Consider the following 242564-nt stretch of genomic DNA (forward strand, 5'->3'; position numbering starts at 1 on the left):
GCTATGTATTGGGTTTCCTTAACAAATAGCATTCTGCTATTGTATTCTCAATAAAGTGCATATTTTTTTAGGAGATGTTGCTCTCGGTATGTGGACCCTTACCTTGTTTTAATAGCAAGTTCATTTTAATCTGCTGATGATTTTAGAACTTTTTGACTTTATTGTTTGATGTAAGTCATTTCTTCAAGAGAAAATGTGCCATAATGCATTTTTTCATAAATAATTTGAACCAACACATTTAAACCCAAGCGCTTCGGCTACTACAGTTTTCATCCCAGCATGCCAAGTTTAACTCCGCCCCGTAAGTATTTTTAAATGTGTTGGCATAACCAATGTATCAGACTAGACATGTCAATGGCTGTTTGCGATGCACGTCGAAGATATAACTCTATCTAACATTTGTGTGTGATGATGCAGGTACAGCCATGATTAAAAGATGAAATATACATTTTGTAGTTATGAAATGCACATACAGCTTTCAATTTTGTTTTTTGGAAAATATTGCAAAATGCTGAATTGCAAATGCTGTAACGATGCTGCACAGCACCTTTATTTAAAACATAATGTGACTACATTTCACCTAATCTAAATTCTTATTTAGTCCCATCTTCAGTTCATATGCCTTCAAAATGTATCTCTGAGGATAGAAGACGTTTTTACCTTTTTTGTCAGACTTTATGAAGACAAATTGTTTTCCTTTTTTTTGGCAATACACCATGGTTTTAACTACCACCACTTTTCTCTAAGTGTGATTTATGTGATCTGATATGCCTTAAAAATAAATAAATCTTAATACATCACAAATCCATATTTGTGCTTCATGTTCCTCCTCATAATATTAGATATGCAACCATACTCATATTTTAGAAATTATATGAGTATACATATCTAAAAACAGGCATACAAACAAACTATGCAGAAACTCTCCTGTGATGAAATCTGGATTTTAGCCTGCAGCTGCATCAGTCGACACAAGAGGGTATTGTTTCACTACCTTTGCAGAGCAGCTCTCTGGTTATCAGATGCAGGTGGAGTGGATGTTGAACACACAGGACACACCAATAATACAACCCAAAGCTCCTATAATGACATCCCTGAGAAGAGAGAACGCAATCAACTTAGAATTGAAAAATATAATACAATGACCATTAATCATGTCAAATATGCAAGGGCAGCCAATGTCGCCTGCAGTTGATCCGTGGAACAGGGCAGACTTTAGGCTAAGGGATCATTAAACTGTGCTTTAAGTATCCTCGGCTGCCAAATGAAGGACCCTCCTGGTTGATTTGTTTGCAAAGTCTTTGATGGGCAAGACCAAGATTTTGATTTTTCTAAGAATAGTTCCTATAATTATATTTACAATAGGTGGGATATTATGTGCAGCTCAGGGACAAAGAAAATGCCGTAATAATAGTTTTCGGGTATGTGTAGATAAAGATGAACTGTGGAAAAGAAAATATCATTTTAATAAGACAAAGATGCCTCACTTTATTTAAAAATAATGCAGTGACATGAAACAATAATGCTGCTTCTTTTTGACGATTATTTATTAAAGTTTAGAGGCAATTATGACGGTTGTTTATAACTGTTTATATTTGCATAACAATAAAGGGTCTGTTTCTCTTCGCTTTGACCAAGAGCCTTCCTTGCTTATGTTTTACCAAAAATCCCAGTAAAGTAAAGACAATGTCTGAAGTATAATAAACAGATTAAGGAATTAACTACATTTAAAAAAAGTGATGCTGTCTCTACACGTCACCGCCATGATTAACACAATGACGTACATGATGGTCCCTCTAATAGGAAGCTTGAAAACATGACGTAACAAGCCATGTTGAAACTGGAAAGCTTTGGCTCATCCCTTTCCTATTCTCCAAGTAACTATGGAAACAATGTATTGTAATTAAGAAGTAGATTTTTGATTGCTGACACGCTCTGGGATACATTTGGGAGCTTTGCATGTTTATTTCTAAAAACAAACTTGTTTATGGACACCAGTGTCTGCCAGCAAAGGTCAGGCAGAGTTTATTTGTGAAAGTGATCATTACAGAACGCAGGGTTCTCTCTCAAAGCGTGAGTAAAACAATGTTAATAACAGTTTCACTAAATAACATTGCAACAGCCATCTGTGTTTCTGATACTACAGGTTTCTGTCCACATGCTCAGTATGTTCCTTTCTAATTAAAGTTTGATGACGACACAGGGAAAGGTATTAGGAGAGAGGTGTTCTGTCGTCTGAGATAGTCAATACATCTAAAGCTCTCTAATTAGACACAAAGACGAAAACCCATCACCATGACGACACAGTAAAAAGACAGAGGCGAAGGAAGATGAGTTGGTGTGCATCTCTGGAAGCAGAAAGGTCAGTACATATCACTATACATTTGGCTATAATTTTGTGATATGATCTCCCGCGTCCTATTAATATCTGCTGCTAATTTATTTTGACACATTCTTGAAATCAGCTGCGACCACGTCGTGATGCATGATGGCCTTTTGAATAGATGGCAGCGCCACAGTGGTCAAAATATAGAACGGTTAATGAGATATGATTATGTACAGGATATTGGAGAGATGAAAAATGTCCCGCTCATAATTTGTTAAGGACTAAAAGAGGGGGAGAAATGAAGCACACCTTTAATTGAGTGGGTAGCAAATCCCCATCATCTCGAGCTATAGCACCAGACCTCCCACTGCTGCTTGCAGCTCCCCACCACCATCTGTTGCCGAGTGTACCCGGGCATCCACTGCCTCAAATGCCACAGTGCCACAAAACCAACCCTCTAAAACCGGCATTATCCAAATACCAGCCAACCACAGGGGACAGGGTGAATGACAGATCCCATTGAAACAGTCCCAAGTTTGGTTCAGGACACCCGGAGAAGGATCTCAACAATTAATTGTTTGAGAGCAGCACTGTGCCTGTTGAGACTGATTTGTATCCATCTGTTTGGTATGGAGCTCAGCAGTTACTATGGCTTGACGCGCGGCAAAGCGACTGCAGGCACTAATTGCTGCGATCTCTTACGTCAGAGTCTTACTCACAGGAGGAATCTATGACACTGAAGACAAGGCTGCAGGGCTGTGGCTCTACGGCAACAATTTCAGATCGATCCAGAATGTCTCCGTTGTGTACATCTCATGCAAATAATGAGGATACGCGCAAAATCAGGAATTAACCCATTATTCATTCAGTTGAATCATCATTGGAACCCCATGCAAGTCCATGTTAAATTCAGTACCTCGTTAAAGTTGTTTCCCTCTATTAAATTGAGTTTTGGAGGTACCAAGTGGTCCTCAGCTGCTCTATGACACTGGGTTTGCATTTTCTCCTCATTCATATGCCAAGGGATGCTGACAAGACCTTCGAAGGTGGCTCGTGAGCAGTCTGAGAGTGACATCTTCATGCCTCTATGCGTCAGCTTTGACAGGAAGTCTGGCAAAGTGCTAATAAGAGATCTGCTGCCATACATGAGCATATTTTTTGCCAAATGTTCTTATTTCTTACGTCGGCAACCAGTGAACTATAACAAGGCAAGGAGGGCACATTCACACCCAAAGATGAGCCACCACACAAGCAGAGGAATTAATTAAACTATTTCAGCTGTTGGATATCTGGATTTTTGTTTTGTTTTATTGGACAGTGAAAGTCAGGGTCAGAGACCAAAGGGCCTCCCCTCCAGAATGCTGAGCTTTACCATTCCCGTTATTGACTTTTCACAAACCAAAAGCAGGAATCTGTTGACCTTTTCAACTGTGTATGGTATACAGTTGAACCGATTCTGTGGGCCAATCAAAACATAGAGAAAGAAACCTCGCTTGAAAGCTTTTTCAAGCTGTAAAACTGACTCTCTCTCCCCAGAAACATGTGACAAATGTGTCAAACATGTCACTTATTTCTGCAGTGTTGCAAAGCTAGCTAGGAGCAACTTAAAGAGGAGGTGTTGTTGCTGAACAGCTGCCATCCTGGCAAAAAGTGGCAATTATGAGATGGTAAAACAAAATGTTACAGTAGCAAAAAGAAAGAATTGTAGTGAAGTCGGTGAATAGGCCCATTAATCTCTGTTACAGAGTACTGTGTTTCCAAAGCTTAGTTAGTTTAATTAACTGGAACACTACATTTGTATGGTATGTATCCTACCCTCATTGATGTAAATGACATGGACAAAATAATATAATGCAATGCAATTCAAGAGCACCACAAACTACATCCTCCAAAATGAACGTACTGTTCAATCCCCACCCCTCTAAAACATCTGTATCAAATACTGAATATTGTAACCTTCATTAAGGAATAATTTATTGCAGGAGTGTTGTATGAGACTGCATTAGTTTTAGAAATTATGCTTAATAAACTGGCAACTGAGGGTGTACCTGAGAGTCTAATCATTTAATGTCATGTTTGGTTGTGAATTAGCTCTGTGGGGAAAGTGTTGGTACAAGTGTATTAAACATTAACCAGCCTAGAAATAAAAATAGTGCAAATCCTCTTCAATTGTGGCTAAAAGAAAGAATGTTACGTGTTCAATTTCTTTTTTCATGTACTATTTTTATTCCTGCTTGACCCCACCTCATCCCTCCACATCTACTCAGTGTCACATTCAAGAACAGCTAAGCAATGTGGAAGAGCCTAAAGTAGATCTGCACGTCGTCAATACTTTTTCTTTGTACCTAATATTTGCAGCAGCATGCAGTTTTTCTGACTCTCATCAGCTCTGAAAAATGTATCAGGACTGGAAAAACAGCTGGCATTTGGAAGAAACTGCAGCCTTGCACAGCAAACCAGTGAGCATATGCAGACTTGCCAGAGCAAATACGGCCATGTTCGTAGTCTGTGTGTGTGAGAGTATTTCACCATCATTGAAGCTAAACATTTAAAGAAACATTTTTGGGAAAAAAGCTTTTCATTTTCATAATTTTCTAGCCAAGAGTTAAATGAGCCGATCAATACGTTACATATGAAGCGAGAGCCAGCAGGAGCTTAACATAAAGACTTCCAGCAAGGGGAAACAGGTAGCCTCAATATAAATAAACATAAATGCAAATAACGTTGTTTGCCATTTGGCTGTCTTGAAGTGAAATTGTATAGATGTGGGTAAATGGAAGCATGCATGGACTAGATCAATGATGGATAATGATATGTTTTTTATTTTTTATTTCTAGGCAACAATAATAACAATAATAATAAGCCTTTGACATGCAGCAATCTTCTTGTCATTTGCCAACTGTCACATCTGAAAGGTTGAAGGATATCCTTTTGTGAAAGGCTCTTAGATGACTATTGTGTCATAGGTGTAATGACTGATTTGGCAAACTTAACAAATCATTATCCAACAAAAGATGCTTGATAAGATGAATGATTTTTTTTCTATTAGGAAATTATCACCATGACAATTGGCTGTAACACCATAAGTGTTTTGTGTTTTTCGAGCCGACATGTGCTGCAGAGCTGCTGTTTGCAGGAACAGATAGTATTGTGATCCTGCTCACTTTGCGTGATTCTTGGTGGTCTCGGCTAGATGTGTAGTGGTGGTCATCTCCCCTCAGAGACATCATCAGAGCGCTGCTTCTCTCTAATGATGCTATTCTGGGCTGACTCACCTCCCAGCTGACAGACAGTGCTTTATTAGTTTCTTCAGGATAAACGTCTCCCTTTCCACCCCTTGCAAAGCCACATCTCAAGGGTCACTGACAGCATCGTCCTTTATTTGGTTTATTTATAAACCCTGTTCCTGTGCTTCGCTGAGCTTCTCCACACACCTGGCTGTGCATGGCTGATCACATTGATCAAGCCAAACTTCTCGACTCATGATTTGTGCTCAACAACAACAGCAGTGCGTTTGAACACCTCAAATCAAATGTCTTATCTTCTTTTTTAAATGTCCTCACCAAATGTCAATCATATCTCTGTCTTCAAATGTCAGTGGCACAAAGCCCCAATGTTGAGATAAAGGACAGTTGTATATGCTTCAACAGTAGTGAAATCCTTTATTGTGCATTTTACATTATTAAATCAAAAATACCATTTAAAGTATAAACATATGTAATGGACTGTATGGACATGTGCAGTATGTTTTTCTTTGGAGAAGGGAAGTTAGTCAAAATGTATTGGTAGAGCACTTTTCCTCACCTCACCTTGTGAGATTTATTTTAAAAAGGTATTTTAAAGTATAACAATTTGTTCGGTCATTTGCAGAGGACAACAATCCTCTGTAACAGGATTTAATTTTTCACACCAAACTCAACTCGTAGATTGTGGGATCAATATGTGTTTTAAGAGCTATTTTGTCAGGTATTGTTTTCACCCTGTGCGTCTGTGTGTGTCATCATCGCAAAATGTCCTGGAGACACCTCCTGTAGCAGGAACTACCACAGAAACGGTTTTGAGTACTTTGCCAGGTGTTTATGTTTCTGGCTGACTGTGGACAGATCTTGTCACCGTGATAATTTCATAACCGTGCAATCATAAAACTTCACAGGTGTGTAGTTGAGATCAAAATGAATACAGAGTTTAAAGATGAGCACTGTCCGGGGGGAAGGAGCCATTGGCCCCAAGTGGCCAGAATGTTTTGCTGTTTCTTTGTGTGCAAAAAACAGACATATGGAGATATTTGAAGAGAAAAACCTCAAACTTAAATCATGTGAACAGAAGAAAATGGTAACAAAAGATGCATCGCTAATTCTATTAAAAAACTAAATAGCAGAGCATCTCCACATTCACTGGTTATTTTAACTTTTAGTTTTTTTTCCACATGACCCCATTCAATTCCAACTACAGTCCCTCATGGATTGTGTGCTCTCTCTGGTCGGCTTTTCCTCTGGATTGGGAATCACATTAATCATCCCTAAAAATACTCCAATGCATTACTCTTGTTGGTGTTGCTCCAGTTCGAGTGAAAAGTACATTTCTTGCTCTTTTGTGTTATATGTTTCTGAATGTCTACCTGTGAGGTAATCCGGCATCGTGGTCTGTGGGCAAAGCCACAAATCCTGTATTGGCGATATTGTGGATTACATACAACTCTTGAAACAAGTTTAATGCAAAGTATTTAACCGAGGATGAAGGTTTTCATAATGGACATGAAATTGTGAAATAAGGTATACATTGCAAGATGGATAAATCAGATCTTTTACATGTTTTTTAATGAATTTAGTTGTTGGTTTGCCTCTCTCATCTTTACCTTTTACCTTTTCATCTGCATGGTCTTCAGCATCACATAAGCGTCACGTAAAAGCATACTGTGTAACAATATATCATATTTGTTACATAAACGTCATTGTGCCATGGCAACAGTGTTGTTGCTGACATCTACAGCTTCATGAATGCATAAAGAAAGATTTTCATCACCTGTAGCATCATTTGTTTAGAAATTGGCTGTGCAGGAAAGAATAATTTGAAAGTGATGATCACAGAATGAGCAGCTGAGGAACCCTGAAGCTCAATTTGCTGACTAGTTTACACTGGGAACATTTCAGTTGAGGCATTTGGGCTTTAAAAGAGCAATTAGATCAATAGCATCAGTGGGAGCAGCATGAGGATCAGGAACTCAGCATGGCTACTTACATATTTATTTAGGGCACATCCCCTCCATCTGTGCCTGTATCAACAGTGACACTGTAAAACGGCCACATCTTCTCATGTCTGTGGAGGTGCAACACTTGTGACACAACTGATGTTTAGCTTGCACACAGAAAAGCTTCCAACTGGTTAAAACTTAAATTGACATCTGATGATTTTGCCAACATTATGATGTATAAAGAGTACTAATCAAGATGACAGCAGCTGAGAATATATATTACTTTTGCGACAGCCTCAATGTAGAGCAAGTAGCATTTGATAAATCGTGTTGCGTTGTCGCAGTGCAACTGCAGTGTGTAATTGATTTCACAGTGATGACCCAAAATCTTCCTCCCCGATATCTACTCGCCAATTTGGGTGCAAGGACAACCACAGCTGGCTGCAAAGCACAAGAGGAGTGAATATTTCTTATCCTGTAGAGCTGTACCCAGATCAGTCATAACCATGCAAAGAAACAGTTTTCATGAAGCTCAATAATGCCTTAACTGCTGCATCATTTCATAGGAAACGCAACTTATTACCCTCTTGTGTGGATCAGATTTGTTGCACAGCCGCTGCAGATTATGCTTTGTGACCATTTTGTGAAGGCACACTTGGACAATGAAAAGCCCTGTGAACCCTTTGATCAGCAGCGCTAACGAAATCAGCTTCCCACTCTATTCAGCGTTCAGTGCGTCCTCCTGAATAGAGAGCAGCATCGCAGGTTGAGTCTGAGGGCAACACCGCTTTCCAGAAGAGACAAATAATCATCAATAGAAAGATCACTTTTCTTAAATTCTAATGGTATATTGCATTTATTCATAATATATATATAGATATCAAGTTATTTTACATAAAAACACAGACACTGATATAGACATTGACACACAACTTCTTCAACATTTGTCAAACCTCATATTAGGAGGAGGCACAACAGGAGAGAAGCTGATATACATGAGTCACCACATTGTGATACTGACACCATCGTGCCATGGAAAACATCCCAGCAGCACTCTGGGTGTCTCCAACTCCACGGGATGTGTGCCATCAGAAATGCAGCATAAAAGGAAAAGAGGGTCAGAAGTCCTTGCGAATACGTAATGCTAAGGAAGTAATGAGTGTTAAATTGTAATCAAATTAATCATTCTGAATGTAATGGTAAAATAAAGAAAACAACCATATAAATAATATCAGTGAGCCCAGAAGAATAACATAAAGAAAAATGTCTCAGAACAGGAATTCTTTTGGTTAAAGAAAAGATGGGGTTGATGGAACACGTTCCTCGTGTGACCCTGCAGAATGAAGTAGTGCTCTGGTTTAGCTCTACTGGGCAGATAGGAAGTCTTTATCTTGACTGAGTGGTATACCTTTGAAAAACCTTTCAAAACAAGACACAATGCCGTCATCCGACCACACAAGATATTGCTCTCAAAATGTGTCAACTGGAGCTCTGTCACTCGGAGTTTGGAGCCGAAGCAAACTGACTCCTCTTCACACAAATGCTGGGAGAGCCCAGTGTAATGAAGTTGGCCTCCACCAGTTCATCCTCCGTCTGCTCAAAGACTGAGTCATAAAAAAAAAGATCTTTTTTTTTGTTTCGGTTGATTGTTTTCTCTAGAGTTGATAGAGAACACAAAAATAGATTAAATACACGATCATCAACAACCTTATAAGGTGATAGTATGTCAATGTTGAGTTTTCACTCCCCAAAGCGGCCAAAAGAAAATCAATAAATGTAGTTTTAATGGTGAAGTATGGCTGAAGCATTGATGATGGATTCGGAGATGTAAGTGTGTTGCTTCACATGTGATTAGTTTGGCATTAGAGAGCTCAAATCCCTCTCTTTCTGCAGAAAGGTTGCAGTGTCTGAATGACTCTGATGGGGGTCGTAATGAGGTCATATTGTAGGTGATTTTAAGTATTTTGAATATTACATGACTGTATTCAAGAATGCGTTCATACATCAAGCCCTGCAGCAAACCTATTTTCTCAGTTAGCTTCTTACCATGAGCGAGAGTCTCCTATATCAACACAAAACTTGTAGCTATAGTTTGAACAGTTTGGTTAATTTTGCCTGAAAGAGTTATGTATTGTGTGTTTTGTCCTAGCTTTTATCATTTATTTAAAATGGGCACATATTTGCACCAATCTGAGTTCAGCATTACATTTTGAATCAACATGGTTTGCTTTTGTTTCCTGTTAATCAACTGTGATCAAATTATACTCACACTCCTGAAAAGGCAGATTGGCGATGTTTTTCAGTCTATAAAAATAGCTTTGAATATTGATTATTCCAACACAAATCCAAGAATTTGGGAGCTTTATATAGGAGTTTGACGTAAACGAACGAGCAGCTCAATATCTATTGCACTTCGGATGACACCAATCAATAGATTTCAATATGTTTTCTTTACATCAAGTCCGCCTGCTTCCACAGCTCTCTTGCTGCACACTTCACTGCTTCATGATTACAGTGCACCTTCTGACCTGCTGAATAATGACTCATAATAATGCCTGTCTCAAATAATAACCGCAAGCTGCATCTATTTTAATCCTGCTACATCTTACCTGAAGGTCTTTCAGGCAGACTATAGGATGTAAGCTCTCAAAGACACTCTAATTCAAAACTCTGTACAATTAAGGACATTTCAGTGCTTTTAAAATGACTGTAGATGGAAGCATGGAGAGACATGGAGTAAATGGTATTCTTCTGGTTTGATTGAATCCCAGACTGCTGTGTCTACTTAGAGAGGTGATTTCCCTCTGGGATGTGGAGTGCTGTGAGGCAAAGATAACTGGTTCTTATCGCGTTCTGCTCAGTCAGGTGTGAGAGCTCCTGGCCCGGGGCAACACAAACAGGGATCTCAGCACTTTGGGTCTCACAAGCACACTGGGAACAACATTTTCCTTCTCTTTAACTATGTGCTGTATATTTTAATTGTTTCTATTATCTACCTTGCACCAAGTATTTTTGCCAACAGACTAGCAGCCAGATCGCAGTGTTGGTGTGTTATTGTCATGCCACTTTTGAATTGAAATCAGACAGGAAGGGGGAAACCAGGAGAGTTGTGATTCAAGTAGAGAGAGCCCTCGCTCGCTCTGCCTCCTGATGGAAACTCTGATGCCAGTCCTGCCTAGTCTGTGCGCACAAACAGCGGGACACGAACACAGGCAACTCAGCTGATTGTGTCAGCTGGAGCGCTCAGATTTAGAGAGAAAGAGAGCATGTGAGAGTTTTGTAGGCGATACTATGCTTTCAAGACGTTGATTGCCAGTTTATGCAGTCATTTGACATTAAAAAAACATCTTAAAGATGAGGTAACCTTCCTTTTGGTCAATTCAGATTAATGAGTGCTTATTGATGTGACTATGATCGACTGAACAGAGGGTCGTGCCATCAATCTGGACATTTTAACCCATGCTAGTCCTGTGGTCCTCTAGGGACAGCATTGGCCATCGGTTTTTCCAGCACTTTGGTCCAGACTGAAATATCTCAACAACTTTTGGATGGATTGGCAGGACATTTCATACAGACATTGATGGCTCACAGGATAGGTCCTTTCTTACTTCTGATTCCATCCAGCAGGTTATTTTTGTTCATTTTCGCTACTCAATGGATTGGCACAATTTTTTTTTTAATTCATGCTTCCCAGACAATGAATCCTACTGATTTTTGAGATCCTCGGATGTTTCCTTCAGCACCACTAAGTGGTTGCATTTATGGTTTTGATTGAAATGTTTAAACACCTATTGGATGAAATGTGGCATTCATGTTGATGAATTGTAATCACTTCTGGTATTCCTTAACTTTCCATAGCGCCATCATCACATCTAATTATATGTGTCCAATACTTTGATTAATGACCAAATACCCTCAAAACTAATGACATTACAATTGTTTATTTCTAAATAGCAAATGTGAACATGCTATATTAAGTGTATGCACGTGGTTGCAAACCATACATGCTAAACTAGGACTGGACACTGGCTAAAATATTCTATACTGATAAAGGTAATTTCATATCTCTATTACAATTTTGTGGTTATTCAATAAAGAAGCTGTATAAAATAGCCACATGGTTTTGTATACTCTTGTGTGAGTTACATACTTGGCAAATAAAGAGTGCAGAGTATATTATCATTTAATTAATAATTTGAGTGCAAAATGATCAGAATCAACAAATGTGTGTTAGTATTTGCTTGTTATTGTTATTGTAGACAATGTAAATGTGCATTACGATATTTCAATATATGATTCATCACGATATGATTCCATTGAATGATATTGAATTATTGCCCTCTACTAAACATCAGCGTGTCAACATTTAATAAAGTACAGCCTACAACAACATACAACTTTTTCAGTCTCAAGTGTATGAGAGCGTTTTGTCTCTGAGGAGTTGGAATGCATTCAGTGTGACAGCTTTCATTGTCTCACAGCTCCTTTCTTTTTTCACCCAGCAATAATTACTGACTTGTGCTTTTCCTATGGTATACCTGCCAGTTCATCCCACCTCCCAACACAGCTGATCAGACCCAGCTGCAACATGCTTATACATTTTTCTTGCCACGTTTTCTTATCGGGAACCTGAAGAACAATCAGCTCTCTGTCTTATTGGAGCAGGATTATAGCTGATAACATTTATTAGAGAAGATATATAAAGATATGTAAAGTTCAGCCTACTATAGGTTGATAGGGTTTAATCAGTTGCTCACTGACTAATTATGTGCATACTCAGTGGAGCAGGATTCAGTCCTGAATTAATAGGCGGCAGGTATCCTGCCGTACAGCCATGTTTATGAAGCTTCAGATCTATTGTTAGTTCTGTCACCTAGAGAGGACTCATTTTGCAGCGGCCTGGCTGATCATGTTTGGTCCTGTCATGTCTGATTCTGCAGATGAGCCCTGACATCCTCGAGGACGGACAGACATGATTTGACGTCACAAACAACAGACACAGAAAAAGCTCTTTCCCCACCTTGTGCTGCAGAGGAGGTGTATTTCGGTCAGAGTGCCTCATGGTGTCAAAGACGTCACAGTCTCAGGGGTGTGAACTGCGAGCAGAGTGAAGTTCTCTAAGTCACTGTCAGAACATCCACTCATCCACACTGATGTACCCACATACTCTGAGAGACCCACACTTCTGACAGATGCAGCTCTGAAAACACTCTGTGATGAATTCACAGTGCAAAACATTGTACGCACTGAAATGTATTCAAACCCATATCTACATTTTCTTTCTACAAATCTATAACTAATACAGACATAAAGCACTACGTGTGCAATTATTAAAAGGTTTAGATGAGCAACATCTTTAAACAAAAAGGTGTTATAGGCCCAGTAATCTTGATAAGTATCCCTGGATGTGTATTGATGGCTGTGTATTTCCTCTGTAGTGTTTCATTAGATACCTTGTTTGATAGCAGGGAGAGTTTCTGCTGTCCGCTCGATCGGGGGCTGACACATTGGTAAGCTTTTGATTTGGTGGTGTGAACAGAGGTGTGACAGATCCTACCCAAACATCAATTCTGCCTCTATTACTTCTTGCAGTAAGTGGCTGTACAAAAGCTCAAACTCTGCCTGAAACTACACAAGATAAACTGTAGAAACACTTTGATTTAAAGGACAGAAGGAAACGGGATCATGAAACATGAAGGAGAAAGTGTTCGGTTTGGATATTGATTGTAAAATTCTTAATGATGATAACAACACTTTCATTTATGGATATATTTTGACCACTTACTGACAGGCTATTACGGCATTTCCTATTCCAATATCCAATTAAAGGCTCCACAACAACTCCTATAAGTGGGGTGTAGAGTTGATAAGCAACCAATTCTGAAGCTTCAGGCCCTCTGCTTCATTAGGAGACTGTTGAGCTAAAACTGAAAATTCAACACGGAGGACATCAAAGTGCCCACTCGGCAAAATGAGTAACAAACTCCTTATTAGATATGCACCAATCTCCTAGGATACAGCCGACATACACAATGATCACCCAGCAAAACTGTTGTCTGTATAATGCTCTTGAATAATGCTTCACTCAATTACTTCTCGCCAGAAGGGCAGGTGTTGGTTTGCACCGCGAGATGTGAAAGAACAGAAGGAGTGATGAAGATGGAGGCAGAAGAGGAGTGGAATCATTTCAAGATTTACAGTATGAGAAAGTATCACTTCTGAATATGAAAAGATCAAAGTGTCTCCGAAAATGTGTTATACTTCATGGGACGTCATCATGAGTGGATGAGTAAAAAAATAATAATAATAACTTGTAGCTTATGTGAGGGGTGGCAGCTTTTTAAGCTGCACTGGAGGCATTTTTCTTAAATCTGCCGAGGTAGGAGGGAGGCATGGAGCAGTCCGGTGCAAATACAGCAGGGTTCGTGCCAGTTCATCGCTGTCGCAGCCCACACATTCGCTTGATACAATCGCACAGACACCAAATGCCATGAAAATGTCAAACACAGTCTTTAAAGAGACAACCAGCACAGAGGAAGAATCACAAGCAGCACCACAACAACGGAGGATATATACGCTCTGGAAAAATCAACTTCTGTCTCGAAATGCCAATGTCGTTGTTTGTAGATGGAAAAGAAAAAAAAGATCTCCCTCATAAAGCAATTGGATATTTCTATATTCAAATTATCAAACCTCCTTGTGTGTGACAGTGGGGATGTGTCTGCGCTCAATTCAAATGCCAGTACACACAGGTTGTAAACAGCGTAAATCATGGAAAACTGTATTCCGTAGGTCATTTTTCAATGCTTAAATAAAAGTTTGACAATTTGAGAAATACTTTCTTGCCAAGAGTTGGATGGGAAGCTGTATGCACGCTAATATAAAGCTACCGCCAGCAGCCGGCTAACTTAGCTTTCACAAAGACTTTGGACACACCCAAGCTCGCTGTTTCCCGTGTTTCTACTTTTTATGTTGAGCTAAGTTAGCCGGCTGTTATGGCAGTGCAAGCAGTGTGTGCTCATCAAAGTCCCATTAGTCAAACAGCCTGTGTTCACTTTTTTGTTATGATGCTTTTGTAACCAATTTAAGTTCTAGGTTTTGACCCTTGACCTCTTAGACGTCAGAAAGGTTTGTGACATTGTTTGACATCAGTAAAACCTGAGAAAAAGGTAAAGAATTACTCCTGATTTATTTTTTAATTGTAAGACTGTGAGTTCATCACAGATTTAACTGATTAGGTGGATTACGGTTCTGTTTTGAAATATCATATCTGACACCTTCAGAAATCAACTAACATGACAGAAAAAGAGAATCTGCAATACATATTACATTACATTACATTACATGTCAGTTAGCTGACGCTTTTATCCAAAGCGACTTACAATAAGTGCATAAAACCGTGAGTCCAAACTCAGAACAACAAGAATCAAGCAAGTACAATTTCTTCAATAAAGTTAAACTACAAAGTACTATCCGTAAGTGCCATTTAAGTGCTACTAAAGTGCTATCGGTAAGGGACATTTAAGTGCTACTACGGCATTTAAGTGCTACCTATTCAAGGTATAGTCGAAAAAGATGTGTTTTTAGTTTGCGCCGGAAGATGTAGAGACTTTCTGCTGTCCTGATGTCAATGGGAAGCTCGTTCCACCAATGAGGAGCCAGCACAGCAAACAGTCGTGATTTAGCTCGAAGTGAAGGAGCTACAAGCAGATTGGCAGAAGCCGAGCGAAGTGAACGGGCTGGGGTGTACGGTTTGACCATGTCCTGGATGTAGACTGGACCCGATCTGTTCGCAGCACGGTACGCAAGTACCAATGTTTTGAAGCGGATGCGGGCGGGCCACCGGTAACCAGTGAAGGTCGCGGAGGAGCGGAGTAGTGTAGGTAATTTCGGTCGGTTGAAGACCAGTCGAGCAGCTGCATTCTGGATGAGCTGTAGAGGTCGAATGGCATTAGCAGGTAGACCTGCCAAGAGGGAGTTGCAATAGTCCAGCCGTGAGATGACCAGAGCCTGGACCAGAACCTGTGCCGCCTTCTGAGTGAGAAGGGGTCGTATTCTCCTGATGTTGTACAGCATGAACCTACAGGAGCGTGTTATTGCGGCAATGTTGGCAGTCAGGGAGAGTTGACTGTCGAGCGTCACTCCGAGGTTCCTGGCAGTCGGAGTCGGAACCAGCACTGAGTTGTTGAAGTTAATAGTTAGGTTGTGGGTGGGAGAGCCTTTTCCTGGAAGGAGGAGAAGTTCAGTCTTGTCCGGGTTAATTTTCAGGTGGTGTGCGGACATCCACTGAGAGATGTCGGTCAGACAGGCAGAGATTCGTGTTGCTACCCGTGTTTCAGATTGGGGAAACGAGAGGATCAGTTGGGTGTCGTCAGCATAGCTGTGGTAGGAGAAGCCATGCGAGCGAATGACAGAGCCAAGAAAGTTGGTGTACAGAGAGAAGAGAAGAGGACCAAGGACTGAACCCTGAGGGACCCCAGTAGTTAGAGGCCAAGGCTCAGACACATATTTATAGCTAAAACCAGACTTTGAGAGTCAGAAGTATGCAAGTGGCATGGGATTGTAAAAGTTAAAGTCTACAAATACAAAAGGTGTGACATGTCAGCACAACATTTTTTAAAGATAGACTGATAGACATTTGATCAAAGTAACGTTTTAAAAACAGACATGGTGGTCACTTCTAGGTATGGTAGCAGATATATATTGATATTTATAGATTTATTCTTTTCCATTTCATTTTTCATTTTTTCTTGAATCTATTTTCTTTCTTGTTCTTGAAACAGTGACATTGGTTGGGAATTAAGCACCAACATCATTTTTTGCTGACTATTTTAGAGACATTTTGCCCGGACTCTAAATTGAATAAGTGTTGATTACTTTTACATGTACTTTAACAGGATCTTTAAATAGTCTGCAAGCTACAGAACCCTGTTGAATAAAAATCTCACAATGCAGATTGGAAGAAAGGTTATATTTAGAAAGGAGGGGAGGAAGAGAAGCAGCTGCGATGTAAGACATCTGAAAATGGAAACTGCTCCCAGGGGTGACAGCTCTTATTCTCTCTACTTTCATTATTTATTTTCCCTTTAATAGACCGCGGATGACAGCATCGACGGGGCAAAGATCACGCTGTTTGAGGACTGCTGACGTTCTTGTGGCTCCCAGTGCTAATGAATGTGTCTAAACCAGTGAGCTTTGATCTTGGTCGGGTCCCTGGTCCGTCATGTCCCTGTGGACGGTAGGTCCGTCCATCATATAGGTAATTTCCAATCAACAAAGATTCTACATTAAGCATAATTTAAATAACAGTTGGACTTCAGGTTTTCTCTGCACAAAAGCATTGAGACAATGAGTTCTGAGAATGAAAACTATTAATTTAAAGATGTTGCATTTTCTTTCAGGTTGCTTGATATTAAGCTATAGATATAAAACAAGATATAAAACAATATTTTATACAATTCATATTTATAAAGATATTTGACCAAATCAAGACCAGATGTCTGCATTTATATTATACTGTCTCTCGAACCGGAGGGAGACTTTGTTTTGACTTGGACGACTGTGCTGTTTTGTAAAACCTCCTTCTCCAAATGCCTCATGAACAACAAGTCCCCAGGAGCTGAGAAAGCCATTACAGGTGAGAAATCACTGCCAGTATTGACAACTGGAGTCCTGAGACATTGTGTGTTTGGATGGGTCATAAAGTGATTAGTCCCAGTCTCAGAGGAAGAGAGCTGGGGTCAGAGGACTAATGATTGAATGTAGTAGCGGTGGCTTACTTGTGCAAGTTAAAAGACAAAAAACAGCATCAAAAAAGTATTTGAGTAAATGCCACAAAAGCCTTGTGGTCCTTGGTGGAATGTTATGTGTCTGATTTACCTGTTCCTTGCAGGGCTGAGAACATCACTGTTCTCATTAGAAACTGCTTCTGTGCTGTCTCATAGCAACCTAAAAATAGAAATGTCCCTATTAGGCTGTATAGATGTGATGGCTGCTACAAGTTTTGGCCTCTTTAATTGTGCAATATATATATATATATATATATATATATATATATATATATATATATATATATGTATGATTACACACATACATACATATATATACATATATATATATAAATATATGTGTATATATTTGTAGATATATATATATATATATATATATATATATGTATATATATATATATATATAAATGTGTGTGTGTGTGTGTGTGTGTGTGTGCGTGTGCGTGTGCGTGTGCGTGTGCCCTTTATTATGTAGTGTCTTTCGTCTAACTGATACTGCACTGCATACAGATTAAATCATATTTATAGCTCTGGCTTACTATCTGAGGCATTGATTCAGACATTTATAAAAGGATAAAAATGATATTCAGCCATTATTCATAATTTCTCTCATAGGCCCAACATTGTCAGTTGCTTTCATTTACAAATTGTCCTTCTGAAATTATTAATAATACATACACACACAAATGTGTTTGGGAGGTATAGCGCCAATGTTGTTTGTGTGCTGTAGTTCTGAAGATTATGACAGAGGTTTTCATCGTCAATTTATTTTGGTCGACTACTCTGACGTCAAGAGAATACACGGTTCATTCAAGAAGCAAGAAAGTAAGTTATTTATAACCCGCAGCACCTCCAGGTTGTGATCCTTGAGTGCGCAGTGAAAGGAATACTCCCCATTGGACTGATAGTGAGCCTCCATAACAAAAGCCACACCGCTCATGTCCAGAGAGGAACGGCGCCCTGCGAACTGAACTCGGACGCGTCGATGGGAACAGTCGCGGCAGAAAAATAGAGATATTGCGAAGAACTACAACAAACTTTCTCTTTGAATCATTAATCCCCCCCCCCCCCCCCCCCCCCCCCGGCCGATATCTTCCCTCTTACACGAGAAAGCCCTGGTTACTTTGAGCATGGGAAACCTCTCCTTTGACCAGGTAAGACAATTAGCAGACATTAGGTTGCTCTGCAAAATTATCAAACTACAACATGATTGAACACGAACGGTAATTAATTAAACTTTATGGCTTGCGTCGCTGCTTTCTTCATCTTACAGGAGGCTGGTAAAAAAAAAAAAAGGATTCACCTGTTACATTACACTTAGCATGAGATGTATAGCCTAATGGTATTTACAATCTGAATTAACATTTACACAATAAACACAATTTAGAATGCCGGATTTAACGGAGAAACAGCCGACGAACCAAATGATGTGTAATGGAGCGCGTTTCTGTCGCCAAGTTATCCAACATGAGAACCATGGACAGCGACTCTTCCGTCTCACAGAGGGCTATATTTCATGTGGCTTTTCTGAGCAGATTGAGTTGTCACAGATTTTTTTATTTTTAGATATTTTAAATAAATCTCGTTGATGTATAGTATAGTCTCTTGCATATATTTGTGATAATGATGAACACGCCTGGTGTTGGGTTAGTGGTGTGCGCACTCACGAGATGATGGATGCATTTGTTCGTCGTTCTTCGTCGCTTTCATAAATATGATGGAAAAAGACCAACGCGAGCTCCTGTCTCGATAGAGATAACGAGATAAACTTCAATTTCGATATCCAAATCACAATCATCTATCGTTTGAGGAATCTAACAGGTGCTGTTACCATGCTGTCTCGTGCATAGCGATTTTTGGGCATGGCCATGATCCACTCTGGAAAAAAAGATTTTTTTTTACACATCGGAATTTTTATTTAAAGATTATATATTTCCTATATCAGAAATCGGGAACAGTAAGTAATGTTTATAACCTTTACACTGTAACAGACTGCCACCTGCTGGGGGTGATTTAGCAAAACAGAGAAACAAACAACATGAGTGTTAAATTATAAAGATGTTGTAATGTAAACTGAACTACTTCAATGTTTTGTTCAAAGGGCTGTGAACTGTAAATTCAACACTGAGACGATCTGTGACTGGTTGGGAGATGGCAGATATACTGGAGCTGCGGACAGATGGAAATTCCCTCCTGAAGGCGGTGTGGCTCAGACGCTTGAGACTCACCAGGCTCCTGTTGGAAGGAGGAGCGTATATCAATGAGAGCAACGAACGTGGAGAGACTCCACTCATGGTGGCTTGCATGTCCACACACACTGACCAGCAGAGTGTGAGCAAGCCAAAGCTGGTGAAATATTTGCTGGACAACCAGGCAGACCCCAACATCCAGGACAAAGCTGGTAGGACAGCTCTAATGCAGGCCTGCATCCACAAGGCTGGACACGAGGTGGTGGATGTACTGCTGAGCAATGGAGCTGACCCCAGTCTGGAGGACAGGAGCGGGGCCTCAGCCCTGGTCTACGCCATCAATGCAGACGATAAGGAGACACTAAAACTACTCTTGGATGCGTGCAGAGCTAAAGGCAAGGAGGTTATCATAATCACCACAGACAAGTCATCATCTGGCACTAAAACGACCAAACAGTACCTAAATGTCCCCCCATCATCAGAGCTGGATGAGAAGTCCTCCCCAGCATACTGCACCTCTCCGTCTGATATCAACATCACTGCGTCGCCCACACCTGAGCAAGAGCAACAAAACACAGTTTTCAGTTTCCAGACCAAACTAAAAACCTCCAGTTCGGCTGCAAAGCTCGCCAACGGGCCCACGTCTCCAACACGCCGGCCTTCAAACCCCAAACGTGCCCGCTTGCCTCAGCTAAAGAGGTTGCAGTCAGAGCCTTGGGGGCTGATTGCTCCTTCAGTTCTGGCTGCAGCCGCCCATGAGGAGAGTAAAAAAGCCAGCTCTGTTGAGGATGTCGTCGCAGGGGTAAACGGACTCGCTCTGAATAAGAGGTCAGCTTTATCTCGTCAGAGCAGCGTGGATGGAAAGGACAGCTTATTCCCACAGGTGGGTGAACTATCCAGCAAAATGACAACCTCGATATCAGTTCCTCCAACGTCCAAAGCATCTTATGAGAGATCTCTAGGCCAGCACCAGCCGCTGGCACAGCGCATAACTGTGCCCACAGAGCAGGAGAGCAGCAGCGGACTTGCCAGTCTGAGAGACACAGTGCATAGGAGACATCTGGGGAACGATCACTATGACTCAGACTCTCAGCTCTACTCAGGCTCTGCCATGTTAGACTCTCCAAAGGTCCCAGTGGAGCGAAGGAAACTGAACACGTCTCCTCTAGCAATGCTAACTAGCTCCAGAGAATCTCTCGACAGCAACGCCAGCACGTCCTCTCCGAGCACAGCACACAGACGCGCACCAGGCTTCCTGGAGAGGAGGGGCTCAGGCACGTTGCTGCTGGACCACATCTCTCACACAAGGCCCGGCCACCTGCCCCCGCTCAACATCAACCCGAACCCTCCCATCCCTGACATCGGGGCTAGTAGCAAGCCCTCCTCACCTCTGGCCACAGGTATTAGATCTATAGCTCCAGTAGCACCTAACACACCAAAGAGAGGTGGCCTCAAGTCCAAGAAAAAACTTGTGAGAAGGCACTCTATGCAAGTGGAGCAGATGAAACAGCTTTCTGATTTTGAAGAGATGGCTCATTAGTTAGTGATGGTGTTTATGCAGCACATATTGTGGGAGTAGAACTGTTAGCAAACATAAATTGTCAGGAAGTACATCCATAGGTTCCGCTGTGTTGACTCACAGCCATCTAGATGTTGAATATGTATAATTTATAAAAAGAAAATGATATAAATATATTTATATTGAAACTGAGCAATATAGATACGTATTCCCTGTGGTACACCCCAACCTTAAGGTTTATCATATTTTGACTTCACAACATCTGCTGTATATGTATTACAGTTTTGAATGTAAATGCCAAGACATGGTACTTTTCCTCTGAACTAGCTCTCTTACATGATAATGAAATGCGTAGGGAACATACAGGGTCCATTGTAGCCAGCAGGCCACTTGGGTGCACATTGTGCAAATGTAATTAGAACAATTCATGGGCTTTTATTTTAAAAGAAAATGTGATGCACTCGTCTGAGATGTAGCTTTGAGTAAGATGAGATTTGACTGTTTGTAGCAAATTTGTACAAAGTGCCTTCAAGATAAAGAAACCTAAAAAATAAATTAAAAAAAAGAGTGGTTGCATACATTTAATGTATTAGGAACATTTTTAATTCATGATGATGTAACCAAAATGTGTTTTATTTGAATATTGTTAGTCTCACATGAAACAAAATGAATATACGTGATGTGAATGAATGAAAAATATGCCTTAACAAACAGGTACAATTATGTGCTATGTATAACAGCACTTTATTGCCCGGGAGGAAAATAAATTATAATGTTGCTATCAACAATGATAGCAATAGTGGTCAAAACCTTCAAATCGCACGTCATTCTTATATGATGAAATCAAGTAACAAAGAATGACATTCAAGCTCTTAGTCAATACAGACATTGGTGAAACTTGTCGATTAAAATGTCATGTCACGCTAATGGCAATCAAAACTAAAGATCACACCGCTTCCATGTAACTTACCTGTGAAGCATTGCTACCGTTTAAACAAAATGAAAGAAAACATAGTTAAATCCATAGTATTTTTGCAAGTAGTTTGTTGTTTATTATGAATAAATGTCTATCACTTGAGACTTTCTGTCTGTTTACTCATTTGTTACATTAAGTAGGAGCTCAGATGTTAGCAGCCACACAGATGCTCATTAGAAAGAGCACCCATGCTTCCTCAGGCAGTCCGTTGGTACGATGAAGATGATGACGATCATCATCGATGTCACTGTGATTATATCAGACCAACCATAGAGGCACTAAGATCCCACAGCTTCTTGGCAGCTTCATCATCCAGACCCTGAGGTGCTGCAGTTTTAGGGGCGCAGTCGCTGCAATCAGGGAAGAATTAAGTCTTAAACATGCGGCTCAATCAGTTACTACAGAGCTGATTTAGTCACAAGGACCAGTTCTCATTCAGGAAACAATGGAAATCACAGGGTCACTGACAATACAGGACGGGATCTTAGACAGAATACTGCATTACCACTGCAGTATTCTGTCCAAGATATTGACAGTAATTCACATGATTCTATGATAAGCAACATATTGACATATTTCCCTGACTTTTTAGGGGGATTTTTGCAGCTCCTGAGCAGGTTAAATCGGCCATGATTGTAATAGAACATAAAGCGAGATTGGTGCCAGGGAAATCGGCCCCAAATCTCGATATATATGTTGAGTTGATAAGAGGCTGTCTCAGATTTAATAATGAAGCTACCAGCAACTGATTTACGATGACTAACCTGTAGTAGAGTCCACTTTCATTCTGCAGGCTTTCCTCCACAGCGCAGTAGATGGTGGTCTGAGCCCCTTCTGTTGGAGACTTGATGAGGAACACGAGTGCTGTATACACAACTTTCTTCCAAAGGGGCATTGTGGGCAAGAAGTGTCGGCCGAGCTCCGTCCGGATTATACCAGGGTGGAGGCTGTATGTAGTAACTCCGGTACCTGCAAAATGACAAGACATAGGACATGATGTATCAACTTTATGGATAGTTTATTAAAAACTGTGTAATGTCTGGTGTGAGATAGAAAATGTTTCCATACCTTGCAGCTTGTTAGCCAGCTCCCTTGTAAAGAGGACATTAGCTAGTTTACTTTGTGCATAGCTTTTCAAAGGGCGGTAATCTTTATCCTGATTAATGTCATCGAAATAGATTTGACCTGTTGAGTGAAAGCAGCATTCACAGATGTGGTATTTAATATGAAATGCCACTGAAAAGCATGTCGTTCCTGATAGTGGGCCATATCTGTGAAATAGAAACAGAGAAAAACTGAACCTCTTTCATGCCCTAAACTGGAGACGGTGACGATGCGGCTGGAAGACGACTTCTTCAGAAGATCCAATAGACAGTTTGTTAAAAGGAAGTGGCCCAGGTGGTTCACTCCAAACTGCATTTCAAAGCCATCTTCAGTTTGCCATTTTGGACAGCTCATAATACCTAAAAGTAATATTTAAAAAGTTAAAAATAAATACTTAAAGTTGTTGGATATATCACAACATCAGTCATGAGATGCGATGTATACATCCACCTGCATTATTGATGAGAACATCCAGCCTCTCTTCACTTGCTAGGACGTCTCTGGCAAGATGTCGCACTGACTGTAAAGAGGCCAAGTCCACCTTTTTGACAATAACATTGTCATTTCCGCTCCTCTTCCTCACCTCTTCTGCTGCTTTATTGGCTCTGTCCATGTCTCTACAGGCCAGAAGGACTCTCGCACCTGAAACACAGCATCAGATCTATTACATTTCAAATTAAATTAGATATGGCCAAAATATGAAACCAGGATAAGTCGCTAACCCCTTTTAGCCAGGTCAACAGCCGTTTCTTTGCCAATCCCAGTGTTGCCTCCGGTGATCAAGACGGTCTTTCCCTCCAGCGAGGCTTTGCTACGGCACACTCCACCTGCCATCCATTTCTTCACCCCAAATAGTCCCACTCCTGTAAGAGTGTATACAGTTATAATACCTCTGCACCATTCAAGAGAAAAATTGTTCATTTTGTGCCATATTTATTTAATTGTCAACCGTTTTAAATTCAAACTACTTGCAACGATTTTTCAATAAAAAAATGCCAAATATTTTGAATTCTTTCTTTCTTTTTATTACTGTAAGCAGGGTTCATGAAAACAAGCTATTTTAAGAGTTTTGTGTGATTGTATAATTCAAATGTGGGTGGTTTGTATCGTTTTTAACTGTTTTGCCTGTCTTCAGAAAAACTTTTAAAGAGGACCACAATGGAAAGTTTAGCTTCATTCCGTTTTAAATCCCTGACAATTTAATTTTATGTCAGGACAGGTCAAATAAATATTTCTGTCTATCCATCCATCTCACTATAAGTAACATATATGTTAACCATATCGAAAACAATCGAGGCAACAATCAAATCGATCCTTTGTTTAACTATACAGAAAGCTCACATTGTTTATTTATATTAATGGCTAGTAAGTTAATCATGTAGCTACTAATGATGCAGCTGTGCTCTGATGCAGCATTAGCACAAGAATAAAGCAAAAAGTAAAATGTCAAATTATTCCCCCAAACACGTAGTTTTAATTTTTAATGAAGGAACATTTGAGAATATGAACTTGTAGCAAAATTAATGGACGTTCAATTCTTATATTCTAAGCATTCAATCTAAGTCATTCTAATAACAACAAGTAAACTCCCTCAGTGTTTGTATTAAGTGAAACATCACAGACTGTACAGTATAGTATTCCATCAGTCATTAGCGTACAGTTCAGTGAGTGAGCACATAGATCAGAGTCGTTTCTCTTTTTTGTTAAACGAGTTACCTGTTACGGTGACCACAGCAATGGTTTTAGGGTATTGTGAAACAAACGATTTTATCGCTGTGAAGGTCTGCATCGTCCTGCCAACACTGTTCCTGCAACTTAAACCGATTAAAGTAGTACAGTTTAGTTACGGTCTCTTTCGTATGAGCTGGAAAAATGACCACAAACCAACAAAATGCCGAAAACAGTTCACAGCTATATAACACAACTCAGCCTTCCGACAGGAAGTACCGCCTCCAGTCGTCCTATGGACGAATCGTATTGGTTCTCCTTGTTAGTTAGCTTCTAAATAATAGTTTCACGAACATTTAAAAACCTCTGACGCTATATTGTAATATGCCTACTTGATAATAATAATAATAATAATAATAATAACAATAATAATAATAATAATAATAATAATTATATAATAATAATAACAATAATATAATATATGTCTAAATTAATATAAATACTTGATATACTATAAAGACATTAATATTTGAATGAAATAAAAAATATAACATAAAATATAATTAGCATAGCCACGTCAATCGTCATCATCTTAATTATCAGAATGTTCTAAGATGAACATATATATATATTTTCCAAATAAAAGCGACGCTAAAACGGTGAGTTTTAACATTTCATTGTAAAAGCCTCACTTGATGTTGTTTCCCTCATGGCCCCACATGTTGGATCAAGAACGACAGATCTGTTGGCACATTGTAGTTTACAATATCACCAAGGTGAAACACATTAAGGCCTTTTAAAGACCTTAAGACCGCTTAAAAATAATCCTAAAACTAACTGAAAGCCTGTGATGGTGATGATGTTTCAAAAGGAGATGACTAGTTTATATATATACAGTATATTACGAGGTGAACAAATCCATAGTCTAATATCAGATCCTCCAGCAGAGGTCAGTATAGGCTCACCAACACAATCTCAGGGCCTTAAGAAGTCCAGTAGATGGAGCGCATACATCATATAAGGCCCAAGACTATGTTTTATTTTTTTATATCCACCAATCAAGTCTAAGAACACTGTGGGAGTACTTTATATAGCATCAAATTATATCCTAAACTCCTACGAGCAAATTAAGATGTCTCTGCTGCTTTACGAACAGACAAAGGAGAAAGCAGCAGCAAGTTGACAGTAATAATAGTATTACAGCCTCAGATCTAAATTAGACTTTGATCAAAGCTGCAGCTGAGCAACTAACTCTTCAAATAAATAATTGAGTTCCTTGATTATTGATGAGTGTAACATTTTAGTGTGGCAGCTCATTAAGTCATTGCTTTTTTCTTAACTTTAAAGCACAATAGACTCGTCCACCATTATGAGTCTGCACAAGGACTTAATATAGAGCTTTGACCTTGTAGTATACAGGGTGACATCTGGAGAGTGAAAGTGAAGGTGGACAGCATGTGCGCATTGTTTACGTACCAAAGGGTCAAATGTTAATGTCAAAAGATTATGTAATTGCCCTGCCCAGTCTGAACGCAACAACCTGATTCACAGTCTCTCACAAAACTGTGCATTTCAGGGAAAAGAACAGCTGACCTTCGCCATATTGTTACAAACACATGTTGTATTTTGCATACAACACAAGATATTTTTGGTGTATAGACATTTTTATTTGCATATCTGACTTTTGCAGGCCACCCTATTCTTCAGAGGTGACCTGCAGAATGTCTCCACCAAGCCTGCCACGTGACTGCACTGCACACTTCCCAATCCCTCTCCCAGTATGGTAACCTTCCCCTGCTAAAATTAGAGGGCCCTCTGCCGAGGCTTTTTGGAACGTGACTATCCTGTACCCGTCCTGCAGATGATAGGGGATCACAATAAATCTCTTGCCAGTTTTTAATGTTTGCTTGAGTCTACGACTACTCCATCAGAGGAAGGGTCCAGGCTTTTTATACTAATAAAACAAATCCTGTGAGCTTATGCTTTATTAATTTTTTATATTGCTTTGTGCAAAATGTTTTTTACAAGTTAAATAACTACTTCGTATGTGTTATCCACTTTTGCAAATGTAGCTGAATAGATTTGATCAGTTTAATTGGGAATAGTTATTTATTTATTTAATTGTTTACGTTTTTGCATCCTAATGCCCTAACAGTATATACCCCTTGTTTAGACCTGCTATATTGAGGTTGTGACAGTCCTGACATAACTGTGGCATTATGATTACTATTAATATTTATATTGCTGTATTTGTTGTCAACGTATGCAGTTTTTTCTTTGCTGTTCTCATCCATCTCATATTACATATATTTTTCTAACATGTATGATGCATTACTATTATACAAAATAGCATCAAGAAAAGTAAAGTTGTAAATAGACTCAAGAAAAGTAAAGTATTATTTCTTCAACTGACATATTTAGGGCTATTTTCTAGTTACTATTAGTTTGATTTTAACTACACAATAAGTTATATGTCTGCATTATAATAGGTCATATTTACCTACAGTATGGAGGAGGCATAGTCAGTCAAATAAACTATGTACATTTATTGTGGGCAATCTAAATTGGCTGATGAATTATAATAGTCCTGAAAACACACAATTGAGTGCAACAGACATTCAACAAGTTACATGGGACATATGTTGGAAAGCTTTTAAAGGGGATTTCTTCACTGATTTGACAAATTAAGTACACGGAGCAGGCTGCCATTCAGCCTGTCATTCAGCCTGTGAATACAGAACAATGTCTTCTACGGCTATGGGGAGTTTCTTAAGTCCTTAAAAACTGTTATCAAGCGTTATCATCTGGGATTAGAACGTGAAGGTCATTCCATCTACTCCTGCTTCAATTTTTTACAAGGCTATCTTGTGAGTTGCAAGTTTATTGAAGTGGAATTATAGAGTGTGCCTTTTTAATGTGCACAATATTGATTGCACGCCTACGTTTTTGTGTAGAACAGTAAAATGTCTTCAAACATATTGGGATAATCGACGTGTCACATCTCTGCAGCCAATACAGACTGTGGGCATTGGGCTTGTGAGTGATCAATTGAATGTACATAGCAGTGATGGCAGATGGTGACCTTTCCTTGAGGTCACGAGAAGCTCAGGGTTCACCCTGCTCTGAACTGTTGTCTAGACGCAGGACAAGCTGCAGGCTTTAACAGCTTTTTTTCTCGGTCCCTCCTCTGTGTCTGTGCGACTCTGACGTAGCAACCAGCGTGTCCCGCCGGTGAGGTGGAGGAGGGCGGTGCTGCCTCCGCTGCTCACTATATTGCAGAGCGACTCAAAGCGTTTTGTCCTTCTCTGCTCTCAGTTTTTTGTCGAGCGAATCAAGCCAGGGAAACATGGCTGGATATCTGAAAGTCCTCAGCACTCTTTCGAGGTCTGCCGCTGCCTTTTCCAGGAACCCCGCGGTCCTTGCGCCGGCTTCAAATTGCCAAACCTTGCAACAAAGAAACTGTGAGTGGAGAGAGATAACCGGGGTGGGGGGATCCTCTGCATGTTTGTGTTAATGGTAGCTTTGTGTTAACGTGGCACATTTTAATGTAACGTTGGCGACAACAATCAGCCAGCCGGCAGGTTTGAATCCGGTTGGCGCACAAGCTACGCAGCTAACGCTAGCCACCGTTTGCTAGAAGTCGAACTAATGTGGTTTCTTAGCCGAGGGGCAGCGATGCTCGCGACGCTTCCCAGGGGCGTAATACATGTTTAATGGCCGGGGGTCGGCGGCCGGTTGTTTACACAACCCGGGGTTGTAAACGTCGAGAGAGACGAGGGCCGAGGACCGCAGTCTTTGTCTTCCACATCCAAAGTGTAAGGAACAACGGGTGATGGATGTGTTGTCACATAAATGAATGAAACGGTTCTTCTCTCCCCATTCTGCGACCACTAACAAAACAAATGTGACGTGGCAGGAAAAAGGCTGCCTGTTACACCCCGCTCTGACCCCAACAGACGAACTACATCGGGGGGGAAATTGCGGTGCGAAAACTGGCAGTCGATGAATAAAATTAATCGTCCGTTTTTAGCCGTGCGGACATTTTATTGCTCGTCCCTGGGGGATAAAAACGGGGTCGTCGTCACTCAAAATCTCATTAATTCAGTGGTCCAAACCCAAACCGACGAGCGGCTCTTCAGCCATCATGACATTAGTGACCAAAAACTTTTACCAAGGTCAACACTGCATACGAGGCTCCGCTATCGAGAGCAATGGCGGCCGCTGCCCGGTGTGTCCTACATATCGTTTTCCATCTGGGTTGCCTGTAGCGGCACGTTTTAACACATCTGATCTTTGCTGTGTGCGTGTTGCGGCGTGTTACTTGTATGTTGCCTCTAAACGTTGACACATTTTACTTTTTTTATTTATACCCTTACAGGAGAGCAACCCAAATCCGTCGCTTTTTGGGGGGTTGTGGGGGAAAGAATCGAAATGTATCACGTGGGTGCTGCATACATCCCAACTGCAGGGCTCCATTGAACCCAAACTATCAGCACCAGTTAGTGTTTACACGAGTCAGGTGAAGGGCAACTTGGCACTGGAGTGTGATTTGAATCAAGTTGTCATATGAGATTTGTAGTTTACTGTCAGTGGTGATCGATAGCCCAGATTACACCATCAGGATCAAACGAACTGAGTACTAATTCTACACTTAAAACCCTTAACGCCTAAAGATAACATACAAGCGTGGCTAATTTTCTTTGGTGTTTGCTACATAAATCATACACAATTGTCTTTGCCTCCAGCTGTTTATTGTATTTGCATGTTTAAATTTCACAGTGCTCTTAAAAGTGACACATGCAGTTTCCGGAAGACCAGGTGTAATGCTCCAGTTAGTCTCCATTAGTTTATAAACTTTAAAACCTTAAAGTTGAGCTTCATTTATTTTTTATTTTTTTTGTCGGTCCGGTTTAAAAGTTCATTAACTGACCTCAAAAGTCTCGTCTAGAGGTTTACCTGCTGGATGCCGTTTCTTGGTAAAGGATTAAAATGAAGGGGTTTAAGGCTCGCTGCTGCTTTCTGTTGAACGTTAACCAGAGAAGCCCAAGGTTATTGCTGTCAACGCATTTCTTTTATAGACCGTCTTTGGCTGCTTGCCCTTAATGTATATTGCACAACTAATGTGGAACACATAAGTAAGATCTCATTATCCAAACTCAGTTGAGTTCTCATTCATGTGTTACAGGGTAGTTAAACCTGCTTATTACTCAACGATGGGACTGAATGTCAGGCCAGATTGTTGGTCTTTACTGATTCTTTCATCACCTATTATCTGGTTTGCTGACTTTAATGCTGAGTTGGAGACGGCTAGGTCTGGCCAATATACCACAGTATAGGGCTGACCATTGGTGCTTTGACAAATATTTACACAATGAAGATTTTAAAGGCAAATATTACAACAGCTTGAACAGTCTGGTAAGTTCAGAAAATTAAATTACTTTCCGCGCGTTCAGTAATCGTTTGTAAATCTGTCCTCTCATCCTGATGTCAATAAAATATCAAGATCCTACCGAGTCCGAGAGACCGCTTTTATCTACCCAGTGGAATTCTACCATTTGAGGGTTAGTTGTATATTTCTGCTATTGACTGGCTTAGTCTAAACCTACTGGTGGAAGAAAGAGAGGGAGCAAAATGAGGGCAGGCGTATATCTGATGCTTGTGGGAATGATGTGGCAGGCAAGGCCTACATGACTTATATTCAGCCCACCCTTCAGCGTCCAGCTTGTGATGCATACAAACATTACATAACCTACTCAGCTCCCTCCTGCGCTCCCCTCCCCCTGCACTGTGATAGTAGAGCCCTGCTATAGCAGATTTTGGTTGGGCGAGTCAGAAATGATGCCAGTAACAGTTGCTGCTCCCATAATGCACTGCGGCAAAAACTGAACTGTTCCAATAGCGGATGGAGAAGGACAGTCTATTAATAAATTACCAAATTCCAGTGCACCTCTGCTCATGTTTGATTTGTTCTTGATCATTACACACAACTTAATATTTCCACTGCCAACCTATTCTATGAACGATACATGAGTTTGTGTGATAGCGGTTTGGAAAAGCAAATTATTTTCCATGTTCAATACATGCAGCTTATGATTATTTACACTATTGCTCAATCACTTTCTTTCTGCCTGCTTCATGCTTTTGAGTAACTTAATTGTAACATTTAGATCTTTCTTTTCATTGAGGTTATTTTCAGGGCTCCAATGGTCGCCACGTATCTGGTCGCCAGGGCTCATGTATCATGTTTGGAGCATGGGATCAGTAGAGGCTGTTTTGACAGGTGTTACCATGGCTTTATAATCCCAACTAGGTCAAATGTCTTTACAAACCCATGTGGATGTTTGATATTTTGTTAAATTTAACATAAGGAAATGTTGATTGTGAAACTAGTCCACCAGGCTCCTCATGTTTACTTGCATTATTCTGGGAAGACAGTAGGGGAGCATTGACTTGGCTGGAACTCTGACAGTCACTTGATCCTCTGCACCTCCCCCTGTCCTTTTCTATTCACTGAAATGGTCCTGCTGGCAGGACTCTCACACACTGAGCCTGAAAAGAAGATATGATTAGAGATACTAATCTACGGTGATTCGACTAACTGGAAGACAAAGAAGTTTAGGTACCCCTCTATCAAAAGTCATGGTGAGCATGACAATGAAAGTTGTTGTTGTTGAAAAATGTCATTCAGGTTCCAAAATGTGTTTCCTATAATGTTAGATAAACTGTATTTTAACTAGCAGTGTTTTATTAAACGGGTCCGGATTTGTTTGTAACACATGAGAACTGGAATGTCATGCTGACGGATTGGGTTGCACTTTGAAATTACTCTATTTTTTAAAAATGAAAAGCTGGATTTGCTTGAACCCATCTCTGTTTGTGATTGACAGATGCCGACAAACGCATCAAAGTGGCCCAGCCGGTGGTGGAGATGGACGGAGATGAGATGACCAGGATCATCTGGGAGTTCATCAAAGAGAAGGTGATTAAGTGACGCCCAGACGTAGAAGTGTAACGCACAAACACTGGTGTGAGCCTCAGAGGACAACGTGCCCACGCTGTCTGCCTCATCTATTTTTATATTGCAAACTGACATGTGGATGTGAGGGGAGGTTTATGGAAGATTATATACATATGATGTGGGGTGCGGGGACTTCGGGGAAGTTTCAGTCAGTCACTGGCTGCCTGCCTCCAGGAAGAGAGCAGATGGTGTGTTGGCTCAGGAAGGAATCGTGTTCTAACAGCGGATGTGTAATTCATACATTTAAATAGTCATGCAAATACCCGTTCTGATATATTTTGGGATTTTTATGCATTTACCTATACGTCACACTTTACACTACTTCAGTTTAAAATAATTGTATTTGGTCTCTCAGAAAACTGGACTGAATAAAGTTGTACAAGACTAAGTAAAATGTGGTGTTGCTGTAAGTGTATGTTTTTGTTGTGTCTTTTAGCTCATCCTGACCAATGTTGATGTTGAGCTAAAGTATTATGACCTGGGTCTGCCGTATCGTGACCAGACTGATGACCAGGTCACCATCGACTCTGCCCTAGCCACTTTAAAGTACAATGTGGCGGTTAAATGTGCCACCATCACACCCGACGAAGAAAGAGTGGAAGGTCTGTAACGTATGTGTGTATGTGTGTATGTATGTATGAGTGTGTGTATATGTGTATATGTGTGTGTGTATATATATATATATATATATATATATATATATATATATATATATATATATATATATATATATATATATATATATATTTTTTTTTTTTTTTTTTAATATTTGATGGTATTTACAACAATCAGAGGACAGAAGGCCAATACATGATTTAATAATGCACAGATGTTTTAGGTAATTGCCAGTCTTCTGTCTGCAAACTGGCAACAGTGAAATTTACAATGCTGCATTTGAGATTGTCAATGTTAAAATGTGAGGTTATCAAAAGCATTTGCTGGCTGTTAACATGAGCCCAACCGATGTATCGGCTCAGAGCAACAAGTCGGCAAATGAAGAAATACCTAAGATATGTGACCAGTGTCACCATTCTATAGTCCAACCCCCCCAAATGAATGAGAATTCAAACTCTTAAATATCCATAGCGTTATCCGCCTCAACAATTCATTCTGTTTCAGGAGAGACTTCAGGGTTTGGGTTCAAAGTACACTGGAGAACACGGAATAGAGACAACAAACTTTATAAGAAAACAATACTTATCTAACAGATTATTGCTTTGTGTACTGTGGAACTCCAGCTACAAGATTACCCTGAACTGAGCACCAATCAGGCTTTGTATTTCTTGTGAGGCAGCTGATGCGGGTTTAACCTCTTCCTTCAGCCATCCTGTTCTAACAGTAATTTATATATATATATATATATATATATATATATATATATATATATATATATATATATTTTTTTTTTTTTTAAGAGTTCAGCCTGAAGAAGATGTGGAAGAGCCCCAACGGTACCATCAGAAACATCCTGGGTGGCACCGTCTTCCGTGAGCCAATCATCTGCAAGAACATTCCCAAGCTCGTTTCAGGCTGGACGCAGCCCATCACCATCGGCAGACACGCCTTCGGTGACCAGGTGAGTCTCCTCGACATGCTGACAAGAATGTAGCAATTCACTCTACAGGTATATTCCTTTCGCCTCTTGAGTGCAAAGTGAAAACCAACCAGAGGTTGCATTTATTAAATTGTACGTAGGATCAACACGGAAAGTGTTCATACGCACAAAAGCCAAAAATGTTGTTCGCCCAAAATTGTGCGTATGCCTGCCAGTGCGCAAATTCCTTTTTTAAATTGCAAATAAACTTGGAAATGTGCGCATGTCTACATCAGCCTCATATCTCATTCATCCCACATTAAATTGTACATGGTCAATGCAAAGCACCTCATGAATGTTTATGCCTAGAGATGAATTTTACGGACACATTAATCGAGATACTTGTGAGTGAGGTGATTCCTCAACACTCATTTCCTCCCAATCCGTCCTTTTATGTCGTCCTCTAGCAGTGACAGTGCATCCATCATGCAGCTTTACAAGTGCCACCGCAAGATGTCATTTTAATACAATTGGACTGATTGTTTCCAAACTGCACTGCATCTTTTCCTCTCGAATAAACCATACATTAATAAATTTTGGTCACTGCTCAGATTTTACACACAAAAAACTTGATGAACTAAAATGTTGCTTGATATATATATCATATAGATCTCTATCATTATTGATGCTCTGTTCTGCAATTCTTTAACACAAATTGATATCTTGGATTTTAACCATCAAATTAGATTTGAGTAGGTTTATATCTTTTACAATTTTGAAAAGTGCTTATGGAATAGCCATAGCTCACAAGCACAAATAACATGTATATGATAAAGCGGATTTATAAGTAATGTGCGATATGGAATTAAATCATTATACATACAATTATTATTCTTGCATTTAATCTTTACAATCTTCAATTCGCCACCTCACCCTCTTTTCTCCTGTCTTCATAATGCCCAGCGGTTGTTTCTGTGCAGGCTATCACTTTCTCCCTTCAAGTTTGTTTTTATAGATCACAACTTTTGCGTGGGAGGTGACGTACGCCTCTTTCAGGCACCATTTTGTGCATATGTACCGTTTATGAATTGCATATGAATGTTAATGCACTGTGTGTCTACAGTACCGAGCAACAGACTTTGTTGTGGACAAGCCCGGAAAATTCAAGATTATCTTCTCACCTGCTGATGGTAGTGCAGGCAAGGAGTGGGAGGTCTATGACTTTCCTGCTGGTGGCTGTGGAATGGGCATGTACAACACCGACGAGGTGAGTGTGTGCGATTTAAAAGATGAGGCTGCTGCATCGTCAACAAAACCCATTTCTTAAAACTTTTTTATTAATCAATTCGTTCCTGCTGTAGATTATTGGTTAATTCTAAAAAACAGCTTCATAATTTGGCTTTTAGTTACATAAACGGAAGTTCTTGATGTATTTGTTCTGGGCTAGTTTTACGATGCAGATTTGTTTTGCTAGTGAATATTTATAGCAGTAGGACATTGTATGTATGTATGTATGTATGTATGTATGTATGTAACTCAAAATAAACTAGTTCCAAAGTAAAGTTCACCATATTTAAGGAACGTGGTCACACGGTAATGGCGCGGCTGATTGATGTGCCGGTAATAGTTTGTGAACAACAATGGCATCTACGGCACAGAGGAATACACAGAAAATGCTTGTTAGTGGCATCAATTAATCTTTTAATGGCATTTGTTTGGCTTTATGTTTTTCCTCATTTTAACACAAGATTGCTTTGTGTTTTACAAAATTCATGAGGGTGGATTGTTTCCTAAAAGCCTCTCTGGATAAAAGCTAACAAATGGTCCTGCATACCTGAGTAAGATGCTTGTGCCCTTGAGACGTTGTAGGTGAAAGCTTCAGACCATGTTTGGAACCTTTTTACTGTTTTGTCAATATTATTGTACCACTAAGAGGGATACAAAATAAACTTGCTTAATTCTTGTCAGTAGTCCCAAACTTTACCTATTCAGGCCCGTTAGTCGACTGTTGGTACTGTTGCCTTTTTAACTGCTGTTACATTCTGCCCAAGGCTTTTCTTTTTTAATTGACATGGAAGTCGTTTCAGTAGTCCGACCTCTTTTCAACCTGCTTCGCTACTGTTTTGTTTGCCTTCAACAGAACTGGTTTGTTTGATTTAACAACATCAGAGGTCATAGTAGATGACTTTAAACTTGTCAATGGGAAGGTCGTTTGCCCCTGTGCTACTGATAAAGCGCTACAGTAGTGGTGAGTCATTTGTTTTTTTCCCCCAACAGTCGATCACAGGCTTTGCCCACAGCTGCTTCCAGTATGCTATTGGCAAGAAGTGGCCCCTGTATTTGAGCACAAAGAACACCATTCTTAAAGCCTATGATGGGAGATTTAAAGACATCTTCCAGGATGTCTTTGAAAAGTGAGTGTTGTTCTGTTTTCATGCACAAATAATTTATTTAGGTTGTTTACATAACTATTTCAATAATTAGAATTTGGTCAAACATTGTTGTAAAAATAAAACTATTTTCACTTACATTTGTTTAACAAGGTAAGAGCAAGAAGTAGCTTACATTGAATATGCTGTTCTTCCTACAGGAACTACAAACCTGAGTTTGACAAACTGAAGATCTGGTATGAGCACAGGCTTATTGATGACATGGTCGCCCAAGTGCTCAAGTCTTCTGGAGCTTTTGTGTGGGCTTGCAAGAACTACGACGGAGACGTTCAGTCCGATATCCTCGCACAGGGTGAGATACTTGGAAAGCTACACGACTGCTGCTTCTAGGGAAATGTAGTTTTTCGCAAAATACTGATACACATTAGCATTTGAGATGCCTGGCAGTTTTTTGATCAGATGAGAGTTGCATTAAGGAAGGATTTGTGAATTTTTTTGTGTTTCCTGTTTTTAGGTTTTGGCTCTCTCGGATTGATGACATCAGTTCTTGTGTGCCCTGACGGCAAGACTATCGAAGCTGAAGCTGCCCATGGCACCGTGACCAGGCACTATCGCGAGCACCAGAAGGTTGCTAACCATTTTGATCCTTTTCTGCTCTGTACAGAAAAACATTTACTCTGAGCAATGAAACGGAAAATGTGTGAAGCCGAACTATAACCTTGCAAACTGACTGTGTAATCTGTTGGGTTATACTGCCACCATGTGGCGGGAATTGAGAAGCAAATTCAATACATTAGGCTTTACATTCATGATTATTAAAAACAACATGCTGTGAAGAAGTTTAAAAACGGTTACATTATCCTCAACTCTTCTTTTAGGGAAGGCCGACCAGCACCAACCCCATTGCCAGTATTTTTGCCTGGACGAGAGGCCTGGAGCATCGTGGTAAACTTGACGGCAACCCAGACCTCATCAAGTAAGAGATGTTGTTTTTAAAGGAAATGTACTGCTCCTGGGATGACACGTGCATTTTCTAAATGTCTTTGTTTATCTGCAGGTTCTCCCAGACTCTGGAGAGAGTGTGTGTCGAGACAGTTGAAAGTGGTACGATGACCAAGGACCTCGCAGGCTGCATCCACGGCCTTCCCAAGTAAGTTAATTTTGTGTGTTAGTTTTATATTAAGTGGTCAGAACTAAATAAGCAAATACTTGTTGCTACTAGTAGTAGTTTTGTCTCCAGCCAAGTGCTGTATAAGTGCCTTGAGTACCTATACAAATAACATTTATTATTTCTACATGTCTCACAGGGATCTTTGTGCACGCAGTGTCAGGCAGCACATCCATGACAGCACACCTTTTAATGTAACATGTTCGGTTAGAACGGTGTCATCAGTGACTCAAATATTTATGTCTGAACTATAACAAACCTAAAAACTGTCTTCGAGGTACTGCATGGTTACATAAACACTGAGGTGTAAGGAAGGATTCAGCCCCAAAGGCCACTAAAAATATAGAATGGAAAGCTCTTTATCTTTGGATTTCAGTCTAAAACATGTATAATAAAAGTAATGAGTGCCAATGTTATTATTATTATTCCTGATTGCGAAGGGCTATGTATGTATCAATCCGTCATTTAAGTATTATTCTAAGAAAAAAAATCTAAAGATAGAAAAGCACAACATACCAAATCACAGTTTACTCGGTTATACATCATTTTAATTTGAATACAGACAAAATAAGCTATCTGATGTTTTCACATATATTCTTCACAATTTTTATCCACCAAACATTTTGGGGAAACAATCTGCAGATTCATCATCGATCATACAAAAATAAGTTGCAGCCCAAATTTAAAGTATGTATCAATTTAGTCCATGGATCTTTGTTTTTGGACATTAAATCTATAATGGCATCAACATTAATGTTTACTGCTTTCACTGGCAGATTTGCTTTTAACTTTGAATGCAATTATTCCCTTTTGATTAAACCATCCGTCTGAAACTATTGATATAAAACAATTGACATTTTTTGTTGTTTGCCCTGATTCTGACCTGCCGCATGCGATACGGGTTGGGAACTCGAAACCTCGTCCCAAACATGCCCTCATCTTGTTTAAGCCAGTACGGTCTCCTGTGGACAAAAGGGTGTACGCTTTGAGGAGTTCTTTTTTACCTCTTAAACTAATGTTTTTGTTACCGTTTAGTTGTTCGTGGGATAATTTAAAAACACAACTTCGAAAGTTCGGTGGAGATTTATGCAGTTTAAGAAAAATTTATTTGTCTCGGTCCAGATCAAAATGCGGATCCAGGCGATTTTTAAAGAACTCGCAATGTCGTGAAATATTCATTAAGAGTGCGTTTTTGAATGCTGAAGAATAAACTGCACACATTGCAGGATTGTACCTCCCTAGATGAAAATATTGTGTTAAACCCTTAGTTGGTAGTTGTGTAGTCCTGGTGGAAATATGGGCTGTCTTGTTTACCAAGTTGTTTCTGCACATGATTGGTAACTGCACTAAATTAGCTCTTTAGTGGCTCGCTTCAGCACATCTTGACTTTCTTTCAAGCACTTTTCAGCCATGCGGCATTGCAGCGCACGCATCTGCCAATGATTGCTTGTTGTTTTTGTCACTAAAGACTACTCTCCTCAAACTGGCGACGAGCATAAATACGGGAGGATGCCGCACCAAGTCATACTTTGTTAAAAGTTGCTCATATCATGCATCTAGCCTATTCTAATTCAGATGATGATGATGATGATGATAATAATAATAATGCTCTGGATAATGATGATGCTGTTATTAAGTAACAGCCCTAATGATAAGAAGGGTAACTGATTGTTTTGCTCTTTTATTCCCGTAAAGTATGAATACTGAATGTTATCGGTCTTGTCTTCTCAGTGTCAAGCTGAACGAGCACTACGTCAACACCACAGACTTCCTCGACGCCATCAAGACAAATCTGGATAAAGCCCTCGGCAAGTAAAAGACTTCAAAGAATATAGTTAGACTGGAGATGGAAATGTCACTCATCTGTTTTTGTACCTCATTTTTAACTTAAAAGGTCAATAAATCAACTTGCATTTTGTCTGAAGGAGAAAATAAAGTACTGTAATAGGATTATTATGTTGTGTTCAATTAGGTTATTGTTAAATAGCTGAGAGCTGTGCTTCCACCTTGTCTCCCCAACTATCCGCCCACTATTTGCCAGGATTTATTTTTGTAATGTGAAGTACTGTACTAATAAGTCAATACTGTGTAATGCCTTTGGGCAGGACTCAAGCCTCTGTCAAACTTATTTGCCAATAAATCCTGTTTGATCCACAATTGGTAGTTTTTGTTGTCTCAAAGCAAACCAAACTATTGTAAAGGTAAATAAATTTATTATTTTACAGTCTGGTCCACAACATTGTACGTACATTTCTATCAACATTATCTCCACACTTATGTCTAATACAGAATTTCATTTTAAGCTGAACATCTTCCCCTTTTTGAATCATCACTTGAACAGCGATGGATTGAACACAGAAGCTGAAAAACTCACAGAATTGAGCATTTTTATTTTAAATGCGCTATATCAACATCGCAAATGGATACCTTGTTTTGCAGGTTACAAGTTTGAAAAGCTAAGCACTGGGAAACTGAATATATTGAGCATTTCCCAAATCATTTTCCACAAGGTCCGTGGCCCTGTCACATGTTGGGAGGTTGTCGTCCATCACTTGAGACCAGTGTACAATATGATGGATGGCATGCTCTTGCAGACACACTGGGGCACTTAATATTTGTGTCTTGAGTGTTTTTTTTTGCGACACTTCTTGTTGAGATTCATCCATTTAAAAAAAAAAAAACAGAACTGCAATATAAATGCAGGGTTTGCATTGCTTTTGAAAAATGCTGCAGTCCTGTCTCGGCAAGGCTTGGATGGAGGGAAACGGTGAGACTCGTTGAAAGAGAAGCTGTGCCGGTCTGTTCTCTGTGGTATCTTTAGAGGAGATCTACAGAGGGGTGGGAGGGGAACCTGAATGTAATTTCATGAGGTCTGCGATTGGACCCCAAGAAATCTAATGTCCCAGCTCAACACAACAGCAAGGAAAATAGACTTGCAGCTGCAAGATTTGATCCAATTCTTTGGTAAAGGGGTCCTACCATTTAAAAAGGGTATTTTGATTAGCGTCTTAAAACATTCCACAGAAACAATTACATTCATAGACTAGCGATCAATACAGGGTGATGCTTGTTAATGCAAAACCTAAAATGACGACACAGTGGTCTTCAGTGCAACACACTGATTACAGTACCAGCCACCATACAAGAGGACTGATGCATTCTGTACAATAATATACAATTAAACACAATCGCAAATCCAATTGAAAATAACTCATTTTGCAGACCTCAAAATTAATTTCACAGTAAAAATCAAAGTGAATCATTAACCTTTGCAACTTGATAAGCTTTGGCATGTGAAATTACTTTTCCCCTTCTTTAACCCTTCACGTTAGTTTACCCCAGCAGACTGAAAGAGAGCGGGATTGTCTGAGTAAGTGCAGTTTAACATCATCATATGCTTTTGAGCTAGTAGCTAAAAATGTGCTTTTTAAATTCGACTCGGATGATGTTGCTGTTTTTAAGCAGCTGACAACATCTATGTATTTGTGTGTATATATTTATTTAGTTTACCTAAACGCTCCTGTTTTAGACAGTCCACTTTTCTCATATAATATATTTATTCAGTAGATATGCTGTGTTTTAGAGATGAAAAATATTTAATAAGGTAAAAAGTATATATTTCCAAATTTCGTAGCATTACGAGTGATTCCAGTGCATATGAATGTGCAGTTTGCTGGGTTTCTTCACACACTTGAAGAACAACCCAAGCACTATGCTTTTAAAAGCAAGACAAAAAAACAATTGTATTTTCATTAGTTCACACTTATATTCAATTTGGGGTCATTTCAATAATTCATGCAGTACTGAAGCGCCCTGTGCCCTTCCCATAGGTGCTGTAATACTCCATTTGAGATAGTTTAGCAATGTCTGGTGTGTTGTTGTTGTTCGCTCGGTTTTCTCGCTCGCTGAATTCAAAGCTCTCCTCTTCGTAGTCCTCCTGGCCTTCTGTTTCTTTGGGGGGTTCTGATGAGGGAAGAAAATACACAAAAATCATCCCACTCTGTCCTCAGCACACATTCAGAGCTCTTCCTAAAGACACATGGCCCCTCCTCCCATGCCTCTGTATCAGCCTCTACTGATAGAGACAAGCATGTCTAATCCAGGCAGTGCTATATTTACTAAACACGCGGAGGGAGTGACGGACAAACATCAAAACACTTGGCCACTCGATTACAGTACATGTGAAGTCAAAGTGCATTATGGGCAGACTGAGTGAACATAACACGACATGAAGCCCGCCGAGCAGTCCCGCAAGGAAATCTGCCACACATAACCCATCACCAAGGAGTTTCAAGCAGAGTGCAATGAATGGAAGATCAATGAAGGTATTCACCATGTCCATCTATTGAGGTGTCCATGATGCCGTGTTTGACCTTCATGTGTCGACTGAGGTTGCCCTTCAGGTTGAACTTGCTGGAGCAGTATGGGCACTTGAAGGGCTTGCTGCCTGCGTGCAGGTGCATGTGGCCGAGGAGGTTGTACATTCTGTTAAATGACTTTCCGCACACCTGAGAGACAAAAGAGTGCGTCAGTACACCTCCCAACTCAATCACAATGGCGCCCGCTGTTCTCCAAGTACGGCGCCACTCGCTTCACTCACCTTGCATTTGAAAGGCTTGACCGGCAGGTGGACAATCATGTGCGTTTTAAGGGTCTGCTTCTGAACAAATGTCTTGAAACAGACGTGGCACTGGAATGGCCTCACACTGGCGTGGATCAACATGTGTCTCTTCAGGTTGGCCGACAGGGTGAACTCTCTGGCACAGACGTCACACTTAAATTCTTTCATACCCTGCAGAAACAAAAAGTGTTTGGACCTTTTAATGAACTTAATTATTAACTAAATATATGGTTAGGAGGAAAATAATTGCTGAGTCATAGAGAGAAAAAATACGAGTTGCATTTGCATTCTGGCTTTTTGATCCAACACATGTAGATAACATTAGCCCACCCCCAAAGTGTTAGAAGATTGGAAAAGAGTGGAATAGGCACTGAAATTGAACAATGGCGACTTCTACATTTATTTGACTTTCATTTTAATAGTTAACAAAAGCAAATGCCATGAAAATACATTTTTTTTTTCCTATAGACTAAAAACTTATATAATGAAGCGGAGAGAAAGACCAGGGTGATTCATCAGACACAAAGGGAAGTAGCTCTGAGAATGACAACACAAAACGCAGTCAACGGGGTTGAGCCAAACAAAATAAAACTCAAGGCCTTTGAAGGCTATGTTTACAAAGCAACTGGTTTTGGAGGAAAGGTTGTGGTGCAAGTGTGCAACATACCCTCCCATTTTCCTATGTGGATTCATTCAGAGGAATCTAAAGGAGTGAAGCTAAAATACTTGAATACTGAATCTCTTATATATTTACATCTTGATAATGCCATTTTAAATGTAGTGTAAGTTTGTGCCTATTTTGGCTTCTATTTTGAACACAAACTGGTTGACAAAGGTACAACATCTGCATTTCAAGGGTGTGCTCTGTCTTTACCTTGTGAGTGAGAGTGTGTTGTCGGAGGTGGTGGATCTGGACAAACTCCATGCCGCATTCGGGGCAAACGTAGGGCCGCACGTTCTGATGCTTCATCAAGTGGTTCTGCAGCTGGCTGCGGTAAGCAAAGGACTTGTGGCACTCTGTGCACTGGTATGTGGTCGGGCCCTGGTGGCTGGCCAGGTGGCGCTTTAGGTGCGCGTAGGTCGGGAACTCAAGACCGCACTGGGTGCAGACGTGGCACTGACCGTTCTCGTGTTTGTTCTCGTGGGTCCTCAGCTCGCTAGGGTAGGCAAAGCCACGGCCGCAGAAGCGGCAGCTGTAGGGCTTGATGTCCGAATGCTGCAGCATGTGCCTCTTCAGGTGGCTGGTCTGCGTGAAGGCCTTCTCACATACTGTGCACTTGTGAGGTCTGGTTCCCTGGTGGGTGAGCAGGTGAGTCTGGAGGTGGCTCGGCTGCTTGAAGAGCTTTCCACAGTGTAGACATTCATGGGGTTTAATTCCGTTGTGGCCCAGAATATGAGTGACGAGGTTATATTTGGATGTGTATGACTTTTCACACATGCGGCACTTCCAGCGTTTCAGACCTTCTCCCACATCGACGCAGTAAGATTCATCGATCTGTACGTTGATGTCCAGCCGGTCTATCTGCATTCGCCTGGCTAGGCCCTCTGGGTCTGACCACAGCATGGCCTGGCCGTTCTCCTCATACTCTCCTGGCAGGGCCATGTCAGCGGACTCGTAGGCCACCTCACTGGACTCATAAAAGCGGCTCTCCAGAGGACTGCCAGTGTCCCCACTGGTCTTGAGGTTTAGGGCCTCCTCCAATTCTTCCTCCTCCACCACCAAATCTTCTTCCTTCTTCTCTCTTTCTTCGCCAGTGTTTTCTTCTTCTTCCCGTTCTGGCTGTTCGTCTGTTTGTGGCCTGGGCGTCTCTCTCACACATGAGAGACAGTCTCCGCAGGCTTGCTCCTCTTTCAGAGATCCCTGTTTGGTGACTGGATCCTCTGACTTGCCGGGACTTCGCCTGCTGTTCATGTGAATGCAGGAAGGAGGGGTATCAGACTCAAGTCGTTCACCTTTAACTTGAGTCTGTGGACTTGCTACTTTGTGTGGGTGGCCCTCCTCACTCCTGGGCCTCTTGGTCCTCCCACGGGGCCCGGGCCTTCGTCTCTCACTGCAGTGGGGCCGGGGCTCCGTCTCGCCAGCAGGCTCAGCCAGGTAGTCCCCATTGGCCCCTATTAGCTGATCTGCATACTCATACTCCATTGACTCAGGTGGAGGAGGGGCACACTCTCTGGGCTCCCCAGTGTAAAAGCCATTGGGAGCAATAGTGGCCCCAAAGATTTCATTCTGGGAGATGAGGCCAAGAACAGCAGCCTGAGCCAGAGATAGCACCACGACGGGCTCCGTCTGCGTGCCCACATCCACATGGCCATCGGTCATCTTGGGGTAGGTCCGCACCAAGCGGCTACTCTCCTCCTCCTGTAAGAAACATACACATTTTTAAAAAATGAACTTGAAGAAATAACATCTCTCTGTGTGTTACGCTGTTGTTTCGAACCCTGCCTTACACAATGTTTCCTCATATAACCTCATTTCCCCATTGCAACCTTGTGATATCGGTAACCTTACTATAAGTACAAACATACGTTTTTTTGTTGCCATAATATTGAAATTATATGGTTACATTTTTAAGAATCCCGACTGTCACCAGATGAAACACTATCTTCTCCTCCCAGGACTCCAGGAGAGTATTAAGACAATGTTTTTCAGGGTTACACTGTGAAAGCTGCATTCATATTGTCTCTTGTTCCTTTGCTCTAAATCCACATAACATTCGATCGAGGCGATAAGGCAGATCTGTGTTAGCACCGCGTTTCCTTCCTTGACAGGCTTTAGAATAATAAAGAACACAACAAGGGATGCAGGTCCAGCCAGGAAGCTGACTTCCGCGGACTGTCCTCAGCACTTCCTGTGGGGTCCCGGGGCAGCCTGGCTGACCAAAGTCATCTCATCGCTGGTGCTATCCGTCCCATTCATGGGGAGCAGAGCGCCTTGGCTCTACACTTACCGCAGCCGACTTCATAACGCCTCCCACACTGGGCTTCCTTAACAAGATGATATATGCCAGCAGGCAGCCTCATATCCATAACAGACATTCGATTGAGCTTCGAGCTCATTCTGTATTCCAGACCGATGCATAAGACTTGCTAACATAATTGTTCATTTCGGAAGTGTTTCAGACCCAGACGCACATGTTTACCCCGTAAACATGTGCACACGTAAAAGCGGAACAGTGAAACTCTGAGGAAGGAATTATGGTACAACCAAACTGACTATCTGTGGTAAAGGAGACACGAGTACTGTAGGCCAATGGTTTCAGGTTATTTCTCAGCACTGATCAGAGTGGTAAGTAAACATATAGAAGGAAGCTCTCTGACCCCTACTTTCTATCAGACTACAGACTAGTCTTCACTCTGTGCCATACGCACCAGCAAGAGATGCTTCCTTTCTTGATGCAATACTGAGAGAAAATAGAAGAGTGGATGGAGAAAGGAAGAGGGGCTAGAGCAGGAATAAAGGTGTGTGTGTGTGTGTGTGTGTGTGTCTGTGTGTGTTGGGAGAGGGGAGTAGACCTGGATGCCCTGATAACCACGTCATTTATAATTACTGCTTTTAAAGTAGTCAGACAGAGACAGACTGTGTGTTTGTGAGGAAGAAAAGGAAAGAGACTGGATGTGTATTTGAAAGCATGTGTGTGTGTGAGAGAAAAGAGAGGGAGGGAGGTATGGAGAGAAGGAGAAAGAGCTGTGGGCGGGGGAGGAGTGGAGGGAGGGAGACAGAGAGAGAAATGAGATGGAGGGGCTGAAAGATAAAGAAAGAGGGGAGGAGAGGGAGGGGAGGGAAGGGGAAGGGGAAGGAGAGATTGAGTGAGCATGTGAGAGGAGGGAAGAGAGAAAGGAAAGGGAGAGGGAGGGGGTGTGTGAGGGGGGGATGGGGGGGCGGAGAGAGACAGAAAGACAGAGTGAGTGAGTGAGTGAGTGAGAGAGAGAGAGAGAGAGGGGAAGGAGTGAGGGAGGGAAGGAGGGGGAGCCGGAGAAAGAAGAAAAAGCACAGCAAAATGAAAGGCTGACAAAATGAAAGAGAAAAAGACAAATGACAAGGAGAAAGAGAAGGTAGGGGAGTAATTGCAAGAGTACGTACTTTCACATTTAAAGTTGCATCTGAGGAACACCTAAGGACAAACAATTAGAGCAGCAGCGGAAAACGTGCGGCAGAGATAGAAACACAACTCTTATCTTTAAAAAAAAAAAAGATATTCTCACTGCGGTATACTCATATGAATGTAAAAAGTAATCTCGCTTACCCTCACATATAAACAAGAGTGTAAATACCTCACTAACAAACTGCCAAACAAATCCCCCCCGCCCATAACCCTTAGGAGCAACACATCTTTCTCCATCTGTAGGTTACAAACTCACCACATTGTTCCTGGAGTGATGTTTGAGGTGTTTCAGGGATCTCATCCTTCAGGAGAAATGAGTGGAGTAAAAAAATCCACCTCCTATTTATATCTGTGGGAGAGTGGGGCGGTCCCACGGCTCATCCTCCTCCTACTGTTGCTGTTATCAGAACTGACTGTGCCTAGCCCCCCCCACACCAGCCCCCCCCCCCCCCCCCCCCCCACACACACACAGACAGAGAGAGACACACACAGCATCACCCCATTTCTTTCTCTTCCTCCCACCCTCTCCTTCCCATCTCACTTCTCTTTCTCTCCTCTTTTCTCTTAACAAACACACACACACACCCACACCCACACACACACACACACACACACACACACACACACACACACACACACACATACACACACACACACACATCTTATCTCCTTTTCTCACTACATACAATTCAGCATGACCCTTCAACACACATTTCTCTTGAAGGCACACAGAGACACAAGCTCTATCTTTTCTTGATCACACTTTATACTTTGCATTTCCTTTTTTTTTTTACGAGCGTGTGCTCAAACGTGCAAATCAGGAGTTTCTCTTACACAGATATATGTGAATCTACGCACGCACAAACATGTTTCCATATGTGTATGTATGCAGGCACACATAGAGGCACGTACACACTTTCACAACACGCACAAACACTCAGAGAGACTATGGGTGGAGGTGCGTCTGTCAGCAGCAAAACAGTCAGACAGATAATGTCTGAGAAATGCTAAAATGTTAACTTTCCAGAGACCGTGTAGTTTGCTTCCATTATTTCTAGATTCAAACTAATTAACTATTGAGACAGCCTGAAGTATACTGTCTGAGAAATTCAGAAGAAGAAAAATAAATGAGTGACAAAAAAAAAGAAGGAGAAAGAAAGGAGAGAAAAGCAGTTAAGAGGGAGGGAGGGAGGGAGACAGACGTGGGGGAGAAAGAATAAGGAAGAAAGAAGCACAGGGAGGGGGAGTGAAGCTGAGTGGAGGAAGAGGAGGAGGAGGGGTGGGGTGGGGTGGGGGTGGGGGGGGTAGAGAGAGACAGAAAGAAAAAGGGAGAGAGAAAAGAGAGCCGGGTGGGGGAGGGAAGAAGAGAATGCAGCAAAAAGGAGGAAGAAGGAAAAGGAGAGATGGGGGGGGGGGGGGGGGGGGGCTGAGGCATAAGAAAGGATGTGGCAAAAGAAAGAGAAAGAACGAATAAAAGAGAGAAAAAAGAAGGAGGGGGAGTGGGGATGGGAAGAGAGATAGAGGGTTGAAAGAAAATGCAGTGAAAGGAAAGAAGGAAAGAGAAAAAGAGAGAAGAAAAAGGGGGGATGGTGGAGTGTGAAAATAAAAAAGAAGAGTCCATCAGCAAGAGAAAAGAGAAAGGGAGGGGGGGGGGGGTTCCGAATGAAGAAGAGGAGGAGGTGATAGAGGAGGGAGGGGGAGGGGAGGGGGTGGGTGGGGGGTGGAGAGCAAAGGGAATGGAGAGAGGAAAGGAGATAGAGAGACGGAGGGAGTGAGGAAAAGGAAACACAGCAAGGGAAGACATTAACTATTGAACTTCCAGATTTCTTTCAGGCTGTGTTGAGAAACATTGCGGCAGAGTACCTGCGGGCAAAGTACAGGTTGTGTGCTTAAGTAGTCGGCTCTGAAGATGATCCTGATAATTAGACAGGTATTCCATTATACCAGAGAGTACCTTTACCATTTTAACTGGTAAACACAGGGGAAATGTGTGGTGAGAAGAAAAAGAAAAGTGCATTTGATAAATGTATGTTTAGGGGCAGGCAAGCGTGACAAACACTATGTGGACACATGCCAATTGTGACTGTAAGGCTGAGGACTGTGCATAAACATTTCCTACTAAATAACAGGAAAGGGCAAACCTTGAAAACCTTGATCAATCATCAGCGGCTGGGAGTGCTGCGAGAATGAGAAAGATAGAGAGAAAGGGGAGCGGAGGGGGGAGGAGGGAGAGATAGGGAATGAGAGTGAGCGTGAGGGAGGCAGGGAGGGAGGGAAGGGAAGGGGAGGGAGAGAGAAAGAGAAAGATTGAGTGAGGGTGTGAGTGAGGGGGAGAGATAGCAGGAAGTCGAGGGAGAGAATGGGAGAGAAAATAGAAGGAGAGCAAGGGAAGAAACAAAGAGATAAGAGGCTGAAAGACAAAGAAACCACATGGAAGAAACAACAAGGGACACGTACATAAAACAACACAGAACTAGCCTATGGGGAAAATGAAAAAGACACAGACAACAAAAGTTTGGGGAAGAAATACACTGGCTCCTTTCCAGGCCTGAATCTTCATAACAGCAAAAACCTGCTCGCTTGTCCATTTACTTTGGGTGCATTTGCGTGTGTGTGTGTGTGTGTGTGTGTGTGTGTGGGGGGGGGGGGGGGGGGGGGGGGGGGCAGCATACTGGGAAAGGCTACAGTGGGTAAAAAGTGTAAACTTTCAGGTCTTAGATTTTGCTGGTTCCTGTGAGCATATGAGAAAAAGAGAGAGAGAGAGAGAGAGAGAGAGAGAGAGTAAGGGAAGTAAACCATTGCCCTGCTCTCAAGTGTACTAACCCTCAACTGGGATTTCAAATGTGTGTTTGTGTGTGCGCAAGTTGTCTGATGTCTGAGATCAGGGACAAGCACACACACACACACACACACACACACACACACACACACCCACACACACACATACACACACACGCACACACACACCATTGAAACCAACACGCTTTCAGTTCCCCACAGCCCTGAAACAACCCACTTCTGACATGGGTGTCCGTATGACTTACTGTATTTCTACCAGTGACTTCTTGTCCGTTTTCTAAACCCCGGCCTGGTTCGTTGCGTTGCTCATCTATAGGAGGACAACCATGCAGTCCAGTGGCACATCCTCTCTGTGATATAGGTCAAAGTTATAACTTCTTGTTTCCAGCAAGAGGAAGAGAGCAATATGTGAGGAAGAGGGTGTGTGTGTTAAAGGGGGGATGGGAGGGGACAACAGATTCAGCTATCAGCTGTCTGTTTTCCCCCTGAGAAAAACTCAATGAATTTTAAAACTGCAGTAGACTCATTGATGACAACTCCCGGTTTTCTTTCTTTTTTCTCTGATTAAAACAAATGTGAGTACACACACACATTTGAGAAATGCAAATGATAACATACTGTTGGCGTCGCTCTCTCCACACACACACACCTACACACACACACACGCATGCACACGCACACACACAGTGACAGGCTGCACACTGCCCGACTTTGCCCGAACTGTGTGTGAGACGCTGTGCTAGGTGATAGCTATAATTCAACATCTTCTGACTGTCAAGTGTGCTGGGAGCTGTGTAGGTTTGTGTACAGGATTGTTATAGCTGCAGCATTCAGGTGAGGATTTTCTTCTGATCAGAAATGGATAAAGAAAAGAGAGGAATCAGTTCGCTATGTGTTTTGAACTTTGAGTTATTGGACTGATGCTGATGTTATAGCCGGCCATTCCTCTCAGACCTGCGTCTCAAGCAGCAAGCCCACACACCTTCTGTTGTTTCCAGTGCTGGATCAGCCTCACCTCTGCACGGCATGCTGATATAATAGTAAGTCTCAAGCATGATTAGCCGCTGTAATTAAGCTTTCGCAAAAAAAGCACAGCAGGCTTTTTCAGAAGCACAGAACAGACAATCACACAGCTTGAATTTTAGCAATGCAGATGGAATATAGCAAAACTGTATAAAAACAGCCACACCCTAGTCGCACGCCTCCAGCTTCTTCCATTAAGGTCAGTAAAAACAGACTGGACACACAGACAGCAGAACACAAACACACAAAAAAACAAAGCTTCAGTCTTTATCAGTATTGCCTCACTCACTGCTGTGAAGGAGAGCAACTTTATACGTGAGGAATATGCAATTAGACAGGGTTGACTATAGGTGAATCACTTGCAACTTCAGGCAAATAAAACAAACAAGAATCTGCAGCATATTCTGTATTTGTTTCAATATTGATGCTTTCCATGTCTGCTTGTTTTCCCCCACTGTATATTTTAACGAATCAGGTCTTAAATTCACTCAACAAATCATTCTAAAGCAAACCTCAAGACAGGATGCAGAAATGGCCAAAGCAAAAAAATCTAAATAAAAGATTACAATCCCCATTTTGTAGTGGGGGCACTAAATACAACATAAACTGAATTGAATTGAAATGGAAAGACAGAATATTAGCAATGAAATAGCTCTGCTTGGAGACAACATTGGAGAAAGGAGTGTGGGGAGAGCTTGGAAAAAAAGGACTGAATATAAAGGAGAAAAGACAGAGTTGAGGGAGGAGAGGAGAAGAGCATTCAGCAAGGAGGATATAAAAGGAACAGAGAGGGGGGCGAGGGAGTGAGACAGAGAGCTATGGAAGGAAAAAGAGAAAGAGAAGGGAGAGAGAGAAAAATAGGGGGGGCATGGGAGAGCAAGAGAGAGAGGAGGAGAGAGAGATCAAGAGAAAGAGGGAGGAGGGAGGGAGGGGGAGCGAGTGAGAGAAACAGAGACAGAGGACGAGAAAGACAGAGAGGAGAGAAAAACAGAGAGGGGGAAGGGAGAAAGAGGGATAGCCACAAGAGACTCAAAAACCACAGAATAAAAACCCTCTGTCTATCTGTAACTCTATATAGATATACAAATATGAATACTAATACATGGGCACATTGCATTTTTTCAACAGGAAGGGACAGTGCAAAATTCAATGAGCACCTCAAGTTCATTCAATAAGTCAGCAAACACAATGTAGGACCACAGAGAACTCATATCTTCTTATCAGGAATGCAGTTTTTTATTGCAGTAAGGTGGGAGAGGAATTTTACCAAGGTACTTTATCCTATTTTAGTCTCTCTGAAGTCTCTACCTGCTATGTGATTCATGGAAAAGTATGCTTATAATATACTGTACAGTCTTACCAGATTCTCTGTCTGTATAGGTGCTGAAATCTGTGAGCAACAGACAGACGTATAGAAAGGAAACGCGTCATTTGGACGATAATGCAAGTGTCCTACATTGTGAAATGGCCCCAGATTTACTCAAGGTGAGGCCCACAATGAACCTCCGAAGCCTATTAACACTAGAGGTCTCTGGAGTGCCTTATATGCTGGTTTTAGGCGACCACATTCATACTGGCTACAACAGACAGTGGGGACACAGCCACTGTCCTTCTATGGCCGTCACTCCTTTGTATTATTCCTCCACCTCCCGGTAACAAATTTCAGTCGGAATTACTTTTCTTTCGTCCAAGTTTCATTCTTTTAAATCAAACCCTTTGTCTATCTCTTCTTTTGTACCTTCCTCCTGTTTCCATGGTTACCTCTCTCTCTGCTCTGTACACTATCTATCTCTTCCTCCGTTTCCCTCTCTGTCTCTCTCACTCTGTTCTTATCTTTCTCATTTTGCTTTCATCTCTGCCTCCCTTCCTCCTGCTTTATCCCACACCCTCCTCACTCCGGCTTTTATCTCTCTTCACTTTCATCTGTCTTTCACCTTTCTCTCCCCTTCAAGCCTGCCATTCCATCATGCTGGTTTTTGGTTCTTACTTATAGAGAGAAAGTTTTATCGGTTTCCCTGTCAACTCTGCATTTTTAATCATTTCCAATTTATCCAACCCACTTTCAATGCCATTGAGTCATGCATTAAAATGTCTTGGGCAGAATGTGTTAGTGTGTGTGACTGCAAGATGGAAAGAATAAGGTGCAGGAGGCTGGAGTCTTTTTACTATCATAAAGGAAGAGGAATGATTTCTGTCATGATATCTGGAGATTAACTGGCTGCTGTGGTTTTGTCTTTCAGGAGTGCAGTAATGGATTTTTCTCTTCCCCCCACATGTTATTTTTCTAATTCCATATGAACAGTTACAATTTATCAAAAAAATTACAAACTGGCGCTTATGATTTTATTATTTTTGATATACTCGTGGACGATGCTCATGCTTATCTGAGTGGAGTCCCACTGAGCCCAAAGCCGACATGGGGCTGCCTCCTGTAAGGTAGCCTGTCATTTCTCCGCAGTGATGAAGATGTTCTTGTGAAGCACAAATGCCTCCCTCCACGCACCTCAGTTGGGAGATAATCGTATTCACACACAGCTGTGGTTGGTTTAACGCACCACCACATCATGTGTCACCATGTGATACTGCACATTGAACCAACACCGCTTAACCACAAACAGAGACTGGGACACTGTGGCTCCTCACAACATGCCCCATTGATATTTAAGAGGACAATCATGGCTATAGACACATGTGTGTGTCTGTTGGCCTAATACCAATTCACTGTAGGGTTGTCATCCATGGCGGTATACATAGGAGGGGGAGTGTGTCTTCAAGTCAGTGACAAACTCATTCCAAGAGACACTGCATGTGGTGTGGGAGGAAGTTTTGTTCTGCAGCTTTGACTGAAACTAACCTCCCTCCCCTCTCCCTCGCCTTCCCCTTCCCCTTAAAGTACCACAACTATTCAGAAAAGAGAATAAAGAAAACCTGAATAGAGGAAAAGGGAAAAAAATGGGGTCCCTAGGCGAGAAAGAAAGGAAAAACAATGAAAGAAAACAGAATGAAAAGCAGCCAAAGAAAAACTGAAGGAGAGAAAGAAGGACAGAGAGAGGGAGGGGAGACAGAAAAAGATACAAAGCAAAAGGAGCATAAAGCAGGGAGAGAAAAGCATAGCAAAAAAAAAAAAAAAAACTGAAAGCTCTGAAAGACAGGAACATTTCAGTGGAAATAAATTCTAAGAAGAAAATGAGGGGAGCACTATATTGGAAAGGAAAAGGTTCATGTGGAATTGCTCAAAATGGGTTTGAAGAATCGCTAATTACAGAAGAGATTGTGCAAATAATAAATTTTTTCTTTATTTGTGTTAAATGAACATTCACGCTAAATTAGACTGGCTGAACCCCTGGTTGCAATCATAATAATGAAAGACAAAGCCATATTAAATGTACTACATAATTTGACCTCACTGCGTTTTACTTCATACTTATCATCAGTGTGTCAGCCAGAACACTGTTATTATTATCATTAATGATGCATTATTGGTGTTTTTACACCAGAAAGATATGTATGTTGCGCGCCAGACATTGAATATCTTTATCTGTTGTAACTATATTTTGAAAATTCACTTCAAGATTTAAAGAATAATTTTACCTTTTAGGAAATGCATTTATTTGCTTTGTGGCTGAGAGGTAGATGAGAATTTTGATAGGACTTTTCTGTTGGTAAATATGAGGCTGAAGCCAGCAGCCGCTTAGCTGAGACCAAAGACGGGAAAACAGCTAGCAAAGGTAACACAATCCTACTAGCACCACTTACGCTCACTAAATAGCATTCTCTATGTGGTTTGTTTAAAAAACATAGTGTGAAAAATAATTGAGATAATATTGAGGCTTTTGAGAAATAGTTATACATCTCACGTATTCCCTAAAGGACTTAACTTATATGATTGCAGCCCCTCCATCTGACTGAGTAACAGTGCTTAGTTCTCAGTCTATGTGGCTCACAGGAGGTTAACTATGTCTACTGGCACCAGTGATGTCATGATCAAGCATCTGATACTAGCTATCAGCAATACAATCTGTAATTGAAAACACTGACCTTCCAGCTCTTTTCTAGCAAAGATGCTAGAAAACAAACAATAATAATTGTGTTGGCCAATATGAATGATCATGTAATGAGCTAGGTGCACCTTCAACCCACTGCAGGTACACTCTTCCTATTGGTCCAGCATCATCCTCAATGAGTGGTATGAGTGCTTTTCATATTCATAACCACATCTCAGAATGACTAAATCCAGCTTAATGCATACTTTAAATAGAAAAACTAACAATGTTTGGGGCTTATGGGAAAAATATGAAGAATGCATTTTAAAGTTGAGTTCTTACAAAACAGAATCACGTACCTTAAAAGAAATTGCTGCTATGCATCAGGGTAGCCTATTGCGTAAGCAACATTACCTTCTTTTAAAAAAAATGCAAGATGCAGCCAGTGTGTTACAGACGTCAACATATTTTTTTGATTTCTGCTTTTCTTTTATACATTATTTAAAATAAAATCCTTTAAACTATGACAGTCACTGAGTTTGCATGCATATAGTAGTTTAATAGTTTGATTAAGATGTTTACATAGTTCATAGAAAGCTGTTAGTTTACAGGAAATATTAATATTATGGCAAAAATAACGGGCTCCATAATAAAAAAAGCTATTTTTATTATGTATTTGATTATTTGTACTGATTGATTTTCCTACTACGCTGATCTTGTTTCAAATACACATTCTGTTACCTTTGTGGAACTGAATCAAACATAAAAAGAAACCAGATTAGTGGATAAACATGCCAAGAATAATTTGACAGATTGACAAGTAAGCTCTGTCTCTTGACCTTAAATCAAATAACCTAGTTAAGGTTGTCGCAATAGGCAGTGTATAATCTGATTAAAAATAAATTAAAATAGTGCATGTTAATGTGCAGAATGTTTATGTACTTTGTTCAAGTTCTCCTACTATCTGGTTGTGTGATTTATGTGATCCTGCACCGTGGCCTCACCTTGATGCTGTGTTGCTAACTGGACTGGAGTTTAACACCGTTCTCTGCTGCTCTCCCTCTTGTGCTTCTCGACTAAAACTATGGCTGTAATAACGTTATTATTATAGTCACTCACTCAAGCGTGGGAACATTTTCTTTATTGAAATGTTTCCTGACCTATTCGAATTAAAAATGTCCAGTCTTTTAGCGGAACATTTAAAATAGTTTGTCAGAGGGCAGTCTCCATATTCCATATCAGTAAACTCAGCTAATGAATAAAAATGAAGGAGGACACTAAAGCAGTACTATATGAGAGTATTTTACGTTCTACACAGTAAATTATGTTTATTTAAACTTTGAAAAAATGACAATACTATCTTTTTTAATCCTCATCTTCCCACTTCATTCACATTTGTGTTCCTAGGAGAATAACTGCATATACATTGTTTGGGTATTATTACATATTTATTTGAGAGATTTCTTTGGGCTACCTTTGAGATGATGCAAGTTGGTATCTTGGCTCAATCCAGTCTCTTAGGAATTACATTTATATACTGCTTTTTTATCGCACTTCTTACAACGTACGTGTCTTCGAACGTAATCCATGCAGCAATTACATCCATAAAAAATGTGGGGAATTTAATTATAATTTAAACTTTTGACAGTGATGATTATAATGGACTGCATTATATTGAAAGTTTTCTTTTTTCAATTTCCATTTCCATACATGACAGGGAAAAAATTGGATTGGATTGCAATTATATTGCACCAGTGTACCTAACTGTTTCTAAGAGAATAACTTTGACTTTGTTGGGTAAAATCCACTCCAGCAGTTGTTAAAATCATGATAGCATGGGTAGTCCCACCTTCACTTAAATGACCCAAACCTATATGTAACGGCCTACAGTAAATCAGTTTAAATAATTGGATTTGGTTGCCAAGTGCTTCCTCTGATTATCTTGCCTTCACATCAGTTGCTGTTATTCACTCAACATCAAGGTTACAGTGCAGCGCCCGTATGAACAGCACACACATACAAGTTATCTGTAGTTCATCAAAGAAGACACACGTTTGGGTGGCTTTCTTATTTAACAACATAATAATTATCTTTGCTAAATTAAGGATACGTATTTTTGTGAATACCACCAAATCTAGCACAAGCTAATTAACTGGTTAACCAACACACATATTCAACACTTTGCAACACTTCAGGCAACTTGGACTGGGTAAAGAAAAGTCTATAGGTCCACAGTTTGTTTGATGTCAAAAGATGCACATTAGTTAGCTCACGTTAGTAGCAACCTAATGGAGAATTCAACTCACCAACATCTGTTTTACAAAGTACATTCAGCCATTGGTCGGGGCCAGTAAATTACACTTTCCTTCCATTATTCTCATCCAGGCAAAACACTGTAACATGCTTCCAAATGATTGCAGTTATTTAAAAAACAAAACAAAACAGCTTGGCCCCAAGCATACATTTCTCTTTTTGCCTTTTTCTGTTTATCAGACAGTGACCTTCATCAAGACCAGTGTGGTTAACTGCAAGTGTGCCAGAGGCAAAGTTACAATGATGATTCATCTTGGATCTGTGTAAAAGGAATTGTCATTATCTTGGGTAATAGTTTGGCAGAAGGTTGTGTCCGCCTCATGTACCTCCAGACTTATTGTGACATCGCCTTCTAACAACTCAAACAAGCAAAGGTGCCTACTCTTGCAAGTCTGCCCCGTAAGGCATTCTTGGTGTTGCACTCTGTTGTACAAAACCAAAAACACAGGACCACTTGAGTGAAGAATGACAAACAGCTTCAGAGAGACGTTTAAACCATACCTAGATCCCTTCCACACATCTGTCCAGTTGCTGCATGTTTGTCATATGTTGGAAGCCACCAGCACCCCGCCACTCCCGAACTTGTGGCGTTGGAAAGATTCATGGACAGAATTTCTTTGCTGGAAGCAGTAACCCAAAATTGCTTCTAAAATTGTCAATTGGACAAAGCGAGGCTACTTGTTTCCCTTTCTTTCTCCCCAAAAGTGAATATGCATATTTCCATTTTCCTTTAAAATATCTTCTTGGTAATCAAGTGCAAAGTTTCACCTCTGGAGACTTACTTGTGGTCGCCATGCCCCACATGGCAAGGGACACTCTGTGCGTCCCGACTGTACATACTGTGGTCCTAAACAAGTTTACAAATGACATGAGAACTAGGCATCAGAAAGAGCTGAATGCATCCTGAAACATTATGGACATTTTAGCCTTACGTCAAACCAAATGAAGTGTTTAAGTCTGTATTCCACACCCCGTATCGGCAGGTCTATCTTGTCTTGTAGATTTGTTTGCCAAGTCAAGGGCCGGTAGTGACAAGCTTCTTACAGTAATGTGCAGAGTAACCTGATGTCCTGTTGCACATTCCTTTCGGTCTGCAACAGCTTCCCTGTGTTAGTAATAGGTCTGTTTAGTTGATAAAGATCATAGACACAGGGTCTCAATTTCTGACACCTACACATATCTGCAAGGGTCTGTGCGGTCATCCGTTGGCAGCCCACAATGTATGTATGACAAACAGGCTTGAACATGTGTGCTTGATTCCAATATTGAATTGACAGACTTGCAGACTTGGCAGGTGGCAACTTATTTTGGGGTATCAGCTTCTTTAAGCAATATCTCAAGAAGGCAAGTGTGCTGGCGGTGCTCAGATGGCAGGTATGGCAGAGGCTGGAGTCATGGCCATACTTGAGGTGCTCCTTCTCCAACTTTATATGAGGGAAGCACATAGATAGTGCTTCTGCTTAAGTGCTGAACATTAATAAAAGACCGCTCCCACTTCCATACCTGAAATATCAACTCCATGTGACCACAAACTGGCAAGCTGGATCAGAGTAGATCAGGAAAGGGACTGAGATAAAATGCTGCTTGAGTTTTTGGGATGCTTGGTCAGCTATTGATGACCACCAACAGAACAAGAGGCAAGGGCATTGACGTGACCAGCCAATTGAAGACAGCCTTAATTGTGGCTTTGTGCCACTGCACATTGGTGTGCCACCTGCCAATGGTGCCCAAAAAGGTGACCATGGAGACCCAAAGGCGGCGAGCAGATGTGTTCCTGAGATGTGCCCAATGGCGTTTGGGATTTGTTGAACACTTTCTTTAATTCCATATACTCAGGAGGAACCTCAGTAAGGAGAACTCAGACAAAGGTGAGGAAGCATAAAGGACATGTGAAACATAAGTTGTTGTATTTCTGAAACCAGACCAAACTGACTATTGTGAGTGCAAAATAATTGTATAATCCAGTGTTGGTTAATTGACATAACCAAACAGAAGTGTGACGTTTTACAGATTTCGTAGCTGAGCAGGCAACAATCCAGGGAGATGGGCTCTAAGGATTTTTCTTGCAACTCAGACAAGAGGCCAAGCTTGAATGCAGTCCATAAAAAAACTTTCATCTGGACCAAATTCAATAAAGACTAAAATTAAGAGAGACCGATTGTTCTTTTACACAAAATGCCTTTACATTTCTCCCTCTTGCGCACTCTCTTTGGTTAGGAGTCCAGATGCTTTGATTACTTCTCCCACTTGGCTGAAACCCAGGCTCTTCCTGTTTAGCAAGGAGATGAAGTACTGTATGCTGCTTGAGACCTCTCTGAAGAAAAAGTATACAGTTGAAGTTAAAAAATCAGCAAGGATTTGTGTGGTATCTACTGTATGTGGGTGCCCTGGCAGCCTAGGGGTTAAAAAGGTACTCCACCAATTTAGCATTGCAATTCCATAACACTGTCAGACTTACAATCAACAGTTAAAAATAGGATCAAAATGGATTTACTAAAAACATAGAAATCAAATCTCTTTTCTTTCTTGTCAAAACCGCAACAGTTTAGGCTGAGATTTGGATGTGTTATGCTAGTAGTGGCTAATGTAGCCTCAAACTGAAATGATGAGTGAACTACAGCAATCTGTTGAGATGTTATAATGTTCAAACCTGCAGTCTTCAGCCCCAACCGATGTGTGCCATCGGATGAATTGTCTAAAGTGACATCATAACAATTCCTCTGAAGCCACAAAGAGAATTAGCTAACTTATTTCACATATGCAACATCTTCTTTCAACCGTTTGATAAAAAAAAACGAAAGGAAAATATGCACTTGAAACACCAGAGCAGTGTTCAAGAATTGAGGGTGTCAAAGATGCCCGCCACTGAGAGGAGACAGAAGGGGGAGCCGAGGAGCATGAAAGAAAGCAAGAGGGGAACTCTGACTGTCGAGCTTGAATTGTCTGGTGGAGTTGCACACTCGTTGCAGATTGAGATATCTTGTGTTCTTTTGGCAATGTGGGAGAGTTTAGTGTGCACAACACAGAAATGAATCTGATGAACTATAAGCAAAACAGGAAAAAGATGAAGATGGGCAGGTTTTGGTGTGGCAGCCCCTTCCTGGCAGAGAATTGAATCGTATTAGAACTGTCTTCTCTTTCTCCATGTGCTTCTCAGCTTTTGAATAAACAAAATGCTACAAATAAATGCTCACCGTGGTAAAAAATAAATAAAGCATGCCACTTAAGCTCATATTTCTAAGCCAATGCAATTGTGAAGAATGTTTTATCTTTTAATTGTTCTGAGTTTTATATTCTAGGTCTAGAGTGACAGCTTTTCAAAATATGAGGTAAAAAAATATGTTTTGTAATGTGATTATGAGGATATACATGAACCACCAGTGGACTCTCATTCTCTGTATTGGTGTTAGAATTTGGTTTTGACTCCACACAAAATGACTGTCATACTTATTAAATCATTATCACATCAATCAAATCGTAATCACTGGCTGCTGGTACAGAGCAAATCTATTCAGTTCTAAAAGTCTGTTGTCCTCATGTCCAGATAGCATCCTGGGCATGTTTCAAATTACTTGTCTATTTTGAACTATATACTGTACATTGTTAGAATATCATTTTGGAGACTGTAGGCTGATTATCTGCTTTTAAGACTCGACTATATCTGATATATACAACCGTAAATATTATTTTGCTTAAGTGACTAGATTATTAATTTCAGATTTATTTTGTATTATTTCTAATTCAAATCCCTCCTTGTAGCCTATTAGTGATCACTATCCAGTGCCTAATTAAATTAAATTAAATGCAGTTTATTTTGTAGAGCACAACATCCCAAATTACAAATTTGCCTCAGAGGGCTTTACAATCTGTACACATATGACATCCCTGTCCCAGAAGAAAAACAGAAGAAAACCCTTCACTGGGAAAAAAGGGAAGAAACCTTCATTAGAGCAACAGAGGAGGATCCCTCTCCCCGGATGGACAGAAGCAATAGATTTTATGCTTACAGATGAACAGCATTACAGAGTTACAACACATTCAATTAATATGACAGAATGTATGAATAATGAGTAGAAGGCATGGACCACGATCCAGGCCTCCACAATCCATGAAACAGAAGGAGGACAAAAGAAGGAGGCAAAGATATTGGGAAGGAGGCCAGGTCTAGACCAGGGGCTGGATGCAGGAAGCAGGGGCAAGGAGTCAGGACCCAGGAGCCAGGACCGGCTCCAGACACAGCCAGGTCCAATGGACCCTATGAGGCGAGAAGGCACAACGACTCCGGGGAAGAAGTAGAGTTAGTAATGTGCAATACAGAGACGTGAATTAGTCCATAAGGAGAGAGAGAAGAGGAGAGAGGAGCTCAGTGTATCCTAAAACATCCCCCAGCAGCCTATAAGCCTATAGCAGCATATCTAAGGGCTGGACCAGGGCAAACCTGAGACAGCGCTAACTATCAAACAGGAAAGTCTTATGTCTACTAAAACGTGGTGACTGTGTCTGCCCCCCGGACTGAAAGTGGAAGCTGTTTCTATGGTTAATTACAGCAACTAATGTGGCTTTACAGAGATTATTTCATTAGTCTGGTGGGGTTTGGCAGAAAATGCCATAAAAAAAGAATAAGTTATCAATGCACTTCATCTTTCAGCTTAAAAAACAGCTATCCTCACAATCCATTGTCTCAACTGAACTGCACGAGACTAGTTCATTCTCATTACATATGAGGTGGAAAAATATAATGTACACATTTCACCTCACTATAGAGGAATTGTTAATCAAATCATTGTAAAAAGTGTTCGTATGTTCATGTTAATGCGACATTAAAAAAGGAAAAAACTCCACTGGTAAAAGGACTTTTTAATTATGTTTAAATGTTGATGTTTGTTTGTTTTTTGCTTGTTTTTTTAATCTATGGTTATGCGCATCCTCTACAGGGTCTTTTACTACTTGTTCTACTGCAGTGCAATGTTTTGATGATCAGGTTCATGTGATATTTGTATCTCATGTACCTGCATAAAATGAGCACATGATGTGATTCCCTTTTAGACTGCAGCAGGTGGCAATAGTTGATGGCAGTACTGTTATATAATAAGTAGCAACAAAAGATACAATTAGTGATGTACATTGAATGTATGTTACAAAACATTATCAATAACATAATTAAACCAAATAATTTGTTATTGTATGAAGGACAGGGCCCTAGGCACTAGACACTAGGATATATACAATTGATTTCTGTTAAATATACAGTTAAATGCTTTCTAAAAAGCTCAAAAAGTAGTATTTAATCATGCCCTGTTTAAGTGCGGTAAATATTTTTTGGGCGTTTTCGTGAAACCTCTTGAACACAGAGACCGAATCACCAGCAGTGAATTCTCTTTGATTTGACTTTTCGTTGGTCATTTCGTCTGACCGTGCATCGTGTGTTGTGGATGCCCTCCAGTGCTACTCTGCTTAGCCAGTGCTTCCTCAGAGAGGTGCTGTTCCCTTAGGATTCACACAAAGAAAGAAAAAGAAAAAAAACTTTTCCACCATTGGTTGAACATGACAGGGCTGCCAACTCTCACCCACTGAGTGCGAGATACACCAAAATGGCTTAGATCCCCCACTCTTGCTCTTTGCCTCTTGTACATGCAGAGAATTGCAAAATATAGGGGACTGCGGTATTTTATTTGATAGGAATATATAACTATATTCTCAGTGAATGAGAACACATACATCTTGTCCTGCTAAGTACCACCAGTGCACTTTTCCTCTTGTCATATGAGCAAGCAATTAAAATAATTGCATACCAGACACTGAAATAGTTAGATTTGTGTGATACAAAAAAGATTTACAGGGAAATAATACTGATTATTTTGTATGAAATTGCAATAATTTTTTAATCTGTAACCCAATGAAATTGGATGGAAACACATGTCTCTTCAAAGCAAGGTACAGTGTGCAATACTCCTGTTTCCAGGAGGTTCATGTGCATCTTTAGTGCATTTTCGTAGTAGGTGTTGTCGTTCCCTGTAAAGTAACGATGAAGGGGGGTGGGAGATTAGTTCTTTGAAGGGAAGGAGACATGCTTCCCCCTCAAGATAAAACACACAGGCTCTGAAATTATTATTTGTTGCATGGGTCTGCAGTTGTGTTAGATCTTAAAGAGATTTTAAGAGCTTCAAAATACCTTCATCTAGTGAGTTGTATGATTTGATTTGACAAGGATATGGATGCTTATCTTGTACATCTTGAATCCAGCACATCTTTAATTCTGTACAGCTTGCTTGCACCTCACTGCTCATTTCGCTTTTTTTCTTCCCTGGTCTCGTGCTCAGGTTGTGAATTAAAGGTGTCTGTATTTGAGAGTAAAACATATCCATATCAAGCAACAATTCATATAATTTTTAACCAATAGCCTTCCTATAATATCTTAATACTGCACATGCTGATATGACTGTATGGTGTACTGGTTATCATATGTAGTAACACACATATTTCTTCTTGCTTATGTTTTCAGTGGAACCATGTTTTCAGTTTTGAAGTGATATTTCAACCCCAACAAAAATACTGCATTGAAGTACAATTTTGGCAAAGTGCAACCATTAAATTATTATGTAGGTTTATTATACATAGTGGAACATTATTTTGCAGTACCTGCAAAAGGAAGCAACATCACTTTCATGATTCATCAGGAAACATATTTAAATAGCCTCTAAAATAAACATTAGTCAACATAAATTTGTATTTAATTAATGGTACAAGTTAAAATATTACTGAGCTGGGCCATTAATAAAATTGGCAAAATAAACAGTTATCCTCTTTTCTGATGATTGTAGTGAAGGAAATATACCAGTAGATGGCAATGGTGCTCTGTTTAAAATAAATGCATTTGCTTGTGTTTAAATGTCCTATATATATATATATATATATATATATATATATATATATATATATATATATATATATATATATATATATATATATATATATATAGGACATTTATAGGACATATATATATATATATATAGATAGATAGATAGATAGATAGATAGATACAGATCTCAAAGGTAGTGAAGTTGTTTCTATTATAAAGAGATAGTGAGTGTAATAATAATAATAATAATGTAAAGCAATACATTGCATACAAACCCAAAAAATATTTCGCTGTAGAAACTTTGGAGATCTTTGGGGACGACAAACTATTTTTCGTGGAAATTTACTAATGTTTTTAAATCTCAATTGAATAATGAATAAGAACCTAATTGGAGTAAAACATCGCTGAGCCATGAGCTCCATTTATTGCCAGTATGTTGATTGTAAATGTACCTTTTTTTCAGAGAGGATTAGATATTGCTGCTATTTTGAACTTGAATTATTAGTATTTCCCCTTGAAATCCCCCAGATGCAATGTCTTTACCGTTTCACAATTAACTAACTGACTAACTACCGTACTGCCTTTTAATATGGCTGCTAGGTTGATTCATACATGTTGGAACAAGCGTAACGTTAAATGTTTCACTCAAGCTGAAACCGTTTCTATTCAAGATGATGTACTTTCACCTAAATTCACGGTTTGCCTCTAAAATGAGCTTCATGTAAATTCTGAACACATTTTAAACTCTTCCCACACGTCCATTACACACGCCAAGCGAGGATGCTCACATTACGGATTACCCACAAGCATCTCTTTGTGATTTGGGGAGGAATTAGTAACATGTCAGTGCTGCTCTAATCTGAAATACAGTATTGATGTCTTTCAGTATTTTATACACCATTGAAGGTTGAATCCGTGTATGTCAGTAAGACGGCCTGTTCGGCTGCATGCCCCCCTTACTTTTATCTTTATAGGCTAATTAAATGATGGTAAGTGAAGCAGTCAGTTGGTCTTATTATTATAAACTAATACATATGATATGGTATGATATGGACCTTTAAATTGCACAACATTTGAGAATCTGTATAATTAGATGAAATTAGAAGAGTGACATTCATTATTATTGATTAATGTCATGATTATTCTTTCAAGAACAGTAGGGGATTAACCTCATTGTAACCGTAATGAGAAATGCAGTTCCCAGAGCAATGTCTTGAGCGTGCCTATGTTTTACTGGCCAATGGTCCAGAGGCTTAAAATAATCTATTCAATTTACAGTGACATGAAACAGAAAGCCAGCAAATCCTTTCATTGGAGAAATGTTTTTAAAAAAAAATACTCCATAAGATTAGTCAATTTTCATTGAAAGTAACGTGGGTGAAAAAAATGACAACCTGAATTTGTAACAGCCCACTTTACATCAGAACATATATCTTAATCTTACTGTGCTGGGAAACGAATATTCTAAACAAGAGTCAGTCGTAATCTGTTATGTAATTTTGTTACTGGCTTTAATATGTTTGATTTAATAAATCCTCATTTAAGGAATATAAACTTTTTTTCTGTGGAGATGAAACATGTTGCCCTTTTATCTCAGATCTAAAAGTCACAACGGTTTTTCAGCTGCCAAGAAAGACTCAATTACCATAATGCTGTGATTCTAGTGTACCAAACATGGTTGCACACATTGATCTGTTATATGTTGCCATTGTTGTGCTGTGGTACAGGTCACAGCAGAATTTGGTCCATAAAAACCCCCAATAATAATCCAGGATGTTGACAGATGTGTGGTCAGGAGGCCACTAGGGGGAACCCAATCCATCATCATATGGCATAATTCACTGCAGTCTACTTTGAGATGGGGATGCAGTGTAAGATGGTGAGCTGGTATCTTGCAGGGACACACACAGTTAAAGCCTCTTTGATATAATGCAATCCCAACTAATGCAAACTATGGTCTCAATTATCACTCAGACTTGAATCAGTAACTCACTGACACAGACTTAAACAAAAGTTGACATCATTTTTGTATTATTTCTTTATTGTGGATTATTGCACCGTGCAGCTGTTGCTTTTATTGTGTCCACCCCCTGAAGGTGACATCAATGTCACTCACAGATATTCGGCAAAAAGATCAGGATATTGTACATGAAATTTAATCTGTCACAGTTTGTAGTATTTTAGAGTGGAATGATTTTGCTCTTCTTTAGTTTTTTGTGTTTTAAAGGACATTGTAATATGATCTCACTCTCAAAATGAAAATGTGTAACTTGTAAATATTTGAGAGAAATCCTAGAAGTCTTCTCTCTATCTCAGTTTTCCCATAGTTTCTTTGTGAGCCTGTTGTGAGATGATTGAAGTCACCACATTTTAGCACACAGTCCTGTAATCATATTCCAGGTAATCTGCTACTCTGTGGATAAAAGCATGGGAAAGTCATGGCTTGGCTTCAACTACTTTATCATTGTATCATGAAACTGAGGGTGAAGAATTCAAATTTTTCTGTTGCTGAATCTACAAATATGAGTGATTCGTAGAAAACCTCTGTGTGCGTCTTATGACGGATGTGTTTAGGAAGGTTTTGGTAAGAGACGCTGCTGAGACTGACATTGAACAGATGAGGGAAGAAGTAGACGATTCATTGGTCTGGCTGCTCTTGAGACGCAGCTCTGCAAGAAAGCGTGACAATAACCTTGACAGAAAAGGACTGGACACGGTGCAAGGAAACAGCCAACATTGTGTGTGACTGCTTGGAAATAAATAATTAAGAAAAAAAAAATGAAAAACGTAAAAATAGGACAATTGAATCTCCTGCTGTGGGTTTGGATCATTCCCCTTTGGGCTGATCTTGCTCACAACAGGGCTGTCTGTGGCTTGTGTTACTCTGCATGACGTCAAGGTCTGCAGCACCCTGCTGTACAGGTGCAGACCTGTCCTGTCCGAGACTTTGTTGTTGATTCACTCCTTTTGTTCTCAGAACAGCCAGGGCCTTACGCCTTAATGCAATATTTACGATCAGTGTCAGGGAATTTCTTCCAAATGCACACATTGGGGTAATCGGGCGAGTTATGAAATGTTCCTCATCCACACTAACTACTGAAACTGAATAATGTTACAAAGCTTGATGTCTAACCTTGCATTATAACATATTCGTAGAGCTGAAATATTTGATGTAATGTTTTGATGATTGATTAATCATAATTTTTCTGTAAAATACCGTAGATAATATGGTGTTGGTGTTGGATAAATTAAGCTATAATAAGATATCGCCTTAGGCTCTGGACTTTCTTTTTCTATGAATCGATTAACATCCTTAGTTACTATATATTAAGAATTTGATACTCATAAACTCTGACTGTGGGTTGTGGTTGGTCAGATTTGTTTATATTTGTCTGAAAGTAAATCAAGGTTTTGGTCTTTTGATGAGATTTATTGGCAATACAATGATAACGATATAGAATAACAGCCATAGTTGGTTTCGTTAATGTAGAGTTGTAATGGTTTTTTATATATACTTGCACATGTAAATAGGAAAGTCCATGTTTTAAATTAATACATAAGAAAGATATGATAATCAATAAGGGATATTATGAAGAATATTCTGAAGGAATGTGTTTGGGAAACATGGGAGAAAAGTCACTGTCACTGTATAAGTATGTTACTGTAAAGGTGTAATCACTGAATAAGTATTATTGTAACTGTATGCTGATTGTTTTATGTTTTATAGTTATCATAACTATAAAGATGACTCAGGTATGAATGCAATGTATTGATCCAAGGAGGCGTAGTCAAAGTAGTGGTCTCCCTAAGAGACTGGAAGAGAGACATTTATTTTGAAGGAGCCCATCTTACTGTTTAGGGCCGAAAGGGAAGAGATAAGGGAAGTAGCATTGTGGTTTAATGCTTAGAGAAGTCCGCCTCCTTGTACTGTTAGGCAAATAGCATGCTGTGTAGTTGAGGTATATGCATGCATACCTGATACTAACCAATGAAGAATCTTTATGCTCAGTGTATGGATTGTACTTAACCTTTCGAAACTCTGTAAGGCGTGGCATTTGTCCTCTCACGTGAAGGCGGTAGACAGTTAACTATTTTAACAGATTTTTATTCATGTAAATCGTTATCATAGCCTGTGGACCCAACGACACGTGAGCGCGCCCGGCTGGGACAGAAATATATGCTTATGATCCTTATTATTTTATTAAATACTTTATATTTTAAATTACTGATCTCAGGACATCTTTCAAAGCGCGGGAAGCTCAGAATTTCGAATTAACTTAACATTTATATGCCGTGATGGTGCAATCCCAGCCCTTTTTTCCTCCCATTGCTTTTAAACACAAGTTTAGGTTTTTATCATTTCAGGATTTGACTTTTGTGGTGAAAAGCCAAGTATCAGACACTGCGCTTTTGTCTCTACCCTTCTGATTTAATCTAGCACCTGTTTGCTATGCAAAGCCTCAAGAAGGGCTCTTTGATATAGGGGTGTGTGTGTGTGTGTTTGTGTGTGTGTGTGTGTGTGTCTAACACTGATACAAAATCTGATGCTATCACTTTGATGCACTCACTAATCTGTGCTCCGAGGGTGGCCATGAGTATTTGATTTTGCGTATTTATTTGCTAAGATAGTGTAGAATAGCTGGATAATTTCAAACTGGATTACACTATAGTCGGTTCCAGCTGTTTGTTAGTCAGACCATGACCTGAAAAGACTAAATAATAAATCACAGAGCTGCTGAAGGGTTGAAACCAAAAGTTTGTCTGAATGCAACACTAGTATCTTTTTACGATGAATGAAGATTCATATATAGTTTAATATATTTAGTTATGTTAATGCTTGATTAAAAGATTAATATCTGATTAATTAAAGTAAACACTGAGTTTGAAGTGAAAAATAAATATCTTTATTGAGGGACGATATTCAGTAAAAATTATGCAATTAGGAGATCGCCATCAATGCTTTCTTGTCCCCGATTCCTGATCAACAAATCTGTTGAAATCGGCAAGAGGACAGCTTTTAGGCTGGGTTCCATTTTAACTGGGAAGTCAGAATTTCCCAGTTCAAAATGTCAACTGGAAGGTCGCCTGCAGTTGGATTTTAAAACAAACCCTTTCCTCAAAATCCAAGATGGCTGCTCTGTGTGTCAACAGTAAAAAGGCTTAAGTAATGTGCTGTTCATTAGCACTTACTTACTTGTGTCTAATTAAATGAGTCATACAGTAGCTGGAGCAAACCCCATTAGGTTTTCCAACTTGTTGAACTGGAACCCAGTCACCGGGTGTGACGTCATTCTCAAATTCTCCTGATTCCGATATCCGAGGTAAAGGGATTGCAGCATGTTTACAGCCGGTTGGCAAAATAACGGAGCTAATAGCATAGCAACATTTTGAACCTGACCCGTAGACCCATTATATTGTAATTCCTTCCCATGGATGCTGCCCAGAGTAATCGCAGTAACATCACAAAGTCTCTCCCGACTGTGTGTTTTCATTCAGTTCAAAATCCAAATAGTAAAACATTATATTGAACGAAGGTAAATCAGAACGGTCATGATGTGTCTTGTAGAACAGTGTTTGTGGTGAGGAACTTGAATAAATGCAGTGGTTTGAAGGATATGTTTTCTCAGCAACATACAATAGTTGGAATTCCTGACACTCACTGAGTGTCAGGAAGCTTATAAAACATAATTAAAACTACTAATTCCTCCCCAAATCTGTTACATGTTTAAAGTAGGTGTGGCTATTGGGCAGGTAAAGCATCACAGCTAGTTGCCCTAAGGGCATGTTTCAAACTTAAATAAATTCTTACAACATTTTGTGAAACCTAGCCAGCAGTGTAGTCGACCATAACAAGGGCGTTAGTTTGGTATATTTTTGGTATATTTTTCTTTCAGACTATATTTCATAGTAAATGTTCTCATTTGGATATCCAAGTCCATGGCCGTTTATTTAAGATTATGCTACTTGCGGGGCCAATACTGAACAACTAAAATACAGGCAGGTCTAGGAACATAAAAGATGTGGTACATTTTTGGGGCCTTCAAATTGGCACATACGGTCAGGATATAATTTCCCCTCCCTTTACCTTGGCCAGGTTGAGTGTCCCCGAATTCTGGTCAAACAAAAACTATTTTGTTTGATCTGAATCCAGCCCTGTAAGTGGATATGTGCTGTATCCAAAATCCACAACCAAAGACTAAAGGCAAATATCTCCTAGTGTCTTGTACTTCAGTTGTACTTTGTACTGGGATTCTGACTGAAACTCCATCACAAGGCCCCTTCAGGCTACTGATAGTCAATAGGCCTCTGTGCCATGTGTGATGTTATGCTGCAGGCCTAATTCTTCACTTTGATAAGATATTCAGTTACTACAGAATATATCAGTTTCAGTTTTTGACAGTAAAATCACCTTTTTATGGTCATTGTTTTTCATCCTCAGTCTTCTTATACTGTGGTCATTTGTCATCGGGGAGTGTGTGTGTGTGTGTGTGTGTGTGTGTGGGTGGGGGACCTGTCGTAGAATTTGTGAAATTTTGGTTACTTTAGCTTTACCGGTTAAATATCATAGCAGTCTTTTAACTTCATGCAGTAGCCCAAGGACACAAGAATAAAAGGCAATTATTGAACACATGCGCAGTGTTCAGTAATTTGATATTTGAATTTTGACACAGGTTCCACCTGTGATTGACTGATTCATATGAAACTGTTGTTTCAAGTTAATCCCATTTCATTCCTTTTCATAAAATATTGGGTCTGCAAGTAGTTCCTTAAATACAACTGGTAAATCATCAAGATAACATAAAGAATAACATTAATGCTTGGTTTTCAAGTCTCAGTCTCAGTTTTCTGTGCACGACTTGCTCTCTCTTTCTTGCTCATTTGGTGCTATATCTTTCATTTTTCTACCAATTTTAGATGTCTCAGGGTGGCAGTTAAATGTGTTTTAAATATATATATATATACCATAAAATTAAAGCAAAGCCCATTTGGGTGATGCACATTGAATCACTCACATTGGCTGCCAACAGGGGTTTAACCTGCGTCATTGAGTTGGCTGGAAAGGAGTAATGTCTAGTTGCCTGTAGTTCTCCTACTCAGACCTACATACACATGCTTTTTTGTTTTATAAAGAGCTTTCTTTAAATGTCATTGTAATTACAGGTTGCCCTGAGGATGATATATTTCAGTGATAAGCAATTATATTTCTTGGAAATCAATCGTTTGCCAAATACATTTAAAAGCTTTTGTGTTTGTTTCTTCTTAGCTGTGCTGCAAATGTTGGAGCTTACTTTTACGTCATGGGTAATCCTGAAAATGTGAAATAAGTTGGAGAGCTTACTTATGTAGCTACTGGGATTTTTATCAGAGGGTTATTATTGTTCCACAATTTCACACAGGAACAAAGATGTTTAGACATTTGTTACCCACTCCATACTCAAGGTGGTTGTCTCAGCTTTTCTTGTAAAGGCAACAGAGTGTTCATTTAACCCCTATCGGACCCCATGCAGCTGGATCCGTGCATGGTCTGTATTGAGCAGCAGCATTGATGAGCTTGACTGCCACTGCAGTGATTGATGTGGTATTATCAAAGCTTTGCCCCTCACTGAAACTGTACCCTTTCCTCACACAACTACTTGTCAAGTTGTACCAAGACAAGGAAACAAATTGCTCAGACCAGGTACAACAATTTGGGCTTTGTGGCATTCTCATTTATGACTTGATACTAGAAATACCGTATGTGGTGAAATTATTTCTTCTTTACTCAACAGTAATTTTGGAGAAATGATGACAGATGCCATCCAGGACTGGATAGTAGATCAGATACTGTATGTGCCATATATGTGTGTCCTCTTCAATATTCAAAATGAACAGTGAATTTAAATTTAAAAGTACCCCTCACCACCACCAACAAAGGAGAAAGAAATGGCCCCATGTCAAGTCACATCTGAATGATTTATTGCTTATCTGTATGTATAAATGCTGCTGTGGGATCTATCCATCTATCTATCTATCTATCTATCTATCTATCTATCTATCTATCTATCTATCTATCTATCTATCTATCTATCTATCTATCTATCTATCTATCTATCTATCTATCTATCTATCTATCCTTTTAAAGACTTGAGACTTTACTTGAAAAAGCTCTGTTTTTCTTTTAGTTAGTTAGATTACATGATATTTTAAGTGTCGAGGCACACGTGTGCTTGCGTGGACTTGTTATTGTGGTGTACTGCAGCAGCATCATTGGACCTGTAGGGCTGAGTCAGAGTGTGGTGCCAGAAATATAAAAAAGGAGTCCTCGTAAATCTTCTCTGCAGGCTCCTCCTGACAGTCCTCAGAAGTAATCCTTGCAGGTTGCGTCCTGCGTTGTCAAAATATGTATTTTCAAAGGATGTGTTATCATAGAGTGATTTTAGTAAACAGCGGATATAATATACACAGGGGGTGCTAATACCACAAGGGCCTTCAACGACAGATGGTCAGAAACAAAAATGACCAGGCTAAATCACAGCATGCACCAGCTCTGGGCTTCTCCTGTCTGTGTGTCAAATGCTGGAGCATTCACATTCACTGGGCTATTTCTAGCTTAGAAACTCACTGTTGAGTTTTTACATGCTTGCACCCAACATCTCCAGTAGGCTTGACAGAACGTAATTGTGGAGGCATTACTGCAGATACTAAAGAAAAGAGCTTCTTCATTTGTTGTGTACATAACTGAAACATCTGGCAGCTATTTTGATAATCAAATATTTTTCAAGCAAGAATGCCACATAATCTAATGGTTCCAGTTGTACGGATTATCTTTGACAAAACAAGCATGCTAGGAATGGTCTGCATATGAGAAAAACAGTTAAATTAGTAATTTGTTAATGAAATACAAAAGGTATACCCATCGGTTTCTGTAAGAGCGTGAATATTTCAATATTTGATAAGGTACATTAGGCAGTAAGTACTGTACAGTGGACATTTTACATGTTGGATTTATTTATTTCATATATTCTTGATGCATTAATTATTATGTATGTCAGGTGGATACGAAAGAAATCACTACAGACCCAAACAACGTTGTTGATGTTCATTCATTTGTTTTCTCCTTGTGGAAACATTGTCAATGATGATGCATCTCTGTGTGGTTCTACTGCACGCTAATATGCTTGCTTTTAACCTCTTTGTTACCTCTCAACTCTGTTCCAGAAGTCTGAACAAGCTTGTCTGTGTTTATCTTGGAGTGAGTGCACCTATTTTCAAACCCACTAAGAGGTCAGAATCAAGCCATGCAGTGCTTTTTGCATCTCCATCTAAGCATAAACGCAAAGGAAAAGGTACAGTCTGTTTGCTGGAGCTACACTTAAATGAATATAACTGTATGGTAGCATAGATAAACAGATCCAACATCCTTTTGTCCAAATCCATCCACCAAGGTGCGTCTTAGTTCAACAGACTAAGCCACTATAATTAATTGCATGATTCACGATCGCTGTCTGAACTCATAATCTTTGACTGTCTTAGGTCTGAGTATACAAGCTGCTGGTCGCCATGGCAGTGTTGATGCCCTTGGCAAGATCATGCAACGTTCAGCTGATGGATATTCTAAAACGAAGACTTTAGAAATCATCGTCACACATTGTGATCATAAATAACTGGAGGTGGTCTCTATGGTGTCTTTGGTGATAATCCTGTACATATGTGATATGTACAATACACTGTATTTACTATATAAATACATTTTTATTGCTTACATCAGTAAAGATCAGCCTCTAAATCTCCCTTTTGCTGAACTAACACATTGACTTCACATTTCTATGGCAATTATATTTGTTGCTTCATACTGATTTATCCTGGAGCTGTGTACACACAGATGCTGATCACTGGGTTAACACCATTGATATTCTAGCACGTTATCCAGTGCACATGTCTGACCTCTGGTATCATGTGCCTGAAAATCTGTCCACTCTACTACATCAACTCTGTTCAACACGCACCAACCAATCCCATTCCCTGTAGCTGGCTGCATGATTCTTCATTAATTAGATCGGCAGAATCAATGTCAAGCATGAGTCAGGGATCATGCAAAACCCTATTCATCTGCTGGAAAATGTGTTCCAGTCACATCCCTAGTATTGACAAGCTAGCATGGAAGCTGTGAGTGAGCTTAGTATGCTGCAGTTCTCCATGAGGCAAGACAAGGAGGACGGGGTTAAGGCGGTGGTAATATGAAGTGGTGAGCCGAGTGCGTCAGCACTTTACTTACTAACGTTAGCACCACTATGTTATGCTAACCATTGAAGGTATACTGAATGTATGCACACGCTGCTGATTGTAACAGTGAATTAAGACCTACCGAGCTTTGCAGGAACAGTGTTGTTAATTGATGTCATTGTCTTCTGTCTCGATGGCCAGGTAATGTGGTGGTTCACTTTTAAATTGTAATCTGTAGGCTTTAGCTTCTAGCTTTATCTTTTTTACCTGATTTTGCTTTTGCTTTTTCTTTTTGACCATAACCACGTTGGAGTTGGCAGGCAGAACAATAAAGAGTTTAACCCTCCCTGAGTCATCTGAATCTCTGTCTGGGTGGTTCCTGTGCCTTGGCAACCATCTGTAATTGTTATGTAATTCTTTACCCTACCTAAGTCACTGACAGAGTGTTTCCTCCTTGTTTCCTGTCGTCTGGAGGTCTTGGCTGCTGCTCATACTCGAGGGGATTTAAACTGTTGTTGTGGTTCCATGCTGTCCATGCTGTCCGTGCTGTGATGCGAGCAGTTGTCACATATCTTTGCACCCTTTGAGGGATTGCCACGCGACCCAGCAGCATGCAGACACCCTCTGATCTGGTCTGTTTCTGGGCTGAGCTAAGTTTAGAGGCCTACAGAGAGGAGTGACCTGAGAGGATTTCAGGGCTAGGCACAGAAATGGAGGTCTGAACTGCTGCTGTAGCTGCTGTGCCCTGTATGATCTGGTCAGTGTATTATTAGGCCTGGCATGAGTTTAAGGTTTGCACACACTGCATAATTTAACTTAGTGTCTGGCTTAACCTCAGTAAATGTAGGACTACTGTTGGTTTGCATGCGCCCTTCAAAAAATAAGTTTCACACTTCAGGAAAGTTTATGGAATCTGTGAAGATGTTTGCCAATTTCTCACGTTCACAAAAACAGGTGTATATATTCAATGTAAACTTTTTATTTTGAGGATTTATTGTAATAGTTCTAAAGCTTTGTTTTATTTCACGAATGAACCGGAATAGGCATTGTTTCTAAATCGGTTATCCTCTAGAATGATTCATGACTGTCATGTCATGACTGTCATGTCATGGAGCTTTTGCTCACCTACTTCTGTGCTTGCTAAGCAGTAATGTTAATACGTTTAAGTACTTTTTAATTTTTTTAATTTATTTAATACACTTTATCCACTTTATTCTATTTCTACTCCATCTGTATATATAATATTCTTCTTGTTTTTACTCTTTTATCTTATTTCTGTTATTATACTACTTGTTTTTTTACTTATAACTGTGAGCAATGCTGCTGTAATCCTGTAATTTCCCCACTGAGGGACTAATAAAGGATTATCTTATCTTATCTTATCTTATCTTAATGGGAGGCTACTATCTTATTAGTCATTCTCATGATGCATCAGAATCATATCTTTCTCCTCCCTGTGGTCTCCAGTGCGAAGGGGAGAGTAAAAACTATTGTGTCAGTGACTAAATATTCAACTCAGGTTTGAACTCCTTAAGCATTTTTCCATTAGTGAACGCTATGCTGATCATTGTGTTACAGATCAAAACATGTTAAAGCATAAAGAAATGATGCATAGTAACAATAAAATGTCCAATTCAGCTTTGTGGGTTCTTTGTATACACTAAAAAACTCCATCACATGGCTTATATACAACAAGACATATGATTATATCAACAGTGTATAGGCAGAGAAAACGTACGCATTGTTTTATTCTTTGGGTTTGTTCATTTTAATAGATTTTTATAATAGGTGTCCATACTCAACCTGCTGATGATCATCATACAATCAATGTTGATAAAACAACTGAAATGAGATTGAATATATATTGCACACTAAGATAATATTGAGCCAATTGTTTAAAATTGATTTCATTATCATGACATGCATATCATTTCTAGACCTTTTTTTCACTAAATCTAGTGTTCTCTCTTATACTACTAATTAAAATAAATACGTCTATATTTTGACTGTAGCAAAAAACATACCTCTCAGCAGAATCTAACAATGTGAAATGTCAACAACAAACCTAATTTTCCGCAAAATGCAAATCCCACCTAAGCTACTGTACATGACTGAAGTATAGACTTGTGCCTGTACCACTGTTAGCATGCATCACATCCAAAATGCTTCATGAAATGATTCAGGGGAGACTGATGATGAAGCCACTCTAAGGCCTGTTGAAGCCCTCTGCACAGTCTCTCTGCTGCTTATACAGCCAACTTTATTATGATGTCAGACTGGCTCTTCTGTTTGTACCTGAGTGGATCTGGGGTTTAATATGTATATGAAGAAGTTAGACAGGTCAGCTGACCATTGCAACATGCCATTATTTAGTTTTATTATTAACTATTGTAAAAACCTATACAGTTCTTATGTGGCTATAAGCTATACAATGCATGAACCTAAGTATAAGATATAACTTATTGCCGTATTTAAACATGTGCAACTTTAAGTAACAAATAAAGTTAAATTAAGTAAAAATTGTAATTACGCCCTCAGCTGATCAGCTAACTGCGTTAGAGGCGCACTATAAAATGTCACTCTGCATATCAGAGTACTTTCGACAGATGTTTGTAATAAAACTCAGCTCACTTTGATTCTTAGACACACAGCGACACATATTTCAGCATCATGGTCCACATAGAAAATAATGAATATATTGTAACTTTTCAAATAGACAGTAAACATATAGGAATTTTCCTGGGTGTTGATCAGAGGTGTGCCCAATGTGATCTTCAACTTGAAATTGAGACGGCTGATTTGCTTTTTTATTGTATTTACAGACAGATATGATAGATAGACTTGGTCTGTTACTCAGCCTTTTAGATCCACATTACATATTCACATTCCAGGAGTTCACAGGTCGCAATTAAAACTATCTAAATGGTTGCAAACAATTTTCCCATTTTATTTTACCGTTGTCTTCACCCATTGGTGTTGAAAAAGATTGAAATCATAGTTTTTATATTTCCATACAAGTGAGATCGACAGTTGATGTTTTATTTCAGTAGAAGATTACAGTATATTGAATATAGATAGTTTACTGTAGTATAGAAGAGTAGGACAGTGTACTGTTTGTTTATTTGTTTGGTATTTTTTACATTTTACACCTGTTTCAATACAAGCTGTCAAATTAGGATATATTTTAAAGGAGCAACCATCCAGTAAAATATACTGGAACCTGTACTCAGTCACATGACTTCTGTTTAAATTTCTGCATTTTTTCCCAAATCCAGAGACCCAGGGATCCGTTTGATGTTGCCCGATTCACCTTGCCAAGGGGGCTGGAGCTTTCTTTAGATCAATCTAACAATGCCTATTGTAATATGCCTGCTTTGTCAGCTCAGTGTGGTGACAAGAAGAGTGTTTCTTGGGGGGACGAGAGTGGGATGTGAATACGGAGGCGAACATAATCGTTGTGTTGCCGCGGTAACGAAGAACATGATACTGCAGTGAGAGTCGGTGAACAAGGTGACTGGTTAGGCTGTGCTGTAACAGAAGAGCCCAAAGTGGTTACCTGGAGCCTCTTAGATCAGCAGCAGATGGGACGGATCTCAAAATCATGTCGCATCAGGGTTTTCCAGAATATTGTCAGCTATTTTCAGTTCCGTTAATCCATATATGGGTGAAAGGAAATATTCCACATTGTACAGTCCTTTCCATTTACAAAAGAAAACCACTTTCATCTTCAAATTACCATCTCCCCAAGTTCGAAAGTGTGTCATTCCCTCTCTCAGTCCTCCATCCAAATAATACACCTGTTTCAACTGCGGACCAAAGCAAACCATATTAGGAAACGAGAAAACGGGTGACACCCATCATTAACTCCAGCCCTCTCGCAGGGTAAGAGAAACATAATTATCTTTAAAGATTGCTGTCTTCAGTTAGCCTTGCTCAAGCACATGGTCAAATGGCAAAGAGCTGCATGATGGGATTTTATAAATGTTCCACATTGCAAGAGCTTTATCTGAGCAGCAGTTTCAGAGCCCCCTGAGAACCTGGAGAAGGGTGCCAAGGGCGGAGCTTTGTTATCTTTCAGCCGTAAGCGCTATATGCCGGGGATTAAGATCACTATTCCAAGACAAAGTAATAAGATGCGACTGCTGGTCTTCATTTTTTTTACCGACAGCGGCATCTGCACAGAGCACCCTTTTATAAATGAGATAGAGGTCAGAAATAAACTTGAGTAGGCTAATATTGTTGATACAAATGATCCCCTATGATGTAACAAGCTTTCTAGTATGGCCATTTCCCACAAAGAATCAAACCTCCACTGACCCACTTGTCCCTTTTGTAAGACTTGTAAGCTGTAACGTGTAGTGATGTGCACATGGATGTGGTCAGACTTGACAAGAAAGACGAGATGTTTACCTTAGAACAGCTTGTTTATTCACAAGGCCACTGGAGTACCTCTTTCTTTTTTCCAAAAAATGTTTAAGCTATCTTCTGCTGGTGTATGTATATATATGGTTTGACATACAGTAGGTCGTGTTTTGGCTTTTGGTTGACGTGGGCTCAGTAAATTGTATGTAGTTCTTCTGCCTGACACCTACATTGTTTACACTTCCTTTCACCACATTACATGCCACCACCACGTAATGCGGTGTTCAGAGGTTGTTGTCACGTCACGCATTTCTATGAAACCCCGATAGTTTGTGCATGGCATTAACCTCCCAGTTTCTCACAATCTCACCATTAGTGGCAATGAGCTGTTTGAGGCTTGATGTTGGTACAAAATGTTACTTCTACATCCTCTACTGCACGTGACACCGAGTTATGAGGTTGATTATCCCTGCTACTGTTCAGTTGCTACAGAGGACAACAGCCAATCACCTTTGACCTTTTAATTTCAGAAGAAGTCTCGAGAGCCCGTGAAGGGAGAAGGGAACGAGGATGCTGGAACTAAGTGTGATCAATCAACACCATGTATTATTACAGTTGACCAACTCTTCCTGCATGTGTGAAATGTGAATAATTCATTGACACCCCACCCTTCAGGGAATATTTTTTAATTGGATTATGCAAATAGATTGCTTCTGCGGGTCAGGTTATATACATTTTAATATTTGTAAACTTATAAAAATTCAGATTTAGCTCATTATTATTATTTATGATTCATTATGAAAATAGGCACTATTAGTATCAGATTTAAATTTCAATCAGCATTTACTTTGCTAGTAGAAGCTAGAGATGGAATAGATAAATTATAAATCCATCCTAAATATATTTCATGGAGCTGCCAAAATAACAATGACCATGCTGTAATGGGAACATCAATCAAAGTTTTTTGTTACCACATCTGCGCTTTCTTTTGGTGGTTTGTCCAAATTCAACATCCGGTCGTAAAAACATATCTTCAACAATTTGTATTCGAAACAGCAGAAATGATTTTTTTGTGTTCTTTCAGAGCACGATGGGCTCATGTCAAGGTCACTCCCATGTCTCTCAATAGGCTACTTTCATTGTATTTTGTTCTCCCTTTTGCCATGAAGCACTTGAATCTTTTTGCAACAGTGATACAGAGCAGCTTTTTGGGAAAGTAGAATGATAGTCTGTGTGCTGCAGCAATAATATTTCAAGGCTGTTGTCCCCTGCGGTCATAAAGGGTTCAGCCAATTTGTGTTAGCAAAGGTCAGATCCATCTGGAGTGGTGTTTACATCCTGGGGTACCCTCCTTCCTCAGGCGTCATCCAGTGAATAGTGTCACACACACAGGAAATCACACAGCCTTGTCCGAGTACAGTCTGCATTCAAACCAACCTACAATACTTGGTATGTGAGGAATTTAGTACGCTCCATTTTACAATGAGAGAGACGGACAAAAGAGCAGTTGGATTGATTTTCTTTTTTATTATGGTCTTTGCTGCACATACAGGGCTCCTTTATTTTCTCTTGCTGTTTGAGTGTATTGTGATTGAGAAGACATTGTTACTGTTTTTGTGAATGTCACATCTGCAAGTTGTAATGATCTCTGAGTGTTATGATCTTTGATCAAGTAAAACAACACTTGTTTTATTATTTACATTAATTATTTATGTTTCCGGTCATACACATCAAATGATGGCAACTTTTTGTTTGTAGTTTTCTTTTCCGCGGGGAACACGATGTACATGAAGTACAGATTGCAGATGTGAGCTGTCCATAAGGGTCAGGTTAGCTGGCCACCAGGCCTTAAATTAGAGGTCTCTGTGGTCTATCATTGCTGCCATTCAGGGCAAAACAAGCTGTGACAACCGTCGCTGTTCAAACTCACGCTAACCCTTCACTTTGATGTCTTGTTATATTTACACCTATAAAGCATTTCAATGATGAATCAATACAGGAAAAGACTTTAAAGATGCTGATGTAACTATAGCTTTCAGAATTGCAGTATTTCCTCCGGATCTGTCAGCTTTAGAGTCTGGACTGGACGGTCACCAGATCCCTGCCGAGCTGCAAGTTCATCCCGGTGAAAGGACATACAGTATAACAAGGTGTTCCTGATTTTTTATACAATTACTTGTTATTGCCATTCAAAGTTATAAAAGCATACCCAACTAAGTAAATGTATAATGTAAATTTACTTCATCGTTAAAACACGATGAGTGTATGTACCAGATCTGGTCTTCATCAGCATCTGTTTACCTGTCGACGCTCTTAAACTGGATTTACAGTACATTACAGATGAGTTAGATTTTCTTCATCATTTAATGGGATGTTTGCTGGGACACATTAGTTGCTGGCTATAAACAACAGATTTTCATCTTTGTGTAACTCGTTTATCTAATCGTGTGTGTAAATTGTTTTGGTTGACACACTGTTTCAGAGAACACAGCTGCAGTTCATTTACACAATGCATGATAGTCAGTTTACTTCATCTATCAACCGCTGTGCCACTGAATACACAAGACATTGCAGATGGAATAATTACAATGATTAGTAGTTATAGTGAAAACAACAAGTACATTTAAGCTTGGGTTTGAACCTTACAAACATATGTTTACCTCAGCTTGTCTATTCCCGGCCACTTGGTAAGTTTGTCTTTCTTCTATTTGCCACAGGTTGCATACATTGGGTGTATCAGTCTGGCTGTAAACAGTGACGGCAGGGGTTGATGAGATTGGCTCAGAATCAAACATAGAGTAAATGCACAATGTATAAAGCTGCAGAGATATGTATCACTACTTCATTATTCGTCCCTCTGAGTGGCTCCTTTCAAAATACACAGTCAATTGTTTCAGTGTTGATTAGAGCTGAAATGATAAAGTGATAAAGATTGAAAGAAAATGACAAATAGACAATACTTTTGATAGTTGATTAATTGTAGTTGATTAATTGTTTCTGCTTTTCTTGTTTTCTATTATAGTATGCTACTGGACTGTTGGTTAGACAAAACAAGTCATTTTCAAGCTGGGAAATTCACATTATGAATCAATGTATTCACTAAATAATCTGCAAAATAATCAATAATGAAAATAATCATAAATTGCAGCTCCAGTATTATTAAGATAATGAAGAATTTCAAAAAGATGTCATACAATTACAATGAAGTGGGGAAAGTCTAAACATACACTGCACATAACAACTTGTTGTATCTGGAAGAGAAAACATTGTGATTTTCTTCTTCAATGTATTTCAGCTTGGTTCACTAATGTGTGTTCTTTTGACAACATGTTCATACGTTGGGTATACATTTGTATTTGTTAGGAAGTATTTAGATCATGTGGTTCTGACTAACCATTGTTGTGAGTATTGTTGTCCATGGCGGTGGTCGGTGATGCGTCAGCGTGAAGGTGGGTACAGCTGACCACTGGGAAAAGGCGACCAATATATCCGTCCCATCATGGTTGGCCTCCCAGATGTGCTCAGAGCATCAGCGTATTCACTCAGCAGATTTTAACAAGTTGTTGTGACGGCCAAGTTTAAATATAATCGTTGTCCTAACAACTTTACCCGATCCACTGACAACTACCGCAAGAAATCTCAGATGACCTTTTGCAGAGGTTGAATAGCAGCATGCGTTTTGAGCACTGGGAAGCAATCACTTGTCACGCAATCGAATTACCACAAAGAATAGACATTGTGTGGGCTCTCATGGACTACACACACATACACACGCACACACACACACTCACACACACGCACACACACTAACACACATGCACACACGCACACACCCTGTGCCCCAAAGGGATAAGGCACATTATAGTGTACATCATATTATATCCGTTCTGACAACAAACCCCACTGATCATACACAATTAAGAGCATTTGATCTAATTATTTCATAGATCTGCCTCTAACCACTGAGGGCATTTTACAGTTACCAGATCATAAATATTAAATTTGCACTAAAAAGAGCTCAGCGGTGACAGAGAGAGTGCGGCTACAAGGAGCACCTCCCTTTTCTCCGTCCACTCCTCTCCCACCCTTCCACAGAGGCAGCCTATGATGTAATGTTCCTGCTGCTGATAGAGCAACCCCCTCTCCTGCTTTTTTTTTTATATTTCATTCCCCTTCCCTTCCGATTTGCTGCTGCTGCTGCTGCTCTCGCTGGTGGTGATAGTGGTTGTGGATGCGTGCGTGTGGTGCCGGTTCAGCTGCATCCCTGGGCATCTCTCGGGATCCCTGCAGAGCTTCTTTTCCTCTGTCCCCACTCGACAGAGAGCCGCTCCTACAGAGCACTGCAAGACCGTGTCCTCTGCTGATAAAAGGTAATCTTTCTGGGTCATGACAAAAGACATTCATTGTAAAAAAAGAAAGCAAAAGGGGAGGAGAGAGAGTGAATTAGGGAGTGATAGGCAGAAGGTTGACTGAGTGTCCAGTTAGCTGCTGAGTAAATTGGTCTGGTCGCAGAAAGATTCTCGTTGCCACGGTACTGGATGCCATGGCAATTGCTCCCTCTGTGTGTGTGCATGTACTGTAGTATGATGTTGGTTTCCATGGTAAAGATGAAACGGATCCCATGCTGGCTCAGAGGTAATTCAGCATGTGTCATGGAGAGCTCCAATCACCTTTTGGTGTGAAGTGGTTTCTCATCTCCTGTGCATTTTTTATTAGAGATGACAGAAAGCTTTTTTGTTGATACTCTTTTGAAATCTCGCAGCACGGTTGTACTTTTTGGTTAAAAGCAAAGAAACAATACATTTCTTACTTCCCCTGAACATATGTCTCACTTTGATTTGTCTGCTCGACAAAAACTGGGCGTGTACAATGACATTCATGCAGCGAGATGAATGATGCGGTGGGTGTTATCTGCATGCAGATTTTTGAGTGCTACAGAAATTTAACCGGGATTTAGAGTGTGTTACGTAGATGCTTAGTCAAACACTTTTCCTTCTTCGTCATTGTCTTTCAATGGGATGTGTAGTTCTAGCACAGGACCACATAGGGTTGGTTGTAAATATACAGTAGGAGCTTTTTCAGGAGTTGTTTAACCTTAACTCTTGCACTATATGAGATGGTAACTTAATATTTAATGTCTCTATTTCATGTCTCGTCTGCCCCACATGTAGATGTCCTTATAACTAATTTATCCTCAGGGTTTTCCCTGTGTTGAGTCATCACTCATTTCCACTTCCTTTTGTCTCATGCTATCCATTCATCTCATTAGCCCGTGTCACTCAGTAAATCAGTAAATTAGAAGTGTAACATTTCTCTTTTGTCGTAATCAGCTAGATGAACTACATCTCTAAATCACTATCTCATTAGCCCTTTGGGATCAGGATATGTTCTGGAGAAGGGTCCCAGCTTGGATTAAGTCAAGAGAAACCATGTGGTACTTTTAGGGTCATTTTATGATTTCCCCATAGGGAAGGGGTCATCTTTACAGTACAGGTAATTGGTCTTTGAGACTCAGCAGACACAGCATATTACCCCTGAGGTCATTACTCTTCTGTATTTGCTGAAAATGGGTTATCTAGCCACAGCATGTATGTAATTAATTGACAGCTGAAATGGAAAGCAAATATCCATTTGTTATTTTCACTGAGAGACAAGGTAACGCCACCAATGCCAGTGGATGGTTATTAAGTGCTGAAACTGCCAATTGGCTATGATTGCGTTTGTCTTTAAGTATCTCGCTAATCAATGATGTTAATGTGTTGTGGAATCTAAAATAATTGCAAACCACTTCTTTTTTAGGTAAAGTTTAAAGTGGTGAATCTGTTCTCTGATCAGCTTTGTTCTCTTTAAGTCCTCGTGGCTCCAGAACGTCCACTATATTAGTGAAGTCTAAGTAATGTTGTATCATACATCAATATATAGTGTTTGGGCCTGCAGTTTTCTTTACGTGTTTAATAATTGTGTCTTTGTCGAACAAAATGTAAAGATATTTACTCCAATTTACTTGAAAAAAACAGTTTTTTTACTTGTATAATAATTGATTATAAAAAATGTATGCTGATTTAATTACTGTCCACAAATTAGGCGATTAATGTCTGATCCTTGCAGCTTTAATACATTTAATTAAGAAATTGTATACTGTTCAATAAAAAACACGTTTCTTAAACTTTCTTTAATATTTTTTTTTACAAATTTATTGGATTATCTAAAAAAATACATTGTCTCAAAGCTGATGGCCGCTTTCTGACCTCGTGAGAAGTTGCCATTTTGGAGATAGATGGTTTATTGGCCCTTGGCAATAGAATAGATGGATGAGATATGTGAGATGGATAAAATAGATTAGATGGATGGATAGACAGATAGACAGACATTAGCCCACGACATGAGCTTTGAGGATGTCATATCGACTTTGTTTGACTCGTGAATCCAATTTCTTGCCACTGGACCACACACAATTGCTTGATTAATTCCCCACTCTGTTGCACAGAGGATGACATGGTAGTTAGTGTATGTGGTAGTGGGTGTGTATGTGTGGGGGGAGGGGGACTTGAGGTAGAAAACACTGGAAAGTTGAGCTGCTGCCATGTACATGGAGGGCCTCCTGAGGACCATCCGAGCTGTTCTTCTTGCACTGTCTGTTGAATTTCAAGCCAAACTACTTGCTTTGGAGCTGTGCCATTGGCTCTGGTTTGACAAATTGTTAATCCAATAAATAGCTCGGCCACTTCAAACATATTTCTCTTTCAAAAAGATAAACACAGATTATAAAAGTATTGAGGGGAAACACTGCCACATCCAGAGCAAGCACCTGAAAGAGAGCATGCTGTGATAAGTCACACTTACAGTATGATGATGTAGTAGACATGTGACTGAAATTCTGGGAACTGCAGCAACAGTTTCAGACTTGTGAGTAATAGATAGTATGGTGACATAGAGAAAATGAGCACGTATGCAACAGTGTAATGAAAGGACCAGGGGTGAGTCATGTAGATGGCTGAAACGCTCTCACACACACACCCAGGGATTGTTCATTGGCATCACCTCCCTGCCAGAGGGCACTCATCCCACAAACCCTCTCTGCTGGAGAGCTAACATGTCAGAAATGGTGGAGTAATGCCTGTGCTTGTGTCATTTTTCCCCCCAAACAAACAACGACAGGATGAAAAACCTCAACATATCAACGCCAGACCATCTGAGAAGGCCGTGATTGATTATATGCTTGGTGTGTTACACACCGACCACATGCTGAACCAGTCACATTCAATGTCCTAAATGAGTCTCACCTCAATTGTTGGTCACACTGCCAGCTCATGCTGGTACTTTTCCGGACAGCTTGTACACCTTTATTACAAATAGGAAAGATTGGATAGCTATCCTATTTAGTTTCAACTATCTGGGTCAGTCATTACAAATCTATGCTGGTGCATCCAAACCCATTTAGACCCACAGTTTAAAGAGGACAAACATGTCAGGCTGTGATAAAAAGTTGCACAAGACAATTGATGGGCACATTTATAAAAAAAAGGGTTTTGGGTTTGAGTCCAAAAAAGACGTGTGTTCAAGATGAACAAAGTGTGCCAAATTGTATATCAGTTATCAAAGTGGAAAAGAGCACCATAAAAGCTTGTTTTGAAGTATTTCCCTGCTTTACATTAAGGCTGAGGCTGAGAAATCAGGCAAGGGACAGATGTAAGTGGTGTGAGGACAAGTTGTGACTTTAGTAGCAGTTTTGCTTCATAACTCAAAGCTGGTTTGTTACTGGGATGTTTCTTTTAGGTGTCGACCGTTGCCCTGCTGTTACAATGTAAGATGCACAGCAGTGTTTTTGCTAAAAGATTAACAGTTTTCACTTCTTGCTCAGAGTAGAGCTGAAAACAATCTAAATGTCAGTGTTGTTCCTACCAAAAAAAATATATAAGAAAAACCATTCACTCCAGAAGAAAACACTTGGTTGTCACAAAGCTATAGCCTAACCGTTGAAAGGAACATGTCCATTACCTTGGAAATGTTATAACTGTTAGATAAAGGAAATGAAGAGGGAGGATGTGAACTATGCTTTTGTCATTGGCCAAATCTTTCTGTCACATGAATCACAAAAAGTACAGTGTTTCAACATATTGAACGGTGTGCTGTGTTAAGGAACACATTACTGCTGTAAAACAAAGACTGTCTTGATGACCAACAGAACACAGAAGTGATAACAGGAAGCTGAGAGTGAGGTGTCGGGGTGGCTCAGTGGTCTTCAGTGCTTCTGTCAGCTTTAGTGACTCTAAGTAGCCAAGTGCTGCTATCTGGTGTGTTTCCATCAAGCTAATATGTGGAACACGAGGGCTTATCGCAGAGCTCTAATTCCTAGACTGTTATTCATTTATATAGAATGACCTGTCAGCACTTCTGCCATCTGCACGTGACACATCTTAAGAATGATCAAACTTGCATTTTCATGTGGTCGAAACATTTCCGCGTTCATCAGGGTGGTGTCTGGGGTTCTCTTTTTCTAGTTCATTGATCATCATGTGTTTTATAGATCACCATACATACTACATTTTACACATTCTTTCCCCATTCCACCTAATTTTCAGCAGTGAAAATGGCAGTTTATCAAATATCTTCCATCTCTCAACATGGATATTTCTCACCATCTCAAAACAACATTTTTAACCAGTGGTAACCAATAGACATTTCTGCTGTTATCTAATTGTAACTGGTCGGTTACACTTTGTGTAGGAGTCAGGGAGAATAGAGGCAATGAAAAGGGCCATTTTGAGAACAGCAACATTAACAAGATCACAAGCAATGAGATGGGCAGTCTGTTTGAGCCATGTGTTCCTCTATATTCTATGGATTGTTTACAAAAGGTCGTCTGCATGGCAGTGGCAGGTGGTCCAAGTCAACAAGAGGCGTGTTATCAGTCCAATAGGAAAGGGGATATCTGACTGACATATGTTGTAAATAAGACATCCACTGAGTATCTTTTCTGTGGCCAAGTACGTCTCAGGTGACCCCAAGGAATCTTGACTGCTCAGATTCACAGAGCCGACATTCAGAATCCCAACACCTCAAACTTGGCATCGCGTTTCCCTCTTTAGCAGTTGCCTAAAGTGTATAATTAGCATCTGCTATTTTAGAAACCGGCGTCCCCGTCTCAACACCCCGCTGTCTTATTTATACCTCTCTTTACTCACCCTGGAAATATTTTTGGAGGCGGCATGTGAAATTATTTGGTAACGCTTCACTTTTAATAGGCCTTTTTTTAACACTTTGCTGTAGATTCAATATAACATCATCAAGAATGCACGTCTGCTTTTTTTCTCTATGATGCCATTAAAATACATATTCAACATTTAGTAAAGAGTTTGAGAAAATAGCTTTTTTTTTGTAAATAAAACCTAAAGAGCAGTATGTGGTTCATGGGAGCTGAATGTCCCCTTTACCATCCAAGAGACTGTTTCATCTCTTCTCATTACTTTCAATGTCATGGCCTAAAAAAAATGCCTTGCCAATGTTGCAAGTGCAAGTTTGTGGCCGGCTCTTATTTTCCACTTTGTAGGCCTTTCATGTAGCCTGAAGTACATTATGTCTTTGTTGGATTTGTCATTGATACTTAAGCATTTGTTGTATTTTAAGCCAGCGGGGTGACAATGTTGCGACACTGGGAATATATGATTAACTTGAAAATGAATGGAATATTCCTAGTAAATCTTCATTCCCAAAAACGGAAGGCACACGAAGTACCAAAAATAAAAAATGTCACAGATCCACCCTGACAGGCATGTCATGTATCATTTGAACTGAAAGTATTTTATATGCACTCTTCGCTTTTAATATAATTAATATATTATTATTTTTATGTTTTTATGGAATGATTTTATTTGCCTTTTTGTAATTTTATGTAGCTGTAAAGCACTTTGAATTGCCTTGTGTATGAATTGTGCTCTATAAATAAACCTGCCTTGCCTTGATTCACCAAAAAAGCCAGTACAGTGATGGTTAAAGCCTTAAATATACAGTAATCTAGCAAACAACATGCATCAGGTATTGCAGTAGGTTTATTGTTCATTGTATAATGAATAATTAATGAATTAATAAACATTGTATAATCTAACAGTTAATAATAGTAATTTGAGGGTAGAAATGGTAGGAGTACAAAAAGAAAGGGTACCATTTAGTACAGGTAAGTGGCCTATTCTCCTAGTAAAAGTATTTTCTTTATTCTGAGAGTTACAGTTCAGGTCTACTTATGTCTGAGCATGGTGGTCTTGATCATGGGTGACTTGTACATGTTCAAAAAGTAAGTTTATACTGTAGATGGCCTCTGATAGCAGATTTTTCCAAACACATTTTGTTAACTTCTCATTGATATTTAATGCACAGAAAGTGCTTAATTAACTGATTTGGGACAGTCATATTTAGTTTTTTCTGGTTGATTGAAGTTACTGGTAATTACAATCATTAAAGTCAGTCTTTATGCAAGCAGCTGGCTGAGAGGCAAACATCTGCAGTCCATAACAAGGGAAACCAACTCCCATGAGAGTTATAAAAAAGAAAAAAAGGCTATATGTTCAGTTGATTAGGACTTTGTGTCATTTAGTTCTGCTCACCCTAAATCCAGCAACATGATATGTTACCTAAATATTGTTCCTTATGTAACCTCAAAATGTTGCTTTTCTATCAGTTGCGGCAATGATTTGTCAAGACAGTATAAGATAGATCCAAGAGTTGTATTACATTTTATTTATTTAACCAAGATTTTGAAAACTATTAAAGATTCTTGCGTTCTTTTGATATAAGGACACTTGCTCTTTATTGCTCCTCTGCCATCAACCTGCTGCCATAGTTTCCTACAGCACAGTGGAACATATTCTTTCAAATGTAATTATAGTTCCACTGCTTCTTAAAAATACGAGTAAAAAAGGAGTCACGCTCATTCTGATGAAGAGTGTCTCACTTCTACCCTCTCATGTCTCCTTCCCTCCTTCCCTCCCTCCCTCCTCCCCTGACAGGGTGTGATGGGAGGAGCTCCAGTGTGGCCAGAGGCGGGCTGTAGTACGAGACAGTGTCAGTGAGAGTGTGGACTTGCGGACTCAGAGCTGTCATCTACCAGAGCTTTAAATTCTGCTGTTTCTGTGGATTTTCTTCTGACACTTCCTGGAGGAGGACTGTCACCTGAAGGAAACCTTTTTTAGATCTGAAGGAAGTTTTTGTTTCTCGGCTGAGTGGGATAGAGTGTAAGTATACAGCTGTTATAGAGACTACCCCAGTGTTCATTAACTGTGTGATGCCGTGGCTTCATCAATCATTGATGCGAGAGAGCTGCAGTTTTAGTTACCTATTGAAAACATGCCAGGATAACCTGTCATATCCTTGTTAGAGAGTTATTTAAAAACCCTTTATGACAAAGCCTGTGTGGGGTTTGTTGTTAGTTTCTCTCTTTAAAGGGAAAACTGGGTGTGAGCAGACACAAAACAGTCCTCCGCCCTCTCCAGTAGGTCTTTATCGCAAGGTGATAGCAGGGCAAGGCAGTCATTAAAAACCCAGTCTGAGCCCAAGCTTCTGTGTGTGTGTGTATGTGTTGTGTTATGCATCTATTTGTGGGTGATAATGTATATGTAGGAGCAACCATTGCATGTTGGTTTTGGACTTGTTTTCTTTGGAAACACAGCTATTGATATGGGTGTGTTCGTATTTTAAGGCTTGCTGGCGTGGCTGGTGTGTGTGTGTGTGTGTGTGTGTGTGGTTGTGTGTGTGTGTGTGTGTGTGTGTGTGTGTGAGTGTCTCTGCTAATGCAGAAAAAAAACTGAGGACGGTTCTGACTCTTTTAAACTGAGGCACCACTCATCAGGAGTGAGCCTGTGACTGGGAGTGGGGCCTCTTTCCACAGATAGAAGTGAGTGAATGTGGCAGCCAGTGCACACACATGCTTTCCCAGCCTGGAAACTGTGTGTGAATCCAGAGTGTGGAAAAGCTGATGGGCAAGAACAAGAACATAGTTATCAACACAAAGTCCTAATTGTCTCGGTGTGTGTGGTTATGATAGCTAAGAGCCAGCACATTCAAATTGTTGAGGAGTTTTTTTAGGGGTTCATGATGTGATGCTGGCAGCCACTAGTCAGAAGCATCAGGTGCTATTGTGAAATTAAAATCTCTCACCCACGCCCTGCTGGCAGCACAATCGAGGCAAATTGTCAGCTGTTGTGGGAGGTAGTTAATGGTTAGACAAGCATAAATGGAAAAGTTTGTCAAAAGTCAATGAGGTAAATTTAAGATTTTTTTCTTTTTTTTCACTCGTCTTAATGCTCTCAAGCTCCTTTCCATTAGAGTTTGACAAAGCAACTATGTTATGAAGCAGAAAGAAGAAAGAAAATCCACTTTCTTTGCTCTGTGCTTTAGTGTTTGCTTTTATTTATAGTTAAAGAGTAACCCTAGTCATGTGTTAAAACATACAGTATAACAAAGTTTGACTGGAAAAATAATTGGTTTGATATCTAAATGTACTTCCTAATTCACAAACTATGAATATGCAATTAGTGTACATTTATTTTTCCTAAAATTAGCGTCACATGCTGGCCCAATAAATGATCAGCACACAAATACAACTGGAATAAATAGGAGCTTTTATGACATTTTGAGTGGCTGATATTTTTCCACATGTAGGTAGAATATAATCAGCCGTGCTATCTCATTTGTGACAGAAGGAGTTTCTGTTTTGTGGATGGGTATATGGAGATTTATCTGTCTGCTGTAGGAGAAAAGCCTGTCTGTGCTGACCTTGGCCTGCTGTTTTCTTTTGGTTTGATCCACAAAGAAAACAGCTGGCAGTTGCATTCTGGATACCAGCGGCCTTGACAATGAACTGCCTGTGTGATGCTGTCAGAAAAGCTTTGGCTCGTTGGTAAAGCATGGTGCCTATAATATCAATACTTTGCATCCAGACTTCAAAAATAATGTATATCATAACATGGTGATAGTCACTCACAGAGAAAAGCTGAGTATATCAGCGTTGCAGATTAACTGGAACGCTGAAACATTCCTTTGCAGCGTCAACACTTATCTGATGCAGTGCTGCTCTACATCAAGTCTGCTGAAAGGAATACAAGCAAAAGGATAACATGATGCTTCTGTGTTGTAAAGCTGCTCAAAGCAGTGAGTAACCTGTTGCAGATTACTAAATATGTTCATAGGAGAATAGACAAAGAAGAAATAAAATCAGACTGCATCTCACTGTTTTATCACAACTGAATCCCCAATGCTGGCCCCATATGCACATGTTTCCATTTTGTCAGCAAATATCCCAAGGGCAATTTCCAGCATTAGACTACTCTGATCCTTCTCCTTCATCTGTTCAGGTTGACGCTCTCCTTGTCATTGTGTGTGAGAGAGATCTTCTGGATTTTATTTTATGGGCTGTTTTGCCCTCCATGTGGGTGTCACAAATGTTAGTTTGGATTTCACGACAATAGCACAGCTTTAAACAATATCATTTTAACAGTACGTGTGTAATTACAGGCCAAAATGTATGTGACAAGTGCATAGCTCTGAATTGGATTTGATACTGTTATTTCTGTCAAGAAAAACTTTAGCCAAAATATTGCATTCTTCCTTCCAAAACTAGAGCTAAGCTTACTGCAGTAACACAACATGGGCCACATAAAAACAGCTACTCCTAACGCATAGTGTTGTGTTCTCTCCCCTAATTACTCTGCAGAACAGATAAAGATAACGTATACAGGGTTGTAGAAACCTGCAAATATATTCGGTTGCCCTCAAATTAGTTCATCATAAGTAGAAAAGAAAGCTCTTTTCAAAAATGTTGCTTAAAGGACAACATGTTGCCTTAAAGCCATTGCTGCTATTTATATTGATACTGTTTGACATCCTGTTTATTTGTTTGTTTGTTTCAATGATATTGCATTATCTTCAGATCTTGTGGTTTTATCTGACTTTGTTTCTGATTGTGCTGACTAAAATGAGTGACAAAGGGTTAAGCTGAGGCAGAGGAGGAGTGGGTTGTGGGAGTAGCCAGCCACTTGTAACCTAAAGGTTAAATACAGGCCTTCAGGGAGTCCTATTACTGTGTACTCACTGATGGGAACTCTGCAAACATGCATTCTGGGAGCACAGCGGGCTCCTCTGTTTATTCCCAGTCCAGTACTGTGGCACGATGTGGGAAAGGACTGGACATGGAATGAGGCCAGATCTCTGTACTTGCTCCAGTGTCTCACAGACCGTCAGACCAAAGTGCACCGAAACATACGTCACATACGTAGGAAGCGCTCTCGGATCTCGCTTTGTTCTCACAGTGCCTTATTTTAACTGTACACAAGGCTGTGAAACTGCTTTGGGAAACCATGTCTTTGCAACTATGTCAGCGTTTCTTGTGTGGTGGCGTAAGCATCGCAAAATTGTCTTTTCAGGGTGTGTTTCCATCACCCTCCACTCACACCTGTTCATCTTGCATGTTATATGTTCAATAATAAAGGTCTATTTTGAGCCCCGTAGCTATGCGTACATCTGCAACCCTGACACTGGACTTAAAGGATGACTATGAAGTGCCCCACACAGCAAATGTGCATCGGGTTGTTGTTAGTGGTCGGATATGTTTGTGTGCTTCCTGACATAAGTACGAGAGCAGGACTGATTAATGGGATCAGCCACCAACCAAGCCTTGTTTAGCAGCCTGTCCCTCCCCCACCGCTGTGATTTGATATCTCTGAGCATTCCAGGTTGTGCCCTTTACTCCGCTAATGCTGCTACTGACCCTTTCAGAAATTCCGGTCGTAACTCTCCGATCAGATGTCTAGTTGCCTCACTGAAAACAACCTATGTTATTTTTATATTAATGTGCAGTATCATTCTCTACTAAGAAGTCGGTTGCAGCGAGATATTTGATGCACATTACTAGTTGAAATACTGGTTTTCACTCTTCTGACTGACAGACAAAGTTGTTCTTCTGTAACCTTGGGACACAAATAGTGATGGGTGAGTCACGTGCTTCTCAGTCGGACAGTCTTGCTAAAAGTTATGAAAGAGAAATGTGAAAAAGGAAGATGGCAGGTGGGAGGAGTGAAGTGGGTATTTAGATATTTCATGCTCTGCTAAGATCCATAAATGATGTGGGGGTGGGGGTGAGTGTGCATCTTTTGTCCCTTAACGCTCCTCCCTTTAATGGTCCGGAAGTAATATAACTTGCTCTGCACTAATTTCTGCCTTGTTGTTGTATCCCAGAGTTGGAATGCTAAACATTGCATCGCCTCAAAGTTAAAGGCTTTGTCAGATCTGACTTTTTCATGGCAAAGCACGGAAAATCTGACTTCAGTTTACTTATAACTCCATGGTAAGAGATCTCCATGAGTTTATAGCATGAACTGTATATAAGAAGTGGACATAGTCAATGTGTTTGTGGACTGCCAATTTAAAGTCTTGAGTCCTCGATTTTGTCCTTTGCCATTTTGGCTTTTTGCAACCAGAAATGACCAAAGAGGGTGGAGCTAAGTCCAACGAAACCCTGAATAATACATCTTTAGGCCAACCAAAACATTTACAATCACTTCCACAGACTGAAAACACAGACTCCAAGACAGCACAACGCCGTGGTATCGACTTGTCATTACTAGTTTTTTGTCTATTTTACCCAAAATGGCACCATAATTCACAACATAAACATCATGCTGGTTTGAAAAAGACTTGAGAACATAAACTCACAGTCTGAAGTAATAAATCAAGTCATTTACTCAAGAGAATGTGCTGGCTATTTGAAAGAATGCACTTTTAAGGCACTTCTTCGTTGGCTTCACTCTTCAGAACAGGGGGTTGGCTCCTGGTGAATAGCAAATGCTTCTTCTTCGGCACTTTGCAGATCAGCTCTCAATTTCAACACACTTTTCTGACGTCAATTACTCTGTACGTTAAACAAATAGTGACGTCCAAGTTGAGTACTAAATTACTCATGCTCGTATACTTAAGGCGTCAGCATACCTTTTCTAAAGTGCGTTTGTCAGTTTCCTTCACTTTTCATTTGTACTTAAGTGTAACATCACGAATGTGGAGCGACTGTTCGAAAGAGTGCACCTTTATCCCCATTTGTTAGATATTGTTTTCTTTATAACATCTTGTACAGATGGATCCTTGACACTGTAACATAATCTCTTTCCCTCAATGCGTTATACATCTAGTCCAAGAGATGGAAATAGAGATATAGGAAGGGGGTTAAATGTAACATAGACCACAGGACAGCAGCAGCAGACTAAAAGCTTCCTGTGGCAGCACAGAGTGTAAGCCAGACCTGACAGACAGGCTGGCAGGGCAGATGTTTTAGGTGAGAGGCACAGTAGATAGCACCATTTGAATAATTCAACAGACGGGATTGAAGATGTGATATATAAAGACACAGCACACAAGCCATCTTATGGCCTCTTTCAGCACTTTTTTTGTGCAGCGTGAGTGGCTGCAGGGCTCAGATCCCTGTGCATCTCTGCTTTCTTTCTGGCACTTATCCACCAGAGTCTGGGCAGTCGAGGAGGCAGTTATAGATGAGCTGGCTCTTGGTCTAGCGAGACCTCCAGACATCTGGAGGGGATGAATCTGTTCAGCATGCAGGTGCAGTTTGAGCTCACAGGAACTAACGCTGTTGGTGCTTCCCTCCCCAATATGATTTCTCCAGTGGTCAATGGGTCTTAGTGATTTAGGTGACAGCATATATGCTATCTTGTCTCTACTTTGACAGGGAGTATGTGCTGTATATGAAATAATGATCTGACTGTTCAGTTTCTTAACTTGACAATACTACATAAAGTTTACTTTGTGAATTAGAAATGTATTAATATGTGCTGTCAGTTCAGAGAAAAGTGTTCTCAGTCTGTGTTTGTCCTCTTTTTCTTGTGTTTAGTTGTAATACAAGCAAAACCAGTTGTATTTATTCTGTCCCTGCTCGTGGGTCAAGTTACTGACCTTACATCTAATAGTTTATAAATAACGTCATGAATCACTCGCTCCATAGCATCAGCGCACAGTATGAACTTTTGGATTTGTGGGAATCAAGTTTCTTCACGAAACATACGAAAGTTAAAGGCTTACCGACGTGACTTGAATGTTTTCTTCAAACACTCAATCTTAAGCATTCTTAGCGTCCTTATCTTAGAGTCCTTTACCTTAGAGTCCTTACCTCTTATTTGCAAAAGTAGGTGAAGATGTCTGAGGAGAGGTGACATGCTCTGATTTCACAGTGAAGACGTTCAGCTTTCCAGTCACAGATCATCTCACCTCCATCTTTCCATGACATCAGCTCCATCTACACGCATACAGCTATGGGGGCCCGGGCGCTGTATGGACGTGTCAGGACATTGTATCTCAAAAGCACATTAGTGTATGAACTTCAAAGCTCCTTTTTTCAGTCATAAACACAGTTATATCTTCACAACTCTAAACTAACAGTTTGACTCTAATTATGTCTTGAACTGTGGTGTAAGTTAGTCTTAGTTGTTGTTTTTACTTTAAATGTGAACTTTTCTAGGATGAACTAGTTTATACCATGTGCACAGCAATGAACAAATCATGTGATATATTATATCTGCCTGTATACCTGCAGCCAAGCACACTGAACTCTGTAATCTGATAGGTTGCTAATCCCCTTATTATGCTTGTCTGGTTAAATAAAACAGTCAGTCAGCCATTAAATCATCTCACCTAGGGATCAATGTGGGCCCCATATTTATGTTGTGTGCTAGGGTGTGTACAGTGTGATTAAAGGGGAAAATAGAAAAGGGCCCAGTCAAAAATGTGAAGTACAAACACGTGAAAATTAGATCTTAACTAAGCAAAGCTGCCTTGACAAATGCGCCCTTGAGTGGCTGCATTAGAATGGTCAAAAGGGTGAGAGTCTTGAGTGACAAGAGCTCACCTCCCCCGTATAGTCTACCAGATACGTTGCCCTCGTAGGTCAAAGCTGGTCGTCTTGGATGTTGGATGTCAATGATTGGAATTTATTCCAAATATCTATGTTAAATATTCACAAGATGGCTTGGATGACTGGGATACCAAGGCCTAAGGGACTCCTGAGGACTTGCAGTGAGGAATGTGCAGCTCGCTATTGATCTCTACTAAGTGAGGTCACTGCATGTGGGGGGCAGCTGCCCCACTCCCAGACCCCACATAAAGGGGACAGACTACCCCCACGAATATATTTGAATGTGGTTTATCTGCCAAGTAAAGAGATCAAATAAAGAGGATTTTCGCCAGAGATGAGTAGCAGTACAACAACAGGCATTAGAACGCTAATTGTCCACATTATATTTGTTGTTCATCATGTGTTTAGTTTATCTCACGGACTAGATTTAGCGAGTATATCAGACTTTGCATTATCAGATTTCTGATTTCCCTCAATGTTTTTAAAGAGCAAAACATGCCATCTGAATCCACTAAAATATGTCTTATATGTTTTTGAGTATAATGTGGCTATAAAGGAAGAATATGTTCAATGGCATGTCGAGAGTTGTGAATGCTTAAATTACATGAGTGAAATGTGAAAATAATCAAACCAAGTTAGCGACATATCCAATAATATTTGTTTGTATAAAAAAGAAAAGTAGAATGCCAAGGCATGCGAGGCATTTGCTTGAGTTTGGGGGGATCGTTAATTAAATGTACTTGGCACACAACTGGATTAGCCTTTAAGCAGTTCTCACAGGTGTCATTTTAAATGGGCCGTACAACGGATGATTGAAGAGTGAATATGAAACTGATTCCATCTGCTCGGACGAACACGCCACTCCCTGGGATATCATTGTTCCTCGCTTTATGATTTTCAAATATATATGACAGCTATCTTGAAATCACATTCGCATTGGTCTTTGAATAAACACTATTGTGTTTCAGTTGTACATGTTACACGTCGTTTGAAAAGATCTTGGTTGAGGTGGTTTCAACAAAATCCAAACGTCTCCTCATAGTTTTCACCTGTCCAGCTTAACAGGGATGTACAAGAACAGTATTACTAGTTTGTTTATGACAGGGATGCACCGATCCTACTTCTACAGTCCAGAAACAGCATCCATCACATTTGTTAGATCTCAAGGAAACACATAATGAGTTTGGGTGAGTAACACTGAATGTAAACAACTTTTATTTATTTACATAACTGTACACCTCCGCAGTGAGACTTGTGAAACCTTGAGCAGCGAGTCACCCACTGGTTCCATCTTGAGGGTTACGATGTGGTTCTTAGACTCAAAAAACTCTTCAGTAGTATTTAAGTTGGGTCTGTGGTTTGCGCCGTTGATTGGCATGTCGGGAAGCAGAACTTCTGAGCCTTTTATCGGTCTCACGCAGTGATGGATGTGTGCAGCTCTTTGCCCAATGGCCTATAGCCTGAGCCGCCTAAGCCTCTAAGCTACTGGAATGCGTACAGCTTCTTGCTGTGGACTTCAAGGGAGAACAGCCACGCCACTTTGTTTATAGCCTTTCATGGATGCCACACCAGCCTAATCAATTTCAAAGAGGATAAATATTTCAATGCATTGTTGGTGATTGAATGGTCCATGCATGTAGCACATAATCTGAAGTCAACTGAACAAAATAACTAGAGTTCCACAGTATTTGTGATTTTGAATATTCTGAACTCAAGGATCGCTGAGCATTTTTTTGAAATTTTCATTTGTATTTAAAATTGTATTTAAACAAGAACCTCTCCCCTACCTCTCAAATGAAAATAGTGAAGGTAAACAAGAACAAACAGGATAACCTCAGGTTGATCCCGTGTTATCAGCACTTACTCTAAGTCAGGGTCAATATTTCACTCCAGTAAATGCAGAGAGAATTTTATGGCAAACAACTGGAGACATTAAAATGGGAGTGAGTATTTCAACAGGCCTGACCTACTTACAGCAGCCAGAGCTCAAACAACTCCTCACCTGTGTCTGGCAGATGCCAGGACACCTCATAAAAACACAGGCCCTCTATCTTAAATGGTGCACTGAACATTATTGTACTGTATTTTTATCCAATTTTATTATGTATTTATATTTCCGCTTAATGCACTTTTTTTGGCTGGTCCAAACTGCTACATAACTTGCTATCAAGTGACTGTATGTGACACCTCTGTTTGGTTTCAGCTAAAGCTCACAGGAAGAGGACAACCAGTCTCGCCACTCTGAAAGCATTCGTTCCATGTGTGTAATGGAAAAATGGTTACATACTGTAATTTCATTGAAGACATTCATATGTATATCTCATTATGAAGCCAGTTATAAATATAGTATTAGTTTTCAGCAGACGATTTTGACATAGGAAAGCCCACAAAAATGTCCCCTCGATCTTAATACTGCTGATACAAGTGAGACGGTAACTGTTAAGTTTATTAGTGTGGAGAGACTCTGCTCAGCTTGTGGAGATGATTAAAAGTTTCCAGCAGAAACTGAGATTGAGAGATTTAACCTGCATCAATTTGCAAGTGATGTCAGATTCATCAGTTTATGGTGAAATTGAAATTAAATTGTACATGTCCTTGGATTAGGATTAGCAAAATACATTATACGACAGACGCATCAATACCGGTACTGATATTGGGTAGATCTGGTATCGGATGCTATTATTTGAATAAATAAGCATTTGTATTTCTTATATTTTGCTTTACAAAGTTAGGAAATCAATGTTTAAGTAAAATAATGATCTCAGTCACTTGAGTGAAGCACCGGTAGACCCAAAGCCCAGGTATCGATATGGGGACTGAAAAAGTTTAATTGTTGCCTCCCTAAGGGGAAGAGGAAGAACTTAAAGATGAAGTCACACCCTTAATTGTTTAACTTTGTTACCAGTGAAATGTTGTTTTATTTATGATTTTTAGCAAATCCAGAAGTATTGAAAGTTTCAAGCTCAGGCATTGTAGAGTCCTTGTGTTCAGCATTTGATGTGTAATATTTATTATAGTTCAAATATTTATTACAGTACAAACAATAGTATAAACAATTGTGGTGCATGCAAAATGCACACGCATTATGACTCTTGTTTTGCCAATCCAGCAAATGTCCAGATATATTATGTTGCTGAGTAAAGAAGAAAGTATTTATATGGGAGATGTAGATCAGTTGTTGAATGTCAACATCAAAATATCTCACCTTTCATCCTTTGACCACTAAATGCGTTGACTATCAGGACAGCTTATTGTACACGTGATATGCTCAGGAATCATGTCGTTGGTCTGTAGTGTTAAAATGCTACAGATACAAATGAAGAAAATGAGAGGTAATTTTGATCATACCAGTAATTTACTAATGGCTTTTGAAATGTGTTGACAACTCAGTATTAGTGTCTGAAAGGAGTATCATGTGATTAAACACTGAATACTCTCAAAGGTGTAGGTGTTCCCTTTTCTCAGCAAAGGGTGTGACAACAGTAAAACAGAGCGTAGAAAAGAAATAGGCCATTTCAGCAAGAACAACAGGGCAGGCTGCTTCCTAAAAGTGGATCATCTTACACTGGATTATTGAAAACTGAAAAGACTGCAGAGAGAGAGAGAGAAAAGTAGGATTGTCTGCCAGTTTCTCCTCAATAACCTCAGTGTTTACCATGTTCGGGGGTTTATTAATGACAACACATGAATAGTTTTAATCCAGGTTTATGCCCTGTCAGATGTGTTTTGGCATGGAGATTTGGCTCGAGTGCCAGGAAATAAAGGGCACAAAGCCAAGGGAGGCAAATGTCTCTCACACAGTAGTAAAGATGTCAATGGATCTAGTATTTGCTATGTGAGATTCGTAACTCTCAAGTGATTTCCATCTTCATAGATATGTACACGTACCAATAAATGCATGTTGAGTTTGATGAGGTGCCTAGAAAACCTATTATTACCGTTAGAAATGAAAAAGGTTTCTTTGCCCTTTCATTTGCTTCTGTCATTCTTTCCCGTTTTGGGTGTTAATGCACTTTTCTATCGGTCGCAGAGCCTCTGCAGCTCTTCTCTCGCCCACTTCGGCCTCGATAGTGATAGCAGGCCCGACGACAGACCCTGCTCTGCTGCTACTTTACATTTCATCAGCAAGCTGCTTCTGCTGGCTCCACATCTGTTATGGGAATTTACACAGAGGGGAAATGGAATGAAATAGAATATCATTTCAATTATTTTCACTTCTGAAACCGGGTTGATTTAGGCACTTGTAAAGGTTTCAAAGACAGAGGTGATGAAATATGCTCATCCACTTTCACAGCCATATATTACTCTAATCTATCAATACATTCTTAGTGCCTGATAGCTTCAAATTTGGGATGTTTTAAGAAGTCGGCGCTGAAATTCGGTGATGAAATTCACAACCTCTGACCGTGTGTCACAAGCCCCAAAGGAGAAGCAAGTTTGATGAATTTAACTCCCCTGAACTGTTAAGTTCAAAATGTCCGCTATCTCTGTTCAATAGTTTAATAAGATTTTAATTAGGCAATTAAAAGTCTTTGGAATAGCATATGGTCATAATTACAGCTGTATGGTTCACTCAGGGATGAATGAGCCTTTAATTACTCTTAGCTGGGTCTGGGGATTGGACTTAAAATGGGTCGAGCAGGGACATTTTTAAAAAATTTTCAGACTTCACAGTCCCCTAATCAGAAATACAGACTTCTGAATTTACATGAACGTTGGAACCCGGTTGGGTTGCACCAGCTATTTGTGAATCCATTAGTAAGTTTGTGCGTGAAGTCCTTCCTAAGTTGTTCAGAGCTATCAGGTTGCACCATTCGAACGTGAGAAACATGACAACTAAAAACTTTAGTAATGTGTAAATTGGTTGCGAAGAAACATTAGAAGCATGCCTGATCTAAAGCAATCAGCTATGTCAACAGGATATGGTTTTACAGGCGCGAAGAAAGTTATGTTTCAATATTAGTGTGGAGTAGTTCATTTGGTCATTTTGGCATCTTAAAGTATTCAGTGTTTTGTTGAAATTGAATTAGAAATCTTCCCAGTTTACATCATTACAAAACAATTAGGTGTCAGTCCTTATGTGTCGGCTATATTTCCGATGACTTCTTTTACTCTTTACAGATCATATTAGCAAACTAAAGTTAGTTTTAACAGTACGTTTATTTATCTATGTAGAAGTTACACCTGGAAGTTACTGGTAAACAATTAGTACATGTTTCTAAAGTTTAGGAATGATTCTGTAATGTGAGAATACCTTGAAATGTATGATTTATGATTTGTCACAGTGTCACTTTGACCCGATGATGTGGCAGAAGTGCTGTAATGTCTTACTCATAGACGGGTACCTTGAGATTTGGATGAGTAGTTTCAAAATAACCTGAGAGGCAGTCTGACTGGTGCAGAGCTGTGTCAACACTGTACTCCCACACCGTTCACCTGGTGCATCAGCCTGCCTGGCCATATGTGCGGGCGTGTCCCTCCATTAAAACCTCTCCTGACAGATAATGTCCGCCACATCTCACATCTGCTCCTTCACACATCTGAGAGCCCTTCAGCAGCCTGGAGGTGTCAAGGGGGAACGAGGGGAAGTGCTGATCACAGGTTGAAGGCCACATCTGGGGGCACGTGTCCTGGGTTGTCTGAGGGTTGTGACGTAGATGGCCAGCGTGTGTCTGTGTGTGTGTGTTTGTGTGTGTGTGTGTGCGCGTGTGTGTGTCTGTGTGTGTGTGTTTGTGTGTCTGTACAGGTGGCTTCTTGGGATGGCAGGCATGCCAAGAGGTCGTATTTATCAGTCAACACTTTTCCAGTCAACAGGCTGTGTGTGGAATCTAGGGAGCCTTGACCTCTCCTACTCGGATGGTAGATGCTAATGTTGGTGCCACCTGTTTCAGCAGTATATGCAGTGCTGCTATTTATAAGACTCACTGAGTCCTATAAATAGTGCTGTCATTGGACAGTCTCTGCCATTCAGTGATATAGTTATATTGTTACTGGATACCAGGAGCTGTATGACAGGAAATGACTGGCAACGGGTGCTGGGAATTTCCCAGTTTGGTTAAATATAAAACGTATTTCCTCTTTGTTGGCAAACTCTACTGAGAAGAAAAAAGACGCCCAATGGTTTAATCTGGTATATGAAATGCTCTTAAATTATTGAGATTATTTGTTTAGTGTATTTCACTTTTCATTGAACTTATTGCGCAACCTTTAGTTTCATTTTGATAGAGTTGCATACGTATGGGATACAGGTTTCATTATTTAGATTAGATTTGTTGCATGTGACTACCTCCCTCAATACTTCATTGAATGTTTTCTTTCCCTCTTAAGATAATTATTTTTACTTCATGGACTGTCAAAACTATTGCTTTTATGGATGATGGGCTAGTGAGCAAATGGCCCGTTAGTCAGAAAGGGACAACTTTATTCTCCATTCAAAAGCAAAATATTCAGTTTCAAACTTTGGTTTCCACTTTTTCAGCCCCATACTGTCCAGATATGATAATCCAGTGAAGCCCTGATTTGATGAAACAAATATTGTTACATTCTTCAATCATTACCCTGAATTTACAGCAACACAAGCTCCGTGAGCAGTGGCGAATGCCTGTTGAACCTTCTTTGCCCCAGGTTTCTCCTCTCCAGCCACATGCAGGCTGCTCAAACCCTCTGATTGATGGAGGTTGTTGGGGTTGGTCACAGCTTGACAGTGAACCTTCCTCAGAATGTAGAAAACGGTTCACCCTCCATTGATTGTTGGTAGAAATCTGTTTTTATTTGAAGATTACATTACATTACATGTCATTTAGCTGACGCTTTTATCCAAAGCGACTTACAATCATGTTACATTCATACACTGTAGACACAGCTACAGGGAACAATGCAGGGTTAAGTGTCTTGCTCAAGGACACATCGACTAGGGCGGGGATTGAACAGCCAACCCCCTGATTGAAAGACGGGCATGCTAACCACTGACCCACAGTGTTAAAGATGTGACAATGTGTACTTTTATTACCCAAATGTAAAGTCACTACTGAGCATCTATCATCTAAAACCAATGACTAAAACCAAATGTGTGCTTCAATGTTTTATTATCTGTGGTAAAAGTTTGACATTGGTAATGATTATGTCAAACTGGTCTGATAAGGCAGATATGTTGCTGGAGGGGATATAGAAAGAAACCATGGAAAGATTTAAGAGGAGATCATAGACGGAGAGATGGGAGAGTATCATCCATAGCCAGAGCACACTAGCACATCTGTGTAGAGAGTGAAAGGGATGATTCAGTTTATGCATCATGCAGGAGTGAGCAGTGAAGTGCAGAGTTGCATATAGATTTCGGTGCTGTCAGAGGGGCCCTTGTTCTCTCAGTCGAGGCTCTCTCGACGTACCTCAGTTGGATTCAGTTTGATGCATGCGGGCCTCTTTTTCTGACTGTCACACAGACCCAGAATTAATGTTAGCTTCACAAGTGGTGTCTCACTTTGAATTGTTCCACACAAAGGACGCTAATGACGCATGAGGCCACCCTCCTCGTCTATTACACGTTATAGTCCACTGACATCATGTCAGCTAATGGCAGGGGGCACTGTCCCAAAAAACCTCAGACAGTGACTGAATGTTTTAAAAGCAGAAGCTTGTAACCTCGTCTACTTTAGTCGTCATGACCATTAAGACTCCCGTTCCTGTGGCTGTAGGTTGAAATTCTTCAATGTCCAGATATACCGTGATTGTATTTAGTTTTATAGCTTCAACAAATCTGGACTGTGCACCAGTGGTAAAATAAAGGATGGTGATTCAATGAAATGGGTGCAACAGCCTATTTCAAACCACTTAACTCAGAGCAACAATACATAATTTGTCCTTATCTCCACTAAGTGTTATTCATCCTTTTGGAGACTAAATTGACAGAAGAGAGTATGTCTGCCTGTGTTTCTCAAATTCAAAAAATAATGTGTGTCCTTACTGCTGTAGAAAAGCCCTCTTTCTGTCTGGTTCTCTGGCCTCTATCATGGCCTTCCTGCTCCTTCAACTGTCATCTATCCAGCTCAGATTTGGAGATGTCAGTTTTTGCAACAAGCGTCAGACTGCTTATTGAATAAGAGTCAGAAGCCCCGTGATAGAAACCAGGAATAGCTTCTCTCACTACCTTTTGCTATTGATTGCCTTACCTCACATGGAACTGAATCTCCCGTTGGTTTAATTTAATAAGGAGCTCCCTCTGGCAGCTGTTATGGAGTGATATCCACTGTAACAGGGATGTCTGCATTGAATTCCCCTTCACATCTCACTTTTAATCAGCATTATTGATATAATAGTTGTCTTGCGGCTTTGTTCTGATGTTTTCTTAAGAATTGTTGTAGAAGCTGTGGATAAAGGAGTGGGCCAGTGTCAATTTACACGGCACAAAAACCCTAAAAGTTAATCTGTAGTGATCTATATTGATTTGAGGAAAACTGAACAGCAGGTCTATACAAATATTTAACCAATTTCCTTTTTCTTTGTACACCTTTGTCTCCATAAATTCCTATTTGCAAGTTCAAGCATTCAGAATGTGGGTGTCAAACATCTCACAGTATCAGTGGTTATTTTGTGTCAACATTTAACTGAGGTTCAACAAAGGACAACTGTGAGACAGAAACTCCTCTATTTCCCATGAGCTGTATTGGGGTGTCACACCTCTTCATTGTCTTTGAGCTCGAACAAAGATTTCTGAGAAATCTCTTCCCTTTCCTGCTCATTGCACAATACAGCAGGTACGTGCAGATCAGGTAGGGAGATTTGGGAGTGTAAGGGTGTTTTGTCAGAAGCCGACACTATCAAATAACCTGACCTGAGCAATGTGCTCAAACACGTCCTGCAGCAAAGCCCATTCATATAGTATTTTCTGTTAATGATCACTGAACTAATATCTGTTGCTCATTTCTCTGAACAGAAACTAAAAGCAGTTCTACATAACCTCAGATATGTAGTTTGGAGAGGTTAAAGGTCATCTTGAGCCCCACGGATGAGTTTATTTTAGTCCTTTTAGCTAAAAAGTCCTTTGACACTGTCAAATCTAATGTGGCATGATTGTTTTTTATTTTGTTAAGAGAAAGACTCCCAGCACACTGTCGCATGGAAAGACATATTTTTAACATTGTGCCCCTTCGATAATTGTTATATTCTTTTGATTGATAAATGAATTGTTCATTGTACATTTGGCAAATTGTACCAAATAATGAAATAAAGCATTATGGATTGCTAATATATTGGAGGGGACATCCTCAAATGTTTGTTTTTGCTGTTTCGAAGATAATTTACTATTGAATATTATCTATTGAAGAACAGCAGCAAAATGAAAGTAGTTCAATTAATCCACTTCTCTTTCCAGATCAGTAAAGAACCCAACACATTTGCTGATACAAAGCATTAATTTAAATGTTGTTCCCTAATTCTTCACAGATCTCAGCTGAGACCCAGTGGTGCCGTGTACGCATGGAGGCTGATCGGTGGAGACTTTCTGTCTTGTTCTGAGGTCTCAGATCTTCATTCTGAACCAGCATCATCTTCTGCAGGCCCAAAGGACTTCACCACAGTGCAAGGAGGCTGTGGAAAGAGAGAGAGAGAGAGAGAGAGAGAAAATAAACACAGCTTAAAAAAGACGCTCTTCATGAATTCCCTAAAAACCTGAAAGCCAAATACTGCAAGTTGGCCGGCGGTCCTGAGGAGGCATGTGGACAATGAGCATGGCTGGGCTCTGTCTCCCGGCCTACACTGTCTTCCTTGTTGGTTGCTTTCATACAGCTGTCACGGAAAGCGATGTCACTCCACGCCTCACCTTCTCCTACAGTAAGTTGTATTAACTTCTTGACTATAGAATTACCAAGACATTGCTGTAACGTACTACTACTGTATGGAATGTGTTTTTCAATATTTAGTCCCAAGCTTTTCTGGCACCTTATGTAGGCGTATACATGTCTCAATCTCATCTGGCGGTTATTTATCAGTGAAGAGAGGATTATGTGAGCCTTGGGGGTGCCTGCGGCTTCAGTTTGGGCTTTGTGAGAACATTATGCATGAAAAGTTGCTTTATCTTGGTCCGTATAGTGAAGCTTCCACAAATCACATCTGGGAATCTGGGATCTGGCAGCTGGCAGCTGTTTTCTAAACTATTTACTATTTAGTAGTTCTAGTATATAACAAAGTAAACCTACATTTTATTTACTCTCACATCTTGCCTACAGCACTGATTGTGTAATTCCCAGTGGTGTCCTTGTTCATTAACTCTGTTCAGTGAAATGAATCAATACACTTCATATGTGTGCATTGTAAGAGCTAAAAGGATTTAGATGGGTGAAATGGTGTTTGTCTACACCATAATGATTTCAAGTCCATGTAAATCCGCTGTGAACGGCAGCTCCATCAGGGGGGGCTCTGTTGAGTACTGACAGGTCAAACATAATTACAAAATGAACAGGCCTATTGTGCTGCAACTAACTGAGGGCAGTGTGACATGGGGTCTCACAAGCACTGAGAGTTATTGTTCTTATATAATGTGTATTGCTGTGGTTTCTATCCATCCAGAAATCTTAGAAACATAACAAATATAATATTTCACCTTTAAAATATGGTGGGCTTATTGTTAAATGAGTCTTTTGTGCTGGCTTCCTGCTCAGTATCATTGTATGTGCTCTCTTGATAGATGGTGCCATGGCCACCAGTGCCAAGTAGTGATTGTATCATCACTGATGTAATTAGTCAAATGATGTACCAGTGCACTTGAGATGACAAGTTGGATTTTATACATGTATTGTGCTTTAGTATCTCTATAGAAAACTAAACAGAATGAGCAGGCTTTCAATGATTGAACTGCGGTTAGAGACTAACGCTCATGCATCATAAGAGTCTTATTGTCAGGAATGTGTTGATAGATATCTCTCACTAATCTATTATAGATATGGTTAACATGTCCAGTGTGGGGCTAATTCTGAGCCAGGCAAGCTTTCAAAGAGGTTATTCATCTTGCCTGCCTGAGCCTGTGCCCTCCCTCGTGTAGGACCTCTATACCAACAGGTAATCTCTCTCACTTGCCACCCTCAACAAAGCCCACAGCTCTGGCCCTGGCGGAGCGCTTCACAACAGCACGCCATCAATCACTCACTGAAAAGAAGCTTCACGTTCGCACTTCTCCCTGTTCTGATAGAAAGATTTGCTTTTCAGGCGTGCAGCTGTTGTTAAACACCACCATAAAACATGCAAAACCCACATGTCAGAAGACTAGACTGTATAGATGTGCTATGGATTCAGTATGAGGCTAAGCAAGGAAGGAGCTCAGTTACTTTAGATTTACTAGCTGGAGGTCCACCAAAGGATATCTAAAAAGACTGAGTTCCGGTTCGATTTTTAGCTCAGTGTTTAAAATACCAATTTTTAGGGTTTTCATTTATGCTGTAAAACAAAGAACAAGCTTCATCATGCTGATGAAGGTTAGCTGGGCCTGGTGGTAGAAGTTGTCTTGCTCTTTTAATGTCGGTTCTGCTACACTGACATTTTCCAGCCTCGTGCAGAAAGGCTTTGTCACATTGTGCTTACAGTATCAAAGCAGAATGCAGAGCTGCGGGCCCCAGGGACCTGAACTTTATACAACAGAAACCGCCTGGTCTCGTCATGGTTTCTGGTCCTCTCTGTCCTATCTGGATGCCAGTTAGCTTGACGGTTTGCATGCCTTAACCTCAGTAGTGTAAGCGGTCTGGAGCTGCTTCGCTGCTTCTCATCCTGTAACACTTTCATATGCCGACTTGTCCTCCTCTTCTCTCTTGCCCCCTCTGTCCTCTTGTCCCCGCTTCTGCCTTAATGAAGAGGGTAACTCTTCTCTCTTGCCCCCTCTGCCTCTGTCCCCGCTTCTGCCTTAATGAAGAGGGTAATCTACCATGAATAATTAATGGAGATTTGTATGTGTTATGGTATGTGTGAACGCTTTTCTGGTTCTCGTAATGCGTCTATCAGGACGGATCATGGGTTCAAGGAGTAGAGCCTACATCTGCTTTTCTCTGTGCTTTTGTTCCAGGCTTTAATGCAGACCATGAATGGCTTAGTGGGTTGGAACACTATTTAAAGGCACACCTATAAGCTGTTTAAGTTGCCTGTCTTTGCCTGTTGATCTGTTTAGCCTTCTGTTAGACATCATGCATATGGGCAGTTGTACTTTCATTTTATTTAGGGGCCATGCCCACAGCCACACTGGGAATAAAGCATTGTTAATTATTCAAAAGCTGTCTCGTCTGGACCAGTCAAATCAACCACTTTCAAGTAATTCAAAATGACAACAGTGTCAAGTGAGATAAGAGCTCTTCAATACTGTGTTGGTGCCACAGAGCTGAACAGAAGCTGTTAATTGTATAAATGCTTAAACACTCTACTAGATCACTTAAAGACTTGTTTGAGTGGAAAGTCAAATATGAGGATTGTTTTGTGTTGTTTTGATGAACTGAATAATATTTTAGTTTAATGGAAAACTGAAAGAATAGTGACCAGGCAGCCTGATCTAACTTGGGCAGTGGAGCTCGGCATTTCTCTACCGACGCACAAGGCACATGTTATCATCTGTATGAGACGCACCAGGCTTTCAACTAACTCCAATGTAAAACCCAACTGCGTCATTATTTGACGCTCAAAGTAATGGACATAGTGTTAAGATCAAGTCAAACAAACACAGGACTTTTACTCTGGGTACCGGCATTCTGGTCCTGCGTGACCCAAGAGTAATATTGAAAGATGGTGTTATGTCATGTAACATGATGTCAAACTGTCGATGTACTAATCAATTGAACAACCAATCATGTTGGTACTAGATTCACTGAAAAAACAAAAAGCTACATTCCCTTTTCTTGGTTATTATACTGTTCATAGATTAACCTGCGTCAGAGTAATGTTCTGTGATTTATTTGTATTTAAACATACAGCAGTAAGTACAACAGATGGTGCTTTTGTGATGCTGTAATATGTAATACTCAGTAATGTACTGTTTGTGTGACTGACCAGTCCCAGCTCAGTGATTGTCTTCAATCCATCATAAAATGACAGATCATTGATCCTGATATTGCAGATGTTTATGACACCACCCTGCCTAATCCACAGGGCGGAGGATATAAATCAAACTCAGCAGACCTTTGAAGGCACTCTCATTGTATGTTCATTTTCAAGGTGTTGTGAGGACACTGTGTTTCTGCTCCTACTGTAAATACACAGCATGGAGTCGGGTCAGAGTGCTGCTATACAGTTAGAAACATGTCATGGCCCCATGTACAGTCTCTTTGTTCTTGATGATCCGGCCTTGTTCAGAGTAGGGGTCATGAGGAGTTCCTGATAAACCAGCAGCTGGTTTACATTATTGTGGTTAATCCAGGGTCACCTTGTGTTGCTCCTTGACCGACAGATTTTCATGGGAAAATTATTCTTTAGAGCTGAAGTACAGGTTTAACAGATACAATGTACTCAATAAATTGCGCCTCCAAAGCATGTTATAGCTCATCACTGCTGTGTGGATATGAAATGCACAGGTTTGTCTCTATACTTGAGAATTATATAGGCATTTACAGTATGTGCAGCATTTACAATATGACTTTCCAGCCTCAGTTTCCTGAAGCTGTGTTCAAAATTGCCACTAATCTCAGCCTCAGCATGTGCAGCGGAGACAAAATCCTGCTAACAAGATGCGGTCCTAAAAGTTAGCAATACAAACAGCAGGCTCACAGCGTGCCTAATGATTCTCCTGGTGAAGTGACCCTCTTGGCCTGTTGTCTTAATGCCTTCCAGATGCTTCAGTCTCTGTCCTTCAGCTTCCCAGGGATACTCTCCCACACAATTACCCATTCAGCAGCAGCTCTTAATAGCTAGTTTAAAATTATGTGAGGATAATTTAGTTAGCACTCCAGAGTGGCCTGTTTTCTGTCTTGATGTCACCAGACAATGCAACAGTTCTGGCGGTGCTCTGCCACTGACCCAGTGGGACTCTGTTTGCACTGCGGCTTCCTGTCGCAGCGGTCATTGCTTCCTTCTCGGCAAAAGGTCTTCTTTTCTGAGAATTTCATTTTTAAGTCTGTGTCTCGTGATTTCAGAACATTAATGATCAAGATATAGAACATAGTTTTCGACATAAACTAAATATATATCAATGTGTGTAAAGAGGATTCTGTTCTATTAAACTGCATCTGATTAAAGTTAGATAAATTGCAAGGCGTCTCTATCTCCTAGATTTATTGGTTTTAATGAAAATAAATTAGAAATGCTCCATCTTGTTATGGTTTATGCATCAGTTTATGCATCAGTTTATGTTCTTGTGTGCCAGCATTCTTCTTATATTCCTCTAGAGAAGAGAATGTAGGTCATGTTCATGGTCAGAAGACTGTAAATGGAGCATCGGACGTCCCTTAAAGAAGATCCATCATGAGTCTATTGCTTGCACTATAGAGCTGGCCATTATTTAAGGGTTATCTACTTGTAAACTACGACCAACACTAATCTATATGAAATTACAAACTATTTAGAATGTATTTGCTCAAAGTCAGGAGCTGTTTCAGATGTTTTATGTTGACAATAATTGTTGTATATCTCGTTTGGAAGGACAAGTTTTCTAATGAGCAGATTTGTATCCAGTTGTACGGAGAGTTTGTTGCAGAGTAATTTGCCGCTCATACACAGTATATTGTCACCGTATTTTCTTGTCATCTTGCAGAAAGTAAACAAGAACGGGTGCTTTAAACGAGGTATGCAGCCGTCTGATCTCCTGAACATACAGCTGTAAGAGCCGATAAAGGCAGCTCCCTCTTAAGGCAACACTGATTGAATCCGCCTGTTATAGTTGCCCTACAATACAAGGCTCTTAGATCTCTGTCACCAAAGGACAAATTACTCCACAGCTCCCCTCTAGAGGGGATGTACCAAGCTTTTAATTATCATTCTACTTTTTTGGACACAGACCCATCAGGAAATCAGCTGTAAAAATGTAGAAGGATTCCTTTCAGCCCAATATAATTAATCCCCCCCCCCCCCCCCCCCCCCCCCCCCCCCCCCCCCCCTAAATAGATTAGCAAGACAGTCTAGGCTAGTATTTCAATCCATTTAGCAGTGTCATTTGCAGAAATTACTTTTAATTACATAATAATGGCAATAATCTCACATTGCTTCCAGCTGCCAGAGATTGAACTGTGCTGTTCATGCACTTCAATAAAGGGTCAAAGAAGTGCTCTAAACCGCACAAAGCTGCTCTCTCTGGATCAGAAGTCTATACAGTGAGGTGTAAAGTCCCCCAGCTCGGCCTGCTGGTTCCCTCTTTGTGAAGTGTGAACAGAGGGTCATAGACCTGCTTAACCTGTGACCTGTTTCCATCATCAATCAAGCAGAGACAGCAAAGTGGAGAGGAGTTAAGTTGTTCCTTGTCTGTTCTTAAGTTACATTATGTGAGAAATGTGAAAATGCAGCATTAGTCACTTTAAAGATGAGTTCATTCAAATTACAAAATTCTATATACTATAGGCAATAGATTATAAAACAAAACATAGCCATCTAGGTAATTGAAAACCTCTTGACCTTGACCTCCCAAACAACAATGGAGGTGGTGTTCAAAGAATTGAAAAACTCAACAGTCATATATGTCCCAGATACTAAGAACAATTCACAATTCACCGGCCAAGAGGACTTCCTCTTTTGTGGGAAATAGTTCAGGTGAAAAATGTTGACAGTGAAGTCAGATTGTCCAATACAGAGCCATTCAAATCGTATATGTAAACTGTTGAGTTTTTCAATTTTATTTTTTAAATACACCAAAGAATAAAAATCTCTCACCAGTCAGGGTAAGTATAAAGACGGGTGAAAAAACTATGTTGGTAAGATATTAGGCCATCAACATCATCATTGTACCTCTGCATTGATTCCCCAAATCTCTGTAGCTTTACTAGAAAGATGAATGACTTTCTTCCAAAGTTGCTCCCTAATTTTATGATTTGATGATGGTGGAGGAGAGCGCCGCCTTAAAACCTCCGTCCAAAATCTCCCACACTGTATGTGTTCAGTTGGGTTGAGATCAGGTGACCTTGGAGGTCATAGCATAGCTTTTAAATAATTGTCATACTCATCAAAGCATTCAGTGACTCCTCTAGTCCTGTATCGAACCATCTTGCTCAACTTGATTCAGTCAGCAGAATATAAGCACTTTAACAATCACTTGAAGAATTTCCACTTCCAAGAGTACTCGCTCAACTATTATGTGCTTTCTAATCTCTTGATCCATCTCTGTATCTCTTTCTCTAAAAAATAAAATAATAAGTTATGGACTTGTGTCATTTTCTGAGTGGTAGTGTTGTTGCACTTATTCTCAAAGGAAATTCGTTTTTTTCTTTATTTTGTCACCTATCCATCTGTCTTTTTGTAATTTGTGTGAACTGACCCTTCAAAAATGAAATGAATTGCAAATAACTCAAGAAGACGTGACGTGTACGTTGTACCTCTGTAGTAGTTGACATAAAGGTGCTGCTCTGTCTGACACCCTCTCTCTGTGGCTGCAGCAGATAAAAGCTGCTCTTCCTCTCTCAAGTGCTTCCTCTCAACGTCCGGTCTGTTTCCCCTCTTTCTGATACACCACAACATTTCTGGGGCTGCGTTGTCATGAAATGGGCCCTCAGGAATAAACCTCAGACGGTCAAACAACAATGGAGGCGATTCTTTGAGAGACTGTGGCGTATGTGGAGGGGAGAGTAGGACAAGTTCAAGAAGGGAACGCTCATCATTTTGATAGTGATATTGTTTTAGTGTCTGAACAGCGTTCAACCTCAAACAGTTATTCTGTCTGGGGTTTGTGGTCTCAGGACTGTTGCTGCTCATGACTATACCACTCATGTCCAGAAAATATGAAAGTCAGCTAATGGGATATTCTGCAACAGGAATCCTCATCATTACATTCCATGAGGAAGTTTGTGACTCTACATATCTATATATCATATAAAAACATTGTTGATTAAATGTTTTGCAGTTTAAGATAATTGCTTGTTAGTCCAATGAATTTAACTTTTCAATTCATTGGAATATAAATAGAGAAAAGCAGCAAATCCTCACCTTTCAGAAGCTGGAACTAGTGAATGTTTGACATATTTGCTTGATAACGGACTACATTGATGAATAGATAATCTCTTTTATTGGTATGTTGGTAAGTCAAAATGTAATGCTGTCAAGACTTCAAATCCCAGTTAAGTTACTGTTAAAAGTCAATATTGTTAAAGCTGATAAGCCAGTTAGCGGGTTTGAAACTTTGCTGACATGAGAAAGAGGAGATCACTGAAGGCCTCTACCTTCATGACAATACAATGAGGTGGTAAAATATGTCTGAAAGCAGCTTTAAAGATACTGCTGCAACGTGGACCTGTCACTTGAAGACTTTTCTTTAAGCATTTCTATAGAACACAGGCAAAGAGGATGCTAACATATACCATTTATCAATGACCTACCCCTCAGAGGAATAAAGCTTTGTAAACCAATAGTACTGAAGATGATGAATGTTTTCCTAAAGTTGTGAATGGAAAGCTTTGTGTGGTTGCCAACCCTCCTGGATCTCTTTAATGATACTCAATTAGGGGCTCTATTGTTTTTCTTAGTCGGCTGTGGTTGTTAAGTATGACACTGGTGATCTGACTCCAGAGAATAATTGTGTAGATATCCACCCCTGTTGAAATCCATCAAAGCTTATATTTTGGTTCAGGTTTGGCCTTTGTCTTTCTCTCTTTGTAAATCACTGTTAAACTTCTCAAGACTCAGTGGGGAGGGGTAATGGGTAAATGTACTGTACAGTACACCAGAGCCTCCGAGTTTTACTGGCAGATTTAACTACAATATAGCTATCTGTTGCTGCGGCGATAAACTGCTATTAACACAATGTTTTCCAGAGGGAGAGGAAGTACCTACCCTCTGAGGTGAGGTTATACCAGGTCACACGTACCGCAGGGTACAGACCACATAGTGTGCTTATTATACAACTTAATGACACCTTACCCTCTCTGGACTGGATTTGTTTATTCCAGGAAGTGCCCTAATTGTGATTATTACCACCAGCATCTGTGGTTGTAATCCAGTATGAATCCGCCAAATCTGTGATTCTGGAAAGTGAAAATAATAATATAGTAAACTGACTTTCATCATATACAATTCTTGGATTTGCCTCTTTTGGTGATTAATCAAGTTGAACCAATTCATCACATTAGTTTGAGGTTTTGTGAGGAGGATTTTGCTGGTTTTGTATATGACAGAAAATAGAAAATTCCTCTGCAAACATTAAATCACATCATTGAGAAAGAGAATATTTGGGGACCTTCTTCAATAGAATAAATGGAGTGCTTTGGTCTGTTATTTTTAAAAGTCCTGTATCCGAGCTTCATACACTTCCAGCTCTCTGCTTCTGTTTATGCTGGCATGCAATTAAGGCAAGTTGTTCAATCTGGGCCAGCAGTGAAAGCCTCCAGGCTGCTGAAAACCTGAGATACACATGGACCTTTAAAGCAGTGATTAGGAGGGTTGATGATTTAACCCTTGGCTTTAGTCGGGGGGTGTTAATGTATTTTTTAACAAATCATTTACTTACTGTAGGCGAACTATGAGATATTGCCTCGCCCCGATGAGGAGCTGACAGGATTTAGAAGTTGCAGTTGCACACAGAAATACGGGCACGTTGATTTCCGTTCATCAGTATTCGTTCATCATACATCAGTTTTCTTTCTTTATTTTATTGGTGTATTGAATACTGCATGAGGCCCAGACATTTAGCTGTGCTGTAAATATGTAGCCTACAAAGTCAAAGTCTAGGAACAGTGAGTAGTGGACAAGAGGGAATTTACCTTGATATCCAACAAAAAATATGTTTCTGGAGCATTCTGGGGGCCTCGAGGTCTGAGATGCCGACCACGTGGTGGCAGATCCCCAATTTGTTGTGTGCCATCCACCTCGCTCACCTCGTTTACCGTCAGCTCTCGACTGTGTACGGTCTGAGTAAGCAAGAAATGTCAGAAGAAATGCTTAAAATGTTTTCTAAATAAGTGGATGATGTAAACACGATTCACAGTTGTATTTGGTATTTTATTAAATCATATTCTCATCAAACTATTTCCTCAACATTAAAACACAGAAAATGTTTCCTGGCTGTGTCGTTGTCACGGGAAACAAGGCAACTCAGTGAGGCTCGTCAGCGACGACACATTGGGCTAGTGTGTCTAATTAAAACCGAATATCTAAAGTCTGTGGTGTACATCACATTTTATGGCCACACTCAAACCATTAAAATGGCTTAATTTGCATATTCAAGTGTCTTTTTGTATTTTCTGTCTAATGGCTCATCCATGAATTACACCTTATGTTTTATCCTCTCTCTGCTTCTGCCCAGATGCGAAGGAGAGGACAACCAGAAGTTTCTCAGTCAGTGGAGTCTTCAACTTCACCTCTCTCCTCCTCAGTAAAGAAGACAACGCGCTGTACGTTGGCGCTCGGGAGATCCTCTTTGCTCTCAACCTCGCTGACATCAGTGCCGTCAAGCTACAACGAAATGTAAGAGCCAAGCGTCTATAGACTTCAGTGTTATATACAGTATGTTGTATCAATATGAATGTAGTTATAGGATCCCAGAGGTACAATATGAATATGATTAGGTCCCAGAAGTCCAATGTGAATACAACCCACCTCAGTGTATTAAACCTCCAGCATGAGTCTGACCGTGTTTCCCTTCTGCAGCTCACGTGGAAAACTCCAGGGAGGAAGAGAGACGAGTGCAGTTTCAAAGGCAAAGACCTGCAGGCGAGTGAACTGTTTATGTAAAAGCTCAATTAGCTGAACTCGAATGGCCCAAACTGCATTTACATGACTGCCGGTTTACCTCAAGTTGACCATTGTTGCAGGGCGCATTGAGACTGACCCACGGCAAAACCCTGGAAATTCCCTCTCAACTTGTAACTTTCCATTCTACAACAAAGAATCCTTCCCTTCCTTTCAAAGAAACTTTTCCTCTATTGCATTCTTTCTTTTGTCATCTTACTCCTCTCCCACTTTCACATGCAAACATGCGGACCCAGGACCTTGTGGATTTCTGATTACATGTGTGTGAGGGGGAAGCACATTAGTAGGATGAACGCTTTTAATATTGAAAGCGATTTTAAGAGCTGTCAGGTGAAAGAAATGGCACAAAAGTCAGTATTGTAATAATACAATTAGGAGTAAAAACATTCCAGTATGACAATTCTTAGTTTTTCTAAAGTGCTCTGCTGGATGTGGTGAAGTCTGCAGATTCTTTACGTTTTCTTTACATTTTTATCTTCACTTTCTAAGTATGTGATTAGTGACAGGGTTAGGGTCAGCTGTGTTTATCTTCATAATTACAGCCTAATTGTATCTATATCTTAAAGTATGTTAGCAGCTGTAAAGAACATTTCAGGCATTTTCATGACATTCTTTTCTGTGTTTCGTATGCAGACGGATTGCTTCAACTACATCAAGATTTTACTCCGTATGAACAGCACTCATCTGTATGTGTGTGGAACATACGCCTTCAGCCCCACTTGTGCTTACATAGTAAGTGTTTACATGAACCAGTCACTTCTGTCACGGTGACCTGCTGTGGGCAACCTGTGCATGCGTTGAAGATCTAAAAAGCTGTCATTCCTTGTCTTATTTTTTAAAGAAGTCGCCCTCGTGCATGATTTTATACGTGATGTTTGCTTATTAAATCCTAGAGGAAGAGCATCTAATATCGAGTACATGGTGCTTCCTGCCTCTCAGCTCACTTAGTAGCCTGGCTGAGGCCCATTCTCACCTAGACACACTATACTCTATGTACATCATTTTATTATCTCCTGTGTCGACGGATCCAAACATGTAATGCATGAAAACAGATTATATACAAATATTGTAAAACCTTTTAAAACTATCTACAATCGCACAGGGATGACCTGTGCTTCAACTTTACCCGGAGACTGACTGACCACCTTTTCACTGTGGGACAGACGGACATGTCTCTGTCAGAGGAAGTTACAGCTCCAGTTTTTAACTGAGTGTGACATGTGATGTGTGTGTTTGTGCTCTCCAGAACACTGCAGACTTCTCCCTGGTCAAGGATGATAGTGGTGAGATTGTCACAGAAGATGGACGAAGCCGCTGTCCCTTCAACCCTGAATACAAGTCCACTGCTATCATGGCTGGTAGGTACCAGAGCGGCTGTCAGTCAAATCCAGCTTTGTTTAAAGTCCCAGTGAAGCGGAAGTCAGAGCATCGTTAGTGTTTAGTGTACTGCGACGTATGATACAAAACATGTGAGGGGTGTGCAGGTAAAAGAGGGATATAAATCAAATCATCATCCATATTTTGTTTCAGACAAAGAAAAGATTTTGAATTTTTATCTTATTTTTTGCATATATTCTTAAATAAGTTTACAATAATGTGTGATCTAAAAGGGTTGACAACGAGCTTTTTCATTTCATCTTGACCTTGAATGAAAAGCCACTGTTGGATTCAGTAATGTAACGAGATACAGGTGTTTGATATGGAGACGATTCGGGGCATAATCTCTGGATTTCATTACTGTGTATGACGCAGAAGCCCATACCCTTGTGGTAAACACTGTGACCATGCTGGTCTTTTTCATTGTGTTGCAGATGGAGAGCTGTATGCCGGTACAGTCAGTAATTTCCAAGGAAATGAACCCATCATTTACAAGAGTCTAAGTCAAGGAACAGCTCTAAAAACAGAAAACTCACTCAACTGGCTTCAAGGTACAGTGCTTTGGCTGGAATGAAATGCTTTTCATTAAATCTTCATGTTTAAAAAAATATTATATGTATTATTAGATATCTCATAATATATAAGATATATGACCTTCCAACACTGTTTGATATGCTGTATGACAATCTATCAATTGAATTGTCTATTTAGTGGCAAAGGGAATCGGGACATCTGTCCCTGGATGCCTGAATTTCATACACTGTAGGTTGAAAGTATTGTTCCCGTCGTCTTTCTTTCAGACCCGGCCTTTGTTGGCTCTGCCTACATACAGGAGAGCCTGCCCAAGGGCAACCTAGTGGGCGATGACGATAAGATTTACTTCTTCTTCAGTGAAGCAGGAAAGGAGTTTGATTTCTTTGACAACACCATTGTGTCACGCATTGCTCGTGTGTGTAAGGTGAGTGATGGCTTGGAGGCACACAGTCCATGTGAAGGGGCCTTTTCCCCTTTAGCAAAATATCCTGACAATCCCCTGACATCACAACAGAGCAGGGACAGCGGGCTTTGTTTGTGTATTTGTGCATTTCATGTTTTTGTGTTCCTATACAGACATACTGTATATGTAGTCTTCTGAAAGTTTCTTACAGCCTAAAATATGATGGATATAGTCTTTCTGGACAGGATCTCCTGTTACAGAATAACATTCCTCTTGCATGTTTCCCTCTGTTTGATTATTTTACTCCAGACGCTCTCCTCCCTCAATTCTTATCGTGTTTCACCAAATATTTGTGTTCAAACAGGACTCAAAAGTAGCACGCTGTAGCACCAGATCCATGCGCAGAATGGCATTATCACCTTCTGAAATACTTAAACCCAGGGCTTTTGAACTAAAATGCAGACCTCACAAAGTTTTTAATAGCTTTTCGGGTCTATAAATATTATGAATACCACAAACCAGTTCTCCAGATCAGCCTGCCGCTTGTCTCTGTGAAAATAATAGTGTTTACCACAGTCCAACTAGCTGACAGTTTGACCTTTACATCAGAGAGATGTTGGTGTACGAGGACATTTGTTTGTATTTCAAACTTGTCCTGTGACATTATCTCAAATATCAACGAAGATATATTAGTATTTTTTTAATCCCACAATTTAAAAAAAAAATATTTTATATTTTCTTTATCTCATCGCAATTATCTTAGTTGTTCCATGCATCCAATAAAAAAGAAACTGTTAACAGAGTTTTATAAATATTGATTCATGGTTCATGTTAATTATACATTTTCTCACATATAGCTAAAATGTGTGTTAGATATAAAGTACAAAGCTTTAACATGAAAAAGCTCTCAAGCTAGATGGTGTTTGTTCTTATATATACCACATAATGATTTATGTTCAAATTAATTGTTAGTTTAGATCCGAGCACCATGTCCCTCGTCCCTTATTTGACTTATTATGTCGGCAGCACTTTCCCTCTTTGTTGTTTATTCAAGTATTTAGTACAAGGGTTCCACTTCATAGAGGCTAACTTTACTTACTTGAAACAAACAAGGTAAAGCATGTTCTCATTTGCTGGTTTTTCCAGAAAGAAGCCATCACTGCATGCCATGTTCATGCTTTCTGAACGGCCCTTTGAACAAGGGATGCTTTCACAAGGGACTAATGAATGGGATGCATTTGCTTCAATTATTCAGAAGTCAGTTTAAGCACAGAGTGGCATTAAATTATAAAACTAGGTTCAGCCAGGAGGACCAGAGAATATACTGTATGTTGCTCATTATCTGCCCGGGTTACTGCAATAAGTACTTGCTTCAGAAGCTCAGTATTGGCCGTGTGTCATTTCCCTCTGATGCAGCGCTGCTATTTCCTCTGATTAATGTAATACTTAAGTGGACTCGATTGAAGGTCCAGGTCGTACGTGGTTTAGATCATTAAGTATTTATTTTGGTCCTCTTTGGTTTCAACTTGTAAGATCTAAGACTGTGAGAAAACTGGAATAATTGTTGCCATGGACTGAATGTAAACAGACAGTATGGTTGGTGCAGGATATCGCCCTCCCTTTAATATGCCTGGTCTTTTTGATGAAGTAGGCTCTTGGTTTCTGTAGGCAAAGCATCAGTAGCCATCTTTGTGAGGCCCGCAACTCCCTGTGGATTATATTCTGTTAAAGACATACATCACACTGTAAAACATTTTCACATTGAGGTTCAAAGATGTAATTGCTCTCCAATTTGCGCAGATATCCTGTAGTACACTCTGCGTCGTCAAATTAGTCAGCATGTCAAGGAGGTCCCGTGCTACACATCCCTTTGAAGGCTAGTGCCAAAGGCGCTGAATCACAGCAGTAGTGTCAGTGAAGAAGGATTGCCAGGAAGCAAAGCCTCTTTTTATTTTTCATTGAAAAGCGTTTGCCCCCCTCAAAGCCCTGAGTGATTTCTTTTTTTCTTTCTTATATCTAAGCCAGTTGTGATGATGTATATTGTTTTCATGAACTAGAAGTCTGCTGCCTCCGGGTATATCGGTGTTACGGGCACAATCGCTTTAGCTTAAGTGTCTTTGAGTATTATGAAAAGCGCTATATAAATTAAATGCATTATTATTATTATTATTATTATGATTTTACAATATGAGGTTAACGTTTTTTTAATTACGTCAATTCAAACAGCTTTACCTTTTGGAAATATTTGGACATTTGCATGTTCTGGTATGTGAGGTACGCCACACACCATATGGTGCACATTATTATTTCATGCCTTATACAAGCCTGTCCCATCCCATCACATCACACTTGAGTATCAGGCCGTGTTTTTTTATAGAAGCATTATCCATTTCCTCAGACAGGTGTCAATCTTACATTCTTGCACCCTCTACTGGCCATATGTTAAACAGCTCTAAACCTTCAATGTCGTTGCAGGGTGACATTGGAGGAGAGAGGGTTCTGCAGAAGAAATGGACGACCTTCCTGAAGGCTCAACTCTTGTGCTCTCTGCCTGATGATGGCTTCCCCTTCAACATAATACAAGACATGTTTGTGCTGACACCCAGCCCCGAAGACTGGAAGAACGCTGTGTTTTATGGAGTCTTCACGTCTCAGTGGTGAGGACCGACTGACTTTCCGTACTTTGATTAATACATCACCAAACTAATGTGGTGATACCTTCAGATATGTTGTGCAAATATGTCACATGCGAGGAATTAAGATGCCTCTTTGTCTGAGTTAGGCTATAAAATGTTCTGATCGAAACCAAAGTGCAAAGAGGAGATGCTTTTTATCGATTAGTTACTGCCCATCTTCACTTCCTGGGCAGTTAAACATGACCACAGTGTTTCTAAAATCAGTTAGTCTCTACATAGAGTTGTTTAGTTGTATCAGTGTAATTATCAGAATGTAATAAATGGTCAATCAGTGTTGTTGAAATGCTTGTTTGTGTCTTTTAAGGTATAAGGGTGCTTCAGGAAGCTCTGCAGTGTGTTCCTTCACTATGGACCAGGTGGAAAAGGCGTTCGATGGGCGGTACCGTGAGGTCAACAGAGAGACTCAACAGTGGTACACATACAACCATCCGGTCCCAGAGCCTCGGCCTGGTGTGGTGAGTAAACGCCTGCTGCCCTCTACTGGAGAACCTGTAGACAAATACATGTTTGGACTCGGCAGTATGCCACGTCTGCTTTACGAGTTTCACACGTTCCTGTCTGCTCACCGGTCACATCCTCAATTTTGACTGATGAGCAAGGCTCAAACCGATATCTGTTGAGCTCTCGTTGTGCCCCACCTCTCTTCCTAAACATGAAATTACTGTCATTTTAATTTCCTGGCAGCCTTATCACAGTTGAAAAATCTGAGCAAAATAAACATTGAGGTGCTGTACAGCTGCAGTGTGTGTTTGTAAATGACTCAAAATGTTGCCTTCACAGTGCATCACAAATGCTGCCAGGGAACAGGGCATCTCCTCCTCGCTGCACATGCCGGACAAGGTGCTGAATTTTGTCAAAGACCACTTCCTGATGGACAGCGTGATCCGCAGCCAGCCTCTCCTGCTAAAACAAAATGTTCGCTACACGCAGATCGCTGTCCATCGAGTCCAGGCAGCAAAAAAAGCCTATAATGTGATCTTCATTGGCACTGGTAAAAGACTCCCCACCCACAGTCACACAAACTATGTTATTGTTTATCAATGTTTATCATTTGTCAATATTCACAAAGAGTTAAATCTAATCTCAAGTTATACGTCTTCTAGATGATGGGAGACTTCATAAAGCCATCAATGTCAACAACAAGATGCACATCATTGAGGAGATGGTTCTCTTCCGTGATTCCCGACCAGTGCAACACATTGAGCTGGACACTGAAAAGGTAGAGTGGAGTGATGAGAGAGAAAACGACCACCGCTTGTTTTGCAGAGCTTTCTCATGGTGTGCACTAATAACATGCTCAGTAAATGCATTTATTTGGCAGTTTGCAAATTCCATGAACCATGAAGAGCGGCAGCCTAAAGCAGACCTCATGTTCAATGAGCTAATTACATGCAACTTTCTCTCAGGGGCTTTGCAAACAGCTGGTGTTTTGACAGCTGGAATAGTGACACTTCTTGAATCCTGGCTTGTCTTTGATCTCAGATTTGTAAATTTGGGAAAAGAAATTCCTATTAAGCTGGTATTAAGAACAGCTAAATGTGCCATATTTAGATCAGGGACAGACAGGCAATTCTCGATTCAATTATTAATTTGGGGCACTTCTTTCCTGTCCCCTGCTTTGTCATCTTTCCTCCACAGGGTCAGCTTTATGTTTCCTCTTTCTCTGAACTGGCGCAGGTCCCAGTTGCTAACTGCACTAATTATCAGAGTTGCGGGGAGTGCATCCTCTCTAGGGATCCTTACTGTGCTTGGAACGGGAGGCAGTGTGTGGGTATCAGACAGGCTCCACCAAGCAGGTATGAATCCCTCTACAGCTACAGCTTTTGAGACAAACATGTCTATCATGTGTAAATATAAGATGGTTTCTGAATAAATATATGTATTTCAGTGCCTTGCAGCAGGATATAGATGAAGCTGACACATCAGCTATTTGCAACACGACAGTGCCAAGCCCACGGTTTGCTAAACCTCCACCTGCACGTAAGTGAATTCCTCTTAAAGTCAGATTTACAGAGCAGCAATCTGCACAGTTGTTTTTCTCCATGCTTTGCCTTGATTACAAATGTGTTCATTTATTATTTTTAATTCTACACTAGATAAGGTGGAGAGCTTATTTCATGCCATTACTGACTGGATCTATGTACCTGCTTTACCTTTCCACAGGAATACCTTCATGCCAGGTGATCATTATCCCAGCCAACACGTTCAAAGTACTACCTTGCAAGCTGCGCTCTAATTTGGCTGAAAGGAGGTGGGAGTTCAGTGAGAGTGCAGGTCACTTCCATTACCCCAGCCCAGAGGGGGGATTGGTAGTGGTAGCTCAAGCTGACAGGCAGGAAACCTACGAGTGCTGGTCAGTGGAGGAAGGCTTCAGACAACTGCTGGCTAACTACTGCGTGAGGGGCGAGGCCAAGCACGAGAGCACCACCCTGAGAGGCCGCTCACGTACGCCACAGGTCTCCCAGGAGGAGTTTATCATCCTACCAGGAGAGGCCCGCTCACCGCAGATCAACACTAAGACCTACTGGAACGAACTGATTGTGGTGTGTTCCCTCCTGGCGTTTTCCCTGGTGGTCTTCTCTCTATTTGTGGTCTACAGGAACCACGACGACATGAAGTCCATGCTCAAGGAGGGAGAGTGTCCCAACATGCAGCAGAAGAAGCCCAGAATAGTAGGGAAACCGGCTGAGAACCTGCCGCTAAACGGCAACACAGTCCCAGCGTCAGCATCGGATCACAAGGGCTACCAGACCCTTAACGACAACTACATCTGCAGCACTCCCCCGCACGAGTGCTCATCGCCCGACAACAGCAGGAGCTTCTCAGAATCAGAGAAGAGGCCTCTGAACTTGAAAGAGAGTCATGTAGAGATTTCTCCCACTTGCCCACGGCCAAGAGTCAGACTGGGCTCCGAGATTAAAGACTCTATAGTGTGATATGTTGTGTGGAGGGACTCATTTTTAACTGAAAGGAAAGAGTGCACTTGCTGAGAGAGACAAAGCCCTATCAGAGGGAAAACTGAGGATCATACGACTCCTGACGGAGAGACATTTCATGACACAGATTTTGCACTTTTTGTTCTGTCCCTGTGGTCCATGTTCATTTCATTTTATTGTCCTCTCACTCCCTCTTATTCAAGTGCATTTGAAGCACACTGACGAAGTTGCAGTTTGCCTTCAGACTTTCGATGCTTTCACTACGGCTCACAGGAATGTAACAAGCGAAGAGGCGGCGTCATGACTAAGATTCAGTGATTTCATTTCATGGCACTGCCACTCAGTCCGTCCATATAATCTTCTGGTAATGCTTTGAAAGGCAGATTGATATTCAAACATGTTCCCACTAACGACTCATAGTGTTTAATGTTTTATTTGCATTTTGTCACCTGGTAGGAGCCTACCCTTCGCTGAGGCTATGCACTATGTACTGTAGCAAGGTAAACACTCACACCAGAATATACATGAACAGTGGCGGGCGAGAAAGGAAAAAAAAGTCCTGTCATAGATATTTTTTAGATAGCCAGAGTGCATTCACAGAAGTATACTCATTATTTAGGCTTGAATATAACATGGCAACAGAGTAATAATTAAGAGTAGAAGAGTTGTTCTAAGAGACTGAAAAGGTTGATAAAAATAGACACAATTATTTATAAAGCGAACACAAACAAGTCACCTCAGTGGAAACATTGAAGGGACTCTTACCACCTCAACCACTGCACACCAAAAACATGAATATTTATAGTCATACATTAAGACATGTTATGCTATGTTTTTAAGTATTGGTATTATCCATGGATACAAATATTCCTCTGTGGAAGCCTAACTTTCAACAGGGTTTTCTTTCACCCAATGTGATAAAAGGAAAAATCTCGTTCCAGGTATTACCATGATGTTCTTCATGATATATGCAGTCTATGCAAAGCAGATAATGTGAAGTGGAGTGAACACCAAGACAACGTCACCTCCAGACTGAGTTAGCACAAAGGTGACGGCACTGTTAATTACTTTAGGATCGCCGGCACTGACACACACACACACACACATACACACACCACGCCAGGCACTGCACACACCACACACACACACACACACACACACACACACACACACACACACACACATACACACACACTCATGCTGTCATTACACTAACTCTGGGTATGCAAGAGATTTGAGCTATTTTGGTGTATTTTAGTGCGGAACATTTTTCATATTCTTTAATTTTTCAAATAACTATCACTATTCTCAAAGGGAAGTAATAATACATATTTAAATAATACACCTATTCATAATCTGATTTAAATAACACATCTGTATAGCCTCAACTTTGATTTACATATTAATTGGCTTCTGCTTGCTTAAATGGTTTAGAAGGCAACCATAAAAGCAATAATTTTCATTCTCATCCAATAATAAACATTATAATTGTGCATCTTAATGATCTTGATTAGTCATTTACCTTATTCAGAACTAATGAATTATAAACCATATGATCCAACTAATTTGTGAGTCAGATGTTGGAGTAACTTGAAAGCATTTTTCTACAAAAGCAAAATTAGAATTTCACAAAAATGCAGGAAGGCGTTCTGCTTGACTCAGAATGCATAAGATTTGCACAAGATGTTGAAACGCCTTAGTATATTGCAGGTTATGGATTTGATAACAAATCTGAAACGGATAATGCCTTCTGAAACAATAATCAAGAGACGTGCCTCTTGGAATGATAAACTAACCAGGTAGTAGTGCTGTAGAGTCGAATGCAACACTGTAGGTGTGACAGGATTGGCCATGCGCAGACACAAGAGTGAACACATTAAATACGTGTGATTTAATACTGTCAAGCTTGTACAGTTTGTGCTCATGAGGTGTTTTGTTTTTTTTATTTAATTTTTGTCACGGTGGCTTCAACTTTAGTCGGGGACTCAATTATATTCTAAAACTGTAGCACATGAATAACAACTGGCTGATTTTAAAATACTGAGTTATTGATAAGTATTATGTTACATTTCTTGTAAATGGCACAGCAAAAATTACTCAAAGACTGGTCAACTATAAAAATTCATGCTTAGACTGTTATTTAAAAACAAACAAATGGCAGCTTTTGGTGAAGTGGCTGTCGTCAGAACAATATAAAATTGCAGAACAAATACAAAGTGGCAGTGACTTAGTATTAATGTGCAGGTACTGAACATGCTTTTATTGAATACAAGCCTAAACTATTAATGCCACAGTGAAGGTATTGTCTGCTATCTCTTAATGAACCACTATAGTCTGGCCTTTTATTTGTGATTGTACGATCGTTCAGACTCTTGTCAACATGTAAGTAAAAAATTGTTTTTTTAATGTAAAATTGTTTTGTAAATTCAGCTGCCAATGTAAAAATATTGTGAATTGTATTTTTTTGTATCATACATCACTACTGTTTGTTTTTTCTTTTTTGTATTGTATATAAAAAGCACTTTATTTTAATTTTTCAAATAAAGATCAAATGGATCATTATTTTTTTATTTGAATGTCCCATTATTATATGAAGTAAAACATGTCCCTATTATTAATAGAGGTGAATCAATTACATTCATCTGCATAAATGGCCACAATGTTCTTTAACGATTTTTGAAGGTTTTAATATTATTCTCCTGCTGATTTAATAAATTAGGGTGGAGTTAGCAACAGTGCAAAACCAGGTGGGACAAAGAGGAGTGTCTCTGATAAAAAAAACTCTCATGCACCGCACACCTTAAAGGTAAATAAAGGCGAGCAAGTGCGTCTCTGTTGTGCGCGTGTTGCATTACAGCTGCACTCGAGGATGGCATCTAACTCCTGATGAAGCCAAATAACTACATCGCTGCTGCAGTAATCTGATATAATCCAGGTAGGAAGTGGCACATTGGATCCATTGATTCGGATGATACCCGCCTCCACTGACATTTGGACCAATGAGTGGCTGAGAAAGTACCTCTGTGAGACTTTAACAGAGGCTTTTATTTTGTCTGCCACGCAGCCGAAGTAAATTCCTGAGAGAAGCCCGGTTGAATTTTTAACTTGACATTTTATAAACTTTGAATGTGTTTTTATTCATTCAAATATGGACCAACCCAGTCTTCGGAGGTTATTTTCCGCCTGTGATGTGAACAAGTCCGGTAAAATCGAGTACGACGACTTCACTGTTGTGTGTCGCGAGCTCAACGTGTCCGGAGCCGAGGTCAAAACTCTGTTCGACAAGTTCGACGCGGACCAGGACGGATGCATCGACTACAGCATGTTTTCGTCCAGGTTTCAGGAGGTTTCGGAGACTCTGGACTTTGCGTCTTTCGGGGGGTCGTCCCGGAACCAAGGCGGCCCGTGGGAAGAGTTTCAAGGCAGGATAGATGCTGAGTCGGTCCTCCCTGAAAGGTAAACTCACATCCGGCTCAACCGTAAGTCATCAGAAAATCCTGTTGCTGCGTCTGGAATGTTCCGCTGTCAGTTAAATATCGGCTGATCTGGAACCTGTTCCTGGGCTTATTTCCTTATTTTGTTAACCAGCACAACAACACGGATTTGTTTCATTATTTTTGTAAAACCTGTCGGCTTGACTTTACTGGTGACTCATAAACCCATACACAAAAGATACACGTCAATGTTTAATTTAATGACTGCAAGGGCTGTGCCCTGCAGCAGCGCACATAATAACGTTAGTCATGATATTTGTCTAACTTTACATTAAGACCTATCGGTAATGGAAACAGCCAACGCCAGTTTAACGTTAAAGCTCCCATTTGTTCCCAATTACAGCAGTCTGTTAATATCATTCACACTTTCTCACAAGTTACAATTTGAGAAACTAAATGAATTGCAATGACAAATCTTAGCCTTTTACTGAGCTTCAGTTGTCAACATTTCCCCCAATTAGCAGGTGGTCAAGTTATGTGATATCATCAAGACAAACAATTGGGAGGAGGAGAAAAACTACAGGAAAAAAGACTGTCTCTATTATCCATAATTAACAGTTGTTAATAATCCTGTCATCAACCAGAGTTCCGATGGATAGCTTAGATGTCGTTTGTATTAATACTGTATGGAAGTGTATCAATATCAGAGGTAGTTATTATAACAAAGTTCTCTTAAGTGGAAATTTGGAAGAGACAGATTTGTCAATAGTTTTTTTTGGCAGATCTTATTACATTAGAAGTATAGACTGAGCTGTTATTTTTATTTTGTTGCTACCTGGCTGTGTCATATACTATATTTTAACAGTCATCTCTTATAGATGGAGTTTTATTCTCCTGTTGCTGAGCCAAATGGTGTGATGGTATTTAAACACACTGCCTTTTATGTTTTTGATATAATGCTGTTCCTGTTTAAGTATATGTTTGGAGATATTTATACAATGTCTTAATCCTGCATTTAGCTAAAATAGGCCTTTGCACTTTGTTTGATATCATTTTAATCTTTTACTGGTAGTAGATGTTGCAGGCTCAACATTTTAGTGGGTCAGAAATCTACTTTCCCAAAGTCGATTAACAAATTGTTTTATTTATTAGTGTTTATTAAATAACAATCTATACTTTGCATTTGTAACTATCAACATTGATGACAAGGATGTATGTCATTAAAAATTCCATCAAAAAGTTATAGTATAGTTTGTTTTTAAAGTCATAATATGTGATGTTTAAATATAAAAAAATGTCATAGTATAATATATCATCGTGTGTGTGTGTGTATGTATGTATGTATGTATGTGTATATATATATATATATATAAAGAGAAGTCATATTATATTCCTAAAAAGGTATAGAAAAAAATTGCATAGTTCTGTATGCTGTGAAAAACATCTTAAATATATCATTGTATAGTGTCTTGGTAAATGTAATAAGGAATGTCAGGGTACAGTCTGTCATGAACAACAAATCATACTACAGTATGTTTTAAAAAACTGTCCTGAACAATTTAAACATTGTAACCTGTACATATTACCTCATAACACATGTAATGTCATGACATTTTCATGAAACCGTCCTAATATAATTTAATGTAAAACAAAACAGACATAACACTTTGTATTCCATGAATAGGTCATAGAATAGAATATCATAACAAATGTTGTATGCCAAATGGTATGTAGTAGTACGTTGTAAATTACTGTCATGTCTCAAAAGAGTAGGCCATAGTAAAGTATGCCATTAATAAAAGTGATGGAATGTGATAAAATGTATAGAGCCATAGTATAATGCCATAAAAATATTTTGGTATAGTATTTCTTAAAAGATGTTGTAAAATAGTTAATATTTAATAATACTATTGTGTAATACTCTACTTTACCATTTTTAAGATATACTATTCTATGATGTTTTTATTGCACACTACACTGTCATAAAAAAACGTCAAAGTATAGTTTGTTGTAGAAGTTTTCAATAATATGTCATTGTATAATATGTGGTAAAAAACAATGTAACAAATCAGAAAACGTTATAGTATAATATGTCATACATTTTTCCTTTTCCCATGCGAAGGTCCGAGGGCAGAGGATGCCGTATGCGTTACAGATTATAAAGCCTTCTTATACAAATGTGTGATATTGGGCTATACAAATCATTCAATAAAAAAAGTCATGTCCTAAAGATTTCATAAACAATGACGCAGTTTAGTATACCTTTTAAAAAATATATATTATAGTATTTCATAAAAATGTCATTGTGAAGTCTATTATATTGTTAAAATGTTACAGTATAGAATGTCATAAAAAAAACCAGAGTATAGTATGTTGTAAAAAATCCTTGTATGCAGGGTTCAACATTGTTTTTTATTATAATAAAGAAAATCATAAAATAGAAATGTACATGCCGCGTTAGAAATTGTTTTACTTATTAGTGTTTTTCAAATAACAATCTGTACTTCGCATGTCCAACTGTCAACAGAGGTGTTGAGCCTTGTTGAGTGAAGATTGAAAATGGACTTTGTTGCCTGATTGGTGTGAGATGTTTATATAGATATTTGATCATTTCTTCCCATTCTGAATCTTACACCTGTAACATTCACCTTTCAGGCCCCCGGGGGTTGAATATTTGATTCCAGAAAGATAGATTTTGGGTACGATGCTGAGAAATTGCAACTGAAGTAACTATTTGTTGTCCTCCCACAGTCTCAGGGAGCAGCTGGCTGATCTTTACCAGGACATTCACTCTTCAGCAAACACAAATCTGCTGCAACAGTATGAGGAAATAATCCACTCTCTGATCAGTCAAAGCCAGGACAACAGACTGGAGTGTGAACAGCTGGAGACCAGCATAAAGCGGTGAGGATAACTGACAGCCTTTTGACTCTGTACGGTCAGTACATATGACCTGTAAAATAGAAAGAAACAGAATGATCATGAAATAAAGGCTCATTATTTAAACAACAAACCACATCACACAGGTGTTCATTCAGTATCATCATTTGAAAGAGAATGTTTAAAATCAAAGTTGTTGGACGGATAGTTTTTAGTTTTGTAGAATTTATTAAATAATAATAATAACTGTCCTCAGTGCAATTTCATTTGACTAGAGCAGTGGGGAAGTGCTGCCCTCTTCTGGCTGTAAACCAAAGAAACGGTGGAAAGATCCTGTCACTTCATCTGCAGGATTAACTGTTTGACTTAAAGCTGCCTTCATTTATTTTAGCCCATTAGACTAGAGCACATGAAAACATCAAAACAAGCAGACTGGTACATAACTGACATTATTGCCTTATAGTTAACAACTTGACATGTTGGCAAACAATTTTCATGCCAGGTTTTGGGCCACCAAACAAATGTAAATCCAATGTTCACTCTCCTTTTATCTCTGTTTTTGTCTCCACCAACTAGTGGAAACAATGTCTTCAGTTACACGCTCGTCAACCGTTTTACCAGATAATCGTTGACTTTGCTTGTCGGCTGTTTGGTGCCAGAAGCGACGAGTGGGTTTATCAGAGTTTTTCTTTTGTCATAGAGATTGAGGAGATCCGTTCAAAATTAAAACGGGCATATTTATTAATTATCTGTGATTTGCGACTATGAGCAATCTCATGAGTTATTTGTCATTGGGCCCTTCTGCTGATGCTGTAAATTAGAATACCACCTGTCATCTGACAAATTGTATGTAAATAATGTATGAACAGTATTCAAGAATATTGTTCTGAGGTCAGGCGTAGTAGTAGTAGTTGGTGGTGGTAGCAGAGAAAAGAATACTATGATTGTAATCACAGTGGTTACTGATATGCAAGATGAACAATGATTGTATATATTATAGGTTTTATTATTCAAGTCTTTTAATAATTCCAGTGAATATGTGAAGTGACCCTTCACATAGTACCTTGAATCAACTATTGAATTTCACTCCTCGTCATAGGAATAAACCCTCTGTCTAAGCTGTTTTTGTTAAGCTTTCTGCGGTTCAGTAACTACACATTGTGAGAAAGGTAGTTCCTTATTCAAGGAAGTAGGAAGAAATAAATGTGCTGCTCTGCTTTGTTCTTTTAGTCCTTTTCAAACTGGATATACAGCCAGCTATTGTACCGATATTTCGACCATTAAAATGACCAGACCTTTTAAATATTGTCATACAACTTACACCAAACTAAATCATGTTGTTATCTTATTGATAAATCTCACAAACAACATTGAGCACACCTGTGGAGCCTGTTCCTCCCTCGACTCTGGTTGGTTCATGTGTTGTGTGACGAGAGCAGAGCAGTGGCAACTGCAGCACGTTTGAAGTCAAATCCATCGGTAGAACTGACACATGGATTGTAGGTGAATGGATTCTCCATCTTATTCCTGCTGTAGTCATCTCTTGGACTACTGTTGGAGAATCTGCTTTACTTCAGCAGCAGAGACACTGGCAGCACAAACTTGAACATACTTTTCTGTTCAAACAGAGCGGAGGAGATGAACAACAGTCAGCTGGCAGAACTGGAGGACGATATACAGCAGCAGCTTGTCAAAACCGAGGAGAGGGTGAGAGACGAGGTAAGTCTGACACATGCACTGTAGTGGACGATTGCTCCTGTGATTTACTCTAATATTTATAGAACGGGAAATATACCAAATCAAATGAAGGGACTGCTGTAAAAAACGTCTGCATTTTTAACAGTACACTGAGAAATGGAGAAAAAAAATTGTTCAAAGTGAAAATTCCACTTCACTGGTTCTTGTGAGCTACCTGCATATTTGCTCACACAGAGCCTCTGTAGAGGCAGATGAAAGCCCCTCTTCAAGGCCTGAGCGGGTCTGCACCTCTCACTACTTTGGTTTTGTGTTTGTAGGAGCGTAAAGAAATGGAAGGAGTTATGGTGGCCATGCAGAGGAAGCACAAGAACGAGGTCACAGACCTACATGCAACTGTGGACAGACTGTTGAAGGTAGGTTTTTCCACACATGCTTTTACTTTTGTTCTTCCACACTAAACCAATTGTATGAAGTTGATTTTGTGTTCTTGCATCATGAAAAAGAGAGAGGAAAGCCACTGCACTTGAAAAGTAACACAACAGCTCCTGCATGTGCATCTCTGGCTTAATTTTTAATGCACTTGACCAAGAGAGAAATTGTTGTCACCTTTTCAAAGAGCACCTTTAAATACCTGTTATCTAATGTCCAGCCAATATGAGAGAGGGAGTCATATTAAGGAATTAGGGATGCTGCTTAGATGCCATTAGTGTTTTAGGTTCAACACTTGAACCACTTCAAAACCAAGTGCTTGTAAGATTATACAAATCGTAAAAATGGAGCACCGTTCTCTCATACATAATTGCAGATTGCAAAGATCAATATGGAGCAGTTTTTAAAAAAAGACTAAGCAATCTTCTTTTTTTCAGAAACACACACATCTTGTAAACCCGTGTAGACACAAGTACTTAAGCTATTGAGTGTGTGGCAGTCGTCTTCTATTAATTACTGAGATGAAGCAAACCTTTGCATTGTCTCTACATTATAGAGTCAATAAAACCATGTAAACACAATAACTCTGGAATGTATAATTTAGAACACGATAACTGAAGATCTGAAAATGGTCTTTTTTTCATTCAAACACATTGGCTTATTAACACCACAACATGTTTGTTGCAAAATGTCTATTCTCAAGAGCCAAAACGACACTAACTTCAACCAGTCAAAGGAGGAGGTGGACCGACTGAACAGACAGATCCGTGATCTCTCTCAGGTACTTCATGCATCAGCTGTCACACCGAGTCACGTTTATGTTGTGTAGAAGCGTTCCAGTTAGTCACCTAATCTCCTCACAGGAAAATGAGGACCTGCGGACTTCTCTGCTGCAAGCCCAGACGGACATCGCCGTCCTGCACTCCGAGCTGGACAAGCTGAAGAACATGTATGCAGACCAGAAAGCTCAACATAAAAGGTGAGGCGGTGTCTTTTAAGCTCAGCTCATGATTGTTGGCGCAAAATAGGATCCGGCTTCCGGTACAACATCAGCGGTACATGTGGCTTGTGTTTCTTTACAGAGAAACGGATGAATTGAAGAGGATGGTTATGGAATACCAGTCGTATTCCAATCAGATTCAGATTCTCCAGTAAGTCTTTCAATTGATGAAGCTGTCTAATGTGGACATTTAGTAAGTGATTTCTATTGCCACTGAAATACAGTGGATGTGAGTAAACATTTGTGTGGGGCTCATTAAAAATATAAATAGACTAAAAAAATATAGCTAAAAAGGTACATCTGCAAATATTCTTGAACTGCCCCTTATTTAGCATTTATAAGTGGACTATAAACACGTAATAAATAGCTTATAACACACTATAAGGAACCAATATAATGTATATAATGATATTAAACTCTTGTGGGCATCCATGTACGGATGCTTTTGTATAAACAAATAATGAATAAAGATTAATTAATTAATGAACATTTAAAGAAGTCCTTCTCTGTACAGCTACATTATAGTGTTTTTTTTAAATAATATGCTTACTAAAGTTAAATAAAGTAATGTGTGAACCACCCCATTAACATACTTGGATTTCCAGAATAACAGGCTTTAGTGTGTTTACTGGACAATGCAGAGTGCATGAGGTGCATAGTAAAACAAGGAAGGTATACTAATTTGGCTTGTGAATACTTTTGTGGTCCTTTTTTTGGTGTTTTCTTGCTCTGCGTTGTCCAGTCTGTGAAATACCATCCAGGTTATATACAAACTACATTACCTGCATTGTCTTCACAACATGTTTAGCAAACAACACTCAGTTTTGTATTTCCTTGAACACATTAGGGAAACAAACAAAAAGCTGTATGACAGCAACGACGGGCTCCGCTCTGCGTTGGCCAGTGAAGCGGTTGCAGCTAAAAGGAGGGTGAGTCCTTTGTTTGCTGATGACACATTTGCTCATACCTACTGGATCTACATCAAATAGAAATTTGCAGTAAATTGCTTTTACTAGTGGAAAAAAGTTTCCTCCCTGACTTTCCTAATCTGCTCAACAGTTGTCTCCCCAAAATGAAATCCCGGCCCGAAGGATGAAGCCCCTCCGACAGAGCACACTCAACCATGGCAGGTACATACAGTTTTTTACACACTTCTGTTGATCTCTCTTTGAATTACATTGTCACAGCTAAAGCAAGTGTGTCGGTGCTTGCAGCTCGGATCGGGATCCCAGCAAAACAACCTACTCCCAAGTGGCCACATGGTCCGATAAGTACCTGGACAGCGGAGTCTCGCTGCCGATGGACACAGCCGAGAGCTCAGGCAGCGACTACGATAGCGACGACGGCAGGGGCTCGCTGGAAACGGTGCACCACAGTTACTCGTGTGTCCCATCTGATGTGGAGGTCAGAACACGCGTCCGGTCTAAACAGTGGGACGTGTTAATGCCAATATGCTGTTGAGCTGCGATGACTTTAAATGAGTATTTACTCTGTCTGTGAAAGATATCGGAAATGAAATCTGAAGCTGCAGTGTCGATGGCTCCCAGCAAGGCGAGCTCGATTGCATCATCTCTACGAAGACGTTTGTCTGCATTTTCCACAAAGGTACAATGGCTTTTTAATGCTTCAGTGGCCATGCAGTGAAGTATGGATCTTAGATCACGTGATAGCCGTATAAAGACTGACCGGTGTGATGAAAAGCTCCGGTAGAACAATAAACTGGACCTATGGGTTTTGGCAAACTACTTAGTTTAAGAGTAATCATTCACTGTCAACTATATACATTTTTCTTGTTTTCTTTATAACAAACGCCACTGAAAGATGTTCCACTAAAACATTGTTTGGCTTATGTTTTGTTGCATTTCCAAAGACATTAGAAGCCAACATGGAAGAAACTGAGGAACCCGCTCCAATGTACCGTCTGGTTTTAGCCGGAGACGCAGGAGCTGGAAAGTCCAGCTTCCTGCTGAGGCTGACGCTCAATGAGTTCAAGGGAGACATTCAGACGACGCTGGGTAAGTGCCACAGAAAACACATCGCATTTCATCAAACACGGACACATTCTTGAGACGTCTAAATCAGCTTTTTGGATCAGGAGTGGATTTCCAAATTAAGAGGATGCTTGTGGATGGACAGAAGACGAGCCTGCAGATATGGGACACAGCTGGACAGGAGAGGTAGTGCACCGACTTTGTTTATCAAGGAAGTAGCAGCATGAAAAACATGGTGTTATCAATTAAAATGTGCGACATGTTCTTTTGATAATGGCTGAAGAATAGAAAAATATATATATTTTTTTTGACACTAGGTTTCGTAGCATCGCCAGGTCTTATTTCCGTAAAGCTCACGGAGTCCTGCTTCTCTACGATGTCACTTCAGAAAGCAGCTTCCTTAACGTCAGAGCATGGGTGGATCAGATTCAGGTAACCGTGGAAATGCAGATTGATAAACGATGAATGATGTCAAAAGAAAATACCGCAACTAAAAGCAGTAACATACTATACAATGTCCTTTTGTCTTAAACCAGGATTCAACGGAGGATAAAATCCCCATGTGTGTTATTGGAAACAAGGTGGACCTGCGAGAGCAGCTTCCAGAAGGGAGCTGTGTGAGCAGCTCGCACGGAGAGAAGTTGGCTAAGGTGTGTAACCTTTCATTCAACCTGATAGAAACGGGTTTATACAGGCACCCGGCCTCCCAGGTGTCTAAATAAACTGACTTCAGTCAGGTATGTCAATGCTTTGCCCTGCAGGCATACGGCGCCTTGTTCTGCGAAACGAGTGCCAAAGAGGGAACCAATGTTGTGGAGACTGTGCTTCATCTAGCAAGGTAGGAGGCCAGAGAGAGAGAGAGTTTGAGTTATTCTTCACAAACCATGGCGACACAGACTTGTTTTCCATTCCCGCAGAGAAGTGAAGAAAAATGTCAAACTGAGACGGCAGTCAGATTCTCAGGTCAAACTGAGTCAATCCAACCCAAAGAAGACTCTCAACGCCTGCTGTGGACGGTAAATGGTTGATATCAGCAGATACGACGGGGCAATGAAGGACACCAAGTGATTTCTATTGTGACAAAGACATTCTTTCTCACATGTTTTAATCATTGGAATATTTAAGGCATTAATATATTTTCATAAATGTTAATTATATGATCAAAATTAAGATTTTCTGTTGCACATTTAAAAATATAAATCTACGTTATGTAATCATGCTTACCTTTCTTAGATTTTGTATTCGGTAGTAATTTTATGAAGTAAATAAATAAGGATGTTTCAATTAAAGGATGGATTTTGTCAGCCAGAAAACAATTATTTTTAAATGAATGTCTTTTTTCCCGTTGAGACCAAACTTAGTTCTTAAAAAATCGAGTAACATTTATTTTTAAAACATTTTTATTAAGCATCAGTGTATCAGTGTAATTTAATAATACATCACAGTTTCAAAGCTTTCAATTAATGGAGCACTGATCAAATATATAATTGTAATGTTGAAAGTGTTATTTGTTTACTTTTTGCAGTTTGATTGCGTTCTTTACGTAACCAAACTTCTTTTGGTTCCAGGAACCTTTTTAATTTATTTTTTTAGCCCTTTTCCAAATAAAACACATCTGGAAAAATGAGATTTCTTCTGGTATTTACTTGATGCTGTACTATCCTAATTTTCATAAATACTGTACACCTTTTCGGTGAAACTTTTTTTCTACCATAAATACAACTTCAGGCTGCTGTGTTGCATACCTTCTCATGTCTTCACAGTAGAAACCTCATTACAAATTAATTAAGAGGACTTGAGACCAAACTCTGCACAGGAGGAGGAGGATTTTTCAAAGCGCTTCCTGCAGAGGACTTCAGTTTCTTGCCGTCAGGATCATTGACGTCACTAAGCTGCTCAAGGCCACAACCAGCGCTCCAAGTATAAACTTCCAGGAAATTCCCTAAAACAGAAGACAACGGTCAGTCGATATCCAGTCGGTTGGTTATCAGAATAAAGCAACAGAGATATTTTTGTTCTTACAGATGATTTCTTCTTCGAAGGAATCAGAAAAGGTGCGATATTCTCTCCAAGCATGTCCGCTGGTTTAGCTTTCCATTCCTGAATATCTTCGCCTCCTGATTGCCTTTTGACGAGTTTAGATAACTCCACGTGGATCGCCTGAAAACAAATGCAACATCTTAACAAGCTGTGAAAAAGCTGCTTTCGCTTGATCTTGTAAAGGAGACATGAACTATTTTTATCTTGAGCAAAAAGTTGCAGTTTTGAAAATGTCCACCAGGTGTGAGCAGAGATCTGAAACATGATGCCTTACAAAGTAGACCTCACATCATTTTTAGTTACGCTTTTAAAATTCACTTTAAGTCATTTGCATGGACATTTGGAATGCAGTTTAAAGTATTTTCGTAAATTAGAGAAAAATTGTGATAAAATGAAAAAAGAGAATTCTTGTTTACGCTTCATTTTTTTGGTGATAATTTAACAGATTGCAGAACAAAACAGGCTAAATCAGTTTTCTCACAAGTATCTGAGCCAGCATTGAGAAGAGTATGATTACCAAAACAGCCGATACTTGTGTTTCGTCTAAACGGGAGCAGACATATTTGTGATGGCGCAGTGTTCTCTTCAGATCGGGTCATTGTCACGCTGGCAAACTGTTAACAGCCAATTGAAATGTACTTCTCACACTTCATAAACTGAATCCACATCAAACCAGGGCTGCAAAATAATGTTCATAAACAAGATTATTGTTCATTTTTCAAGTAGTAGTGGAGTCTGTTGTAGCTGCAAGCGTAACTGAGCAGTGTGGTCACATCTGTATACTGCCAGATGTGCAGTTTGGCATATTAGACAAAGGCAACAGAAGTAGTTCACAACTTTCTTTTTAAATTCTATGAACTTTTGTGAAATATTGTGAACTCAATGAGGCTGTAAGTTAAATTGATTTCTTTTGTGTTATGATTTTCAACAGTTGTTGAATGAAAAATATTTTTTTTGCATTCTCTGAATATATTTTATATTAATTACAGACTATATACAATTTCTTTACTGACATAAGTTGGTGCATAAAGGAATATTTTGCATTATCTTTGGTCATCCCCTAACTTTTCATCTAGTCATCATCACTCAAAACATAAATTTCAAGTAGTTTCAGAACAATTACCTGCCAAACGAGTGAAATTCCCATCGGCCTCATAAACATTTAAGCATCGTCGTTGCTGCTGACGCTTACAGAGCCATAAGCAGCAATGTCAAATCTATTTTATGATACATATACGGATAAATTCAGTATATTGTCAGATGCTGGTTGGTTATATATATATTAGAATGTTTACTTTGTAATTGGCCACCATTCATTTGTGCTGATTGGTACATTTGTTGGCTGTAATAATGGCAACATGTTTTTCTAATGACCTTTCCTCTGTGGGGGATGGGTGGAGTTCACAGTTCACAGGTAGATTTGTAAAAAGGGGGGGGAGGGGGGGGGATTGACCAGTTTATCCACATAATCTCACCTTGGTGGACGGCTCCAGTTTCAAGGCCCTTTTTAGCACCTCCATTGCCTCTTTGTATTCACCCATATCTGACTGGAGCTGGAGGAGAATAGAAAACTGGTCAGTGTGAGGAGATCTGGTGGACCCGTGAATCAAAACAAACAGAGAACAGATAGCAATAATACAGCAACTATAACAAAATAAATAATAAAAAAATGTAATCCCATATTAACCAAATTCCCCTTTCTTCCAGGAACTCATGTACGGCTTGATAAAGATGAAATGAGATGCAGCGACGTTGTCTCTCAGTAATAACACGACAGCATGTGGCCCTCACCTTTCCCATCCTGAAAAGGGACTTGACGTTGTTTGGCTCGAGGGTCAGAACGTCCCGGCTGGTGTGCAGCGCCTCGTCGTACCGCTCCAGTTTGAGCTGGGCGGCGGCCAGGTTGTTCAAACACTTCACCCTGTAGTCCCGCACCTCCTCCTCCTCCTCAGCCTTCACACCACAGTCGCCACCATCTGTGCAAAGACAGAGACACACAACCTCTGACATCTGCTCTGCTGTGGACATCTCGTGTGAATCTCTTAATTGGTGACACAAAAACACCTCGACGGAGATTAGTTATCTAATCTTGGAAAGGATTTATTCTGAAGTCTTATAGAATATGGAAAATATTTCAAAGAGAAACTCCCATTGGGTGTCATCATAAGTATAGTGAACGGTCAGTTATTTTATTCAGATGGATATTGTATCACTGTCCCTGAGGTTACAGCTGTATGGTTTCATCATTAGACCAGAGCTTAATACAGTAGTGACAGTAGGCAGCTCTGGGACTACATCTGTGTGGATCAACATGCTTTTTCAGGTGGATTTGTTAGTTATGTAAACATCCAGCAGATACAGAGCAACATACAAAGTATGTCTATGTTGTGTTTCATGAACTCATTAATATGAATAATGCTTTATAACAATAATCATAACACATATATTTTATAATGATAAGGTTGGGTGTAATTCTTCATAATTGATGGTAACTTACAATGTGATTATAAGTTACCACAAATGGTCAGTATTTGCTCTAAGCAAAATGAAGGACCATAACACAATAAACTGAGTTCTGGTGGATGTACATTTACATTTCACTAATGTAATGTTTCCCCTAAAAACTCACTCCAAACACTATATTGACTCAAATAAATACCTGTTATAGACAGCTTCAGTTTCATGTATTATCTATATTTCGAGACAATATGTTTTGTCTTGAGAGGTTGTTTTTTTGTCATAACCTATTAAATTAGTTTTACAACATTGTGTGTGTTGTTTCTTGCATAGATGTAATGATATTTTTCACTTATAAATAAATTATTAAATTATTATAATGTAAAACAGCTACGGAAATTATTATTCATTCTGATCCTTGCAAAAAAAAGATCAAATATTATGATACTTGACAGTCATTAGTCATTATGTTTTATACTGTAATATGGTTGTTATTTTTTACAAAGCAAGATATTCATGGTTGCTTATAACTCGATTAGTATACAGTGCTAAGTAGATTTTAATAAATTATAACTAAGTTAGAACACTTCTGCTTTATTATTGTTGTTATTCTTTTTCTGGAGATCTTCTCATCCACTAATCACGTGATTTCGATGCCCTGATCAACTCCTCTCTTCAGAGCCACAGTGAGTTTACTCTCTGGTCCACTATCATTAATGCATTATGAAGCAATCCATGTTTTTCTCCTCATTGTTCAGTCACATTTCTCTCTCGGGCCCTCCCTGCCTCGTTAATGATTAGAACGATTAAGGGGTGGAAATAATATGAACGTTGATTAGCTTTGATTATACAAAAGAATTAAGCAAAAACATGTATGGTGGCACCGGGCTCAGATAGATGTGGCTCTGCATGGTGACAGTCTGATTAGTGTGTTGGCAGACTGCAGGAGAGCACTAAACTGTTATGTCATTATGGGCTCAGGTCGATGTAGAGATTTTGTGTTTAAGGTCCCTTTCAAATCCTGCGTTTGTACATTTCTAATGCGTGTGTTCATTTTTTTCTGTTTTCTAATTCCATTTTCACCTTTTTCTGTGAAGATAATGCTCATATCTGTGACTACAACAGATTGCTGGTACAGACAACAGTATGGAAATATGTTCTATGAATAAATTCAGGTTTTGACGATGGGTTACCTCTGCGTGTGGTTAGCACATCCAGAGCCATAGAATAGGCTCTGACAGCCATGCTGTATTCTTCCCTCTGGAAATGAAAGTTTCCTCGCTCTCGTTTCTGGTTGCCGATGCGGATGCAGTCTGCGATGGGCAGAGTTAACGGGTCCGGTTTCTCTCTGACGTCCAGCAGTTGGAGCTGGTAGAGTAAAGGAGCCCAGGCTGGAATATCAGGCTCCCTGCATGTAAACAAAGACAAAACAACAACAACACATCATCAATACCACACAGGGCAAAAGGTAAAAATAATTGAGATCTTCAAAGATAATTTAAAATCAATCAAGAAATCAATCTGATCGCTGCCAGAAACGCAGAAACAAGCTGCTCAACATCCTACAGAAGAAATTCCTGAATTTGTAACTTGTGCATAACATTTGATAATTGTGTTCATCATACAGTACTGTGTTTAATGGTGGCCATATAGATGCATCTGCTGTGGTTTTATCAATAACTAAGAATACAGTGACAACTGTCAGTACAGTGTTTTTTTTGTTGCTCACTGTGTCCATTACATTTCACTGTATCCAACAGCTCACTCACACCTTAAAATCAACACCTTTAAAAGACGTCTGAGTGACTCCTGCTCATTTAAAGCAGACACGAATTTGAAATCGGTATGAACCTGTGAGCCGGCGACGGCTTCAGCTTACTCGAGAGTCACTCAGAAGGAAAGTTAATTTGGTTTTCAATCATCTGGCTCCTGTGACCACATGGCACACAATGGCCCATTATCAGTTACTCTGTGAAGGCTCTGGTTCTAAAGGTGTGTGTGTGTGTGTGTGTGTGTGTGTGTGTGTGTGTGTGTGTGTGTGTGCCTGCCTGCCTGTGAGAGAAAGAGAGAGAGAATTAATTAAATGACAGCTTGTGTATATTTTTGCAGATTTATAAGTGGCCTACATTATTGATGTAACACAGAGAAAAACAATTGTTCAGTGGAATAAAAAATTACAATCTTAACTATAAAAAGCTGAATCCAATTGGATCCTGTCAGTTTAATGAACTCAACAAGAATCATCCAAAAGGAAGTTCAGCCTGCTGCGGACCCCACCCACTGACTGTGTGAGTGTGATAGTACATGGAGTTGTGTCAGGTCATGAATTATTCATACCGGTTGTGTCAATGAAACAATTTATGTCTGACTAACATAATTAGTTGTATCCCCAGTTACTGTGAGACTGTGGGATCAGATTACCCTTTCTCCTCTCCTCTCCTCTCTGGAGACGTTGTCCACTGTCACAGGAGTGTGAAACCAGCAGCAGAGCCGAGGCCTCAGAAACCTGAGCCGGATCCCTGCGTTCAGGACCGGAGGAAGTAGTGTTCAGAGACGCTCGCATTTAGGGCCGTCAATAAGTAGACGCAGGTTTTTTAGAAGCCGGTCAGAACCATCTTTGACGGTAGCGTTTAGTCCTGCCGACTTGTTTTTGCACATCGGTGCGTGTTTACTAAGATTCAGAGACGAGTTGTGTAACAGGCGTTCAAGAGCAGCAGAGAAGAAGACAGTTGATCCATTTATAAAGAACATACAGCACGTGGCTTTGGTCGCACCAGGTATGGTTGGTATTTCTAAAACGGGCCTCATGCTGCACATCTGCCGATTAGCCTGCTAATGTTGTGCGTTTTGCTGGCGTGCAAAGAATGTGACACCATCACCAAATGATGCACTGCACAGCCTGTACAGCACATGGACATACTGTAGCTATTTGTTGTCCTTGCATGCTTTTTTACCTCCCCTTATCTGAAAATATTACACAATATTCTGAGGGCTGCGTGTTAAGTAACAGCGTATAATAATCACACACACACAGCGGCCTGCCTACTGATAGCGCCTGGCAGCAGATTAAATGGACTTCTGAGAATTCACCTCTAACCCCACTTCTTTTTAAAGTTTATGAATAATGCACAATAAATGTCTGTGCTTTGAAACACATTCATACTGAGCTTGATGTCTTAACCAGAGCAGATGCAATGGAATGAGAAACCTGTCTCTCTAGTATGTCAGTTCCCAAATACAGTTTCATATTCTCTGTCTAAAATCGTGACAGTGCTTGGTTTGTTGTTTTGTAACTCAGCAGCAAAACCTCTTACTCGTTATCATCATTAGATAATGACTTTTCTTTTTTCATACAGAGGAAACACCCACTTCATTGCTCATGACTCACACAGATCAGGACACATTAGATGAGAAGTGATGAGTCATTTCTTATTAATCGATGCAGGCGCAGCTGCTTCGGTGCTAACTGCTCAAACCTAATGTGTCACATCAAAACTTCATGAATCCCAAATGATGTGTTATCCTGCAAAGGTAACACACGTCACACACACACACACAGTTCATTGCTTGACAATTCTTCACATGCAGGATTCAACAGGTGACCTTTGCAGCATTATTTCATTAAGCTCAGTGGCTAATGCACAGGCAGTAAGCAGAATACCACCACAGTATACAGAGCACTGAGTTAAGATGTATGTCAGAAATAATGTGAATCACTGAGAGTTGAGCGTCCTTCACGAGCTTTAAACAAAATGGGCATGACTGGCAAGCTGTCGAAAGCAATCTGAGATCGCAGTGCGCTGACAGATCTATGAGGTTTACAGTGTCATGTGGGTCATTGGTGATTAGCGCCACACCAGTGTGCTGCTGCGCTGAGCTCAGCCAATGAGCCCCCAGGGCCTTATTAGTGCAAACAGGAAGCAGAGGCTGGTCAGCAGGGTGAGATACCTCCACAAGATCCCAGTGAAACCTGAACCTGCAACTAAAGCCCAGGTCCAGGTCCCTAACACTGAGCTGCAGAACCACCCTCTCTCTGCTGCTCCTAAAGTGACTCATTCACCTAAAACACAACATTACGTGAAGATGGCTTGATGCATCACCGATGCATTTAATTTATGCATCAAATATATATATAAATATATATATTTATATATATGTATATATATATTAATATATATATATTAAAATATATGTATTTATTTATATTAATATATATATTAAAATATATTTATTGATTTATAAATATATATATCTATATAAAACTGCATTACTGTTTACAATATACAGAAACAGTATGGATTCTATTTCTGTTTATATACAATGTCAGCACTGGGGTAATTCTTCCTCTATTTCCAACCAAATTACCGTCATAGTTGTCTCGTGACCCAAACCACAGAAAAGGTCAGTGAGAAGAGACACAGAGTTGTTGAGCCTTCAGCAGGAGGACGAAGCCTGAGGGCTGAACATACGAGACATTTGCTGTCTGCATCTGAGTATCTGTTATTTCTCAAAGTCAACTTGTGGATCTCATTCACATTTGTGACAATTTCTGTGGATATTTTTAGTCTCTATTGATCTGGCTATGGCACAGGAAGATAAAGTCACCATTTTTTAATCCTGCCCCCAAACCTGCGATTTACTTTGTTGTTTTTTCAATTGTGAGAAGTCGTCGTCAATGAGCACCAGACAACCTATTTTATACTGCTGGAAAAATGTGAAAGAGGTCTAAAAACAGATAATAAACATTATAATATAATACGGTAATATAAAATACAACATTGTTTTATATACACCCTCAAAACTCATATCGTCAGAGGTATTTTCTTAAACATTTCACTGTGACCTACTTCCACAACTTTCCTTAACAAACTACAGAGCTTAAACAAATGTTTAATCAACATTTACAAGGCCCACCGTGCTTATATTGTCGTTTGTGTGACGTGGTTTTATTTTTTGCATTATCACTGACTGAACAGTTCCCATTAAAAGAGGAATGTTTCCCTCATCTTCCCTCGTTTGTATGAATGTGGTGATAAGGACAAGAAGCTTTTCCGTCCTGTGTCATGGGAAGATGTGCATTCATTACAGATGAATTTGATCCATGTGTTGTGGCTAAGCAAACTTCCTCACCAAGGTGTATGATGGTGCCGATGACTCACCCTGTTGTCTGTCAAGCATGCCCCTCGTCGCTCTGAATAAAGGAAAAACTCCCACAGAGGGAAAACGGTGGTCACTTTGACGTCACGCTTTCAAAAGATGGAAAGGCCAGTGATGCACCTTAAACTGGTTTCTATGGTTACAACCTCAGATAGTGCATTAATATACTGTGATAAATGTGGTGTGCAGCTTGTGATAATACTAAATCCAAGAGGATTTATGAGGTTGTTTATTTTTTTTTACAGCAGCGAAAACAGGTCTGCTGCTGACGTTCAGTGTTCAGTGTCCGTTTTGACTCTTGGATGGACACACAGGACCAATGCAGTCGTGCAAAGGAGCTTAGCTTTAATCCAGGCATTGATGAGACGTCACAGCTGTTTTTTCTTGCTTGCTGTCATTCCAGTTAATTTGCAGCAAAACAGCCTTGAACAGTGGAAGATCTAAAAACTAACAGTGTAAGGACCTTTCAGCTGCTGCCTGCTGCATGTGCTCTGCCGTCCTTTTTGTCTTTATTTCCTCCTCCGGCAATGAGCCAATGAAACTGTGCTCGCAGGGATCAAGGGCAGCTCCTGCCTACATCCTGGCTGCTGAGCTCCTCAAAAGTCCCCATATAATCTACAGCAGGTTTCCTTAGCCTGTTAAAATGAATCCAATCTCAGCCCTGGCCTACCTGCAGGGTAGTGGCTGTTTAAATAGCAGGGATGTGCAGTTTCCAGTCCATTTCAGAGAGACTGGTCACACGACTTTATTTAACCAGCTTTAACCTTCAATAGTTATCTGCGGTAGGCAGGGTAAAAGCCAGTACCCGTGTGTAAATGGGACTATTTGAAACATGAAGGTGTGAGTACAGAAAACATGTGAGAACACCATTAAAGGGACAGTTTGTGTGTTTTGAAGTGGAGTTGTATGTGGTACTTGTCCATAGTCAGTGTGGTACCTACCATAGATGGCATTTGGATAAACAGACAGGAGTACCAGCACAAGAGCAAAGTAATGCACTACTGTGGAAGGGCAGCTTAAAAAAATCAATATCAGTTCACGTGTACGCTATATTTAAAATATTTTCTGACATGAAACTGAAGTTAAAGTGAAACTTATACTGGTTGTGTGGCTCTGAAGAGAGCATAGATAAGTTTCACTTTTGGTTCAGTGTCAAGTTATTACAATTGCATACATAGTGCTCTGCGTTCAGAACACACCCTGTGTTAAAAAAACAGATGAGATTTTAGCTCAGGTTTGGTCTCCACCAACTCAAAATCTAGGTCTTCAGTGCGATGAATGATACAAATGTGTATCCATCATATCAAATTTGTATTTATCATTTATTCAAGTCTTGTCTCAAATCAAATTAAAATCTAAGAGCAAATTTATCAATTTAATTAGACTGATATCAACTGCGAGCTCCACCTCACTGCAGTGAATAAGTTAACGATTCAAGGCTTGACTCACCGGTGAGCAGGACAAGTTTCGTTTCTACCTTATGCAATGATCTGAAATCTCTCACAGGGTTGGGCTCTGATCTGTGGCAGAATCAAGATGAATAATTCCTCAAAAAACAAAAGATCAAAGCTTTTGGTCTGTATTATGTTTGATGAGAGCAATCTGTCTTACACAGAAACACATCACCTGAGGTCATTATCTAGAATACCATCCTCACTGTTATCTGTGGCAGGTATCTTATCCTGAGATTGACTGTAAATCCATAATCAATCAATACGAACAAGCAGATGCCTCCGAGGTGTGCACAAGTGGCCATTTCTCATGCAGCCGGGTGAGGTTTAGTTTGAGTGGATTCTTAGCGCAGTAAATGTGAAGCTGTAGGGAACGGCCATGACAGCTCGGATCTTCCTCTGCACAGACGTTATGTCTACTGATTACATAAACCGAATCTCTGCCAGTTTTAGGTTTCACTTGTGAACTTCAAAGCTTTACGTTCCTACAAATTCAGAGCGAGGAGCCAAAAATCCTGCTCTCTGAAAGATGAAAGTCCTCCATTACATATACTTCACATAAAATGTCTGTCTACTTCAGCAGATGAATCCCTGGACGTTATTTTGTGCGTTCTCTTTAGATGAGCAATTTAATTTGCACTCAGATCAAAAATGCCTTTTTTTCTAGAGAAATTTTATTTTGTCATAAAACATGCCTTCATTATCATCCTACATGGTTGCTGTTCGCCTGCCTCTGAGGTTCCAGAGTTTTGAAGATTAACGTTTGTGATCACGAGATCCTCATTGCTTTGTTTATGACATTCAGGTCGAGGAATAAATGTCATAAAGCGATATTGATCAGAAATTAATTTCCCTTCTAAGACCAAGCTGTCACACGTGCATGTGCCGAAACCAGATAACTCCCACTGAGAAAATGTCACTGTGTCTCTGATATTGTTTTGCAAATTGAGCACACACCAAACGGACAGCGCCTCCCTGACTGATGATTTAATGAGATGTAACTTTAAAGCAGCATTTGCGCCTGTACAGACACACCTGGCCTTCATGCCTTTAATCTTGGACATATCTGAGGAGTAATTTACAAGCACATACATTATGTGCACATGTTGACTTTCTGACGTTGTGTACGTCAAACAAAAACACCATCATTATCATTCACTGTCACCCTCCGGTCATATCGCTGTCCACGAGAAATAGGACTGCCTCTGTGTGTGTTTGTTATCTAACCAATAAAGATCCAGCTTCCTTTCAGCAGCAGCCGGCTTTACCTCCTTGTTCAGCCTGTGAATCAATAGCAGCCCACTGAACTCCTGACTTATTAGTCAGAATGTCACGGAGGTACAGCCGGCGTCTGCAGGCCGAGTAAAGAAAATGTAGCACGGCCATTAGCACAATCCTTTAGTCCCTCTCTGTGAGACCTGGAGCATCAATCTTCTCAAAGAGCCACATGTCTTAAGAACAGGCTTGATTTTACTTGACCAGAGTCAGTAGCAATGGCATAGGTCACTCTCATTACTGAGAGCTTTGAAAGCAAAAACAAACGGCCCACTTACAAGAAATGTCAGTCCACTTTTGCTCGAATTTTATTTGCAAAACGATTTCTTTTCTTGCACAGATAACGTTGTCTTTTGCTATCCATGAGCTTACTTGTATTGTCCTTCACTCCATCTGGAATAACAATATGAAACATAACCACAGTGCACATAATCACATTGTGCTATCAAACAACTGGGATTGTTCCATTTATAATGGAATCCATCCATCCATTATTATCCATTATCACCCGCTTATCCGGGGTCGGGTCGCGGTGGCAGCAGGTTCAGCAGGCCGACCCAGGCTTCCCTCTCACCCGCAACACTTTCCAGCTCATTCCGGGGGATCCCGAGGCATTCCAAGGCCAGCCGGGAGATATAATCCCTCCAGCGTGTCCTCGGTCTTCCCCGGGGCCTCCTACCAGTTGGACGTGCCCGGAAAACCTCTAATGGGAGGCGTCCACGAGGCATCCTGACTAGATGCCCGAACCACCTCAGCTGAATCCTTTCGACACGAAGGAGCAGCGACTCGACTCCAAGCTCCCCCCTGATGTCCGAGCTCCTTACCCTATCTCTAAGGCTGAGCCCGGCCACCCTACGGAGGAAGCTCATTTCGGCCGCTTGTATCCGAGATCTTGTTCTTTCGGTCACGACCCAGAGTTCGTGACCATAGGTGAGGGTTGGAACGTAGACCGACCAGTAAATGGAGAGCTTTGCCTTCCGGCTCAGCTCCCTCTTCACCAAGACAGACCGGTACAGCGCCTGTTTTACTGCTGCAGCCGCACCGATCCGCCTGTCGATCTCCCGCTCCACCTTACCCTCACTCGTGAACAAGACCCCGAGATACTTGAACTCCTTCGCTTGGGGTAGGCAGTTTGCCCCCACCTGGAGGGAGCAATCCGCCGGTTTCCGGCAGAGCACCATGGCCTCAGATTTGGAGGTGCTAACTCTCATCCCTGCCGCTTCGCACTCGGCTGCAAAACGCCCCAGTGAATGCTGGAGGTCACGGTCCGAGGAGGCAAACAGGACCACATCATCCGCGAACAGCAGAGAGGCGATCCCGAGACTCCCGAACCGGATCCTCTCCGCCCCCTGGCTGCGCCTAGATATCCTGTCCATGGAGGTCACGAACAGGACCGGTGATAAAGGGCAGCCCTGGCGGAGGCCAACACCCACCGGGAACGTGTCTGACTTACTACCGAGGAGACAAACACAAACTCCCAGGACCCCTCCAGTAATCTTGCGAGGGTAAAGAGCTGGTCCACTGTTCCACGACCGGGACGGAATCCGCACTGTTCGTCTTGAATCTGAGGTTCGACAAGCGGTCGGAGCCTCCTCTCCAGCACCCTGGCATAAGATTTTCCCGGGAGGCTGAGCAGTGTGATACCACGATAGTTCGAGCACACTCTCCGGTCCCCCTTCTTGAAGATGGGAACCACCACCCCGGTCTGCCAGTGCATGGGCACTGTTCCCGACCCCCATGCGACACTGAAAAGGTCGCATGGGGAATATAATGGAATATACTTAGTAAATCACTTCAGCTTGATCGCTGCACATCTCATTTTATTTTGCAGCGAGGACGTCAGTGGGAGTCTGCCAGCCATTAACTTTGAGAGGAATATTTTGAAAGCCAATTGTGTGTGTGTGTATATATGTGTGTGTGTGAGTGTGTATGTGTATGTGTGTGTGTATATGTGTGTGAGTGTGTATATGTGTGTGAGTGTGCATGTGTGTGTGAGTGTGTACGTGTATGTGTGTGTGAGTGTGTATGTGTGTGAGTGTGCATGTGTGTGTGAGTGCGTATGTGTATGTGTGTGTGAGTGTGTATGTGTGTGTGTATGTGTGAGTGTGTGTGTGTATATGTGTGTGAGTGTGCATGTGTGTGTGAGTGTGTATGTGTGTGTGTGCGTGTGTGTGTGTCTGCTAGACTGCTGCAGACGACTGATGACAGAGCAGTGACGTCTTTGCGAGATGACTCACATTCCACGTCCCCACTGACGGTACCTCTTCATCACCCTAACACAAACACATGCACGCACACGTGTGTGTGCACTCACACACACACACACACACACACACACACACACACACACACACAGTGCCACTTGTCACACTGCTGTACAGACACATACGCTTATTTCCTCAGATGTTGTCACTACTTCTGCCATATTACATGATACATTTAGCATCAATACAGCCTTTTTTAAACTGCATGTGTGTTCACAGTGCATCACTGTCTTCCCACTCTAGGATCCCATCTGCTCCAATTTCACTGGAAAAATATATAAAGTGGGTTCACAAGTTGCTCAGACAGTCTGCCTAAGCTCCTGTTACAGAACGTTGCATTCATTTGTAGTTTGAAATGTGTATCTAAAATGATAAAATCATAATAAGAAGTGACGTTGTGGAGCCACAAATGACGAGTGGGACTGGGTGGTCATGGAAGTCAAAGATTGCCAGACGCAGCTTCTGTTTTTTGAGCAGTGACGAGGGGGATTGAAAGCAGCTATGAATACAAAGCCAAAACAGCAGAGTCAAGGCCGCTCTTTGATTGAAACAAACTAACTTGTACAACATGCTGAAGGAAAACGTGTCTGACTGTAGCTGTTGTTGTTGTTGTTGCACAGAGGGGTGTGACGCAATAAGTATACACATTGGCCTCAAGGCCCACTTTTGGTAAAACTTTAGACCTGTACGTGAACATCTATGAAAATAGTTTTGAATGTAACATAAAAAAGCAAAATTATGGTCTACAGCCATGCAGCAGCTGTACTTAGACACAGCACTACTTTGAGCAACGTGCTAAAATCAGCATGCTAACATAACACGATCACAATGCAGTGCTGACATTCTTCTGCCAAGCAAGAGAAATGTTTACCCAGATCACCTACTTGGGTTAAAGTGTTAGGCTGCTAACCTTTGCTAAGTAGCACTAAACACAAAGTACAGCTGATGCTGATATAGAAATGTCATTAGTTTTGCAAGTATTTGGTCATAAACCAAAATATTAGGCTTGATGATGGGGCTAAAAACTAAATGAGTGCAAATCATCCTGAGGGGGGGGGACACCAAATGTGTGCGTAGAGAAACAAAGAGGGAGAGTGAAGCGGAAGAGGGCTAGCTAGTAAACATAGAAGGGGAAAGAGCTTCAAACATTGTCTCTGCAACTGTTTTAGGAGGAAGGAAACACTTGGCCTCAAGAACACACGTACTGAATGTAAATGTAACTTTGTTTGTTTACAACTAAAATGAAAGATCTGAAGAAAGGATATGTGTTGGCTTCACAGCTGGGAAGCCAGCAAGAGTCTTGTGATGCTCATGTCTGGCAGGGGAACAAGAAACAGTGTACGGGGGACGGAGAAAATGTTTTGTTGTTATTGTTATTCTTTTTATTACGCTGACTGATGTCCTGCTTGCTCCCATCTGTTGCCTTATGTAGCGTTGTGTTACATCTTAACTGCGGTATATTGACAATATTGAGGGTTTTAATTCTTTTAAAAACAAACATCATGTCTAAAGGACAAGGACTGCGATATGAAAGATAATTAGATGATCCAAAGAGTGAGAAAATGGAGACCAAAAAAAATGAATGATACGTTTTAACAAAAAGCAATGTCAAATTAAAACAACCACACATGCAAAGCTCGAACCAGTGTGGTGGTTATGTAATGCAAAAACCACTTTAGCAGTAAAATGTTTATCTTCTCTAAAAACACTATCTACCTTAAATTCAATACAAGCTCATTTCAGTTGAGGAGATTTACTGTCCCACTAAATACCCCCTGACCACAGAAAGCAGAAGTAGATTTAACTGAGGGCAGTGCTATAATAGGACCAAGGCTGTGTCGATGAGAAAGATAAGCTCGCAGTAGAGGAAAAAGGTAAACATCCAGGCAGATTAGATGAGGGACATGCACAGTTCAAACACGGGTCTGAGTGGCAAAATAATGCTGCGGTGCCAAAACAACCCAACAATCTACTATTCAGAATTTAAAACCAAGAGTATTCAGATCAGATTTAATTCATACATTTCTCTAAAGCTTTAGGTCAACACATGAAGCTTCAAACTAATGTGTCAGTGGTTTAGGCAAACAGGAGAGCCATGAGAGCCATAACCTGATTTGATCTGGAGCGTGCTGCTGGCTGCCTGCTCCTGGAGCGTGAGGTCTGGGTGTGGTTTCTTGTCAGCCTGCTGTGTCGGGAAAGAGACACGCAGAGGCCAAGAGCTACAGTCAAACTTGTTTAGGTCACATGACCATGCAACAAGTTGTTGCTTGAATCTGGGATTGATGACAAAAAGTTACTCCAAAACTGTAACGTTGCACTGAGAGGAATCGGCAATGTAGAGAAGACTGCTTTAGAGTCCCCAGTGTGTTTTCCACAGTTCTCAAAGGTCGCATTTTTCATTTGACCCAGGTGCCGATGCAGAGTGAGTCACACAACCACCAGCACAGAGACCAGCTCCGCCTCACATATTTCATGTGTGGACAACATGCTTACGTATCTGGAGACAGGGGAGGAAGGCTCGAGTGCATAGAAATGACAGACACCAGTAAGACTCTGTGGCGAGTGAGTCACTGTACCTGTCTGCTGGTGAGTGATCCATGTAATGAAAAGCAGAAGAAATAAAAACCTGTTCTTTGCTTTATCGTGTTACTTTGTTTGATAAGAGGAGAGAATGGTTTATAAGAAGAATGCACGATAATGACGTCCAAACTTCTATCAAGTAAATCAATGTGGCATTTATCACATTTTTCAATGCCGGCTACGCCTATAAGTATTCTTCATCATCATCCGACTTGATCCCATTTGCAACTTAACACTTACTCACAATGCCTCTTTGCTGCGTGCCTTTCTGACCTGACAAATGTCACTGTTGCCTTTTTCAACTGCATTCCCCTCTGGATATGGGTGTGCCTCTGAGGAGAGAGACTTCCACACTTGCCAACTTGCCAACTTCTTTGAGTGTCAACGAAGATTCCCCTAGAGCACATTCACTAGAAGACGTTTCACTAGTCGATGCATGTTATGTATTAGTTCAGGGTAAGTATTGAATACTGAGTGTGTAAAAAATTAACGCTTGCACACAAATTCTAATGTAATATGTTGTATTTAACAATTAGTTTTGGCTAAATGTTCCGCAGATCAAATTAATTGTGACCTGATCCACCATTTGCCCGTCGGCATTATAGTCTAGAGTCTAGATTATATTGGACAATTTTTTCGTCTAGACTCTAGACGAAAAAATTGTCCAATATAATGATTGGAAAAAACAATTAGTGTGCTGTCATGCTCATTTTTATTAACCTTGCAATTGTGCAAATATCTTGTACATTGTCTGCTTCCTGAAACAACATTTTTGAGTTTGCTCAACTCTTTGGTTGTAACTAATATATCTCAACAACCGTTGGATAGATTCCCATTACAGTTTGTAAAGACATTCATGTTCCCCAGAGGATTAATCCTACTGAGTGTATCAATCCCATGGCTTTTCATTTGGCACTACAAAATACATTTCCTCTAGATTTATTACAAAACCTGGAAAACTAATGGCATTCCCATCAGCATCAGCTGTACTCTGTGGTTAGTAGCAAATGTTAGACTAAGATGGTGACCGTGGTGAACGTCATACATGGTGCACATCTGCTGACATGTACTTTGGGTGTCGATGATACTTTTCACATTGCCTGAATACCGAAGAAAAAGGTCAAATGCTTTTGGATGCTATTTTTTACCATTAATTTTCAGACAACAGTCTTAGTCCTAAAAACATTTGGTGAGCAACAATGGAAATATGTCCAGGATGTTATCAATTTAATCTTATTGCCAATTAACCAAACCAAATCACGAAATCAAGCACACATCTCGATGTATTTACACCTACATTATTTTCAACATCAGACAATATTTACCTGCACACTATGATAGCCACAAGATCACATTAAACTGTACTGCCTACTAACATATGATGAATATTATACAATAACCATCAATCATCGAACTGTTACAGTACTTTCCCATGAACTATATAGCTTCACGTAACTTGCTCCACCTGCCACTGTTCTGCCAGATCAGTAAGCCTGGTGTAATCAAGCCTCTAACAGCCAGCAGTCCCACCTCGCCTGGGTCAAAGAGAGGGAGAGATTCCTCTCTCTCCTCCCACACCAGGGCTTGTTTTGTTCAGAAACTGACAATGATAGCCATCTGGTGCGTATCCAAAGTGTCTCTACTTTTCTATTAAATTGTGTATGTTTAGAATGTGTTTATCTTCTATACTGGCATGTTGTGGTTCACATGCTGTGGTTTATCTTCTATACTGGCATGTTGTGGTTCACATGCTGTGGTTTATCTTCTATACTGGCATGTTGTGGTTCACATGCTGTGGTTTATCTTCTATACTTGCATGTTGTGGTTCACAATTCAGAAAGGAGACGATGTCCTGAGAGTTAGTTTCTTGTATTTATGTTGCGTGGGTTTTGCTACTACCACACTGCTTCTTTAATAGTCTAATAACTCCGAAGGGTAAAATGAACATGATTATGACAAATTCTATATACCTCATAGTCACTAAAGTAAATATTGGACCCATTTGTCAGAAGCCACATATCCTCAGAAAATTCTGACACTGTAATGGCATTTTCCAGACAGACAAATCAAGAGAAAATGGACTTTGTTTGAGACCTTTCTCGTTCTCAGTGACACGCTCACAAGATATTGCAACATTTCTGAACACCATAGACAACTGATATTTGTAATACAAAATATGGTGTCTGTGTAAATAACTTATGTTAGCAAATGTAAATACATCATACAAACCCAATCTGTTCACACGATGTTCACAACACTTACAAACGGGGTGGCGGATAGAGTGGGAGGCGAACACAGATGTGGATTTAATCTGTTGGTTCACACCACGGATGTACCAAGATAATGTTTTTTTCCCCAATGTAATTATATGGGGGAAAATATTTTTGGCTTCAATGTGACGGAGACAGAAATTGTAATTCTACTATTTGTTCACTTGGTAGAATTTGCTTGGAAGCCTGGAGCTCTTTCTGGGGGCTTGTTTCACAGTCACAGTAATTCATTATCGGTTTCATTCCATGTGGTATACACCACAATTTAATGTTGGGTCCCATTCAGTTCTTTCTGTATATGTTACTAACAAATTATGGGGGAAATTGTCCAATTCACATATGTTGATGTCTTATTGTACAATAGTGACAGACTTGTTTTTTTTTTACTCTACTTTACCTTTTATTTCATTTGTGTTAGTATTGATTTACCAACACGTCAGTTGTGGTTGATTTACACTAAATGGAGCCTTTGGGTAAACTTTATTCATGTACTGTATATTACACAATCTCATTGTGACACATTAATGCAACAGTAGAAGGATTAACTGGCTGACACTGTACATCTGAACTTGGATGAAACTATTAATTTAACTACGACACATCCCAGCGGTCTAATTAACTTCAGTTCACCTTGCCACTGATGTAGTTCTCATTTGTGCCAAGAGTTTAAATACACCAACACCTTCGCTGCCAGCAGCGGGATTTAAGCCTCTGTTTATGTTTGCTTACAGACGGCCAAAGCGAACGTCACAGCACTCCATTTCAAGTCTTCAAATGTGTTGTGTGGCGTTTCACATACGGCTAGAAAAAGATTATTATAAAGCATCTGCCATTAACACTTAATGTCGATGACTTTGAGGTAGTGCACAGCTGATGAGGCAGACGACTTGGAGGGTTTATGAGTGTTTATGAGTGGGTCCTGTCCAGAAATAAAAAGATGTTAGCCACCACTGCTCTCTACTATTAGCTTGTGCATGCCTCATTTGGGGAATAGCTTTGACGTATGCTGCGGTTCCTCTAAAATTCGAGCTTGATGTCTTTCGCCACCTCTCCACTTTAATAGGCTTGAATGTCATAGGAAACTCGTCAGAGATTCTTACTGGCGATTGAGTCCCGACAAGCTTTTCTGTTGTAATCAATCAGGTAAATGCTCCAGCACACTGAGCTACCACTCCACTGAGCTGTGTTGAATCATACTGACCAGCTTTGCACACTGTTCTGATACATAACTGTGAAGTGCTCTTAGCAGCACTGTTCGCTACAGGCGACTGACAGAGTTCAATCAATGACTATGCCAGAAAAAACAGAGGCTAATGAGATTTTCCCTCATTGTCTCTGATTTGACAGCACAGACATGCTGTGGCTGTCAAATCTATGATGTCTGTTTATGCTCGAGATACTTATACGTGTCATCTTACTTGCTCAAATATTTGTTTCATTATATTTGTTTTAAATTAACTTTAACAAGCAGGTCTGGCAGCATGCCATGATTGAGAAGGTGACAAAAAAACACTTATTCCCGTTCTGTCCATGAGTTAGATGAAAAATCGATACCTGTCGCATGTCTTTATGGTAAATGAACCTACAGCCAGCAACCTGTCAACTTAGCTTAACACAAAGGGCTGGAGACAAGGGGAAAGAGCAAGACTAACTCTGTCCATAGTAACACATTCTGCTATGGGCACCTCTGTTAAATCTTCACAAAAATCAAAGTGTAAACACTGTTTTAGCTGCTCAGAGCAAATAAATAGGTTTGCAGATAACTATATTAAAAATAATGAATTGTGTTCCATACATATTATGTATATAATAATGTATAAAACACCATTTCAATTGTATATCTTGTTTGTTCAATCTTGTAAAATATTTAACAAGACTAAACAAACAAGATACAATATGTTATTTAGTAGATGTGCTCGAAGGCTTTTATTTTGTTTTTTTAACGTGGTATTGATTTTCTCATCTAACTATCGGCAAGAAAGAAAGAAAAGTCTATTTCCAAAAGGTTTTCTATTATCAGATGACCTGTTTTTATCTGGAAGTTTAGTTGAGTTTGTAACATATTGTATTGTAACGTATGTTTTAGATTTTCCCACTCGCCATATGAAATCATTAACAAATGCATTTAATTCCAGTGACCGGTGAAAATTACATTCAGAGCCACCAGCAACATCTGTAACTGAATCATGTCTAAGGAGTTGGCATGAAGCTCTGATTGTCTACCTTCTGGTACGGCTGAATTTGACACCACAACACACAACCCTAATCAGCTGCATCAAAACAATCATTAACTAACCTCCAGTTGCCTCCGTCTTTCTCTCTGCCTCCTTCTCTAACACACAACAGAGGGCGAGAGTCTAGACAACACCTAAGAGACTCCTCGATCTCACCTCGCACACCCCACGACCCATCATCACCCTCACAGAACTCCTTCATACAAACAGGACCTCACACACAGCACACAGGTGTCTGTAACAGTATAGTGCACACTTTCACAACACAATGTTTCAGCACATTTGCACATTATGTTGTCAACAATGTTCAAATGGACTGTGTTTTACTTTCAGCCTGTAAAAATGGATTCAAATTATGAATTTAGCTCTGAATCCTGCACCCTTTTAAGGCTTTTACAGCCACGTGATAAATATGGGTGCATGTTTGTTTTTATGCATTACTCTTCTGAAAAGCTACTCTTTTATGGTACAGCATGTCCTAAATGCAGCTGAATGGATGTGTTTATATAACTGCTCAAAAGTACTATACAATGCAAGCAGATTCTTTATTATTATATTTTCCCCTGGTGTTTCACATTTACAACATGTTGTGCTGTCCACTCACAGAGCAAACATGTCTCGAAGTTGGAACTATCTAATAATGTTTAATTTATTCTAATGGGTGGGGGCTCACACAAACACTGCTATGGAGTATGTATAATCACTTTCAGAATTAAATTATTGGCCACAATTCAGCTGTTTATGAATGAGCTTAACATACAGAATATCACTGTCTGCTTAAAAAGTATTTGAACAGCGACAAGTAAAGAAAGTAATTTGCTCCAACATTATAAACCAGTGAACCAATTAAATTGCATTTAATACATTTGCATTTTCGTTTTTTCCGGTGATCCCACCTCAAAATATGAACATTTTCATGAATATGTTAGTATACACAATCTCATCAAATCACTGTTGTACATTAATGTCCCCTTCTCACGTGTTCAGGTTATCTAAAGTAAACATTAAAGTATAAACAATGGGTTTTCTTCAGTGACACCAATCTCCTCTGTGTTTATACTGGCTCTTTAATGGCGTAACGGTCATAAACCTGAGCCATTGGCCGTAATATAAGTGGTGTCCTCCCATAGGTTGTGAGGTTACAAGCACGCCATTGATAGGCTGCCTGTGAATGGTGTTTGGAGGTAGCCATCTGCTCCTGTTTATGGTTCATTAACCCCGCTACCCCTGGATAACCAGGCTGCCCCCACAGCAACAGGTACAAGAAACCAACTTGAATACAGAAACATATAACTGACCAAATCTTGTTCTGCTTCAACATGCTCCTCAATTCAATAGTTCACATTAAACACACAATAACTGGAAAAGCCTTACCTTCCCAGAAGTCCATAGGCATACAGTGAATCTGCCAGGAGTAATGTGATCTCACCCTTCTGCATGGACATGACGCACTCCTCCAGGGCCTACAGGTGTCAAAACACAGTTCAGCATAACTTTGTTTTATGCATTTCAAAGTCCTTTGATTAATTACATTGTTTCAAGCATGTGGACCAGCCCTTTAGCCCTGCTAGTTCTACTATCAGCTGCACAGTTTTGTACTAATTAGCAAATGTTAGCATGCTACCACGCTAAGACGGACATGGTAAACATTGCACCTGCTTACCATCAGGATGTTAGCATTGTCATTGCAATGTTAGCATGCTGACGTTAGCATTTGGCACGCAGCACCGTTGTGCTTCCCACTTGTTTGTCTTATTTAGTACTTTCAAGTCTTCTCCAATACAACATGTCTATTTAGTGAATTATGGTGCTAATAAGAGTAAAACAGATTATAAAACAGGGTATACTTCAAAACAGCAGTCCACAAACTAATGGATGATGTAATTTACAGCCAAGACTTCCTTTTCTGTGCACTGCTCGTTGTTTACGGTGCGATTAGCAATTTGGGATGAGTGACTGGAGTTAGAGTTGAGACATGACCTGTACGACCGGATTGATTCACATGTAGCCAATTTTCAAGCTAACAATTAAAAATCTAAACAACCATTAGACGATCGCCGATGAGTTCGATGATTGCACACGCCCACTGCGTTCTGCCTCTTTGGCTTGAACCTGATTGGTCAATACTACTCTGTCTACAAACGGAAACCAGAACGCTTCAGATTAGGGATTAGCCAGCAGACTCTTATTTTCCTATTTTAACAGTCTCTATTGGTCATCATTGAAGTCATGTAAACACAATAAACTACATTGAGGGGTTTACCTGGTTTACATCTCCCTCTCCAATAACAAAGACCAGCTTGCAGTCCTTCTCCACCACAGTGCGGTCCTCCAGGACACATTGCATCTTCACAGTGACCGCTTGGCCCCAGGTGGGGCTCAGGGTGTGCGGGGCCCCAAACTCCACCACCTTCTTTCTCAACAGCTGGTCCTCTGCGTGAAGAAATAAGTGAAGGTCATGCAGGAGGAAGCAGGGTTAAGATGTATGTTTGTGCACAAATGCACAGAAACGGCCACAAACATGCCAAGTATTTGGGGCATTTTACTTCTTTTGTTGTTTTAATCCAAGATCAAATATAAAGGTTAGATTAAATTAAATAAGAAGCACTAGTTACTATGCAAGCTTACCTACTAAAAACAAGTCTTAAGTGCGTCTCTACACAGTTCAAGGATGCATCCTCACCTGCGATGTCCAGCCAATCCTCTGCCACAAACAGCTCCTCAAAGGTGGAGGAAGTCCACTCGGTCATTACATATTCTGGAAAGAGACTCTCTGCTGAGCTGTCTCTCTCCAACACATCATCCTCTGTTGATGGATCTTGAAATCTCACCATCTTCCAGCTGTTTGTTTTTTTCAGTGTCCTCCGCTCCTTGCATCCTGTGTCTCCACTTTGCTCACTATCAGAGGTTTGTTTTACCTCAGCGCTTTTACTCACACCTGCACAGCTCTCTGTTTCAGCAAGCTTGGAAACAACCTCTCTTACCCCAGACACTGTAGGCTCCACAGGGTGTTCATGCTCTTCACAACTTGGCTCTGTCTCCATTTTTGCAGAGAGCGATGGACACCACCTGCATTAGCCTCCAAAAGAGATGATCCTCCTTGTCCGAGCCAATGTTCCACTTTGGTGCTGGTTCTGTTGTAAACCAACTTCTGCCACCTTCACTCTGTCAAAACAAAAAGAATATCTCCATGATGTAAAAATCCATGTTGTGTTTCATTAAATCCAACTCAGAAGGCATGCCTAAATCCTGCCTGCTTCTACAGTTTTTAGAATAAGCTTTATCTCGCCTGCAGATTTGTAGTTTCTGCAGTTCTGTTTCACCTTGATCTCTTCTCACGCCTGCTTTTGTCCGTCTTAGTCTACATAGTCCAGTTGATGTGGCAGCGACCAAAAATGATCAATGTAAAGAAACTGTGCAGCTCAACAAAACACTCCCAGTCGGCAGGCTTGTGCATTGGTAATCTGCAGGATTAGAAGAGAAAAACCTAATCTGCCAGAACGTCTGTAAGCTTCTTAATGACTTCACCGTCGTGCCCCACAACGCAGTTTCCATGAATGCAGTCTACCAATAAGATCTCAGGAAATATAAACTCTCACATCATTTTCTTTGAGTTATGTTGGGAGATTTGTATTTTCACTTTTTAGGAAGTGCCACCACACTAATAACCTGCAGGCTGTAAAACTGACACTAGATTATAGATCAAATACACGCGGATAAAATCTCATATCAAGTTAATTTGGGTATGTACAAAATTATTGTTGAAAACGGGATTCAGAGATTGATTTGAGTGTCTCAAGACGGTTATTACGGCATTAGTAGACATTGTGAATGTGTCATTTTCAGCAATGACTAACTATTCCTCACTGCACATTATACTCAAGGAAACTACAAAAATAACAAAACGTTACACATTATATCAAGTATTTGTCTGTCATGTCACTGCAAGAGCAGTAGACTCATTGAGACAGAAAACATCCCCCCAGCCATATTGTAAATGAACACTGCATTACTGACTGTGAGGCTACTCTTTAATCCACATGCAGCATGTTGTCCATCAGGGATTAAATTAATCCAAAATCCATATTTCTCTTTGAATTTTTCTGACCCAGAAAACTGTTTTTAACTTCTTCTCTCCTACATTTAAGAGAGAAATATCATACTTTTTATGCAAAATAGTCTAAAACATTAAAATGATGCTTACACAATATTATACTTACACTGATTCAGGATTTAAGTAATATTTTAGATGCCAAACTTTAAAAAATCCAGAAAAAACTTGTTGGTCTTTTTTTAAATTGTAAACTGAATATCTTTAGGTTGTGAACTACTAGCAAGAGAAAGCAAGACATATTAATAAATATAATAAAGCCAAGAATAGATTAATCACTTGTGATTGCATCAATTGAGAAAGTAATCGGGACAAAAAATCAATTGTTAAAATACGTAAAGTAAAAAAAGTAAATTCATTTAGATAATCTAATAAGCACTTGATACTTACAGTTTTCTTGTAAATACCTTTTTTAACAACAGCATTTAAAAATGTTGTACATGTAATTGAGTACTTTTATATTGTTGTTTATTTATTGATAATTTAAATGATCCACTTCTTCCACCACTGACATATTTCATTAATGAATAAAGTATTCAATTGGTTTTAATATACACGTTTCTCTTCACAAACAAACAATTAGTAATGTCCTTTCCAAAGAGGCATCGATTTCTCACTCATACATGTTCATGCAGATGATTTAATACTTCATCTTGTATGTGTGCTGCAGAACACATGGAGGGAATTGACCAAACTCTGGTTGGATTGCAACTCGGACCATAAATAAGACAAGATAAGATATAGATCAAAGACAAGATAGATACTCTATGAATAAAGTTTTTTTTTTTAAACACACAACAAATGTGTGTGTGTGCGTGTGTGCGTGTAAGAAAATGAGCCCCGCCCACAGCCTCTCTCCTCCGTGACGTAGCAGGCAGTATGTCGCTAATAGTCTTCAGTTGTAGAAATGGCAGCGCTGAGACAGGAGCATCGGTATGGGCTCTCCTGTGGCCAAATCAACAAAAACACCCCGAATCAAACTCTTTATCACGTCAAACTCACTGACACTGCCATCCGGACCCTCGAAGCCTACCAGAACCTGAAGGTAAACTCCATGATCGTGTTGAACTTTGGATCTTGTGCGTGTTTTTGTCAGCTATATTTTCATTTTCTTGAATCGCCTCCAAAACTCCGTGAACTGTACAATCCCAATTTGGAAATGCAGTTTGTTCTTCCCTTTTGGTAGATAAAAAGTAAAGTTTAAACAGTTCGCCAGCTCAGATCACATCGACAGAAGCGTTGGTGGCTGATAAATGATGTTGGTTGTTACACAGTGGAGGGCTACGCTTTATTAATTATAATCATAACAGGCAATTCAATGTGCTTTGGTGAATGAAAGGATTTCATTAAATTCCCCTGTAAGCCCTGAGTAAAATGTGTTTTGAGAAGGGAGAGGCTGAGGCTATTTTCAATTGTGCACGTCTACTTGTTTACCAAAGCGTAATCTCCCGAAACCCCAAAACGGTATTAAAATTCCCATACGACAGATTTGCGATTATGCCCTGAGGTTTAAAAGCTTGCCGTTTTCTCTGCTTTCCTAAAGATACATTAAATCTGACACTCATTATTTAGAGTATGTGCGACTACAGACGATTGTCAGACATTTAAAAACAAGACATTTTTTTTGTGTTTTTTTTAAAGGCTGTTTTTTGCTCGTTTTGCTCACGGGAATAAATTAATGAACAAGCTATCAAGCAAATTATTCGACTGCTCTGAATCAAGAGACTGTTTTATTGCGTTATGGTCCATTAGATTAGACCAAGATAATTGAGGATCTCCAAATGGCATTTTCCCAGAGCAGTGCTCCTCCGTAAATCGGTCAAGTCCCACAGTTATGACTGCAGTTAGACGTTCATTTGTTTTTAGTTCAGTTTTAAAACAAATACGTGTTGCCACAATGAAAGTGAAGCCCTGTTGTATACGAGACTCGGCCGTTTAGTCTGCGTCGGGCTCGACAAGTTGTCGCTGTGCTCTTGTGTATTATTGTTTTTTGCCCTTTACACGCCTGGAAGCCCGCCCAGCTCCGGCGCTCATTGGTCTGTGAAGCAGAGGAAACTCCAGAGCTCACACAGACTGACAGCTTCCCCCAGGCCGAGGCAGGCAGGAGAGGTTACTGCAAAACTTTTCCCAAGTGAAAGACCACCCCGGAAAATATTGTTACAGACTGCTGGACTCCCACTGAGATTATTTGTCCTCAGGAACCTCTCAAGCTGAAAGAGTTTATGTTATTAGATGGGGTTTATTCATAAACTGTTCTTATACTTGAAATGAAAGCGCCTTCATATCAAGTTAGGGCTGCAACTAACAAGCCCATCATATTCTCATGTAAAAATACAGCAAAATGACATCATCGTAATTATACAAAAGTCAAATATATTCAAGTGACTCATGTAAGACTGAGAACACTACCAGTGTAACATTGCTCCTTTTGCAAAAATCTTTTTCACAAAGCTGAACTTATTTCCTTTTAAAGTCTTGTTCTGTCTAACAAACTGTCCAAATGACTCAACCCCAATGCTGATTCATTTTCTATTGATCCTGTGATTCCTTAACCTGTACCACCTTCTAATAAGACACTCTTTAGATAAAGGGTTTATCATTGTAAGTAATGGCATCCATCACTAACAACATGTGGGTTGCCAGGTTATAAAATATTCCTTTGGCTAGTGTTTATGGTTTCTATTTTGTAATAAGGCATTTATAAATGCTGGTAATCCTTTGACAAGAACTCATGGCTCTTTTGTAAATAAAATGTTGATAAATGTACTGTGGCAAAGGGTATTTGTCACAACCTGGAAACCTCAAAATTGAAATTCCAATTAATACTAATTACTAATACATAATCTATAACTGACATCTATAAAGCTATTGCACAGCCTTCGTATAAGGTGCCTTATTAGACAGTGGTACCAATTAATTGGCATATTGTTTCAGCGTTTCACCCAAATATTATTAAACTGTTGTAATATTTTAAATTATCATAAAAATAAGCTTCCCACTTGTGATAAGCCCTTTTTTTGGCTGTGTTGTAAATATCTATTATTCCATTCAATATTAAAGCTATCGGAAGATGAAGAAAATCAGAACAATTCTCTTCAATAGGGAAGACATTTTCCCAAAACATTAATAATAAATCAAGAGCACTGTCAATCACGGGCACAGCTGTACTTCACAGATAAATGTCTCAGTCTATTAACTATGTATCATGTTGCCTCAAAGGCAGGTATATTTTATGATTTTAATATTTATTTATCAGTTGGGGGTAAAATAATAAAATGACGTTCTGGAGCATAACACGGTGATCTTGAGCGCACTACACTTATAAACAACGGGGGCACACAGGACTTTTAAAAAGTGCATTAAAAAATATACTGTGTATATATATATATATATATATATATATATATATATATATATATATATATGTATGTTTACTGTTTCAGCAGGAGCTTTGTCTTTCCTCTGGGATCTGTAGCTTTTATTTATTTAATCATTTAGGGAGAAAATCAACTGAAACACACGAACATGCCGAGTTCGACTGACACAAGCAAAGTTGTCCGTTGGCTTTGGATTGATTAATCACACACATTCCTCTGAAGATTAGGGCCAGAAACCCCTGAACTGTAGACTTAGTGATACAGGAATATGATGTCAATTCTTTAGGGCAAAGCCTGATGGGAAATGGCAACTACGGCAACGTTTTGGCATTTAATGAGGAAAGTTTACCACGCCTTGTCTCATTAAACCCGACTGCTGTTATCCAGAGAAACCCACTGAGCAGAGCTAGAACAATGGCGATATATTTTCACTCATAATGTATGAGCTGTCCATTAGATTAAACATGATTCCTGAATCAGTGACCAGTTTCTTCTTCCTCTCTCTCTCTCCTCAGGCATCACTATCAAATCAGCCAGCGATTTGCTTCAAGGGGAGCCAGGGGGTAAGATGTTTTGCATGCTCTCCTTATTGCCTGAGAATCTGAATGCTCTAATTAGTTCTGATTTGCTGTGGAGCGGACTTGTGACAGTTCTTCTGCACATCTTATTGCTTTGTTAAGCGTTCAATAAGCGCTTGCATGCATCCACGACGAGGTTGAAAATCCCCCGACTGTCATTTCTGTTGGTGGATTTTCTTTCTGAAAAGAAACTAAAACATCAGGTGATCAAAGCAGAGGGTCGGGCTGTTTTGAATGTACCAGAAGCCCAAAGTCTGATGGAAAGGTGTCACTAATTTTCACACTTACCCTGGACTGCATGCGTACATAGAGACAAAGTACATAATCTACAAAAATACTTGGCGCTGAAAGCAAGAGGGCATTCCTGTAAAGCGCCTGTAAAGAAGAAAGATTCCTGTGTGCGGCCAGATTATCCGGGCCACTATTACACCTTCATTGACGGATTGCATTGACGAAAGTGACTTTACACAAATGCCGGCCCTGTGTGCTCACACGGACCCTGGAAGCCCAAAGACAGGGTACGCTATACCCTCAGGCTGCTAGCCAGGTTACTGGGTCAGGCTTGCAACTGGGGAGGCTTTGTTCAGAGAGGGGGAGGAGGTATAGGGGGGTTGGCGAACCCCAGGGAGCCCCCATGTCTCCATGCAGACATGAAAGATTTGAAATACGGGAATGATACATGAGCGGTGGAATTCTTAGCTTGGCAGGAAGCAAAAATATGTCCAGAACACAAATAATGTAAACATGTAATGAAACATCTGTAAAAGGAGCAGCAGATTAACCTGTTTATGAGAGTCTTTCTCTGAAGAAATGTTAAGTGAGTGCAATTTAAGTGTTCTTTAATCACTGAAAAGGATTTGGTGATTATATCTCGTTTGGCACATTACATATTCAAATTGCTTTGCGGAATTCGAGCACAAGCTCCCTCCCCCTTTGACAATAGTCCCCGAGCTGGACGATTGGGCATTAATGAGGTAGCTGCAACCATTGGTAGTGGGGGAGGCCAGATTAAGCCGTTAGTGGGGGGAGGTTGTTGGTGAACATGGCAGTCTGGCATAAAACAGACGGAGGAGATAACCAATGGCTGTGTCTCCAGGTTGGAGGTATACATCTCGTTGATGTAGCTAGTTTTCATTTGCTGAAGCTCCTCTCTTCCACAAAGGCAGCATCAGGAGGTCATGTGTGGCGAGTGAAGAGGTTTGTGTCAGATGCCAGCTGGAGCGCTCCATCACAGAAGCCACGACTTCTCTGATCTTTGTCCTCGCTCATGTCACATTTCCTGTAAAGGGGCACTTCCAGGGCCACAAAAAACAGAGGATTTTTTTTCAAATCACTGTCCTGGCTTCACTCCAGGGCTCAGCGGTATCAGGGCCCAGGGCTTCTATCGAGAAATAGCACGCTGAGGTTTTTCGGCTGCCTTTCTCTCTGACCCTGCGGCATTTAGCCCTACTGTTGTAAATTGTCTGCCAAGCTTGTACTCATGCGATGAAAGACGCAGGCTCATAGATGCCTCTAAAACTTGTTCAGGGCAACTGTGAAACTTACAAATTACAATATAAGAATTTCTGCTTTTGAATTGAGCTAACCTCTATTTGTGCTCGCCTGAATGAGGCATAAAATGACTTAAAATTGAAAGATGTTGGAGTAATCTGAACCAAATGGGTTGAATCAATAACTAGTGTCTGGGGGAGTGAAAGACAATTAAAAGAAAAATATAGTCTGTGATGCAACTATGAAGCAATTAGAGAGTTTTTTTTCACATTTCATAAAAGCTGTAAATTGAAAATAAATTAGGTTTCTGGATAACTTTGAAATAGTCACAAGGGATTAAGGAATATATTCAGAGCTAGCACGGGTTCCCGTGGCCAGGAACGTCACATCCTAGTGCATATTTCCTGTCAGTACTGGCAACGCTACTGCTTGTTGGCGTGATCTATATCTGTTGAGTAAGAAATCAAGCTTGTTTTCGTTGTTATTTATCAGATACAATCTGATAAATAATAATGGTTCCCAGATAGAAATGGGTTCTATCCATTACTACAGTGCTTTTTCTTGATATTTCCACTCAAACTTCTGTATGGGTTATTGAGCACTGTATCTCACCTGTTACACTGCTGCGTTGAGTGGTTCAGTATTATGTTGTACCACTGAACATAACTTTCTATGAGTGCAGTGCTGTCGTAGTAAACATGGACATCACATTTGAATACTCTATGTTGTCAGGTGTGAAATGAGTTTCATTTTCTCCTCAGTTCATAAATGTTGAATTGCAGTTGCCAGAGTAATTGTTTTAGTTTATTGCCTTGTCTATATTTATGTGCACAGCTGTCACATGAAGGCAGCGGTATTGGGATGAGGGGAATGTAGAGGTGCTCTTAAAGATATTCTCATGACGCCTGTGTGTGAAGGCTGAGCTTCCCCTGGACTCCCTCCCGCAGGCCCTCTTGATTATTTTGCCATTTCACCCCATGTCTTGGTTAAATCCTTGGGAGACATCAGGGCCTCTATCTCACACACGGCTGCTCCGACTCTACCCCCCGCCACCTCACCGCTTTGCTTCGCCTCCCGCTCGCACTGCAAATAAGCTATTGCAGTGTGCAAGTGTGTATGTGTGCACACATCTTTTTTTCTTTTTCTCTTCCTTTTTTTCCTGGAAGCTAATTAGAATAACAATAACAGGAATGTGGTTTGAGAGCCGTCCTCTCCCAGTGGCATAGCAGTGAGAGGGAGAGTTGTCCCACGTGTTTCTGAAAGGGCACACGCCGCTCTATTCATCCAGATGTGTTAAGCGAGGCAAAAGTCTCTGTGTTCTCCGCTCGTCTGTGGCCGGGTGTGTTTATCCAGAGCTATTTGGACTTTGGATCTTTGGATCATACAGTATATTTTAGGAATAAGCCTCATGAGATCCTTCAGTTAAAGAGGAATTGTCTTTACTGAGCTCCTTTGACATTATTGAGTTACTTTGCTTCTAACAAGGGATTTCGAAGGACTGTGGCAAGGTCTATTTTATGGTTGAATGAGTGCTGTCGAAGATTTTAAATAAATGGCACAAAATGTACACAAATATGGGATAATAAATGTTTTATTTTTTTAAACAGTTTTGTTGTGTTGTCTGTTTACATTCCAAGCTAATCTGGAACCATTAAGACAAAAGAAGGAACCGTCACTCTGGGAAAACAAAATAACAACTGCTATAAAAAAAAGGTGACCGTTTAATTGGTTATTAAGTAACAGGATTGTTATCCAACAACTCAGTGAGAAAAGCCTTAAAAGATTCAATTTGAAGAATCATAAAATATTACCATTGACATAAAATGAGTGGCAATGAATAGGGAAAGGACATTGAAATGCTGTTTCACGAGGAAATGCAACAGACGATGTGCGGTGTGCTCATTCACCCCACAGGCTATTTGGGTATTGGCATCAGTGTCTAAATCTGAGGAATGCTAATTATGCTGTGTGTAATTGATGGCAGTGTGGTGCTCTCATTTACAAATAATGTGGAGAGCCTGTCAGATTGTCTGACAGTGTGCGTTAACTACATTTTACAGTCAGTTTTCATGTTTGTCGTGTTCACAGTCGGTGGCTATACAAGACTCACATAGGAAAATACTCAATTCATCTCAGCCAAATAATTTTTTTTAAGAGAACTAAATCTAATTTTGCCATCAAAATTAATTCAATCCAGCAATCGTTAAAAGCTTTAAATATTTAGATTATCATAAGGAAGTTTAAATTACTTCATGCTGCAAAGCCTCTGATGAGTCTGATCACAAACCTTTTATTCTTGGATTTAAAAATGCAGCACAACAGGATATGAACAATACCAACATTGCAAGTAAGCATGGCAGCGCTTGTGTACAGTAGAAAGGAAGCTTAACCCCAAGAGCTTGAAACTAACGGCAGAGCTATTGTTAACCTCAAGACAGACCAAGCTACCAAGCTTATATCATCTTTTCTTTTGTTTTTGTCTTGTGGTGGAAGATACACAAAAAGGAAGGTCTTATTGTGATCTCTAAAGTTATAAGTCCGCCACAAAACGCATGGTGTGCCTTGATATCGACAGGGAACATTTTAAATGTATTCTACTTTGGACCTTAATTACAAGGCATATTCTGTCAAGTGTTGAAATATTACTGACTGCCTGCTTGTATGGAGAAAAAGGTCCAGTAATGGGAGCAATGCTCTAAGGGTTTTGTGGGACTGCTGCAGTGAAACAGGCTAGTCAAACAAGGGAACATGTTACTGGTGTCAGCGCATCTGAGGTCTAATAACTAGCGTGTAACAGGAATTTCCTCACTGGCATCATCTAATGCAAAGTAGGCAACATTTAGATGGGGGAATCCATTTAGAAAAACACAGTCTGAGTGATATACAAAAAAAAAAATGTATGTATGTAGTTTTTCTTTATATATTGTGAATACAGTAAATATTGGCTTAACATTTAACATAGCCTTTAACAAACTAGATCCCTAAAGAGGAAGGCACCTACAGTTAGGAGGGGTGGGGTATCTGGGGAGGGGGAGGGGAGACCGAGTGTGATTGTTGAGGTTGACAGATTAGCCCCAGCCTCTTGGAAAAAGACTGATTCTGCTTGGCATAACAGGCAGTACCTTGGGGGATGCTCGTCAGTTGCCCATCCCCATATCCCCACGCTAACTCCCGTCAGTCCCCACCCCCCTTTCTTTGCTTTCCTGTCTCTACCAACCCCCCTCGATGAATAGGTCCTCAAGCACAGGAACCACCACATCCATCCAAGGCTCACGAAAGCATGAATTAGACTGGAAGAGGGGATGTCATATGTTTTGTTTTTAACAAATGAGTCACAGTGGAATTGTTGGTCATACTGTAGAAAGCTCGGGGACCGTAAATTAGCGTATATAATGTGACCCCTGCGTTTTTCTGAGACACTGCACTTGCCTGTCTGCATGTGACACTGTGACATGGCTGACAGTTGAATGTGTTCTACTGTTAATGCCTCAACTTGTGAAGTCATTAGATGATGTATAATCTGAATGTTGTACCAACATAAAAACCTTTATATAAATAAAGAGGAACAAATACACTTGCTCCAGCCAGGATCCATCCCCCTCTTCTCTGCTGAGTTGCTCGTCACATTCCTAAAGGAAGACTTTTTAGGGCCATCCCTCATGCACTGGTTCTACTGGGAGCCACCGCCACCCATCCACCCTCCCCTCCCTCCATTAACACCCAAACCCCCAATCCCTCCCTTTACCCTCCAACAACACACAGCCACACGTCCCCGCTGTTCATGAATAATCCACACGGCCCGACAGGCCATTGCACTCAGCTTTGTGGGGGAAGAAGCTAGAACAAAAGACGGGCAGCTCACAGAGCAGCTATGGCTGAGTAGGCTCAGATGAGAAGACAATGGTAACTAGTGTGAGTACAGACAGGGGCAGGAGGCAAAGGCTGCAGAGTAAATCACATATCCAGGCACCCGCTCCCATCTCAGTGTTGCCATGCCAAATACCAAAGCTGGGAACCTTGTCTTCTTGCTTTCGTCTGGAGACCAACGAAAAGAAAGACAGAGAGAGAAACTATCCTCTCATCTTTCCCTGCAGATGTTTGGACTGGACCAAACAGTAGATCTCTTTAGTGAAGCCTTTTCCTTCCTCGCCAGATAGCAGGGTTAAGAACTCTGTTTAACCTCACAAAGATGAGGTTTTACAAGGACATCACTGACGGTGTCCTTTGTCCTGCCACGAGTTTCTGTTCCAGTCCAGTTCACGTCTTACAACAGCCTGAAAGTATTTGACATCTCCAAACACACAGGGCTTGGAGTAGCAGATGTGGCTGGGCCGAGGCCACAGAGGCAGTTATTGTATCAGCCTGTACGCCCCATGGAGGGGGGGGGGGGGGGGGAGGGGGGGGGGGGGGGGGGTACACTGATGAGGTGTTAAGGATTGCCGTTCTGGTGCCTTTTGGTTACTTTTACTGTCCAACGGCTAAACCGGACTCACTTCATGATAACGAGCGATGCTACTGCACACAGATTATACTACTGTGTGTCTTTTTTTATTTATCTTTAACTGACACATGATAATAGTACACTCTGATGACAATAATACCCCATTAAGCTTTTCTCAGATTAATTAATCATCAGATTAAAGGATTCACACAATCATAATTGGAATACTATGAGGCATCAGCAATTTAATGAATTATTTCCCTGATTCAGAGCGGGACAAATAACGCTGATTTAATAAATAAGAACTCTTACAGAAGGAATAGCACGTTCAACAAATTAGAATTACAATGGCATTTGTTTTTTTAATTACAATGGCTTTTTTATTTATTTTTTATTAAAATAACTTGACTAAAACAATTTTGTTTTTTTAAATACCTGACTCTTTGTGATGGGTCATTATCAAGATTCCACTTATTCAAAATAAGATTAGTCTCCTTTTGTGCACCAGAGTACCAGAACATTATTACCCTCTAGAGTATACTGTATGTGTGCCATACAATAAAAGTATTGATTGGATATGTGTATATGACTGACCAGTCTTTGACCTGAGAGTACTGGAAGTATATTTGTCTATGATCTGTTATTAGCAGAGTCTGAAGCTTATGTGTGTACTTATGTGACCCATATTTAAATTGAGGATGATACATTCAGTATCTTTGCTTCTATTTTTGTTTGTTCATTGATGTACACAGTGATTCCACAAAGTCTGACTGATAATAGGAGCCTAAACCATCCCCTAGATCTTTGACCTCTCTCCCTGCATGTGCACTGTGGGAGTGTGAGGCTCCCTCAGCCTAAAAAAGACAAAACGACAATACACAAACACACACGGCCTCAGGGGATCAGAGCAAAGCTTCATATGGAGATGTCTATGATTCAGCGTCTCTATGTAAATCTACACCTACTACTTGATTGACAGCAGAGTCGGGATTATAAACCTATGGGCACAAGTGGTGTCACTGACTAAACACATGAAAAGTCAGAGTTAATTTCATCAGGCTAAGTGGGATGATGACATTGGCCACTTTGCATGGTTTGGCTGTGACTTTTAAGTTTATTCAGTCACTGCTCAATGCTGAAATCTCTAAATCTCTTGTTCAGACAACAGCAAAGTTCTTATTGTCATTGACTGACCAGGTAACCTGATATTTCCTGTAGTGATATTGAACATCAAGTCGGGAGGGTGTCTCCATGATAAACCCGCCTTCTATAAAGGTTTAAAATGCACCACCATACAGATGGAGAAAGTCTAATAATTACCTATTAGGTAATAAAGCATCAGTTTGATTTTTTACTTTACCTGTTTTCACCAGTGGGTTCAGACCAGTAAATCCAAACAATATAACTATTGAGAGAAGAAAATATTAATACCTCCGCTTACAAATGAAAACTTCAACACAAAGCAATAAAACGCACTTTTGAAAATGCAATACACTCTGGTGTTTTACACTCAGATGTATTCTTTGTTATTGGCCAACATATACACGCATACTAAAATATCTGTAATTAGTTTAAATTAGCCAATATATTGGTTTAGCTCTTGTGGCGACTGTTAGCTTGTAACAGACAGTACCGACTCGGTTTTTGACTTAATGATCCTCCTCTTCTTACGACTGTTACACTATTATTTGGTGGCCGAGGTTCAGTCTAACTAGTTTAACAGCAATTCTTTACGTGGATGTTTACATTAAATCTTCTGCCAAAAGACAGGTTTCTTAAATAAACCACGCCAATTAATGAGTTTTAGGTACTTTTATTTTGTGCTAAAGTAAGCTAATTGAGGGCTGGTTGTTGCATTATATTTATCGTACAGACATGAGATGAGAGTATTAATCCTCTCAACAAACAAGAAAGTGATTAAGCGGTTTTCTAAAAAGTTTAGAGTCTCGTGTTCTGTTTTTGGCTGTAAACCTGATGCCAGACCGAGAGGCTCTCCTTCAGGAGTCAGAAACTGGGAACTAATGGGTTGAATGACATATGGTTATGTAGCTTGAGAAGGAAGCTGTGAATAAAACGGGGTCGACCTCTGAACAGTCTGACCTGAGTGACATTGATTAGAATTAGAATGTGAAGTGTGCACGGTGGCATGGACGGGGGCGACGGGCAAAACTAATGCATGACTGGAGGGGGCTCATACGGCTGCCATCGACTGAAAGAGGGGACGTGGTGGCACTATTGCGATGCTAAATGTGTAAATGTCATCATCTCATCACAAGCTAGCTTTTGTTTAGCAGCACTCTCATTTTAAAACAAACTCAATTGCGGTTCTTCTGCGTGTCCTTCTCTACACCAATAACCCCCTTTTAGTGACTTGTTGCTGCTAATTGTTGCCGAAGCTCCTACTACTTTACTAAAGTAATAGGTCTTGAGGACATGGCTTGCCTCTTGTCCCTGCTCACTTTGATGCTTTTTTGGTTGATCTACCTTAATTAGCGTAAAAACCCGAAGCAGACGTAAGCAGGACTACGCTCTCCCACTTCACAAGGACGGCCAGACATAAATAGGTCAGAATTAATGGTCAGCTGTGTGTCTCAAGTGTTCACGGCCTTGTGGGCTGCTCTGCGTTTTGTGTTGACATGGGTGGGCTTGTGCACATGAAGGAAAGCCGGAGGCTGATGGGGGTGGGGCGAATGGCATGCATTTGGGTTTTAGAAGAGGAGGAGGGGTGTCGAGGCGAGGAGCTGTTCATCGGCTCCGTACTGCAAAAAAAACTGCTTATGGCTTTGCTGCATGACTGGACATTTGTGACAGCTATAGTCCTGCCTGCCACATCTGCCAGGGAGACTGTGTTCTCGGCCAGTCAGTTTATAATCAATCACTTATGACTGATAACCAAAGAGGCAGCTTCAAGTCCTCTGTCTGTGATTGTTTTTGAGACCTGCTGTTGAAAAAGGTCCTGCGTGATGTGAGCTGTTGCAGCCATCTCACATTAAGAACAACTCATCAGTAAGCACATACTCACGCTTGTAAAGAATGGGTGATAATCATGGGGCTTCTGTTGGATGTAGGACAGTACACTAACAACAAAAGTACCAAACTGTCTATTTTCAGGCTGAAACACAGCGGCAGGCGCTGTAGAAGAGAGCCTCTGCCAAATATGTTTTAAAGGACTTGCTACCTGTTGGTTAATGACTGTCTATGTTGAACTGTCCTTTTAGTGGAAGTAGGTTTTTGGGTCATTTTATGTAAGAGGTTCCTTACAGAGATAGACTTCACCCCGCTGGCTTGTTTGTTGCTAGGGAGCGGCGGACAGTCTGTGACAGAGGAGGTTAACGTCTAAGTGAAAAAGCTGTCTGCTATACTATTGTTATGTTTTGCCTTTCAGACAGGCTCCCCCCCCATGACTGGCTACAGGTCATCATCCCTGACCTGGGAGGTACAATGTAGCCTCTGTGATTGGCCCAAGTGGAAGATTATTTAGGTCACATTTATTGAGTGAAAAAATCTAAAAGAAAACAAAAAACAGTTAGTCAAGTGAGCTCTAATTGGTTTCAGTAAAAGGAGCTGTTTAGCTGATTTACATTATCCAGTGTCTTTCCGGTTACATCAGGGAAAAATAAATCGTGCTTATTAATAAACACAACACACCACTCAAATTAGCAATGCGAGCAGATACAGTACACTGATGCATGTGAGCATCTGCTATCTTAGTCATACCCAAAGACTGGGTCGGGACCAACAGGTGGTTCGCAGGAGATTTTATGGGGTCGCCAAATTTGTAGAATGTCTTCCATTGTCTTCTATTTACTCATTTAAATCTGCAGTACACATTCTAGCCAGCCTGAATGTTTGTATTGTTCAGATAAGTGTGGGCTACTTATAAACTATGATATGAAAAGGCTATCATACATTCTATTTATTTTACTGATGAAAGGAAAAGAATGAGAAAGCCTGTTAACTCGGCCTGAATGTATTTATTTGGTCTCTTTTGTTAAATATTTAACATGTGTATACATTTTCAATTAAAAAAAATGCATTAAACAAAATTGTGATTTATCAAATGTATAACCTACAACATAGATCATATAAGATTATGCGTAAATGGCAGTAAAGATGGTCGGGAACGTTAATTTAAGCACAAATCCGCTTTAATCACAATTTATAGATAAGACTTCTGAATTGGGTCTTGATGATTTGTCATTTTTTAAAGTTGGTTCCCAAGGAATAAGAAATGTGGGAAACACTGTGCTAGAGAACACTGTAAAACTGTGAAAGAAAATTGACTGACTTGGCTTTTTGTAGGCCCAAACTAATTATATAATTTTTCACTTTTCATTGTAAAGATATATGACTCTTCTTCTTTTCTTTATTTGTCCTGACAGTACGTTAAGATCCCAGCGCCAACACCTGAATCACCTGATGGATTCAGAGTCTTCTCGTTCTACCTCTCCAGTGACAGCAAAGACAAGCCTCAGTCCAGCTTTGACTGCATTCACCAGTATGTCTCAGGGTAAGCAGTACACACAACTCTATCCACAGTCGACCACAAATGTAATTTGTAATAAATTTGGTGTCAGACTATGGCCGCAGGGCTTTCCCAAACAGTGGCTTCACTCTTCAGTGCAACAACAGACAGTACCACTGTCAGGCTATATTCAAACAAGACTACAATAACACTAAAAGGCCGTCATCTCGCCACTGACCACACAGGTGTGGCCACTAATATTTGAGAACAGAGAGGTAGTGTCTGTGGCTGCAGTGTCAACGGGTCATATTTTAGCCTGTATATATGATATACAACACAGGACTAGAATTTACAGTTCAGAACCTGTTATGTGTGTCACACAACATCAGACATTATTGTATGACAGCAAGAATCTCCGATGCTTGTGACAAATGACCTGTTAATTGAGCCGAGCCAGAGAATTTGCAAGCGTGAACTCTCTGAGGTTTTCTCTCTCCTCTTTTCTCTTCCCCACAGGGAGGGCAGGGATCACCTGGAGGGCCAGGGCAGCATTCAGGACAAGATCACAGTGTGTGCCACAGATGACTCCTACCAGACGACCCGGGAGCGCATGTCTCAGGTGGAGAAGGACATCTGGAGCCGCTCAGCTATTGAAATAAAGCCGGGGCCAAGTAAGCTTTTGTTTAATAGCTATCTACATTCTACTGTATCTTCCAGCCTCCGTTTTACGAAGCAACCTTCAAGCCTGTAGGGATCAAGGACAGATAACCGGAGAGTTTTCATGTTCCCAAAAAGCTTCTAAACCATTGCTTCTCAACAATTCATCCTACTGATAATTGCCATATGGTGTGGAAGTTATCACATAATTGATCAAAGCTCTGCCTTGCAATTACTCATGCGAGAGAGATGTCTCTGTCTTGTAATTTTCCTTTCATTTTGACCAGATTGCTCAGGCATTATGCCAGCTTGCCTGCCAGCACCATTAATGTGATTGAGTTTGCCAGAAGTATGCGCTAACAAGTCTCATGCTGTTGAAGTTTTGCCTAAAATGTAATTAAACTGACTGGAATTTAATTAATTTTTATTTGATGAAATACTTCAAAATATCATCTAAAGAGGAGGCCATGCTTAACCTGGATTGATCCGGAACTAACATGCAGGACCTTCTACTTGCACTTCATGTTTTTTATTCACTGCCATCGCCATTGTCTGAGTTTTAGAGTCATTGTTGATTAAATTGACCATGCTAAAACTTTATAAATGATCTGACCATTAAGCTTCATGACATTTAGAGGTTCTGTGCAGACTTTATTGCCTGTGTAGATCATATTTTATGCATGATAACATGCTGTGTAGACCAACGCTACAACATGATGTTTGGGGTAATTGCTGTCGGAGCCAGCTGTTGGGACTGGCTCCAACACATTACATGCCACACTTTGCTGCTGAAGTCGTCTGTCAGGAGCATTTACAAAATAAACTTAATCTGGCACGTGCACGCACTTAATGCAAATGTCAGAAAATACATTTGAGATGCTGGTTATGCAGTTACAGTTTACTTGAACATGTCTTTTCAAGCACATGAATGGGTGATGGATCACAGTAGGTTTCTTATGCAGGAGAGAGCACAGTTGCGTTGTGGTGATTAACTGGCTTTTATGGTACAGTCATGCTATACTCAGAGGAAAATGTCCATATACCAAATCACAATTACAGGTTGCATAGTAGAAAAATATGATTTATGATTAAAGTTCAGTTGCACAGGAGGAAATGAGGCACTGACAAATAGGCACACTCGGTGAAGGACAAGATGGAAAAGTTTTTCAAAAAAAGTTTAGTTGCTCATAAATCAATCCACAAAAGTGTGTCAGTTACCCTGAGTGAGTCATCAAGGGAAGTTTCCTTACACAGTGGTTGCCTTGAGAGTCTTAAGACTTCTCAAGCTGCTTTCAACCATCAAACAATGGTTGTAGGTGCAGATTGTTTGACATGTGGCAGTGCAGGTTGTTTCAGAGCAGGAAGGATATTTGAATGAAATGTTCATGATCGGGTTCAAAGTAGGTGTTAAAACAAGCTCCTGCAAGACTTTTACATTTTGCCAAGTATATTTAAAGTGACATTGTTTGAATCTTACAAGGAACACTGTATATTGCTCAAAATGAAATCTAAAATTACTATCAGAAAGAGCAAAGTTATAAATGTACTGTTAAAACTGCTACCATGCTGTCCCCGTGAATGCACTGTTAGTATTCAACCTATAGCAACCTCCAAAGAATGGCTTACGGTTGTAATGAGATTACGGTCTCCAGATATCTATAAGCACTGCCTGCACAAGTCCAACTGCATTTGTACTGCAACAGGAAAGAGGGCCTCTCTGTGTTAGTTGCTTCAGTTTCCATACTCTGTTTACTCAGCAGTAGCCTAACCTTACCGTCAAACCCGTTTCACAGTATTCCACTTGCAACAACACTACCGTAACACACCGACACAGAAAAGGGCTCAATGTATCTAAATGGCTTTTTCAAACTGGCATAAAAGTGATGCACATATGGTATCTGTTGCTTGTATGTAAAGAAGATGGTGGGACGATAGAGATATATGGGAAATGAGCTGTATTGTGTGCAGGCCTCGTAGTAAAAGCTGGGTGTGATTTGTATAACAGGCCTGAGGACTGGATTAGAAATGATAGGTTGTCTATGCTATTACAGGATAATGTCAATTTATTTGAATCATGCTATCAGATCAGTTGCAATCTCTTTAGCACTCACTAGTTTTGTGAAAACGGCTTCGGATTACTGGCGTGATGATATTTTGATTAAAAAACGTGCCCATATCTTCCACAAATCTCCTGGTAAAACTCTGCTATGTGTTCCTTTTGTTTTGATCTTAGGTAAGTACGTGAAGGTCCAGAGGAAGCAGGGTCTGGTATCAGGCTCAGATAACAGCAACAAGCACTCCCCCAGCAATAAGAGGAGCCTGGTTCCCAGCCCTGTTGCACACCGGCCCTTGAGGGATCGCATCATTCATCTCCTGGCCTTAAAGCCCTACAGGAAACCTGAGCTGCTACTGTGGTTGGAGCGGGAGCGAGCCAGTCCAAAGGACAAGGCTGACCTGACCTCAGTGCTGGATGAGGTGAGACATCTGGCACATTGCCATGTCAACACAGTCGACCAATGATGAAATATATTCAGATGTAAAGTAAAAGAAAATACCCAAAATATTTGATAGTTGATATCAGGTAAAGGATTGAAACTAAATGAGTCCCTAAATTGCTATTTTGCTAATGAACAGACTACTGCTGTGCCGCAATAAAAAATTGATGTCAGTAAGTTTATTTCAGGCATATTTCCTGTGTATACAATTTTGAAGTGTCCCACTACAGTCATCAAGTGCCGACTGTGCCGCTGCTGGTAGCAGTAATTAGGATTCTGCTTTAATTATCTTTGGAGGAAAAGATTGTGTTTTAAAGGTGAGGGGTGGTGTGTCTCCAGCTGGGAGCTGACTACTTGTAGAATTGAAAGAAGTTGGTTTGTCTCAATTTGTATCAGCAGGATTAAGTTGTATAAGGGTGGGGTTAAACTGAACAATAGAGACCCACTTATTCGCAAACAGGTCTTTATTTAAATATACGCTGGAGTTACGGCAGGTTAGCACAGTGAGGTGTGTTTACAACATCAGCTGGCCTCTTTTCCCGTTGCACTCTGTCCTCTTTCTGTTGATTTATATAGATTGGGAACTGTCTGTTTTTTTAGGTTGGTAAACTGAACCCTAAAGACCACAGCTACTCTCTAAAGGATGAGCTCTACAGACACGTCCAGAGAGAATGGCCTGGATATCTAGAGGAGGAGAAGCAACTCATCCATAGGCTCCTGCTCAGGTGGGTATTGAGTTAGCCACAATACACAACACAATTCTTCTCATTTTGCTTTATTGAGAGAGTTGAAATTACTAGTTTGACATTTTAGGAAATCTATCCAGTTAGATGAGACGGTTGAGTTTTATGTCTTTTCATCATTTTCATCTTTGTCCAAATACTTTGGGCAAAGGACAAAGAGATGGATGCATTTTGACAGTGCTGGCTTTAATAGAGAAAAGGCCACTTAATTAATGTTGAGGTCTGCTGTGATCATGTTGAAAGGGTAACTTCTAAATCACGACTTCTCTGCACTGATGAATCTCTTAATGGCCACATCAAAGCAGAGGGGAAATTCCCTGCACCATGTTGCCAAATGGCATTAGCATGGAAGGTTCACAGCAGCAAGGCTGAGCTTTTCAGGGTGAGCTTCCTCCCCTCGTACATTTCCTCTCCCTGCCAGTAAACATGTAGGCCATGTGCTTCATGAGTGTTTTGGAAAAAGCTCAAGTCCTGTTGGCTGATTTCACATCCCCCTCTGTTCACCCCCTGCTAAGTGCAAAAAGCTTACAAATTGTTTGCCAAGTGTAATAAAACTGTGATACCCAGTAAATAGTGTAAACTCCATATTTATTTGCTCTAGTTTATTCATTTGTAGGAGTAGATTATTCTCTTTCAGACTCTCATGTTTTGCAATTCATTGACAGTCCTGTTTAACTGACTGTGATTTAAAAGGTTGCATGAATCCATTTTGGGATGTGACTTGTCTGTTTGAGGAAGGAGCTGTAGGAAGCAGATTAACAGACGAGGGTTTGGTCCTACGGAGGTTAAATCTGCTGCTATTGTTCTGCTTACTGGACGTGTTTAGTCTGTGTGCTTGCCTCCTGTAGACTGCATCACCAGATACCAAAACAAAACAAAACAAACTACAGAGGCTAACCATGCAAAAAGCTTTGATAAAATGTTAAAGATAATTATTTTTAATGTAAATAATTGTTTCTACTGTGGAAAAGCTGCTACCGCTGTTTTCTCTCTGGTATCTGTGTCATAATAACTGATAATTGCTCATCCACTTGCTCCCAAATCTGCCAAAGCAAGCTTTATAACCTACATACTGCCTTTATTCTGTTTAGCTTTACAGGCCATTTGCTTCGCAGTTACTGTCCAACTAAGGAGGCTGTGTTCTAAATCTTTCTACAGGAAACTTCAGCCACTCCACAGTAGCCAGTTGAAGAGTCCCCAGTCCAACCATTCAGTCCTCAAAACTCCCGGGGACTCTCCTTCACACCTCAGTCCTGCCAAGAATCTCTCTGTGGTAATTATTCACCTTGAATAAATTATATTCTGCTACTTCTTCTTCCTTATAAGACTGAGAATAGAGAGGGTACTTCCTCTTTTGCATTACATTATAGGAAATATAATAAACTGCTATATCTTTGAAGTTTTATTGAGCACCTTGATACTAGTAAGACAATTTGGGAAATTTGCTTATTCACATTCTTCCCACAAGTGAGATGAGAAGATTGATACCTCTCTCATGTGGTGGCAACTGTAGCTCAGTGGTGCGCAGGGTCGTCCTTCAATCAGAGGATCGGCGGTTTGATCCCCGGCTCCGCTAGCCCATGTCGATGTGTCCTTGGGCAAGACACTTAACCCCAAAATTGCTCCCATAGCTGTGCCAACGGTGTGTGAATGTTAGTTAGTCCTGATGGGCAGTTGGCTCCTCCCATCAGTGTATGAATGGGCATGAATGGGTGAAGGATGTCATGTTGAAGCTCTCTGAGTGGTTGGAAGACTAGAAAAGCGCTCTACAAATACAGGTCCATGTGTCTCGTACGGTAAATGAATAGCTGGCGCGTTTAACATGTACATTAATGTGAAGCACTATTATACTATACTAGTATAATAACACTATACTACTAACTGAGCGAGGCTCAGTTGTCAGCAACCAACGTGGATTCAGAGAAGTTATATGTATAATACAAATGAGATATAACGTGTTAGCATGTGAGCTGTTGTTACATGTGGACAGAGCAAGGCTAGCTGTATTGTTGGGTACACTTAATCAGCGGTTGTGGCATCAATCTTCAAATCTAACTCTAAATATTTGTCAAACTATTCCTTTAAAGTAAAAGATCTATTCATGCACGTGATACAGGCACATTTGGCACATCTCATGTAACTTGCACTCAAAAGTAAAAGCTAATCGGTTCTCCTCTTTCCCCCTGTAGAAACGCCCATTGCCATCGGAACCATCCAACTGTCAGACCCCCAAAAAACAAAGACTATTAGACCAGTGTTTTCCTCTGCATTCGCCGTCTCATGGAGAGTACGGCACCAATGGGGCTCGTAGCTCCTCCAGTCATGGAAACTCTAGAGTACAGATCAAATTGGAGTTCGACAAAACCAGCAATCATCTTCAGGGGAGTCCAAACGGTCTGTACTCGCCGCACAAACTGAGCGGGTCATCTACTATTCCCATACTGGAGAGGATAGAGCCAGCTCCTACTGCACCAAGCCCCAAGCCCCCACACACTGACACGTCCATTTGCACTGACCAACAATTCACCAGCGGCCAACATAAAAAGAAGAGGTCCAAAAAGCACAAAGACAAAGAACGAGAGCGCTTAAAACCAGACTGGATTGAGACGAGTCCAGACCTGAAACAGAACAGAGAAGACCTGAAAGGTAAATGGCCACAAAACATAAAAACTGTCTGGAAGGTTTTGTTTCCTATTGTGTGTCATTAGTCTATTTTACATTATTTGGTTGGGCTGTAACATTATATTCTTTACTTAAGCAAAAATAAAACTCAGGTTTGAGTTAGAGTTGCTGCTTGAGGCCGAAATGGAGCAATTCATAGATTTAAATGTAAAAGTGCAGTGAGTGTCGCTAGGATTGGTGCATCAGTCCTCACTGCCTGCTGTAGTCTGTTGATGATTGACTGTTAAACAGCTGGGTGACCTACGGTCGAGCGAGTCAGCAGGCAGCATTGCCTCCTACTCTGAGGCAGCAGACGTCACTGCTTGCCTTGAATCAGATCTCTTATCGGAAAGAGTGATAAATGATTCCATCAGCCTTGATATGATGGGCACAACATCGCATTGGCAGATTGCTCTAACCGTTTTATTTTCATTTTTTTCAATGTGTGTGTGTGTGTGTTTTTTTTTCCACTATCAACAGATCACGAAAGAGAGAAAACACCTGTTAATCGAACCTCAGCAGAAGAACTGCCCGACTATTTAATGTAAGATTCAAACACACACTCTGCCCTGACTGTGCTACAAATCAAAAAAATGGATTTGTGATTCAGGAATGAAATTCAAATAGTTGTCACATCTTCAGTGGGTCCTCAAGTCTTTGTTTATATAATCTGCCACTGAAAGGTTTAGGTTTCAGAGTCCAACCCACTGTTGCTGGGAGAAGAAACCAACTTGCCCCAAAGGGTTTAGGATCAGCTTCAAAACATTCAGATAGAGTTAAGTAAAGCGCATGTCTAAATGAGCCGTCACAGAGCCTCACTGAAGCTGACACATGACCGTATGGCTTATGTTTATACATCTGGTCAACACATCATGCTGTTAAAGCAGTGACGTGTTAGGCCTCTGGCTCCACCGTTCTGTAGTGCCATCTACTGGAGGACATTAGAAACAACTTTTTTATGTTTTCCTTTCTTTTTCTCCAGAAAATACAGTGCCATAACAGCACTGGAGCAGCGCCAAGAGTATAAAGACGACTTCTGCGCAGAGTATGATGAATACAGAGCTCTTCATGATCGGATTGGGGCTATCACAGAGATGTTTGTTCAGTTGGGCTCAAAGATCAACACACTCCCCCCGGGAACACAAGAGTACAAGGTGCTGTATGGACCGGGAGCCTTTAACTGCTTTGTTTGTGATGAAACGCCAAACAATAAACTGATCCAGATACATGGCACCCTGACACTACTTTTCTCTGTTATCTTTTCAGCTTATGGAGGTGCAAATACTACAAAAGTACCGAAAGTATAAGAAAGTAAGAGTTGTTGTGAATTTTAACTAATTGTATGTAACACTTGGAGCACTTATACACTGGGCATCACGCAAGAAAAACTCATATGAACATATGCATTCTTAAGTGGTAATAGAGAACATTTACCAATTTAAAGAAATACAAATTCAAATAAAACATTATGAATTATCAAAATGATGTTCACCGTATCAATGTAATGCGCATTTGTGTGCACATCACTTAGATTTTATAATATCTTTATTTTAGATTGTATCGTTTAATGTTGAGTATTTTGGAACAACAACCCCCCTCCCAAAGAAAAAACAAGGATTATGATGTTATTACAAAAATGCATGACGCTGACATGCGTTACCAAAAGCTCACTCGTGCCCCTTTTTTTCTTTTCAGAAGTTTCCTGGTTATCGGGAAGAGAAGAAGCGATGCGAGTACCTCCATCAGAAACTGTCGCATATTAAAGGCCTGATCACAGATTACGACCAAGCACAGGGACTTTCCTAGTAATCGGTTTCTACCCTCAGCGGGGGGTAATATGGCCGGACAAAAAGACTCCTAATGGACCCAAAGACTGCCCAGCTGGGTCCTGCTGTCGCTGAGACACTATTCACTTTACTTCTCCGAGTGTAAATGGAATCAAGGGGCAAGGTTTTTTTTTCCAGAGGGGGCTGAGACCATCGACTCGTGATCAAAGGTTGCCCTTTAACATTATGGTTTACAACCGTGATTATTGCTGGATTCTGTTCTGCTGTACAAGTGAAAGCCAAATCCATTTTTCTGAAATGCCAAGCAGATGCGATCCTTCCTGCCAAATTGCATTTTTATTCTATCCTTTATCTTGTCAGAACTAAGAAAAAATGTGTTGATTTATATTTTTAAAAAAAGAGTATTAAATTGATGGTACAATCAATGTTAGGGGGAAACCAATGCTACTAAAGTCTTTATATTTAACATACAGAGGAATCAGTTTATTTGCTGTTTGCTGACAAAGTCAATCACATGAATGATTATTTTTTAACGGTAATAAGATCACATAATGACAATAATAAGGTCACTCCATTAACAATGTATCTCCCTTCAGACCACACGCTTACAAAAATTGTTGGGCCATAAAATATCACAAACTGGAGTTTAAAGCATTATATGCTAAGTACTTTGGGCTTTGACCATAAGGAATTTCACCATGTAGCTTTCTGCCAACGTCCTGTGTCCTTTCTAAGGAATGTTGGAATGCCACAAAACCACTCCTCCCAGTACCTGAATGCTGGTTTCAAGATGGCGCTTGTGCACATTTAGTGTTAAATTCACCCACATGTAGCCTACCACAAACTGCCTTTTCATTACCAACTCTCTCAAGTGTTCTGGTTCCAGGTTTGTAAGTAATCATGCGTTATTTACGCTCTAGATGAGGGCATTTTATCGTGTTATTCACGCTGTCCACACATTGATTTACTATGATTTTGTTTTGGTCTAAGTATTGAGAGAGATTGCAATAGAGATGCCTATCACAAATTGGTCAGTTTAACATTTCGTCCCACGTGTGCAGCGTGCAGAGGATGGCACTGTGTGGTCACTCAGTTCATACGACTTCGATTCACTTCGGTGTGAGGAGCAGACGGACCTCTAGAGGCCGCTAGCAGGTCTGTTAGATTCATTTGAGACTTTCTGGAATCATTTGTACTGAGACAGGTACATCCGAATAACCACAAACTGTACTTTTATTTCACCCTATAATTAGCTGTAGCCTGAAGTAGAAAATAGAGATCAAATTGTAGTGTTCTCTGTTCTCTCTCTGACGTTTGCATCAATGTAGCTGCACTCACAACTGTTGTCTTAATGATGGCTTAAAATGAGAGAATGAAGCTAATATTTGCCTTAACATGTATGTCAGACATTTCCAAGATTTCTCAGACCTTTTCTGTAAATGTCTTTAAGTTTGAAGGAATTTCAGTTACTGGATAGTTGTTACTGGATAGTTTATTGTTTTGTCTGTGTTGTTCTTGTTTTCTTCCATGTATATGTCTTAATCATTTTCTATTTCTGTCAGATAATCATGAACTGTTAAGGAATATAATTCAATGTCCAATCCTGTCAAGCACCACTATCAAAAGAAAGAATCATTGCAGAAATATCGACAGAATAATGTGCTCTGCAATGAAAAGACTCAGTGGGCTTATTGTCAAATATTTAGCAGCTCTTTTGAAAAATTTAAATGTACTTATTTCTTTTTTACATTTTATGGGTTACTTCTGGTATGTTTGAAGGATTTGAGACAAGCAGTTGCTGCGTCTTGGCACATATGAACAATTCAAGGAAATACATATTTATTAGCACTGAAATATTAGAATGTTGAGCTTCAAATATCATCAAGGCTAAAAATGCTGGATTCTTAAAGCTCCAGTACACCTACAAAAATCCTTTTATTTATTTGAATCTCTTCTCAGGACCAGAGGTCAGACTATTTTACAAATCCTGTGTTGATATGTGTTTGGATGAGCTCAGCAAATGTGCCACCTAGCTTCACCCAACTTGAGGAAAGGTCTGATCAGTCATAATGACTGAAAAGAACAGTGTTTGGTTCTGGTACTGGAAATCCATGTGGCACGGTTGAAATTGTGTTAAAAAGATAAGAGCATGCCTGCTCAGATATACAACATTATTTATTTGTGTTTCACAAAATTTCTAATTTAAAATAGAAAGGTACTAAACAGTGTTGTGATGATAGTGGGATGGAAACATCCATATACCACCATGAAGACCATGATACCTTAAAAACAATTTACTGAACTAATTCAAGTGAAGGGCTTCCCATATACCATTTAAGTAGTATTGGTCAATTATACAACACGTGTGCATCATGGGCAAAATATCAGTCTCACCAGGATGTCTGAAGATAGGGGTACCGTTCGTGTTGACACAATGTTTTTGGGGAACCAGACCCTTGGTGTAAGGTCCCCTCAAGTGCTAACTGTGATGTTGTCTTTAGTCTTTTACTGTTGCAGGAGCTAACTACTGATGGTGCCTTTTCCATTCAAAGAGCAGACATTCTGCACGTAACTATCATTGGTATTCTGGAAACAAATTTACTTGGGCCAGCAGTATTTACACATGTGTAGTTTCACACTGTTGCCAACGTTCAAAGTGCTTTGATCATAGTTTTCTCAATTAAGTTGATATCAGATGCCTTTAAAATGTATCAAGTGTATTGGCACTGACATTTTCCTAGACATGAAAATAACTATTTCCACAAATGTAATACTTTGTTGATAATGGAAAAACAGTGTCTCAATGGAAATGTAAAATCAAATATGTTGCCTATTATGAATCACTGCAATTGATCTACCTAGGAGAACAAATTAGTTTATTTATTGCTTTGTATGCGTTTGTCCTTTTATGGTATTCATCTTCGCATAGTTAATTATTTTCAGCAAAACTTAAAGTATGGTGAAAGGGAAATTGAATATATTTTTGAAATTGTTGATGGTTGATGCTTTATCACAATGTCATCTTCTTGAGAAAAGCTTTCAGAAAAAAAGGGTGTATTGTTGTCTCAGTCTAAATGAAAAATAAAGCTCTTTTGAATTCAACAAAGTGTCATGATTCCTCAAGAGGGCAGTGCTACTCTGTCTAAACTGAACCACAACCGGTTTCCATTGTTTACCACACAATTAAAGAGGATAAATGTCATAGAAATACAGAACATGTTTTTTCAAAACAAAATGTCCAATGTCTGATATTTATTTTAGTGTTTTATTAACCTTTCAATCAACGGTGAGGGTGAAAACATCAAGTCATCTGAACTGAGGACAGAAGTTTTCATATTATTTTCTAGAAGAAGTTGAAGGTTTCTAATGTCCTTGTTTTGTTTGCATCACAAAGAAAAACAAAGAAATAAACCCAAGCATACAATTCCTAGAGAATATATTAAGAATGTATTTGTAATCACATTATCAAGGGTGTTTTAGCTCACTAAAATAGTAACATACAGTACCAGTCGAAAGTGTGGACAAAGTCGAGGCCATGCTTGGCTGGCAGAATTAAAAATACAGGCGAGATGAAAGGCATTTTCCACACACAACATTTTAATTGGTCACAGTAGGAAAAGCACATGTCTAAATATAGAAATGAATGATGGCTGGATTTCATTTAGCAGTTTGGATTTCAGGCTCATGGTCTAGTGCATGCTGGCACACAGTCACTCTTACTGGGACACTTTGATAGAACAGAGTCATGGATTGTTTTATTAGTGACATGTCAAAGTCAAAATACTTTTGGGAAGTCAAAATACTCTTCCCAAAAAATCTCTCTGCTGCTTTTTCCCCCTGGAAGCCCTTTTGGCTGAGAAGCAGCTTGTTCATCGCTTGAATCATTGAGGTAAAACAGCATCTCATCACAAAACAGAGTGCAGTGAAAGAGATGTACAAAGACAAATACAAAAATCAGCATCAGTAAGGAGCCCTTATAATATAAGTAAAGTAGTTAGACGACTGCCGGTGTTAAATGTGATGTTGAAAAAGACAGGATTGGACACCGGTTTAGCCGTGGCTCTTTTGAATTACAAAACTTTAACAAGGCTTCCAGGTAACCTTGATTTGCTTCCTTTTAAATCAGTGTTTTTAACTTTAACTGGCCAATTCAATGTTAAATCATTGCGTCTCCCAAAAGTATGATATAAATCAGTGCAATCAATCAAAACATCTTTTACAAAACAATCATATCCAGTCATCCCTTCAGCTATTCTAACATAAATGTTGCCTAATCTCATTGTGCACCAGGTTGAAATGACACTAAATCCTTTTAAATAAAACTTTTGCTCTGGAGTTAGTTAGTAAGGTTTGATTCCCCCCTTGTTATCATGGTTTAAGTGTTAACTTGGGCTGCACCAGGGTTACAAGCCCAATCACTGAGGACATCAAACCACACAATCCCACCACTCCTGCATTGGATTGATATATACCCAACCTGTCTAGGGGAATAAAGAGGTCACATATATTTTTCAGCATGTCCAAGGCAACAGCAGGATGCGATTTGAAGCTCTCAAACAACAGAAAGATAAACGCATCCAACTGAGGAACGACAGCTTCAGCTACTTCAGGACTTTCACTGAGATGCTCCTCCATTTTCTGCTTAAAGTGTTTATCTCGTGCCCTGTGTGTCATTAACTGGAGGACTACATAAACATCTCTGGTCAGACTCATAACTAGCGAGAGGAAGTAGCAGCGAGAGGAATTTAGGCTCCAGCGTTCCTTGTCGACATCACGGATGAGACCGACACTTCTGGCCCAAAGTACATTGTCACAGATAAAGTAGAGGGCGCGGTTGATGTTGGCCACCGTAAGGCACAGGCTCAGCACTCGGTCAGAGAGCTGCATGGTTCGCTTAGAAGCCTCAATAGAATTTATTGCGTTTCCCAGCCTGAGCACTGGCAAAGGAGGAAGAAAAGAAAAAAGGGATATTAGAGCAGTAATCAATCTAATATTTCATAGTCGCAGTGCACTAAGGAGACCAGTTAACTGACATTTAAACTAAACTACAGTGTTTTTCATCTTATTACATTTTTCCTTCTGGAGGAAAGAGTGTGGTTGTCACTCAGCGTGTTTTACATACTGTAAAGGCACCTAGTCTAGCTCATGCTCTTGCTTGCGTTCATTGATTTCTGAGCCCTTCATAAAGCATGTTACTTTTCAGTTTTAAAAATATATATAACTCACACACACGCTGTTCTAAGTTTAAGATGAGACATTACCTCTTCCACCCAGCGCTTGTGATATGGTGGCATTACTTTATTCCACATGATGGGCATCAGATGTCTAGCAAGCAAGGTAAAGAACGCTATAGTCTCCGCCTGGTAAGTTGTTATTGGTGTCTCCTGTGGGACTTTCCCAAACAATGCTGTCAATGAGTTACGATCAGTAACCGTATTACACATATATGAAAACGTGTTGAATATACCGGTACAAAATGGGGCCAGTTTGGGATATTACCAAACGATGTTACTAAGGCTAGCCGGGTTGCAACTGCACTGGATGAAGGGTGCATCTAAACCAGGCGACAACCTCTGGTCCAATGCGGAAGAACCTTGAACTCGCATTCTCTCTCCTGGCCATCAAGAGGAAGCTCCTCTCGTTACAAAAAGATTCAGATTGTACAGAAGTCTAAGAGAAAAAAACACTAGTTTCAAATCTCTTTAACACAGCATGATGTTCATTTAGTAAATTATGGTCCCATTTAAAAGTAAAGTAGACCATAAAGCAGGTACTGCTTTCAGGCGTGGCTACCTTGGGATTGAAAGGTTGCTACAAGAGTCGTATACAACGTCTCTATAACTTCGTCACTACTCGAAATATGGTTACTTCCACTCACTGGCTGCAAAAAACAAGATCGCGACAATTACTGAAGCCAGACAGCCCGGACACAGAGGCAGGAGAGCCCTGTGAGTCAAACAGAGTCTGGCCTGGTACACTTTCAGGGCCTTTCTTGTCCGACCCTGCTGGAAGGCATTGCCCCATCCTTCACTTCTATGTGGAGCTTGAGTCAAAACTCCGAAACATTTGTATTAATATTAAAACAACAGCGTTGGCAAAGAGATACATTATTAATCATTCCATGATAAATGGGATGAGAGGACTGTTATTCGAACTCATCATATAGACACAATCAGAACCTCTGTATAAAGAACAAGTTGTATCAAAATGTTGGATATCTCACTGCAACACAGTCTGTGTTTGGCCCGTATTATCAAAATAAAAAGCAATACAAATGTAATCATACAGTGTCAAAGTTCAAACGGTTTCAGTTTGTGTTGTAAAGTAAACATATCTATGAGCGGTCAAGGCCAGTTTTACGGTCATCAGTTACAGACACAGTAGGTGCAGGTCCGTGTGTCAGTTACCCAAACAACGTCTATCTCTGGTCACAGGGGAAGAACCTACGGCCTTCAACAGAGCCACAAACAGCCATTTAGCTGGTCTAAGTCCGTGACTGAGGTATTCTTAATGCCAAAGAAAATGCTAAACGGCCAAACAATACTTAACTTGTAAAACGTTCAGGGCAATTTGTACTGCACCTTTACAGAGGACGATCAAATGTGACCCTGGCACACTTTTTTGAACATCCTCAGCTATGTGTTGTGTACAGTTTGTTCATGTGCTGGATGAAGAGAATACATATTCACATTGAGCATCTTGTCAACTTCACAATAGTTTTATGGCAAAATGGTTGTTTATATTAGGGATTTTGAAAGCGGTATGGAGGCAGTTGCCATTTGAAAAGAAGAATTGAAAGAGAAGTAAACTAAATACTATTGATGTTGATTTGATGATGGGATAATGCATGCAGGTTTTTATAGCAGAGATGGGGAACCTCTCCTGAAATACATACCGTCTTTACTAAAAGCAAAATATATTTTATTAAACTATATTAAACTACTAAGGTTATGCAACAAAAGTCTTGCATTTTGCTCATTGGTTACATTTCACCACACTATTTATATAATTTGTAGTTTACATTACAGTCATTTAAAAAGTCACAACTTTTGATGACTTCTGATGTTCCACAACGTTTGCCTGGACACATATGGTCAAACCATAGCCTACATCCTTTTCTTGATTTTTATGACCATGTTAACCCAACGCAATGCATTATGGGATTGTTATCAGATAAAAAGTTTATAGACTTCACTATCAGATGTTCTTTGGCACTTACAAATAATTGTCTAGAACATGCTCATTCTTATCTTTCCTATTCTAATCAATTTAAGAAACTGTATTTCCTGGAACAATGGTGGCAGTTCCAAAAGTTTTGTGAAAGAGTTGAGACTATTGAATTATTGACAATATAGACAGCCTTTACGGAAGTTGGAGAAAGTCAAGCAACTTAAGCCGTTATTTGCTGCGACTGCAGATTATTATGCAGCAGCCCAGTGCTATGACACACAGATGGAATAATGAAAAAGAGAAAAAAGCATTTATCAAGCGAAACTTCTTGGCTAAATCCTTTTTCCTCAGATAGTTTCTCAGTAGTTTTACTTGTTTTATAATATACTTTTTTTGGACAAGTAGACATCACGTTGGACCTACGTACATTTCAAGGTGCATTTTGTACACTTTAGACTAAGTGGTTCATCAAAACAATAAATCATGGGATCAATTAAAAATAAAAGTGATTCACGTTTACAGCCCCACCGTGAGAAGTTACAACGATATTGTTGGAATGGAAAATGGAGAAAATGTGTTACTTTCACCACAGTGCTGACTCAGCTGCAGATATTATTAGGAACAGGGTGGAACTGGATGTGACACAAGGCACTTAACCTATATGGTTGGATTTGAACACGTTCAACCACAAGTACAGTATTATGGGATACATTTGAGTCATTGTATTTTATATTCAGTCACCGTACTAGCTAGCTACTGATTAGGGTTGGGTCCCAGGAATCACCAAACGTAAACTACTGTCGCTAACGACTAACGTTACCCCCACTCTACAGTTACAGATATACTCACGCTTTCGTCCAGCGCTCATGTTGGTTTCCAGACTTTTAAGTTTCGCCACAAGGTCCTTTCTTTCGGAGTTGTTTCGTAGTAAATATATCGACAGTGCAGATGCATATTGGGTTGCCCTGAAATAAATAAAGAAGACGAAGAAGTAGAAAGTTGACGTTCAATTAAGAGCTCGCTACTTTTGTTCCCTCGCGTTTCAAGTGACGTTTACTGAACTTTTCTGTCACTAAAATGCAAGGTGGACACTTGACGAGCAGGTCACAAACACTCTAAACCACTCACCGGAATATACGGTCCCTTCCTTGGCTTTGGCTCGTGAGTTTGAGAAACGCATCCATGGTGAAATCAAACAAGAACAACTTGTTCTACTTAGCTGAGACCGAGTTGCACCAGACGGAGACACATTAACGGCAATGCCTCGCGACTGTGGGTAGAATATCAGCAACTTCTATTGTTGGCAATGGTGGTTCATCTGGCGTTGCCCATTAAACTCAAACAGATCCCCTGAATGTTGAAACTTCTTGCACTTTGAGACTTAGGTTAGCTAACTTCCCGATGTTACGGTTTAACAAGCGACCCTGTTACCTGGCGACTTTCAGCCGAACGCGTCTGTTGTTGTCGTATTTACGAAAGCTGTTGGAAATAGGAAGAGAATATGTTCTCTATCCTCGTGAACGCCGAATAGTTTAATTTGCATTCGATACATACGATATATATGAGATTGTTTGAAACATGCTACAATGCGGCATTCACGAGGACAGTTACATGTTATTTTCCTATTTCCAACAGCTGTCGTAAGTACAACAGACGTTCGGATGAAAGTCGCAAGTTAACACGGTCGCCTGTTAAACCGAAACACCGGTGCCTTTGGGCAATCAACACAGCTGAGCCAACAGTACTTGTTTCACTACGGCCAGCTTTGCAAACGGACCAAAAGCCGAGCGGGTTTTGGTCACGGACCAGTGCGTTACTATTGGTTACCATGGAAACTCTATATTTGACTGGATAATAATCGCAGTTCAAAAAGAAAAGTTTCAAAAATACTTTAAATTAAGAGGAAATATATTAAAATAATAATATCAAATGTTTTTAAAGACAGACAGCCTACATGCGCAACTGTGGTTTCAACGATAGGGGGCAATGTGGCAGTTGTTGACAGTTGGTCAGATGCATTGAAAAATAAATATGTTATATATAATATTGTTTTCAATCATTCTTATAAGATCAAATGTAACGTACATTGCTTAAACATATGACAACATAAGTTTCAGACAGTGATGGATTTTCGTTATTATTATTTATTATCTAGCTAATAATAATTCATTAGTTAGTTAATACTTTCAAAATGGCATTAAAATATTATGTTTTACAGATAAGATAACTGCAGCTTTTTTAGATTGAAATCAGCCCAATCTACATGGAACCTTTTTTTTTAGACCAAAGGCATGATTACTGTATGTGACAGAAATAAGTAGCGGAGGAGAAGCATAACATGTTCATATTTTGTATGAATCTAATGTATGTACAGGGCTGCACTGTGGTGTAGTGGCTCGCAGTGTCCCCTCACAGCAAGTCCAAAGACATGCACCCTGACTTCGCCCAATGTCAGCTGGGATTGGCTCCAGCACCAGATGTTTTTCTAAAAATGAAATCCTTTTTGTTTTCACACTACCGCATTTGATTTGAGCCTTTGTTATTTTTAATAAGTAGCCTGTTTGGAGGACATGTGAAAGGCTCTTTGAATTTCTTTTGAAAGCTTGAGAAAGCTTGAGAAATATATAAAATAGTGCTGACGTTTGTCACCCCGGTCAACGGCTTGTCCACAGCCAGTGTGTCAACTGTTAAATAATCTGTCTAGAAATCCACATATTCATTCCTGTATTATGGATGTGTTTAAAAGTCAGGCACAAATGTAATTATTCTAAATCCCAGGGGGCTCTTTGTAGATATGGCCATTGCAAAATCAGATCGACGAATTTACATAGACGTAAAGCCGTAGTGGTCTGGGCTCGAACCAGTGACCTTGAAATGATGTTTTAAGCCTGGCCCCTTTTGATGAATGTTTTCTTATATGGAGTATATCTTCAATTATAATTAGTGATTTCACAGACGAATGTATAATCTATTTGAAGAAAACTTCAGAGTATGGCTTTGGATGACATTTCAATGCTGGCTGCCAATCGACACATTTGCCTATATTTTCCACAATCGAAATGACTGAAACCAGATGCAATTACGTTTAAATATTTAAAGTAATGCGAGCGGTATTTCAAGTGTTTCTGTGGGTTCCATATTTCCACTGAAGAGGAAAGTTCATTTAGCAACAGGTTCTTGAGAGACTTTGCAGATATTTAAAGTAGAGATGTGATGGAAAATAAATAAGCAAGAGGTTTTAAAGATGTGCCAACAAACATGGCATTCCACAAAAAGCATCTTCTTAGAGGCCAAATGTTACTTTGTGAAAAAATAAAATCAGACAAGAAATATTTAATCATACGACAATATGAATTGAAGCATTCACTAATTATGATTAAATGCAAAAATACTATTTTTCTCCGAAAGACGAAACAAAACAAATAATTTTTCAGGGTTGATGAAAGCTGCTATCTATGTATTACTTTGCGGGTTAATAACTGTTAATTAAATTAATTGTAGTTATGTACCTTGTCTAGATTGTAACAAACGATGATCTTGAATACATCCTAACAGCCAATCCATATTCAATTCAGTATTCTTCATCAGATCTTCATGTCTTGACAGAATGAGAGAGCTTTTTCACCTTGTCAGGCAGAGGATGTTTAACGAGAAATGGAATATATTGAACCAAAAAAGCATAACCTCCTGCCATTATTTGATTTATATCTTTTCCAAAGCAGTTGAGTATAATATGTCATAACAAATTACATAACTTATAAAGCACCTCTTTTTATTCATGCCTGATAATACGGGATGTTTTTCGAGGTTAAGGACGTTATGAAAGGGTAGAAATATGAGCTTATTTATGAAACAAAAGTAACAACACAATACAAGTCCAACCAGTGCTGACCATAACATTTTAGTTCAGACCGTCAAAGTCTCGCTGTGGCACCAAATCTTTGTCTCCTGTTTAGTGTGGCTTATTATATGAAATGATTGAATGTCTGCGTATTGTTCAATCCACCATGTGTTCCTCAAAAAACATTAGATGTCGTCATGAGTTTAAAAATCCCATCTGGCCTTTTTTACTTCCTGCATTACCAATCTGTTCTCAAGGACAAGAGGAATCAAAACACATTGTGTCAGAAACCCTAAAGGAGAACTGCCTCATCCCCTGCCTGAGTCTCCAGCCTGCTAGCCCTCTCGCCCGCTCGCCCCCTCACCCCCTCGCACCCTTCACCAACCCCTATGAGGATCCAGCTCCTTCATCGCACCAAACCACATTCAGGTCCACCTACTCTCCCTCCTCCCCCCTTGTTGGAGTTCATTGACCAATAGAGCTCTCTGCAGAACCAATCTTACCCACGCCCGACTGTATTTAATCTCCCTTAAATCCCCCTTCACGTCCATCTCCACCATTTAGGGCTTAATCATCACAGCTACGACGTCCACTTAAACCACTTTTCTGAACTGCCCTCAGTTTTGATTTTGACTGTGTAGTGATTGTTGATTTTTACATTCATGTTAAGGACTCAGGCACTGAAGGTCTGTGTGGTGTTCTTGATAACTATGGACAGACTCATCGTGTGAACAAGCCCACACACAAAATGGGGATCACTCTGGCCTTAATTATCTCCGAGGGTGGGACATTTCTAAGCCTGTGGGGGCCTGTGTTTTCTTTCAAACTCCATCTCCATGCACACAAATGTTCAAACAAAGGTAATCACAAAACAGTACAGCATTTAAACATGTATTCACTCTTTCTCGTTCACACGCGCACTCTCTTGGGTTTCAGGCAATGAGCTTGTATAATAAAAATTCTAAAATTACAAATGTTACTGATGCTTTTTCACCCAATAAGGTGAAGGCTGTCTCGGGTAGGAAAAGATCTCCATGGAGAAATGCCACGCTGATATGAATAGAAAAAGTGTAAAAAAAGCTGAAAAAAAAGGTCACGTTCATCATAAGATCTCACATTTATAATTTGGAACTGAGAAATGCAAGGGGCTGACATCATCGCTAAAATAATTAATATTGCACGTAGCTTGTTGCCTGCTACCGTCTACAGGAAAATAAATCCAAATTCAACTTCTTGGCATAAAACAACTGTGTTGATGTCTTCCAATCAGGTTTTCAATCACCGGCACACAGACACTTAAACACAGACAAAGGAAGAATATCAGTCTATTTTTATATCTCATTGCTACATTGAACATGGTCCATCACAATAGATTTACACACCGGCTGGAGAACTCTCTACCACAGTACTAGTTTGAATCCAATTAAAGATCAGGGGCTACTTTACGTCTACAGTATATAATGCAGAGTTCTCAGAGGCTGCATTGTGTGGCCTCTTCTGTTTAACATCTAAAACATGCTTCCACTGGCTCAGATTATGGAAAACAACAAAATAAGTGACCACAATTATGCAGATTTTATACATTTGCATAACCATATTTTTATAGCAGTCTGTCAAATAATTGATTTCAAAATACCCCTGCTGGTTTATAAAGCACTGAATGGCTTTGGGTGAAAATACGTTTCTGATCTTCTGCTATCACCGAGATCTCTCAGGTCATCTGGGACACGTCTGCTTTTTGTCCCCATAATCAAAACTCAGCATGAAAAAGCAGTGTTCAATTTCTATTCGCTATATATCTGGAACAAACTCTCAGAAAACTGCAGGTCAGCTACAACCCTTACTTCTTTTCCGTTTTGTTTTCTTCTTTTATTATACGATTTCTTCTGTTTTATTCTTGTATTAAATATCTGTCTAATTTGATATTAGCTTGTTTACTCTCAAGAGAATATAAGAGTAAACTTATGACTTATCCTCTTGATAGCGCTTTTAATTTGGGCTGGGTTGCCCTGGTCCCGCCCCTAGATATGCTGCTATAGAGACTGCTAAGGGACATCTTAGGATACACTGAGCTCCTCTCTTCTCTTCTCTATCTCCTTCTGTATGAATTCATGTCCGAATCATGCACTATTACTAACTCTACTTCTTCCTCGGAGTCTTTGTGCTTTCTCGCCTTACAGGTTTTTAATGGCCCGTGGTTATATCTGGACCCTGGTCCTGCCTCCTGCCTCCTGCCTCCTGCCTCCTGCCTCCTGCCTCCTGCCTCCTGCCTCCTGCCTCCCGCTTACGCCCACCCTTCTCTATTTCCTTCTGTATGAATTCATGCACCATTAATGCACATTGCTCACTTTTGCTCCTTCTCCGGAGTCTTTGTGCGTTCTCTCCTCACAGGTTTAAATGGATTGTGGTTATATCTGAACTCTGGTCCTTCCCAACACCTACTGCTATTATCATTATTATTATTATTAGTTGCATTGCAATTAGTATTGCCAATACCATTACTGCTTTTATTATCATTGTTATTCTACTATATCCACTATTGTGGTTACATTGGGTAGTTGTAACTTCTCCAGCATGACTACTATTGATTATATGAATCACTTCTGTCATATTCATTGATCCTTTCGTCCTTTGTTTCTCTCCCTCAGGTTTCTTCCTTTTTTCTCCTCGTTTTTTGGGGAGTTTTTCCTGATCTGATGTGAGGTCGCGGAACACAGTATGTCGTATGTGTACAGATTGTAAAGCCCTGTGAGGCAAATTTGGAATTTGTGATTTTAGGCTATACAAAATAAATTGAATTGAAATAAATGTACCCTTAAATTACAGTTTTTAATTGTATTTACATGTTCTTTTCTAATGTGTTTCTTTTGCACTTTGTCTGTTGTAAAGCGCTTTGAACTACCTTGTTGCTGAAATGTTCTCTATAGATAAACTTGCCTTTCCTTGAGGTCATATTCAGAGTGTTGTGTTAATTGCACTCTCTATCTTAAAAAATATTGTTTTAAATATAGAGCAGCTGGTGTCAACAGTTTTACAGTATGACTCAAAGATATTAGCATATGTTCACATGTAAGTCCAAGGTTTTTTTTTAGAAGTTAATCAATGTGCAAGAACAAAAGAAAGAATAGATGTTGACAAATGTAAAACAATCGATAGACCAATGCAAGAACATAAACTGAAATACACACACACACACACACAACAGAATACATGTAAAGGCAGACTGAAGGGGAACAAAGGATGTGAGAACATTTTTAAAAGTGTCAGTGATGGGAGCAGATCTCCCTGGTGTGGGAGTCTGGTACATAAACCTCAAACACTTGATTTCCCTCAAGCTGCTGCCTCAACCCTAGAATGGATAAGAGGTATTTTTCAAGTACCTGAGAGATCGAGTATGAGCGCAGAAGGAGGGAGCACATTCGAAGCCTTCCACACAAGTAACAGAAACTTAAAAGTCGATACCAAGCAAAGAATTATGCGAAGGTGAGCATGAACAGGGCTATACTCTGTAATTGGCCAGAAGCCCAACAGCAGCTTCCTGCAAGGTTTTGCTAAAATGTGCAGAGTTGTTTTAGTCATTTATCCTTTGAGACTGACAGAGAGAGAGAGATTTGTCAGTTGCTCCGGTTCTTTTTGAATGGTGCTTATGGGAACCACTTTCATTGCTGATGCTGTGCACACACTAATACCACTGTGTAAGTGTTGTCAGTGGAGTTGTCTTTCACCTTATACATGTATGCTTAGGTGATGCAGAGTTTGACAACACATTTAAAATGCATTGGGTTTTTTTTTCTCAATAAGCTAAAGCCACAGATGCAGGCAAATGCATTTTTCATGAATAATGATATAGATGTCACTACACCTGGGAGACTGAAGTACAGGACAGAGCGGTATAGTCAACCATATTCACTGAGAAATGCCCATATTCCACACATTATATTTTTATATAATCTCAGATATATTTCTATATGACCTTTTATGTAGTAGTATGCCTTGCTGGTCAGGGTAGCATGCTGTGATAATGAAGACATTTTGCATGTATGCCACCATTAACCAATGTGAGCTTAGCTCAGCGAATGCACTGCGAATAAAACGAGCTGCGAGACGCGATTCGGTCTCTGACGGGGTTCCGCCAGACAGGAACCTGTTGGCTACCCAGGAGCGCTCAGCCGAGAGTCTGTGGAAGCGGAATCACGTAAGCGCGTCCGGGCCGGACCATATATGTACTGAGGACCCTTGTTTGTTAAATTAAATACTGATTATTATACAGTATATCTCTGGCTTCGGGAATTCTTCTTCCAAGCACCAGGCAGCTCGAGATTCTTCTGAACTTTTAACAGTAACCTGAGAGCAAATGGAAAAATAGACTTCATTGACCAAGCTAGTGGCTTTTGGGTCTTCAATTCATCTTCACGCTATGTTTTCCTAAACCATAAGTCCTTTTTTAAGTCGTAACACATATTGGCAACACAAGAAGAGTCTCAATTGTGTGAGCTGTCAATCTTTATGCCATTACACTCGTCAATTATGGGAGAAACGTGTAATTCAACATGTGTCCCAAAGCAGAGGCAATCAGACAAAGAATAATGAGAATGGTTTGTCTTGACAATTTCAACTCAATGAATGTAGCCCTTTATTTATGCAAGCAACATAAGAAAGTGAACAGAAAACTCGTAAATTATGAAACCAATGATGGTATTCAATGAAGTTTTTATTATTTTTACTTTGATAGAGTTATCAATAGTATCACCTCATGAACATGACATGAAAACTTTTTCAGTGAGCTGAAAAAATCCAATCAAAAAAGGACTGTCAGCCACAATACAGCTAAATGTAACATCAAGAAACTTATTTAATTCCAACACTTTCCAAGCATATTTGCATATTATTTTATTTCGCTGTAGATAAGCTTCCTGAATTAGACCTATTCACGACATGAATGTTTGTGAAGTTAACTGATGACTAAGTGACTTTGAATTACAGTAAAAGAAAGCTACATTTAACCAATTGAATTCAGTGTACAGTTATGAAGAATCATTAAAAGTAGCATTTCAAATCTGGAACCGGATTTAAATGTTAGTTAGTCTCTAATACTAATACTAACCCAAGGTACTTTTAAAGTGAACCCTTTTAAAACCCTTTTCCTATAAACAAAGTGTTTGTGACTTACTCCTCATTTTGGTTCATTTCTATCACATTTTTTGATTGGATGGAGTTTTGTTTGCTGAATGCTCATTTTCTACCTTCAATCATCCTCTTTTTTGCAAATTGTCAGAAATACATTTGAACTCAAATACAAGTAAATTAAATCTACTTATATTTTTCATCACCATTTTTTACTTGCTCACACACAACAAGACACACTTCTTCTTTATTTTAACTTGGTTTCAGAGATGGCACATACAGACATTTTCATACAGAGCAGAAGCTGATTACATTTATAGAAAATAAATGTAAACAAATGTATAGAAAATAAATGTAATCACCGAACCTGCCACTGTACAGGTTGGGCTGCACAGTGGCTAGCACTGTCACCTCACAGCAAAAGGGGTCGGGGTTCGATCCCAATCCTTCTGTGTGGAGTTTGCACCTTCTCGGGGGTTCCCTCCGGGTTCTCCACAGACATGCAGCTCAGGTTATTTGGAAACTCTAAAATTTCCCGTAGGTGTGAATGTGAGCGTGAATGATTGAATCCGACAACTTAATAAATTAACAAATTAATTGAAATATCCATTTGTGCTTAATCAGACAGCAGTAAAATATAAAAGTACAGCTTTTCATACACAACAGTTTTTGTGTTATTCATTGTGGTTTACTTTAGTCTGCGGCTCTAGTTTACAGATGTATTGGTAAAGGAGACTCTAAACATTATAGTGTCTCCAACATGCAATCAGCTGAGTGTTTCAAGAATTTATGTTTATCAGTTTATAAAACGTGTCAATTTCTCATTATCCGCCCCTATCTGTCTCAGTCACACTCTCTTTATGTCTTCACCAACCTCTTTTTAGTTTGTCAGGAAATCAATAACATAACTATATTAATCTCAACATTTTACAAGAAATGTTCACCAACTAGTCCTAATTTTGTGAGACATTCATGCACCAATGCTTTTGGTGTCAGTACCTCACCACAGGTTTCTAGTTTCAGGCAATCTGCCTCACTGTTCGTGAAAGTTAGTCGCCTAAAAATTCCTTAGCTCCAACTTCTCGGGTCACTTCTGGTTGCAAAAAAACAAGATTGCGAAGGCCAACATGCCAAACTCGATGCTTCAAGAAAGAAGTCCACAACCAATGAGTGACGTCACTGCGATTACGTCCACTTCTTACATACTGTCGATGGGTCTAACACGCTCTATGCTCGGCCAACACATCAGACAAAAGCTAGAGGAGTCAGGCCTGGGGGTGCGTTCACCAACACTATGAAACTGTATTATCTTGCACCCGGGGAGCATGCCCCCCACAATCACGAAAAGAGATTAGACTCGTTCGAGATGAGCCAGGCCTGCACAGAATCGATCGCAGCACAATGCAGGTCAGTTAGATTTGGGGTCCTATTGATCCCGACCTGCACTGTGTGATCCAAACAATAATCTCACGAGATCGAGGCAGCTACCGTTTCAAGAGTTAGACGCTGCAGTTGCTCTCGACCACCTGAAAGAACAAGGGTATGATGGGAAATTCTGTCTGTCAGCTGATAACAGAGCTGATTGTCTCTTAATTCTGACAATAAACCATGTTTTGTAGAACATCTGAACTTTCTGTGTAATTGTAATATTAATTCAAAGATTAGTTTCATGTCGCGCAATAGGTTTTAATCTAAAAACATGTTTGTTTGGTAATAATAAAGGTTAGTTATATACAAGTTAACAAAACGAGCAGCATTTACAAAGTGCTTTACAAGGCAGACATGCAAAGAATAAAGGAAAGAATACACATTCCCAATCTATTCTAATCCTATTGGATCAGGATGTCACTATTTCATTGTATTTTTCTGCTGGAAAGTGTTCGACTTGTCCGAAGCTTTTTGTCGTTGCCACTTGCTGCCTGATTTCGTCCACTTTCCAGGGAGGCACAGTTCTTCTCAAACAAGCTTATTCATACATGAAGAGAAAACGGAAGCAAAGAAAAAAGTCAAGAACATGATACAATCAAGACACAGTATGTACTTTCGCAAGAACAAACTCCTTGTATTATTTCTAAAGCTTAGCTGTGATATTGATTGCAATGAAAAGTGTGCACATTGTGGAGATCCGGGTCCTGTGAGACACACAAATGTATATTGTGCATTTGAAAGTATTGTCTTAAGTCAATAGTAAATAATACAAAAACACAGAACACACAAAGTCCTGCAAAAGAATATGAATTGAATCTATTGAAAGCAACAGTGTATTCAGTCCTGCTTCTACCTCTCCATTCATTCCCAATCATGAGTTCATAGCGAACAACAAAATAAAAAGGTTGCTCTTCCCTGAGTGACTCATCTCTTCTCATAATATATAAAGTAAAAATAATATATTACATATTGTACGATTTATTACGTTAGTCTAATTGGGTTTTATAGGTGAAGATTATGTCTGCTGTGGCAGTATAGTGTTGGTTTCTCACTGTCTTTATGTCTTGGTTTTATTTTATTTCAGTCTTTTCATTTCCTGCTAGATTTATATAATAATACTAATTATTAATATAATAATAATAATAACTACGCCCCTTTGCACAAATCATTAAGACATGGTATAATAGACCATGTTGAGGCAGTGAGTTTAATTCTGGAAATGATCAAATGCAGATCTGAGATGCAATACTTAAAAAGTTCAAAATCAAAATACTATCAGTTATGTTTGATATTGTGTGTGACCAGTTGACAGGCCAATGAATAAAGTTCCCTGTAGGCTGACCGGTCTAATAAAAAAATGACAACATGCATAATTTATCTAGTGAAAATGAGGCCAGTGGTGTCTGAGTTATCACCTTTGACACAAAGATGAAAGTCAATATGTTACTGCTTGGCTTGGATCAATTAGTGTAATTTTGAAAATGTGAGGTCATAAGAAAACAGTCGAATAAAGAAAATGCAAACACTCAGAGGACCTTGTTTTCTTCAGTGCGGTGATCTTTCTGCAACAGGAAACCCAACAACGTTTTAAAAAATCCAGATATGTTTGATGAAAATGTGTAGAAAAAACAGCTCACCGACTCAACCGGGAAGGCTGGAATAAAAAGGAAAGAAAGATATGGAACACAGCAGCATCGGCTCAAACATCATCTTCCTCATAATCGAACTTCTTCAAAGATCACCAAGCAGGGATGTGAAGAGTCACTCTGTGGGTTGATGAGTGTGGGCGACGTCATGGCTCGTGCTTTCCCTGACGCTGTTCTTGTGCACACCGGACATCTCAGTCAAAAGCTATAATGAACAGATTCAGCTCGATAATACGATTAAGGGAGATGTCAGCCTGGATTATATTTGAACATGCTGCTCAGGATGTCTTATACCCATTTATTTTATTACTGATTGTGCATCCAGTTGAACTTTACTGTTGTATTTTTTTTTATTGGTATTCAGTGATTCTATTGTTCTGTTTTATCTTCATGTCGTTTCATGATTTTATGTTCAGTTCATTGAAATTGATTGGAACATAAACTGCTAGTTGATTTAATGATGGAATGATAACTTCCACATTAATCTTTACAACGTAGCAATCTAAACTTGGGGAGTGTCATCTCTTTTGAAATGTTGAAACGCATCGTTGTGTAATTTGACAAATAACTGTAGGCCTATTTATTTTTTGGCATCAGGTATCAGTGCTTACCCTGTGAGATTGTGTTTCTATTGCTGTTTTTTTGTATTGCTGCATGTAAAAGCTCAAGTTTTTCTTTTGAGCTCAGGTCATTGAACTTTTAAGTGTATTTTCTATGACTTTGTACAGTTATTTTGTGATTTTTGTTGTCAATGGGTCAACTTGGGTGAGTCTGGCAACATATCAAGCTTTGTCAGAGCATGATGAGAGTACATACGTTTTGGAAATCGTGCCTGCTAATGCAGTATCTAGTTCAGAACAAAGTAGTATTAAACTCAAATTTAACCTCATAATATATAACGTTATTATATCGGTAGAAGTGCCGTAGAATACAACAGAAAGTTGCACACTGTAGACAGTTGACTCTCCTCCCCACCTTTAGTTTCAGAGAGATTAAGAGTGAGAATTTGAGGTCAGAGGAGTGTGACATCAAAACTGTGAACAGTAGCTGACACCTTGAAATATGTGACGTTTCCTAGTGCACCTGCAGTTCAAATCTTCAATTTCTTGCTTTTAAGCTTTCCACAAATGTCTTCTGAGGGGTGAGTAAAATAACTATGAGTATGTTTAACACAGAGGGAAAACAGCTGTCGTCTTGTGTTTTTGGTATTGGAAATTATTAGAAAAATTCTACTCGACACCAAATGTAAAATCATCATTCAGGTCATTTATTCTTCATATTTCCAAGTTGCTGGTCAAAGATCCATCCCCTGAGCCTCTGTCATTTATACAGTGTGACAGACAGTAGCAGGGGGAGATGTGGTCCGAACCGGCCCAAAGCAGTTTCTTATCTTCTCCAGAAACAGGCCTCCATTGTCTTTGTGAAGGGGCTCCAGATAAACAGATGAGTTATCCTCTCTTAGAAGTACCTGTGATCAAATTCTTATCAGTGATTGAAGAAGAATACTCATCAGTGTTTGGACTTCCTGGTACCCCCCTCCCATCAAGACCTTCAGACCATGACAGTTCAACATCCTATTTTCCAACAGAAATATATATCCAAAAAGCAATATGTTGGGCTTTTTGACCACAAACATGGTCACTGACTTAGGTAATGTTTTAAAATCTGTTGTCGAAGTTAATGAACTAGCAAAAATGTCTTTCTTGTCCGTCGGTGATAACATTGGTATACTACATTTGGGATGCATTAAGAATACAAAACAAACCGCTCAAAAATAATGTGAAATAACCACACAATAGTCAGTCAAATGACCTGATGTAATTGTAGGCTGTAAGAAATACACACAATCTGGCAACACCAGCTGGGTTTTTCAATAACTGGTCTTGTTCAACACAGCAGGTCTTTTTTTACTTTTGCAGTCAAGCTTTGAGATTACCATAATCACACGTTTTGGATGCTGCATGCTCCACAAGGTGAAGGGAAAATGAAGGGCCTCTATTAGGTCTCTGTTTATGCTGCGCAGCTCAGTTCTAATTTTTTTTGGTATCTTTTTTGTCTCTTTATACACCAAACAAAGATAAAAATCTCTTTCAATATTTTGAAATAATCAATTATGTTATGGCCTCTTGAGGACAGTGAACAGTAACATTTAGACCGAACCCTTCGGAGAGTTATGTTATGTCTTATTGCAAGACCAGCAAATCTAGAGTGACATTCTTGAGCAATATCCCCATGACTGGCAAGAGATCTCCTGCTAGGCTTTAGTTTAATAGTGTCAATACACAATAAGGCACCCTTGATGGACCTGCAGAGATAAGTGACCTCGTCATTCGCTGTAGATTGGAAAATGTGCTCCAGTCCTTCACTAAAGTGTGGAGCTGTCATCCACATCCTGTCAGTTTTCACAGGTTCAGCAACTGTGCCCTGCTCACTGATGAGAATAAAAGCGTCACTAAAGACATTTCATTTTAGAGGGGATTCGTTATATTAATTATTCATGAAATTCCCTGTGATACACTCTTTGTATCCAAGTCAATCAGGCAAATTAAAGTTATATTCCAAAGAATTCTGCAAAGCCAGTCTGCCAGGAAACGTGTGCCATCATCCACTTTTCTTTCAGTCAGGAGGGACAAGTCAGATGAAGGAAAGTTAATTGTTTATTATTTAGTCTTTGGCGCTTGGACTCTACTGGGAGATTTGTAATCAAACCAGTAAGATAAATCCCCTTGTGGAGTCCAGGCGCTGGCTGGTGAGGCTGGTGAAGCTGGTGAAGCTGATGAAGCTGATGAGACTGGGTGGAGATGTGAAGGTGGAGGAGTGTGTAACAGCAACATGAACGTAATGAAGATGGTGAGCATGCGTGATTAATGAATGGCAGATGTATAATAAATGAACTACGTGCTTAGGCATGCAAGAGCCGAGTCTTGCTGACTGAATTTACGCAACAGCTTCATTGGTAGTAATTAAAAGCAAAGAGTGTTCAAGGAGTTTGGCGAGCATAGAATGTGGAGCATAGTAAGTGGTTCTGGGGTCTGGTTTGCACTGTCCTCTCAAAAGCATGATAAAAAAGTGTTCTTATCTTGTCTCATCTTATCTTGTTATCGTTAACGTGTCCATTTCTCCCACTTCTCATTGCTCTTCTTGAGCTCTATCAGTCACGATGTTCAACCATCCATCTTGTGATGGTGGTTCTATTGTGTGTCATCTCTTCGTAATAGCCTTTTTACTAGCTGCTAACAGAATTGTCAGCAGATACCGGTCTTCCCCTAACACATTATCTGTTGTCATATTACCAAAGTAGAGAAACATACAGGACTTAGGTGTATCATCAATTTTGACAATAACCATATGGACATTTCCCCAAAACTGTACAATTTCCAGGCATAGACAACATACTGTATATGGGAATGGTCTACATTTACTGACCCACATTTCCTCCAACATGGTTGAACAATAGACAGACATTTGCTTGTAATTTGGGGAGTAATAAAGAATCTAATTCTATTTTTCCAACAATGTATTATTCACACCAAGTTCCGGTTCCCATTTCAGTTTTACATAAAATGTTGTATTTCCTAATTTTTCCATCAGATTTTGATATAAAGTTGATATGTTTCGATATTTCTTTGAGTTGTAAGCTCCTATTATGGTTCTAATTATCCCATTTTTTCCCAAGTTAATTTTGTGCTTTATTTAGATTGAGCCATTTTCAGCTGATGACAAGTGTACAGGAGCTCAGCGGGAAGCCGTCATTTTTTGTACATCAAAAAGGCAAATTTTTTAATTCAACAAATAAACACTTTGCAAATATACATGACACATATTCAATAACTTACAGGAAAGAAACAATATCATACAAACAGACAAATGCTATTGATCTCTCTTTTTTTGCATATCAGCAATCAACTGAATAGTCTACTGTTTACAATATAACACCATGTACAATATAATACCTTACTAACACCAACACCAATGTAACAAATTGCACTCCATGTTGTGCAACACAGTACATACAAAGTAAAACAATTACGCAATCAATACCACATCAGCAACATGCTGCTAAGATACATTCAATACATAGAACTGTATACCATAACATTTAGTTAAAAGGCCATCATGGTCAATAATGATCATGTTTGTATTGAAACAAAATCACAGCGTTTTATATTGCACAGACATCATTACAAATCACAATTTATAACAGTTTACAGTCAATAAACAATGATAGCCGAGGACCTCGTTTAAAAAGAAACTCCAACAGGTAATACAAATGTAAACATAAATAAAACAAAAAGGTTTACACCACAGAGAGTGTATAATCAACTGATAATCTTAAATCAAATGTGGCTTCTTTGACACAGGAAATAACACAAGACGTCTTGAAATCCACAAACCAACAAGTTGTTTGTTTGTTGAGCGTGCAATAGTGTGTGTGTGTGTGTGTGTGTGTGTCCGATTGTGACGTCACTTTCAAACTGTAAATAAAGTTCTTATTTTAAAACCCACTGTTATCAAGAGTGGTGCTCGAACAAATAGGTGCCAGGCCTTTTAAGTCAATGTATGGTAACTCCAAGCAGAACTGACCCACACAAGTCTTTAAGCTTCATGGTAATCGAGTCTGAGAGACATTCTGTGTGATGTACAGTATCACCCTCAGCCAATCATGGTGATTATTGTCAGTGCTGCATGCATCACTCTGCAGCGATTTGACAACATCTGATCATTGATGTGTGAGTAACAAACCAGGGCGGAGCTATAATACACCATTAATTACATCCGTGAAACACAAATGAAAAGACGAAAGAACACTTTTTTTATCATTAAACTATAGCTGTCATTTCTAAATACTAAGTTCAATGCATTTTAAGAACAGACATTCTTTCCATTGAAATTCTTTAAACCATTACATCTTGCTCACTGGGCGTATTGGCCTTGAACCACTTGTGCTGTGGCTTTCATTTCCCTCTACGTCTGTATTGTGGACACTTGAGTCAATCTGCTTAGGAGTTGAAAGATGAGCCCTGTGTACAAGGCCAGTGTTGTTTTCTAATTCAGGCCGTATGTTTGATGTCTGACAGCATCTCTTAAGACCCTTGTGAAGATGAACGGTGAACAGACCATAAGTGATGGGGTCCAGACAGGCGTTGAAGAGGCCAAAGATAAACAGCATATGTGTTAGTGAATGAGAGACTGTTTCCTCCATTCTTTCAGGAAATAACCAATACCACAGGCCGAGCAGGTAGTACGGGGTCCAGCAGACGATGAATGACGTCACGATGACGATGCTCATCTTAAGAGTCCTCATCCGAGCTTTTGGGATGTTGTTGTGGGAGCGGCGGAGATGAACATCTCTTGACAGCACTGAAAGAGATGAAAACAACATATTTGTCACGCACAACTCCTTGAGTCGCAGCGAAACATATGTTGACTGCAGATTTTGAAGAAAATGTGAGACGTACAGTTACCCCGGGCCATGCGGCTGGATATCTCAATGAGAATGCGTGTGTAGCAGAAGATCATGATAATCAAAGGCAGGAGGAAGAGGCACACAAAGGTGAACATGTTGTAGAGGGTCTCCTGCCAGTGCTGGACAAAACTGCCATGGGTGGTGCACTGGGTGAAGTTCTCCGGGACTGTGATGGTCACATTGTGAAATATAATCATCTGCATTAAAGACAAGAAGAGTTTTGCTTTGTAATAACTCTAAATAGGTCAGAAGGACAGAATGGAGGATACGAGAAGTTAAGAGGCTTTGAACCACAACTGCCAACAACCTCCATAAGCTTCATAAAAATAAAAATATCACGTGGATAAATTCTAGATCCCACTTTTTTTCATCTTTTTTCTGTGAAAATGTATCTTGGCTGATTGAGAAAACATATCTTAATATTTCTTGTATTCAGCGGCACAGTCATGCTGATGGTATCCAGCCGGGGGATATAAAGCTGCGGTCCCCAACCCCAAGGGTCGGTTGGTACCGGTTCGCACAGAACGAGTGAATGAAAAACAAATTTTGGTGTAAAAAAATTTCATTTTGAAAAAGGACCGGATACATCCGTCTGTGCATCTGAGCCTCTCACAAGGTCACGAATACGTCACACATCTCAAGAGGTCACATATTACGTATGTAAGTAGTAACCTCTTGAGAAAAGCTAGCGAGCTATAGCAAACCAACAAGCGTGAGAAAATGAGTAAAAAAAACAAACGTCTTTGGAGAGCTTCTTTGTGAAGCGGGTTTTCTGCAATGACAGCGACGAAAACTCAGTTACGGAGCAGACTGGACATAACAAGCACACTTCGGGTGTCGTTGTCTCCCATCACCCCGAGATGGCACCGGCTCGTTGCAGATAATCAAGCTCAGGGCTCCCACTAATTCAGCATCATGGTGAGTTGTATTTTTATGCACTTTATGCCGGTCGTATCATTTTATTACGTCATATTTATTACGTCATATTTATTACGTCATATTTGTCTCCAACACTATGAAGGCCGGTCCGTGAAAATATTGTCTGACACGAAACCGGTCCGTGGCTCAAAAAAGGTTGGGTACCGCTGATGTAAATGACATACTTTCACACAAAATGTTTAACATTTATAACTGATTGTGAGCTGCTTCACTTCCAATCAGTCATGTCCATTTTCTATCAGCACGGTCCATGATGCCCTGATGTCATCATAAACCCATAATCAGTATAGTAATCATCAGGTGGGTTTTTATTTAAAATTGTTATTTAATCAACCTTTCACGTAAGAGGGCAGTGGAAAGTACATCATCACAACTCATGATGAAATTCCTCCAAGCTTTAACTCTGTCCGTAGTTATATATAAAACAAGTCCTTTATAAAAATCAGAAGGAGAACAGTCTCATAGGGAATTGAATTACGAATGTGTCCATAAGAGCTGAATATGTCTTTGACATTTTGAAACAAATGGTATGTGTAATAGACTAACGTCAGTAAGACAATCTAAATTTAACAGATTCCATTGGACAATAAAAAACTTTTAGCTATGTGCGTCTGAGACAAAAACATAAATAATACTCCATTTATCTTGTTAGGAAGATGATCCTTTGAGACATTTGGGCTCCTGAAACACCGTATTTATTGTGGCTTATGTACACCTCCAATCCTCATCCTCTGTTAAATTACAGGCCAGTAATTGCAATTCTTGTGAATAATTGAAGCAACCCCAGAGGAAAAAACCCAGTTCTGGGTTTCCTCTAAAACGCTTACATTAATGTGATGGCCAATTGTGTTCGCATAACAAAAACAGAACATTGTTTTGCCTCCCATGACACTGTCTACATAACATGAGTTTGTTTTTCTGTTCAGGAAAACACAAAATGGGAAGAAAAATGTAATCTGTGACCAGATAAACAACATTATGTGCAGAAGATAACATGGTATACAAAAAAAATGTTTTAATTACTTATTATATGTTTAAGGTTTATGATGGTTATGGTAGGGTCTCAATGTCAGATCAGTTTTATGATGTTTGTTTCATAAAAATATATGATATAATTTAAACTGAGAGCAGTCTCCACTGTGGTGCAAATCTCCTTGGAGCCTCTCAGCTGAGAAAATAGAAAATATCGGCAATATTGCTCCTGGCTATTCATTTTTAACAAGACATAGGGCAGTTTGTTTGACACCCTCAGAAATAAAATTGAAGATGGATGCACTGCAAAAGCTGAGCTGCACAACAGCTGAGCCACTGTCACAAATATTAGTCTGCTTTTGTATGACCACAAACTTAGATTTTCAGAATAAAGCTTGTTTTGTGAGGAGATTCAGAGGCGTCAGCTTTCCGGTCAATAAACGTTCTTTTCTTTCTTTAAAAATAAAAAAAACATACATTCATCTGTTTCTAGATTATAACAGGATATCGTTTTGAAACCTGTAAATAACCTGTCAAGAACAATACCAAATATGTCACGCTTAATCTGAAAAGAAAATGTATAAACTCACACATTTATATTTGATGGATGTACCAAAATGAACATGGGTTTACTTCAGGGCAAATATCATATAGCTTTAAACAAACTCATATTGTGGATTAAGATGATGATGTGAAAATAGAACAGGCAAAGTACATGTTACTTCAAGAGTTTTTTCAAGTATGTTCATCTTTAAATTACCTACGTATACCATGTGTTTTACCAAGAGTTGGAGTTGACCCCAACATAAATTCTGTTTATATTGCTGGAGTTTATATTTAGTGCTTCAGAGCTGCAGTAGATCTCACATGCTACAGCAGTTTCAGATTTGGCGAGTGAATAAACAGTATCCAGTGTAACAATCCCAATATCTATCCCAGTTAAGACCTTTAAGAACTAGTTCATCCTCTGTCTATACATATAGTGTTTTGCCAGTGATTTAGTGACAGTCCATAAGTAACAGACACAGTTACTGAGAATATGAGTAGATAGAAACCAGTTGCTCATCATGTATTTAGAACAAATTAATAATTTAGCGGACTATTGCATAATATGGACAAAAAAAATGTAAAGATCTCACACAAATCCTGACATAATTTGAAGTAGAGACTGACCGTCAAACACCTCTGATGTATTTAACACAGAGATTATGAGCTCAAATCACAATAGCAGCTGTCATCGAGGAATCCTGAAAAACAGGTGTATCTAAAAATAGATGTGTGTTACATTCCTCAATGTTTAGAAATGCTACCTGTATATGGCAAATACTGATGCTACCATATATGTCATATACAATCAACATTCTAAAAATACACAATCAACATTCTAAAATCCAAGGACACCCTCTGAAAGTCTTCTGTATTTACACATGACACGAAGAAATGCAACATAAATATTGAGAAAAACACTGATGTCATTGATTAAGACAGAACTTTTAGGCTAATTTTTCTTCTTGAAAACACCAACATAAGAGAGATCCCCTAATGTCATTATCTATAATCATTTCTGTCAGATGCCGAGTATGTTTGAATCATTGTATGGTCCATATTGATTATGTATCTACATGTCATTATATAGTCTATTATACTATTTATACAGAATATTTAAAAAAATGCTTGACAGAAATTGTGGAAGCACAACAACACTCAAAGACACAAAACTAGGCAACAAAACATAATCTAATACCTATAAAAAAGAAGATACATACAGTAGCTCACTGCAATGCCAAATTAAGCCTTTCTCTAAAATACTTCTTTTAAATCTGAATGACTCAAAGACCTTACTAGATTTCGAAGTCACTCACTCCTGGCACCTTAACATTTCCAGAAGTTTAATGCCTCCTGTAATCAATTGACAGACAACTGACGGTGACAGAAATATTTACTGCACATCCCTTTCTACAATGTGACACAAATGTTAAAAGTGATGAGGGTATAAATAAGAAAAAACCTTAGAAGCCAGAGCGGAGTCACTGACACATACATTTGAACCCAAATAAAGCCTTTCAGATTTCAAGAAAACTAAGTTTTACGTAAAACAAATATTGAAAAACAGTAAAAACTAATAAGATGCACTCAGCAGAATGCAGATCTCCACCAAGTGTGTTTGCAACGACCGCTGCTGTATTATGAAATTGAATGCATACAACCAGAGTGGTCTGGTTGCTTATCAGCGGCGGAGTAGCAACGAGGTTCAGCAGTGTGTGCAGCATAGTAGTTAAGTTACCTGGGAGTCAAACACACTGTCCAAAATAACAATAAAAGTGAGCTGCAGAGCAGCGGCTGAGAGGTACTCAGGAGCGTGAGTAGTTGACAGTCTTTTAGCCAAATACACTATCCAAAACAATAAAAATGTGCAAACTGTTTCCCCCACTATGTCTCTGGCTCCTGAGTAGCGAATGAGGGTTGGGGATAAGGACCGGTTAGGAGTGTTGAGTGAGGAGCAAGCAGACAGTCAACGGTTGTAGAAAACAGGCAGTAAAAGATGTTTTGAGAAAGTGTAAATTACCGCAATCCAGTCCTTGAGCATTCCTGGACACCAAAAACAATATGCAGTTTACTGCAGCCGAATACTTAATCAGTGGACAACCATAAATGCATACTCACTTATGGACACACTGCACACACACTCAGCCAAATACATAACCTCAACCCAGTCTTACGTCTGCTGGAGATAACAAAGATAGCTTCAAGGCATTTATCTTTACCCAAAAAATCCCTAAATGAGCTTCTCCACATCTCCCCAAAAACTGAGCACTTTCTCTTCTGATGAAAAAACATTTGACTATATTTACCATTGGAGTGTGTGGAGCTACAAAACCTGATCTTGTTCAGATATCTCATTTGTTTCAAGCTGCCTCTCCATGGCAGAATGTCTTCCCTGTCTGACCCATTGTGTGTCTGTTCCCCCAAGTCGCCTTACCTCATGTGTCTGTCATCCCCCTGTTTGTTTGGTTTTTGCCATGTGCTCAATGTGTGTCTTCTTTGTCCTACCTCCAGAAGCTGCCCATGGCCACACCCCCGAGCGGTGCACAGCTGCGGCCTGTTTGAGTCATCACCAGCTGTATATCAACCCTGGTCCTGCAGGCCTGGGTTTTCAGTCGGTTACGCCCCGAACAGCCTGCCTCCGACGTCGAAGCCACGGGACTCACGTCATGATCTGCTTTATCAGATCTACCTCGGGCTCCACACTTTCTTGTCGTCTCTAAATAAATTTCATTATCCGATTCTGTCTCCTGTGGTCTGCTTTTGGGTCCTAACCTTGTGCTCCCGTGACAGAACAGACTGACCACCCGGAACAAATACCCCCTGCCGCTGATCAACTCAGGGTTTGAACCTCTGGCTGGAGCCACGATCTTCTCGAAGATCCACCTCTGCAACATGTACCACCTGGTGCGGATCCGGGTGGGGGACGAGTGGAAGACGGGGTTCAACACCACCCTCGGCCACTTCGTCTTGTCGTTTGGACTCGTTAACGCTCCTGCTGTGTTCCTGGCGTTGGTAAATGACGTACTCTGCGATTTCCTGAATCGTTTTGTGTTCGTATATTTAGATGACATTCTCATCTATTCTGCAGACCTTCTGGAGCACCAGCCTCATGTCCGGATGGTCCTCCAGCACCTACTGGGGAACAAACTGTTTGTGAAGGCAGAGAAATGTGAGTTCCACGTAACCTCAGTTCGGTTCCTGGGGTTTATCATTGAGACGTGGTAGGTGAGGGCTGATCCGGAGAAGGTCAAGGCGGTAACGGAGTGGCCGACCCCCTCCTCTCGGAAACAGCTCCAGCAGTTCATGGGGTTTGCGAACTTCTACCGTGTTGTATATTATATTTGTATGTGTTCTTATAGTTATAATTCCATTTGCTAAAGCTCTCATAAACTTTGCAGTAGACATTGTATTGATATTCTTTGATGATCAGACGTCAAGGCCTGGGAGGATGCAGTTGCCCTCCCCTATGCCAGCTAGGTCCAAAAAAAAAAAGATAGTTTTTCCTGTGTTTAGGGTCAGAGTTCCACTTTAACCTGCAAGTTGAACGGACCTCTCACCTGCTCTTGCAATTGCAGCGCCGATACTTTGCCTGTGACCTGAATAATAAATTATCTTGAAATTAGAAGTTGTTTGACCGTTATTAGATACATCTTGAATACGCTTTTAGCCGCTTCATCAGGAACTACAGCAAGCTTGCAGCACCCCTCATGAGACTCACCTCCTCTAAGACCATGTTCTCGTGGACGCCAGAAGCCGGTCTGGCATTCCAACTCCTCAAGGAGCGGTTTAGTTCCACCCCATCCTGATCCAGCCCGATGACACCCGGCAGTTCATTATTGAAGTGGATTTCACAACGTTCGGACTCTGACGCTAAGCTTCGCCCTTGCGCCTACTATTCCCGCCGGTTTACGCCGGCAAAGGGAAATTACGATGTCGGAAACTGGGAGTTGCTGGCAATTAAATTAGCTCTGGAGGAATGGAGGCACTGGCTGGAGTACATTTGGACGGCCAAGAGGTTAAACTCCCGGCAAACGCGGTGGTCGTTACTCTTCGGGCGTTTCGACTTCTATCTCCTACCGTCCAGGGCACAATAATACGAAACCCGACGCTCTCTCTTGACAGTTATTTCACAAGGGTCACTCCTCCTGTCCTGGCACCATTCTCCCGGCAACCTGTGTGGCAGCCTCTCTCACTTGGGAGATTGAGTCTGTGGTGCAGGACGCTCTCCGGACGCTGCCAGACCACGGAGGAGGGCCTCCCAGCCGACTCTTTGTTCCCCCGCCTGCACACTCCCCAAGTACTCCAATGGGCTCATAACTCACGGTTCTCCTGTCACCCGGGCGTCAGGTGTACCACAAACATTCTCAGACGGAATTTTTGGTGGAAGTCGCTGGAGGCATACACCAGAGCATTTGTCCTGGCCTGCTCCATCTGTTCCCGCAACAAGTCGTCACATCGACCATCTGCCGGGCTGCTGCAACCACTTCCGGTGCCACATCACCCCTGCTCTCACATCACCTTGGACTTCGTCACAGGCCTGCCACCCTCGCAAGGTAACACAGTCATCAACACGGTGATAGACTGCTTCTCCAAGGCGGCCCACTTCCTCGCTCTGCCCAAGCTTCCAACTGCTCGGTAGACAGCGGACATTATGGTCAACCAGGTGTTCCAGCTACATGGGATTTCGGTGGACATCGTTTCAGACCGTGGTCCACAGTTCATATCCCAGGTCTGGAGAGCCCTCAGCGCAACAATCAGTCTGTCCTCCGGGTTCCACCCCCAGTCTAACGGGCAGACGGAGAGACTAAATCAGGAGGTCGATGCCTCCCTCCGAACGTGGCAGCGTCAAACCCTCCCCTCATCCTTGACGCTCCACCTAACATTCCACATGTTGCTGATCAAACCGGTGTCCACCAGTACCTTGTGGTGCACAGCTGCGGTCTGTTTGACTCATCACCAGCTGTATATCAACCCTGGTCCTGCAGGCCTGGGTTGTCAGTCTGTTACGTCTTCTGCCCCGGTAGTCTCCACTGCCGCTCTGTGAGATTCTCCGCTGTTCATATGTGTTCTCTAACTCTCTCTCTCTTCGCCTGTTGGTTCTGCATGCCTCTGGCGTCGAGCCATGGGACGCACGCCGCGAACAGCCTGCCTCCGACGGCGAAGCCACGGGACTCACGTCGTGATCTGCTTGCCTCTGTGTTGAACCTCGGGCTCCACACTTCCTTGCCATCTCCAAATAAATTCCATTATCCGATTCTGTCTCCTGTGGTCTGCTTTTGGGTCCTAAAGGTTTCATATCACAGTGGGTGGGGGGATTACTGGAGAAGCTCCTAGTGACACTTGAGACACAGATACATAGCTCATAGTAGAGGTGGTTTGTATATAAAACTTCCTATTCATTTTATAACTTTTTTTTCTTAGAACTCAACTGTCTGGTAAAGGAGAAAGCCACCTGTATAACAATACCAGCTTGTATACAAACAAATATGCATTTTCTCTTTAGAATTACAGCTTTATAAAATGTGTAAATGGAGATTTGATCCAGTGACATTTGCGATACTGACAATAGCAGGTACGTGGCAAAATAATGAGAGCCAGTAAATCCAATAATTAGTCCAGTGCTCCAGCAGCCTCAGTATTATGTGGTGGTAATACAGATGATTAAATGTCAGCTGGGCAACCCTGAGATCGATTCCAGACGTCTCGGTATTTTACATGTGCATCGAAGTATCATCTCTGTCATCCTCCTGTTCGTCATAACAGTCCTTCAGAATGAATCATTTTAAGAGCCTGTGTTGCTGAGGGCTGGTTGCTACCGGTTGATGAGCTATGGACCAGAAAGTCCAGTTTGCAGTGTATATACTGTGTATAATAAGAGCATTAATAGTCTAAAACATGTAAGGGGATGTAGTAACAGATGGATCAGCTGCTTTACTGGATAATGATGCACTCTTCTGCAAAAAACTGAGCCTGATTCAATTATTTTTGGTGCAGCACTTTTCAGCCGACAGTTATGATGAAATGTTTGCTTTTGTTTGCTGTAACCGTGATCCTCACCTAAAGCAACAAAGCATTTTAAGTTGCTTAACTTTAAGAAGAATGAACAGATGTTGTTGGCCACTTGGGGACAACAGAAATTTGCTGTAAATACCTGATGAGGTTGATCAGGTGAACAAGCAGTTGCTTATTTACACATCCAGCATAGAAACAGAAGCATTACCATTCATTTGGAGACTTGTGTGAGGATTGTAAACCAAAAATATAATCTCTCATTCAGCACTGTTCTGGTCAAAAACAACTTTTGAGAGAAGTATATTCTTTAGCTGCTTGATGCTCAACTATGTTCACTATGTCTTTCTGCCATTTGGTGTTGGCAGGTACAGTTGGGACAGCGGTTTATTGGAGTTTATTGCTAAAAAGAGAGAAAACTAAGCAAAAGTTGAACACAACCATGGAGCAAATAATAAGTAGTAGAGAAGTCCAGCTTTCAAATGGTACAGTACACTTTTTTTTCAACTTAAATTACTGGAGCTACAATGGCTATTATTGCTGTAATTCAGCTGATAAAGGTGACGCATCATAAATTATTGAGGTCCTTGTTCACATCGTTCATCTTTTGCCAATAACGAAAAAGTCACAAAAAGTCTTCTTTGTGATTCCATTAAAGGCTGTCAGTTTCAATGCTGTCTGACACACTTTGGACCCACACACTGCAGGTTTCGAGGGCTATGTTCCCATTTAGATTTTCAAAGCCTCCAAAATAAACAGCGAAAAAGGTTTTGGAGATAACTCTTTGCCTTCTGAAAAACCTTTGCAGAAGCTTCTAAGCAGACAGGGATTTGTCAGATCTCTTTGGTTTTTCGAAGCTTCCCGCCGTGAGAGAGGGCAGGTGTAGGAAGAGCGCTATATCATGAAATATTGGCACTTATTAGAATACTCTTCAGCCAATCAACCAATCACAGTGTGATGCTTGAAACTACTGTGGTGTAAACTTTGTCGTACAGTCAGTGAAGCAGATTTTTTTGCATCCATTGCTGATTACAATGATTATCACTGAGCATGATTTTGGGGGGAAAAGCGTACAGGTGGAACTTCTGGATAGAGAGGACTCCACCTTATTAATATGTGCAGCCACCATCTCTGCTGGTTAACTGGGAAACAGCTTTAAATGCAGAGCAGCAGGAGCAACAAAGACTGGACAGTGTATTCCCTCCAGAATCTATAAGGGATACTTGTGCCAATTGTCGTTTTCTTGTCACCCATCTCCCAGGCAATTCATTTTCACATTTTCAGGCGCTAAATCCAGACTGTGTCAGATGAAGGTTAAAACAAGTCTAAATCAGGCCACATCGCATGTGGGTTAGCTGCTGTGTCATTAAATCTGCAACATTACGTGTTACTGTTGCCAAACATGTGAGTTACAGATGGTTAGATTAGTTATTCAACAACACAAAGCTGTTTTTAAGTGATGCATACAATGTATGATTTGAATTGGCAATTCAAGAAAAAGAGTTTTTGTCAGTTTGTTCTAACTTAGTGTTGCATTAAAAAATTAAAAATGCCTGTAAGTCTTACAGAAATGCATGAGCCACACATTTGCATTTCAATAAAAGGGTGCAGTAATGCAATGAATAAGAATTAGAATAACAACATAGTCAAAAATATATGAATGAAAGGGCATCGTGTTCACAATTTTGGGTCACAGTTTCTCCTGATTTCCTATTCGTGAATGTGATGCCAACTGATTTGACATGAAGACTAGATGGATGGATGAGTTTAATCCACCAACCTGGTTGATTTTAGTGCTTTACTGTATACACAGCTCTCAGTTGGACTTTCATGTCAACACTTTGTGAGTCATCTCTCCTCAATTCTTATTTTACAAAAAGTCCTCTGACATGTTCTTAGATAGAGGTGAAAGAAAACATCTCACAGATTATATTCTATATTCTGAGTGTGGCCGTAAACCATAGTAATAATAGTAAGTTATCGAATGACTTTGACCATAATGTCCCACAGTACATATTAATGTTATACACATATATATACACACACACATTTATATATATATATATATATATATATATATATATATATATATATATATATAAATACACATATATATATATATATACAGTATATACAGTATATACCTACGCATAAGTACACACACATATATACATATATATACACATATATAGTACATATATACATATATACAGTACATATATACACACATACTGTATATCTATAAACATATATTTACATAAATATAAATATACATATATACACTATACATATATACAGATATTAACAAATTTCCTCCTGGGGATGAATAAAGTATATATCTAATCTAATCTACAATATGTTGCCTCATTTGCGTTCAGCAGGTAAAACTAATTCAAGGACTGTTGAATTGGAATTTCTGAGACATCGTTCAACAAAACGTGACAAGGATCTTGTATATGTAGATCCCGCACCTTAATTAACGATACAACTTAATTGAATGAGCACACTTGGAACCTAATTGCATCTGTTTTTCTGTACAAAGTAGATGATTATCGTAATAGATTAAGTGAGCCAGCTGCATTTACTGCAATTTGAAGATCAGCATTTTACTGCAATTCACATCTGTCATGCTCCCACCCTTTCATCATTCAAACAAGCCCTCAAAACCCACTTCTTCAAACTCGCCTTCACCTCCCTGCACCCATGACTAATTCCTCAGAGAACCTGAAATGTTCTTTTGTTTGTTATGTAAAGCGTATTTGTGTGTTTTGAAAAGCGCTATATAAATTCGATGTATTATTATTATTATAGAGGAAGACACATGTGCTTTTTCAACAAGGTTTCATTCTCCTTCAAAGAAGTTGGGAGATTCAAGCAGCAACTGTCATATGGCAAGGAGCCTCATAAGAGTGCAGTGAGAGTGTATATATAGTTTAGAGTGGCATAGGGGGAAGTATTGGATGAGTAGCATGTGTGTTCTCCTACCTGAGGGAGTGAGAGGATTACACTCATCGTCCAGGCCACAGTCAACATGATCTTGCTTTTCCTTTTGGCCTCACTGATGCCCAGAGGATTGAGAATGGCGGACTGCCTATCCAGGCTAATGACCACAGTTACAAAAGCGCACGAGTACATCGCCACCAGTTTCATGAACATCAGCAGCCTGCAGGCGACATCTCCCGCCTGCCACTGCACCGTGATGTTCCACACCGCGTCCACGGGCATCACGATGAAAGTCACCAGCAGGTCCGCCACGGTCAGGTTCATAATGAGGATCCGAACGTGCGACTTGCGCTTGCCCCCGTTGCCGGCAGCATACAGCACAACCAAGTTGCTCACAGCTGAAACCGCGCACAGACTGAAGGTGATGATGACTCTGACTTTCGCCGCTGTGGAGAAAGTGGGCAGCTGGAGCGCGTCTCCATCAGCGCTCTTATTGCAAGCTGAGGCGGCTCCCTGGCAGCTGCCATTCACTGTTTGATCCGTAAGCTGGTGGAACATAATAAACTGACGCGAGGCACAAATAAAAGGCAATGATCCCGGCTACTCCTAGGCGGTGTCTGTCTTCTCCATCTGCACCTTTAACTGGAACTTCCACAGTGTAACTGAGAAAAGAGAGCATGTATGGGTCCGATTTAGCTGGAAACTGGTATATATATATATATATATACACACACACACACACACACACACACACACAGTAGTAGCAGTAGTACATGCCGCAAGGTGCAGGTGCTGTTCGTTAGTGGCACCTGGTTATGTAGGAAAGGCACATGCAGGTTTACGCACAACAAAAGGCCACCACGTTGTTTAGCTTATATAATATTGAGAATCATGCAAAGTAATCACACAAACAGTAACAGTCGTGGTACCATACATACATTAATATAGAATAGGAAAGAATAGGAGTTATTAGAAAAATACATAACTAAACAGCTCAGGTGAGGAAAAAAAACCAAAAATGGCTATTTTCTAACCCTCCTTCTCTTTTTATTTTCTCACGGTTCGACAGGCATCGCTTCCTCTAATTAAAGGTACGCAGGCCTACTTGATTCGTTATTGTCCCGAAGAGAGAGAAAAAGAGAAGAGAGGAAATCTGAATTAAGCCAATTTTTTAGGCAGATAAAAAAATAGCTTACCTGCAATTAGGAGGAGTGGAGCTGAGAATGAGTGCTGAGGGGGATCTCACTGTGTTTCTACTGCAGTCACTGCAGCTGTTGCTTCAAGCGCCTTCACTCTTCCGCTCTGACGCACATGTTGATAGGTACCAAGGAACAAATGGGGAAAGTGTGAGGAGTGAACCATTTGTATCTTCTAATCAATTTACTCGTACTAGAGTATGATTAGTTCATTGACGATGGAGGGAGGAACGAATCCGGAACGACTTGATAATTGACGAATCATTAATAATTATAATAATTAAAAAAGATTCCCTAATAATATACTAACGGAGGATTAGTGGATGATTATGATAATGTTAGAAAACTGATTTGGGAGATCTTATAATAATGGAATTAGGAATGATTAGTTCATGATTATCAGTTAATCGATCATATTGACCACTTTCTTAATTTGTGATGAACAAAATTAGTAACGACTCATTAATTACTTAAACAGTTACTGTTGTCATGCCCTTCAAGTAATACTAGTCCCTCATTACTTCAGTATCTTTAGAATTAGTTTCTTAAAAAGGACCAGATCAGAAACACTAAGAATCTTACGTGATGTATTCATATATTCAGTCCACATACATTAATAATCATAACAGGGTCGTACTTCAATCAGAGGATTGGCGGTTTGATCCCCCGCCCTGCTAGTCCATAACAATGTGTCCTTGGGCAAGACACTTAACCCCAAATTGCTCTTGGAGTGGTGTGGGAATGTTCTAGAATTGTTACAGTCCTGATGAGCAGGTGGCACATTGCATGGTAGCCCCTATCATCAGTGTATGAATGGGTGTGAATGGGTTAATCTATGACTGCGGTGAACTCAGCGAACACTCGGATCTCCGTGGTCAAATCAGCCGGCACTGAAATTGTTGTGCGCCTATATACTGGCATTCATGGTAAACACGTTCAAACGACCCAGATCGGGAGCGAGCAAGGGTTTTTGCAAAGTTTGCGGAAAAATCCACATGACACAACATCCGGTTTTCAAAATAAGAAGTCGACAAATCGTATACTTGTATGGAAAATATATTAAATAAACAATATTCACATATTAGTATAATACATGTAACCTGCTTCTAGTGAATTAAGGTGAAAATACAACTCAATTCTGTGTAAAGTGTCTTTATTCTTTGATTTAAGTGTTAATGGAAAGATAATAAATTGAATAATATCTAAATGACTGACTGATATGTATGTGTTTAGAATACTTCTGACCACATCCAAACATCTTAACTGTACCAATTCAGATATTTTACAAAGTAAGAACGGAATTGATTTTGTACATTTCAAATAGATCATTTCTGGTATAAAGATAATTGTCTCAATATGTCGAGCAATGTCTAATTCACATGTGTATGATACAAAAGTTTATTTTAGGATATTTTAGGTGCTATAGACTATATACTTTCCTCAATAATTCCAAATATGAGTGATGTTGAAGGGATCTCTGTCTACACATGCACAGCAAATGAAACACATTTACTTTACCAATTAGGAGATATTCCAAATTAAAGGTTGTACCTTTTTACTTAAAAAATAAAATGTATGGATATTAAATGTTAAATAAAATTACATTTTGCAATAAATCTAGGCAATGGCTACTGCAGATGTGTTAAGGACATGTAGCACTCCATCCATACTGACAATCAAACATGTTTACTGTCTAGATTAGGAGATAATTAACATTAAAAGTCGTATCTTTTTACTTCAGAATGAAAATATATTGATATTAAAAGTTAATTAAAAATACATTTTGCAATAAATCCAGGCAATGGCTAATGCAGATGTGTTAAGGACATGTAGCACTCCATTCATACTGACAATCTAACATTTTTACTGTCTAGATTAGGAGATATTTAATGTTAAATGTCGTATATTTTTACTTCAGAAAAACATATATGGATATTAACCCTTTGATACACAACATGGGTCAAAAGTGACCTGACAGAGTTTTAATTGTAAATATATTTCCAATAAATTAGTTTCATCATTCAGAATTCCAGGAATTCCTCAATTAACTTGTTTTTGATCATCCCAAATTCTCATTTTCATTTGTCTTTTTGTACTTTAATAAAAATCATTTTTGGATCACTACCTCCATGAAGTTTACACACATGGGTCAAAAATGACCCATTTATGCAAATGTGAATTTGATAGGAACCTTTAATTTTGATAGGAACCGTTAATTTTGATAGGAACCTTTAATTTTGCCTGCATTCTCGGCCGAGCAGGTCGGCGTCCCGCCGACGCCCCTGACTGGCGCGAATGAGCGAGGACTCGTTCATCGCTGCTCACAGCTTAATTTTCTTTTTTAAGTAAAAATATACGACATTTAACATTAAATATCTCCTAATCTAGACAGTAGATTGTCAGTATGAATGGAGTGCTACATGTCCTTAACATATCTGCATTAGCCATTGCCTGGATTTATTGCAAAATGTATTTTTAATTAACTTTTAATATCAATATTTTTTCATTCTGAAGTAAAAAGATTAGCACCTCTAATATTCAGAAATGACGAATGTAGGACTTTCATTTTGAAGAATCTCTTACTTTGAATTATTGAGACAATTATCTTTATACTACCTACATATTGCAGAAATGATCTATTTGAAAGGTACAAAATCAGTTCAGCTTTTATTTAGTAAAATATCTAAATTGGTAAAGTTAAGATATTTACTTTTTGTTTGGATGTGGTCAGAAAATGTCCTGAACATATCAGTTGCTCAGATATACATTAATTAATAAATACACTTCATGCACAACTGAGGTTTATTTTATCTTTAACTCACTTGTTGAAAGTCACATGTTTTATAGTTAAAGTGAATATAATTAATTTAATCTAACGTCCTTATTTGCAAGTATACGATTCGTCCACATCTTATTCTGAAGACCGGATGTTCTGTCACGTGGATGTTTCCGCTAATTTTGTTAAAACCGGATATTGTGTTTCGTGGATCTTTCTGCTAACTTCGCAAAAACCCTTACTCGCTCCTGATCTGGGTCGTTTGAACGTGTTTACCATGAATGTCAGTATATAGCCGCACACAAATTTCAGTGCCGGCTGATTTTACCACGGAGATCCGAGTGTTCGCTGAGATTACCGCAGTCTCAGAGCAACAGCATGGAGCAGGGAGTCGGCCGGCTCCAAGATTTGCAGAATAATTAAGTCAGAAGAATGGCTACACTGTTAAATAAAATAAAGAATAATTTAAATGAATGTTAAGTTGTAAAAAAGGTAGAAAAAAATAAATAAAAAAAGTCCTAGACGGAGCAGCGTTAAGTTTCACCAGCGTCCCTGTTGCCAGGACTACACAACAATGATGAATTCATCATTTTATTGAAATGTTGATTAGCCTTAGCATGCTTGTTGTTAGTAGAAATGCTAAATGCGCCCCCCTGGCGTGTGTCCTATTTTGTTGCATTATAACAATTTAAATGGATTTTTAATTGGATTTGATGTAACGGAAATACACAAAATCGTGAAATGAAAACAACGTTTGGGTTCTCTTTTGTCTCTTGCCTTTCTGATCAAGAAAGAAGAGATAGTATTGGTTCTGTCTCTGCAGGTTTGTTATGGTGCCATATTCGTTCCATTGTGTAATAATAGATTTAATGGTGCTCCATTGGATCATGTGACAAATCATGTCACACTTATTACTTACTATTGCACACAGGTGGACTTTATATAACTAATTATGCGACTTAGGTCATAGCATAAAATCTTATTGAGGGGCTTATCAAAGGGGTAGAATACAAATAAAGTCTTGCAGACTATTTGCCAATTTTCTTTAAAAAAACAAAAAAAACAATAGAAAATAAAATTCTGTTTTAATTCCAGGTTATAACAGAACCTATAACAGGTTATAAGAAAAATGGCGAGGGGGGTGAATACTTTTGCAACTCCCAGTGTCGAGGTTTAATAAGTGATGACATAGTTAAAACGTGTGGGACAAAGTGATAATAATGGGTTTACTTTGCGTTTTAAGCATAGGAAACAGAAACTGTAAAAATATTTTGCTTTTGTAAAAAAAATATTTGAATAATGGCTGATATGTTTCATATGATTTGCAGTATAATGACCTTTATTTAGAAAAACCAAATACCCATTTAAGAGATCATCTGTATTGGTGACAAAATGTATCATCATATTGAATTGTAAAAGTTAGGTATCGACCATCTTTACTTTGGGAGTGCATCTTGTAAGGTAAGGTAGGTTACCACAAGCTTGTTTAAAATTACTTAAAAACAATGGCAACATGGTGTATTAGATTTTGTTCGGTTCTATTTCTAGCAGTGTTTCCAGAAATAAGACTTATTTTCAGGTTGTTACCTGGATCACGTTTATGGGGCAAATGATGATAGAAGAGGCAACAATGTTGGCCCCAGATTGTGAGGAATGATTTTTGCAAAAATAATTGTCAAATCTAACTGAATTCAACTCTAAAAATAAGAGCCCTGTGTTAAAGGAGATGAAGTGAATTTCATAGGCCATAATCGTCAAAGCCTCTAACACACCTAGTAGTGCATGATATTGTATTATTTCTGATTCTACCATGTGCCCAAGTGTGCCCCAGCTGCGCCCGGCAAGCCTGGACACAAAATCTCTAAAGGTGCATTTGGCATGTTGACTGGAAGGAGCGCAACAGCCCATTTGGAGGCTCTCTCACTGGAGAAACCTTGAATAAAAATGTATCCACATTATTTGGTTGGAACCACCTCAAGAAGCCTATTGTACGTTTGGTTTTTCATCCCTTTTACTGGATAATTTAATGACACCACACTGGGATAGTAAGAAACCGCTTTATTTTGTGGTTTAGAGGAATATAAGCCTCTAGCAGGCTTTGAAATTGAGTATTTTATTAGTTGTGTTGCCCTCAATCTGGAAGGGAAAAGGCTGTTTTCTTTATAGGACAATAAATGAGTAAACTCAATGCATGTTACATTAAAATGCCTGCAAACATTCAAGAGAGTAAGGGATCCAGCCAGTTTGCTTTTGAAAGTTGACATAGTGGTACCAGATCTCTGGTCATCTCAGCAAAAGTGTTGCTCATAGTGATGAACCCACATAGAATTGCAGCAGAAGACTTCAGCAACGCTCGTCTTTACAGACTATTTTGGCTCACTGTTTTGGTTGTCCAAATTTACTGATCTCATTCACTCTCACTACTCTCATAGTCACTGTGGTTTGGAGTGCAGATAGCAGGAAAAGGACCCAGATGCAGATACAGAAGCAGGCATACTGGTGTTAAAATAAAGTTCCATTAATTAGCACACAAAAGGCTTACAAACTGAGAGTCTAGGATGCAGGCAGGGGAAAGCACACATAACAAGCAAACAAAAGTCCACGCAGAAAGGGAAGACTAACTGACAAAGAGCAAATGAACTTGGCTGGTATATGATGTCAATGACTGATTGGGGACATAAGAACAGGTGAGGAGGAGGTTGGGTGAGTGCAGGGCTAACGAGGGACAGCTGAAATTGAGGCGGGGTAGTCATCCAAAAACGGACAAAAGACAGGAAGTGAAGTGATCTGCAACGAGGAGAAGTGAGTCACAAAATAAAACAGGAAACTAATACATGACAAGACACAAAAAAAGAAATTAGATTAAAGTAGATGACAAAAGTGTTGTTTTTGACAACAACAAACACCGGTTTTCAGTGTCAAAGCCCTAGAAAAACCTCAATACACCACCTGCTCACCACCACAAGTTAGTGCCAACCTGTAGCCGAAAAGTGGTGAAGTAGGTGTATGCTAAGAAGATGGATATTTACCTCGGGATTAACTGAGCTATAGAAGATAGTGAATATATTCATCGAAGGGACACAAATATGACTCCAAATAAGTGAAACATGTTGTTCCACATCTGCTGGATGTGTAAATAAGCAACTGTTTGATAATCTTAAACGATGATAATGTCAATGTTGTGTTAACAATTTGTTCCTGCTTCCCCGAGTGAAAAAGAATAGGACCCAAACGCTTACAAATAGTGAACAAAAGGCAACTTTATTGCTTGCAGCAAAAATCCAATGGACTACCTCACCCCCTGTGATCTATGGTGATCATAACAGGACAAACTGACAAAGGGGAAAGACACAAACAGGGATTAAATACAGAGGGCTGGTGCAGGTGATTGGACACAGGAGGAAACAATCAGGGACAGGGCAGACAATCACAGAGACAGGAAGTGCAGGGAAAAAGAGGACACGAGAGACAAGGACTTCAAAATAAAACAGGAAACACAAAACAAACTACAGATCCTGACAGAAGGTTTCTTCCCTTTTATCTTCCTGAAAGTGTTTCTTCTGTTTTTTGGGGCGTTTTTCCTGTTCCAATGTGAGGTCCTGGGACAGGGATGTCGTATGAGCCAAATTTGTAATTTGTGATTTTTGGGCTCTACAAAATAAACGGAATTGAATTGAATGGAATTAAACACCCACATAGCAACTCAAATGTAGAATGACATTGTGAGCAAACATGTGTTATTGTCCAGCGTAGATTCAAAAGCTGATGCATTGCAAACAAACAACTGTCCATCATCATCAGTGGTGCATTTGTCTGAAATTTATGTCTGGAGGTTATGAGATGGAGTAGTCAGCAATGAGGCAACAGATTATTCATTTGTATTGATCGCACAGGTGCAACAGCAGAGGAATGTCAAGCCATTCTCAATAACTGTATTCTACAGGATCACTATGTTGTTGGGAAACAATCACCAAATGTGCCACTGTTATGCAATCCTTGATGCAGGTAATCAGTTTAATCAAATTAAAGTGGCTTAATTGGTTTGCTGTCCTTTGTCACCCTGGATTTAGTGGAATGTGTTGGTGAATTGGCCCCTCTCTCACAGCAATACATTCATCTTGGACAGCGTCTTGCATTCCCACATACTGTAGAGAGACAGAGAGATGGGGTGATGCATTTTCTTTTTTTTACTTGAATGAGCACCTTCTTACAGGCTAAAGGTACAAGCCCTATTTCAACACTGCCTGAGCATTGCAAGTAAACACAGAGTTGGAGATTTGCTTCACAGCACCAATCTCTGTTAACTGAAAAGACCACATCAAGCCAACCTGCTGTCATTCCCAACTCATCACTGATGTTTTGTCAATAACCCTAAACAAAATATGAAGCATGGAGGCCCCCTTTAGAAGCTGTATGCCACATACAGTTTTTCAACCCTCGTGAAGGTAAGATTCCCATAAGATGCCTGCCCACACTATTATGGATTCCTCGCATTATTTGAGGTTGAAGGCGACATTCGGCTTTCGAGAAATGTAAACATGTCTGCATGTATTGTCAGAAATGCTTGAATACATTATGAATTTACAAACCCAGACCTCTGACCCCTAGTTGTAGTTTTTTTTTTTTATCACAGGGGAGATTATTACATTTTGTGTTAGTTTTAGTTGCAGTATATTTGTGAAATTCATTAGTCCTCATATGTGATTGATGGGGTGGATAGCTCTTGTTCCTGTTGTATGGTGTTTGAATACACTTGTAAGTGGCTTTAGACCAAACGTCATATTCTTTAAAACTGTAAATAAATATTCATGGCTACTTAGGGAAAGAATTAGGTTCAGTTCATATTTGTTATAGATTTATTCGAAGTTTGACTCTCTAAAACTTGGCTAATCGGCTTCATCAGGATGGGGTGGGTGTATTTTGATTATACTTGATTAGCACTATAAGCTATTAAGAGTAAGAGTAATGAAAAGAAAACAGCACAGCTCAGCAGTAAGAAAAATATAAAAAATACAATTGAAATTATGATCAAAGATACAACATCTAAAAAGATGACAAGGTGTCTATTCATAATACTGTGTTACAATATCCATAATACATTTAAAAATAAAAATGTGCAAGTACCTTTCACAAACTCATAGACACTATTGAGAGAAAAAGAAAAAAGTAAAAATAGGACTAATAACGTCACTGTCTGACAGAGACCCTGTTTCTTGAATAAATATTCTCTAGCTGCAGGATAATACATCATTTGCCGAGTAACTTAAGGAAATGAATGTGTTCTGAGTTCAGCCTTATGCTGTCCCAAAGAAATCGCTGAACCATTATTGAAATGACACAGTTGTCAATTATATTGTAAATAGCCTTTTTCATAATGCTATAGTAATTTTAGTATGAAAGAGTGCATTTAATCTAAAAAATGTAATCCTATCTTGTTCATCACTCGTAGGAGTGAGAAAGTTATTGTTTTAATTGAGAAGAAATGGTGTTGTATCCCTAATCCATACAGATAAAAAAAACATGAGACTTCTTTTGATCTAATGAATGAAAGTCATTACATCTAAATACCCTAAAACTCAAAGTATATGGTGCTTAGAGGCAGCAGACTCGTCGCCTCTTCATTGGTTGGCCAGCAAAGTAAACATAAGAGACATAGGAGACACCAATATCAATTAGAACAAGCTTTAAAGGATTCACATTGGAGCCCGACTCATCTGCACATCACTCATCACTAAGCTGACACTGTCTTCACATAATAGTTATGTCACACAATCCATTTTCAAAGTTGCTTTAAAGCTGTTCTGTGCATTTTTCTGGATTGCTTTTTCAATTCAGCCTCCAGCGTAAATGTAAAGGAACACGCAATGTTGTAATATGCCAGTTAGGAACACTTTAGGCTATTTCTTGTAATATCTCCCAGCTATAAGGATTCATATGTATGCTGGTGGAACATCAAAGAGTATAAATGAGTGTACCGCTCACAAGCTCCATAGGTCTGTTCTTTTCTATACTACAGTTAAAATGTGTCAGAACGAAAAATAGTGCAGTTCTTTTTTATAAAAGAAATAATAAAATTGCACAGAAATTATGGTTTTCTTTTCAGCTTAAGGACAGCTAGACTCTCATTACTTTATCTGGTATTGGTTTGACAAAAAGATTGATTATTATAATCTCATTATTACTTGGTGCTTTGGAAATATTGAATGTGTTACATTCATGCGAATAAAGTATATTGAATTTAATTGAATGACAGGGCTGCATTTCCTGTTTTAGGATATGCAGCCCGGAAAGCTGAAAAATTCAGAAGTGATGTTAATTGCAAAATGTTGACGAAGGAATAATGACACCATCAGCGTTTAGAATGGTTCCCTACAAGCCTCCCTTTCACGATGCAATTATGTGTGCCACAGGGTCACGACCATGCAGGAACACAAAGGAAGTCCGTACCACTAAGCAACCAAAACAGGAAGAGGTTAGCGTTTGTGTTTCCCCTGGTCGGTATAGGGAGCCATCCCCAGGTAGTGGAAATAATGGACGTTGGAACAACCGGAGTAACTATGGAAACAAAGAAAAAAAGAGCTCCGTATACGCATCTGTGGCAGTGGGGTGTGGTTAGGCTCAGCTGCAGAGTGGGTGGAGCGGGGGTGTGGTTCGGGGAACGGTGTCGGGACAGGTCTAATCAACCTCAGCTGGGGTGAGGGCTAATCGGCCCCAGCTGGGGTTAATGAGTGTGTGTGTGTGTGTGTGTGTGCGTGTGTGTCTGTCTTCCCTCAAAAGGAGCAGTAGCGACGGGGAAGAGGAGCTGGGCGGAGGAAGAGGGCGCAAATACCACTGTGTGTATGAAATAATAAAGAAAGGTTTTGTGAACCCCAAGAATCGGTGTTGCTCGTCTGTCACTGTCCGAGATTTACGGAATAACGGGGAAACCCGTTACAGCATCTCTCTCTATTCGTAAAATGGAGAGAGATTAAAAACTAAAGATAAAACCAAGCGTCAACCTTTAGTGCTGTGAACCGTCAGCGCTGAAGTGTACAACACTTCAGTTCTTCAAATGACTAATAGTCATGTTAGCAAGACTGTAATGTGTTTAGTAGCAATAAATGTCCCCAGTTGTCCCCATGTTGATTCGGCCAAGCTGACAATGTGCCTTTTGTGTTTCTGATTGGAATGAACCATGTGGCAATTATCCATGTTTTTTTCGGGTTTTTTGCAGGTTTAGCAGCCGCAAAAGCATTGAAATCCATAAGAAAGTTCAGCCCTGAGGACACACAAGTACAGCTCAGGCTGAGGGGAACTTCATTAGGTTTGCAGGTTTTTGGTCATAAATTTAAACCATTGAGGCATTAAGGCATTACTAAAGTCACTGGGATCCATCCGGAGGGGTGCATGAATGTGTATACTAAATTCCATAGCAATCCATCCCATTGTTGATATTTCACTTAAAAACCACAAACGTGAACCTAAGGGAAAGTCAGGGGTTCATAAAAGACAATATATGTCATCCTCTGGGGACCATACATGTATTGTACAATATGCTATGGCAAATAATTCAGTAGTTGTTGAGATATTTTAGTCTCTACTGATGGTGGGTCAACCTGCCGACCAACTGACTGAAATTGCTATCACTAGAGACTAAGTAAATACCCAGGCGGGTTGTGTCAAACGTCACTTGTCAAATGTCTTGAACGCCATTCTACTGCACAATTTTACTCTATAATCTACGACATTAATGTTTCACTACTTGCATTTGACCTAAATTTGCAATTGAACATGAATTGTGAACACAAAATGGGCATGTTGAAATGTAAACAATGCAGTATAGCAGCCCCAGGTTGGCATAGAGAACCAATATTTTCCTCTGCAATTACCCTCCATTCTCACTTTTGTATTGCCATCAGCTTCCCCATCAAGTGAGCAGTAATCATCACACCAGTGCTCTTCACCATATGTGGCACCTCGGCTCTTCACCGACACTCTAGCACAATTCGTTTCACCATTCAAGTGTTCTACAAGCAGATTAATAGTTTGGTCCTCAATATGAGCCCAAATGACACAAGTGTTCACAACCTCAGCTTCTTAAAAAAGGTATCATTTCACACACAGACCATACCACGAAACACAATGCAATGCAAATCAAAACAAAACAAATGAGACTAATATCATTTTCAGAGAGACGTCGTTAGACAGACGGGCATACAGAATGACAGACAGGCAGAGAAACATTCAAACAGAGACATTCAAACACTCATTCAGTACAGAGTACACTGACACACAACTGCCCTCTTGTGGTCATTTTTAGAAATACAGTTTGTACCCTACCAAGAGAGTTACTTAACTTTCCTAATATAACATACTGTGTGTACATGTCACATTGTCTATTTCCTTTATTGTAAAGCTCATTGTGCTGCATTTCTTGTATGACAGGTGCTATATACCTAAATAATCATCATTATTAATATAATAAAGCATTGATTTTATCTGTTTTTTATCTAACTTAAATAGATAACCCGTCCAGTGTTTTTCTCTCTTTTTTCTCTCTAGTGTTGTTCTATGTCTTGTAAGTTTTTCATTAGACAAATATATTTATCCTGTCAGTAAAGGTTACTTTGTCCAAAAAAGTAAGTTAATGTGGCCACTAATTCTAAACGGACACTAGTTGTTTTGATAAATAATGACGTGATTAGTCCTCACTAGATTAGATTTGCCTTTATTGCCTTCCTTAGGATTCCTATCATGTACAATTATACTACAATTAAACAGCAATAACACACAGATACATATGCAGAGAACATTCTTCCAACTTATCAACAGCACCTCATGTAAAAATAATGATCAATGTTGTATTAATTATTGAAATAACCCAAAGAGTTTTAGCACTTATTTTGAAATCACCTCATAAAATGTAATCCTTGTGCATCGTTTGAATAATTTAGTTAATCTGTTGCATAAACCAGGGCTGCACGGTGGTGTAGTGGCTAGCACTGTCGCCTCACAGCAAGAGGGCCGCGGGTTCGATTCCCGGTCGGAGCGGTCCTTCTGTGTGGAGTTTGCATGTTCTCCCCGTGGCAGCGTGGATTCTCTCCGGGCTCTCCGGCTTCCTCCCACAGTCCAAAGACATGCTGCAGGTTAATTGATCTCTAAATTGCCCATAGGTGTGAATGTGAGAGTGAATGGTTGTATGTCCCTACATGTGCCCTCGATGGACTGGCGGCCTGTCCAGGGTGTCCCCTGCCTTTGCCCTATGTCAGCTGGGATAGGCTCCAGCGCCCCGCGACCCTAATGAGGATAAGCGGTATTGAAAATGGATGGATGGATGGATGTTGCATAAACTTGAATTAGCTGTTGCTGATGTGATGCCCCGCCTTATTTATCCATCAGCAGATGTTTCAGCAAATTAGGTTAAGTAATGATGGGAGGTAGATTGTCAGACATGCCCCACTTCTAATGTTCCTGTCCAGCAGTTGAGGGCTTTCCTTTCCATCGTGAGACGTTTGCAGGTGAACAGGAGTCTGTGCTGCTGGCCTGCTGCCCAGCTCCAGAAAACTTTGGTCTCTGGAAAGCACTTTGTGCAGCGAAGCTTACAATCAGATCAGCTTGCTCACAACACTCAAACGTGAATCAAGGGAGGAGGTCTTACACCTCTGCTGTGTGTCATCAGCGGTCATCTTCACTGTTGATCAAACTACTTGAGGTAATGTACCGTATGTCCATATTTGCTTCCTTGTTAAGAGTCAGTTACAAAGACCGATACCAATATGATATCTGTCCATCCATAATGAAGCCGTAGCCAGCAGTCGGTTTACTAGGGACGCCAAACCGAACCATAAAAAACAAAAACAAATGACGTACAAACCAAACCATGGACTATTAAATACAGGCTGCTGATGAGGTGCCAGAACATAGGCCAACTTGACCCTTAAGTATGTTTCATGTATACAATTAGTGGTATGGATTCATATAATATAGAAGTATCATTAATTGCCATCAATCAATCAATATATCTCTTTATATATTTTGGAATTCAAGCACATTTGAAATGTGCTTGAATTGTTCCTAATGTGCAAAACAGATCAACACAGTGACCAAAAAGCTGCAATACAAACCGAACCGCTGCTCCCCTGTGATTAACTTAGAATAGCACAAGTAGTTTTTATACTTCCTTTATTTATTACTAATTAAAGAAAGAGGATATAATGTGTTATTAAGTGAGCTTTGGAGGTGCTGCTTGTCTAATTGTGTAACCACTGGACAGAGCCAGTAGTATTCCCACTCTTTAAGCTAAGCTAACTGGCCGTTAGGATCGCAATCTTCTCCTCTAACTCTCAAGAAAGCAATTGTGTATTTCCCAAAAAGTAAAAATATTATTTTAAATCATTTGCAGTTATCTTAATTATCTTATTTCTAAATCATATTCCTTTTTTCTGTCCACCTAACTTTGAGCACAATTAAATCCATCTCTAGGATTTCCATGTTGCACTAAATAAAAGCCAATATATTTTATAAATTTAAGAAAAATGTATATATTTCATGACTTTGCAGCCCCCAATGTTATTTCATTACAGCTGCTTTCCTGAACCAATTCCATTAACATTATTACGCACTTTCATTCAGATTTCCAATTTATTGCAACACAGCTCATGATATAACTGATTCCTCATTTCACCTGACACCGAGGTGACTGCAAAGCAGTTCAACCGTTTCTGCTTTTGACACTGTTGATTGAATTCGGCTTATTCCCTTAGAAAATTGGTTTTGGCTCACAGATAACGTCCTGAATCGTACTAAACTGCATTTTTTGGTCGAGAATGAGGGTACTTCATTCCACGCCAGTATCGGCCTGGTGTTCCCCGAGGATCAATGTCTGGTCATGAGTCACCTCGAGTCTGTGGTTAGCTCTGTTGACACACAAGATAAATTACAAGAGTTAGCACATTCTCCTATGTGCCACTAGTATCTGTGCTTCCTCCAGCTGCTCTTTGTTTCAAAGACATGCACCAAATCAACTGAGGGCGTCTGTAATATCATTGTAATCAGTCCAAGGTGTTTCCCTGCCTTATGCTGCAAGAACAGAACATTGCTATACGCCTAAAAGGATTAAATACTAGGATTAAATACTAATACATAAGTCTCTAGTTCTACATAATATTTGACCCACCACTGGACGTCTTGCTGTGTGATCCTGGCTTGAACGTAGCTCTCAGAGAAATTCTTTGGAAATGCAAGCAATGGCATTCTTCATATTAAGAACACATTCCCTACAACTCCCCTTTTCTTAGCATAATTCAGGGGATGGATATAAGACAAAGGGGCTGTTACACAACATTGGACCCCTGCAGTCGATTAGAGTTGTTGAGCTGCATGCGCCCGCTGAGAGCACTCGTATTGCACATGCTGTGTGGAGTATGTTGCATGTAAACTGGACTAGCCATGGTTTGGGGTAGATCCAGGTTGAAACAATGTTTACATTCAGTCACAGACATTTCTCAGGAATTAATAAATAAATGACGACAGGAAGCCGAGAATCGAGTCTCTAATTCAATGTATGTATCATTCAGAAATGTCCACTGATAATTCATTGGAAATAGATCTTTCATCTTTTTTGGTATATGAGTTTACAAATTGAGATACAAGTTTGAACATGATGTGAAGAGATTTAATTTGCCAGATTAAAGTTGAGCTCTCAAGGATCAGAGAAATGTATTTGGATGTCCGTTGAATATTAATTCAAATTAGACAAATATACTGTTCTATAATATCTATTTAGAAAAGGATAACTACTAATCATCAGACAAAAAAAACACATTCAATGTGTCTCTCTATATTTGATCTGTCATTATTTTCTTTAAAGGCCTTAAAAACAATTTTCTCCGTCCACATCTTACTATGGGGGATGTGGTCCTTCATGATCACAACATTGTCTGACAAAATTCCAACAGTTTTTGTTGCATGCAAAGAGTTTAGCAATATTTGAATCATAACTTAAACGACAATCAAGGGGTCGTTTCTATCACAGTCAATCAGGTCGGATCAAATCTAGTTGTGATAAAAAGGATTAGCTGAAAATGTGAGTGTTAACTAAGTATAAACACCTTAACAGAGGGGGTTTGCTTTGTGCTTATTTAGTCATGAGCATTAATGTTGTACGGATATACTTAAGATTTGAAACCAGGTCTTTGTTCACCTTTTTTTTCTTCTAAATCATCAGTGTTTGAATTACCAACACACTCATTTTTTGTGAAGTTGAAATCAAAAGGAAACATATACTGAAGTAATAAATGCCTATCAGTTAAATATCATCACGCCCAGTTTTGTGCGTTCTTCTAAGAGACCGCCTACGGCTGCAGAGGGGAGGCCGGTCAACCTTTCACCACCCATTACAGCATGACTCACTCATCCCCAAGCCTGATTTAATTTAGCGGCTCACGTGTCTCTCTTTCCCTCCCCGGGAACATGTAAGAGGAAACGTTATCTCAACTCAATCAATCACTTTATATTAGATCATCAAAGTATTATCAGCTCGGCCCTCCAGACACGACTACCTTGACCTATATTGCATTAAAGGCTTGAACAAGCAAATTATCTCTTGATCTGCTGGATCGTGTTAGTTATGATGGTTTTAGATGCTAAAGCGGAAATACTAATTGCTCATTTTACAATTTATTTATCATTGATGAGAGAAAAAGTGAATTATAATCCTTTTCAATCATGGTGTAAAGTGATAGCTGTGTAGCTCCAGAGGACTGAAGAGAAGTCTGACAAGTGTTTCAATGATAAATGTTAGAAATGCTCTCTGGTACATGTCAATATGCAGACAGATATGAAGAGCACCTGACAACAGGTCAGTGCTGCCTTTAGTGACCGTTTGAAATGAGAAGAGAAACTGGAAAAATGGAATACAAAAAAGTAGTATTCCATTCCATCTGGCACGAGTATGCAAAGGATTAACACCTCCATACTGTATGCACAGTGCTGTTCGTTGAAGCACAGAAAAGCACCAGTAAGATGAGCCATTAAAAGCTCCCATGTGCTACTGAACTTTGCACTTTCTATACTTTCCATTCTAAGGGTTGAATTGTGGTAACTGTGTACACACCACAACCTTATTTGGAAACCTGTTGAGCTGTAGAGCGCAGCAGGGGGTCCTTAAGTCTTTGCAGGGGAGCTTGACGAAGACAAAAGGGCATCAGCAAAGGGATAGTTGGCATTCTTGATCAGTTAACACATTGCTTATTAAATGTGTTGGACGAAAAGGCTCATTGAGCACCTTGTTTTAGTGACTTCACATTCCAGACCCCCCCATGTAAATGCTGTAGTATTGAAAGTCATTGTCAGGTTGACAAAGCCTGTAAGAGTCCAGGCGATCCATCAGAGGACATTATGCTGTGGGCTGCCATAAAATAGCAAAAAGGAAGTACCAGAACACAGTGACTACATATTTGTTCAAAGCTAAGACCTGACTGTGATGTTGTTTCACATTTAAAGGAATAGTTCAACATTTTGGGAAATATGCTCATTTGCTTTTGTGCTAAGAGTTAGATGAGAAGATTGATACAACTCTTAGGTCTGTAAGCTAAATGATATTATGTTTGTTTAATCCATAAAGAACCCGAGGGGTTAAAATGATAAATCACTGCTAGGAGCTGTTGCCAGGCAACCAGTGGACCCTCCAGGAAATAACTTATTTCGGCAAAGAAATAATCCGATACATAAGTAACTCCCAATATCGAGTCTGATTTTGTTGCCTTCCAGACTTTATGCTAAGCTAAGTTAGCCAGCTGCTGGATCCAGTTTCATATTATGGTGCAAACATGAGAGTAATGTTGACCTCCTCCTCAAATGTAAAACTATTCCTTAAAATTTTTTCTTTTGTAATATATTGTTATACTGTTATATTCGCTTCAATAGGAATATTGCTTGCACAAATAGTAAAGTGAACAGACAGACACATAGCAAAGCATGAACATTTAAACATGTGATCCCTATAAACACATAAAATGATCAAAACCATGTTAATTTTAGATGAACGTGACACTTTTTTACTCTCTGAACCGTTCTCTGCCTTTGTCGAGGTTTGCAGGACAGAAGCAGCCTGAGACTGATTGATGACTGTTTACTTTTGGGAAATTAAAAGATCTGTATGGACTGGAGTGTCATGCAACTCTCCAGTCGTTCTTTAAATGGATCGTAGTTAATCAGTTGAAATATAATACTACTCTTTGTGTAAAAATTTAATTTTTATGAGCGACAAAGTGCTGTCATAATGTAAGTCTCACTCTTTTTATTTCTTTGTCTCTGAACTTGCTGACCAATATATCCTATTTAAGTTGCTTACTCAATAATTAAAAAAAGCTTGCCTGTATATAAAAGGGACAGAAAGTGATATTGGGTTACTGCATTGATCTGTTATGTCTCTTGAAAACTTGCTTCCCGGCAGCCAGGAAACAGCATTCAGTTGAGGTCTTAAACGTGACCTGAAGCTATGACATATTGATGCATATATTAGAATATATTTATGTTTCTAGTTTCTCCAAAAAAGTTAATGAATTTTGGTATATCTTTAACATTTAACCTCATCAGATGTCATATTGCTTGTGAACATATGAAGATTGGTTACACGGTATACTTTCATGTTGGTTGTGTTTCTTTGAAGCCAGAGACACTCTTATACCTGCAGGCACAGCGGGTTCAGAGATCTACACAACAAATCCCCAGCTGCCACAGACTGGGTTTCATGAATAAAACAGATAGAAAATTGGAAATGCTGGTGACCTCACTGTTTGATCTGTTTCCTTTTTTTAAAGCCTGGGGTATTTTCTGAGGAACCGTAAAAAGTTTCAGTGATACTGTACTTCCTTGTTTACTCACCTCATTCTTCCACTAAGTGACTTTGGCTTTGAGCATCCAGTCAGGGTCCAGGGGTTTAGTTACTATTTGACTAAAGGTTAAAGGTTGTTATAGTGCTGGAGCTGGATGCACTGAGACCACCACCTCAGGAGCCGACTCACGGAATTCAACCTGACTGAAATTAGATCTACTAAAATGTCTTTGTAAAACATGACATCCAGATGGATGCTGGATGGTGGGTGTAATGTGCATTTGGATGTGAAAAAAAGGTTGTAGATGTCTGTGCCAGCTCTGCCTGCAGGTCCAAACTCTGGCGTGAGCGACATTAATCCCGCACAGTGACACAGTGAGAGCACTATCATGAGCTGAGGTCTGATGTATTGCCCCAGGTCCTAAACATTGTTGCTGACCATAACTTCTACTTTTCAAATGTGTAAAGGTGGACCATGTGCCATGTCATGAAGTATCTCCCATCAGGTGGTTTCAGAAACAGGATATTAAATAATTGAGTATTTGGACAGATCCCCACCACGTCTGTGTTATAGGATGAAGAAAACAATACAATCTGACAGAAATAATCAGTGAAAGACACCTGATCTGCCGTATTCTCTGTTCATCCTTCAAAACTGCTTCAACTTTAATTCAATATGAGGCCAGTTTAGATCCATTTTAACTTCCTTGTCTTGACCCCCTGAACAGAAATATCTATCTCTTCGGTTTTAAAGTGAGCTTTGGGTCAGAGATCAACATTTAAAGGAGGTCCCTGGCTGAAAGGTTCATTCAGTGAATCAGTATTGAACAGTTCAGTGAGAGCATATGCCTTTTTTTATTATGATATGACAGCATATGGAATTCCAGCTTCAGCACATCCATCAAGCCTTCATTTGGCAAGCATTGTGATGACACTTGGCCAGAAGTTAATAATAATAGAAATTGTGATTCCAGCATTGGCAATAACTGTCTACACTACTACGCAACCCAAAAAAGGAAGACAGATTTATCAAAAAGAGAGTCTGACAATATCTGCGACGCATTTCAGAGATGGAGAGAACATGTTAGAACATGCTAAAGCTCATGGCTGCAGCTGTGAACTCACGGCTCCATATCCAGTATTAGTGCGGATGCAGCCTTAATGTTGCCGGGTTCAGGTGTCTTAAAAGTACATCTTGCATTGTGCTTAATGGCACAAAGGTATTTTTTGTGGCACAAATTCTGTTGAAAAAGCCTGTATTATTTCAAGACTTGATGCAAATGAATATGCTCACACAATATCGTAATTTAATCATAATAATTCCAAATGCATTTTCCTCATTCAGTGTCATTAAAATGGAAAACCATCTTGTGAATGTAAACTAATTATTTTGGAGCAGCACATGCAGACGCATGAAGGCAGCTCTTGCAGGTGACACATGTCAGGCTGCAGTATATTCTGGGTCGTGCTGGGAAGCGACCGCAGACTGGGAAGCGATCGCAGACTGGGAAGCGATCGCAGACTGGGACAAGGTCCTGCAGGGGCCAGCCTGCCCCGTCTTACCTTGTTAACCCGGGCCGTTTGGCCTCCCATGCTGCGGCCTTAGCCACACAGATGGACATCGTCCTGACCCTTAGCGGCAGAGGTTGAAGGGATTAAAAGAAGAATAGGGGTGTCTGCCACCCAATGGTCTTAATGCTTTCTGTTACATTAAAACATTGAAATTTGAGTCAGATTTGATGATTTCAGAAATAGTTTTAAGCAACACATTAAATCTCAGTTAACAGTTATTTGCAGCTAAAGGACTTAAAGAAGTGTGTTATAGCTGTATGTTGGGAGTCAGGACAGTGGAAGTAGATGCAAAAAAACAATGTGGTGTAAAGTTAGTTTGGGGATTGTCGGATGATGTAATCGGTAAAGAAACCATCCTTCAGTCTATTAGCATCCATCCATTGAATTTCTACAAAATCCAGCCATATTGATTATTGATCTGAAGTAGACCCATCATCACCATCACTCCTTACGAGGCATGAGTATTACCTAGTGGGCATTAAAGAGCAATAATGTTACTGAAAATGAAATAAACATTTTATACAAATGAAAAAATAAATAAATCACTGTAAACGCTCTCACGTTATCCCGTGACCCTTGGATAGAAAGAGATAAGCAACAAGGGTTCTTTGGGGTTCACAAAAGCTCTTTTATTGCTTATCGCACACAAACACTGTACTTCCGCAGTCTTGTCGCGCCGCGGCCCTCTTTCCCGTCACTACTGCTCCTTTTGAGGGAAAAACAGACACACACACACACACACACACACACACACACACACTCACTCATTAACCGAAGCTAGGCTGATTAACCCTCACCCCAGCTGAGGTTGATTAGACCTGTCCCGACACTGTTCCCTGAACCACATCCCCGCTCCACCCACTCTGCAGCTGAGCCTAACCACACCCCACAATCACATTTTATGCTTTATTTAAAACCTTGTAAGACAAGGTTTAAACAAACAATACATTTCAGTGGAAAACCTTTTCTTCTTTTTTTTAAACTTTATAGTGTTTATACTTACATACACATGTTTTACTTCAAGAATACAATTCATTCTTGAGCAGGACTTTTCCAGTTTTACTTTTGATATTTCTTCCATTCTTTGGTCATCATTGTGAATAAAAGCACATTTTGTGCATATCATTTCTTCCACTCTAAATCCACATTTTAAACATATTGCACACAACCGTATCTTACATGTTAAGTATCTGTCTAATGAATGAGTCTGTAATTTCATCAGTCTCCTGTTACTTGAAGTGTAGTTAACCTCAAAATCTGTCACCCCCCAAACAAATATCACATTGTTTGGCCTCCATGTTTTTCCCCCTTGGAGTCTTTCCACACATTTGAAGGAAGAGCAGCTCCCATCTCCGCAGTGTCTCTGATCTCGGGAGACTTCATTGTTACCTTTGACACAGTAACATGGTTATTTCTCATTAACTGTAATCCATCCAGTCAAATACACACAATGTGTAACCTCTCTTTTGAAGATTTGTAGAAAATGTACTCCTCTTCCGGCATAGTCTTACTAAAAGGAGTCTGTCCGTCTCCTGGCAAACACTGCCGACATGGTTTTCACTATGCCCCTGAACCCCAGAGGCCTCTTTGAGGTCAGCTTGGCGTCCTTCATTCTGTCCACCAGTCCGTGAAACACCATGAGCACGCTGTGGTAGTTCTCAGCCGCCGACACCTCGTAGAAGTGGCAGTCCGTGTTGAGCGCCAGCAGCCGGCCTTCCTCGCTCAGGACTGTCCGTCTGTGGTGCAGGTCCCTCTTGTTACCCACAATCACTATGGGCACTTTATCTGCACTCAGGTAGTCTTTCGTGGACTTGATGGTCTGAATGAGCCTGCTGACCGAGTTGAAACTGGCCCTGTCGCAGATGCTGTAGACGAGAACGTAGCCGTCTGCCCATTGGACCTTCTTCTCAAAGAGTGAGGTCTCCACATCCTGCAATAATAAGATCATTTAAGTTCGTGGCGAAAAGTAACATTATACATTTCCACAAACTGCAAAGAGACCTGTAGTTTACTTGAGTTTTACATTTATACTTCTACACCACTTTCAAACACAAATAATGTACTTTTACTGCACTACAGCTTTAATTAGTTACTTTGCAGATTAGGAGTTTAGACACAATTTTATGATCATCTTCTAAATGGTGAACAAATATTTTATATAAAACTACCCAAAAGTAGAGTTTAACATAAAGAACACTATGAAATGAATTACAGGCTATTATTAGGGACATTTTATGTAACTTTATACTTAAATAACATTTTTAAATGAAGTATATTTTACATTGGAACACTTCAACTTTTACTCAATTTGAGGAATACTTCATCTTGTTAGAAGAATAAAGCAGCATTAATAAGATAATAAATAATTTATCGCAACTGTCAGATAGTTATTATATCTCTCCTCACCTCAGAATAAGGTGAATCCCAAATATTGAGAGTGAATTCCCTCCCAAAACTGTGACTGTAGATGGATTCTGCAAGATAAAAGTTCAGTGAATGGAAAGTTAGATGAAGCTAAAATGCTACATTGCACCGACGTTAGTAAAACAGAAACTTACCAATATCTCCATACTCTCCGATGAATCTCCGAGTTAAGAGACGCACAGTAATCGCTGGAAAACAACAATATGTCATGCATATGCACCAGAAGGATATACACACACACACACACACATATATATATATATATATATATATATATATATATATATATATATATATATATATATATATATATATATATGTGTGTATATTACACATATTACACATCTAACTATTTCTCCGCTGTTCTTACCTGATTTCCCGACGCTTTCTGTCCCCATAACAACAATGTTGGCATCCATTTTCGAAGAGACAACTGTGTGGAGCGTCTGAGCTCAACGTGAGCTGTCTTATAGGACACACGGGTGGGCGGAGTAAAGAAAAACACCCAAAACAACAACAGAAGCAGTTATTTCACCCACGTGGTCTCGCACACACGCCTGTCTATGGCAGGAACCCGCTGCAGGTGAATGAAAGTTAAAAAAGTTATATGAATATATATATATATTTTCTTACAGGCTTGTTTTTTGTTATGACTTTTTAGGAAAAATAAACTTAAGTACATCTACTCAACTAGGCCTACTTATGAACTCATTGTACTTCTACATTTTAGAGGAACATATTGCCCTTTTTACATTTATCTGACAGCTACTTTGCAAATTATGATTTTACGCCCAAATCGTATATAATATGATTCATTGTTATAGTTTAAATTACCCAACAGCATATAAAATAGCTGCACCTCAATCAACTACAACATTAGTTGCTGTTTATACCTGAATGCAT

General features: G+C 39.9%; 11 protein-coding genes across 14 annotated transcripts; 5 read left to right on the plus strand and 6 right to left on the minus strand.

Annotated features, from left to right (window-relative positions):
- The first annotated feature begins 19456 nt into the window (after positions 1–19456).
- ankrd34c (ankyrin repeat domain 34C) lies at positions 19457–21034 on the plus strand. Its single transcript, XM_034535680.1, has one exon. The coding sequence runs from the start codon at positions 19457–19459 to the stop codon at positions 21032–21034; it is 1578 nt and encodes a 525-aa protein (XP_034391571.1).
- Positions 21035–21719: 685 nt separating this feature from the next.
- Positions 21720–25017, minus strand: LOC117732236 (retinol dehydrogenase 11-like). Its single transcript, XM_034535036.1, has 7 exons — positions 24810–25017; positions 23816–23956; positions 23544–23735; positions 23291–23452; positions 23058–23174; positions 22754–22958; positions 21720–22339 (listed from the first exon to the last, which is right to left on the minus strand). The coding sequence occupies exons 1-7, from the start codon at positions 24880–24882 to the stop codon at positions 22243–22245; spliced, it is 987 nt and encodes a 328-aa protein (XP_034390927.1). The 5' UTR covers positions 24883–25017; the 3' UTR covers positions 21720–22242.
- Positions 25018–27897: 2880 nt separating this feature from the next.
- On the plus strand, positions 27898–39028 carry idh2 (isocitrate dehydrogenase (NADP(+)) 2). The gene is made up of 11 exons (XM_034535041.1): positions 27898–28222; positions 31649–31740; positions 32216–32381; positions 33195–33355; positions 34437–34580; positions 35591–35727; positions 35904–36055; positions 36218–36330; positions 36582–36679; positions 36761–36853; positions 38603–39028. Exons 1-11 carry the CDS (start codon positions 28108–28110, stop codon positions 38685–38687), a joined length of 1356 nt encoding a protein of 451 aa, XP_034390932.1. The 5' UTR covers positions 27898–28107; the 3' UTR covers positions 38688–39028.
- A 40-nt stretch (positions 39029–39068) lies between these two features.
- Positions 39069–45989, minus strand: znf710a (zinc finger protein 710a). Of its 2 annotated transcripts, none has more exons than XM_034535039.1 (5): positions 45852–45989; positions 42367–43851; positions 41472–41663; positions 41205–41379; positions 39069–40834 (listed from the first exon to the last, which is right to left on the minus strand). In XM_034535039.1, the coding sequence occupies exons 1-5, from the start codon at positions 45894–45896 to the stop codon at positions 40665–40667; spliced, it is 2067 nt and encodes a 688-aa protein (XP_034390930.1). In that variant the 5' UTR covers positions 45897–45989; the 3' UTR covers positions 39069–40664. The 2 variants fall into 2 exon arrangements, with proteins under 2 accessions (XP_034390930.1, XP_034390931.1); XM_034535040.1 differs by lacking the exon at positions 45852–45989 and adding an exon at positions 44441–44585 and having other exon boundaries at positions 39107–40834.
- A 42074-nt stretch (positions 45990–88063) lies between these two features.
- On the plus strand, positions 88064–123939 carry sema4ba (sema domain, immunoglobulin domain (Ig), transmembrane domain (TM) and short cytoplasmic domain, (semaphorin) 4Ba). Its single transcript, XM_034535298.1, has 15 exons — positions 88064–88365; positions 104478–104864; positions 114436–114596; positions 114780–114842; positions 115515–115613; positions 116128–116239; positions 116693–116809; positions 117059–117216; positions 119671–119852; positions 120196–120346; positions 120672–120882; positions 120995–121110; positions 121530–121687; positions 121780–121871; positions 122055–123939. Exons 2-15 carry the CDS (start codon positions 104747–104749, stop codon positions 122825–122827), a joined length of 2511 nt encoding a protein of 836 aa, XP_034391189.1. The 5' UTR covers positions 88064–88365; positions 104478–104746; the 3' UTR covers positions 122828–123939.
- Positions 123940–125783: 1844 nt separating this feature from the next.
- zgc:162879 (ras and EF-hand domain-containing protein) lies at positions 125784–135615 on the plus strand. The gene is made up of 17 exons (XM_034534450.1): positions 125784–126283; positions 129013–129165; positions 130770–130860; positions 131157–131252; positions 131972–132049; positions 132132–132247; positions 132351–132419; positions 133116–133197; positions 133328–133398; positions 133483–133672; positions 133772–133873; positions 134139–134283; positions 134364–134445; positions 134577–134691; positions 134796–134909; positions 135021–135097; positions 135177–135615. Exons 1-17 carry the CDS (start codon positions 125976–125978, stop codon positions 135277–135279), a joined length of 1992 nt encoding a protein of 663 aa, XP_034390341.1. The 5' UTR covers positions 125784–125975; the 3' UTR covers positions 135280–135615.
- Positions 135616–135674: 59 nt separating this feature from the next.
- Positions 135675–159146, minus strand: fkbp16 (FKBP prolyl isomerase 16). Of its 3 annotated transcripts, XM_034534454.1 has the most exons (8): positions 158972–159146; positions 158251–158420; positions 157362–157450; positions 139950–140164; positions 138091–138275; positions 137775–137852; positions 136282–136419; positions 135675–136201 (listed from the first exon to the last, which is right to left on the minus strand). In XM_034534454.1, exons 2-8 carry the CDS (start codon positions 158332–158334, stop codon positions 136115–136117), a joined length of 876 nt encoding a protein of 291 aa, XP_034390345.1. In that variant the 5' UTR covers positions 158335–158420; positions 158972–159146; the 3' UTR covers positions 135675–136114. The 3 variants fall into 3 exon arrangements, with proteins under 3 accessions (XP_034390345.1, XP_034390343.1, XP_034390346.1); XM_034534452.1 differs by lacking the exon at positions 158972–159146 and having other exon boundaries at positions 158251–158788; XM_034534455.1 differs by lacking the exons at positions 135675–136201; positions 136282–136419; positions 137775–137852; positions 138091–138275 and adding an exon at positions 141178–141275 and having other exon boundaries at positions 139967–140164; positions 158671–159146.
- Positions 159147–160995: 1849 nt separating this feature from the next.
- LOC117731902 (RNA polymerase II elongation factor ELL) lies at positions 160996–185893 on the plus strand. Its single transcript, XM_034534451.1, has 12 exons — positions 160996–161143; positions 163991–164038; positions 174368–174495; positions 174967–175121; positions 177341–177582; positions 178203–178327; positions 179504–179618; positions 180535–180991; positions 181487–181550; positions 181989–182160; positions 182273–182317; positions 182702–185893. Exons 1-12 carry the CDS (start codon positions 161006–161008, stop codon positions 182810–182812), a joined length of 1800 nt encoding a protein of 599 aa, XP_034390342.1. The 5' UTR covers positions 160996–161005; the 3' UTR covers positions 182813–185893.
- Positions 185894–186370: 477 nt separating this feature from the next.
- On the minus strand, positions 186371–191683 carry pex11a (peroxisomal biogenesis factor 11 alpha). Its single transcript, XM_034534456.1, has 3 exons — positions 191092–191683; positions 190813–190928; positions 186371–187730 (listed from the first exon to the last, which is right to left on the minus strand). Exons 1-3 carry the CDS (start codon positions 191145–191147, stop codon positions 187162–187164), a joined length of 741 nt encoding a protein of 246 aa, XP_034390347.1. The 5' UTR covers positions 191148–191683; the 3' UTR covers positions 186371–187161.
- A 15222-nt stretch (positions 191684–206905) lies between these two features.
- On the minus strand, positions 206906–222389 carry gnrhr4 (gonadotropin releasing hormone receptor 4). Its single transcript, XM_034535104.1, has 4 exons — positions 222374–222389; positions 218921–219453; positions 207462–207666; positions 206906–207363 (listed from the first exon to the last, which is right to left on the minus strand). The coding sequence occupies exons 1-4, from the start codon at positions 222387–222389 to the stop codon at positions 206906–206908; spliced, it is 1212 nt and encodes a 403-aa protein (XP_034390995.1).
- A 17677-nt stretch (positions 222390–240066) lies between these two features.
- si:dkeyp-59c12.1 (uncharacterized protein LOC555379 homolog) lies at positions 240067–242137 on the minus strand. The gene is made up of 4 exons (XM_034535393.1): positions 242032–242137; positions 241796–241849; positions 241644–241711; positions 240067–241167 (listed from the first exon to the last, which is right to left on the minus strand). Exons 1-4 carry the CDS (start codon positions 242078–242080, stop codon positions 240748–240750), a joined length of 591 nt encoding a protein of 196 aa, XP_034391284.1. The 5' UTR covers positions 242081–242137; the 3' UTR covers positions 240067–240747.
- Positions 242138–242564: the final 427 nt, after the last annotated feature.

The sequence above is a fragment of the Cyclopterus lumpus genome, chromosome 6 (assembly GCF_009769545.1).
Source record: "Cyclopterus lumpus isolate fCycLum1 chromosome 6, fCycLum1.pri, whole genome shotgun sequence".
Classification (NCBI taxonomy): domain Eukaryota; kingdom Metazoa; phylum Chordata; class Actinopteri; order Perciformes; family Cyclopteridae; genus Cyclopterus; species Cyclopterus lumpus.

What these genes read in the sequence shown, in the direction of transcription:
- ankrd34c (XM_034535680.1), top strand. Translation starts at nt 19,457, where the DNA reads ATGGCAGATATACTGGAGCTGCGGACAGATGGAAATTCCCTCCTGAAG.
- LOC117732236 (XM_034535036.1), bottom strand. Translation starts at nt 24,882, where the DNA reads ATGCAGACCTTCACAGCGATAAAATCGTTTGTTTCACAATACCCTAAA. An exon ending in CAGTTTAGGGCATGAAAGAG is followed by an intron (nt 23,175 to 23,290) that starts GTTCAGTTTTTC and finishes TTCACTCAACAG; the next exon opens with GTCAAATCTATTTCGATGAC. An exon ending in GCTGGCTAACAAGCTGCAAG is followed by an intron (nt 22,959 to 23,057) that starts GTATGGAAACAT and finishes GTCATTTTGCAG; the next exon opens with GTACCGGAGTTACTACATAC.
- idh2 (XM_034535041.1), top strand. Translation starts at nt 28,108, where the DNA reads ATGGCTGGATATCTGAAAGTCCTCAGCACTCTTTCGAGGTCTGCCGCT. An exon ending in TTCCAGGATGTCTTTGAAAA is followed by an intron (nt 35,728 to 35,903) that starts GTGAGTGTTGTT and finishes TTCTTCCTACAG; the next exon opens with GAACTACAAACCTGAGTTTG. An exon ending in GTCCGATATCCTCGCACAGG is followed by an intron (nt 36,056 to 36,217) that starts GTGAGATACTTG and finishes TCCTGTTTTTAG; the next exon opens with GTTTTGGCTCTCTCGGATTG.
- znf710a (XM_034535039.1), bottom strand. Translation starts at nt 45,896, where the DNA reads ATGAGATCCCTGAAACACCTCAAACATCACTCCAGGAACAATGTG. An exon ending in AACACACTCTCACTCACAAG is followed by an intron (nt 41,664 to 42,366) that starts GTAAAGACAGAG and finishes TTGTTTCTGCAG; the next exon opens with GGTATGAAAGAATTTAAGTG. An exon ending in CACCTCAATAGATGGACATG is followed by an intron (nt 40,835 to 41,204) that starts GTGAATACCTTC and finishes TTCCCTCATCAG; the next exon opens with AACCCCCCAAAGAAACAGAA.
- sema4ba (XM_034535298.1), top strand. Translation starts at nt 104,747, where the DNA reads ATGTGGACAATGAGCATGGCTGGGCTCTGTCTCCCGGCCTACACTGTC. An exon ending in CCGTCAAGCTACAACGAAAT is followed by an intron (nt 114,597 to 114,779) that starts GTAAGAGCCAAG and finishes TCCCTTCTGCAG; the next exon opens with CTCACGTGGAAAACTCCAGG. An exon ending in GCCCCACTTGTGCTTACATA is followed by an intron (nt 115,614 to 116,127) that starts GTAAGTGTTTAC and finishes TGTGCTCTCCAG; the next exon opens with AACACTGCAGACTTCTCCCT.
- zgc:162879 (XM_034534450.1), top strand. Translation starts at nt 125,976, where the DNA reads ATGGACCAACCCAGTCTTCGGAGGTTATTTTCCGCCTGTGATGTGAAC. An exon ending in GAGTCGGTCCTCCCTGAAAG is followed by an intron (nt 126,284 to 129,012) that starts GTAAACTCACAT and finishes GTCCTCCCACAG; the next exon opens with TCTCAGGGAGCAGCTGGCTG. An exon ending in AGGAGAGGGTGAGAGACGAG is followed by an intron (nt 130,861 to 131,156) that starts GTAAGTCTGACA and finishes TTGTGTTTGTAG; the next exon opens with GAGCGTAAAGAAATGGAAGG.
- fkbp16 (XM_034534454.1), bottom strand. Translation starts at nt 158,334, where the DNA reads ATGCAATGTGTCCTGGAGGACCGCACTGTGGTGGAGAAGGACTGCAAG. An exon ending in CCCTTTTCAGGATGGGAAAG is followed by an intron (nt 137,853 to 138,090) that starts GTGAGGGCCACA and finishes ATTCTCCTCCAG; the next exon opens with CTCCAGTCAGATATGGGTGA. An exon ending in CTTCGAAGAAGAAATCATCT is followed by an intron (nt 136,202 to 136,281) that starts GTAAGAACAAAA and finishes CTTCTGTTTTAG; the next exon opens with GGAATTTCCTGGAAGTTTAT.
- LOC117731902 (XM_034534451.1), top strand. Translation starts at nt 161,006, where the DNA reads ATGGCAGCGCTGAGACAGGAGCATCGGTATGGGCTCTCCTGTGGCCAA. An exon ending in GCTTCAAGGGGAGCCAGGGG is followed by an intron (nt 164,039 to 174,367) that starts GTAAGATGTTTT and finishes TTGTCCTGACAG; the next exon opens with TACGTTAAGATCCCAGCGCC. An exon ending in ATCCATAGGCTCCTGCTCAG is followed by an intron (nt 178,328 to 179,503) that starts GTGGGTATTGAG and finishes ATCTTTCTACAG; the next exon opens with GAAACTTCAGCCACTCCACA.
- pex11a (XM_034534456.1), bottom strand. Translation starts at nt 191,147, where the DNA reads ATGGATGCGTTTCTCAAACTCACGAGCCAAAGCCAAGGAAGGGACCGT. An exon ending in GGAAGGGACCGTATATTCCG is followed by an intron (nt 190,929 to 191,091) that starts GTGAGTGGTTTA and finishes TATTTATTTCAG; the next exon opens with GGCAACCCAATATGCATCTG. An exon ending in CATGAGCGCTGGACGAAAGC is followed by an intron (nt 187,731 to 190,812) that starts GTGAGTATATCT and finishes CTCCTTTGCCAG; the next exon opens with TGCTCAGGCTGGGAAACGCA.
- gnrhr4 (XM_034535104.1), bottom strand. An exon ending in TAATCCTCTCACTCCCTCAG is followed by an intron (nt 207,667 to 218,920) that starts GTAGGAGAACAC and finishes TCTTTAATGCAG; the next exon opens with ATGATTATATTTCACAATGT. An exon ending in CCGCATGGCCCGGGGTAACT is followed by an intron (nt 207,364 to 207,461) that starts GTACGTCTCACA and finishes CATCTCTTTCAG; the next exon opens with TGCTGTCAAGAGATGTTCAT.
- si:dkeyp-59c12.1 (XM_034535393.1), bottom strand. Translation starts at nt 242,080, where the DNA reads ATGGATGCCAACATTGTTGTTATGGGGACAGAAAGCGTCGGGAAATCA. An exon ending in AGAAAGCGTCGGGAAATCAG is followed by an intron (nt 241,850 to 242,031) that starts GTAAGAACAGCG and finishes GTTGTTTTCCAG; the next exon opens with CGATTACTGTGCGTCTCTTA. An exon ending in GGGATTCACCTTATTCTGAG is followed by an intron (nt 241,168 to 241,643) that starts GTGAGGAGAGAT and finishes TTATTATTGCAG; the next exon opens with GATGTGGAGACCTCACTCTT.